This window comes from Tachypleus tridentatus, chromosome 1 (genome assembly GCF_004210375.1).
Source record: "Tachypleus tridentatus isolate NWPU-2018 chromosome 1, ASM421037v1, whole genome shotgun sequence".
Taxonomy (NCBI): Eukaryota; Metazoa; Arthropoda; class Merostomata; order Xiphosura; family Limulidae; genus Tachypleus; species Tachypleus tridentatus.
Genome location: NC_134825.1, coordinates 83,646,106 through 83,934,463, shown reverse-complemented (window position 1 = coordinate 83,934,463; position 288,358 = coordinate 83,646,106). Strand labels below are relative to the sequence as shown.

The following is a 288,358-nucleotide window of genomic DNA, read 5'->3' as shown; positions in this document are numbered from 1 at the left end:
TTGAAGAAAAAATTGTCTAATACTTTGAAATGCTGTTCCAAACTTGTGAAAAGTTTGCAAGTCATTACTAATCCATTTTGGAAGAGCTGATTTTATAGAAACACGATTGTAACGTGCATCAAGTAGGAGAATGGTAGCAAAGTCATTTTTGTGTCGAATAGCACGTCCAATAGACTGATTAACAGCTTTCATACAGATGTTCTCATAGTGAACTTCTCCTGCTGGCTTTCCATCACAGGTAGGTGCAGATTTGTTCAGATAGTTTATCTTTTCTTGCAGTTCTGGAGACTTTATGTTTGGATATGGGAGACCAATCATAACAACACATCTTCCAAGGTCATCTGAGAAATTAATTCCTTCACTCATTTTCCCTCCTACCACACTAAATAATATAGCACCACTAAGTGTGTAGAAAGATGGGTTACTTTTGGATTGGCTAATGCATTTGGTGTAGCTTTGGAGAATTTTATCAACTTGACAGGCTTGTTTTGGTTCTCGAAATACCTTCTTCTTGATGTTCAATTTTGCTATTGTTCCATTTTTTTCCCAATAGTTGTACAAGCATTGCTCATACTCATAAGAAGGGAAAAAACACACTAGCCCACCAGGAACTATGGTACAAATATTAACCAAAACTCTTCCAAGTTCTTCCATAACAAAAGGAAGCTCACGAGATTGATAAGTAAAATCAAGTTGCTTACCACTGGGTCCATGAGATAATGCAATAGACAATAAATTTTTTGGTGGAATAACATGGCCACAAGAGAAATGAGTGATTCTCTCAGGTGGTACACCAGAAGGTAAGAAAAGTTGGTTAATAACTTCAGAAACTGGTTCCATTGTTCCTCCTGCCAAAATGACTGACCTTGAGTCTTGTATGATATCTCTAAATTGAACAGCTGGATTTAACAGCAAAAATTTTAACGAGGATTTCTGAATAGTATTTTGTTTAGTGCAAATAACTCGTCCATCTCTATCTGGATTTGTAAGTGCCTGTAAAAATCCTTGAACCTGGAAAAGAGGAGAAGAAATTAAAACCTCCTGTTGATTTGAAGTTTCTTCTGAAATGTGTGACTTGCCAGAAAGTTTTGATAAAAAATCACTAAGGGAAGAAGTATTCTTTACAACTTCAGACTGTTTTTTAACCTGCACTTCGTACTTTCCAGTAAACCCATGCAATTTCTGAGCAATTTGACTTTTATCACAAAAACTAAGCATTTTGAAAAGATTTATGTTGTCAACCCCAGCATTAGATAAAAATTCATTTGTATGGTAGACTTTCACATCAGGATCTCCTTTACACTTCTTTTCTTCAGACATCTTGCCTAATGTGCCACTAATCTGCTTCATGAAAGCATTCATGACAAACAGCACTTGTTTAATATACATGAGGTTCTTTGGATTAAGGCGAGAATAATATCGCTGCAGATAATGATTTAACTGGGCATAAGCATGTGACAGATGTATGCCACTTAGAATAACACTATGTATGTTGTTGATAGTCTCCAGTAAATTGTGAGCTTCATCAATGATAACTACATTTCCTTTTAATTTAATGCCACATGCCTCTCTTGTTGATTTATGCAGAAGCACTTGATATGGCAAAACAACAACTTCTGCATCAGGAACTGCATAACGGCTGCTGTAGTATGGGCAGGATTTTAGTTTTCTTCCAAGTTCAACATATTGTTCAATATCTTTAATATTTACTAATAGATGATCTTTCATATCTTCAATTATATTGCTTCGATAATATGGGCAGCCACTTCTTTTATGTGCTTGTTTATTTTCTTTTAGTTCTTTCAAGATCTTACTTTCTCTCTTGTTTTTCTGAAGATCGAGACATTTTTCATTTATCAATGTTAAGTTATTAAGTTTTTGTACTGTCTCATTGATGCAAAGATTCTGTCGTGAGCCAAGTGACACCACACGAGCAATACTGGAATATGAACTCCTTTGAATTTCTTTAACAAACTGAGAAAGTTGGGAGTGTGTCCTGCTAGAGTAAAATATTTTTAACGTTTCAATTTGTTCACTTTCTTCTTCTTCAATATCTTCATTTTTTTCACTTTTAGAATCATCTTCATCACTAATGTATTCAGTTATTAAATCATCATCATCTGCATCTACTTCATTTATATCATAATTTTCTTTTTCTTTCAGTTCTTGCTGTACAGCTTCTTTGATATGTTTTGCATTTTTGAAAAGTTCATCAAAAACAGGATCATCTTCAGTATCATTCCTTTTCCTCTTAACTCTTCTTCTCATGTTCATAATTCTATTTTCTTGAGTCTCAAGTATGTTAAGCTCTTTTCTGACCTGTTTAATTTTTTCGTCATTGTCTTTTTTCTTTGAATGTTCCAGAAACCAATCGAGTATTTTCTCACTGTTTTGTTCATATACACCACCACTAGATTTAGAAGCTGAAGTATTTATAGATTTCTCAGCAGTGTCTAAAAGTTTCTTGAGATCACTTTTCCTTTTGTTCTCAAAATTTTTAAGCCACGTTATAGCTCCACAAATCAAACTCAAGGATTTTCCAGTTCCTGTTGGGCTTTCGAAAATGCCTATTTTAGCCTCCTCTAAAGTTTCGTAAAGCTTACTCATGAAATCTTTTTGAACAGCGTATGGTTCAAAAGGAAAGGGAAAAGTCACAGTTTTATTTATCCCTGTGTTTACTTCTTCCACTTCCGTAGGTGTGTTTTTTATTATGGACATTTTATTACTGTTTTGAGGTTACTTCCTAACTTACAATTTGAAGTTACTGTTATTGGTATTAACGATGAATTAAACTAGTTGAACTTATAAGTTAAATCGTTCAGGATTCAAGTTACTGTAGTTTAATTTTAAACGTTAATATAGCAATAATAGTAAAATCATTGTTGGAACTTAGCCTAACATTAAAATACGTCTCACCAAAACAAACTGAAATTGTAAAAGTAAATAACGCGAACTTTCTTCGAAAACTTATTACCTGAAGATAAAAGAAAAATATAATTCACAGTAACACAAAAACAAGTCTAAATCTGGCGCGAGATATTTATTTGGACCTCTGTTGGTAAAGTCTGTAAATACAAAAACAATTCCTTGAATAATTGATAACAATATAAACACATTAAATACTTGAAGTACTCTCCAAATTTACTGGTTGCGTAAACAAGTAATCTAGAAAATGAATACATGGTATTCTCAAATTTTAACAACTGGTTGTTCGTAAAGAAGATGCACCCAACATTAATTTGTTCTTATCTTATTATTGTGACAAGGCCAATACGGAGTATTTTTCAGTACTGCACAAAATTTCAGTTTGTTTTAAAGATTTGTAGCTTCCAATAACACTTATTGATAAATTAAAGCTGCGATACTAACACGTGTGCTCAGTGTTTTGTATTCCATCATACTTTATAATGCGTGGTGTAATTCATTAAAAATGAGTCAATTAAGTTCTCATAGTGAGTATGTAAGCCTTAGAAGCTTTATGAAAATATCATCTTTCTCTTAGTCCACCTGAATTTTAATTACTTTATTTTTATTAAGATAGAAGTTTTCTTCAGTCTAAAGTGCGTATTAGATCATTTAAAATTTCACACCAATGTATTATGTACAGGGTTCAATGAAATACATAAGAGACAACGTTTTGATCAAGTGGCTTCCCAGTGGCACAGCAGAATGTCTGCAGACTCACGCCGCTAGAAACCGGGTTTCAATACCCGTAATGGGTAAAGATCAAACAGCCCATTATGTAGCTTTGTGCTTAATTCCAAACAAACAAATATTTTTTTCATGGTAATTCTGCATTTAATAGTTTTTTCGTTGTCGTGGTTGTGACGTTTTGCGTTTGTGACAGCATTGAATAGTTTATGCAGAAATGGGGAGAATTGTCTATATATATGAACTTTTAATTTTTTTTTTATATCGGATTAAAAATTTTGGTTGCCTCAGCCTACGTTACAACTTACTTGGTTATCTAACATATGTTGTAGTAGAAATTTTACTGATTAACCAAGTTTCAGATGTTATCTACCGCTATCTCCAACTATGTAGTGAGGTTTCATATCTGGCATGACTTTTTCGTTCTTACGCTGTGCATTGGAGTGGATCACTTCTGATAAACTTGGGGCGCTGCTAAGACATATAGAAAGTTGTATTTGATGAGAGGTTTGACAGGTTATTAAACAGAGAGTATTTCGCCATATACTGTTATTAGGGTGTGAAAACAAAATGTAAATGCCAAATTACTAGTTTTAAGAACAGCTATCAGCGTAAGAGATAGAGTACAGAGTAACACAACTGTCAAAGGGTAATTGTTCTTGCTCTCTCCCAGAATTTCAAATTTGTAGTCAAGTTAAGAAAATCACTTAGGCTGATCCCTTTCATACTTTTCCATTACGTGGAAAGATAATTATGTAGACGTACTTGAAAACAAATATATGCTAGGTTGGATATATATAAATCTTGGGTCACGTAATTTGTTCTGTATAATGCATCTGCCACACTTAGAGCTGATAGAACTTACACCTAGAGCTCAAATAATAGAGATGTCTCGTCAACATAGATTACACCATAGAAATCCAAGTTGCGATTGGATAGTTTTCATGTAGTATTGAGTGTACTGGCTATTATAACTTAAAGATAGGACTTCAGAAGCAGATGGTATTTAACAGATTTACTGTTGTATATTTATTTTAGTGCCTACGCTTGTTTCTGTATAGTTTTCTTTTTGCATGTGACGTACGTTCTTGACTCTTTATAGCGCAAGTCCCGCCTGTTCTCGAAACTTGTAAAGAATTCTTGAAAGTGAGAATAAACAATATATGTTTACGAAAATGTGCTAGATCATTGTTGAAAATTCTAGAAACGTACATGATTAGTGTATAAAAACCGACGCGCCGAGAGACAAAAAGTATTATTAACATTGGTCACCAACAATCAGTGTGCTAAAGGCCTAGAAAGCTACAACTGTGATTAACGTCTATTAATAGGAAAACTACATAATTTGACCAGGAAGGTTTATAGATTTTGAATATTACAAACTGTTTAACTTTAATGAATTAACTTCGGACGTTAGAATTTCTTCGAGGACATTAAAATCATAGTCGGGAAAAGCCGATTTGTAAATGTGTAAGGCCAATCAAGCTAGCTAACTTCAGCGAGGTGCGACAATATCAACTTAAAATTAATTTGATTGTCATGGACTGGATCGTCGACTAAATATTCAGTTCTAGATTGGATATAAGATTCAGTACTGTCTGTAAGCTTGTAAAATTATTGTACATAAACCATCATTTGTTATAACAATTAGTAATAACCGTTATTATAAAAGTGGATTTTTTCATATATTGTGTTAAAAAGGAAAATTGTGTATATCAATATTGTCAGCAAATACCATAAATCTGATACATATTAACAGTTGTTTAGCTCCTACTTTCAAATTCTGGTTACTTGAGATAGTAATACGTAACGTGCATAATGTAACAAATCGGAGACTCGTCCGAAATAAATTACAAATCGTGACATTTGCCATTCAGTAAGTGTTGTTTATCACGTGAATGTGTGTGTGCATCACATACTTTGTCTTATACTTGCAAATACATAAGATTATGTAATATTATGTGCTTATGTGTTTGGCAGTGCACGCGTATTTGTGATGCCCATAATTTTGCCTACTTATATTATTTTAAGTAAATGATGAACAAAAAAGAAGCAAAAGTATCGGAGAGTAAACATCTATGAAAATAGTAAGATATATAAAATATTGGAAATAATTATAGATATACGAAATGATACAAAATCAAATCTCACAAACAATGAGTAATTTAATTAAAAGTTAATTTATCATTAGCACAAAACACTATTATAGGAAATACAAAATGAATGTAAATAGGTTGAAAATTGCACTAGTATTTGGTGTTCCTTCAAGCAAAGCAGTACACTTTATTTTTATATACTAAATAAAGCAAAGTGTGTGTTTGAGAAACAATACACTATCGTAAATCTATCATTTCCTATCTGTTCCTTATAAATTTCCACATTTCTCAATCAATCAGCAAGAATTTTCACAAAGTGATATATGATGACACAAGAAAAGTCACGAAGAGGAGGGGTTGAACCCCCATTTTCTGTATAAATAAACTTCAATATGTGTATGTGCATCTGTATCTTGTATGTTTAACATTTCTTGATCAATTAGCAACAAACTTGATACAGATATATCGTGTGACACGAGGAAAGTCACGAGGGAGGTTGGACCACATCTAACTTCATATTGATAGAATTCTTGAAAACAGTATGTCTTTCTTTTCAGTATTAATACTTTTATGTATTTTTGTTGCACTTTTAATGTTTATTACGTTAAGAAAAATAGAAGTATAGTTTCCTATCCTTTGTTACAAATAAGTTTTGAGTTCACTTATCCAATGAACAGGTATTACAGCAAGTGCTACCATAATCTTATCAATTTATGATTGTGAAATGTTATCACAAATGCTATATTTATTTCCGTAATTTATTCAGGTTGTCATTTAACCTTCTCAGTCTTCATATTAGTTAAGCAGCCTCATTAATATTAATATTGGGATTTTGCGCAAGTAAAGATATGGTTGCAAGGGTCCCATCAACTTATCTTTTTTACTATCCAGGTATCATTTCACCAAATTTGTTACGTACTTTGAATCACCATCTTGCTAGAAGGTGAGTCTCTGCCCAACAAGTCAGGTTCTTGAGTACTTGACACGATTGGTAAAAATATTTTTGTACTTTGGTATTTGTAGATAACAGCAGAGTTTATGAGAGTTTCATGAGAAAGATAATTTGACTGATATAACTATTTATTGTGAAAATAATCAAGCTAGCCATATTGTAAACAAATGAACAAAATCTTCATTTTCACCGTATAAAGAAAAGCAACGCACGTACTCATGTTTGATAAGTAGCGGCATTATTTCCTTTAGAGTGCTTAATATGATTGTCTTCTTTATTTCAGAATTGCTTATTGCAAAACCTAGCATGATCATCTTTAAAAACAGCAAGTCATTTTAGTATATCAACTGAAAAACTCACTTTTATTTACAGCAAATAGCATTATCTCGTAAGCTTTGTTCCCTGACAGCATTGGCTGGCTGTTACGTTCATCAACATCATTCTTGGCTAAAAAAGGATATTCCAGTTCTAGACTTGTTTGTTTGTTTAAATTTTGCGCAAAGCTACTCGAGGGCTATCTGCGCTAGCCGTTCCTAATTTTGCAGTGTAAGACCAGATGGAAGACAGCTAGTCATCACCACCCACCGCCAACTCTTGGGCTACTCTTTTATCAACGAATAGTGGGATTAACTGTTACATTATAACGCTCCCACGGCTGAAAGGGCGAGCATGTTTGGTGCGACCAGGATTCGAACCCGCGACCTTCGGATTACGAGTCGAACGCCTTAACGAGCTTGGCCATGCCGGGCCCAGTTCTAATCTACTCAACTCTCAGGTTCCCTATCTAAGGCTGGATTGCTCCCAGTTGCTATATGTCTTCAAGCTTAAAACGCTAGAAACTGGGTTTCTATACCCGTGGTTAGCAGAGTACAGATACTCTATTGTGTAGCTTTGTGCTTAAATGCAAGCAATCACAATATAATGCTGAAATTTCTTTGCAAGAAGAGGAAACATCACCAACTAAAGAGGGCAAAGAAATGAAGTAACTGGAACAAAGCAATGTCAGCAGAAAACAAATTATAAAAATAAGATTTCTATATCATAATAGAGGGTAGAAACACATAATATGCCTGCTGGTTACAGTAGCTATTAGAAATTCAATTTTGTTTAGCTCTTCAACAGCAATGGCTGAGATGCAACCCCAAACTTGTACTGGTTCCCAGTCACGCTTCACTGTTGATGTTACCATGTTACGTATTATAATTTATCCCAGACGAGTCTCCAATTTATTATGTGGCATACGCTACGCACCATTATTTCAAATAACTGTAAATTTGGATTTGAATTTAAAAGTTAATTAATGTTAATACGTATCAAATTTATAATATTTGCCAACAAGACCGATACAATAATTTTCTTTTTTAACACAAATACATTTTAATATACAAATAAGAAACATTACAGTTTATGATAACGGTTATTACTAATAGTTATTACAAATGATGATTTATATACAAGAATTTTACAAACTATACTGAGTCTTTTATCTTGTCTAGAATCGAATATTTTATCGACGTTCAAGGGGAGCAAATTAATTCTTTGTTGATATACCTATATACTTCTTTTGACGGATGGCTGAGTTTGAAGCATCCGTAAGATTTCACTGACGACAATATTCAATGTTCTCGTAGAAACCGACTTTCATTTACTGAAGTTTATGATTTGTAATGCTCGAAATGTATAAATGTCCCTGGTCCAATTCTGTAGTTTTTCCGATTAATAGGTGTTAATTACAATTATAGCTTCCGTTGCCTATAGCACACTGACTACAGTTGACCAATAATATACAGCTTCTCAGTGAGTCAGTTTTATATAATTTAACGCAAGTTTAGAACGTTCATCAAAGCTCGAACACGCTAAACTTTCCGTAAAACAAATATTGTTGATTCTCACTCTCAAGAACCTTCTACAAATTTCGAGAACAGGTGGGACTTGCGCAATATACCGTCGGGATTATATGTCACATGCAAAAAAGAAAACTGTACTGAAACAAACGTAGGTTTAAAATAAACGTATAACGGTAAATCCGTTACAACCATCACTCAAACTACCATTGGTTTTTGCAAATACTTTGAATTTGTGATCATCTATAAACGGCTAGTGGTGAATGACTAATTTTATTAACCAAAATGGTTGATTCCCTGTAAACACTGATAATAATTATTGCTGTTTCCAATTATTCCAACTATCTAGTGATCAAACTGGTTCCATTATGACTTTTAATTATTATTTTTAGTTAATTCAAATTTTAGTTTAATCGATCACTTGTAAAGAAAATAATCAACTAATCGAAATATATTTTATCATTATTATTATTTTCGATTATTAAAACTATTCCAACTAATTGAAATATTGCCATTATGCTTGTTTGTTGTTAAATACAAAAATGCACAATGAGTTACTTTTGCTCTGCCCATTAAATTATCTAAACCCTATTTTTAGCATTTTGTTTTTAAATCACGGATAATAGTGAAAGTGTTTTATTTTTTCCTAGTCATCTCATGAGAGTAATCAATTAGATGAATGTAATCAGTTATTGAACAAATTCCATTAAAAGCCCAATCCGTATTTTTTTTTTTTTGAAGTATAATGTCCACTTTATCTTTTTAGTTTGCTTATTTCTCCTTAATATTCGATTTTGAACAGTTCCCTATCTATTGAGGTCTCTTTATATTAATATGCTCTAGAGCAGGGCTCAGCAAACTACGGCCCTCGTGGTCATTTTGTCCGGCCCGCCAGCAGCTAGCCAATTTGAAATAAAATGTGACATTTCATCAAATGTCCGACTGTCATAACAAAATAAATCACACCGATGGTCGCTTTAAGCTGCATGGCCTAGCGCGTAAGGCGTGCGACTCGTAATCCGAGGGTCGCGGGTTCGCGCCCGCGTCGCGCTAAACATGCTCGCCCTCCCAGCCGTGGGGACGTATAATGTGACGGGCAATCCCACTTTTCGTTGGTAAAAGACTAGCCCAAGAGTTGGCGGTGGGTGGTGATGACTAGCTGCCTTCCCTCTAGTCTTACACTGCTAAATTAGGGACGGCTAGCACAGATAGCCCTCGAGTAGCTTTGTGCGGAATTCCAAATAAACAAACGCTTTAAGCTGGCAAACACAAGACGTTATGACAAAAAGAAACAATACTGTCACGTGCCTTTCTAACCAACAGGAAAATTCTTCTTTCGTCCTTGCTGCCCGTTTATTCATATCGAGACACGTATCTATGAAAACATTAGAATTTCGAAAACAAGTACAGACTTAACCCTCATCCTATCGACTCGTCTTGTAAATTCAGCGACCTCAGGTTACCGCTTCAGCAAGCTCATTTCTCTTCGTAGTCGGGTTATGAGCTTTTCGTAACTCGTTCTTAGGTAAGTGTCGTAGCAAACGTACGTTTCAATACATTTTGTTTGTGCGTTCTTGGACCAGTACAATACTTTTCTCACAGCGTTCTGTGTTTTTCATTTTCAGATCCTGTTTTTTTTTTTTTCACCCATCGTTATGGCTGATTTTAAAGAAGAAAAGTGGACTCTGAGTGTCGTGCTTTCAGTGAAGAATGGAGAGAAAAGTACTTCTTTGTGGAAACAAAAAACCAGAAAGCTACTTATGTGATATGCACCAAAGGTGTTGCCATTTCGGTGTCACTATGAAACAAAATATCAACATATTTGAAATTTTCAGGAAAGTTCCGTTCTTAGAAATGTGAATCCATGAAACGTGTTTTTGAATCTCAAAAGAATCTCTTCACGAGATAGTTTGCTGAAAATGAATCTGTCACTCGTACAAGTTACAAAATAGTGCATAGGATGGCAGAGCGAGGAAAACCTATTACTGACGACAACTTCATCAAAGAGTGCATGATGGAAGCAGCAAATGAGCTGTGTCCTGAAAATGCCAATTTCTTTGAAAGTATCAGCCTTTCAGCAACTTCAGTCGTACGGAGAGCAGAAGATCTCGGAGAGAACATTGCATAACAGATATGCCAAAAAGCTAGAAACTTCCTATGGTATTATCTGGCACTGGATGAGCCTACTGATCTCTCAAGTACGTCATAACTTCTCGTGTTCTTTTGTGGAGTTAATTTGGACTTTCAGATCACGGAAGAGTTGGCATCAGTTTGCAGCATGCACAGAAGAACAACTGGAGAAGACATTTTCATGGAAGTTCATAAAACTTTGCAAGACTATAACCTTCAGTGGAATCAGCTTAGAGGTGTAACAGTTGATGGAGGAAAAAACATGGCTGGAGTAAAGAAGGGTCTGGTGGGTCTGATCAGGAAACAGTTGGAAGATCTTCAACTCCCAAGCGCTTTGTTCATACACTGCATCATACATCAGCAAGCACTCTGTGGAAAAGACTTAGATATTTCTTGCGTACTGAAACCAATAATTTCTGCAGTGAACTTCATTCGGGGTCATGCACTTAATCATCGCCAGTTCAAGGCGTTTCTTGAAGAAATTGATTCTGATTTCTGTGACTTGCCTTATCACACGGAAGTTAGGTGGCTCAGCTGCGGTAAAGTCTTGTCTCGTTTTTATACACAAAGAAGAGAAATAGATATATTTCTTATCAAGAAATATAGAGCTGATCCACTTGTGTCGGATCCAACCTGGTTGTCAAAGTTGTCATTTTTGGTTGACATCACATCCACATGAATGAATTGAACTTAAAACTTCAGGGGAAGAATAACCTTGTCTGTGATCTCTATAGAATCATTAAAGGATTCGGAGAAAGCTGTCATTGTTTGAAGCACATTTGGAAGGAGGTCATAGATTTGCAAGGAAATCACTTGTTGAAAGCAAAACACAGAGAGGGGTAACTTATTGAATTTTACAGCTGCATACCTGAAGATGATTTTCCAAAGCTGAAGCAATTCACATCTGGTATGACGTCAGTGTTCAGAACAACTTATGTCTGTGAACAAGCATTTTCAAAAATGAAGTATGTGAAGTCGGTACATCGATCAAGGTTGACTGATGAGCATTTGAAAACAATTCTAATGATTGGATGCAGCAATTCAAAACCGAACATTGAAGATATTTTGAAAGCCAAATGTCAATTTCATAAATCTCACTAACTTTTTTGCAGCTTAGTGAAATTCAGATATGTACTCACTATGTGCAATGTGACAACTGTTTTTGCTAATGTCACCTTCTTGGATAACCTTTTGGTAAATAAAAATGTTGATTGGTTTATATGTGTGTATTGCATGCTACTCCCACATGACTAATGCAGCATCCTAAACTTAGTGTCAAGTCTTTAACAGAGACCTTTTGTTCTAGCTTATGAGTATTGAACATAATGATCATGCGGCCCGCGATTCTCATTCCCCAAGTAATCTGGACCCCTGTGAAAAACGTTTGGTGACCCCTGCTCTAGAGTGTATATTAGCATCTGTACTTACAAACTGTAAGTACACAATGTGTAATCGCACAAACGAGCATATCCTGAGTTACAATACATTTGAAAAATTTCGGGTATTTTAACTCAAACACTCCTGTTATAAGCCATACTAGTGGCATAGAGTAATATACTCCTGCCAAAACTTTGATTTCTGTTTGTTTGCAACATGAAACTTCTGTTCTATGAGGCACGAATGTATTCACATTTTTACTTGTTGAAATAACATAATATAACTGTCTGTACTTATACAGGCGTTATGATTGTGTGACACTATCTGCTTGGTTGTATTACAGCCAATCACAGTTCAAGTTATCAACGTGTGAATGTGTTATGGTGTATTTCATTTTGGTACAATAAATGGGAATCAATCCTGCACTTTGTGTTTCATGACCATTTTCTTCTCTGTTTTCATGATTATTTCCAATACCATTATACTAAGTAAATAGTGTAATAATTATTAAGGATCACATGAAATCAAAATAGTATTTTCTGCCATGCTTAATAGTTTACTTGTTTCAAAACTGAAGTATTAACGTATTGTTTTTCATCAAACGAAATATAAATTGTTAAAACTAAACCACATTAAAGGTTTACCAAATATTTTCATCACTTGTGATGAAGGAATGTGTTTAATAGATACCCTGAAAGGAAGAACATTGTTATCAAAGACAATTACAATTTCTTGAAAGAGGTGTTCAATGCATCTATTATCGAAAAAATTGTCTGATACCAAGAAAAACTGTGAGAACCAGTATTGAGGTAGACTGGGAAAAAAATGACAGATATTTAAAATGCAGTAGACGTCAGATCATTTCCCATTAGTTCAGTTATAGAACAGGGGTAAACATTTTACTATCTGTAAATGTACTAAAATAAGGGCTTTACAAAAACAGTCATGACAGAGCTTAGGTCATTTGATTGTTGCCTACTATTTCCTTTGCCTTAATGCTATACTTCTTCACTAATGGACAATGTTTTTTTCAAAATATTAATGAAAGTAACCACTAAGCTTGTATTGTCCAAAATAAATTTGACTGAGCTCATTCTAGATAAATTTGAACGTGACATTCACCACTTCTAACAACTGTGAACCAGTTGTACACCAAAATCAACAGACTAATAAAATAAAACAAATTTCAGTATCTTTTGGCCCTTCGTCATTCCGAAAATATGCTATTAACGTGGAAAAAGTAGCCTAATATTAGATGTTGGTGAATGGGTCCTAAAAACAAATTCGGTATATTTCCACCGTGAGAGATTAAATGATGGAGACAAGTTTTAAATTTCTCATGTGGCTTTCTATGAAATAATGTGTCTTAAATGATCCTTATATATGTATTTATGAAGTCCTTTCAACTTTTAAGAACAAGTCATCAAAATATACTTATGTACAACAGCATGCTAGCTTTATAAGCTCTTCCTTTATACTATATGAATTTATAGATTTTTTTTTAATTTTTGTGTATTTTTTATTGTCAAAGCATTTATTTGTTAAAAAAGTGTACTACAGAAGTACTGGTTTTATAGAATAATGTTTTATTCTTCGATAACACAAAATGAGTATCACAGAAGTTTTGTTGTATTTGAAGCATGAAAGAATGTTCTGCGAGCATAAATCAGGTATTGAACAGGATATGAAGTGTTTGGATTAAACCATACAAATGTTTTAGCTTATATTTTAAAATTAGAATGATACTCTCCAAGGGATGAGAGATAGACCAATCCTTCCAAACATAGGTTAAATTTGTTTGTTTGTTGTGGAATTTCGTACAAAGCTACTCGAGGGCTATCTGTGCTAGCCGTCCCTAATTTAGCAGTGTAAGACTAGAGGGAAGGCAGCTAGTCATCACCACCCACCGCCAACTCTTGGGCTACTCTTTTACCAACGAAAAGTGGGATTGACCGTCACATTATAACGCCCCCACGGCTGAGAGGGCGAGCATGTTTGGCGCGACTCGGGCGCGAACCCGCGACCCTCAGATTACGAAGGGCACGCCTTAACGCGCTAGGCCATGCCAGGCCAGATAGGTTAAAGAGAGAACTAATATAGGCAAAAACATACATTTATAATGTAAGATGCCTTTTTGAAATTATTATATTTTTAAAACTTCTTTCTTAGGAGGAAGTAAATTTCACCAAAGGTAATCCAGAAATCCATATAAGGGTGGAGGTGGGTGAGATGACTTTTGATAGACGTTGAGGATGGTTGAAAATATTAGATTTCTATTTTTTAAATGAAGCGAGGATAATTGATGATATCAGATTTTTATATCTTGAGAGTTAACTATCATGCCCATATCCACCTATAGGCAGTGAGTGGTAGTAGGATCTGGGATGTTGCAGGCTCTTGCACCCATATCCTAATCTCTTATTGAATTTGTAACTTGTTTTCTAGTTTTGCATCTGTTGTTTTTCTTGTGTCTGATAAATGAAATATCCTAATGATTTTTAGTTCTACGACTACAGAAATGTTGTATTTTTACATAATAATAAATGCGTGTAAATATATGTATGTTGCTCATATAAACTGCTACTCAAAAGTGCAATTTCACTTTGTGTACGTAATACACTATGAGATCAACCAGCAACTTCTTTACCAACTTCAACTCAAAGTTATTCCCATGTATATTTATCACTAGAAACCAACAATGCCCAGCCTGTAAAACTGATATGACCACTAAATCTTAGGGCAAAAGTTGATTACTTCCCCAACACACACACATACACCACGTCATCATTCATGTCCAGTATGAACTCCTTTAGTTTTCTATAGCCAGAATGATAGCCTACTTTGGCCCTTCTCGCATATACTAAGGAGTTAGACAGAATTTTCATGTTGTGTCTGTTTTGTTGTGAAACAGGAGATGGACAGCTTCTTTTGTAGTAGCCTACCGGTCTACAGTTAAAGCAGGTGCTTTGGTCCTTATTTCTAGATTACCATCTTGAAGGAGGGTTTGCAGCAGTTTTTGTGCAATAGCTATCATGAGTAACTCTAGGAAGCTTTGGATATCTTTTGATGTATAATGTAGTTGTGCCCAGATCTCAGGCTGTGCATATTACTCGATAGTCTATGGAGAAGAACAAACTTTTTTATGATGCATGCATCTCCACAGGGTAGTCTGGCTGAGATACAACCAGGGTAAATGCTACAAGTGCTACTACTATAGGTTTCTTCCTGTCTCACAACTTGCTCAAACTTGGTTTCCACAATTATTGTTTCCATTATGATACATATGTTTTTAACACTGAGGTAACGTCATTTTGCTTAATAGTCTTTCCATGAACTTATTGTTGAGAATATACATCCTTGTGATCTGTGACCATATGGTAAGATATGCTTTTCCATCTAGATGATGCTAAGTGTTTTATAAACAGTCTAGTCCTTAATGTATTCCCCTTTCAAGCTTTTAATTTGGCATAATGGAGAGCTTGGTTCTCCACTGGGTTGAAATGTTGACATAACACGACTACAACTGTTTCTCAGTCCTTGATCATCCAAATCTAGCTATTTGAAACAGTAACTGAAACACTCAGGACACCACGATGAAAGTGTGTTTGTGCCAAATGAATCCTACATTGGGGCAACTGCTTGGCACATATTTCTGAATAACATAAAAATTAGAAACAGTATGAAATTGTCCTATTTTCGTGCAATCCTAAAGTTCTCCATGACCAACAGTGTTGCCAGCGGGATGTTTTTCCTTACGGCTTTTCTTAATAACTTTTAAATAACTACTGTTCCTCAAGCCTATGAGACAGCTTTGCTTATTATACTTCGTCTTCTGTTAGTTCCTCCAGCCTCTTCCAACTAAGCACAAGTGATGACAACTAGGGATGGGTTATTTTGCCTGAAATGATAATAGCTTGGATGTTCCAGTCTCAGAATCACCAACCTGCAAGTCATCACATTGACCTTTAGTCCCCCGTGCTTTCTGTAGATTAAGGATGAAATTTCAGGGAAAGATCCTAGTTAAAAGCTCTGAAAGTCTCAAAATGTAGTTATACTACCTGAGTTCATGGCTAAATACAAATCATAAACATTGCTCCTTGCAACAGAGGTAAATCTTGGTATTTAGGAGAGGATTTCTTCTAGGTCTTGCTGTTCATTCAGATTATGATTTATCTCAATAATGAATTCATTCCTTTGCACAGGAAAGTTCAGCAACACCAAAGAGAAAGAATCATCCACAGAAGACAACACTGGAGAACTCTCTTAGACTTGTGTTAATGTGTTTTCCAGTAAAAAAATTGTTATTTAAATGTTTTCAAATACTTGAAGTCTTTCTCCTCTGTATTTTGGTTAATAGCATAACCAAGAATTGTGATATGAATGAAATTTGACCATTCTCAAATGAACATATAGTGGTTGATTCTAAGAAGTTATTAAGAATTAGTTAAATATGTGCTATGAACCAATTTATATATTTACATGTACAACTGAAGTAAGCTTTCCATCTCTTGTATCCCGGACTGAGCGCATCTCAGTGGATTTCGTGTTGTTACAAAATCTGCTGTCCGCACTTTGGAGCCTTTGATGCATTATGAAAACGACAGACAAATAATACTAGTCAACCTAAGAATAGTAGCCTAAGAGTTTTTGCTTTATATCTAGCCTATCATTTGAAAACTAAGGTGTGTTTTTTTTAATCATCTCAGTAATGATACTGAGAAAAGCTACAGGTACTTTTGTTGTATATACATAGACTTCAATAATAAAAAAAAAGTAAATGAAAGCAATTTGTAAATTTATTTGTTTCCTCATGGTACATTGCATCATTTAAATACCTTCCATACCTGTAAGATTTGAACATAATATGATCAGATAAAAAAAAAATTAGTACCTATAGGCACAACCAAGAAGTCAGATTTGCCTAAGAACTACATATACATACCTTAGTTTTTTTAGATTGATACAAGAAAAACCTCAAATCAAAGCTAGATAATTGATACATCAGCAAATGAAGGCTGTTAGGAAGAGTAATTTACTATTAACTGGAGTACAAAGCCAATGAAGTGTAAAATATTCTGCAATGATGACTGTTCCTCATTAGTAGTTTTTCTCAGCCCTGTCAGTTATGAGACAGCAAACATATTAACAAGTACAAAAATGTGACATTTTTTTGTGTCAGTGGTATTCAATTAAATGTCAATAAACATGAATGAAACCAAAAGTGATAATACAACATTACTTACAGGAACATGTATCACTGGAATTGTAATACGTTTTATGGTTTATCACCACAAAGTGTAAAGTGCTTATTTTTTATTATGTACAATTTAGTCACACTCTAAAGACCTAACATTTTATTACACATGATAGGGGACATATGTAATATGCTTATCTGATTTTGGATATTTTAACATAGTTACTCAAAGGCTAACCATCTGTAATTTCGTATTGATGGACAAGAAAGAAGACAGTAAGTCAACAGCACCCACTAACAATTTTTTGGACTACTCTCATCTGACTGCATTGTAGAATTCATCCATTGCTTTTATAATGCACCCACGGTCTCATCACACAAAGCATAATTTGTTTGCAGTATCAAGATGAGAACAACAGACCCACAGTATAAACCTGTGGTCAACGGTTCGGTCCATGTAACATACACGAAGTATGGATATAACATTTTCATAATAAAGGAAATGAACACACCTTTACTCAAATAATATTTGTTAAAACTCCAGTATACATATCTGTACCAAATATTATATTCAAAATGAACAGCTAATCCTAACCTTAAGTTGCATTGATCATATCACTGTACAATCAAGTTATTGAACAAGCCTTGAATAACATAGTTAAAACAACAGTCATTCGGAAAGATTAGGTTGCTAAAGAACCCTTAGTTGTTTTTTTTAATCTGAAGGATTGATTCAATAATAAATATGTGTCACTCAACACTAAGAAGTTTAAATACAAGTTCTACTTTTTTGAAGTTTTACAGAGAAGATGAACACCAGCAGAAAAAGGCATTTTTATTGTTCTTCCAGTTAATAAATTACTTTTCATTTTGTTTCTTCTGGTCAAGTTTCACATTCTGACATCAAGTCTTAGAAGCTCTGCTAATTTGGTTTTAATACCAATTTCTGTTTTTCCAAAGAAATTATAAATAAGTACTTTTTGAAACTTATAAAACTTTTAATGACAATTATAAAGTTAACTGAAACTAAACATTATTAACATTTCTTGAAACAATATGAATGTACAGCACTGAGAAAAGAATCACAATGCTAGGAAAATTACCTTTAAATGTTTTGTTAAAAATGTTTTTGCATCCTTTGCTAATTATTTCATTACAATTTAAACAAATACTGCATTTAAAACTTGTTGCTTCAAGAGCACTCACTAATGTGAACATTTATATGACATGTTGTTCTGGAAACATTTTAATTAATGTATTGAAGTATTAATGTTTTTATACTTTAGGTATTTATATATTAGGAAACCAAAACTACTGGAGATGTTAAAATGGTGCATGGAACGTAGATCCATGAACATACTGACAATATGGAAGGTAAGAAACACACAAACAAATGATAATTATTCATTTATGTATTGAAAAATATCAATTTCGGTAAATATATACATTAAAACATGATCTTCCATTAAATATCATTGCTTTGTTATTGCAAAAATCCCATATAAAACATAAAAATATTGTGTTTATTTCACGACCTATGTAAATTAATTCTGTCAGTATATAAAATTTTCCTACTACAAATTAACAATAATTTAAATTCCTGTGAATCATTCTTTGTTTTTTTCACACTGCAAAATACTGATTCCTCAATGTAATGGGGCGATTAGTGTTTTCAAAAGGGTTACATTTTCCCATCAATTTTTCGTGAAAGAAAATACTAAATGTAAGTTTTATTTTGACCTGTTAGACTGGATTAAACTAGTTTTGGGGAATATAAGCTTTCACTATTAATCCAATGACAGGCAACAGGAAAACGATACAATTTGGTCCATTTTCAAAGAATTGGTTCTGATCAATGTGACTTAAATTTATTTAGTTTTTTTTCTCACTGAGTGATACTATTAAACATTATCAATTATATAAATATGTGCAGAATGTAATGGTCATATTCTTTTCTGTTCATTTTTACAACTGAAGATGTAGTGGCAGTATTCTCACCTTTTATATTTTACAATGAATCAATCACATTTTAACGGCTCCTTTCTCAAAGACTCTTTTTACTTTAAATCTGTTTTTATCAATTATATCATAAAGCCTTAATGGCCAGTTTTGATGTAATCTCCCTCTTCACAGAATTCCCAACAACTGAAGCCTGCAGATAGATTTAGAACTTTACATCCAAGACCCCAACCCACTGATACACATCCCCAGCAACCAATGAGGAACCCTTGTAGAATTCATTATACAAGAACACCTGGTTAAAATTATGTTGCACAAGAGCACCTGCTTAAAACTATGTTATACAAGAACACCTGCTTAAAATTACAGTATGCAGTAAAAAGTATCAATCCAATAATAGAAACTGGTCAAATTAAAATGCTGGTTACATTTTATGAAATATTCTGTCTAGTTATATTGTGCGTGTTTACAATTGAAAGTGCATTACATGGTTTGAATCACTTTTACTGAAAGTGAATTTTATGGTTAAAGGGGGAAGGGAGGCTTTAGTAAGGTTTATTTTGAATTTTGCGCAAAGCCATTCAAGAGCTATCTGCACTAGCTGACCCTAATTTAGCAGTGTAAGACTAGAGGGAAGGCAGCTAATCATCACCACCTACCGTCAACTCTTGGGCTACTATTTTACCAACGAATAGGGTGATTGACCGTACTTTATAACGCCTCTACGGCTGAAAGGGCCGAGAATGTTTTGTGCGACGGGGATTCGAATCCGCGACCCTAAGATTACGAGTCGAACGCCTTAACCCACCTGGCCATGCCGTGCCTGAAAATGAAGGGCAGCTAGTGCATATGACCCTAAGTGAAGTTCAACAAACAAACTTTTGTTTGTGAGCAGCTGAATAAATCATTTTGAGACTTGAGTGAAGACTTTATTCCCAGATTATTTAGATCTAGATTCTGTTTAACTTTGTAATACATTTTCTATTGAACGTTTAATTGTAGAGCACTTTAGGTAAATAGTGTACCTTGGAAGAACACGTTGTCACACGAAACGATAGACGTCATGCTTAATTTGAATTACTTTAAGCTTTTCGTTTGCGTCACGTTGAGTCTAAAAGGTGGAAGTCCGAGCAAAATGTATTATGCTTTTATTTTGTTTTTTTCAGGGATCAAATGGTCAAAGGATGCGCATTACTAAAGAATGTTATTTATGAAAGTGCCAGTATACGAGCTATTTTGATGGACTTTTCATTCATTAGTCGGATTATATGGTGAAGGTTCTACGAATAACGTTTCTTTTTCAATGCATCCACGGAAAAAGACCGCCGATCAAGATCGTGATATTCCACTAATCCGGAGTACTTCCGTGAACTACCCACTGCCACAAACACGTGCTTTATCCACAATGTTTACTGTTTAGCGTAACTTAATACTTCTGATTTTATATTTACTATATCCTTAAAATTAAAATGTGTGAAGGGAAAGGTTTTCTGTTTATATCATCTTTTTTAGGAACCCACATAACTGCCCTGACTTTTCATGAGAATGTACTTCTAGTTGGTAAGTTTTAGAATACATGTAGTTAGTTTCTATATACTAATTATTATACACTGTATAGCACAGAAATGCAGAATTAAGTTAAGAAAATTAAAAATTCTGAAATTGGCTTCAGTTTGTCAAGTTTTATAAATTTTGTAGCTTTACAGGTAAATTATTTTAGCTAAGGAAGTGGGGTCATAATCAACGTAAATATTGCTAGGTATTTCTTTGTTTTGCTCTACTTTGTATTGATACTATGAAATCTGAAGTTGAAAACGTACAAAATTGGATCATACCATAACTTTGATAAACTTTGAAACAACATGTTATTAGGATAGGAAATCATCCTGTCACACCCATTGAGTTGGCTTGTGAAAGGAAATGTTGATGCTTGATTTGGGAAAATAGGTACATATGGTTAGGGAATTAATATTACAGAAGTAAATAAAACAAATAAAAAAGAGAGAGAATTGCTCCAAAGAGGGTAAAGTAGGAAAATTTTAGGTTTATTAAGGTATACAATGAATGAGAGAAGTTGTTGGATCAAGAATTTGAAGAAGTCAGGTCTGAGCCACACAAAAGTATCTATTATAGATTTCTTTATTTGGTTGTTGAGGATGTGGATTAAAAGACCCTAAAGTGTTTGTATTAAATGATGCCCTAAATCAGCGTACACTATAAGCTTACTAAAGTTACAGAAAGATTGTTTCTACTGGAGCACACTTGAAATCATGGAGAGGAACTTGCTTAACAAAGCATGTTTGGTGAAATGGGGAGGAACTTGCTTAACAAATAAGTTCAGGATGTTATAAAGAGAAAAGATAACTAAAAGTCAGAAATGGAAATTATGTTTGGAGTATCCATTAGAGTAATTGATGTTAGTAATGGAAGATTAAGCACAATCAACAGCCTTGAAGTTTTAAGGAAATAAATTATTAAAAAGTTTTCAATAGATGTGAGTGATAAATTTTAAGCAGTGTGCAAAGATAAACTTTATACTAGATAAAAGAAGGCCATTTGGCCCATCCAGGTTACTGGACAATGAAACAGGCTTAACTTGCATTTAATCCCTTCATATCCATTGAGTTATTGAACAAAAGCTTTAAGGAATTCAAAATACCAAACTTATCACATCATCTGTCAAATCATTCCATAAATTGATAAATTATATAGAAAAATAATTTCTGGCTAAATATTCTCCTGAACCTGTGATTCTGTAGTGAATAATTAAATTTTTTATGGCTCTGATTTTTAAGCTGTAATCTCTAACCTTATCTTTCCAATAAAATTGCTATAAACAGTTTATTCAAGTCTTCTAGCCCTTCTCTGGTTTAGGGAAGAACAATCTCAAGTCTCTTTAGAGTTTAAAATTTCAAACTAGAAATGAGTTTGGTAGTTTATCTCTTAAATTTTTCAAGAAAAAATCTTTTCTATAATAAAAAGGACCAAAAGTGAGAACACCATAGTTTCATACATTTTGATAATAACCTTCCTACTTCAGAATTAAAAATTGTTTGTAACATATCTTGTAATTCAGTTTTTTTCCTTTTAACAGTTCCAAACAATCAGCTAAAGGTTTGAGATTTGTGCCAGAATCATATCCAAAACCTTTTATACTCTTCACAACACTAATATTTCTCTCATACAAAAAAAGGTATTTTCATATCACAGATACACTGCTTTACATTTATTATTGAAACTCGTCATGTTAATTGACTCAGCAAAACTATTTAAGTCCTTGTTTATCAAGGAAATGTTGTATGTTTCTGAATAAACAGGTAAACTGAATCAAACTACTGAGCATATTAAATGAAGGGAAGAATTGATTACCCATTTTAAGTTTCATTGAAGCAACTTCTATATTAAAGCTTTTGGGAAACTCAATTATTTTATTAGGGACTGTTTCAGTTACTTTTAATGGTAAAGGAAATGTTTTGAACATAAGAAATTGTGTTGTGAGTTTGGAAAATGGGATGAATAAATTGATTAGTAGAACTGTGTATTTTCTTATAGCAAAGCCATATTGAGCTATCTGCTGGATTAGTGGTACTGTTAGAGAAAATTAAAATAAGTGTAATTCTTAATATTAGATACCATCTATTTTACTGATACTTGGTTAAATGAAGATTATAAAGATACTGTTTTAGGTTTGAAAGTCTTTTACAGAGGCTCTTTCAATTATCTCAGTGGATAGAACTGCACAGGTGTGATCTGAATTTCTAACTTGAGGGCTGATCTTTCCAAACGTCTTTATACGTTGGAAGTTAAAATTGAATGTTTAATATATAAACCTTTAACATAAAAATGATTATATGTTAAAATGCATTGTTACCAATGGCAGGAAACATTTGTATGTGTTGTGATCAGTCAGTAAGTTTAGTTACCTCATCTCTAACACTGATTTATTTGTGATAAATAAAGTTAAGTATGAATAAATATCCTTAGTATTTTTCACATACACTACTAATTACCAACATTTTTTGCAAATAATATATTTAAGTATATGAAAACTTTGGCTTTCTGAAATTGGGCCAGGTCAATAATTTCAATCTTTCATCATCTACGATATTATTGAAAAAAGGAGAGATGTAAATATGTTTGTAAAAGTGAGCTCAAACCTTCTGAATGAAATGCATTGGAAAGAGATTGGCTGATGTTTCTGAATGATAGAGGGGAAAAGATGTTTATTTGCATTTTCTGTAAGATGCCATACCAGAATTTTGATGTTTATAGGAAAATATAGACAGGCTATTTATAGTGCTAGTAAAAAAGACTTATTATTGTTGTAAATTTTCATTTGATGGAAATTCATTAGGATAGGCTATCTTCACTGGATAGGATAACGACTTTTGAAGGTTGTTGATTTTTCTCCCTCATCTAGCATGTAAAAGAACCTACTAGAGAAAATGCTGTTTTAGATATTTTTCTTTATAATAAGTAGGAAGCAGTTAGATAGTTAGTAGTGTGAGAACACTAGAGCAATAGCAGTTATAGCTATTAGGATGATTTTTGGGATGGAAAAATTACCTTAGAAGTAGGTTAAGATTTTTAAATCTTTTTTAGAAAAAAAGTAGGAGATGATTTTATTTAAGTTTTAAGTATCATCCACTTGAAAGGTGCAACAGAAACTTCCAGTTTCTTTGTTCTATATTCTGAAGATTTTGGAACAAAAGGACACAAGTTTGAGATTTGAAAAAGACAGTCTAGGCTCCAGATAAACAGTTTTTATTTTTCTAACAGAGTGACCTCGGAATGAGTTTCACCAGCAGCAACAAAGACCAAAGAAGGGAATTAATGATTTCTTGAAAAATTAAGGACTGGTTTAAAATATTTTACTTTTTTTTCTAAAGGGTATTTGTATATAGACAGCCTTGAAGGACCAAATGGTCCCTTAACGGTTATATTGTTAAGATAAAACCATGTTGTAACTTTTAAAAAATCTGGTTTCCTACAATACAGTGTATTTTGAGAAGGAAAGATCATTGTGAATATTAATTAAACTTGGGATTTTTTAAAAAAATTTATTCAGACCACATGTTTGAAGTCTCAGCATTCACTTTGTCTGTATGACTGTTAAGGATACCATTAAAGCTACCTAAGTGATTTAACTTAACATTTAATGGACAGCAAGAGGCCTGTTAGTCTATTGAAGCTGGCCCAACTGCTACAAAAAAGGAAGAAGAATTGTGAAAGTGTGAAATTTACCACAATGATTTGCTTTGAAATGCTGATATAACATATTTATTTTATGAAGATATTTGTCTTTTTACTTTCCTGCAATAGTTTTTGGATCTCATGAGATAACTTATCCACCATACTCCTACAGATAACTTTTTAACAAGCCTTCTGTGTGAGACCTTATTAAATGCTTTCTTAATATTGAAATATATCAAATCCATAATTTATCTTCAACATAATTTGTTACCTCAGTCAAAAAAAAGTAAGAAATCTGGCCCTGATCATTTAAATATTTATTGAGCTTTCACTTAAATTTACTACATCCACCACATATGAAAACAACCTATTCCAAAGGTCAACCAGCCTATTAAAAAAATAAAACTGATTTAGTTGAAGATGACTCCCACTTTTTTTACCTGTTTATATTTACACAATATATCCTGACATCCTCATCAGTTAGTATTGAAAACAATAATGCATCAGTACCATTAATTTTTACAATAATCTCAAACACCTTGGTCAGATCTCTTCTATCTCTTCTTTTATTAAAAAGAAATCATTCAGAGATTTAAACCTTTCCTTACATGGTAACCTTTTGTCATTGGTATCATCCTAGATACCATCCTTTGAATTATTTCCAACAAGTCCTGCTTAGGAGAAGGAGCTCCAGAATGAAACAACACTTTAAATGAGGCTTAAGAAATGACCTATGTACAGAAATGTTAAACTTTTTAGACATTTTAAAAATATTTATGTAAATAAAACACAAAATAATATTTATCTTACAACTAGAAATATCTTGTTTTGTGTAATTCGTTTAGCAGAAATATTAAAGCTACAATCCAACTAAATTTAACAAATGTTGTTGTATGGAAATGCAATGCAGAAAAAACCTTTAAGGTGGTTATAGGCTAATTTTGAGATCTCATTCATAATACAGTGTGGCCCAAAACTAACCTTATTTCACATTATAATAATTAAATAACTAAATCATAGTAACCATGCAGTTTTCAATTTCCTATATCCCAATGTAAATTATTTAACTGCCTTTCTTTTTCCCACTCCAGTGAATAGTGTTACCTCATAAAATGCTAACAATGCAAGAAAACATTCAGTGTGATGGGCCAATTCTGTGGCCTCTGCATTTGCCAAACATCACTCTACTAGACCTTTTGAGGGTATGTTAAGAACATCATATATCTCCTGCCTATAACAAATATCATGGACAATGGATACTATAACTACTGTAACTATGGGCATGTTGCAGCAAATGTGAACTGAAATCAGATATCAGTTAGATGTACTGAGAGACATTGATGATGCACACATTGAAATCTACTGACATGTCAATAAAAACTGTTTGAGTTGGGCTAGAAGATGTTGAAAACTGTATGATTATATTTCTTTAGGTATTAATACTTTATTTTTAAAATAAGTATAATTTTGACCACCCTGTATTGTAAGTATTTTAATCATTAATTATTTGTGTGTGTGTGTTCTGGATAACACTTAAGCTCATGAAATCAGCATAATAGTAATACACTGATTATTTTTAGGGGCTACCTTGTAAGGTCAAAGGTTTTCTGTTGCCTTTAACATACACATCTTAAATATTTTTATTCATATGGAATTTTTTCATTAAACACTGAGTGATGATGATGATACGAAAAATTTTACTTAAAGGTTGTTAATATCTAGATGCTTGAAAAGTTTATAAAATCTGTATAAGCTGTACAATAGCAAAATAAATGTGTACTTTTATTTGAAGTGACAGAAATGAAAGGCAGAATATTTTTCCAATGTAGTACATTACTTTCACTCACATGTATAGCTATTCTTTTCAGTGCTACTTCCTATATGCAACACATTTATTGCATACTGCAAGTCTTGAATTCCTGCATACCCCAGGTAACTTGGTTCAACTGTGTTTCACATCTGAATCATCATGCAATAACGCTCCACCAAAGCAATGCAACACACCTTCCTGATGTATGTGATTCCCTCTATTTGATTCTACCAAAATATCACTTCTTAGGCAGATTTGAGTACAGGCATTCTTCATTTGTGGTATTTTCATGTGTTAATTGTTTTTTGTTCAAAGTAACAATTTACTTGATTTATTCACAAGCTACAGTTAGTTTCTTCTGTCTCTTTTGTCTCAATAACTTATCTTAATTTATTGATTTTTTTCTTGTCATTTTTGACTTCACAGTTTAAGATGAATTCTGAAGTTTGTTGTTTACAATTTCTAAAATTAATACCATTACTTTGAGAGCCATTATTGGCTTCAGGTCTGGGGGTCTTGAGTGATGACTTTTCCACTATTGTTCCTCAGGAGATTGATCATTATATGAGGTATCCTTTTTCTCCCAACAGTGTTCATTTTCCTCCTTCATTGCCTGACCCTATTCATCACAAGGAGTGATTTAACAGTATTTTTCCCTCCTCCTACTTATGCTGTGGTTCTCATGCATCTCTTACGAAATCTGTTAGGTCCTCTGCCACTTTGGATATGCATTCTTAGGTGTATTGTGTTTTATAATTTTTCCAGTTTTCATATGCTACTGTTTCTTCTTTTTTGTATGTGATTGCTGTCAGAAGAGTTTCTTGTTTTTCTTCCTTTCCCTGACATCAAGGTTCACACTGAGCATTTTGTTTCTCAGTTGAGGATTAGTGTTAGCATACTTCATCCTTCATGGACTCCTGTTCATTATGTTTTGATTTATCTGCCAGCTGATTGATCATTTCTTGATTTGTAGCAGTTGGAGTCAATTTTGCTTATGTTGGAGGCTGTTATTGTTAATCCTGTACATTTCCCTGATAAAAGTGTAATAGAAACCCTGTAACCTGAGTGCTTTCAAAAGGTGGACCTTTCTTCTTCTCCCTCGGTGTGGATTCCTGTATGTGGTGAGGGGACCTCCCATGGAAGGTTCTGTTCTTTCAGGTTACCTCCTCTGGGATCTAAACATCCACTCACGTGTTTGCCGTGCGTGGCGACCCGTGAAGGGGAGGAGAGGATCTTGGTGGTTGAGAGGTCCAACCCTAACACACCACTTTAGCCTTGAATTCCTGTAAACAGGTGGCCCCTTGGGTCAATTGGCTAGTCCACTTGGGCTAGAATCAACCAAGTACCAGTATTGGAAGTTCTCAATGGGTGTTGTGGACATTGTGTCTGATGCTGGTGTTTGGGCATAGTGCTCACAAAATCCTGGCATTGCTGCATTGTCCTTGCTTGACATTGTAGTGCATCCCCTTGTAGGGCTCCATGGTGGGTGGGGTCAGTGGGCACTAAAATTTTCTTTTTTTCCTATGGATCCTCCAAATAAAAATTTAAATAAAATAGTGAAACAACAGTCAATAGGTAAACGACTACGTCTTGAAGACTCTGATTAGCAATTGTCAACATCTGTACCTCCAGTTGTACCTCATTTTCTCATCCTACATTCTCTTTCAGATAAATCTTGAGGGCAAATGTCCCCCTTTTTTATTCAGAAGGGACTGGAGAGACTTGCTGGCTCACCAAAGTCAGTAAAGAAGTTTTGATCTGGAGTCATATTGGTTGAAACATCCACATCCTAACACAGTGAACTCCTCTTGAATTCAAAGGCAATTGTGTTTTCCTACCTCAGTGGGCCAAAGTTTTTCAGAACAGATGAACTGCCATTGTTTCTTTTGGCCTTCACATCCAGGTACAATTGGACGAATTGGGCCTGTCCTTGGATAACATTGCAATATCCACTGGTCAGCCCATCCCATCTTGGCTTATTACAATCCCCAAATGTGACCTTTCTTTAAGTCATCTGAGAAAAGCAGATACTCCCGATTGGAAGTACCGTTTTTTATATACTGAACATCTTTCGAACAATCATTTCATTCCAATTTATACAGATGGTTGCAAATCAGATGACTCTGTGGGCTCTGCCATGGTTTGTTGCAGTTTGGTGGTTGCACACAGAATCCCCTCAACAGCTTCTGTGTTCACTGCTGAACTGTATGCCATTTCTCTTGTCCTGGATCATATTGAAACTAAGCAGTACTTCAACTGCACTATTTATACTAACTCGCTTATTTCTCTACTAGCTCTGGAATTGCTTCACGTTGGTTTGGCTTGGCTCGGCTCCATGCCAGCTGGCAGTCAACTTGGAGTGAGCAATGCAAAAATAAGCTTTTCCAAATAAAACCCTATCTTGGACTTTGGCCGTCTTGCTTCCATAAGGATTGGAAGAAGGAAGTTGTTCTAACTAGACTATGCATTGGTCACAGTTTTTAACTCATTGTTTTCTTTTATCTGGAACTGATGCACCAATGTGTAGTCAATGTAACACTCACATCACTATAAGCCACATTTTACTTTCTTGCCATCGTTATGACTCTCAATGAAGGCACCATTTTAACACTGTTCGGTCCCAAAGTTTGTCCGTAACATTATATAGTGTTATTGGTGATGGTGACACTGCCCACCTTGATAAAGTTTTTAGTTTTTTGAAGGCCATTAATTTTTTTAATGTCATTTAAGTGTTTTAAATTTACATTAAACCTTTTTTAATGCGGTTCCCTTTTAAGAATTGTAATCTCTCTACTTCGATTTGAAAAGCAGAAAATGGCCATAACATTAAATAACTCAACACCAGGACTGGAAAGGCCAATTTCAGGTGACTCATGCTGCTGTTTGAACTACCCATTAGTCATCCTTTTGAGTTATTATTACAGTTTTGCTTCATGTCTTTTAAAACTTTTATTACTTTATCTTTTGAAAATGGCCATAATGACACATAACCCAGAACCATGACTGGAAAGGCCAACTTCAGGTAACTGACGGTGGTTCTTGTACTTACCTGTTAGTCTTTCTGGTAGGTTATGATAATTACCATTATGCTACAGAAAGTCCTTTACAACTTCTCTTACTGTAGTTTCTTTTTTAACATTGTAGACTGGATGTCAATATTGGTTTTATGCTATTTATGTTTTTAAATGTTGTTTTGTTTCACCTTCATTTACTTTTATGAATTTTACTACATTTACTTTATTTTTACGTTTTTACTGGATGTTTGGCACAGATAGTCTAGCTGCTTTGTGCCATAAAATACTAAATCAACCAATCAACCTTTCTTCTTCAGGGGCAAACTGAGATTCTTTTGATGCCACTGCTGTCTTCAGCCCTCTACCCTCGCACATGGTTTTGTTAATGTTGGGATCTTATTAGGAAGGGTGCTCTCTTTTCACAGGTTAGTCTATCTTCCCTTATCTTCATAACTTCTGGATGGCCTCTTTTCTCCATTGGTTTGCTTTGGAGGTTTCCAAAGCTATTGTATTCATGTGTGGACTCTTTGATCTGGCACCTTCCCTTTTTTTTTTTTTAGAGTCTCTCTGTCATTATCCATTGAATGAAACATTTCAGTCAGGCATGTGGCTTCCATCTCGTACATTCATCTTCAACCATCTTCATTAGGTAGTTGCTTCTTTCTATTTGGGGTACTGTCTTCCAGCTGTTGCCATCTTTCATACTTTGGTGCAGTTGAGACTAGGTAAGTTATTTTTTCTCAATATATTTTCCACTACCAAGGGTTATACCAACTAATTTTGAACCCTGCTTGGTGGTGAGCATTGCCTGCCAGGTATGCTTCTTATATTTCACATCTGCACTGTATGGCTACAATTTATGTCCATGGCCAATAACTGACTCTGTTGAGATGGGGTGTTCTACAAGATTCATAGTAGGTTTTACTTTGTAATATATTTGCATTATTAATATGCCTGTTCCAAACCATACTAACCCAAGGACTTGCATGCATAAATCAGAAAAGGATAGCTGCTCATCTCTGCTGTTCATTTGATTGAATAAATCATGGATAATCTGCTTTTCAAAAGAGGGTGTTTGTGGTCACTCATTGCACTGTCTTCAATGTTTGCAATCCTCCAGACTTGCTATCAGATTTTCATCTCATTGTTCTTCTAGTGGAGTATAAAGGTACTTGCCACTTTCTAGTTCTGAGCCTCTGGGGATGGTGAAGGATGGAGGAGTCCTCCTGAATATGTTCACTTCCATTCAGTAGAGAGTAGGGCAGTGGTGTTCCGCTAGTGTAGGTGATGTGGGATCCTCCAATCATGCACTTCATCTCTATACTGTGGGCTTCGAAAGTTAATGATGTACTCAGCTTCTGTGCAGCTTTACCTATATGGTGAGTTTGCTTATATTTTCCAGTTGCAGTCCATGTCTGTACAGTGGAATTCAGAGGCTGGTGTTGTGCTCTGACTTCTGTGCTCATAGATGTTGCTTATGTCTACAACTAAATACACTCCACCTCTGTGCAATTCTATTTGGAGAGTGAAGTTACTTATACTTTATGGATAAATCTACATCCATGCAGTGGGACCCAGAGGTTGCTATTGCAGTAGATTTGTCACATTGTAGTTCATCCCTTCCATTGGGATTTGTCATCATACCACATTCTGGATATCAGTAGGCAGTGAGTGTTTTTGGATTAGAACTGGACAAATCAACATAAATTCTCATACATGTTGGTTGTTTTACCTCATTCAATTTGCCTCAGGATCTCCACTTATTAATGGAAGGACCCAGAGGGTGGCATTGCACTCCAACTTCTGTGTTGTCTTATCTGGAAGATAATGTTGAGTTGAGCAACATTTCTTCCTTTCATGCTTCACTGCAGGATATTTTTATTGCTTAAAGCTGATGTTGCACAGTGGGATGCCAGTTTGACTGAATTTGAGTGTGATGTTACCTGCCACATTGGCACATTTTTTCTTACCATCATTCACATGTGTTATTTGTTAGAGGTATGTGCTAGTGTTATAGACTGGGTTGCACAGTATATTCTTCCATTCTACTTAACTTGAAATGAAGATGTTGTAGACCTTCCTCCTACTGTGGACCAGAGGTTCTCTTCCATATACTGCTTGGTTTTGATTGCAGTTGATTGGCTGCATATAGTCTGTTGTGCCCTTGCCACTCTACACCTTGGAGAACATCAATTTTTGCCTTCCTCACATTTCTGCCTGTAGGTGGTCTTTAAATGGGATTGAACTTTCAGTATACTGTGGTTCACATTCCAAACCAACAGGTTTTCTATCCCTTTTTGGTTGTGCCCGTCCCATGTTTTACTCACGTATGCAACATCTACTTCCATACAGGATGTGGAGTGGACCTGGTACAGAAGTGGCAAGGTCTTCCATGTGTGTTCCTCTCCCAATGAAAATCACGCTTGATGGGTGTTCTCATTTTTCAAATGATACTCAGTTATGTGCTTTGCATTAGTCCCTCTGCCTATTCAGCGTGAGATTCTAGCTATATATGTGAGAAGAGGTAATGTTCTGCACCAAACATTATTTCTGATTGTTACTTATCTCCTGTCACACTTCTCATTTTTCCTCCCCATTGAAATCCAGTGCTTTTTATTTTGTCTAATCCCAGAGTGATAGTTTGGTTTGATAGAATTGATTAGAGGGAGTCATATGCATCAGGAAGATGTATTGCACTCCTTTGGTGGAGGATTGTTGCATGATGATTTACATGTGAGATGCAGTTACATCATGTTGATTGTAGGTTATATGGGAGTTTAAGATTTGTGGAATCTAGAAACATTTTGCATTGAAAGGGTAGCACTGAATGAAAATAACTATACATGTGAGAGAGGTAAGAACCTATTGGAAATATATTTTTAGTGTAGGAAAATAATAACTTTTGCTTTATTGGTCTTTCTGCAGGAGAGGGTCCAAACATTTTAGTCTATGAAAGTACGTCATGGAAGAGTTTTTATAAGCTTGAAGTTTTCAAAGCTGCAAATATTCATGGTATTAAAAATTGTAAGTATGTTTTCCCCAAAATAAGTTTCTAAGTGATTTGCAATATTAAAAAACATATCTTGAATTTGAAGTTTTTCTTGCTGGTTTTTGTTTGGGAGGGATGTCTTCAGTGGGATTTCTGTAATTTTGTTTTCCTATGTATTTTAATTATGTGTCTGTTTCAGGTTTTATTAAACAAACCATAGATATTATTTGTGCGTTTCAAAAATTATATTTGTTTTATACTTTTTCATTGTTAAATCTGATATTCATCTGTTTTATAGGTGCACCATCAATTATAAAGCAAGTAATTATTTACTGTATTCTTATTTTCAACAAGATCAGGCAGGTTAATTTTAAAATTTAAAAAAAGGAATAAAAATAACACAATACAATATAGGAATTATTTCCATAATATTTATAATTAATCAACATGACTAAGGGTTTATTATATAAGAAGTTCAAGAAATACGTTTCTTCATTTTGTTTTTAATTTTTTTCATTTTATAAGAATTTTCCAACCTTAGGTTCTTGTGACAATGACATTAAGCTACCTTTTGTGGCAGTATATGGATCCAAATTTCTGTCAGTTTTAAAATTTTCAGCTGAGAACAGGTTTGTACATTTACTTATTTTTCTTGTATACTTAGCTATATCATAACTTGAGAGGAACTTACACAGCATTATTTCTTCCTTCAGATGCAGGTATTTATTGGCATGTAATCATTGCATGACATATACTATCATGCTATTACATTACATTTTACTGTAATGGACATAGTGTGCATGTTAGTATCTATGTATATAACCAAAACTCTTGTGTTGTCTATTGAATGGCATCACAAACAAAAATTGATAAACATTTCAGACTCTGGGTACTCAAGGCTCAGAAAATTAGAAAAATAATTGTGGTATGTGCAACAACTATTCTTTATAGTAGAACACTATAAGAATACAGCTTTCACTGGGACTGTACATGAGAGTTTGATTACATACTTATTGATTTAATTTTTAAATGTGATACTGAGCAACTAGAGTTCTTGAAAAAAATCATTGTTTTAATAAACAGTATAACTTTTAATATATGAAACCATTGAAATTTACATCAGTGAAATTTATGAAAACTTTGAATGCTGTAAATTGAATCATTTTGATGAAATGATTTGCATATGACTAAAGAGCACAATCTGAACACTCTTCTCATGCAGTACTTTTCAGAAAAACATTCTTTTTTAGAAAACACTTTTCCTAAATTGTTTCAATGAGGTACGAATACTACGTTTAGTAGTTACTAGCACAAACAGCCATCTGTATGGTGGTGTATCTGCCAGTGCACATAACTTCTATCTATAACTGACTAGTTTCCTGGATACCTTCTATTCAATCATCTTGTATAAGCATGAACTGCAGTGTATGATATAGCTCACCAGTCTCACAGTATTGGATGAATAGGGATGTTTTGGTTTTTCCAAAGTTATGTTTTATGTGTAGGTCAAAATAATTACAGTAGGTATCTGTGACTTTTTTGTTATAAGTTTGAAAAATATACAAATAGCATACAGTCTTCTTAAAATGACTTACAATGTGTATTCAAATGTTCATTATATTGTTGATTACCACAGTTTAACCAGAGCTTTAAATAATTTTCTTTTTCATCAATGTTCACACACTCTAGTTCAGTTACTTTAGAACACAATTTGTCAAGATAAATTATTCTTCCCTACTCTGTTATTAAAATAGAACCTGTAATAGTTTCACTTTAAAATTGCCACTACACACTAGATCAATCAATCTATCTAGCTAACTTACTTGAACTTGTAAGTTGTTTATAGTCTGGCTGAGGCTTAGAATGTTCAACACACACTGCACTATATTATGATGTAGTAATACTCATTTAAAACAACTACAAAACTCTAGAGGGTTCTAGTAACATGATGCAATAATACAACAATTACCAATTCACAATAATTGAACTATACAGCTTATGACTTATAAACAGTTATGTAAATAAATCTAGTATAAACTCTCTTCTAAAGATTATTAAATTTAACACTGATGTCATATAAATATCACAAGTCATAACTCTTGTGTTAAACTTAAATGGAAATAGTCATGTACACCTATCACCACATCTTTTTTAATTTAACCATTACATCTTGAAGATTTGAGATGTGTAAAGAATGGCATTTCAGGTAAATCTTTTGTTATTGGCAGCTAGTTTGTGATGTTAATTACTGTGAATATGCGACAAGAAAAAAGGCTGAGCAGCAGAATATAAATACTTAAATGCAGAGATAAAGTTTTTCATTATATTGTTTATGCGTCTATTACCATGTAGATTTCAATCTATTGGTGTGCAAGCTTAATGTGTAAAATGAGTTATTATATGTAGGTGTCTTCAGTATAGTGATTGTCTGCTTGTCCACTCAACATGTGAATGTCACTTGTCCAGGTTTAATGCATTGTCCTTTAGAACTTATTTTTATGTGCTAGTAAACAGTTTCTGGGAGAACACAATTTATCTTTATCAAGCCAGTTGAGAATATTTTTGACAACCTTGTCTTCATACTACAGGATGAGATCATCACAAACTTTGTATGTTATCAAAATAATTTGACATTAATATTACTTTTACAAGATAATGATTTGAAAAGATAATTTTGAAGAATTTTTTTTCAGTAAAAGGTATTTTTACTCTCTTGAAAACTGAAGTTTTAGTTACAACAAAATAAAAATTATATTCTGACATAGATGTTCAGATTTTTAGACATTTAACCTAAGAGTTCATTGAGAACTTTCTTGTCCATAACTTTAATAAAACATGATTTGATCAATTTATAAAAACAAGAATAACTTGAAGGGAATAGCATTTTAAAACATAATGCTGTTTTCAAATATTTTGCAATGTAAGAGATAGTAAAATCTTTTTTTGTAGTAAGAATATTGGTATTATATTAGTTGTTTTTATGACTATTTTAAAATACTCAGCAGAATAATACATTTTTACTGCTTTTTTTAAATAGAAGTTAGTCTAGTGTTTCTCAGAAAGACATTTATTAACATATGTATAAATTATAAATAAATAGCCATGTATTTTATAAAGCTCATAAATTAGTAACTATGTGCTAGAAACTTTATTATCAGAGCAAGTGTAATTTTTTTTGTTTCTTTGCTTTCTTCAGCCTAGAAATAATACAGGGACAGCAAAAGTTTGAAGATTGGATTTTGGATGTATGTTGGTTGAGAAACAAAAATATTGATAGTCCCAATGAAGAACAAAGACTTTTAGCCATTGCATTAGCTCACAACACAGTCCTTCTGTGGAACTGGAGAGAGAGCATAATACAACATAAAATTGAATGTGAAGTCAAATGTATTTTGTATCCTTTTTTTTTTTGTAATTGTGTTTGCTATTTGACAGTAAAAAAATGGTAATATAAATTCGAAGAAATTTTGCAATTTTTCTGAAGTGATTTTCAATGCTTTTGTAAGAGCTTGAAAACTTTAATTTATTGCATAAGAATTCTACTTTTTGTTGAAATTATCAATCAGAATGTTATCCAGCATGGATTTGGTAATGTCTCTTATTAAAATAATTTGGTTAATATTTAAGAAATGATATCACATTTTGAAGGTTTGCTGAATAGTATTTGTATGTTATGTTATTGAACCATTGTAGGAGGTTATATCTTTACATGAACATTACATTTTGATTAAGATGAGTATGTATTATATTTATGGCTATCTTGTCTTTGATACACATTACTTTGTTGAGTAAGTGCACTCAATATTATATTACATGTTGTTAGATGTTTAGTTTGCCTTAATTCCTTAACTTTGTAGATATTCTGCATCATTTTTGGGAAATGTTTGGGGAAAGTTAATGTTAGCCAGTGGCACTGTGTTTAAAGAAGTGGTTCTGTGGCCTCCTAGTGGAACTTTAAATGAAAATAAAAGGATTAGTCCCTTTCATCGCCTTACTGGCCATCAGGTAACTTGCAAGTTTCAAAGACTTTTAGCAGACAAATTTTTAGTTGAAGTAAGTTAATAAACATTAATTGAGAACAATAAAAACCTGCATCCAAAATTATCGAATCCAAATAAGGGATATAAACTGAACAAGTAAAGTGAAAATAAATATTGAAAGTAAAACATAGAGAATAATGTATAAACACTCATTTGTAAAACTACACACACACACACACACACACACACACACACACACACACAAAGTCTACACTCAAATCTTTAAGTTTCAGTGATAATAAATTATTGAAAAGTTATTATGTATTATAATTCTTGCCCAAGTATAAGATATTTTGATTTATTAATCAGATTTGTTTTATAAATTTACAGGTCTTCCAAAGTCACTGATAGAAAACAAAAAAAGTCGTGATGCCATTAATGATTTTTTAAAAGTGTTAAATCAATTACACTGTTATATCAGTAAAACAGCTTTTAATCATTGATGATTTCTCTATTTTAGGGTGTGATATTCTCCATTCATTACAACCAGAAGAAACATTTGTTGTGTTCTGTATCTGATGACAGGAGCATACGACTGTGGAGTTTTATATTGTCAGGATCACCCAGTGGTAACATAGATTCAACACAGAATGAGTTCAGTCTCAGTCAGTGGAGATCAGGAAAATTTTTGCTCTTGCACACACTTTGTGCACATCAGGCACGTGTTTGGACTGCTTGTATTTTGACAAGTTACATTATCAGTGTGGGGGAGGTAAGGAAGTTAAGTTATGTTTGGTTACTTTTCTAGATTGTGAGTCAAACTTAATCATGAGTCATAATTCAGACATTTAGGAAAACAGTTTATTTCCTGACTATCAGAGAGATTTGTATTTGAGTTTAATAACTCATAATTATTTACCAGGCATATTTCTTGGGTAGCTAGAATTTTATGGTTTATGTTAGTGTTTTTCTCCATGCCAATTTTATATTCCCCAATATACATATCAAGAACAAATAAAATTATAATTTAGTCTATCAAAGTTACCGATTTGGTTTGAAAAACAATGGAGATCAGAAACAAAAGTTAAATGTAGCCTTTCATGTTTTTACATGTTCAACAAAAGTTTAAGCAATTTCACACTAGCTGCACAAAACATATGATAATACAAGCATTACTAATGCCTGTTTAAAAGAGGTTTATATCTGATTCTATTGCTGTATTTCTTACCTAATCTAAACATTATTGTTTAATAAGTATTTTTCCTTGAATCAGTGGTTTTGGTTTTGTTTTAGGACTCATCCCTTTGTATATGGGATTTGTCAGGAAATCTACTCAGAAAAGATAAGTGTCACAATGTAAGTAATTTGTTATTTTCAGGTGTGCATTTTGTATAATAATTGAACTTTTTTCGCTGTCACTTTTTTGAATATTTGTTTGCCTCATACCTAATAAATACTAATGCAAAGTAAAGATTATCCATGTTGAAACAAGGTCAAATACATTAGCCATTTAATTTTTTATTTGCTTAATTTTAAATGTTTATATTGTTTTCTGTTAATATGATATTAGTGGTTGATGGTTTTACTGTTTATAACTTACTGGTGATGTGCAAATACAATAACTTTCTTGAGAGACATGGACATCAACCTTGTGAAATATAACTTGACCATCTGATATGCCTTAATCATAGATTCCTATACATTTGTTTTTTATTTAAATTTTAATGGCATACTTCATCTCATTTAGCAAAAAGCACCTTTAATTTTTACAATCAAAGGAAAATGTGGTGTTCTGTGTAGTACTATCCCACCATATAAAGGCTACTTCTGGTTGTGTATTTTACTATTCAAGTAGGGGGACATCTTGATTATGTTTCTTTGCTTGAATATTTACCAGATTAAGACCATAAGCATGTTACATATTTTCTGTTAATTTTTTGTGTAGAATGAAGTGACTTCGTATTTTCTCTATAATTTAGGGAGGAAGTGTTTGGAGCCTTTCAGTGAATAAGGAGGAGACATTAGCTGTAAGTAACTCGGTGGTAAATACAATGCTGTACCATTATGATTGATGATAATAACAACTGAATAAGTAAATGAAATAAAAGCAGGCTGGTGTCAGTTTCTGATAGGGTACATTACTTCTGCTCATTTTGTTCTCATTCATTAATTTTTTTTCACATGTCACAAACCTTCATCTCAAACACACCTTACAAGCAAATAATTCAACCCTAACACACCACTTTGGCCTTGAATTCTTGTAGACGGGCAGCCTTGGGGTGGCCCCTCTAGGGTCAATCACCTGGTCCACAAGTGTTGTGGACATTGTATCTGATGCTGCTGTTTGGGTACTCATGAAACGTTGGCATTGCTGTAATGTCCTTGTTTGGCATTGCACTGTGTCCCCTTGTAGGGCTCCATGGTAGGTGAAGTAAGTGTGCAACGAAATATTCCTTTTTTCTTATGGATTTTCCAAATAAAAACTTAAATAAAATAGTGAAAAAACAGTCCATAGATAAATGACCACATCTTGAAAATTCTGAGCAGCAATCTTCAACATGTGTAACAGCTGTACCTCATTTTCTTACACTACATTCTCTTTCAAACAAACCTTTAAGGCAGATGTGATGTCTCCCTTTTTCATTCAGAAAGGATTAGAGGATTTTGCTGGCTCTTCAAGGTCAGTCAAAAAGTTTCACTCTGATGACATATTGTTGGAAACATCCACATCTCAACACAGTGAACTCCTCTTGCATTCAAAGACGATTGGGGATATACCTATTGAGGTTACACCTCATGCTACTTTGAATTCATCACAATGAGTTATTGTTGAGAGGGGTTTGAAGAACATCCCTGAATCAGAGATTCTTGCTGGTTTCTCCACCCAAGGAGTTTCTGCAGTGAGGTGTATCTCCACTCGCAAAACCCCTTGGTGTGGATTCCTGTATGTGGTGAGGGAACCTCCCATGGAAGGTTCTGTTCTTTCAGGTTACCTCCTCTGGGATCTAAACATCCACCCACGTGTTTGCTATGCGTAGCGACCCATGAAGGGGAGGAGAGGATCCTGGTGGTTGAGGGGTCCAACCCTTAACATACCACTTTAGTCTTGAGTTCCTATAGATGGGCAGCCTTTGGGTGGCCCCCCTTGGGTCAATTGGCTGGTCCACTTGGACTAGGGTCAACCAAGTACCAGTGTTGGAAATTCTCAACAGGTGTTGTGGACATTGTATCTGATGGTGGTGTTTGGGTATAGTGCTCACGAAACCCTGGCGCTGCTGCAGTGTCATTGCTTGACATTGTAGTGCGTCCCCTCGTAAGGCTCCATGGTGGGTGGGGTCAGTGGGCACCGAAGTTTTCTTTTTTCCTATGGATCTTCCAAATAAAAATTTAAATAAAATAGTGAAAAACAGTCAATAAGTAAATGACCACATCTTGAAGACTCTGATCAGCAATCTTCAACATCTGTACAACCAGTTGTACTTCATTTTCTCATCCTACATTCTCTTTCAGAAAAACCTTTAGGGCAAATGTCCCCCTTTTTTATTCGGAAGGGACTGAATGGACTTGCCTGCTCTCCAAAATTGGTAGAGAAGCTTCAATCTGGAGACATTGGTTGAAACATCCACATCCCAACACAGTGAACTCCTCTTGAATTCAAAGGCAATTGGGGATATACCAATTGAGGTTACACCTCATGCTACTTTGAATTCATCACGAGGAGTTATTGTTGAGAGGGATTTGAAGAACGTCCCCGAGTCAGTGATTCTCGCTGATTTCTCCACTTAAGGAATTTCTGCAGTGAGAAGCATCTCCACTTGTAAAGATGGGATTACACTGCTGACAAATATCCTTGTTTTGATATTTACATCACCACATGCACCTGCCACCATCAAGGCAGGTTATCTAAATTGCAGGTACGGCTGTATATTCCAAACCCTCTCCAATGTTTCCAGTCTCAGAGGTTTGGTTACTCAAAGACATCATGTCGTGGTTCTCTGACATGTGCTCGTTGTGGTGGCAAGGATCACGATGCCTATGAGTGTGAAATGGACCCACATAGTATCAATTGCAATGGTTCTCACCATTTCTACTTTTGTTCTTGCCCTATATAGTTGGTGGAAAACAGAGGTGCAGCATTTAAAAATGACTCTCAACATTATATATCCTGAGGCTCAGAAATTGCTGTTCACCACTTCATCTTGGACATATGCTGCTGCACTTCCTTCCACAACTACAGTGGGAGTGCAGACAGATCTTTCTGTGCCTAAAAGGGAATTGTTCTCCAAACAAATGAAAAACCCTTTGACCTCCATGGTTAAAAAAAAGTTGATGTATCAACTTCTACACCCATCCCTGTTCCTCTCATACATTTCAACAAACCCCAAGATTCACATCCTTTGGTTTCAAATACAGGCATTTCTTCGGATACATCTTTTTCTCCTACCCCAAGATGCAAAACAATCATGCATTTGCATCCTCAGTCACTGGAATCCCCTTCCAACAACAAAGATCTGCCCAACCGACCCAGGGCAGGATTCATGGAGGTGGACAGGCCTCCCCTTAATAAGGACAGTAAGGGAAAAAGACGTGGTTGTAAACAGAAGGTTTCTCCACCCAATTCGCTTACACATAAATAAAAATGGCCACCTTGATAAAATGGAACTGTCGAGGTTTACGTTCTAATCTGGATGACATCAAAGCACTGATTGCTTCCTACCATCCTGTATGTCTCTCTCTACAGGAAACATTTCTGAAACCTGCTGATACAGTTATCTTTCAGAGTTTTCTTCATACAGAAATGGCAGGCTGTGTGATTGAGTGCGAGGAGAGGTGGCACTGTTGGTTCATCAGCATGTGCCCACCCTGTCTTTGCCACTCGAAACACCCTTGGAGGCTGTAGCCATCTGTATTTCCTTGGGTTGTACCATCACTGTTTTTTCTCTCTACCTGTCACTGGGAGAGACCTATGATCAATCAGACCTTGATGCTTTCACTGAACAGTTGCCATCTCCCTTTTTAATTATTGGGGACTTTAATGGGCATCATCCACTCTGGGGAAGTGCTGATAATGATGGGAGGGGTTGCTCGATACAGCATGTGTTCTCCGATTAAAACCTTTCTCTTTCAGTAGTGGTTCTTATACTTATTTTCATGCACTTAGTCAGTCTTTTACTGCTATCAATCTCTCAACTAGCTCCTCTTCACTATTCTCCCACTTTTCATGGAGGGTTGACAATAACCTATGAGGCAGTGATCATTTTCCTGTAATTTTGAGAGAGACTGGCCGTGGTCAATCCCACCCAACCAGCATGCCCCAGTAGAAGCTGGATCAAGCAAACTGGCCCTCTTTCACTGCTTGTGTAGGACTTGATCCTGCCATCATCTGTAAGCCATCAATAGAAAATTGTGTGCCAGCAGTGACTGACTGTATTATACAGGCAGCTGCTTAAAGTATTCCTAAAACCCCAACATATTTTCTACTATATCCTCGTTTGTGGTGGAATCCTGCCTGCCGCATAGCATGGAACACTCAAAAACAGCCTTGGGAGACTTTTCGTAGGTATCCCACACTCTAGCAACTTATCGCATCTTTTTTCTGCAGGCCGTGCACATGCTCGGTGGGTAAGACATCAAAGCTAGAAGTCTCTTGGATTAAGTTCACAACCAGCGTATCTTCTACCACCAGTTCCAAAGTTATATGGGACAAGGTTTGAAAGGTCATTCTTGATCTTGCTCTCTGATGGTCAGGAAGTAGCTGATACCTGGAGCATTGCCAACACTCTAAGTGAAAGCTTTTGCCAGGTATCTAGTATTTCTGCTTCATCCTCTACCTTCTTAGCCATTAAGACTCGAGCAGAGCGATCACCTGTTTCCTTTTGAGCTGATTGTCTCTTTGACTATAATCGCCCCTTTACACTGGTGGAACTCAAACTAGCCCTTCATTGGTTTGGCAGTACATTGGTCAGACGTGGTGATGTACACTATGAAATGCTGCACCATCTGTCTCCTGCTTCTCTTGCTATTCTTCTGATTATTTTTAACTGGATCTGGCAGGAGAATGTTTTTTCTGATGCCTGGCACCAGGCTGTTGTTCTACCTTTCTCTAAGCTAAACTGCTTCTCTAATGCCATCCAGTTTCTTTGATGAGTTATCTCTGTAAGACCTTAGAGAGGACGGTTAATGCTCCTCTTGTTTGGTTTTTCGATTCAAACAACCTCATCTTGCCCACCCAGTGTGGGATTGTGATAACAGTGCTCCACCATGGACCACATGATTCGAGCTACAGACTGCCCTTAATTGTTTACTGAAATGGACAACAGCAATTGGTTTTATCTTCTCTCTCTCTAAAACCGTTTGCATGCCCTTTTGCCACCAACAGGGTATTCATCTTGATCCTGAACTCTGTATTGGTGAAGTTGTGCTGCCTGTGGTCCCTGAGACAAAGTTCTTGGGGCTTATCTTTGACCTTAAACTGACATTTATACCACACTTCAAGGAGCTACAGTTCAAATGTACAAGAACACTGAACATCCTCTGTGTCCTCTCTTCCACCACTTGTTGAGCAGATCGATATTCTGTGCTAAAGATATATGATGCTCTTATTCAATCGAAACTAGACTATGGATCACTGATTTGTGGCTCTGCCATTCTCTTTGCCTTGGAGATGCTGGACCCCATTCATCATCAGGGACTTCAGTTCTGCACTGGGGCTTTCCACACTTCCCCATCTCGGAACTTGTACAGAGAGTCTCGTGAACCTCCTTTGCATTTCTGCTGTTTGCAACTGTCTTTACTGTATGCTTTGAAATTCAGTTCCTCATGAAAGCATCCCACCTGGGGTTGTGTTTTCCTTCCTCAGTGGGCCATGGTTTTTCAGAAGAGATGATCTGCCATTGCTCCTTTTGGCCTTTGTATCCAGGTGCAGTTGGATGAATTGGGTCTGTCGTTGGATAACATTGCTGTATTCACTGGTTAGCCCATCCCACCATGGCTTATTACAGTCCCCAAATGTGACTTATCTTTAAGTCATCTTAGAAAAGTATTACATTCCTGATTGGAAATACTGTCTGTTTATTACTGAACATCTTTTGAACCATCCTTCCATTCATTCCTATTTATACAGATGGTTCAAAATCAGGTGACTCTGTGGGCTCTACCATTGTTTGTTGTGGTTTGGTGGTTGCGTGCAGAATCCTATCTTCAGGTTCTTTGTTCACTGCTGAACTGTATGCCCATTCTCATGCCCTGGATCACATAGAAGCTAAGCAGTATACAAATTGACTTGCTTAGGTCTCTACTGGCCCTGAAATCGCTTCACATTAGTTCTCACCCTGTTCTTGCCAATATTCAAAACTGAGTGGCCCATTTTCCCTTAACATCTACTTCTATCAAGTTTTTCTGGATACCAGACCATGTTGATATTTGCAGGAACGGGCTCGCCGACACTGCAGCTAAATCTGTTTGCTCTGGCACTATCACTGCTGTGCCTGTTCTATACATGGACTACGGTCCTATATTCAAGTCTTGGTTCTGTGCCAGTTGGCAGTCGACTTGGAGTGAGCAAAGTGAAAACAAGCTCTTCCAAATAACCGCTCTATTGGACTTTGGCCGTCTTGCTTCTGTAAGGATCAGAAAGAGAAAGTTGTTCTAACTGGACTACACATTAGTCACAGTTTTTTATCTCATTGTTTTCTTTTATCTGGGACTGTATTGTTTGTGTATCACTCTTGTCACAATGAGCCACGTTTTACTCTTTTTCCATTGTTATGACTGTCAACGAAGGCACCATTTTAAGTGTTTGGTCCCAAGGTTTGTCCATAACATTAGACAGTGTTATTGGTGATGGTGACACTGTCAACCTTAGAAATGTTTTTAGTTTTTTTAAAGGCTATTAATCTTTCTAATGCTATTTAAGTTTTATACATTAGACCTTTTTTAATATGATTCCCTTTTAAGAATCAAAGTACATCTAGTTCGATTTGAAATTAGAAAATGGCTGTAATATCAAATAACTTGAAACCAGTATTGAAAAGGCCAACTTCAGGTGACTGATGCTGGTGTTTGAACTAATTACCTGTTAATCATCCTGGTGAGTTATAATAGTTAAAATTTTGCTACAAGTCTTTTAAAACTTTTATTACTTTTTGAAAATGGACATAACATCAAACAATTCAAAACCAGAACCAGAAAGGCCAACTTCAGGTGACTAATGCTGATTTTTTAACTTTCCCATTTGTCATCCTAGCAAGTTATGATAATTACAGTTATGCTACAGAAAGTACTTTACAGCTTTTAATATTATAGTTTTTCTCTTACTGCTGTAGACTAGATGTAAAAATTGGATTTAATGCTATTTATGGTTTTAATTCAAAACTTAAACTTTGTTTTACCTTAATTTCCTTTTATGAATTTTAATAATTTATTTTAATTTTAACTTTTTACTGGATGTTCAGTGCAGATATCCTACTTGCTTTGAGCCGTAAAACACCAAACCAACCAACCAATCCTCTGGCTGTTGATGCACTTAGTCAGGATTTGAGGAATAAATACCTAGATATTTATCTTCCCATCCATCTTCTTCCCAGGGTAAGTTTTACAATCAGCACCCCTCTGTGTTAAGTCCTTCTGCTTGTTCCTTAGTGGCCAGCACAGCTGTGGTTTCTGTGGCTTCTTCACTTACAATCTGCCTCTCTGGCCTTTCATATCCTCTGTCTTCATGCCATTGAGAGTATTGTGGTGGTATTCTACTGGGGTAAATGATAAGATGTCCTCATGTCTGATGCTTCATCTCAGGGGATGTTTTAATATTGTATTTCACCCTTTCATTTGGTCAAATAATTTATTAGATTGTTTCCACATGTCTCATGAGATTCCCTTTGTTTTTCTGAACTTTAGGTGAAGACAGTATAATCCTCTTTTCTTACTCCTACCAGTTGGCTTGGTTTTAGGTTGTAGTTGTTTACTGCTGGGTTGATCCTTTTTTCCTACTCCCACATAGATGTTGATTCCCAGTGGTTGGGGTTTAGTTTGTAGTTGACTTACCAACAGTATGATCCTTATCCTATCCCTTCACAGATGTCGATTCCCAGCTGCTGGATTTTGGATGAAGTTGACATACTGTGTACGATATGTTGCAACCAAGCTACTTTACACCTTGAGGCAAATCCTATTACTCTTACCTGCATTCATGTATTCTATGAGCTTTAGATTCTGATATATAGTGGTTCATATCCCTGTCAAATCATTATTTTTTCCTGGTTGGATGTGCTCCTCCCATCTTCTGCTTTTGTCTGTGACAGCTCTTTCCACACTGGGTGAAGAGTATACCTGGTACATTACTGTTGTGGTCTCCTATGTATGACTTTCAAATGTGAAGAACTACTTGTTTAGAGTGTTTTTTAGGTACTTTCAAGGAATGCTTCTTTGTTTTCTCTTGCAACAGTCCTTTCACCTGTTCAATGTGGAATTCTGACTAGTTATGTGAATGGAAATAATGAACCATATCAGAAGTAATAGTTTTCTTATACTGAAAATATATTTCTGTTAATATTTCTGAGATTGCTCTGTGTGAATAGCTGAATGTGATATCAGTTTTTTTTTTTTTTTTGTCAAGGTAACAGGTGGTAATGATTCTGGGGTGACTGTGTGGTATCTCAATGAGCTTCTGTCTTCATTACAAGTAACTTCTGTAAAGTTACCTCAGGTAAGTATACAGCTTAGTTAGAAATAATTTCTAAATTGTTTTTGTAATTTACTTTAGAAAACACAGTTTACTAGTTAAATATATATGCAAAAACGGCTCGTTTGGGTTGAGAAAATATTTTACATAGAAGAGCGAACAACGTTTCGACCTTCTTCGGTCATCGTCAGGTTCTCAACCCAAATGAGCCGGTTTTGCATATATATTTCTCTACAAGTGGGTTTTCTCGACATCACTAGTTTACTAGTTACCCCAACGTGTGTTCCTGCATAATTAGTTGCTCCAGTGTATACGAGGTCTGTTCAAAAAATACGCGGACTGTTTGAATTACGCGGCTCCAGTTGGTTCCAGGGGAATCCGCTTGGTGTCGCTAGGTTTGCACAGATCAGCTGATTACGACGCCATATCCCGATTGCAGATATCTTCATTTGTGTATTAGCTACGCAGTTTTAAGTGAAGTGCGATTTTTTCGTTTGGCGGATTTCAGAATGAATGACCTGAAGGAGCAACGACTTGCTGTGAAATTTTGTGTTAAACTTGGAAAATCTGCGACTGAAACTTTTGCTATGCTTAACACGGCTTACGGTGATGTTGCTATGAAGCGTACGGCACGTTTCAAGTGGCATGAACGTTTTAAGGATGGTCGACAGTCCATTGAAGATGATGAGCATCCTGGATGTCCTTCCACGTCAACTGACGACCCACACGTCGACAAAATCAACACCCTGGTGCGAGCAAATCAACGTCTGACTGTCAAGGAGCTTGCTGAAGAGTGTGGGATATCAGTTGGATCTTGTAACGAGATTTTTGAAGATGCACTGTGTTGCTGCGAAATTCAGCCCTCAGAACTCGTGAGTTTTTGGCCAAACACTCGGTCACTGTTCTTCCCCACCCCCCCTACTCATCTGACCTTGCTCTTTGCGATATTTTCTTGTTCCCCAAACTCAAAAGACCCTTGAAAGGAAGAAGATTTGAGACGATTCCCGAGATTAAGGGAAATGCGACGAAGGAGCTGGAGGACATTAAAAAAGAAGCGTACCAGAAGCATTAAGCCGCGGTATTTGGGGGGGGGGGTCAACCTGCTTAACCGCGGCTTAAGTGGTCCGCGGCTTAAACCTTTGTGACTGAAAAGCCGAAATCGCCAAAAGCTCCTCCGAGGAGCCACATCCGGGCCATTGCATGATCATTATATCGGATTATCAAATTAAAAATAATACTTTAATTATTGATCACTTTTTTCACGGATTTACCGCGGATTAACTTTAATGTATGGAGAGGTGTGATTCGGTAACAATGGTGGCCTCCATAAAGCTGACATAGAGAGCGGATAAGGTAGATTAACGGTCGATTTCTATTGTAATATATTTTATTTATTTCCCAAATTAAAGCACATGCTTTTTAAATATCCCCTTGAAGTTATAAAGCCAGGATTAAATTTGTAAGCCGCATTTTTACACGTTCTTAAATTAGGGGTGAGCTGCGATAATCCTCGCTCACAAGACTTGCTTCAGCGGCTTAAGCGATTTCGCGGTTTACTGGTCCGCTGCTTAATGGTGCTCCACTGTATGTAATTCTGCGTAGTGTCAAAATTGCAAATTAAAATCTTACTTGTTACTTGCATATGTAAATTGGATGAGCATAAACCTTTACAATAACATACCTTCTTTAAATCATATCGTAAAAACAAACACAGTAATTACAAAATAAGTAAGCTCATTTAATTTTAGTTTAATAGTGTTCGTTTTGTTTTCAAATAGTTAGACATCCAGCATTACAATATCTTTACAATTGTGTAAACATTAATATTTAAATCAGTGTGAGAACTAACTGATTAATTTGATATAAGTCTAATAATAAGGACCTACTATATGGGGCTTGGTCGAATTGATCAATCACACAACCATTTTGCACCCCTTTAATGTCATTGTAGTTTTGTTACTACTAACTATTAATATTGTTTGTGCACCTTCATAAAATTTGGCAGACTTTCAGTACACAAGTCTTATCCATGCAACAAATAATTTTTTTTGGGTGAAGTGTTTTTAATAAATTACAAATAAATTTTTTGTGATTATATATTGAGTCTATTGTTTTAATACTCTAAGTGCAAAGTGATTTTCATGTTAAGATTAAAAACCCTTTTTTTCATCTTTAAAACCTCCTTAATACATTTCAAATCTTTGTTCTCAGTAAAACTAAATCTACCAAAATAAATCAAAATTACCCATTTTTTTTTTTCTAAAATGATTTCAGGTTGTAGCATGAAACTGTGTTTGTTTATTGTAAGTAGTTTTAAACTTTTAACAGTATACATCTATTTATATTCGAATTTTATTGTTTGTTGTCCTTTGAACCACATGTAACTACCATTTGCACCATTATAAGTTATAAATCTCTTGGGAAACCTGGGGCTCAGGTTAATGCTGCTGAATTATGTTACCCAAAACTTTTTGTACATTTCTTATGAAACATTATTATTATTTATTTTACCTGATCTCACCTTACGTAACCTAGAGTTTTCTATTTTTTTCATTTTAGCTAGTTTTATAATAATAAATGAAGAATGCACATGAAAAAATAAGAAATAAAGATACCTATCTTTTTTTTTCCATTTTAGCTGTCAACCATCAATGACATTTAATACTACTTTTTATAATAATGGTAGTTGTGCACTAAATAGATTTTATTTCATTAAATAATGCACCAAAGAACATAGAATAATAACATGTAAAAAAAAATTGACAATGCTCAACATTTCTGGTTTTATATCTATATGCCAATAGCTGTTACAAATTTTTTCAAGCTAGTTGATATGTTTCCCATGAGAACAAAGTTTGTATTGAAAGAAAAATTGAGAATTCTCTGTTCAGAAAACAATGTAATATAATATGTCATTTTATAGATGAAAACTTTGACTTTCTATTGATTACAAATGCAGTGAAGAATGCTCGTGGTAAGAGGGTTAATCTGTAGATCAGTCTTGAATATTTCTGTGCTGGTAAACTTTACATCAAGCAAAATGATGTTGATCTTCCTTGAAGTAAAAAACATTTTGGATTTCACAGCACTTACAAAGCACACATATATGAGAGTGTGCTTTACAGACATGACAGATGATACACATTCACACTGTTCTAGTATAATGTCACTGAAAATTTGTTCCAAATAAAATTTTGGCTCACACTCAAGATTTTAACAAGTGAACATTCATTATATTTTGATAGCAGTTTCTTCCCTTTGAAATGATTTTTTAGATATTGTCTAATTTTATCTTATTCTACCTCAATTTCAAGTATATTAAGTGTTTTTTTCCTAACTTGCACATAGTTCAACAATAGTATTAATCTGTTTATCTGATGTTTCTTTTTTATTGTGCTGACTAAGTTTTCTTAAGTACATGTGAACATAAACAGAAAGAAAACATATTAATAAATGAAACTTTTAACTCAGAATTTAAATTGTGATTTTATCTTTATGAACAACAAATGAGTAAAGTTATGTTTTGTAAATGACATCTCAAATTTAACAGGACATCCAATATCCTACTGTTAGAATTGAATTAAGAATTCTTCCACATGCTGTAATATTGACATTGTTGAAGGTTTTTTTAAAATACATTTTTACCTCTTTTAGTATGCTGCTTTGCATCATTTTTTATAGTAAATTTTATATCTTTGGGTCATAACACAAATTAGAAAATTCTAAACTTTTCCTCACATAAAACCCTTTTGCAGAATTGATTTTGGCACCCCAGGAGATAATGTAAGTAGTAATAATGCTATTTTTGTTATTGTTAGTTTCAGTAACTAACAATGGCTTTCCATATAGTTTATCTAAAATTAACTTTTGAATCTGGTGTCTAATCTTCTGACAATATTAGTTGGATCCTTTCTTACTGACTATGAAGATATTTTTATTATTATTTTTTGTATTTTCTCTTTTGGATTGACCAAATTGAAATTAAGTATATCTAAGCAGTGATATGTATAGTTTGCTATAGATATTCATCTGGACATTTAATCATCTCCTGCATATATGTGCCTGATTTGTTTTTTGCATCAAGAAATATGCCTCCTACTCCATAAAAGATATCTGGGGGTGCCATCTGTTAGGTTTGCTTGAGTAACATTAGTTTGTTTTGTGATATAGTTTATTTGGTCTTTATGACTTTTTTATATAACTGAGAACTTTACATTACAATGACACATTTGGACAATCTATGCTGCAGATTTTTCTACCTTTATCTTTTGTCTGCTTTTGGAGTAATTTTTTTTTAAGTGTGAAAAATGGTAAAGTCAAATTTTATTACCTGCTACATGATTTCTATACTACATACCAGCCTTAAATATATTGATGAACTAATAGTTGTTTTGAAGGAATTCTTTTGCTGTTCACTCTTAGTCTTTGACGTTTTTATATATTTTTATGGTCCTTGTGTGGGTGATGGATGATACAGATTTGTATTTTTCAATTTCTGATTTTGTATCACCTTCCACTTGTCATGATTAACATTTCAAGAAAAGCAGCTAATAACCAATATTATATGCTGTGATGGTGTACAGAACAAATGAACGTGAATTTACATGCTGTTCACCAAACATATTTTAGTTTGAGTGGGAAAATTCAGCTTTCTCATGATATATGAACTACACTAACCACAGGAATATATTAAGTAGTTAAGATCTATATACGTTTGCACAACAACAGCTAGGAAAGGCACTAGTTGTTGGAAGTGCTACAAGAAAATGGTAAAGGAAATGATTTATTAGCATGGAGATTGAGTTTGCCTATAGTATGTAACAATGACTCAAAAGGAACTCTGATCTAGCTGGACAAGTCATTACATTGTACTCTCAAAGATTGGTTTGTTGACTTGTGAATTCCAATGAATGTGAACCATGTGAAACACATTGACAATCTACATCCATATAAACATTTAGTATACTGGCTCTACTAAGAGAGAGAAGTTGAGACTGATGAGTCAGAGAAAAAAATGCTATCTTATGTCATGCTATTCACCTCATGAGGAAGAAAGAGCTAAAAGCACTTACCTAGCTATCAGCAATTAACAAGGTAAGGAAAGGGTAAAGTGAGAGGTGGAAGACATATTTGACAGGTTGCTGAGATGTCTCAGTTAGCCTTATGTGCAATATGGCTGGAATTGGTCAACTATCAGGAAATTATGATTAGTTGTTGATCACTTAGCAACTCATAGATGCAGTTTCAGCATATCATTAATTTGTGTGAATATAGTAGCTATAAGTTTAAAAACTCAGCCAAAAGAGCATTATTACCTTTATATTTTGAGTATTTAGGTGGTATTTTATGGTACAACAGAAGTACTGCATTATATGATTGCTATTTGGTTACTTCATTAGCTAGAATGACCATATGGTTGAAAAATCAATGACTGAAAGGAAATAATGTTCCCTGCTATACAGAGTGAATTTTCTGAGGTGATATAAGCTAAGTGATGAAAATTTTTCAGTACATACTGGCTGGTCCTTGCTAGATTTTTTCCATCACTTGAAAAATGGGTGATGTTTTCATATAGTGATGAAGTTGTTTAGTCTGAGTATAAAATGATAACAACATGGGTATTTATCTTGGCTGATGAGAATTTTACTGAAAAGTCTTAATTTTTCTGAATTCTATTGGTGATTATTTATTTTGTGATACATAGAAAGGAAAAGTGTATTTGATGGCTCCTAGATGCCAGCACTTTACAGAATAGCAGTTACTATCAAAGAAGACTAAGTCTTAGCTTCTGAAAGTAATAAGAGAAGGTTATCAAGGCAGTCTGTTAAAAGCTACTAGAATATGTGACAGTGTATGATGATGATACATGTATATGGTAACATACGTGTATAAATAAATATGCATGTAGTCTTACATGTGTATGAAATTTACATAGACATTTATGAGTGTTGCATAACTCATAAATTAGTTATACAAAAAAATGCAACTGATAAACAACATTTGAATGGAAATAGAGGATTAGATGTGTGATTTGTCTAGACCTTGTGATATGAAGTTCACTGTGATTGCCGACCTATACGGTATTGTTTGAAGATACAGTGAACCTCTTATATTCATTAATACTTGTGAGAGAATGTTTCTGTTTTGATGTTAAGAAGTTTGGCATATAATGAATTTTAATGGAAAGATAAGAGTAAACAAGAAATTAACATTATGTCTGAGAGAAAAACAGTTTAATGTGGTGTTAGATGGTAAGAATAAAATATTTTGATTGGATCAAATTGAAATATTCATGAGTGAGTGAACTTATCAGTAGTAAATATAATTCTCCAACAATTATTTAAGTAAGTGTTAGTTTGGTGTTCCCAGTGTTTCATTTGGTTTTGATGAGATATTTTTAGTCATTAAGCACACATTTTCTGGATATCTTTTTATAATTTGTTCATTTCAGGAAGCAGTTATAATGCATAAAAATTAAATTTGTAATAGTACTACTGGCACTAGAAAGTAACATTTTTGTGGTGATACCTGGGTAATACTAAAATTGTAATTGAGAAGTCTCTGAGGAACTTTTAAGAATTCTGATGATTAGAAGTAGAAGTTGTCATCAATTAATCTGAGTGAGATCAAGCATGTAGGAAGTGTTGTTTACCTACAGTCCTGATGCATTTTCCTGGTTTCTAGCAGTATAATTATGAAGACACACTGTTGTGCCACTTGGACGTCTCTAAAAGTTATTTTAGAGCAGGACATGGTTGTAACTGAGTAGTTACAACCATTTTACAACTTAAACATCTGGCTAATCCTTATGTTTCAATCCAGAATTTTCCTTCTTAACTTCTCTGACTATCTCTATCATCAGCTAGCAAGCACTAAATAATTTTGCTTTGTTCAGAATTACTGCAAAACATTTTGATGACAGTCAGTATACCCTAGACTTCCTTTAATTATCGAAATGGAGACATGACCATCTCCAGAACTGCTAATGCTGACTTGCCATTCACTATGGCTAAGCCTATGAATAAAGATGTATTGCCTGCTGACACATGGAATATAGGAAGGTTCATTTCATCTGTCATTGAGCTGGTTCTGCTCTCTTCTGAGATCAGAAATTCCCATTGGCCATAGTATGTCCTATGGAATTCAAACTTCTATTGTACTCTAATTCCATCAGTGCTGACTTCAAGAAAGAAGATTCAACCTTGTTGCCAAAGAAACACCAAGATGTGCTCCTGATATTCTTCATTGAAAGGTACATTGTACTCATTCATCAGTGATGCCAAATTTTATTTAACCTAAAGTGGAAATATCACTTTCCTAAATTCAACAAAACCTTTCAGAGCTTTGGTCATCTTGTGGGTCAACAAGGTTATGGGAGAGTTAGAACAGGACAGGTTCCTGACTGCTTTCTCTGTAGTTCTGACCATGCCAACAACCACATTGGTCAAAGTGGAAAAGTTTATGTTTAAGCAACTTTAAATCAGTTATATCTGTATTGAAATGGTCTGATTTTGTGGTTTCATTTAGGGTGTGAAGGGTTTAATCAATATATGTGTTTATTTAGTTAAATAATGTGCATTATGTCCTGATTATTTGAGTGATATTATTTCTCTTTTTGTTTGTTTCTCTTAACTTATACTTAAGGTGAAAAGGGATATTTTATGTAAGTGATTTTGAAATATGTTGACTATTATTTTTCAAGGATATTTTGACTTATGAAATTGTATCAGTTATAAGTGTTAAAGGTTTTCATTTATTTATTGTTTATTTTTTATTAAAATTAAAATTATTTCTATATAATTTTCCTCTAACAGATCTATATGTATATCTGTTTTGTAATAATTTGTTTTGTATGAATGATTTTTCTTGTTGGTGCACTGCTATTTTGTGTTATCAAAGTTATTGATTAAAGGGTTTTTGTGTATTAATTTTGTGTTAAAAGATAATTAACAAAGTTACTCTTACCAATATTCATTTGTTAGAGCGTTTTCTTTTCTAGTGTATATACTATACCTTTGTCAAAGGATTTTTATGAATAGTATTTCTTTTTTAAAAGGTTGTTTGTAGTTATAGGAATGATGGAAAGTTATATAGAACTTCTTTATTCCTGCATGTGTAAAATTTTTATTGAATTTAAGTTAAAATTAGTTGTCAGGTTTGAGAACAAAATTTGAACAAATGTGGGAAGATGAAGAATGTTGTATCTAAACATATTATGCTTTTTTCTGCCTTCTTATTTTAATGTAGAAATTTCAGCATTTCTCGTTTATTCTGAATATATTTGGTTTTCACAAAATTGACAGTCAAAAGAGTTGTCAAGTTGCTGTTGTTCTAGGTACTTGTATTTTTTTCTCATTCCTTGGAAGTAACACCATGTCTGTGCATGGGTGGTATAACTGTAGAGCTGCACCTTGTATGCATAGTCAAATGCAGTGTACTTCATTGGTAAAATCTTGAGGTTGTAACTTCCATCATGTTTGAATAGGATTGACGAGCAATGACACAGGTGGCACTTACTTCTTGAGATGGTCATTAGTATAGAATTTGATATATAATGCTATGGTCTCTTAGACTTTTCACTCTCTCTCAATCTCAAGACTTTAGTTTGATGAGTTTAAGTTCTTTCTCTAAATTTGAGTAGTAACATATTCTGCTTAAGTTTGACTTGTAACTAATTAATTTAATAGCTATTTTCATTCAGTGCTGTCTTTTTCTATGTCACCAGCTTTCTATCCCTCCTCCATTGGAATTGATGAATTTCAATACATTTATCATGCATCACTAAATGAGAGTGCTACATAGTCTCGTGATACATGTGTCTCATAGTCTCCTGATACATGTGTCTCATAGTCTCGTGATACATGTGTCTCATAGTCTCGTGATACATGTGTCTCATAGTCTCCTGATACATGTGTCTCATAGTCTCCTGATACATGTCTCATAGTCTCCTGATACATGTGTCTCATAGTCTCCTGATACATGTGTCTCATAGTCTCCTGATACATGTGTCTCATAGTCTCCTGATACATGTGTCTCATAGTCTCCTGATACATGTGTCTCATAGTCTCCTGATACATGTGTCTCATAGTCATGTGATACATGATACATGTCTCATAGTCTCGTGATACATGTGTCTCATAGTCTCGTGATACATGTGTCTCATAGTCTCGTGATACATGTGTCTCATAGTCTCGTGATACATGTGTCTCATAGTCTCGTGATACATGTGTCTCATAGTCTCCTGATACATGTGTCTCATAGTCTCCTGATACATGTGTCTCATAGTCTCCTGATACATGTGTCTCCCTCTATTCAATTTTACCAAACTGTCACTTTTCATTTGGCAGTACTTGTGTTGAGACATTTTTTTCTTTTGGTGTTTTTCATGTAATCACGATGTAATTGTTTAATTTCCGAAGTGGGATTTCTTCATTATTATTATTTTCTTCACATTGAAGAAATATTTTAATTTAACTTAATTTCCCAGTCTTTACTTTATTTTCTCACCCTTGAATATTTTATATTAAACACTTGTTGTTTGAATTATGTATTTCTACAATGAATTCTGAGGCTCATGTTCCCACTTTGGGTGTTATACCTCTAGCATTATTTTCACAGGCTGCAAATTGGCAGACCCATTATAGGATTTTTCTGTTATTATTTATTGTGAGATTGTTTGTTTTATGGGTCAACCTCTTTTTCATAAGCTTGCTCCACTAATCCTCCTGAACAAGCTGAAACTGTTCAGGCTGATTAAGATTTGATAGCTTTTTTAAAATGCCAGATGTAGTCATATTTTTCTCTACCCCTTCTAAATAATCCAAACTAATACAACATTTTTCAGCAAGATTTATACAATTCCCAATTTTCTGTTTTTTGGTGATGTGTTTTTGATCATGTATCTGACACTCTGGAATCTTGTATGTAATCTATGCATCAACTCTTGACCCTCTCCTCTGGTTGTATATTTCTCACAGTTGTAGTCACTAACATGCCCCTAGTCTTTTTTTTTTCTGTCCTGGTCCACATCTACCCATTCCTGTCCTTCTCCAGAGGTATCTCATCTTGTTCTTTTATTCAACATTGATGGGCATGTCATCAACAGTATTGGAGACTAACCAGAGTATTAGAGTCAAATAAGAGCTTAATTATGTTATATTGTTACCCTTTAGTGATCTTTCACTTACAGTTCCATACATACCTTGAGTTTTATCAGAGGATTTGCCTTACTATTTCTTTTATCATTTCATTTCTCTCTGTTACCTTTTCTTCTCCATGATTTCCAGCCTGTGTCTGTCCAAGGAGGTAAAATATTTTCTGTCTGTAAAGACTGTTGCACCTGTTCATCATCTTTACACAAACTATTATTCCAGGTTGTTTGTTCTCTTTGTGCCACACTGGAGATTGGCAGCTTGTACAAGGTTTGCTCCACATCATTACCATTTTCAATTTGCCCCATTTTTCTTGAAGTTGTTTCTCACCCTTAGGTGAGTTTTTTTTCCAGGTTTGTTGATGACAAAGAAGAATGGTATGAATGATTACACTATGTGATACAAATTTTGTTCCTGGATAGTATGTGTTACTTCTTAATTGCTTATGCTGTAAAAGTACAGAAAATGGCCATAATTCCCTTCAAACTTTGCTTTTGTCATCTGGATAATGAAATTTAGAAACTAACCTAATTTCTCTGTAAAAATGGGCAAATTTGCACATTTTCATTTACATAAGGTCTGAATAAAACAAAATATGAATCAAGATTTATATGTATTTATAATAAAATTGTACAAAAATGAACAAAAATGTTTAGAAGTGAGTAGTTTTTTGAGATTTGTGACTGTAACTTAAATCACTTTCGTGTATCAGCCCCCAAATATAGTCTTTCATCATGTTTTCATTATATGCTTCCAGGCCACAAAAGCAAAGTTTGATGAGAAAAATAGGTCTTTTCCATTTACTTTAGGTATAAGCAATTGGGAAATAACACTTTCTACCCAGGAACAAGAAAAAGTAAAAATTTTGTTACATAGTGTTATTTGAATGTTCTAATATTTTGTCAATTGTGCCTCTTTCTTGATCCAGTTGTTACCTTTTTCAGCTGCTTCTGTCTATAATGAGCTGTCAATGAAGTTGCAGAAGTTCTTACTGTAACCTATCCAGTATTTTATCCATTTGGGTTTTTTGTTTTATTACATAATCTCAATCGGACTTGCCTTTCTCCTCTTCAACTTTGTTAAGTGGGGTTTCAGTTCTATTACAGCTCATGACGTTCTGTTGCTACTAGGGATGTGATCTTCCATGGGAGCTTTTATCCCCTTATATCAAACTCTTTCATGGGCTCTTCATGACCAGTGGAATCTTCTAAGGGATTCTTTGTCAACTGTTATTACCTTTCCTCCTTTTCTTGTTGATGATTGGTGTTGGTGGTTAGACAGAACTTGCATATCTGTGTATGTCTTGCTTTCTCTTTCTTATCCAGATTTATACATTACATGGATACATCCCTTCAGGCACAGGAGGCATGGGTTGATCAATAGGAAGCTTCTGGGTTTTGGGCTGTGGCTGCAAGGTCTTATCAACGTACTGAAGCTTCTTGCTGTAAGTTGAGTTTTGGTTTGTTTTCTCCATCTGGCCAAAAATCATCTAGTGAAGATCTATTCTAACTTTCCTTCAGTAGTTTCTTATCTCGATCATCAGAGCAACACCTATTTTCCATCCCCTGTGTTCATACTTTTGATCTTCTATGGGTCTGAATGCTCAATATTCCTATCATTTGTATCATGTTCTGGGTGCTTTTGCTCTTACCATAAATTGGATTCCTGTCCAGACAACATTTATTCAATGATATTATTTCTTAATCCTTTTATTTTCCAGTGGGGTACTTCTCATATTGAGGCTTGTGTTACGTTTCTTAACCACTAATTGCCTTGGATTTGGTTGCTGATTCCTCATTTTCTTGCTCTCTCCATCTTTGTTTTCAACCAGGATTGGACCTATACATTTATCTGTCCTCCAGTTCCCCTCCTTCTCTGAGTAATTTTGATCATCCTTGACACACTGTGTTCAGTCCTTCCTATAGTTCTTTCCTTGCTGTCACAGCTGTGGTTTTTGCAGCCTCTCCAGCTCCAGCTTTCTTCTCTGTTATTGTTCCTTTCATTTACATCCATTCTTTTCCACCCTTCTTTGTCTTAATGCCTGGTATTCTTCTAGTCATTGATGAGGTGATCCTGTTTCTCCTGATGTTTAGCTTTTTGTCTGGCTTGTTTCATTTGAACTACCTATATCGAAGTTCCTCAATGCAACTGAAATTTTTCTGTCATTGGTGTTTTCGTCCAGGGTGTTTCTTCTGATCAACCAACTGTTTTTATTCATGCAAATTTCCTCTTTTAACTTTGTCACCTTGTTCTCAAATGTTTGGGCAGTTCTGTCCCACACCTTTAATTTTTTTTGATCCTGCAAGTATTTACCTCTCCTACACTTTGATTGTGGATGTGTTCTTTTCAAATTTCTCATCCATCATGGTAGGCTGATTTTCCTGATAGGGATGTTAATGTGGTCCTGCACTGCCTCACTTTGCATATGTTCAAACCACTTTCCCAGTGTTCCTTGATATTTTTGTTCCTTCATCTAATTGTCTGTGATGCCAGTGGTCTGTGTTATTCAACATGAATGTTTCACATATTCTTTGTCCTTCTATATATTTTTGGTTTTTTCCATATTGTTTTTCCTCCCTAACACATCAGAAGTTTGTGAAAACTTTTATGTTGAGCAACTTTTCCTTATGTTTTGCATCTTTATCCTAGTCCTGATCTGAATTTACTTCTGTGACCTGTATGTGCTCTCATCTGTTGTATTTCCCACATTGCTTCCTTCTGTGGCATCTGTTAACTCCCCTGTTGTTCCTTCACAACTGTCTTCTGTTCTTGTTCCTTCTTCTTCCTCCCTTACCAATTGGGTTTGGCTCTTCATTTCATTGGCTTCTTCCTCTTTATTATTTTCCTCCATTGTTTCAAGTGTCTTTTCACCCAGTTCAGTACCTTACTTTTTTTATTGGTGTTTCATCTTTGTCATCCATTTTCATTCCTCATGACTCTTCACTGTATTTTACTCCCCTTTTCTTCTAGAAGAGTTTGAGTGTCTTTAGCACTTTCCAATTCCAAGCCACTGGGGGTTATGGACCATGGAAGCATCTTTCTTAATGGGTTAATGAAATGGGTTTTGAATTGTTGTGACTTGCTGGTTGTGTGATCCTCTTTACTATACCCATGTGGATGTTGGTACCCAGCAACATAGGTTTTGAATGTAGTTCACTTTTAGCATATGGTTCATTGCACCCTAGCCACTCTACACATAGGCGTACTTCCATTTTATTTTCCCCACTTTTATAATTTCTGGGATTGAGTTTTATAAATATTGTATGGTTTGGACTACTTTCTGTCCATAGTTTCTTCCCAGTTGGACATGCTCCTGTGTTTCCAATCCATACATACAACAAATTTTTATACAATGGGCAAAGAATATACCTGGTTCAAAAGTGTTGCTATTCCCTACATATCAAATCTTAGAATCTTACTATCTCATCTCATTTTCTTACACTGAAAATGTATATCTGATAGGTACTTACCTCCTTTCACACTTCCCACCCTTTCTCCCAACTGAAAATTGACATTTTCATCTTCTTCCAAAACTCGAAGTGATAGTTCAGTAGAATTGAATAGAGGGAATCACATGTTTCATGAAAGTATACTGCACTCTTGTTGGTAGAGCATTGTTGCATGATGAATTGCATGAGAGACACATTGGAATTAGTCAGTTCTAATGAAGGGGGGATAGAAGGCTTTTTGCATGGATTTTTTTTTCATACAGAGGGCAGCACTGAACTAGAATAACTATTATGTGAAAGGAAGTAAGTACCTTTAGCAAATATATTTTCAGTATAGGAAAACCATAGTTTTCATCATGTTTTTTTAAGTTTATGTTCACATCTTTTTCTTTCTAAAACTTGGTCAAGTACAGAGAAATTCAAGAAATTACTTACTGAAACAACTTCATAAATCTCTCGTCATATATAGCTCACCATTAAATGTTAAAGTTGTGTTATATTAGCCAGTTGTCAATTAAAGGCTTTTACTTATACTTGTTTATAACATAAATATATACTGTGGTTGCTGTTGTATCTTGGATTCTTCTACAGTAGGTGTCTGTGACTTGTTGGCAATGAATTCAAAAATCAACAAACTTTACTTGTTTGCAAAATAACGTATATATTAAGAACTAGTTAAATGTATGTACAACGTCTTTACTATATAGAGATTCTAGGAATATGAATGCCATAGAGTTATCTTCTTGTCAAAAGTCCTCTTAGGCCTGTTCAATTGCTTTAGAATTTCAGTTGACAAGCCAAACTACCTTCCTCTATTACTATTACACTAGTATTACATATATAATTCTCTCAATTTGTGGTTTGTGTTACCACAGTTCTGCACTGCTATTTTGGTAATCATCTGTTCTTCATACTTCAGATATCATCTGTTCATTTTGTCAAGATGCACTCATGGCTGATTCAATTACTTCAGAACCATTCTTTGATGGAATAAATTATTCCTCTTTTTACTGTTTTCTACTGTTAGTCTTACTCTACTTTAACATATTAATATTAGGCTTGTGTTAATTATTATGTCTATCACTTCTACTGCAGTTAAATTCATACCAATTTTTTTTTTGGCCATGACTTTACCCTCTTCTGCTACTGTTTGTCTTTGGTGGACTCAGCAGATAGCCCAATGTTGCTTTGTTTCAAGAAAAACACACATACTAATATAAATTTTGTTTTGAATATTTTATGTTTATAATGACTGTTTTATTCATTGTTTTTCTTTTTGCATTCCATGCACTTCTCTATTTGGGAATCCTAGCTTGAGATGATTTGTAATAAATATATTATTTGAATGCTGAATGAATTTTTTAAAATAAACACTTGAATTTTTCCTTTTAATCACTGACTGTCTATCTATACCTTTTGTCCATCACTGTGCTTACAGACTCATTTGTTGTTATTGGTTGATTTTTGAAATCAAGGTAGCTTAGGATATTCTTTTAAAAATGTGCATTGTACAGACATCACTACCATTGTATTGATTATTAGTTAATATGGATCTTCCACACACCCTTACCATAATATTCTAAGCTACCTTGATTATAAACATTGGAAATATGACCTTTAATAGCATATAACACTGCATAATAAGGAAGTAAGTGCCTACTCGAAATGTGTTTTTCTTTCAAAAAACAGTCAGTGTATTTAATAAACTTTCAAATATTAAAGCTGAAAAAAATCTTCTTCTATAATAGGTAAAACAATAGATTCTGAATTTTAATAGCTAGGTTATTATAAAGATTCCCTTAAAAGCAGGTTAAAGGGTGTTTATGACTTTATAAAGGAATATTTTTGGTGAATATTATATTTTTATTTCCAGAAAGAATATGATGACTTTCCTCGAAATGTGGCATTCATTTCCAGTATGCAGAAATATTCTGTTCTTGTTAGCACAGATGCTGGGTGAGACTTCCATCTTTCTGTAATCTAGCTGTTATTTTTAACTGAAAGAAAATAATATATTTTCATAATTTTTTTTGTCACTGATTATGTTTCCTAATTTTTATATGAAATTTTTATTCAAAATATCTTATTAATGATTTTGAAATAGCTTATGTATTAAGGTAATCTGTTTCTTTTAATTTTAATAGCACTTAACCATGAGTAGTAAAACATTGTTAGGTGAAAGCCCACCTGTAACTCTTGAGCCATCTAAATTAACTTTTTGTAAATTGTTAAATATCATAAAATATTGATAACATTTTTTAAATTAAAACTTTCAGAGACCTTTGTACATATTGCCCTGACACTGACCAGTGGGATGTAATTTATCAAGATATATCCTTCAGGTCTTATAGTTCTTTAGCTGTTTCACCATGTGGTTTTTGGGTTGGCTGGGGAAATATAACTGGAAAATGTTTAGTATTTTCTTGTTCAAGTAAGTGTATATTTTTTTATTGAGAGCATTTGAAATGAGTTCCAAATAAAAATGTTTCATGGATTCATAATTTATGTATGTGTTTTCTTCATAAATTTTTTGTTCAACAATAGGAAGAAACTAAAGATGTTTAAATTATAAAAATATTCATTGTTGTTGTTTTTAAAAAAAGATGTTCAACCATTTCTTTGAATTTAATTTTTTTGTTATTGTTTTACTTGTGAAAAAGAAGTGTATCTTATAATATGATAGTCTTTTGTAGTTAATGGTTTAGAATGACCATAATCATCTACTTTTATGTTAAACACTGGTAATTGTTTGATAATCATTATGTACATACATGCTCGTATATATAAATTTAATTTATTGTTATACTTCAGTACCACTTAACCAAGCATCTTATAACTAAGAGATGATATACTGCAGTATGAACAAAGACTTCATGGTTCAGATATGTGAGAAAAACTGAAAGAGAAAACAAATAACTTCATCTTACAATAGTTAATTGTATCATGTGCACTATAAGAACTTATACTTTTATGCCCACCCAAGGCATGAATGTGAAACCACACAAATAAAATTGTCCAAAGAACCAATTCTTGCAGCTGCTATTGAACATTTATCATGTTAGGATCACTATTCTTTGTGCAAAAGTGAAAGAAACTTTAACAGTTAACTTTAACTTTTTACTTTCTAAGTAATCTTGGAATAGTGATACCAAAACAAATTTCATTTTGAATAGTTTGTGCATATAATTACTACTATTTCATGCCTTTCTCTCTCCAAGGATTCTAGCATAAGGAATTTTGAAGTAAAAGTATTTAATTACTACATGTGAACTAAATTTTTGTGCTAGATTTTCAGAGGCAGAATTATTTATGTAATATATATACACTTTTGCATTGATCTTATAATTCTGTTTTTTTAATGAGGAAGTTTGTTTGTATTGCAATCAACATAATTAATATTTGTTTATTTTCTGAAAGAGAACTGATTTTCCTCTCCTTCACTAAGTTCAAAATAATACATTTTATTTCTCTGTAGACATGCACTCTTGGGTTTATAGGAAAAGGAGTTCAGAATGTAACAAAATATTATTGTTCACTTGGTAGGGGGTGAAATGCCAATATTATACTAATAGACAATTCCTTATACCTGTTTTAATAATATTCTTTAAAAGATGAAGACAGACTATCATTAAAAAAGGAGCTTCAGCTGCATGATGGGAAGGTTCATAGTGTCTTATGGGTATCTGAAACACCAATGTTAATACTGACATGTGGCCATAGTGGACAGCTGGTGAGTTACTTTTCAGATAATAACATAATTTTCTATGGATAAAACATGTCTTTAATTTTACTAACTGATGTCAAAATATTTTCATTATAGTTCTAGTAGTAAATGTTACAGGTGTTATATGAAATTTCACTAATTATTATAGTAAATTAAAATTTGATACAAGTAGTTATCACTGTTAAAAGTAAAAGATAAAGGTACTCACTAACATTTTATATATGTATGATTTTTTTTATGTTACTTCCTATAACTCTATCTCAGTGAGAAGTTGGTAGTAGTTGTCAGTTGTTAATATTTCTCACAAACAGAAAACAATGATTTCAGTTAAATATTATTAATGTTTGTTGGAAGTAAAAGATGTTTCAGTGGAACTTTAGGCAGAGTAGACAAGGTAGGTTTGAGAATGTTAATGGACTGGAACTGTATATTGAATAAAAAAGGGTATGGCATTTCAGCTTCTATACTGGGGCCTTTCATGGGATTTTAGAAACTAGATGATAATGGTAGATAAAAACCATAAGTAATTTTGTATTAAATGGAAAATAATTTTGGTTACTTATTGTTTTCAGTATTTGTCACAAATAGAAAAGGATTTTCTTCCAATGATACTCTACAAGTTGTTTCTTCCTCAATGTAAACAACATTGGACATCAGCTGGCAAGTATGTGTCTCAGTTTAGTCTTCTTGTTGTAGGATCTAGGGATGGGAGTGTTCATGTGTACTCTGGCCTTGCATGTATTGTCGATAACCTATCAGACTCCACTGGATACTCACAGGTGTGTTTCTCTTTTCCTGAATTCATTTCGGATTGAGTTCTGTAAATTTTAATGTGTTAATTACTCAGACAATGTTTCAACTTTTATGAGATTTAATTTTAATATAAAAAAGTGTGATAAGGCTTGGCTTTTTCTACTTTTTCTGTTTGGAAGTTTCAACCTTTCAAAGTACATGTGTAATGAAATTACATGGATTTATTTCTTTAATTAAGAAATATAAATCATTTGAATTCATTGTATTAAGAATTAATTTGGATACCACATATTAGGGTGTAAAATGCCCAACACGAACTTGGAGAATGGCAAGACAAGGTCATGCCTAGTCTTACATATTGTTTTACAACATTGTGTGAGCTTAAAAGAGTTGGCTTGCTTTGTATAATGAGGCATCTTACACTGCAACACTATGTTTGTAGCTTTTCATACAAAAAAACAGCATTTCACAAAAAGATAAAGTTCTAGTATGAAATTACAAATATATTGGGCAATGACGTGTAATAAATGAAATAAAGGTAAAAATGTTTTTTCCTTACTTATTTAATATTCATAATAGTTTAACATATTAGAATTTAACTTATCATATTTATTATAGCTCTATTTTTTAAGCATTTTAACATACCAGTCATAGATGTTAAGTCATGTATTACCTTTTACTGTTACTAACCTTTTAATTGCAAGTTTGTCCATAACAGAATCCAACAAAAACCTTTCACTGTATCCATGGTAAAAATGGGGTAACTGATATTCAGGTGCAACATGACATTCTTTATACATCAGGAAGAGATGGAAGAGTGTTATTGTATAAACTGAGCAGGAATACTGTTACTATACTTCGAACACTTCAGGTACCTGTACTTTTCTAACTTCAATCTTTATATAATTATTTCTAAGCATGGAAAATAGCTATTAAATGTAACATAAAGTTACTGAAGGAAAGTGTTTATAGCATTTTGTTCAGTTTTTCTAAGACCATGTAAGTATTATTTTTACAGAAATCATTGGCTCTAGTTCTTTAATTTGTGCTTATAAATTAATTTTTTATTTTCATTAATGTTCTGTTCAAATACGTTTTGATATATCTACCATACCCAGTGTTGGACATATTACTGAATAAATTCTTTCTTTAGAAAAATATAGAAAAAGTAATGTCCATATGTATTCGTTAATAAACAAAAGTAACATTACTTTTAGTATTACTCATTACATTTGTTTCTTTACTCATGTCCTGTAAAACATTTATTATGACTGTTTCTTACTTTTTCTATCTATGTATCTAGAAATGAATATGTTAACCTCTTTATTTTTTAAAATTCTATATGCAACCAATTAATCTGATTGCACAATGTGGACATGTTCAGTAAGTGAAATTAAAACAAATTTAATACCCATGTGCTGATAATGCTTATATGAAAGCCATTTTGTGAGTTGCATTCTAAAATTTGGCTTGGCAGCTACTCAAAGCAAAGTCAAGTTCGACACATCATTCAGATATTTAATCTAACTGTAACATTATTACAGTAACAAGTGACTTAATTAATGCTTTACTCTCAATGCTGACCATACCTTTTGCTGTGGCAATAAGTGTCTGGCTATAGTAATAATTAAATTTTTTTTATTGCCTTGTGTTTTATAAAATTGTGTTTATGAGAAGTAGTTAAAGTTCATTGAAAAAATTACTAATTACAAAAAGAAGCTTCATTAAAGAGCATGGATTAGTTGCTGCTGTCGTCTGGATGCAGACAAAGGAACAATATCTATAAAAATACTTTTGTTCACTTATTTTTGCAGAAACATCATAAATAACAACTTAAAAACAGTTTTCTGTATTACAAATATGATAAATTTTTGCTCATGTTAGATAATTTTTTATTAGCTGAAGCTGATGGTTCCAGTACAGTGCATTACCTTCTCTCACATAAACAGCTATTCTCATTAAGTGCTGCCCTCTATATGCAAAAATGTTTTGTGCAGGCCACAAGTCTTTTATTTCTTTTCCATTGGAACTGACTGATTCCAGTGCATTTCTCATGCAAATCATCATGTGACAACCCTTCGCCAATGAGAGTGTAACATACTTTTGTAATGTACATGGCTTCTCTGTTCAATTCTACTAAACTGTTGCTTCTCATTTTACAGTACTCATGTTCAGAAATTTTTTATCTTGGTGCTCTTCACGTAATCATGATTATAATTGTTTTATTTTTGAAGTGGGATTTCTTCTTTATATTGGAGAAATCTGTTACTTTAACTTAATTTCCAAGCTTTTTTTTTCCTCACACTCAAATATTTTACATTAAACACTTTTCTGGTGATTTATTTATTTCTACAATGAGTTCTGAGGCTCATGTTCCCACTTCAGGCGTTATACCTCTAGCATTATTTTTGCAGGCTGCAGGTGGGGGAGACCCATCATTTGATATTTCTGCCATGAGATTGATCATTATATGGATTGACCTCCTACCCCTGAACTTTCCCCACTAATCCTTCTGAACAAGCTGAACCTGTTCAGGTTGATGAAGGTTTGATACCATTTTGACACCACTGGATTCTGTTGTGTCTTTACCAATCCCTCCTGCAAAATCAGCTAGGCCCAATATGGCAATTTTTACATGATTTCTCAGATATGTGATTTTTATCCAATTCGACATTTTTCTGTGACTCACTATTACCTCCATGTTGTGTTGTTTGCCATTTTTGGCTCTCACTTTGTGTACATGGTTCCATTGTTGTTGGGATCTTCTGAGTTGTGATGCAGCCTCATTCAGATTCATTTACTGCCTCTTTCTGTTAGGATTTACCTATGCCCCTTTTTTCTTCAGTGATATGTTTTTGATCACGTGTCTAATGAGACTTTGGAGTCATGGGTTTAAATTTTGCATCAGCACTCTACTCTTTCCTTTTTAGTTGTACATTTGTCAAAGCTGAAGCCACAATAAGCCCCGATTTCTTTCTCTTCTGGTTCTTATCTACCCTCCCTGTTCGTTCTTCAAGAGGTTTTTAATCTCATTGTTTCATTCAACATAAATGGGCATGCTAATGGTACCAGAGACTAATCAGTGGGAATCTGACTGTATGATTTTGTTACCTTTCGGAGAGCTTTCACTACATACTATTTTTTACCCACCTCCTTTGTCTCTTCAAGAGAATACATAATCTTCTGTCTCATAAACCCTTTGTACCTGTTGATCATCTTTCTCCAGGCTGGAGACTGACTGCCTAAACTAGGTTTGTACCACCTCAATCTAATTTTCAATCTGCCCTGTTTACCTTTAGTCATTTCTCACCATTAGGTGGGTTTATCTTCAGGCTTATAGATGATCAAGAGAAACATCACAAATTCTGATTTGCATATCCTTGTATCTCATCACTCATGACCCTCTCTTAAATTTATTATCCACATGGTGACTTATCTGTTTCAAGTGCTGCCCTTTGGACTACTTCAGGCCTGGTGGTCAGAACATTTGTTACTTACATGCTTTTGGGTTGCACTTTCTGTTTCTTTGGTCGACTGGCTACTGTTAGCTTGCTCTGAACAGGAGTCTGCACATTACTCTTATCAGCTTGGAGGTGGGTTTTGTGAGCTAGTTAATCAAGTTAGAGAAATTCTTGTTGCAACTTATTCATTATCTTGCCCATTTTGGTGTTTTTCTTTTTTTAACACCCATTCAATTCAGGCACATCCTTCTTATCTTTGATGGGTTTTCAGTTCTGTTAGATCTCAGAAGGTTCTATTGAACTTCTGGGGATGTGACCTTCAATGGTAGTTCTTATCTCCTTAGAACAGGTTCACAGGTGGTCTCTTTCATGGGCTCTTCATGAACAGTAGAATCTTGCAATAGATATTCTGTGGGATGTTATTATTCTTTCTCCTACTCTTGTTGATATTGGTTTTGGCGATTATAAGTGACACGCTCATTTGTAAGGTGTCCCACCTATAAATTTCATGCTCTTGAGTTGTACTTTGTTCCTTTTGTCAATTGAATACTGTTAGCTCATTCCAAATAGGAATCTGCATGTTACTCTTATCAGCTGCTTTTGGAAGTGGCTCTGGTGGGTTGGTTAATCAAATTGGAGAAATCCTTACTGTAAGTTATCCATTATCTTGCCCTTTTTGGTGTTTTTTATTTTTTAACACCTATCTCATTCAGACAAACTCTTCTCCTCTTTGACTTTGTTTGATGGGTTTTCAGTTTTCAGGCTTATTCCTCTTTATCATCTTCCTCCTGTACTTTGTTCTGGGCGTCTTAACATCCAATTCAACACCTTACTTTTCCCTAGCATTTCATGGAGGTACTTCTTCAATTTGACATGTGGACTACCCATGATACGTTTGTTTCTCACTGTTTGCATTGGATCAAAAATGTTTTTTTCATTTTTGGATTATAATTTTCTGCCTCTAACCATTCTTCAGAATTAAGTGAAATTCGACTGGGTGAGTTATATTTTCTTTCTTTTTTTTCTTTTCAGGGGCTCTTTTATTATTGCTCATTGTTTGAATCCTTCTCTGTGGTGAGCAGTGTCACACTCTAAGGCCATGTTGACATACATAAAATATTTTAATAGCCACACAGGTGGGGTGTTCCACAAGAGTAATGGCTGGTTTTGGATTGTAATTGACATAGAAATGGTATGATCCACATGCTACCATTACATGACTGTCAGTACCCAGTGGCATAAGTTTTGGATATCTATTCATGCAATAATTTCTGTATATTGAGCAAAGAGTATACCTGGTTCAGAAGTGGTGCAGTCCCAAACATTAAATATAAAAATCTCATTGTCCCCTCTTCGGGTGTGCCATTCAGGTGCTTTCAAAGGATACTTCTTTTGTTCCCTTGCACTGTTTCCTCCACCTATGTAATGTAATAAAAGAGGTAATTTACTGTATTGGAAACTATAGTTTTCCCATAATAGAAATCTATTTTCGATGGGCATTTATCTCCTCTCACACTTCCCATCCTTCCTCCTCACTGAAAACCAGTGCTTTCTTCTTCTTCCAAAATTCAAAGTAATAGTTTGGTAGAACTGAATAAAGGAAGTCGCATATGTCATGAGAGCATATTAGCACTCTCATTGGTGGAAGTTTGTCATATAATGATTTGCCTGAGAGAAGCATTGAAATCAGTCAGTTCCAATGGAAGGAAGATAAAAGGCTTGTGGTATATGTAAAAATGATTTATGCATATAGAAGGCATCACTGAATGAAAATAACTATTTATGTGAGAGGACGTAAGCATCTATCAGAAATACGTTTTTGGTAGAGGAAAATTATAACTTTAAGCTATGTCATCTCTCATTAGCTGGGCTATGCTAATGAAGAAACGTGTTATTCCAGTGAAATTTGTTTAAACATTGCATTTCTATAAAAACATTGATCTGAATTCATTCCTGATTCATCCAAACTAGAAAGAAAAACACACTAACTCAAAAGCACTATAAAATTTTACCAGAATAACATGCTTTCTATCTGATATACCTAGGTTGGTGATATGTTGCACAGTTTAAAACTGCAGCCCTCACTTGATAAAAAGTATCCAGTATAAGTAAAACATAATGTATTATGTGTTTTCATGTTGGCATCTCAAGCTGATTGCTAATTTGTTATAGACGTATGGGTTGATTTATGTATACACTACTAACATCCACATCTTTGAAGTATATTGTTATATTAAATAAGTCATTAATTTTACAGACTCCTGGAGAATTGGAATGGATTGGCATGTTCAAGTTTATTGGAGAAGATATTATCCTGTTTGGTTTTCATACTGTAAGTTTTTAAGTATTTGTTAACTATGTAAACAACCTTCCTGAAAAGTACCATGTTTTTTCTAAATCCATTATTATGTATTTGATTTATTGAGAAAAATAATTGCATAAAAATATTTTAAAATTGAAAATGGGTTGTTTGAAAGTATTTGAAATTTATAAGTTCTCTTTCAAATTAGATTAATAACTTCAACTTTGCAGGTATGTTAGAAAGTAAAAGCTTGCTGTTATTAAATTTGATATTGTGAAATAACGTAAAAGATTTAAAGCTTTATATTTCAGTCCAAAAAAAAGATTTTTTTCCCAAATATTATTTTATTACCATTTTTAAAATCTGTTTTATGAAAGTGAACTTTTTTGTCTTAAGACATAATTTATTGTGTCAGAAACTGAAAATATAATTTCATTATATTTTGACTTTTAAGCTAGAAATATCTCAAATCTGCTGTTCAATACTTTATTTTAAGTGATGTTCTAAAGATATAAATGTGATACTTAGTGTAGTCATATCCTACAATGCTTATAAATACTATTAATATACATGTGTATCTTTAATTAGGAAAGTGATTCTCAAAGGAATTATGAGTTGAGAAACATTAGACACTGAGTTGATGAAACATTTATGTTTAAATAACCCTCAGACAAATTTCATATCCTGGAGTACCTTACTTCAGCGTCCTCTTGTGGGGTTACCTTGTGGTGGAGGCCATCGTTCTTGGGATGTTAAGCTCAAGAGTGAGACAGGGGAGATGGCATTTGCCTGTATCAAGAAAACCTGTATACTATGGAATCAATCATATTTAGTGAAAACAGTACAGTCATCTTTGGTTAAGGTATAATCTTGAAAGTTGAAACCAGAATTAAATATGTTTCTATGAAAAATTTAATATTAGCTACATGCTTTTCCTGTTGAAAATTACATTAAAAAATTATTGTTTGCAAAAATGTTTATTTCAAATATCTTTGAAGATGTAAAGAAAATTCGTTGTTTTGATTAAATAATCTTCCATTTTCAAAATATTTTTTAATGAATGGTTTGTGAACATGTATGTAGATATTTATATGTAAACCTGAACTGTAGGTGAAGGAAACCTAAATACATATATGTAGCATTTTTCTGTTGAGATGAGGAATATAAACTCTTATATTTATAAAAAGAGAAAGATAAATATAATAATAAAGGAGAAGAATTTTAAACAGGCTGTTGTAACTCTTTGTTACTAACATTATATATGTATACCTTCTAATACTTGCTGTTTATAAAAGAACCTGATTTACGCTACATTTCTTGTATTAACTTAATGTTATTTAATACGAATATTTTCCCATGCAACATTCTTTGTGCCTGCTATTGTCTTTGTTTTTCAACATCAGTTATTTCTTTTTATTGGATGGGGAAATTTACAATCGTAAGTTCAACAGAAAAATTAAAATTCTTTACTGCTTGTTACATTAAACTTCAGAATTTCTCCTTCTAATAAAATGTTTGTGGGAAAAAGATTCTCATAAAATCCAGAAATGAAACTTGCATAATATCTTATATAGATTATCAGTCTTTTTCAAGACAACCTGCAGCATTTTGTCATCAAGTGACCCCCTTAGTGTAGATTCCTGTACATGGCGAGAGCACCTCCCAGGGAAGGTTCTATTCTTTTAGGTTACCACTTCTGAGATCTAAACATCTACCCACGTGTTTGCCGTGCATGGCAACCTGTGAAGGGGAGGAGAGGATTCTGGTGGTTGAGGGGTCCAACCCTAACACACCACTTTAGCCTTGAATTCCTGTAAACAGGTGGCCCCCGTTGGGTCAATTGGCTAGTCCACTTGGGCTAGAATCAACCAAGTACCAGTATTGGAAGTTCTCAATGGGTGTTGTGGACATTGTGTCTGATGCTGGTGTTTGGGCATAGTGCTCACAAAATCCTGGCATTGCTGCATTGTCCTTGCTTGACATTGTAGTGCATCCCCTTGTAGGGCTCCATTGTGGGTGGGGTCAGTGGGTACTAAAGTTTTTTTTTTCCTATGGATTCTCCTAATAAAAATTTAAATAAAATAGTGAAAGAACAGTCAATAGGTAAACGACCACGTCTTGAAGACTGAGCAGAAATCTTCAACATCTGTAACACCTGTACCCCATTTTCTTATATTACATTCTCTTTCAGAAAAACCTTTAGGGCAAATGTCCCCCTTTTTTATTCGGAAGGGACTGGACGGACTTGCCGGCTCTCCAAAATTGGTAAAGAAGCTTCAATCTGGAGACATTGGTTGAAACATCCACATCCCAACACAGCGAACTCCTCTTGAATTCAAAGGTAATTGGGGATATACCTATTGAGATTACATCTCATGGTACTTTGAATTCATCACGAGGAGTTATTGTTGAGAAGGATTTAAAGAACATTCCTGAGTCAGAGATTCTTGCTGGTTTCTCCACTCAAGGAGTTTCTGCAGTGAGGTGTATCTCCACCTCAGTTACATTGCCGACCAATATCCTCATTCTGACATTTACATCACCACTTGCACCTACCAACATCAAGGCTGGTTATCTTAATTGCAGGGTATAGCCATGCATTCCAAACCCTCTCTGATGTTTCCAGTGTCAGAGGTTCGGTCACTCAAAGACGTCATGTCGTGGTTCCCTGACATGTGCTCGTTGTGGTGGCAAGGACCACGATGCCTATGAGTGTGAAACGGACCCACATTGTGTCAATTGCAATGGTTCTCACCCTTCCTACTTTTGTTCTTGCCCTAAATGATTGGAGGAAAAACAGGTGCAGCATTTGAAAACGACTCATAACATTACTTATCCTGAGGCTTGAAAACTGCTGTCCACTACTTCATGTGGGTTTGACACTTTCCCATTCTTTTCTACAGGAATTTGGAGTCCCTCAGGGCTGTGTTTTGAGTGTCACTAAGCAGTACTCCAACTGCACTATTTATATAGACTCGCTTACTTCTCTACTGGCTCTGGAATCACTTCACATTGATTCACACCCTGTTCTCCCTGATATTCAAAATCGACTGGTCCATTTCTCATTAACATCTGCTTCTATCCGGTTTTTCTGGATACCATGCTACGTTGGTGTTCACAGGAATGAACTTACAGACACTGCAACTAAATCTGTCTGCTCTGGCACTATCACTGCAGTGCCTGTTCCATACATGTACTATGGTCCTGTATTCAATGCTCAGCTCCGGGCCAGCTGGCAGTTGACTTGGAGTGAGCAACTTGAAAACAAGCTTTTCCAAATAAAACTCTATATTGGACTTTGGCTGTCTTGTTTTCCAAAGGATCGGAAGGAGGAAGTTGTTCTAACTTGACTACGCATTGGTCACAGTTTTTTAACTCATCGTTTTCTTTTATCTGGAACTGATGCACCAGTGTGTAGTTTATGTAACACTCAAATCACTATAAGCCACATTTTACTTTCTTGCCATGGTTACGACTTTCAACGATAGCACCATTTTAAACATGTTCTGTCCCAAGGTTTGTCCATACCATTAAACAGTGTTATTGGTGACGGTGACACTGTCCACCTTGATAATGTTTTTAGTTTTTTAAAGGTCATTAATCTTTTTAATGTCATTTAAGTGTTTTATATTTATTAATTAAACCTTTTTTATTGTGGTTCCCTTTTAAGAATCACAATCTCTTTAGTTCGATTTGAAATTAGAAAATGGCCATAACATTAAATCACTCGACACCAGGACTGGAAAGGCCAACTTCAGGTGACTAATGCTGCTGTTTGAACTACCCGTTAGTCATCCTGGCAAGTTATTATTACAATTTTGCTGCATGTCTTTTAAAACTTTTATTACTTTACTTTTTGATAATGGCCATAATGACACATAACCCGGAATCAGGACTGGAAAGGCCAACTTCAGGTGATTGACAGTGGTTCTTGTACTTACCTGTTAGTCTTCCTGGTGGGTTGTGATAATTACCAATTTGCTTCAGAAAGTCCTTTACAACTTTTCTTACTGTAGTTCCTCTCTTAACATTGTAGACTGGATGTCAACATTGGTTTTATACTTTTTCTGTTTTTCAATGCTGTTTTGTTTTACCTTTATCTCCTTTTACTACATTTACTTTATTTTTACCTTTTTACCGGACGTTTGGTGTAGATAGCCTAACTGCTTTGTGCCATAAAACACTAACTCAACCAACCATTAAGTGACAAGCTTATTTTTGGCTTGAAAAAGAACATTTACTCAAAAATTCAAAATGAATAGTTTTAAGATGATTTATCTCCAAAAGTATATATATTTCTATTGCATCAGTAAACTTTTATATTTTTCTATTTTTTTATTCAGTGTAACTGTTGTATATTTATCATCGATTTAAATGTGTTAACTTAAATGTTGCTAGTGATTTGTTCTGTTTGTATAGAGATACTAGAATGATCTCTCACGTTTTTGTGGAAAAATGTAATTACAGATTCTTCATTATTTTATACTTCTGTGGTGTTCAGAGAATTGAAGTTTAGCTTTATTTCACAGTTTTGGGATATTTTTGTACTGCTTCAAATTTCATTGGGGTAATTTTGTATATTGATTGTTATCTTAACTTATTTAAAACATCATAATAATTTTGATACTTAAAAGGATCTGAAGCAAAATAATCTACTCTAAATTCACTGTTGACTAAAGATTCTTTTCATTTATGAAGACAAAAAATGTTAATTTTCAATACTTTAATTTATCTTTAATGTACTCCATACCCAAATTCTTTAAACTTTTTGTACAGTTTCTCTGTTGTAATGAACTACTGTATAAATGTAACCACTAATGCTTTTTATACTTTCTTTTACATTAAATCATGTTTGTATGGTACAATTTGATGGTTATATCATAAAGTTACATCAAGGTTACTTTCCTACAAAAATAAAATGTTATTTGTATTCATCTGTGCTTCAGAAAGTGATTATAGAAGAAAAAGAAAGATGTTTTATTTGTAACTTGAATTATAAGGTTTTTCATTTATATTATAGACAAGTATACATGGACAGCAGATTTATTGTATTTTACATCTGTGTCAAGTTTATATTAAAACAGGTGAGTAAATCAGTTATAAAACCTCATACTTAATCTTAGTTACTTCATTCTTTACTTGAGATTTTCTTTAATAGGCAAATAAAAACTATGAAACTAACAAGTAAAATCCATTTTAAGATCCATTCATTTGTAAAATTGTGAATTAAAAATGAAATTTGAGAATTGAATAGAATATATCTGTCAAGACACTTTTGAATGTGCAAATAAATAAGTCACATGACAAACACTGCCTACATAAATTCATGATGGAACAAGAGGTATCAGAACCTTTTTAAATTGTTGGGCATTTCATATGTAGTCTGGTACCAATGAAAATTGATAGCTTCGAAGAAAGGTATGTAGCAACTTTTCCTAAGCAAAATATTATTATATTCAGATCATAAAAAATGGCCATATTCTTTGTACTGAATTGCATTGGAAAATAAAGAAATATGAATTAACTTGGAGCTCCAGAACCACCAATAAAAAGACTGCCAACAAGTGATACCCTAGCCATGGTATAGTAAGTGAAAATCCACAAAGTCAAAGATGAAAAACAAAGTTTGTTCATGTGCTTTAGATAACAGTACATAATATAATCAAAAGAGGTCTTCACCTGGAAACAAGACCAGTAGGACAGGGGTAACTAAGATAAAGTTTTTAGTCATACCTTTCATTCAACTGTCAGGTACTGATGTAACTGAAGAATGAAATAGGCATTTGTGGTATTCCATACAAAGACATACTGATTAAATTATTGGACATATTGACTATGAGTGTTTATAGTGTGGTCATACTGTTGAAATGGGCACTAGGAAAATGTTGTCCTCATACACAACTATTATGGATTATGTAAACCTGCAAGGAGGATGCTTTTAACATCAATGCTTAGGACAAACCTTTTGAAATAAAAGCTATTCTTTAGGTCCTCATCACCATGGTAAGGCTCCAAAATTATGTTGATATAAAATATTCAACCTTTGTATAATCAGTTACAGAAAAGCAAAACATGTTTCATTTTTTAAAACTATAATATTGTTTTAAACATTTTCTAAGTGTGTTTCATACTGTGATGAATAATTTAACCTACTCCTGTGACTTGTTTTTATAGAAACTTTCAGTCTGATTGCTACAGGAGGTGAAGATAATACAATATTGATATCTCGCATCTCTTGTATCCTTTTAAACGTTTAATGTTTCTTGAAAAACAAGAATGTTACAATGGAGACATGAATATGTACCTCAAATAATGTAGAAGGCATTAAGAGGAAATGTTCAATTGTCAAGAATATTTCAAAAACTAGATTTTTTTGTCATGTTTATTGGCATTTATTTGTAATTATATCCAACTGTAGATTTCAGTGTATATTTTCTGACTGAAATGTGTAAAGATGTCAAATGCAATATTTTAAGCTTTGAAGTTTGAATTGATGATAAAGTAACTTAAAATAAAATATTTCTTATAACCTTTTAATTTTTATCAGATTAAAAAAATTTAAATATAGAAGGAAATTGAATTGTTAGATTTTAATTTGTTACACTTTTAAAAAAGTGTTGTAAAAAGTTTCATTAGTAGTTTTTAAATTAACTGTAATAAAAATTATTTTTCAATTAAGTTTAAAGATAAATAACTACTGATCTGTAGTAAATAACTCAATCTTTTAATTAGAACTTAATAAAACATGCAGTAGTTGAAACGTTTTAGTAGTATTTATTTACAAGGTCCAATAAATTTCAAATTAATTAGCTGTTACATTACTGTTTTAAGAACTAGTAAGTTTAGGATTAAAAACACTCATGATGTTAAATACAGTAAATGTAAAGGTGTAGGGCTGTTGGTGTTATATAATTATAATGGTTTTACCTTGTCATACCTAAATATTACAATATCCAATCATTTTTTAATTGTTTTGTGTAATATAAATAACGTTTCAGAGCTTAAATTAATCATAACTGAATTGGCGGTTGAATACTCCTGTAACTAATATTTTTAGCAACAAGCATTAGCTATCTTCCTATCCTCTGGTACTTGTCCATTATTTCCTTAGTGCAGCATTCACCTTGCATGGAGTAAGCTGAGGGTTGTGGATTCAAGCCTCAGTCAGGAAAAGTTTCTTAATGTCTTGCTATAGCACACAACTTTATCAGTTTTTTATTTTGTCTTATAAAGACTATTGACACCTTTTTTTAAGAATTTTAGTCACCATGTAGTTGTTATTTATTGAAAATTTGCCTAATTTATGTTTACATTTCAGGTGAAAACAAGAGTTAATATAAAGGTATTTCCATTTCTTAGAGCTCCCCATTGACTCAAACTGCTAAAAACCGTGTTTCGATACTTGTGATGGGCGGAGCACAAATAGCTCATTGTGTAGCTTTGTGCATAATTCTAAACAAACAAAACCATTTCTTAGAATTTTAGGATAATTTTTAAAGCACCAGAAAAATGTTTTTTAATCATTAGATAGCTTAAATTTATACAATGATTAACAGATGTTAAGTAAGTGTGTGTTTTAACCTATTTATATTTATGTCTCAACAGTTTTTCTTCATTCTGCTCGTTGTTGTACTTTTTATTTTAATACAATGGTACACTCTTAAATTTCTCACACATTATGATCAGTTATCAAAAACTGTTGTCATAGATAAAAATACATGCTAAATGTGTGAGAAATAATTTTATCAAAATTTTGAATATTTGAATAGCAGAAAATTTTCAAATGTAGTTACTTGTAATATGAATTTTGTGAAATATACAGTGAAATGAAACCTGTAGTTTATTTAAGCACAAATCTAGAAAATAAGGAAAGAAAACAATTTTATTGATTGATTTAGAAATAAACATCAGAAAATAAAGTACTGGTTATCTGTCTCTACAGAAAAGCACAGGAGTAACTTTCATTAAATTATGTTTGTTAAATTAAAATATGAACATTTTGTATATAAGGATTATAGATATTATTTGAATACTTGTCAAGTACTCAGTGCCGTACTAAATTTAAATTATATTCTAGGCCTACAAGTCTTTGTATACCCCATTTTTTTTGAATGACTCATCAGGAAATTTATGTATCAACATGAAAACACACACAAATTAAAATGCAATGAAATGAATGGATTTTTTTTATTCAATGTATTTTAAAATTGTTATCTCTGAAATGTACTCCTCAGTTATTTGAGATCATAACCCAAGCCTTGAAAGCTTGTTGGTTAATATACCCCTGCAAATACTACACGTTGGTTGTTGTGAATATGTTTTTTTTTATTACTTTAGAAGGTCTACAGACATTATTATTTACTATAGATTTACATGTCATGACAGAGTATTGAGGGTTTTTCTTTGTTTTAATGTGTGTGTGTGAAATAAAGTATTGTTATCTTAATTTGTGTTTCTTCTCAGCTCCTTACACTGATACACCTCTGTATCATTGAACATGAGGTATTGTTTCATCACACAAACTTCTTATACCAAAATGATGATTCTCTGCAAGAAGGCAGAAGTTCTGGGAAGGTATAAAAGTCTGTGGAAAAACAATTTTTCCTGGTGATTGCCTTGTCCAGTCTGGTAAAAACATTATGTTGATGAATGATGGCTTTATGTATAGCACTCATACATCAGAGAATGAGTCATCCCACAATCCAATGGGTAATTTAAGAAAATAGAAATTTTTCATGATAATAAATACAGGTAGACATCAAAATTGGTTGACAGAGATATGTAATGTGAGAAAAAGTTGTATACTAAGCATATATATTTTAGTCAAAATGAATACATTTTAATGAAGTTTAAATAAGCAAAATCACAAGGAAGAACTTGTTAAAAACAACAAATCCAGACCTCTGACTAATTATATTAGTTTGTTATAACTTCAAAAACAAGATGAAATGAAAATAAACAAAAAATGCTGCACCAATTGAAAAGATCCCAGGGTGCAATGTTTCTAAGTTATAACAAACTAATATATATATGTATGTATGTGTGTGTGGAAAGGTGACTGCTCTCCCAAGTTAAAATATGAATAAGAAAAAGATAAACATAAAAAGATGAAGAAATATACATAAAATAAGGTACTGCCATATGATTTTCTTTACTTATTTGGCTTTATTTGGATGTCATTATTTAATTTTACAAATGTTTATTCAGTGTGTGTAAATTGTCACTGACTATGTCACACTTTCCTTTGCATTGTTCAAGCTTTATGAACTTAAGTATAATAGCCTTAACTACTGACATATTAAATTGAAGCTATAATTTAGCCTAGCAAGCTTGTTATGGTAATTATATTGCTGCAAATGTTGTAAAATGTAATAGCAAAAGATATCTGGCATGTCCTGCTCTAAACAGTTTTCACCCTGTTATTTACATTAATTCATTTTGTAAAATAAGAAATATAATTTATTTATTAACATGTACTAAATGTAATAAAGAATATATATGTGGGTCAAACTTCAAACCCATTACATATATGTATAAATTTACATAAATCTCAAGTTAAAAAACAATTTAATGAACTCTGTAGAATTGAAACATTTCAGAATTCATTCTTTTACCTTGGTTAAGATAACTATATTAGAAATAGTTAATGAAGACACCAATAGACTTCAAAAAGAAAACTTTTACATTTTAAAACTAAAAACATTATTTCCTTATGGACTCAACCAAGATGTCAATTAAAAAAAAAACCAAATAGTGCCTTATTTTCTTTATTTTGTATTTTATTTTTCATATGTTTATCTTTTTTCTTATTCTTATTTTAACTTTGGAGAGCGGTCACCTTCCCACAACTGTCTGCAGGCAGTGAAGGGCGATATAGACATGGGACATTGTGGACTTTAGCACCCACATCTTGCTCTTCTTATTTCTAATTTTACGTGAGACTAGCAAATTGGAGGTTAAAACTGATGGACTGTGTATCCCCACTGCAACATGGGTCTTACTTCTTTTGTCACCTTCAAAACATAGGATACATTTTATAATCCCACATTGAAGCTTGTACCTGGGATCTTTTTTTAAAATATGCAGCATGTTTTATTTAATTTTAATGTGTTTTGTTTATGATTTAAAAATTTATGGTTATAATTAATCAGTGGTTGGGACTTGCTGTTTTTTAACACAGCTCTTCCTCATGATTTTGTTTACTTATTTGTGTGTAATTATTTAATTTTACTAATATATATATATATATATATATATTTCATATATAAGGTATTATTTCTTAATGTGATGTAATAAATAATCAGTGTTTTAGTATTATTTCTTAACATAACATGCTAGATAATGAAATTACTAATCAAGCAAATCTAGAAGTGCTCTGCAGGCTAGCGGGACATATATCAAGTGTACGAGGGCTAGCCTCATGTCCCATAACAAATTTCACTAACAGTTACCTTCTTGTATCTGTTGGAGGAAGGGCACAGCTGACTGTATGGAATCTCACGCTTAGTCATGAAGGTACATAATTTTTATAGATGATTAAGTGGTACTACATGCTTTAAGTTTAGGAAAACTAATTTCATTTTAAGTGTAATAGTTAACTTGGGAAAGATGGTGCATGGTTATGTGAGATTTAACTGTTTCATAGTTCCTTATACATACAAATACACATACCTATGATTGCTGTATGTTTTCATTAAATTCTGTCTTTTTCTATGAGGTTTACATTCAAGTGATTTTTACTTTATACCTACAGAAGACATAAAATGTAAACAACTTGATCACCATTTTTTATGGACGGTTGACAAACCTCAATGCAAACCATGGGAGAAGCGGACAGTAGAAACCATTCCTGATGCCTTGACGCGATACATGAGTGTAACCATTTTGAGCAGCCACGAGGAAGGCTGGTTTACTGAAACTATCTTGATGGCAACATCATGTTCCGATGCTTTTTTAAGGTAATAGGTTAAGCGTATTGTATAAGTATATATTTATAATGAAAAGGTTGTGTCACTTATAGTCTAAACTTGTAATACTAAAGTTGAAGGCAATTTTAATTTTCATATATATTAAGAATATGTCATTAATGTGAGATGTATATATACATGTGTGTGTGTGTGTGTGTGTGTGTGTGTCTTCAACCAAAGGTAATTTATTTTTGTAACCTGTTCCCATGTATCTCCAGAAAGTTTCTAGGCATGTAACAATGTTTTCTGTATCCAAAAAGTGCCTTTAGCATGCTATGTAATATTTTCCTACATTCAGAAGTCAACTTTAGTACTTAATATAACATTCATGTATATTAAGGAGATGACTTTAATGTGTAATGTTTATGTAAATCCAAGCAAGTGACTTCAACATTCGATTTAATATTCATACACATTCAGAAGGTGATTTCTACACTTAGCTCATTGTTTGTTGTTTCAGTATGTGATGCTCATTTACTTTCAAAGTGTGTTTTCAGTATGCATTATAATATTCATATACATCGAGGTTGTGAGTTCTACACATGCAAAGGCCAAATTGCATTTTAATATAATTTTATAGAAATGTAAAGGTTTTCAAAATCAATGTCTGTCATATAAATAAATATATTTTTCTTCTAGGTTATTTGCTTTCTGCATCAAGAAAGAGAAAATAACTCATGTGAAAACAATACCATGTGGATTCAACTGTATGCAGGGAGTTGTTTCTTTGCCAACTCCATTTAGGTGCTTTGTTACAACTGGGACTGATGGATGCCTCAAATTCTGGGACAACAACAATTTTTTGAGTAACATCAAAGATTCTCCTAGAAATCTTTTGAATGAAAACTCTGAAAGCCCTGAGATGACTAACATAAAAAGTAAAGAAGACAGAGAAAAAATCAATATAAATAGAAGGAAATTATACTCTCTGAACGAAGAAGAACATGAGCCCCTCCTCACAATGAGGCTTCATCAGTCTGGAATTAATGCTATCAGCACATATGAAATAACAGGTTAGATTTATCTTGCAAAACTTGTACAGTTGAAAAATAGTTATATTTTTGCAAATGGACAAAGAGTAAATACTATTTAAAATTTCTCATCACATATATGTGCTTGTAAAAGATTATCTGTTTTTATAGTTTGTGTGCACTTAAATATCTGTCAAAGCTTAACTTATTGATGAGTACACTATGAACAGTTAGTATCAAAGTGAAATATTATTTGTTTTTATATTTCTGTACACTTAGGTATCAGCCAAAGCTTAACTTACTAATATGTTTACTTTTGAATGACTAAAACTGAAGTGAAATATTACCAGATTTTATTGTTTATGTACAATTAGATTTTACCCAAAGCTTATTTTATTGATGTGTATACTTTAAATAATTAATATTTAAGTGAAGTGTTATATTATTTGCAAAAATAACTAATCAAACTCTAGGAATAATTATTTTATTCAAATCCAATATCTTGGCGTACTCCTTTCAGAGTATAACATACAAACTGATAACTGAATAGAATATATACAGCAATTAAAAAACTGATTTAACTATAGTATTTTCACATGTTGTCACACATGTACACATTGAAAAAAAATTGTAATAATGTTAGAAATTACTTGGCAGTAGCCTCTTAAGAACCAAGATTTACAGTGGCACAGATGTGCTCATTAAAATGTCTGGGTAAGTATTATCTCACTGGGTACATGTCATTTCATTTATTACATTTTTAACAGTACAAGAGCCATTTAGTCAAGTGTTTCTAGGACAATTTTTTGCTCTGCAAGGTTTAAAAAGCTAATATGTGAAATGTTATCTGTTTTATAGTTTGTGTACACTTAGATATCAGCTGAAGCTTATTTTATTGATACATATACTTTTATATCAAGGTAAAATTCAGTTTCAAATAACATTCACTTCTTGTTTTCCATTTTCAGAATTTCATCATCATGTATTGTAGAGAAAATAATTGTTTCCCAAAAAAAATCTGGGTGAAATGACTGCTTATCATCTAAGCCTTAACCATGTCACTTATGTCCTCACTATACAAGAACTACCATATTTAACGTCTATAATTTGATAAATAACAATAATCTTAGTATCATGAGAATGCTTATTGCCTTTGTACTATTCCTTCTTTTGCTTCTCCACTTGACCAAGAACTTTAGTACTAAAATCTTGTATTTTTGTAAATAACTATTCTTTAATGAGAGACTGATTGAGATGCAACTGAACGTTTATCACTTTTCTGTTAACTCTCCTGCTTCTTCCTCACTTGGTCATTACTTTAGTATCCAAGATATGCTTGTTTAGACTGGAGCGATAAGAAGCTGAGTGAAATATGGTTGTTTATTATGTTCTTACTTTACTCATAGCTAACTCACTTGATGAGAACTTTAATACTAAATAAAAATGGAAAATAACTATTGTCCATCGAGAAGTTACCAAAGATTCAATTATATGATGAATACTTTTTGTTTAAAAACAATTCTGATATCCTTAAACATGTCTGAATATCAAATGTTTGATCTAGAAAAAATATGACAGAACAGGCATTTAATTTAGTCTTTGTTTTGTTAATACAGAGGCACATTTTGAACTGTAATGTGAATATTCTTATTTTAAAATATTTAATTTATAAAGTGCAGAATGTTGTTATTTTAATGAATTACTGTAATATCAGTGTTATGGAAGGAGGAAAATATACTTAAGTTTATGATTTGGATTGGGTCATAACCTCTTTTTTTCCAGAAAATGTTTATTCAAAAAAGTAAATGTTAATCCATTTGACTTTTTTGTTCTTTAGAAACCTATTTGATGTTGTGCACTGGAGGTGATGATTGTAGTATTACTATCCAGGTGGTAATCAGTGATCAAGGGTTGGTTCCTAAGATAGTCAGTAGCAGTTCAGTCCCATCAGCACATGCAGCTCAAATTACAGGTTAGTACAACTATACTTTTTAAGAAATGTTTTATAGATGGAACAGTAAAATGTTTTATTTTCTTTTGATCTTTTTTACTTTTCTATTATGAGGTCTTCAGATATAAAGAAGACCTCATCATAAAGAACAGAGCATATATGTTAGGTCAATTCTTGCCCAAAGAAGATCTCTAAAATGCCCAAAACATTATATAAATATATATTAAACGATCTAATCTTTGTTGCATTTTTTTTTCTTTCAAATTTCACTGAAAGTTCTCTCATTATGAAACATTTAACTTTGTTGATAAAGGAAAATTTGTATGTGGTAATTTTTGATCAGATGAAGTAAAAGTACAAAAAATGTATCTCAGAACGGCTGTTATATGTACTAACACTGTTATTGATAAAGAGAGAACAATGTTTTGACCTTCCTAAGTCATCTTCAGGTTAAGAAAAAAGATAATTTAAATGTGATCGTTCATGGACTTATCTTAGGATCGAGGGTGTAAACGGATACGGGATTGTAGGAGGCGTTGCAGGTGGATGTTAGGTTATTAATTAATATAGGTGTAAAGGTGTTCCTTTATATTGCTTTAATTTTGGTTTTAGTAGCTGTATAAGTAGGGCTTCTTTGATTTTGCATTTGTTTATATTTGTTTCCCTACTTAAAATCTGGGTGTTTTATATGGTTATGTTGTGTTTATTTGATTTACAGTGTTCAAAAATGTGTGAAGGTGTTTTTTGTGTTCTTTTAATCTAGTTTCCATTTTTCTGCTTGTTTCTTCAATACAGAAGTCGTGGCAGTTGTTGCATTGCATTTTATAAATTATGTTGGTGTTGTGTTTGTCAGTGTAGTTTTTACATAGTATGGACTTTAGTTTTGTACCTGGTTTTTGTATACATTTGGTGTTTACTGGAATATATGTTTTGTTATAATTGTTTTCCAAATGTTGGTTATTTTTTCACTGATGTCGGGAACATATGTTATGCAGCAGTATGAGGTTTTGTAGTTTATTGTACCTTGGGATTTATTGTTGTATGTTTGTTGTTGGTCTAGATGTGTGCGTATAATTTTTTTTCATGGTTTTTTGAGGAAATTTGTTGATGTTGATGAAATGTTGTTTTATTTTGTTGATTTCATCATTAATTTTATCAGGTGAACATAGTTTTGTGGCTTTGTTTATTTTGGTTACTTAATATGTTGAGTTTTTGTTTTTTTTCATGTGCTAAGTCCCAGGGAATGTATAATCCAGCATGGGTGATTTATGTGTGGATTTCTGTTTTGAATTGTGTATCAGTTTGTTATTCTGAGGTTAAGAAGTGCTGTTTGGTTAGTTTTTTCCTGTTCACAGGTGAACTTAATGTTGGGGTGTATTGAGTTGATGTGATTGAAAAAATTAAACGTATGTTCTGTAGAGGTGAATCCAGCAATTGTATCATCAACATACCTGCACCAGTATAGTGGTGGGTGTAAGGCTAAATTGATTGCTTGTGATTCAATCTGTGTCATAAAAATGTTGGTTAGAACTGGTGACATGGGATTTCCCATGCTTAGGCCATTTATTTGTAGGTAGTTTTAGTTATAGAACATAAAGTTAGTTTTGGTGGTTGTGAATTCTATAAGGGTTGCTAATTGGTTGCTGGGGATGTGTATTACTGGGTTGAGGTCTTGGATATAAAGTTCTAATGCTATCTTGCAGGCTTCAGTTGTTGGGACTTCTGTGAAGAGGAAGATTACATCAAAACTGGTCATTAAGGCTTCATGATTTAGTTGATTAAGAATATATTTAAAGTTAAAAGAGTCTTTGAAAAAGGAGCTGGCTGATGTTACATATTTAGAAAACACCCACATTATATATTTACCGAGGTTGTAGTTAAATGATTCATAGGTCGACATTATGGGTCATAGTGGACAATCAGGTTTGTGAGGTTTGGGGGTGCCGTATAGTTGTGGTGTGTGTGAGCCGGTCTTTCATAGGTAAGAATAAATGTTTTCTGAGATTGTGTTGTTTTTTTTCATTTGTAGTAGTATTTTGTTTAAATGGTTTTCATGTATTTTTGTTGGATTTGTGTTTAGTAGTTTAAAGTTTTTGTATCTGACAAGATGTTGTTCATTTTTTGAATGAAGTACACATTTAAGTACACAAGTTAAATATCAATTTTTTTTTGTATATTTACTTTCAGGGGTATCATTTCTGAATGAAAAGTATGTGGTTTCAACAGCAGTTGATCAGCAAATAAATTTGTGGAAAATAAATTGGCTAAGAGAAGAAAAAACCATATCACTGAAATTGCTACACTCTAAACTTACTTCAATTTCAGATGCATCTCACCTCCAGGCTTGGAAGCATAGGTATTCTTAATAATGACTAAGGTCATTTTCTAAACTGCTAACTCCACTAGTATCTTGGTTAGATTTGAAAACCATTTTTAATAATAATAAGTAACTAAAAATACTAACTGATTTCTTTTTTACATATCAGTGATTGAAAGACCAAATTAAGACTAAGACTTATAGCTGCAGATATAAATCAAGTATGGTAACAGTAAGACATTATATGTATCATTGAAAGAAGGTGTAAAGCTTTTAGATTCAAATTAAAATTAATTTTTAAGTGTTTTCAGAGGTTTGAATAAAACTTTAAATTAACTTAATAACTTACACCCATTTTACATGTTATTACTTATTTTTTAAGATTAGTAAAATATTAAAACTTTCTAGAAATAATTTATAATATTTTGGTACATGTTAAGGTTTTTCTTTATTTTGCAGAGCGAGTGCTACGTGGACAATATGTGTATGTGGTGAGGGTATAGAGATTTTCACTTTTTCTTTGACCACATGACAAATGGGACACTTTCAGTGTAACTTGTATATAAAAGTGAATTTCACAGGCTTATTTTATGAATGTAATTTCTTGAAACATTACTGGAATCACAAAAACTGTAAAGAATTGTCATTCATTAAAAAAACAAACTTGCACACTGGCATAGCATAAGCATTTTTGTTTGTTATTTTCATTCCATAGTTTTTTTTCATTTTGAAGATACTGTAACGGAAAACAGGCCAAGTGGTGGGTTGGCTTAGCCATTGGGACTTTGACTAATACTGCTAGTTACACTGTTATTTACGTTAAGTGAGGATGCAGTGGGTGAATGGAGCACACAGGCACTAACTCGAGGCTTCACAGTTAGTAAAGTTTCTGTATAGAAAGTATACAGATTCTGAGACAAAGATTAAAAAATACTTCTTTCATTAAGTATTTCCTATACTCAAAATTTACATTCAACATTCATATTTACATGTATTTAATAGGTTAATTTATTTTACTTTGGTCAACACTTTTACCTAAAAAGTTACTTGCAATGTTATCTTTATAATACTTCAGTATGATAACCAGTATTCAGGAATAATGTCATTAAAATACTTGCAAAGAATTCAGGTGAGAAACAGTTAGTCAGTTCATATGGTGCAATGGTTATGTTAAAGTGGCATAACTATTGATGCAGAGTCTGAAAACAACTTTTTTTTCTGTGGGAGAAAGTTGACTTTTCTGTGGTTGCATGAGGTTTTATTCAATTTTTCTTTGGTATTCCCATGACCTGCCAAATAGTATGCACAACTACATGCAGATAATTCTGATACTTAATTGGATCAGTTGTCTTATTATAATGTGTAACAACTAACAACATACCTGATTATCCATTAGTTGCAGATAGAGACACTGAATTGTCAGCCTCTTCTCTTATATTTATACCCACATTCTTGTTATCAATACTTCATCAAAGTGCCAGCTGTCTTCTTTTTTAGGAAGTTTTAGGTATGATAATTATCAGTCATATGCAACTTTAGCCCATACTGCAGCATCTTCAAGCTGTTGGAAATTCTTCCTGGTTCTATGCTTGCATGACCCTTTTACTGACCTTGATAGTGTCAGTTTGTTATAGCATAAACATACAGTGGAAAGTTTCTCAGCATGTTTTTCTTCATTGTTGTTAGGTAATAATTTTTTATACTTCTGTGCCTGTAGTTCAGTGTATCACACTTCTTCTTATTACATGCAATTAGCTAAGGCATTTAAAATACCCAGTGATGCCTTAATACCTCACTCTCTTTGTAGAAGGCTAAAGAAAGGGCTTTGTATTATCTTTGGGGAAAATACATCTGTTTATGTTTCTTGTTATGTGTATTGTTAAATGTAATCATGGTTTCTTGTAATTTGAGCAAAATCTGTTTTATTTTGCAAATCTACACACAAAACTTTTTTTTATTAAACATGAAGAAACGTTGATTTTGCAAAATTGATAAAAACTATTTCTAATTGTATATATGCTGTTGATTTTTATTTAAACAGAACACTACATTGTCACTTATTTCATGAATTTTCGTGTTCCTCAGTATATGTACACTATAATCAGTCATAAATTGGGTTATACTGTTAGGTAATGAATTTTTATGTGACTTATTTTGAGACATGCTAATATCCAACTGACATATTGAGAAATAGAACATGCATGATGGAGCTATTAGAGAAATTAAATAACGAAACTGTAACACCTCACTCACTTGTTATCCATCAAAACAAATGGTCCTAATTTCATTTTATCCATATGTTAAAACTGGTTGTTTTTTCACAAGAAATTGTGATTCTTTCCATATCTTCATCAAATTTCACATAAGCAACATAATTCAAAATGTACACAAGGATAACAATGATTTATACTCAGTGATAAGTTTACACAGTTATGTTTACTAGGAAACTCACAAACTAATCAGTACTTTTCTTATTCAGTCACTTCTTTGAATTCTGACTATAACATTCACACACAACACATTTGACACTGACTTCAGTGTAATAAAAAATAACTAAAAGCTTTTATAAAGATCTTTGTTATCAGTGTCCATCATCAAACACTATATAAGAAAAAAATGCCTGTTAATAATACTTGTAATATGTCATTTGTTTCACTGAGTTTATAATTTAAATATAAAGATTTTATTTACTCTATTAGACCAAGTAATTCCTCAAGTGTGTAAAACAAAGCAAACTAAATATATGTACACTGCACATCTTAGAAGCTATTAATTTCGTATTTGTTTCTTTTCTTTTTACTTGTAGCATAATAATTACTGATATGATTACATTAACCTTTTTAGCTTCTTAGCACAAGGTTAAAAGTATCTAAAACGAACCTAAGTACAGTGATGTCGAGAAAACCCATTTGTAGAGAAAAATATATATATGTAAAAACGGCTCATTTGGGTTCAGAAAATATTTTTATATGATACTATTTTTTTATGTGTAATTTCTCTTTTACAAAAAAATGAAAGTATAAATCAAGAAACTCCCCAGTGGCACAGCAGTATGTCTGTGGACTCATGCCACTAGAATTTGGGTTTCAATACCCATGGTGGGCAGAGCACTTATAACCCATTGTGTAGCTTTGTCCTTAATTCCAAATAAACAATAAATCAAGAAAGATTTGATTATCACATCTTGCTAAAACACAATGTATTGGCACTTATCTATAAACCTTCCAAGAAATTCATAATGTTTTGGGTTGTAATCTCAAATTTCTTGGCATTATCTCACACCATTTTGGAGATTCACTATTTTTATTTACAGTAGGTACTTTATAAACTATCTAATAAAGTGATTTCATAGTTAACAGTTTTGTAAAAATAACAATATTCTGAATCAATTTTCACTTCCACAATTCTACAGAAAAGCTTTACAATGTTCCACCAGTAATCAACTTAGTTTCCATAGATGAGAGAATGCTGTAAATTTTAATACTTTTATTAAGAAGTTTCTTCCTAAAGATAGTAAGGATATTGATTAGTATTAATATTGTGAAATGGATATGAACATAGTCCTGATTGTAGATTTTTTGGAACCAAGTTTAGTAAAGTAATTTTATTATTGCTATTGGTCAGTAAGAAAAAGTACATGGAACTCACAAAATATTTAATAAATACAAGATTTTTCTGTTATGTCGTACTATCTCAGGGACTAACAAAGCTTTTAAATTAAACCTTACTTCATGTCTTTCAAAACATATTCTTACAGATAAAAAAAACTGTAATTTGCACTTTATTCTTCAGGCATATTTTCGTAATGTGCTTCTTTGTCAATATTGAGAATTAGTTGTACTTTATAAGAACAATATTTCGGGTTTCCTTGAAACTACTTACTGCTTTTATTTACAATAAGGTTCCACGAAAGACGGCAAAGACTATTTTAATCGATACATATTGACAAATCTAAAAGACCCTTCATTGTACATGAATGAAGCTTTTGACTTATGGGCCTGTAACGCTGTTTGTACGTGTTTTGGGAACCTACTGATGTGCAAGCTTTTTAATTTTCTTAGAAAAAAAATTGAAGGTTGGGTCGAAGTACTGTGCTCTTTGGCTTTACATTGCTTAAAAAATGACACAATATGAATATATTTCCTTGGAATTGGTTTTAACATAATCTTCTACCGATGGAGGCATCGCCTCTTTAATGTTAAAAAATTTGTCGTGAACCAAATACAACTGCTAAACATATCACCTGTATCACCATAACTCTCAACTTCACTGACATATCAATTCTATTCGCAATTAAGCTTTCGTAAGAATAAATTATTTTCTAGAGTAAGTACAAGTTAACCTGTACATTAAAATACACTAAACTGTTAATTACTTATCTTTAGAAACAAAATTCCCAGTAGTCTGAGCATACAATTTCTGAAACATTTTCAATGAAATTCTAGTAGATGAGCTTAGTAGGTATTTAAGCAAAATACTTCACATAATATTTAAGAGAGGCGATTGTATAACAAACATAAATATCTAACTTGATGCATCTTAGTAATATCTGTCTCAATACAAAAAAAAAGTTACTTTAATAGTGAAACTTTAACACTTGTCTTAACATTTGTCCAGGCATAAAAATAGTGCGACCATACGGTGTTTGTTTCTTTTATTAATAATTTGTGATCGTTACATCCATAAGTTAGAACTGAAGTCGTCTAAAGAAACGACGTTTAGTTGTGAAACATTTGCTTTTGGGTCAGATAGTGAAAACTGTACTGAAAATGAAATATTTCGAACCATTAATTAATTATGAGGAACATTCTGTTATTTTATGGAAAAAATATTATAAAAAAGATATAATTTCAGATAATAATAGAGGCCAGGTGGGTTAAGGCGTTTGACTCCTAATCTGAGGATCGCAGGTTCGAATCACAGTCACACCAAACATGCTCGCCCTTTCAGCTGTGGGGGCATTATAATGTTACGGTCAAATCCACTATTCGTTGGTAAAAGAGTAGCCCAGGAGTTGGCGGTGGGTGATGATGACAAGCTGCCTTCCCTTTAGTCTTACACTGCTAAATTAGGGACGGCTAGTGCAGATAGCCCTCGTGTAGCTTTGCGTGAAATTTTAAAAAACAAACATAATAATAGCAAGGTTCCAATCATATATATTTTTTTCAATAGAAACAAGGTAGTGATAGTTTTATTGTCTTGAAATGTTTGTACGTTCTACGCTAATGTCCGTACACTGAATTCGAAAGTGATATATTTTCCGTCATGCACACATTTTCACAAAAGGAAATAATTCATAAAATAAAGACCATAACACAGTTTTGTGACTAAAAGAAGTAGATTTCACACAAAACAATCGGGTTGAATAACGATGTGCTGATTCTCTCCCCTTTTTTCACTTTGTTTGTATTTCTGTTAACAAACATACAAATCTTAACTGTAATAAATGAAATAATAATTTGATTTAAGTAAGAGGCTTTTTTTCTTTCCCGATTGTTAAAAATCCTTACGTGACAGAAGAGAATTAATATTGTTTACGAAATCTGCGGATTTGAGTTTTGTAAAGCATTATTAAAACCAAAACAACTTTTATAAAGTTTAAATTTGCAGGTATGTGTTATCAATACCACAGGAAGATGTTCGCTCTGAGCTACTGTGGACCATTTGCGCCAGCCGTCCTAAGTTTGGAGCGACAGACTAGAGGGAAGGCATCTAGCATCACTGACCACTTACCCGTAGGATACTATTATCAAATTATGGTATTTGACTGTCACTCTTATAACGTATTCACGAGCCCAAAGTGCGGTGTGTTTTTTGTTTTTATTTATGTCGGTAAAGAACCCCAACTACGTAACTTCGAATTCATACTCCAGCAGGTTAAATTCTGCGACACACTCACCTCAACCTGGAAAGAAGTGCTTTGTATATTTCAGATAGGAAATATTAGAGGACTGTTAGTTAAACAAATGAATGGAACATTTTATAAAAGTATGTAGCTTCAATATGCAGTTTAATTGTTGTTTGCTGTTGAGCATAAAGCTACACAAAGGGCTGTCTGTATTCTGCTCACCACATGTATCGAAACCCAGTTTCTCTCAGTGTAAGTCCCCAGATATAGCGCTGTGCCACCGGAGGGGGCTGTAGTTTAATAGGCAATTATCAGTAGAAGTTTCTTTTTTTATACATAATTTATCGTAAGCTTACCGAAAAACGATGTTTAGTTGCTTCAATATTCTTGAAATAACAGTATAACTACACCATGTCATCTAGAAATCAAAATATAAGTTAAGTTTGTATGTATTTATATGTACGTGAGTGTCCGTACATATTGTTTTATTTTTGACAGCAACTGCAGTTTTATAAACTTTACCAGCACTCTTTAGAATAGTAACATGTATTTCTAAATAGATATTTGTACTCCTTGAATTATCCGGATTTTGAATTGGCGTATTTTCCGTGTTATCATTTTTACCGGCTGTAAACCAGCCGTGGGAGAGTTTTAAAAAAAGGTGTTTTAAGTTAGTGTAAAAATATTTAAATCTCATTCATTACTGGCAGAAATATATAATTACTAACATTTTGAAAAGGTAGGAAGTTACACGAAATATTGTCATTCTTGACCGCAGTGACTGTGCAAGTTCTGATGATATTTGTTGTTTATGGTGATTAATGCGGCGAAGACAGTTCAGCTTATCAACGTGGATTAAACACCTTGGAAATTATATCACTCATGATTTCTGTGCAGAGTACGATAGTAGATGCCAGAATGCATTAGTTAAGTAGTATTTATCATAGTAAACGCTAATTTAATTTCAGTTTCACATTGTATGATGATTTTGGATATTTTTATATGTTTCGATTGCTATTGTACAAGCGTGTGTGTATATATATATGTATACATGCGTATAAACTGCTCCTGAATTCAACAGGTAAACTAGATTTCTTTATCCAGTGGATAATGTCACCCCATGACCTTTATCCTCTCACACCATTGGTCATTTGATACCTTTAATTAGCGTCAATTCGATCAACAAAGTACAGTAGAACTAATCCTTTAATTCCAGATGCTATATGCAGAGCCGTATAAAGTGGTAAGGTCAGTCAGGCCGTGGCCTGATTGCTTTTTCATGGCATGCACATCTACAACTCATTTGTTGAAACTTGCTTGATTTATAAGTTCGATAAACCAAAGTCACCGGCCAGGATACGCCATTGATATTGATTCCCTTATTATAATATTTTTTATTCTAAATTGAATACTGAAAACTGTGACATCCCTCTGTAGCCCACATACATACAATTAATTCCTCGAATTCGTTCTATCGACTCACTGGGTGTTAAAGATAATCAAAAAAATAATTTTAATTTATTCTGAAGGTTCCTCGTTTAGCATAATTTTCTATTATTTTATGGATTATTGATATACTTAAATGCTTAAAAACTGTTGTGGGCTTAACAAAATGAGTTTATGTTTATTTTTCGAATACCAAAATAAATGGTCATACATACAACGCAGACCATTATCGATTTCTATTGCGAAAATTTATAATTTAATCTTTTGAATACAACTTTAAGAGTTCAAAACTAAGAGGCACATACGAATTTATACAGTGTTCGTAACTTATGAGCTAAGCTAACAGCCGGTATTTTGCGTATCTTGTTTCAACTACTTAGTCACCCACTAGTACAGCGGTAAGTCTACGGATTTACAACATTAAAATCATGGGTTCGATTCCCCTCAGTGGACTCAACAGATAATCCAATGTGGCTTTGCTATAGGAAAACACAACTGCTATTAATTCAAATATCTACTAAACGTGAACTTAGAGTCATCAATCCTAAAATTATCGATAGGGTCTGTATATCCCTTAGCCTTCTCAAGACATTTCTCAAAACTATTCATACACGAAATTGCTTGAGCGTCCATAACTTTAATAACAACATGGGCTGTTATAATGAGTCAAACAAAAAACTTAACACCATGTAACAAAATTTTTACTTTTTCTTGTTCCTGGGCAGAATATGTTATTTCCCAATTGCTTATGCCTAAAGTAAATGGAAAATACCTGTTTTTCTCTTCAAACCTGGGATCGTATAACGAAAACATAATGAGAGACTATATTTGCAGGCTGATACGTGAAAGTGATTTACATTACAGTCGCAAATCTCGAGAAACTACTCATTTTTAAACATTTTTGTATAAATTTAGTATAAATACATGTAACTCTTGATTCATATGTTTTTTTATTAAAGCCTTATGTAAATGAAAATGTGCAAATTTGCCCGTTTTTACATAGAAAATAGGTTAATTTCTAAATTTCATTATCCAGGTCACAAAAGCAAAGTTGGAAGGGAATAATGGTCATATGCAATTAAGAAATAACACATACTATACAGGAACAAAATTTGTGTAATTGACCAACACTGAGGTTAACCACACTACGATTAGGGTGATCCAGAACTTTGCCATAAGTGGTGTTGAATAGCTATCTTTCCTGTACTCTACTACTTCAAAATTAGGGACAGCTAGCACAGATAACTCTTGGGCAAAATTCAGCGAACAAGCTTCCTAAATTGCAACATAAATGGGAATATCCGTTTTTAAAGTTCAAACATTCTGTGAATGAACTACAGCAAACCAGCATAATTTTCCATTCACATATTATTAAAAATACAACGGTGATAAAAATATTTCAAAATGTGCATTATTTTAAGAAAAATAAAGGCTAAACACAATTCAAACTGGTTTGGGAATGAATTTTACGAATGTAGGTTAAAAAAAAAGAAATGCCTAAAGAAATCAAAACTTAAATGGATATAGTATTTTAAAGTTTGCCGTTTTAAAAATAAGTATCATATAGACAGATCTGCTAATAACTACAGATTCGTTGAGGAAACAAGGAGGACAATTCTAATAGTATAGTCCTTCGCTGGTACAGCGGCAGTTCTTAGGATTTACAACGCAGCGGTTCGTTTCCCATCGGTGGACTCAGGAGATAGCTCGATGTGGCCTTGCTATAAGAAAACAAACACTGATTGTATAAATTAACTGAATCTATGTAACTATCAATCCCACTATTCGTTGGTAAAAGAGAAGTCCAAGAGTTGACGATGGGTGGTGATGAGTAGTTGCCTTTCTTCTGTCTCTACACTGCTAATTTAGAAACGGCTAGTTACGAAGTTTTTATGTATATCTTCACCTGTCCATCTTCTGTTGGAAGTAAACTTAAAAACTGTTTATTAATTCAACAGGTAAACTAGGTTTCTTTGTCCAGTCGACAGTGTCATAACGTGACCTTTATTCTTTCATATCATTTATTAGCTGATACATTTAGTCAACGTCAACTCGGCCGACAAAGTACATTACAGTGCTAATCCTTTATTTTCGGATGTCATATGCAGGGTCATAGGAAATGGCCTGACGACTTTTTTTTTTATAGCATGTATAGTTACAGTTTATGTGTGAAAAACTGCTTCCTTTAATTCAGTACATTACGTTGCGTGTATGTAGTATTTGCAGTTCAAATAGCTTAAAATTCAGTCCCATAGCATTAAATTTTTGTATGGAAGCATATTAAGACTTTCTTAGAAATTACGTGTAACGGAGGCCGAAAGGTCATTTCGGCTTAGCCGTTGCAGCTTCAACTAATACCACCTGTTATTACAAGATTTATTTGTTCTTAGGTGAGGATGCAGTGGTCGAGCTTGGGCGAGAAATGGCCTGGTTCCTTTTGGTAGAGAGATATCTTAAAGCAAGAGAGCTGACTCTACGTCGTACCTACCTATTCCTGTCCTCCTACTCCCTGTTCATTTCCTCTCCTTACTTGGCGTCTGCTGCAGGTCCTTTAATATCAGTAGAGGTGGTGTATTGCCGGCCTCTTCAAAGTGCCAGCTGGTTTGCTGTTTCCGAACTCCTAAGTTCGTTAATTAATCAATCGCTTGAAACCAACAGTCCATACTGTAGCGTCGTCAAGTTATCATAGGTTCTTCCTGGTTCCACTTGCTGGTTGCAGCTTTTATAGTTTACATAACCCCTTTTAGCCTTGATAGCTTCAGCTCATTTAGGTCCAAACATACAGCGGGTTTCTTTTAGTTTACAGCTTGAATAACTCCTTTTAATTTTGATAGCGTCTATTTATTCCAATCTAAACACATAGCAGACGTTTCTCAGCGGGTTTCTCTTAATCCATAACTTGAATAGCTCTTTCATTGTCCTCGATATTGCAAGTTCTTCATAGATTAGTGTCCAGTGGTTCCCAAACTGGACGCCGCGGAATATTTCAAATTTTCGAGGAAAACACAGCGGTATCGGCATCTGTCGGATATCACTCGAACTACTAGTTCTAGATAGTTCACAGTTTTAACATTAGGTCGCGCTATGTTCCTTTCGATGACATTTTCGAATGTTTTAGACGTTTTTGTTTACTTGTACTTTCGGCTACGCTAGTAACTTCTCGAACTTTCTCGTTTCTTAGATTTTGTATATAAATACCTGTTGAATCTTCGGGTCCGTCAGTAATCAAAATAACTTAAAGGTGTTGTGATCGAGTACCTGCGAGGTCTAGCGAAGTTCAGTGAATTAGTTTGCTGATTTTTAGTTTTGTGCATACAAATTGAAAGATTTTGAACATTAATAAGAAGTGTTGGAGTGAAGAAAAGGATGGTGAACCACAGACCATTGGTAAAGTGTTGAAGAAGGGAAAATATGACGATAGTTATCTATATTTTGGTTTTACTTCAGTAGATGTCAATCACGAAGAGTGCCCACAGTGTGTATTATGTCTAAAAGTTTTGGCTTAAGAGTGCATTTCTCCAAGTAAACTAAAACGCCACTTAGAGGCCAATCATTCTAACGTGGCTACTAAATCCCGTGATTATTTTATCAGAGAGTCAAAAAATTGAAAGATCAAAAAGGTACATTTTTGAAACAAGCATCAATACCAAGCAATGCTTTGCTAGCATCCTACAAGGTGGCATATAGAGTCGGGAAATATAAAAAGATTCACACTGAATTTTACAGGCTGCAGTGGATATGGTGAACATTATGGTTGATGAATCTGCAGGAGGACTGCTGTCAAAGGTGCCTTTATACAACAATACTATCAGTTATAGAATCCAACACATGGCAGAAGACTTCAACGATCAGCTAATTGGAAAAATGAAAGGGAAGGAATTCGGGTTACAGCTAGATGAGGTGACGGATAATAACAAGGATGCTCATTTGATTTTTGATTTGACTACATACGGGTCGTGGATGGTGACAAAATTATGGAAGATCTTCTCTTTTGTAAAAGTATCACTGCAGGTACAAAGGTTCTGGACTTGTTTGAAATCATTGACACTTTTATGTGTGAAAACAGCTTAGAATGGACAAAACATGTTGGCGTCTGTAACGCTGGTGGTCACTCTATGTCCAGCTGTTATGGAGAATTGCAGGTACTCATACGAAGCAAATCTCTTTATGCACTGTGGATCCACTGCATAATCTACAGGGAAAACCTTGTATCGCAGCATCTAAGTCCTCCACTGAACCTAGTCCTGAAAAGTGTGTTAAAAGTAGTCAACTTTATAAAAATTCGGCCACAGAAGGCGAGGTTTTTAAAAACTGGTTGAGGATATGGAATCTTTGTTGTATTACTATAGCTCGCGATCGATTTCCCGTGGGAATGTACTGTCCCTTGCATTCGAATTACGACAAGAACTCTACTCTTATCTCGAAGAAGAACATGAATGTGCTAAAACGTTTTGGATACTGATTTTTTTTTTGTCAAAATTAATATACCTGTGCTAACTCTTCGAAAAACTGAATGCTTTGAATCTCTCTCATTGTAGTGAAGCAATATACACATTCTGAGACTCGCAGAGAATGTTTCAGCCTTCAGAAGAAAGTTACTATTATAAAGAAACAAAATGAATAATAATGGTGGCAAAGACTCTTTTACCCTGTTGCAGCAAGTTGTTACATCCAATGACGTTAATTTGACCCACGAACTAAAATGTGTTTCTGAGGAGCACTTAACACAGCTCAGTGACTGGTTTGAAAAATTACTTTCCAGTAGATGTGAATAAGTTTGCACGGATCAAAGACCCATTCAAGGCTAAGGTCCCATCTGAATTTACCTCTGAAGAAGAAGAAAATCTTATTGAGCTGTCTTGTGGCAAGACTTTAAAACCAGAATTTGGCAGTATGAAACTAACTGAGTTTTGAGTATCAGTAAAAGATGAATACCCGCTGCTAAGTGCTAAAGTTCAGTTAATCTTTATTCCATTTGCGACGTCATATCTCTACAAAGCTGGTTTTCGGCGGTTGCTGTGAGAAAAAGCAAGTACCGCGCGAAAATTAATGTGGAACAGGAAATGAGGGTGGCGGTGCCCAATCTGATTCCAAGGTGTGAGATGCTGTGCAGTGTCCAACAGACGCACACATCTCATTAGTAATTGTGGTTATTTAAAAATGAAATAAAAATATTGTTCTTACTTTCAATTTAAATGTATTATTCTTCCAAACGGCTACTAAGTTGTTAGGACATAAATACTAATTAAGTATTAAGTTGTTTGGACCTAACTACTTAATAATCGAAACTGTTAGGTTTTACTTTTTGCTCAGGGACGCCGTGAAAAATTGCTGAGGCACTAAGGGCGCCGTGAACCGAAAAAGTTTGGGATACGCTGAACTAGACATAAACACGTTTACTTATACTTTACTGTTTCGTGTGTGTCACTTATTATTATTACAAATAATTATACGAGACATGCAGTTAACTAGTGATACATCAGACTTCACCTCTCAAACACTGCTTCCTACGACATATGTTATTACAATATTTGTCCAGGAAGAATGAAATTGTCTACTGCAAACTTGTACGCATAATGGTCGCAAAAGGATTTTTAATTTGTGATTTCAAATGCCAACACACTGTTCGAAGCAAAAGCAGCACGCTATTGATACATAGGTTCGGGGGCATGTCCATCCCAGAAAATTGGAAAAAAAGGTGCTATGAGATTAAATCTGGAAGTAATTTTGCATGAAACATAGCTTAGACAGTTGGATGGCTTTTCACATAAAATCTACAAACATTCAATGAAAAATCAACAAATTATCATTCTGTTGTAAAACTGTATGGGAAGCTAGATAACAATAGTATGTTAGCTATTTCAATCATTAGCTGTCCTATATGTGTACGAATGCACTGCTGAATAACATTTTAGCATGCTCCATTTTTCTAGGGTGATATTTCATAAATAACGCACATATACATAGTTTCAATGTTGATTGCAGTGTCATAATAATTATGTGGCTAGAGTATTCAATTTTACTTCGATTTGTGTACACCTCAGGTAATTATTCAAACGGTTAGGAGCAGATGCCAAACAATCACATGAATATGAACGAGCTTCAGTAACAAAGATATCTGATATACTGAAGCGCGCTTTTAAGTATTCAGCCAGTATCTGAGGCTTGCCCAGGAGAGTTATAGAAAGCCATTTCGTCTTGCTTTATGAGAAGAATGTAGCCTATATACAGGGACGGATTTAAGCCTAAATGCTTTGTCAGCTATGAAAAAAAAAAAAAATAAATGAGGGCTCTATTCACAATAATATCATACATAAAACGAAATTAAATCCGTTAAATCCGCTCATGACTATATAGAAAACGCTAAACACCATAAGCAGCGCGCAAAAACAATATATGCATAAAAATAATAGGTTTATTACCTTTACTTACTTTATCACTTCATTATTTTTCCAATATATGTTTTGCTTCCAGTGGCTCAGCACTATGTATGAAGGTTCATAATATCAGATATTGTTTTTCGATACTCGTGGAGAACATAGCACTGATAGCCTGCTGTGTAGTTTTGAGCACAACATCAAACAAATAATTAGCTTTCATAATATTACGTTAAGTTATTTTGCCTTTTCGCTTCTAATGGGCCCGGCATGGCCAACCGTGTTAAGGCGTTCGACTCGTAATCTGAGGGTCGCGGGTTCGAATCTCGAACGCACCAAACATGCTCGCCCTTTCAGCCGTGGGGGTGTTATAATGTTACGGTCAATCCCACTATTTGTTGGTAAAAGAGTAGCTCAAGAGTTGGCGGTGGGTGGTGATGACTAGCTGCCTTTCCTCTAGTCTTACACTGCTAAATTAGGGACGGCTAGCGCAGATAGCTCTCGTGTAGCTTTGCGCGAAATTCAAAACAAACAAAACAAACGCTTCTAATGCTTTAAAATATATTGCTGTGGTTGGTTGGTTTGACGTTTTAAGGCGCAAAGCGACTGGGCTATCTACTCCCTATTGTTGTGTATTAAGCGTCTAATGACTATATTTGTCAACAAAAGCTAGCCGGGTTTACTCCAGAAGGAATAATTTTAGAGGGTTTATAATTTTTATCTTGTTGCTGGAAAAACATGCTCGGCTTTAAAACTTTATTTTTTCCTGCATTATGAGCAGATATTATATATAGTGCTACCCAATATTTCGCTAAAACAAAAAAATTAGACATGTGTGCAAATCAATATCTTTATCTGACATTATTAACTTTCTATATTGTATACTCGTGTGTGGAAGACATATCAATACTAAAAATAAACTAACTTATAACACCAAAATAATGTTGTTATTTAAATAATAATAAAATTATGGTGTCATAAGACCATTTATTTTTAATGTATTAATATTTACCTGACATGTTATTTCTCATGTCCCGAGAAGCCTCCCAGCGGCTCATCAGTGAGTCTCACAGTTAACAACGCTAAAATTGAGGTTGTTACTCGTAGTGAGCAAAATACAGATAGCTCATTGAGTAATCTTGCGTTTAATTACAAACAAACAGTCTTCAGGAAAAATTCTTAATAAGGAAACGATGTTCGGATAGAAAAATTTAAGAGTTGGTGGAGAGAACTGCTGTCTGAGTGTCCTTCCGCCAGGATAAAAGCAAATATTCCTTGTGAGGTTTTGCTCGAAATTATAATTCGAACAAATAAAATAAACACTATCAAGAAAATGTGTATTTGCAAGGAATAAACTACGGTTTGGTGGTTAGAGTGCTTGATTAGCAGCCTGAGGGTTGCGGGTTCAAATTCTATTCCACCAAACATGCTTTCTGCTTTCAGACGTGAGGTTGTTATTATATGTCGTTCAATCCCACTGTTCACTGGTAAAAGAGTAGCTCAGGAATTGGCGGTGGGTAATGATGATTAGCTGATTTCCATCTATCATTCATTGTTAAATAAGCGACGGTTAGCGCACAAAGCTTTCGTGTGGCTTTACGCGAAATATCATAACAACAACAAAAGAAATAAATTATGGTTTTTGGTGGAAAAGAGCAGCATAGGTAGCCCATTATGTAGCTATGTGGCCACTAATTTTCATACAAATGAAAGAAACAGCATAAATTCAAAGGTATATTTGTATATGCAACCAATATTTAACCATTTAAAATTAGTTATTTTAACAACAGAATAATAGAATAAAACATCATAATTAATCAACTCAATTTAGTCTCTATTCTATTTATTTTTTTAATTTATTAATGACCTCTTATAATTCCGTTTAACAATTCATTTTCTATTTTTTCAACCCTGGTGAAGTACGGTAAAAAAGTTGCCCTGGTTTCTGTCCATTTTTATATAAAGGGTAGGTCCATATGTACTGAAATAAAATTTTGAATTACATCTTTATCAGTTTTCGTTTACCTAACTTTTCTGATTTAATTGAAAATTAAAGATGACAACGCTGAATATAAACGAGTTGTTCGATGTAAACAGGTAAGAACAATTTACTTTTAATATTATAAGGTTTAGGCTTAAACCAATGTTATAAGTTTTTTGCTTGATAAAAAAGTTAAATTAAAAAAATTATTAGTGAGAGTGTGTTTCAGGTTAACATATTTCAACTTGTTAAACTCGATGCTTTATTTCAGCTATAAAGTTTTTATACTGCGGTACGGATAATATAGTGTTTTTTCCAATCTCTTGGATACTACGTTATCCATATGGGCCAATAAATGAATAATGATAGTCGTAGTATTACTAAGACTACCTAGTAACATATCTAAGAATAAGATTCTAGCACTAGGTGTGGGAAAGCAAAACAGTAATCTAATATTTATCTCTAATATCACGATTATTAGTAATGATAGGTTTCATCTGGTAAGTATGTAAGTTGTAAGAACTTAAGGTTTAAAATTAAATTTTAAATGTGTGAATACATTATGCTGGTCAGGTTATGTTTGATGATTTGATTCATGCTGAATTTCAGGTTTTAGATTTTAACTATTTTTGTTGATGTTTGTCTAAATAGTAAAAATAAAAACTAATTTTATTAGTAAGAAAATTAATTGTTTGAAATTTAATTTTGCTGTAGAAAAAGCTGTTGTAGGAATACACTGTAGGTAGTTAGACTAGTGCAATAAAGTTTAAGGTAAGGAAAGTTAAGAACATTAATCATTTAGGACAGCATTACTGTTTTTAATAGGGTGGATGGAGTGTAGAATAGTTTTCTTAAGGTGGTGGAAGTTGCAAAACAGAATTTAAAAGAGTAGATTGGATGAGCAATTTTACTTCTAGAGATAATGGTTTGATATAGGAAAATAGAGGAAAAGTAACCACTTTTTCTTTTTTTTTTAACTATTAATATTAGTATAATTTCTGGAGAATGAAAAAGAACCATTAGTAGATCTTTATTTTTTACAAGGAAGTATCACGGATTAAACTAGTAATCTAACATTCTATTAGTTTGATTTTTATTATTAGCAAGTTGATGATATTTGTTGTAAGGGTAATTTCAGAAAAGTATTTTGAAAGTTAACATTTGAATAATTGTTTCTCGTTATTATTTTTCAAAGTTTTTATTTTAACAAGTATGTTGGAGTTTTGATATAGTTTCATCCTCTTTGGTTGAAAAGTACCCTTGTTGATAGTGTACCTTTGCTTTTAGAAATTCTTTGAAAAGGTACACTGAAAGAGATTAATGAGTTAGATATTTATGGAATTAATGGAAAAATATATTGAAATTTAATGTTACTCAATATGTTTTTTTTTTTTTTTACAACACAATTTCTTAATGTGTTTTATCATATTAACAGAGGCACAGTGGGTTATGTGATGCATCTTTTCTTTTAACATACTACCAACAGCAACTTATTCCATAAGTCAACCACCCTGTTAGAAAAATAAAATGTTAACTGGAGAGTAACCTGTTTTTCCATGTTGTAAATTTGTGTCATCTTGTCCTGTTATCTTTTGAAAAGTATTATTTTTTTTTAGTACAAAAAAATAAGAGACCTTAAGTATGTTGATATTCCAGAATTGTATAGACACCAGTAAGATCACCTCTAATGCTTTTTTTTTGTTTCTAACAGAAAATAAGTTGAGATATCTTAACCTATTTCTATAAGATAACCATTTCATTCCTGAAATTATCTTAGTAGCACTGTCTTTTAACTTTTTCCAACAAATTTATATTCTTTTTGTTTATATAAGACCAATCCTGTACATAGTATTCAAAGTAAGTCCTAGGTAGTTATTTGAATAAATGTATAATAACCTCTTTTGACTGATAATCAGTATGGCTATAAATGCGTAACAGAGAAATGCTTTTATGACTTGAGAGATGGATTCAGTACTGTATGTACAGGGTGGCCAGTAAGTCCCTATCTATCTATATATCTTATGTATCCAGTGTATCTGTGTGCTGTTCCTCATTTACACTGCATAATATTATGCGACGCCATGTTCTGTGAGGCATTTTCAAGTGTAAATGGACTTAAATCAGCTATATTTCTCTGAAGAAAAAGGAAAAATTTATAATACATGCATAATTGATTATAACATGATAACATATGGATGGGTAGGGACTTACGGGTCACCCTGTAGATTCTTTTCGTCTATCAGAGTATTGAGTCAATTTCCATTTGTATTAAACATCTGATTCAAGTTATTGCAACCCAAGTGCATTACATTGTCTATAATTATTTTCCAAATATTCATTCAACTTACCAATTGATCAAAGTCATTCTGTATACTTTGACATCCTGAATACAGCTAGAAATATCCAAGAGTTCAATGTTCTTAGGACACCTAATTCATTAATTATGCCCCTATCAGTATTGTTAATGTAACTGAGAAAGAGCAAAGGCCAACATATTCACCCCTACAGTACTCCACAAGAAGTAATGGTACAGTATGACTGAACTCTATTAATAATCAATCTCTTGTTTTTTCCACCAAACTATGGTACAATATACTTAACTACTCTTCCACCACCTCTAACTCATTTGATTTGCTTAACTAATTTTTTGTGGATTATTTCTTGTTATATTAGCTGAGTTGAAATACTGAGAAATCCCAGCTGGATGAAATGAAAAAAACTAACTTATAATATATTTGAAAGTATTCATTTTATTAGAATATATATTTATATTAACTAGTTTAATTAAACTTTTCTCTAATGTGCAAAAAGGGCTTGGAGAAAGTTTAAAAATGGTGGTTTGTAGTGAAAGGGTTAAAATTAATTTAATTTTTTTAGTTTTTTGCAGACTGTTTTTTTTTTTTCATGGACTGGTACTGGGTCGTGGACCACACTTTGGGAAATGCTGTTATAGAACAATATCCAGTCCAGTCAGATATTATGTTTATACAGTGAAACCTTATCAGATCTGATCTTCATTTGGTAATTAATCAAATAATGAGATATCATTTTCATCCATGGGAATTGTCTTACAGTATTAAACAGACTATAGCTAATTAGTGGTTCTTTATCTTTTAAACTTGTATTTTCTACAGAAGTAAAGAATGGGAATCATGAATCCCTCTAGTGGCTTTCTCATCCATTTTGAAGTATTAGAGTGTCAGTTTCATTCTTTTGAAACAAAACTTTAAGGTAGTAGGTTCAGTCTTTGAACTGTTTGAAATTTCATGTTCTTTTAGACCAAAATACAGCTTAGTTACAAGACTTGATAAATTATAGTGGAATACTGTGGTGTTGATATGGTAATTTATGATTTTTTTGGTGATTCAATTGTGTTTATATATATATATATATATATATATAACCTAAAAAATATATTGTTTTACATCTTCCATGTGCAAAATTTTATAAGGTTTGACAACCTCTGACAGGTAGCAAATGAGTGCAATGTTCATAACTAGAAGAGATAAGTGTTTGCTTTACTTCTTTATTTACTCTTCTATGTTTTAAAAAAATAAATTTAAGAACTTGTTTCGTAAATAGTAAATGTGCATGCATACATATTGTACTGCAACTGAAATTTATCGTATTTTCCAAAATACTAGTCCACTGAAACATAACCAAGACAGGCCAGTTTTATACTTTTGGATACAGTACTGTGAGTTCACGTGCAGTATGTCATTGCAACTTCTGTAATGTTAACCAGATATGGCTGAAAAGTCAATATAATAAATATCCATGAATGTATAATGTTATAAAGTTTAAGCTATTTAGTTTAAATATTTGTGTTTTAGTGTTGTAAGTTGTAGTCATTCTAGAACAAGAAAGTCATAAATTATATTTATTTCCAAATTGTTTATGTTGTTTATGAGATTGGTTGGTTAGATCAAACCTATATTGAGATCTGTTAGTGAAAATAGTAGATAAATTATCAAAACTTTTCTTAAAAAATGTTTGATAATTATCAAAATTATAAGGATTTTGCATGTGAATTCTGAAAATTTGTGATGCATAAATTATTTTTGACCTTAAAAATTACTTTGCATGTTGGGTAAGCAAAAAGAAAAGAAAAAGACGTGAAAAACATTACTTGAGAAACCTTAAGATTTAATAAAAAAAACTAATATTTTGTGTATTAAAGCCTTATAATGTTTGTTTATAATCTATTCAATCTTGTGGACATATTTATTTAAAAGATATAGCAAGAAAACTTTAATGAGTACAAAATGGTTACAAGACTGGTCCTATGTTGAAAGAGTTAAAGGTTTTGCAATGTCTTGGCACTCATGTGGAACTATACAAATTTTTAAACATTAAGGATAAAGTAATTACTTTAATATCATACTGTGTATACTGAAGTTGTAACTCATATCTTCAGCAAATTTTTTTAATATGTATGGCTGAACATGCTGTCTGTAATCTGAATCCAGTTGAATATCAGGAGCCAGGTATCTGAAACTGGATATCTGACCAAAACTACCACACATATTTTGCCCATTCCTACCCATCTCTATATTGATTTTTCTCTAATAATACCATCATTAGTTTTGCATGCTGAGAGGTTATTTTTGTTACTTTTTCTTGACATTTTGCAAGAGAAACATGTTTGTTCTGTTTGTCCCATTCATACAGGTACTCATTAATTTCATCTTATTTGAGGCTAGAAATTGTTAGACTTTTGTTGGGCATAGATCTTTGAAGAGCATATAATATATATATATATATATATTGTCTTCAGCTACTGTAGAAGTTGAGTTTAGATCTGGGGATCCAAGGTTGATTTCACAGCTGCATTAGTTGTCTTCATTTTTTAATGTCAGTTTTACTTTTCCATAACTCTCCAAGCTCATAGTTACAGAGTAAAGGTTAATTTTTAGAGGTTTATAGAATTGTGTAATTTTAGACCCAGGAGTTTATTGATTTTAAGTGATATTTTTACCTCCTCCTTACCACATGGTAACATGTTGCAATCCTTTGAAGTTGCACATGCCTTGGATATCATACCTTTATATCCTTTTTCTTATACATTAAAAAATGTTTCTTTATTTTGTCTTCATTGACAGTATGTTTTGGCCTTAACTTTTTCATTTGTTGTATCTAGCAATCTTTGTCGCACCATGTGGTTTCTCCATCTTTATATAAATTGCCACTTTTTTTAGATGACATTAGTTGGTTCTTGCACAGTCGAAGTTACCCTACTATGGTTGAGTTGATTAACATTCATCATTGTATTACTATTTGGCTGTTTTTTTTTCTTTGCTTTTTTTTTAATATATAGGTGTTATTAATGGAAAATATGTAGATAAGACTGCAGTATGACTGAAATATGTAACAAAACTTCAAATATAAAATCAGACTTCTATATAGACAGTCACTCTCATCCTCATAAGTGTTATTTCTTTCATTGTAATAGCATTTTTGTATATATATATTATAAAATGCATGTGCCAAAAAAATGGGTTCTTGCTTTTGGGAGTTGTGTTCAAATATTTACCAATTATTTCTTGTCCAAAATGAATAAAGTTTTGCAATTTTGTCATGACAAACATTTTTCATCAGGTAAACTTGACATCTCTGTGTCCTACATGTTTGAATCTAATGACTGTTGAATTGAGGCTGCTTATATGTCAATGAGCATTTATACTTTGAAATGTGTTCTGCAACAGATTAGACCAGTAATTCAATGATTTGCAAGTTTTTATAGAATAGGAACTTGATATGTGAGATTTTTGTTATTTTTGTTACAGATGAATCCATATGGCATCAAATGTAGTTTTCTAATTTTAAGAAATGTTGAACTTATGTTTTGAATCATTTGCATGTGTGTGTGTGAATTACCTGCATGTTGATCATAAATATTCATCAGCATTGTAAATAGATATAAAACTGTACTAGACCTTGTTTAAGTTTATAATAAGTTATGTAACTTGAGAAATGGCTAATTAAAATCTAAAATTGAATTTGTATTGAGTTTAATTTGTGAATTATATAACTATTGTTTTTTTTATAAAATTATGCTGTTTTAATAAAATTGTAAATATTTTATTAACTTAAATATGAAAAAATATTGTAGTTAACTATTAAAATAAAATTCTGTGAAGTTTAATGTAAGTTTTAGAACTAGTTTTTATTAAAATATTTTTAATTTTGTAATACTTGGATATGTTAGATCTGTTTTTAATTTGAATGAGGTGTAAGTACTGAGTAACAAGCATCTATTGTATAACGTGTTTCAAGATCAATGTAAAACAAAATTCTAGGAACTACAGTAAATTACAAAATAAGTAACATTGCATCATCTCAAATTTTTACTTTGAGTTATACTTAATCAAAAATAGATTAAAACAAAAGGTAAAGTTAAAAAAAGCACAATTTAAACAGTTTAACACAAACACAATAGAAAATATTTCCAATATTATTGTACATTGCAGAGAGCATGAAGACTGTGTCCCAAATCTTAAAGTTGTTACTCATTTTTTAAATCAGAATTTGTATCTGTTTAATTGTAATATAGATTTTGGTCATATATATATATAAATTTTGGGCTTTTCTATCTAGAAAACCATCAGGTCTTCACTGAGTTCTGCAGTCAAGCAACTTTGCAGCTTAAATTGTGATTCTGGACACTGAATGTGCATTTGCACTGCACTGTGGTAATGGGTATTATAAGAGCTACATTTGAAAGCTTTGATATATCAACATAGTTTGTTTGCCAAAGCCTGATATTTGTTTGAAGGGCATTTCTTTCCCATTTTTATATATCCATAGTGCAAATATTTGTATTATGTAGTTAGGTGTTGTTATATGCAAGAATGCACATGGATGATTTAGCTGACATTCAGTCTTGCTTTAGTAGTAGATGGGGTGCTGTTACTCAAATTGTTTCTGTTCCTGTGCCTTGATGCACTCTTAATGAGGAAGTGCTTTACATTTAGTATCCATGATATGCTTTTTAATTTTTCTCTCTAGACCAACTTATATGTTCTAATATAGTAAAGATAAGGAGTTTCTTATGGGACATCATCCATAACACAATTTTACTGATTATAGTAGTTTAATAGTTGTTTTTCTAGTTAGGCATTTAATTGTATATACATTTTATGTTTTGGATGATGTACATATTCTAATGGATTCTCACTTTTCACTCCTTTTACAATCTCAGATGAAGTATAACATAGCTGCCCTTATTTTCAGTAAGTGTAGCTTCCCACTGTACATAATTGCTCAGCATTTACAAAAACAGTGTCACGTTACATGTCAGTTAATATTTGGATAGATCTTCTGACCCATTGTACATGAAAGATTTTGGTAGTAAAAGCTTTCCACTCTGTACAATGATTGTTGTTTCCTTTTTACCAGTTATTCATTGCACAGATTCTATTTTTACATTTTTAACAAGAAATACAGTAATCTTTTTAATTGAAATGAAATTCAAGTAATTACTTTATCTCTAAACACACTTATTTTCACTTTTTTTTCTCCCATCTCATTTGGACATTTGATAAGAGTGATCTCAGTATGTAGAAAACATTATAATGTTTTGCCTTTGATCTGTTCTGATGAGAAGGCTCTTTTATGTCTGAATAGTTTTATTTAGCAGCTTTGAGAAAATTATCATAATTATTCTCATTGTTACAATTGATTTGTAATTTTGTTCTTTATAATGAAAACAAATGTACTGTTTGAAGCTCCTTTGTTTTATTGAAAATATCTGTTGAAGTTGAGTGAATAATCACAATGTTTTTGTGCAGCTATGATTGTATTTCAGAGCTGTTTTAAATATTTTCTTTTAGGTGTCAACATTCAGCGGATGCATTTGCTTTGTTTTTCTACTTCCCTATTGGTTTCGTACTTGCTGTTTTAAGAATTTTCATTGGCTGCCATGCTTTTCTGATAGCATGTGTTTTATCCAAGTTGTCTTCTATAAGGTTGTAAGTATGAAAACAGTTTTAGTGTATGGGCTGTAAATGCATATCGTTAGTAAGAAATAATTGCATATTGTTTTTTGTCATTCCTTATAATAGTTCTTTCTTATGAATGTTTTTCTTTCTTTAACAAGCAAAAGAAGTGAGAGGAAGGATGTTCATTTTCAGTAGTTTTATATTATTGGTATGCTATAACCATTGAATGATTTGACTTTAAAAGCTGTAACATAGACACTTATTTAAGATTGTTATATTGAACACAGAAAATAATGCCATAAAATCACATATTTATGATATATATATATAACTAGTATATACATAATAGCAATTGTTGTGGTGAGATCTTTTATGGAGTAATAAAATTTGTTATGAATGTAAAAGTAGTAATTTTTAAAATTTATTTAGAGGATTACAGTATATGCAGAAAGCATTGTCCCATCAGTTCAGAAAAGAAAATATAAGAGGAGGACTCTCTTACCCCCAAACTTCCTATTTACTGATGTGGAACACCTGAAGAATGTTGGTGTTGTTGATAATAAGATGTTTTTTTGTACCTTTATATGATAATTTTCATACATAAAGGGTAAACCTCTGCTGTTAAGTAAGCTTTTGTTATGATTACTTTATAACAGGCATTGAAATGAGTAGAAATATGCTTGGGATATTGTCACACATTTAATTTGTATCACATATTTTTAGCTAGTATTGTTTACATAATATTACTTTTGGCAAGATGAAATAAACGTGTAGCATAGGAAGCCATGTAAGAATGTGTAGTATTCAAGGTTTTATGTGGTAAATTATTAAGACAGTCGTGATACATTAATAAAAAAATTTGTGATATGCTATACGTGATAGTATAGCACTTTTAATTTCATTTTTGTACATTTGTTGTTGAATTTAACTGTAGAGTAAATGCCAGTGCCTCCAAGAGTAATGTATCATAACAACATATATAATATTCTTAGATTTACATGTTGGTTGAGATTGAATCAGTACCTGCATCATAGTAACAGAATTTAAGTAATGTAAAACAGCATAAATTACAAAGTACAGTAATGATTAACATTTATAAAGAATGCATAAAAAAAAAAGCCAAAACGTCCTTGTCCCTAGTGTGTAATAGTAACACCTTATAGACCTTTTAATTGATTTAGAGACAACAGAATTTTTTGTTGTTTTTCTTTTTTGGCAAGCATAATAGTTTGTTGAATAAAAAGATCAGTAATACTTCTTTGCTATGAGGACTGTATCTTTGACTGTAAGCTGATCTTTATACCACACATCAAGCAGCTATGAGTCAAGTGTACAAGGGCACTGAACATTTTCCATGCCCTCTCTTGGAGAGTGAATCAGTGTTCTATGCTAAAGATAGATCATGCTGTCATTTGATTGAAATTTGTCTATGGGTCTCTGGGCTATGACTCTGCCAGGACCTCAGCCTTGAAGATGCTGGACTCTGTTCATCACTACGGGCTTGGCTCTATGTTGGGGCTTTCTGCACTTTTTCAGTTTTGAATTTGTACACAGTCTCATGAACCTCCTTTACACCTCTGCCATGTGAACTATCTTTACTGTATACTTCACAAATTCGATCCTTACTGCAGCATTTCACCTGGAGTTGTGTTTTCCTTCTCAGTGGACCATGCTTTGTCAGAACAAAGGATCTGTCATTGTTCCTTTTGGCTTTTGTATCCAGGCATAGTTGGATGAATTGGGTTTGTCCTTGGATGGCATTGCTGTATCCATGGGTCAGCCCATCTCAATATGGCTATTTATGATCCCCAAGTGTGACCTTACTTTGAGTCATCTGAGTACCGTCTTTTATTTGCTGAACATCTTTCGAACCATCCTTCCATTTCCATTTTGGCCCAGCATGGCCAGGAGGTAAAGACACTCGACTTGTAATCTGAAGATTATGGGTCTGAATCCCTATCATACCAAACATGCTCTCCCTTTTAGCTGTGGGGCCATTGTAATGTGATGGTCAATCCATCTATTTGTTTGTGAAAGAGTAGTCCAAGAGTTGGTTGCAGGTGATGATGATTACCTGCTTTCCTTCTAGTATTAAACTACTAAATGAGGGACAGCTACTGCAGATACCCCTCCTGAAGCTTTGCATGAAATTCAAAAACAGGCAAACAAATATTCTATTCTTAGTGCATTTTTTCATCATCTTAAGATAGGCCTGATCCTGACTATACCCATTAATGGACTATGATGAATAAATTGCATAGGAGATTCCTGTTCATTCTCCATGCCTAGTTTAACACCTAGTGCTTGTTTGTTTGTTTTTTTCAAATTCCAAATAGGTGTTTTGTAGTTACCCATTGAACTGCCTAATGGTGATGGTCTCTTCCAGACTCTCTAGTGTGCTTTCACTCCCTTTTTTCATCTAATGGAGGATGGAAGTAACTGCTACTTATCAGTTCTCAGTTGCTGGAGTGGTGGACTATGGAGACTGCATCCTGAATGTGATGAATTCCACTCTATAAAGAAAAATAGTGCACTTCATCTCCATGGCTGACCTTCTCCCATCCTACTACTGCCAAGATATTAGGTTCCAGGGTGGTCTAATGTTGGAATGGTACAGGACCAGCCAAAATAAGTCAATTGCAATTCAGATGTCACATTCCCTTTCTCTCTTACTGGGCATGAGATGAATATGGTAGGGACCCTTCTCTTACCATTGCTCTGAAGTGCTACCTGGTTTAGGTCAGGGAATTAACCCACAACAAACAGTCTGATGCATCCTATCCACACTAATTATATGACGCTTCTGAAAGTCAGTTGCTAGTGTTGGATTGTGCTTGTATCTTCTGTCTGTAATTACAAAACTCCTTTTATTGCCCAGGCAAATAGTGTACCCTGGTACAGATGAAGTACAATCTGATGTGTGCATGCCTCTATACTTTTTCAAGGCATAGAGTGTCACACTCAGTGGATTGCTTTTGGGTTCTTCTCAAAGGGATCTCTTCCATGTGAAATTTTGCACCAGTCTATCCACCACTTTGCAAACGCAAACTAACGTGGCAGGGGTTTAGTTTAGAGAGAGAGAAATCGTAAGAATTCTCGCTCCAACTGGGGTGTTCAGGAACGTTGTGGTTCCTCTTTGTCCCCTTTTGTGAAAGGTTATTAGGTTTAGTTTTATTTATTAAATAATTTTTGACTCTTTTTCTGGGTGAAGGAGGTCGTTCTTAATGTTATCCTAGACTGAGGCAAAGGCAGCACTGGAGAGAACGGCCAGGTCCCGTCCCGAAAGGCAGAAGTTAAAGTAAATATGAACATGAACTCAAACGACCCGAATCAGGGTCTTGCAATAAAGTTGCCTGGGCTGGGATCTAAAAATCCAATGCCTAAGTTTTTGCTGTGGGGGGGAAACGGGAGTGCCCCGAGAAAACCCACTTTCACAGGACAGATGCTGAAAGTTTTGCCTGTCCTGTGCCCGATATCTGAAAAAAGAGAATACATATTATTAACATGAGTTTAGTTCTTTAGATACTTTGTTGTGTAATTTGTGATTCTTGAAATATGTTGTAAGGTGAAATGTATTTTGTTGGTGCACTAGTTAATTTGTATAGTGATGACGTTAGTTTGTTTCTGTTTTCTGCTTTTAGATAATATTTGTGTGATATTTCCATTAGTCTATTTCTTAGTGTTGGTAAGTTGCTGATTTGATGTATATAATTTACTGGCGTGAATGACGGTAGACTGAATGCAGATCTTAGTATTCTGTTCTGTTGAACTTGGATTTTCTGGAGTGTGTTGTTTGACATATTGTATGTTACTTGACATCCATACTCTATTAGTGGACGGATGTAAGCCTTGTATATTTGGATAATGGTGTTTGGTGAACATTTCGATTGTCGACTGGTTAGAGTCATTGGGTGTGAAATCCGTTTTCTAATTGATGAGTGTATATTGTTAACATGTTTTTTCCATGTTAGTTTTATGTCGAAAGTGATGCCAATGAATGTGATGTTTTTGCTCATGTTAATGGTCGTATTTCCGAGTGATAATTTTATTTTTTCTAGATTTTTCTTTGTTTTTTAATTTCCTGTAGAAGGTGATTGCTTGTGTTTTGGTTGGAATTAACACTACTCTCCACTTGTTACTCCATGTTGAGACGTTGTTCAGTGATTCTTGTACGCGAGACATGGCCATCACTGGGTTTCTGGAGGTGCTCCAGATAGCGATGTCGTCTGCGTATTTTGAATTATGCGTGTATGTTAGATTTGGGAAAGGTATGTCACTGACGAAAATAATATATAAAAGTGGAGAGAGGACTGATCCTTGGCACTCCTGCAGTTTTATTGAATGACTTAGATATAGTTTTATTGACTTTTACTTGTGCTGTTCTATCTGTTAAGAAATTTGAAATCCATTTAATTATAGTTGGATTTATTTTCAGGTGTTTTAGTTTGTATTTGATGGCATTGTGCCATATGCTGTCGAATGCTTTTTTGACATCTAGGAATACCCCAATGGTTACTTGGTTGTTGTTGAAAGCTTTATAGATTGAATTGGTTAGTTGCGTGAGGTGATCTGTTGTTTGCCTGTTTTTCCTGGAGGCATTTTGGGATTCTGGAAGGATGTTATTTGATTCACAAAAATGGAGAAGAAGGTTGGAGATAACTCTCTCCATCAGTTTGCCAAGGCAGCTTAACAGACTGATGGGACAGAAATTATCTGGATTAGTTCTGTTGGTTTGTTTCTTTGGGATTGTGGTTATAATGGCTTTTTTCCAAGTGTCAGGGTAATATCCAGTTGCTAATGAAATGTTCATGATGTTTGTGAGGTGTTGTAATAGGAGAGTAGAGCTTTTTTTCAGAATAATGTTTGGAATTTGGTCATGTCCGGGGGAAGTATTCTTCAAGTTTTTGATATTAATTTTTAGTTCAGTCATGGTTACTTTTCTATTGATTGAATTTGAGTATGCTTCTAGTGTCTTGCCAGGGAACCGTGGTGAGAATGAAGCTTGGTTTGTATTTATGAAGTTGTTGACATGATGTTGGTGTTGTGTGTCAAATCCACCACTTCAGTACGAGGTTCTTGATATATGTGAGAAGATTACATATATTGTTTTGGAAGTTAACATTTTCCAACACTGAAAATACATTTACAATAGACATTCATCTCTCCTTACCATTCCTTTCCACTTTTAGTGAAATTTAATTTATTTTCTAAACTTGAAATGATGATTGGATAATCAGTATGGAGGGAGTCAGCTGCATTAGTAAGCTATGTTGCATTGTTGTTGGTGGAGGGTTGTTGCTTGCTCATCTGCATGCAACAACTCAGCAATATCAAATTGAAATCTATGAATTTATGTGGAAGCTCCAAGGCTAGTGGTGAAAGAAAGAAGTTTGCATGTAAGGGGTAGTACTGAATTGGAAAAGTTATATGTGAATATGTATCAGAAATACATTTTCATTGTTAGAAAATATTATCTTTGGTTGCAATCAGCATAACAAATTAGAGACAAAGCTTTGAAATTTATGCCATCAATATTATCAAAATTATGTCCAGCTACATCCAATGGGACAGTTACTTGCATGTGTTTATAATTTGTAGCAGTGTGTGGCAGTTTTTTAACATTTTAATTTTATAACAATTTATTCCTGTGTTCCCTCTCACAAAATAAATGTACAGGTAGAATACTGTGTCCACAATTTTGGCAACTTATAATTTACTAAATAATTTTTTGGTTTGAAAGGTGTGTATATTAATTACCTTTATCATATTTGTAGTAGGTAATCATTCTCCAAAATATTCTCCTTTGATGTAAATTATTTATTACTGATTTTTGAATAATGATTTGAATAAATGTAGATGTATGTTTGGCACACACACACACACACACACATCTTGCATACCTAGACTTCTTGTTTGCAGGACCACTTATATTAAACAACAATGCCAATAAATATCAATAAACATAGGAAGATGGTTGTGTTTAAGGTTAAATCTTCCATAATTGCTACTTGTTTGTCACATTGTTTAAACAAGTGTATCTTGTTTTAACTTTTATATTTTACAATAATGTGTGTAAAGAGTAAGGAAGTTTACTTAAAAGTGTGTGAATTTATTTTATATTTATTAACCTGAAGGAGAAGTACATTAAAAAACACGTATCGTGTACATCATAAGTATTTAGCATTTGTATCACAGAACCAGGAATTTAACTTTATTCATAAAATTTTTTAATTATTTGTTTTTATTTCTATATTTGCTGTGTAGCTATGTGCTAAGAGTAATGTGTATGGTGCTGGGTGTTGTTGTTAAAGAAGAAAGAGAGACAAACCATGATAGGTCTGTGAAGGTTATTGTAACCAATCATGTTTCCATGTTAGATCATTTGGCAGTTGACCTAGTACTTCCTTGTGTGTTGGTAAGTCATTAAAGTTCTTTGAGAATCAAAGATTCTGCTCTTTCTTTATTTTTATTCTTGTTCATAAAAAGAAAAAAGTACACTCTTTGGTCTATGTAATAACCATATTATGCATTTGAATTTGTTTTACAGTGTCACAGTTAGAGTTGGGTGAATTAACACTTTTGCTGTGGGTATTTTTTTTTTTCTATGCAGGACATGAAGTTTTGGTGTGTTACATTCCAAATTTAATTAAACTACTTTTTATTTTATACAAATAAATTTGGCATAGAAATGTAGCTAATAATCCAAATTTTAATAGTATAGAAGTTTTAAGTTTGAAATTTTATAAGGTGTTATTAAAAAAATATCCTTACATTGTCCTGGAGTAATAGTTGTGACTTTTCTCTTGGCAATCCCTCTTTTCTGATGTATTTGCTACCTTTCCAACAAGTGCAAAATGTAATCTAAATTTCTGAGTATAATGTTGCCATTACTTAGGTGAAGCATAATTTTTGTAGCCTTCAAGCTTATTTAGTTACAGAGCCATAAAATAAAAAATTAGATCTCTTACCTGTCACATTCTCTTTTAAAAAATTGCCAGTTGTACTCTCTGATGTTTAAATACTATGTGAATTATAGCCAATAGGAAGCCATTGCTTTCTTCTGTGAAATGATGCATTTCATAACTTTGTTTTGTATACAAAAAATTGTCTTTTTCACTTCCAATTCAAACTTTATTCCTACAGGAAACACATCAGCAAGCTTAACTGAATATTTAATGGATTTTGTTGCATAATTAGAAAGCCAGAAAAATTGGGTTAGTTATAGGACATTGTCTGCTTTTTTCATGCCATTATTCTGTCTTCTTAGATGCAGTGTTTAATTACAGAAAAAATTATTTACCATAAAAAAAAAAAAAAAAAAAAGTAGGCTCAAATTTCATTAACAGTTAGCAGCACAAAAAAAGACATTATTATTTTTTCCTATGTGTTATTTATTTATCATTATAAAATTAACTGAAATGTAAAAAAATTTAAAAACTTATAAAAGTTAACTATGGATTAGATTAGGTAAAAAAAGTAATAATAATAAAATATTTTCTACAAGGTATGGCTATGAGAAGCCATATGTAAGTTGATAGTGTGGTGTGAGCTGTATGTTTGCCAAGTGATTTACATTAGGATAATTGGTTAGACATGGTTCAAAAACCAATAAAAATTTTTTTAAGTTCAAACAGATGTGTACTGTTAGGATCAACAGTTGTAGTTTCCTGTTACAATTTGCAGTCATTCTAGAAAGGAAAAAGGTAAAGTTATTTCCTAACACTTTTATGGTGGTCATGAGGTTGGCCAGATGGACCAATCCTGTGTAGAGCTATAGTATAGAAAGCAACAGATAAAATTTAAAGTATTTACAAAGAAAACAACAAAAACTTTGATATTTATTGAGGAGGTTTTAGGGATTACATTAAAGAAAATTGTTAATTTTCAAATGAAGAAAAGTATTTTTAATATTAACATGAAAATTGCTTTGCACTATTAGCAGTCAAGACTCTGACACCATATAATCATTGAAAATATTTTTGTGTAAATAATTAATTAAGAATTCTGATTTTTTTGGCCTACAAAAGACCTGTAATATTTGATGAAAGTTTGTGAAATTTTATGAAGATAAATATTTTCAAAGAGATAGTATGTATACCACCAAGATTACATGGTAGTTATGAGGTTACATAAAGTACACAGATTTGTTGTGATAGGGTTAAGAGATTTATTTTCATCAGTTAGTGTTATTTAAGGTTCTTACAGGTTATGCCATATATGTGTTACAGGATTGATTTTTTTCTTCATTTAAGAATCCTTGTGAGAAATATCTTTTTTGTATTTTTGATGTCTAAAGTAATTGAAAGTAGGAATGGGATGACTGTGTAAGTAATGGCTTAAAATACCAAAACTGAAAACAGATAAAAGCCCAGCACATTCATGTTGTTAGGATGTTTAACTTGCAACCTAAAGTCTACAGGTTCAAATAGCCATCCCACCAAATATGCTTGCCCTTTCAGCTGTGGGGGATTATAATGTAATGGTCAATCCCACTGTTCATTGATAAAATAGAAGCCCAAGAATTGGTAGCTGGTGGTGATGACTAGCTGCATTCCATCTAGTCTTTCACAACTAAAAGGGACAGCTAGTGCAGACAGCTCTTATGTTGCTTTGCACAGCATTCAAATCAAACTAAAACAAGTATCACATCTACCAATGCTATAATTGTTTTTCTAATTATCTTTATAACTGCCTAAAAAGTTTCAAATGTTTGTTTCTGTTTTTATTTTTATATCAGTCACATTACTATAAATAAAGATATCTTTGAAATCATATGATTATAAACTTACAAAATATATTATTTTAACTTTAATAGACTTCCTAGTTTTATTTCATTCATTTTCTGGTGGTTTTCAGAGTTTGTAAAATAATGTTATAAATATCAAACAATTTTATTGGACAGAATATACTGATGTTATTCAGATTGCCATGAATAAGAAATTAAAATAAAATTTTAAAGGAAAGTAGGAATCATTGGTTTTTAATAGAATTATTATAAGAATTATCAAACAAAATAAATGCTAAAATAAAAGAGTACACAAACAAGTAATACTTGTTGGAGGGATTTTAAAATAATTTTTAATCTCCGGTTTGGTTGGCATTGCGATCCATATAGCTAAATGAAACAAATTAAATTTGCCAATCAAAGTAGAGATTCAAAATTGTCTTACAATTTATGCAACCACTATCACTTTTCTTAATTACAACAATTTGTTTTGTTTTGATTCTTATAGAAATTCTACAAATAACTAAGGATCCCTACTTTCTGTTAAAATTTAAATTTTTTTCTATGTATTTGTTCATTTTTTATATGTCCATGGAATATAGACACCTTTAAACTTTCAGTATAGTCATATTCCTGATAGTTATAAGAACTAAAACTGCAATCACAAATTTATAAAATGTAATCGTTACTCTGGTCTTATAGATGCATGTATAAAGATGCCAAAGTGGGGATAAAATTTTATAACTCAGTGATTGTTGTTTCAATTCTTGTTTCATTACTTTTAATACTCTTATTTGTTTACTTTTTTATTTTATATTTGTGTAAGGTGTATACTTGTAGAAACTGACATGTATAGCCATCTGTTGGTTTGAATTGGGTTTAAAAGATATTTAAATACGTTATATTTGCCACTTAGAAAAAAAATCTGTATATATTTATCAGAATATCAAAAATTATTCAATAAAGTGGTCTTTCAACTTGTTAATTATTTCAAAACCTTGTTGATTCCGTATGTTAAGTACCACTGTACCTAATAATATTGTTTCAATTTAAATATAGGCTGCTTGAAAAATGTCAGAAAACACTATATTATTACATTGACTAAGTACCTCTTTGCAGAATAAATTAAACCAATTGTTCACAAAGTATTTCAGTAACTGTATAGTTATAGGTAATTAAGCCTCCAACATTGTTGTAAACATGCTGATAAACATGTAAAAAAAAAAATCAAATTGTATGGATGTGTATGCGATATTATTATAACGTGTTTTATCAGTGAATGAATCTTTTATTATTTTTAAGTATTAACACTTTTTTTTTTGTGTGTGTGTATGGTACATTTTCACGTACAAACTTTAAGATTATAAAGAAACTTAATTCTAAATTATTGTGCTTTAAGTCTGAAAACATGGTTTCCTCTGGATTTTCATATTTTTCCAGAACTTGATAAAAGATTTTGAGGCACATTTTAGTAAACAATTCTATATGCTCATTGAAACCATTTTTCAGTAATTATAAATAAAAGTATTTTAGAATCAATATTTTGACATTTTTCAAAATTTACTTAGTGTAATTATTAAAGGAAGCAAAGCTTATAATTTAATTTCCAAACAACTGCAAAGAGTTTTGCATATAAACAAAACAACTTACTTATAGATTGTGTCTAGAATTTTTGTGTTCATTTTAGAAAATAAGTTTAATTATGCTAAGTTATTTGTCATTTCTTGATAATCTGTTATCTATTTGTTGATTTTCATGTTTCAATTGGCTTTTGTAAAGCAAATTATTGATGTATTTCTTAAGTACTTTTCTGCAGTTCCAAATAGTAATTTTATTTTTGCTAAGAACTTATCACCTTTGAGGAATTTGTTATACAAGTCTTGATTGAAACCTCCTTATGGTGCCATGTGAAGTGTTTTGTTTAATTAGTAATGAAACACAGCTTTGAAAACAGTTGTAAATAAACTAAATATGACTGGATAGAGCAAGAATTAGATTATCATTTAGTTGCAAATATACAGGCTTAAGAGTTTTTTTATAGTTTTTTGTAGTGAGTATTGTAGGTGATTGTAAAATATTCTGATGTCCTCTATTGTATGTTATTTTTTATGTTTATCATATTCAAACAAAGTAAATAATTAAACAAGCTAACTAGCTTCTTAACTGTGATATGTTTTAAATGCAAAATATTACTCTTATCGGTGACAGTAAATACTCGGCAAAAATGTTTTTTTGTTTTTTTACAATTTGTGCAAATGGCAACCTCTAAAATATGAAATTAAAGGTAATTTGAAAAATTACTTAAAAGATACTGAAACAGTATCAACTAAAATAGAAAGATTAATACCATTTTAGAATACTTCAGTGGTGGAAAATCTTCTGAAATTAATAAACACATTCTCTCCTTTGATATGGGAGTGTGTGTGGACATGCTGATAAATTAATCAAATGTATTTGATTAATAAATCAGTTAACTGTTATATTGCTAAGTAACACTAATCACACAGTTCTAGTTTTAGTTAACCTATGAAAATGAAGAAAATTTTTATTTGTGCTTAAATTATGACTACATTTGTTATCTTACTTAATCTTTGGATGCTATAATCAGATTTATTCATTTGACATTTATAGTCATTTGATGTGACAACCAGATATATCTCATGGTGTTACAAAAACATCCTTAAATTTTTTGCCTTAGTACTGCGTGTGAGCATATCACTGGGGAAAAGTTAACTTGTAGAATTTAATAGTGAAACAAAGTACTGAAAGAAAGGTTAAATTCTAAATTTGTTAGTAGTTATGTAGTCATAATGATTAGAGAAAAAATATCTATATATGCACATGTGTCAGCTACTTCACTTGTATCATAAATGTGGTTAGGTACTGTAGGTTGATGATACCTTCAGACAAGCTAGGATATTTATACGATGCTATTACTTAAAGCTGAATTTTAGTATGTTATTTTAGCTGTTTTTTTTTTTTTTGCATGTATGTATGTAGCAGGCTATAAATGTAGCTATTAATAATAATAACGTAGAAAAATTTTAGTTGAGTAGTCCATTTGATATTTCATGTCTACTCATTTATGGTTCTCCAGCCAGGTGTGTGGGATTTGCCAAAAAAGTTAAATTGGGCTCTTGGAATAAAAGATTTTGGTGTAAAGCAAGGACGTGATGTCTTAATACAAAATGTCAAACGCTATCTGAGAGGTAAGTTTTTATTGAGTTTTTTCTTATAAAACATTTGATTGAGCCTATAGACACTCTGAGGGTACCTTGTTGTTCTGTGAAATTTGAGTTTTTATGCAGTGAAAGTGTTTATTTTTTGATCAGGTTGTATCTAACATTTTACATATCAAAATTATGACATTACTGATGAAAGTTTCAAGCACAAAATATTTATTTTTTTGTCTTTAGAAATATGTACAAAAAAAATAACAAGGTCTGAAAGGTGTCAGAGGGTAGGAAAAACTATTAAAGTTGATGTAATCATATACTTTAAAATACAACCTGGTATTGAGAAAGAAAATGTAGAGCTCTTAAAAAAATCAGACTTTAAAAATTTGTTCATTTTTCTTAAAGACTTGAGAATTTCAAATTCAACCCAAACAACTAAAAATAAAGTGAGCTAACATTCATGAAACAAGAAAATCAGGGAATAGACAATTAATGAAGAACTTTGTTCAAGAAGTGCCATTACATCACAATAGTGGAGTTGTAGAATATGCCACAGGAATTTTTCAAAGGTGGCAAATGGAATGTGACTTAAGTAGGCAGTGATAGACAACCTTCACTAATACGTAGGGCACATGTGTAGTCCTCAAACACACTCAAAGGCCACAAAGTCTACCAGACCTAAACTAGAAATGATGTATTTAAAAAAAAAAAATCATGTAGAAGGGGTAAGTTCTCCTTCAAGGGCTATGAGTTGTCTGTTACTGATTTAAGGTAACAGATGTAATGTATGAATGCCAAGTAAATGAGATGCTACTTTGTTGAGCATTGACCCAGAGATTGTGGCAATAGAAGGCATTATAAGTGCCAAATCACATATAATTTTCAGAACTATACAGTGATGGAGAAAATTATTGCATCAATTAAGTTTTTCACATTTTTTGGTTCCTGTAATTGTTTCATAAAATGGTGCAGAGATAGTGTAAAATGGTTATGGACATTGTATGGTGTAAGTTGAGTCATATTTCAGTCATCTAAACATAGATATGCTTCTTTATTAACAAACAAACTGTGAAAAATATATTACAGCAAAGGATCATCAAATATTTAGCAAATAAGAAAATGTTCTCTGATTAAAATTAAGATGGTAAATTTAAAGTTAGTGATATTGATATAACAGACAAAAATTGGTGACAAAGTCTGCTTTTGTTTTGATATTTGGGTTTAGCCTCTCTGGCTTTGATAACTGTTTGATACACCCATAACATGGAGTTTAAATTAGGCAAGGGTTAGTTCATGATGCTACATGTAGATGAGGGTTTCCTGTACTTCCAAGGTGCTTCATGGTTTATTCTCTTATACTTGTAGCAATTTGTGATAGGTTTGATACCTGGGCTGTTGCCTGACCAGTGTAGAGTCTTGATTATCCCTTTCAAAGATAGTCCTTCATCTGAAGCAATGAGATAAAACCAAAGATATCCTTCCAATATATGAATACCAAAATTTTCTCTTTATTTGAAATGTATTGTATAGAGTTTATGAATAGTGCCAACCATTTAAGTCTTGTAGCATTAAGCTGAGTCATTCAAGGATGTTCACTGGTCAACTTCTCTGAAGGAATCCCAAATTATTTGCTTTAACCAGGACTCTAAGATCTTGATGTACTTCTTGTTGGCATTGATAATGCCTTTCAAAACATGAAGACATTCTAAATTCTAGCCAGAGATACATTACTATGTGATCTGACTCTGCAGAGGCTTCACAGTTGCATTTAAACATGCTGGATGAAACTTCTGCACATTGACGTCATTAGACCAATGCATTTTGAATTTTGATTTGCTTCTGAAGATTGCTTTGATCCACATTGTTTCAGTCCAATCAGTATCCTCTTTGGCTAAGTTTAGCCTCATTTTCTTCGTGAGGAAGGGTTTCTTTCCTGGCTGTTTTACTAGAAAAGTGGCTGAACATAGGTGAGACTGGATGGTGTGCTCAATGATAGTAACCCCTGAAGTTTTTTGCTGTAGTGTGAATGACAGGTGGTTATTTTACGGGTTTATACAGTTCAGAACATGATCGCCAGTTGCAGTGAAAACTTTCTTCTTACCCCTCCACAGCTCCACACAGCTAATTTCTTTGTCCCTGCACTCAGTAGTCCACACTAGACTGGTGAAATTGAATTTTTCTAGCAATCTGCCTTGTTGAAAGTCCTGTCACAGAAAGAATAACATTTCCTCTGTGGAATTAACTATTTTCCTACGGACTCAGTCCAATTAGCTGATTTTGTAACCCCAAATTAGTTTTTAGTTTTCATACCAAAACTTATGTTTTGTGTATCTTACTGAAATTTCTTAAGCTTTCAGTAATCATTAAATCAGTAGAAGGCAGAAAAGTAGTTTCACTAAACATATCTATGAATATATGGAGTCAAAGTTTTAACTGTTTTGAGTACAAATTGATTTTCATATTAAGATTAGAAATATTTTTCTTCATCTGAAGAATTTCAAACTTTTGCATAATATCTAAAACCTTCTAAGTAAATTTCAAAAGTTTTTTTTCAGTAAAATTTTATATTTTTTATGTTATTTTCTCTACCCCAACTCTATACAAGGTTGGTCAGTTTTACAGACTTAGTAACCACCAAAAACAATTTAAATAATTCTAAATTATTCCTTTTTTTCTCTGTAGAATGACTACAAATTGCAACATGAAATTACATTTGTTTATTCTCAATAGCATAGACTTGTAGTAGATTACACATATTTATACTTACATTTTATGATTTTTTTGCCCTATGAACTATTTCTATGAACTGCTAATTGTGCTGTGTAAGTTGTAAATCACTTGTCAAATGTGTAGGTCATATTGCCCTGCCAAGTTAAATAATGCACTGGCTACTTTCAGTGTATCTTGTGAAATTTTTTTAATGTTGTTATTATTTATGTTACCTTATCTGCCCTAAAACGTTTCTGATTTTTACACTTTAGTTACTTTTGTCATAATAAATAAAGAATATATACAAAAAATAAAGTATTTACCTGGTTCTCCATCTTTTTAGCTGTCGACTCTTGGTGACAATTAATCCTACTTATTTATGCTAATGGTACTATTCAACAAAACATTTTTTATGTAATAATAATGTACCAAAGAACACAGAATAATTGCATGCAAAAAGCAGACAACATCCTAAAACTATTCCAAATTTTGTCTTTTTAACTATGAGAAAAGAGCCATTAAAAATTAAGCTAAGACGGTCAGTATGTTTCCCACAGAAATAACGTTTGAACTGGAAGCAAAGTCAATGATTTGGTATAGATTAAACATAATATTGTGTGCTATGTAGTAAACTAAAACATTGGCTTTCTATTTTTTATAAATAATATAGTATTAGATGTCAGAGAGAATTATTGGTAATTTCTGAAAAAGATGTGACAAATGGGTGTGATAAGAGACAAGTCTGATTTCTTATATTATTGTTCTTTAATTACATATGATTAAAGACTTACTAGAATTATGCTCTGCCTGAACTAAGGCAACATTATAATTAATAATTTATATTAAATTTCATACTTCTTGAAGGGATGGCAAATAAATTAGAGAAGGGGAATGCCTAGAGAAAAAAAGGTCACAATTCTCACTCTAGGGAAAATTTAATATTTATGATACATATTGTTTTTTAAAAATAAGCTTAGAACTTGTATTTAGTTAGTTTTATTATTAACTATGTTTTGTTTTGCTGTAGTTACTTGTATGCCATGATAAGAAAGTAATTTTAATTAAATTTTGTATGTAACTCACAAAAACTTTGTGACATGCAAAAAAAGATACCTGGTGTAAAGTGTTAATTCACAGACCTTGGTTGTGAAGCATCGCATGTTCATTGTAACATATAGGTTTCTAAACTGACCCACAGCAAAAACATAGCCTAAAACAGCTGATGCAATACCCACACATTCTATAAACTGCTGATGTACTCATTACAGTATTGCATCATCCATGAAACAATAGGGCCTCAAAACAGATGATTATGTTGAAGAAAAGTGTGAAAGAAATTGGGTGATGAAATATCTTTTATTTACCACTGTACTTAGGTGATTGTAAAGCTCCAAGTGGTTGGAGGAACAGAGAGAGTTGTGAAAAGGGTCTAATTGTTTAGAAAGGGAAAGTTCCTAAATGTTATAGAAAAGATCAGTATTTATTTGGATTATATTTTTTACTTCTAAAATATAAATTTTCACTGATAAATGCTATATGTAATTGAAAAATATTTAAATTTATCCAGTATGAATTAAATTGTAATTCTCCATAAAAATGACAATAAAAAAACTACTATTTTTCTGATTAACCACAGGCTTAGTGAATTACACTGAACTTGAAACTTCACAATGTACACCAGAGTCTCCATTACTATAACTTTTAATGTTTTGTGCCTCTTTACAAAATTTGGCAAGCTTTTAGTAAATGTTACAAGTCTTCTGTACACAGAAAAATTCATATTTTTTAATTAAGTACATTTACTGAAACTTTGTCCATGAATATGTGGAATCAGTGTTGACTGTTTTGAGTGCAAAGTTGTTTTCATGTTTGGATTAAAAATGCTTTTCTGTATCAGAAAATTGTCCAATTTAATTTGTGTGACATATAAAACCTTCTAAATAAATATACAGTATTTTTCTCAGTATCTGTTATTTTTTGTTACCATATTAAAAACCCAACTAAGTTACTCTTTTCTTTTTGTACAATGAGTGCAGATTGTTAAACTGCAATTGTTTATTCTGTATAGCCTTCAAATACGTTATTCATTTATACTTACTGATATTGTATTATTGACTGTTGATCTGTGTGTAACTAATAATCCTGCTACACAAATTATAAATCATTTGGAGAACATGTACGTCATGTTACTACCTCAAATTATGTAATGCAAGAGCTACTCGTGAACATACTTCATTAAAAAATTATTGTTCTTTGTTTTTCATTATTTTGCCTTGTCTAATTTTGTAAGTTTTTTTTTTATTTTTGCCTTTTAATTAGTTGTATAATAACAAAGAAAGAAAACAGATGAAAATCGAGAAATATAGTACTTCCCTGGGTTGTTTTTGCTGTCAATTATTGCAGAAACTTAAACTTACTCTGGTGTGTTAATGGTAATTCTACTACTGTAAATGAATTTATATTTAATTAAATACTACACCTTAGAATAGAATACTAACATGCAAAAAAAAAGTAAACAATGACTTATAACTATCATAATTGTTTTGACTTTCTAAGTGGATGGTAAGAGTTTTTAAAAATTCAGCTAAGCTTATCAGTGTGAAACCCCATGACAGTAGATTTGAAACTGAAAGACAAAATAGACAAAGCCCTGTACAGAAAGCAATATAATATAATATTTTTGGATTAAAAGTTTGGCTTTCTAGTGATTATAAATGATATAGTATAAAATATCAGAGAGAAAAAGTGGTAGTTTTTGAAAGAAGGATGTGATGGGTGGGTATGGCAAATTGGTCTAATTATCTAGTATACACCTAGAAATTAAAAGCTTTTAAAATTATGCTATTTCTGAGTTGTTTTTTTTTCATTATTATAATGCATATGTTATGTTAAAGTACTCGCTTCTTGGTGGAATGGTAAATTATAGAAGAGAGAAGACTTTGGGAACGAATGTCACAATTCTTATTCTAGGGAAAATTGAGGATTTTTTAAAAGTAGTTTTCATGAAATTAATAATTTAAATATTAAAATGTTATTTATTACTTAGTTGTGATGCCAAGTTTATTCTTATACAATGATAATAAAGTAGTTTATTTACATTTTGAATGTAACTTTATAAAAAGTTGTGACCTGCTTGTAGTGGGAGAGTTAATTGCATTCATAAAGAAATCTTTCTAAAAAAATGTATTATCAAAAATATGTGTTGTTTATTTAAAGATTCTGACCTGCCTGTCATTGTTCATCCAGAAGGTGCCACAACTAATGGTAGGAAGGGGCTTCTCAAGTTCAGTACTTGGCCTTTTTCTTTAGATCACCCTGTACAGCCAGTAAGTTGTTTTATTTTGTACACTGTTTAATTTACTACTATCTGAAGCATCAGTATCAGTGTATCTTTACATTTACTTCAAGGTTTACACAGTTTATAAAAGTCATTACATTTTGTAAACAAAGTTCTGTACTAAAAATACTGGACAATCAGTGTTTTTTATTTGGATGTCCCAGAAAATTCCTTGAAAATCTAACCCCACCACTTCCACATTTTCTTTTTCTTTTATTGATAACAAGCAGTACATTTGTGTTTAGCTGAGTTTGAAAACAAAACAAAACAGTATGTAGAATGTGACAAATAAAATAAGAAATGTATTGATCTGGTGAACAGTAACAGGTTTGTACAGTCACCTGCAAGTGAACATTTTTATGTGATTTCTGTTGAAATGATATTGTTAGTGTGAAATAAGCTCATGACTTGTTTGTAGGAAACTTAAAATATTAAAATTGTTGAAAGAATAAAGAAAATGGATATTTATGAATTTTCCTTATTTTGTCTTCAGCACAAACACTTAAAAATAATAATGACTGTTTCTAGCCTAAGTTCTCCATCAATTATTACCTAGAAGTGATTAATGAAAACAGAGAGAAATGCATATCTATATGTCAGTAATATAATAGAATGAGTGTCAAGAATGTATCTGCCTTGCATGATGTAGTCAAATAATGGCCATTAATGATGATTTGACAGTTTATATTTAATTAGATCACCCATGATTGAACTAAGTTGGAATATTTAGTGCTGTTTTGGATCTTATTACTAAATATTTAGTCTTATCCTTTTAAGTGAAAATGTAGACTATTGTTACAGTATTACAATATACATTATTAATATTATTTTGTCTCTGTGTTTGTACTAGAGCTGCTGGATGATGAGTGGAGTTCACTTAATTACTTGTTTACATTTATCAAATAAGTTATTTTCACATGAATATTCATTTTTCCAACTTATTTTGGATTTTTTAAAGACATTTTTAAACTTATTTATTTAATATGATTGACATCTTTAGCTACAAGAGTTTAGTATTAAGTTACTTTTTTAATCCTGAATTTGAAAAGTATATATGTGCAACATTAGAAGAAACCTGTGATTAACTGAAAATACAATTTTTTGTAAGATTTTTCCCTATATATTTTTACAAGACTAGAATTGCAGAATTTGTATTGATGAAAATGGACTTTACTTGATGATGTGAATTGTAAATCAGAAAAATACTAAATATAACACTTGGTTTTATTGGACAGTACACTGTACATACCCTTTTAAACTTTTTTCAGTATAGTAAGGGATGATGTATGATCAACTAACCATTAAGACTGAGAAAAAAAAACAGGTTTGTTATGAAAAACTGGAAAATTAATTCATTTTTTTAAGAAAAAAAGGCTATATTACTGTAACCAATTGCTGGGATATCTGACTTCAGTAGATTTTTACCAAAGGAACTAAGTAATTGTTAAAAATAATTGTCATTAAGAGGTCTTGTGATGAAATTTATAAATATTCTTGTCACATTATGTGACAAATGAAACAAATTCACTCTAATCCCAGATTTAAAAAAAAGTACAAATTTTACTATTGGTAAAAGAAACTTATGATACCAGATGACTTTTTTTGTAGAAATTAAATTATTCATAAAATGGTAATGAAATGTTTAAAAATATTAAAAACAGCACTATGAAAAAAACAATTAAGTACTAAACTAATTGAAAAATTAATCATGATGGTAATATTTCATAAACTTAGATAGTTGGAATAATAAAAAATATTAGTAATTGAAAACTCTAATATTGGTTAGTTGATTATTTTTGTTAGCAGTGACACTGATTAATTTGACCACACTTGAATTGATCAAGTATAATAAATTCTATTCTCATTGATAATCAAAAATGGTAATAATCAGAAACAATAATTTTAACTACTTAATTATTTTCATGATAGTACTGTAATTTCAGTTAACTGATTATTTTGTGACACTAATCAGTGTAATGGATGCTCATAGATAACCAAATTAATTACCCAACTCTACTTCATATTAGGTTTTTATTTCAGATTTAAAATAATTGAAAATCTTATAAAAATGTTTCATTGTTTCACTTTTAACCATTGCCCACACAAATGAATCATAAACATTCACATACTGACAATATTATTCAGAAGAACTGTTGTTTTAAATATCATTTCAATGTGCACGTGTGTTAGTGTGAAAGGGAATATGTAACCCACATGTTATATAGTTATTTATTATGTGGACTAGCAGCAGTAAAATCAAAACAATATTTACAAATAATGGAATGCACTTGTGTGGAAAACTGCTGTTAATGTGTGCAACAATGTTAGAGTATTTCCAGTAACAGTGTGAAAGTTTGTTTGCAAAAGCAATATTCTGACATGAGCTAAAATGCTTATTGAACTTTCTGTTTGAGGCCTTATTCTGTAGTACTAATGAACAATAAAGAATATTTAGCCAGTTGCTAAAGTTATTAAAAATATAAATAGTTTTTTTTTCTTTTGTAATTGGGTTTTAAGTTATTCAGGTTTAAAACTTGTAATTCTTCACATCAGATAGTGATTCAAGTAAATAGGCCACTTGGATTCAAGATTGCTGTGGTAAGTTACTATGCAACCTACATCTCTGACATTTTATAGTATCTTAATTTTGCTAAATTGGACTGTTATTTTACCCATTTTTGTATTCAAATACATGGAATACAGCAATTTGATTTGAAGACCTATAATTATTTTTATGTTATTTAATCTTTTTTCCTTTCATTTATAAATAATTACTCTGGTGGAAACTTTTCTTTTACTGATGAGGTTTAATTTTTAGAGTTACTGTTCCATGCCAGTGATATATTTTTTTATCACCAATTTAGAGAATTGTTATAATAATTTGGTAGTTGTTTGCCACACATGGGTTGAATAATTTGTACCCTTTATTTCTTGGGTACATTTATTTAGCTGTGTTAATTTTCATGCTATAAAGAATATCGAATTGTAAATGTTTTTTTTTAATGTCATAAGTTTTAAATTTAAAAGTCAAATTTATATTCGGTTGTGTTTTCTAGCAACTTGTTAGCAGAATTTCTTCAAATGAATTAGATTGTTTTCATATTCAAATATGTATTTATTTTTTCATGGAACTCTTAAAAAAATTGCAAATTTGGTGAGAAATTACAAAAACATCTTGCATTTTCCAAACATATTCAACACAAATTCTGTTAGTGTTGGTTTTACGTAATCTTATGCAAGACTATCATAATTAGTCCCCCATTAGTTTGGTAGTTTGTCAAGTCTTGTAGCACTGAAAATTGGGTCTCCGTAATCATGGTGGGACAACAAAGATAGCTCTTGTGTAGTTTTGTGCTCAACAACAAACAAATAAAGAATGTAATAATTAAGCATATTTACAACAACCACTTTTAAACTAATTTATTAACTTACCAAGGACAATTGACAACAACAGTTATTAATGAATGCATTGTGTGAATCACAGAAAACATTGTTCTATGTAATGCTATGGAGTATGAAGTATGAAATGTTTAACAATGCAGCTGATAAAAGAAGTTGGCAGCAAGTATTGGCAATGTAATACTTAAGAGGATTGTTTAAAAATTAAAAATGAAGTATTTAATTTAATAGGGAAATATTAAAAATAACTCAGTAGTATGGAAAATGTGGCATTTGCTGTTTGAGGCTTCCTTTAATTTATTTAACAAAATTTGAGAGGTACAGAATTTAAAGCAAGTTGTTCATTATAATATAGATACTACTCAGGCAAAATATAATTTTTATAGCCTTCAATTTTATTTGTGTACAGAGCCACAAACAATAAAATAGGATTCTTCTGCCTCATCCTTTAATTCTCAAATTTCTAATAGTTCTCTCTGAAATTTTACACTATATTATTTATAACCAATAGACAACCATCTGTGAAGATTTATAATGTTATGTTGTTTTCTGTACAGATAACTTTCTATTTTACCTCATGGTAATCATATAAATAAATTAAGCTAAATTGTTAATTAGAAACTAGAAAAAATGTGGGAGTCAAACATTTTTGTATGTTATTATTCTACATTGGTGTGTTATTTATGAAAATAAAAATTTAGTGTAATAATACCATAAGTATCATTTTGTTGACATATTAACCCAGGTAAGTACTATATATCTTGTTCATGTGTATTCTTTACTTAGTATTGTAAAAGTAACTAAGATGTAAAAATTAAAAACTTGTCAGGCTAGATGAAGTTATAATAAGTAAGATAAAGAATAATAATAAAAATTTGTCATAAGATATGCACTTGAGCTGTACGTTTATTACGTAATTCAGTAAGATTAAGTGAGCTGCATGTTTGCTGAGTAATTTACCACTTGTTATGTGGAATTATTAGTTAGACATGGTTTAGGAGACAACAGAACAATAAAATTAAATATAAGTAGATACATACTGTTAAGAGTTTTAAGCTATTAAGGAGAAACAATTGTATTTTTGTATTACAATGTTTAGTCTTTCTACAAAGAAAAAAAGAGTAATTTAGATTTATAAATTTTTATGGTAGTAATAAGGTTAGTCAGATAGACCTGTTCTGTATGAAGTTAGAATAGGAAAAATAACAGATAAAATATGAAGTTTAATATTTATTTAGGATATGTTGGAGATTGTGCACATGAAATTTGAAACTTTTCATATGAAAAAAGTATTTGTAATTTTAATATGAAAATCACTCTGCAGTTGGAGCAATCGACACTGTTCTCAGTAAAAATATTTAATTTAAAATTCTGATTTTGTGTCAACAAAAGGCTTTTAGTAAATATTAAAAGCTTGAAAACTTTCATGAAGGTGCAGAAAATGTTAAAAATTATAGTATGGAATTTTGATGGTCACTTTGGGGTCACAAGGTTGGTGTAATCTATTGAGCTTGTAGTAAGAGGGGCTAAAATAATTTTATTAGGAGGAAAAATTCAAAACTGTGAAGTGATAAGTAACTTACATAATACACCATTATGAAATCAAGTTCAATGCATCAGTTGTGGGAATTAATATTTGATGAGTAAGATCCAACATCATAAATCAGGGGTCACCAAACTTTTTTCACAGGTGGTCAGATTACTTGGGGAATGAGAAGTGCGGGCCACATGATCATTATGTTCAATACTCATAAGCTAGAACAAAAGGTCTCTGTTAAAGACTTGACACTAAGTTTAGGATGCTGCATTAGTCATGTGGGAGTAGCATGCAATACACACATATAAACCAACCAACATTTTTTATTTACTAAAAGGTTATCCAAGAAGGTGACATTAGCAAAAACAATTGTCACATCGCACATAGTGAGTACGTATCTGAATTTCACTAAGCTGCAAAAAAGTTAGTGAGATTTATGAAATTGGCATTTGGCTTTCAAAATATCTTCAATGTTCGGTTTTGAATTGCTGCATCCAATCATTAGAATTGCTTTCAAATGTTCATCAGTTAAGCTTGATCAACGTACCGACTTCACACACTTCATTTTTGAAAATGCTTGTTCACAGACATAAGTTGTTCCAAACACTGATGCCATACCAGATGCAAACTGCTTCAGCTTTGGAAAACCATCTTCAGGTATGCAGCTGTAAAATTCAGTAAGTTTCCCCTCCCTGTGTTTTGCTTTCAACAAGTCATTTTCTTGCAAATTGATGACCTCCAGCTGAAGTTCCACTGGCACGTCATCGATGACACAATCGAAAGGATTCTGAAAAAAGGAGAATGTCACTTTTGATTCTGTCGAGATCTCTCTCTAAAAATGCTTATTTAAATCACCAATTCTGAAGCTCCTGGTTGACATCTTCTGTGATTTCAGCATGAAACTCATTGAAACACTGAAAATGAGAGAGGTTTCCTCCTTCCAGATGTGCTTCAAACAATGACAGCTTTCTCCGAAATCCTTTAATGATTCTATAGAGGTCACAGACAAGGTTATTCTTCCCCTGAAGTTTCAAGTTCAATTCATTCATGTGGATGTGATGTCAACCAAAAATGACAACTTTGACAACCAGGTTGGATCCGACACAAGTGGATCAGCTCTATATTTCTTGACAAGAAATATATCTATTTCTCTTCTTAGTGTATAAAAACGAGACAAGACTTTACCGCAGCTGAGCCACCTAACTTCCGTGTGATAAGGCAAGTCACAGAAATCAGAATCAATTTCTTCAAGAAACGCCTTGAACTGGCGATGATTAAGTGCATGACCCCGAATGAAGTTCACTGCAGAAATTATTGGTTTCAGTACGCAAGAAATATCTAAGTCTTTTCCACAGAGTGCTTGCTGATGTATGATGCAGTGTATGAACAGAGCGCTTGGGAGTTGAAGATCTTCCAACTGTTTCCTGATCAGACCCACCAGACCCTTCTTTACTCCAGCCATATTTTTTCCTCCATCAACTGTTACACCTCTAAGCTGATTCCACTGAAGGTTATAGTCTTGCAAAATTTTATGAACTTCCATGAAAATGTCTTCTCCAGTTGTTCTTTTGTGCATGCTGCAAACTGATGTCAACTCTTCCGTGATCTGAAAGTCCAATTTAACTCCACAAAAGAACACGAGAAGTTATGACGTACTTGAGAGATCAGTAGGCTCATCCAGTGCCAGAGAATACCATAGGAAGTTTCTAGCTTTTTGGCATATCTGTTATGCAATGTTCTCTCCGAGATCTTCTGCTCTTTGTACAACTGAAGTTGCTGAAAGGCTGATACTTTCAAAGAAATTGGCTTTTTCAGGACACAGCTCATTTGCTGCTTCCATCATGCACTCTTTGATGAAGTTGTCGTCAGTAATAGGTTTTCCTCGCTCTGCCATCCTATGCACTATTTTGTAACTTGTACGAGTGACAGATTCATTTTCAGCAAACTATCTCGTGAAGAGATCTTTTGAGATTTAAAAACACGTTTCATGGATTCAGATTTCTAAGAACGGAACTTTCCTGAAAATTTGAAATATGTTGATATTTTGTTTCATAGTGACACTGAAATGGCAACACTTTCGGTGCATATCACACAAGTAGCTTTCTGGTTTTTTGTTTCCACAAAGAAGTACTTTTCTCCCCATTCTTCATTGAAAGCAAGACACTCAGAGTCCACTTTTCTTCTTTAAAATCAGCCATAACGATGGGTGAAAAAAAACAGGATCTGAAAATGAAAAACACAGAACACTGTGAGAAAAGTATTGTACTGGTCCAAGAACGCACAAACAAAATATATTGAAATGTACGTTTGGCACGACACTTACCTAAGAATGAGTTATGAAAAGCGCATAACCCGACTACTAAGAGAAATGAGCTTGCTGAAGTGGTAACCCTATGCCGCTCAGTTTACAAGACGAGTCAATAGGATGAGGGTTAAGTCTGTACTTGTTTTCAAAATCCTAATGCTTTCATAGATACATGCCTTTATGTGAATAAACGGGCAGAAAGGACGAAAGAAGAATTTTCCAATTGGTTAGAAATGCACGTGACAGTCTTGTTTCTTTTTATCATAACGTCTTGTGTTTGCCAGCTTAAAGCAACCCATTTGTACACCAGAATAGTCTAAACAGTAACTAGTATACAACCCTGAATTTTTTATCAGGAGTAATTTAAATTTTAACAAGGAAGCAAGCCCTAAGGAGTTGTTGGGTTTTGTGATTTTGATGCATTTGATTACTTCCAGTATCTCACCACTGTATAAAGTATTTATTGGGCATAAATGGTTATTTGTGACTGTGTGTCTAACTGTAATTTTGTAAGACATTAATTATGATTGAGACTTGATATAATATTGAATTTTGTTTTCTGAGCAAAGGTGATATACTTGAGCAGATTACAAAACATATTTAGTGAATATGTGCATGTGTGTGTGTATTAAGCTTTTTTTTAACTGATAGCAGATTGTGGAAGGCAAAGTTTAAGCATTGATTTGTGTAGTTTGATGCTTAATGTCCATCAGCAATATGTATAATCATGACATATAGAAGGTAATATAGTTCTTTCAGTTTTACACTTAAAATTTTAGTTGGTATTTGGTTACTTGGATGGAAAGATAATTTGTCTTTCTTTAGTATTGATAATAGTAAAGATATTAGCTACATATCTTTTTTTTCTTCTTCAAACATGGAATTGGTACAGGTAGTTAAAGAATAGCATCATTTTTAAATTATTCTGTGAAAGTTTTGCTTCAATAGGTGAAACAGGTAAACCCATACTAGTATCAAAGGTTTATTAGTAGGATGGGTTGGTACAGACAAAATATATAGTATTTAAAAGTATAGTACTAAGTCCTGATAAATATTATTCACTACAAGCTATATTATTTGTCTTCACCTTTTAGCTACTAGGGCCTTATATTGTAGGGACCCAAAATTGCCATTGTTATATTTTGTTCCAAAAAAAAAACTACTGGATGAAATTGTTTGAATTTTGACAACATTCTTACTATTTTAATAAAAAATATTATTTAATGCAGTTATTTGCACTCACTCTGAATAGTTCACAAGCAAGATGATTTTGATATTGAGCATAAAAATACTATTTGTTGTCTAACAGTCTTGACATTTTATTTGCATAATTTATAGAACCTCCTAAATAAATATCAAAAGATTTTTTAAGGTAAATGTTTATATTTTATTTTCAATGTTTTGTACTATATAACTACCTCAAGCTATTATCATTGACATGTGGTGCAAAGAAATATTTAAAATTAACAAATAAAAAATATGTACTTACCGTCATATACTAGTCTTAAAATGTTTTCTTTGGTTTATATGCATGTTTTCATGTCTTTACCTTTTCAGTAGTAGTTTATTTTTAATATTTTATTTTCCTTTCTTGTTATTTACTGTTAATTATTTAGTCCACTTATGTTGGTGGGTACCTGCAGGGGATAGAATGGTATGAACAGCAGAGAAACTTTAGCCTTTGGACAAATTGATTTGTACATGCTTTGTGTTCTGAGACATGTTTGTGGAACAAGAGTTACATTAGAATATATTTAGAAAGCTATTAAACATTTCAAATATAAATTTTGAAATGTAAATAATGCATAATTAACTAAAGTATACTAGTAAAACTTAAATAAAATTTAACTGTCTCACTAACTGTAGTATGTTACGAAACAACCAAACAGCTGTTGTGAACAAAGCAATCAACAATAGCACAAGATTGGCATTTACCTAATTTTGGTGACTTACTTTCAATTTCAGCATTGCTGGATTATATTGTAAAATGAACTATTTCTGATGACCATAAAAGCTTTTATGCACTAAGTTTATAAAGTGGGTGTGGTATTTTATCAGGGATTGACAAACTTTTATACTTGTTTCTACTGTATTCAGCCAAACAAGTTTGAAATACATATGTCATTAGGGCAAATAAACATATATTACTATCTAGACATAAGTCTAAAGGACTAAAGTTGTGTGACTACTTATACTTTGTAAAAGTTCAAAATTATTTATAGCTCGTGCATCACATGACAGTAAAATGAAAGGTTTTCATTATTGTTTTTTATATTTTTTTTGAAATAAAGGCATTAATACTAAAATAATGTAAAACTTTGAACTATAATAATAATTTCATTAAAATAAATTGATAGTAAAATGGTTTAATTAGATTTTGAATATAACTCATTAACACTTTGTGACATGCAGAAAGGAATTTAAAGAGTGTCTCTGGATTTATTGGGTTACTGTGACATTATTCTAGAGGCATGATTTTATGATAGCTATTATGCCATCTACAGAAATAAACATAAATTATAGTTGTGTTTTCTGTTGAATTACTTAAATGAATGGCATTCATCAATTCCAACCAAAGGATGAATAAACTTTGAATGTTATATTTGGCTGAATCTATGCATCAATTAGTTTAAAAGGAGTCTGGTTTATGTAATCTAGGTAGGCCATATGAACTAGTTCATACATTAGTCTAAAGATATGTTATTTTTTTCTATACATGCTGATCTGTCTTTCCAGTACTTTTTTTAGCTGAGCTGTTACAGCAGCTTGATGTCTTCTCATTGCACTGTACTGGTTGATTCTTTTGGTTTCTACAACAGATATGTTCCTCAGAAAGTAGTTCTTCAATTGTTATGATGATAATTGTCAATCAAGAATAGCAATTATTCAATCCTCATCATCTACAGGTGCAATGGATGACAGTATTGTTATTTTTTTTTAATTATTTAACATTACTTGTTTTTTGATAGAGATATTAGGCTTTGGAGATTTGCATTTCTTCAGATTATTTGCTATTCTGCCACAAGCTCGTGGGAGTTCCCTGTCATTGTTCATGAATAAGTGAGAGATATCTCTAAAGATAATAAAAGTACCATAGTTAGTATTCTTTTTGACTTAGGTTCAAGGTTTTAAAACCTTCTCCAGAAAGAGCCTTCTCCTCCTCTTTTTTTCTATTAAAATCCAGTTTACAGATTGTTGGTTTTCATTCGGTGGATGTTAGTTCTTACAACTGGTGTATTAAGCTTAATTGCAAGATGATTTATTACCTAAAAAGTTTTACCACTGCATATGGTTTTGAACTTTGTTTTTCCAAAACGTTTTTAATACTTCTTATTTTATGATTCATTTATTGCCGTATCTGAGTTGTTGTTGTGCTTCATTAATGACAAAATTTGGTCAAAAATTAATTTTACATGGGTTTTAACTTTAAGTTCTATAACACTTGTGTATTAAATTGTCAGTCTTAACTGCCAGTTTCTTTCACCCACCAATTGCAGTGTTAAAAATTTTCATACTTCATGCCAATCCTGTCAGTGTTTATGTAGAACAATATTTTTCTTCACGATATGAACCATGCATTCAGTAATAGCTGTTGTCATGAGTTGCTCATGATGGTGATAAACTGTACAGTCATCAAAAAATTGGTAAATAATTTTAAGAAAATGTCTACAATGCTGGTGTCAGTATGAATAATTATTACAGAACTGGTAATCTTTTCCAACCAATCTTCACTGTACATATATACAAGACTAGTTTTGGAAAGGAAATTAGTTGTTAGATAGCCTTTTTGAGGGAAAATTGTATTATGGGTTATTGAATTACCTTCAACATTAGTTTGAGATTATGAAAAATGCTGGAAATATAGGCTAAAAAGTATTTTTAAAATTTGTTATATTCCAGTGTACAACCTTGAAATTATTTTTCTAATAATCTAAGTCATAAACTTCAGAAGTTCTGTTGTTTCTATATATGTAGCACATTAAAATTATAGTTATTTTTAGTTTAGAAACTAAAGGAGTTTGGTTTCTGTTTTATCTCACATTTTGGTTGTATTGTTAGATTTTAATCATATATTAAGATAAGTTTTATATGAAACTTGTGGAGATAATGTACATTTTTTTTAGTCTGTCATAGGAAGTCGCTGGTGGTCTGACTTGTTCTGTTTTCTCTTTGTTCCTTTTACACTTTTTACACTTAGGTAGGTATTTGTCAAACACATTTGTATTTAATACTTTTGAAAAGACAAATATAAATACCACTATGAAAAATATATGCATGTTTTGAATAAATGAGTAGAATTTATATATTTATTTTGAAATTAAAGTACTGATTTAACTTACACTATGAAATAGAGTTATGCTGTGTTGTACAAAATCTTTAAAAAATAGCTGTTGTTATAAAACTTTGCTCTGACCTGCTGTTCAGTGTAATCTTTTTACTTATTTTTAGAAAACAGTAGGTTTTATAACAACAGAATTTTATCATGAGTTTATTAAAATATTTTAAATATTTCTTTTTTTTTTCCAGGTATCTTCCTGTGATGACAAAGCACACTGAAGAAGATTTTGAAGAATTCACTAAACGAGTACAAGTAAGCATGGCTAAAGAACTGGGAATAGTTGCTACAAATTTTACCTGTGCTGATAAAGTAGATCATGCTAAGAGAATTCTCAATGTTTCTCCGTATATTCCACCAGCTCACCAGACTGGTAATTCTTTCTTTGTTGTAGTTCATAATCTTTCACTTCAGGTTTGGATAATGCTAGAGTTTACTTCCATCTAGTTATTTCTATACCTATGGGGTCCTAACCAAATGTGAAGGTTTATTCTTTGGTCCATTCTTTAAAATGGATGTATTTTGTTTCAATGATGCACCATGGAAGATAGCAGAATTGTTAGTTGTTTATAGTGTTAATTAGACTGAAGGTTGTCTGTTGATAAACAGTTAAATTGCAGTTGGTGCTTTAAACTGTATTGAAATGCATATATATATGTGTGTGTGTGTGTGTGTGTGTGTATTATAGCCATATATTTTTAAGCCATAAACAGAATACAATAACATGAAATAAAATATGCTGTGTATTTAAAAAAAATATCCTAGAGTACAAGCTACAATGTGGGATTATAAAATGTATCCTAGGTTTTGGAGGTGACTGAAGAAGTAGGATTCACATTGTGGTGGGGATACACCATCTATGAGTCTTAATCTCCAATTTACTAGTATCACAAAAGAAAATTAGAAATTAGAGAGCAAGATGTGGGTGCTCAAGCCCACAACATCCAACATCTATATCACCCTTCACTGTCTGCAGGCAGACAGTTGTTGGAAGGTGACTACTCTCCAAAGTTAAAGTAAGAAAAAGATAAACATAAAAAGATAAAAAAAAAAAATAATGCAAATAAGGTACTACCATTTGTGGGTAAGTAAGATGACACTTATCTCTTGAAGTTAGCATTCCTGCTCCCAATATGGTAGAGGCACTAATTAACACGGCATAAATATGTAAAAACGGCTGGTTTGGGTTGAGAAAATTTATTTTTTGTAGAGGAGCAAACAACATTTTAACCTTCTTCACTCATCATCAGATTCACAAAGAAAGAAAGAGGTAACTGACCAATAGCTGACCACATGTTTGAAGGGGGGTTGTGTATACTGGACTATACATTCCTTGGGACTTAGCACATGAAACAAAAGTAAATATATCCCATGAATTAAAAAATCATGAAACCATATACTGCTGTATACCATATATTCCCAACATCAGCAGAAAAATAACCAACATTTGGCAAAACTAATAACAAAATATGACATTCCAGTTAATATGAAATTTATTGAAAAACCAGGCACAAAACTAATGTCTATATTATGTAAAAACTACACTGACAAACACCACACCAACATTATTTATAAAATACAATGTGATAACTGCCATGACTTCTATATTGGAGAAACAAGTAGAAAAATGGAAAAAATGGAAAAAGTAGAAGTCACCTTCACACGTTTTCGAACACTGCAAGTCAAATAAACACAACATAACCATAGAAAACACTCAAATACTAAATAAAGAAACAAACGTAAACAAATGCAAAATTAAAGAAGCCTTACTTTTACAACAACTCAAGCCCAAAATAAACCAATACAAAGGAACACCTTTATACATATATTTATAAATGTAATCAAACATCTAAGCATGCACTCTACATTCCTACACTCAATTACACAACCCCCTTCAAACATGTAATCAGCTATCGGTCAGTTACCTCTTTCTTTCTACGATGACCGAAGAAGATCAAAATGTTGTTCACTCCTCTACAAAAGAAAATTTTCTCAACTCAAACCAGCTGTTTTTTACATATATATTTCTCTATATGTGGGTTTTCTCATCATCACTGCTTAATTAACACAGCATTGAACCATATCAGTAAACTAAGTTTTTTTACCATGACTTTCGTGCTTTTATGTGCAGTTCAAGGTGTATATCCATGTAAAATAGTGCCAGGTTCGTAAATGACCTTATTTTTGACTAAGAATAATTATTAGTAATTTTTTGTAATAAAAATAAGTAAATACATTTAAATGAAGTTAAATACTGGTGATACATTGTTATTACTAATTTATGCACTAGTTATATTTGGTTTAATTTTTCTTAAAGTGTTTGATATAGCCTAATACTGAGCATACCTGGATTAAGAGAGCTTATTATTTACATCTGACTACTACAGAAAACACCCTTCTCACTTTTGGGCTGTGGGTGAGATTGAAAAGTGGTGATTGAATCCCACTGTCTGGTCAGAGAAGAATATCCTAAGAATTGGTGGTGGGTTCTGTTGATTAATTGCCTTTTCTCTGATTTATTGGTTCAAAAATTAAGGTCATCTATGTGCATTTTTCCCTTTTATAACTTTTTGCAAGAATTCTAAAACTGAAAATAAAACAAATCCTTAAGAAAATCACTTAATTCCTTTTTTTGTGTGTGTATGTGTGTGTTTGCAGCACAACCAAGAATACCACCAACTTCTGCTATTCCAAATATTACAGACTTGGCCAGTCAAGTCAAAGAAGTTTTACCCCATGTACCACTTGAAGTGATTAAAAAGGATCTGGGTAAGATGTGAATACCTATAAAATGATACAAAATTATGTGTTTTTTTTTTGTTTTTTTGTGTGTGTGTGTGTGTGTGTGTGTGTGTGTGTGTGTGAATCCAAAACATGAAAGAGTTATTAAGCAGTGTAGATTATAAAGCTAACTGAACAGTTTTTTATTAAATTAGTTTTAATGGGCAACATTTTAAGAATAAAATTATTGTAATGCATTATTTTATTGAAGAGAGTAATTCTGAAGTAACGAGACTGGTCTATAAAATATAATAATTATTACACACACTCGCACATATATACAGTAAACAAATTTGAAATGAAACAGACTATTGTTTATGGTATTTTCTATTGTGTGGTATTTGTTGTTTTGTTTTGCTTTTGGACTGAAAGTTGAGAATGTTCTCTGTAGTCTGTGTCATGACAATGAAATATTAATCTGAAGAACTATTAGTGTAAATAAAAAATAGAGCTGCATTGTTCTAAACTCCTGGTTACATTTGAACCAGTAACTTACTTGATAGCTGAAAGGTCTGAGAGCAAGGTTTTAGTTTTTTCCTCCATACAAAGATATTGTGGTTCATATTGGAAGATTTACTTCTTAGTTACATGAAGAAATAGTTAGTCCTTATCCTGATCTGACATTTTGTCAGAACTTCAGGATTTATCCTACTACCATTAGGTGGAGGCATTTTCCCAACTCTCAACTTATGCATCTGCTCCTAGAATTTCATGCTTTTGAGGTGGAGGTTGTAGGACACCTATATAGGTCTTTGTCCACTGATGGGACAGAGCAAGCCTATGGACATGCAACTTAAGTTCAACGTCTCTTAGTGTGCATGTTGGTTCAGTGTTTGGCTTCCAGTTGTTGTTATTGGAGTTTTGAATTTTATCAAATCCTACAGGAGGTTATAGTTCCACCTCTAGTTGTGAGTCCTCCTCCCACAACATCAGCCCCCTCAGTTCATTGATACTCAGAATAGATTCTATCTATGTCCAAGATTTTTCCATATCTTCAGGGGCCTTTTTTTCAAGAATGTGATAACCATAACCAGGGGTCCAGGAGTTTTGCAGATACTTGTGTCACAATTTCATGTTCATTTCACATCTTCCCCTTTATTATTCATCCAACCTGTATGGTTTCCACCTCTTGCAGTTCATTGAGATTTGAACTTAGTTCTGGAGTTATCTGAGTTTGCTTGGTCAAGGGGTAATGAAAGAGTTGGCTAGATCTTCTGGGTTTTTATTCCTGTCAGTTGTTGGGCTTATGCAAAAAGAAGATTGGTGTTCAGTTATTGATCTTTTTCGTATATATGAATGCCTAGATTTCCCAAGGTTCACATGTTACTCATTTCTCAACCTGTATTGATTTTTTTTTTTTTTCACTGGGATTGTAAATGTCCATCTTGCTTGTTGTCTGCTCCTATGTGTATTTAACCTCAGTGGTGGAATTCCACCACCATTGGCATTTGCTGTGTACAAGGGTCAGTTACTGTATATGAGTTTTTTTCCTTCAGACTTGCATAGGCTGCACATGGATTCTGATATACTGAACACTTTTTTCTTGTCTCCTTCATTACATTATGCTGTACACACCATTCTGTGGATGACTGGTTACTGCTGACACCATATCATAAGTTATTAGACTATCACATCCTTGTTCAACTTTCAGATACAACCCAGGCAGTTTTCCTTCAGAAAGTGTGACATCTGTTCTTGCTCTAATTCAATGTGTGATCAGTCTGGGTATTTTTTATTTTTCATCTCATCTCTCAGTTGGGGACAGCTGTATCTCATCCTGCTCAGTGCTATAGAACAGGATGCTTTCTCCTGTTGCTTTGATGGTTCTTTCTTTTCTGGGAGTGTGGGCATCATTTGAATCATTTATGCCTTTGGGATCAAAACACAATAAAAGAATTGCTTGGTCTTTGAACAACCATTAATCTTGCACATCTATTGACAGGTTTCTTTCAGTTTTCTTAGTCAAGGTCGTTCTTTGATGTCGAGGGGTTGTTAAGTTGGGAAACTACTGCAATTTGGGTTCCTCTACTATCACCTTGTCCAGAGTTCCATTCTCTTGAAGAATGCTGCACTTCAGAGATGGGATTCGTGTATGAATAGTCAGAATTCCATAGTCCATGCACGAATGATGAGTATTCATGTACAATGTTTCATTTTTGCTCTTCAACAGGCAAGGTCTCATGGTCTGGGCTTCATAAGAGATAAATTGTCTACATTCGTTATGACTATTTTTTATGGTGCCGTCTCATGTTTCTCATCAAGGAAGCATATGGTCTCCTTATTTTCGATGTTTGGACCTCTGTGTGTGTGTAGACTAATCTTATCACCCTTCTAGTTTTCCATGTTCCATGTGTGATGCCATTGGTAGCAAATCCATTGTCTCAAATCATACAGATTCTCCCAGCAGAAAGAATAGAATAGATGTGGCATTGCAAGGTTTAGTTGGAATGGCTCTCATTTTTTCAGCTCTAATTTGTGGGTTGGCCTCTCATTGAATCACCCAACTGTTATCAGTTTGGTCTCCAGTACCTCCTTTTTAGGCTTTGGTGATAGATATTTGCTGTCTGGAGAGGATGTGATTACTGCTCTCGACCTTCTCTCCACTTCATATGTTACCCAGGATACAAAATATGATTTGTTCCAACCCATTGTCAGGCATTGTTGATAGCATCAGATTTGCTGGTACACCTGGGTTTCTGCTACTGCAGTCCTTTCTGGAGTTTCCAGCTCTTCCAATTTTTAGGCTCTTGCTGATGTGATACACGTATATATAGCCAGGTGTATCATATCATATATTATGGCTACCTCCATGTGTAGATGTATATCTAGACATGCAGAGAGAGAGAGAGAGAGAGAGAGAGATTGAGATGGAAGCACCAAGCCCCATTAATTCCAATCCCAAGTAGTGGAACCTTTGATGTCTGGTTGGGATTGAATATCTGTTCTGGATGTAGTGTATTTCCTCTACTCAGATATCAATCTTATCTTAGAACAATCGTGATCTGTGCAGATGCTTTACGTATTGATAATGCCCTTACTGGTCTCTCCACCTTCCCAGTGTGGGATACTTGTTGTAAGTGTCAGCAGATGTAAGTATGATTTAGAAGTTAACACTTTCCTAAATTTAAAATGTATTTCAAATAATACTTACCTTTGCTGACACTCTCCTGCCCTTCCTTCCCATTAAGAGTCAATGCCCTCTATCCTGGTACTGTTTATAAACACCTCATTCAGATAATTTTATCACTTTGTGTATTTACAAAACATACATTTTCAATTTAGGAAAATGTTAACTTGTATTACAAAAAATTACATAAATATTACATTTTATGAACTTTTGATACGTTATATCACAGTAATGTTATATGCCGTATGAAGTTCACTGAAAAACATAAATTTGTATTATGTATTGCTGCTAAAAGTGGCTTCTCTGATGCTCATAAACCTGGTCACACACAAGTCAAGAATTTCAGATAGTAAAGACAGAATTTATAATCTCTGTTGTTTTTTTTATACTCAAGCCTTCATGTGTACGTATTATGAAACTACATAACTCCCTTCTGATAATATGCAGCTGACCTTGAACTTGGTGATAGAAATTATAATTTTTCTCTAAGAAAATTTTTCTATATTTGTAATGCAGCAAAAAGTTCTTATTGTTTTAGGGCATCCATTAAAATTGTATATTCAGCATTTTTAGGACATTTGATTTTTAAAATTGCACTAATTTTGATGCATAAGGAGATGCACCCAAGTTACATTTTTTTTAATCTGCAAAAAAACAAAAACAAAAATCTGTATTTTCATAAATTCCCACAATCTTTTACAACATTCATTCAGTTTATCATATTCTTTTGCTTTATTTATAACGTTAGATGAATAAAATTATTTTTGCTGTCTTTATGCAAGAATTTGTTTCTATAATTGTACAAATAATTCCAGAATTAGAAGTTGTAAAGTGTTTTTTCCTGCTTTCCATCTATTTTTGATTACCAGCTTGATCTTTTGTTTGTGTACATCTTTTTGTTGTCCTTTGGTCACTTGAATATTTTATTAATACTCTGGTATAAGAGTATTCATTCATACTGACAACAGATGTTTTATAGTGTTGTTCATAATTAATGGCATTGTTATTGGTGCAAGATAGGGTTCTTTCACTTGTTTTCATCTATTCCTTATTCCTAGCATCATAAATTAGTGTACAATTTGTTCTCAGTGTTTTTCCTTTTTTGTTGCATATTGTTTTTAAAACAACACAAACTTTTGTAGAAGCTCTTTTTACTTGGTACAGTGTGGCATCAAGACTCAAGTTGGTAAGACAAACCAACTACAAAACAGTATCAACAATATGATCCTCTTTCTATCTCTCTCTCTCTCTCTCTCTCTCTCTCTTTTTTTTATCATTAGTTTATTTTCCTTCAGTGAACTTTGTGACAACATGCACATAAGTCTCATCTGCATTGTTTGTTTCATGTGTGATGAACCTTTTACATAGGACTTTCTGTGATCGGTATGATCTATGGAAGTGTTGATTGAGGAAAAGCTAGTATAAAATTTGTTGCTGACTGGGTATTTCAAAAGAGCTTACAAAAGTATAATTTACACTACTTTTGGTCTCCAAAAACATGATAGGGCCCATTTCTCAAGTTACTTTGTAGATGTGGAATGCTATTACTGTATTCAGCATTGTAGCTGATCATTATCTATCAGAATGCTTCAGCCAGAGTTTCCTATTCTTAATACAAAAATATCTGGCATACTCAGTTGATACACATATAAAAGTGAAAGTGCTTTTGTGTATAATTAAGCTGGATTATTTGCACATTTAGTGTTTTGTACACGGTGTCCATAGGTATTTGCTTTTATAATCTTGTATACTCTAAAATCTCCATTATCAATAATTTTTTTCAAACATAGACTATCCATGGCTTTGCTGTTTCTAAGCCCTTTGAATATATGTTTGGCTCCATGGTAGAAGGCATTTCATTCTGGTTTTTAAAACATCTTGTATGAGTACAAATATAACAGTAGTTATTTCTAATTAAAAAAACCCAAAAAAAAACCTTCCTTTAACTTGTGACCTATAATAGTGGCCACTCTAACCCATCACCTAAAATGACAGTTATCCAAGGTATCTTATCATGATTAATAATACCAGTTTGTAAAGCTATTCATCTCTCTTTCACACCTGTTATTCTCACATGTTCTTCCAAGAAGACTTTCTATGACTCAAAAATAAACTTACAGGTCTTTTTGCCTGTTTTCTCTTCAGTTGGAGTATTAACTACCCTTCTAAACTAGCAGCATATGCTGTACATTCAAAACTAAACATTTTATGAATCTAATTTTTTATTATAAATCAAACTTTTTCTGAATATATGGCAAGATCAGTAATTTATTTTAATATTTTACTTGTATTTTGTGTTCTCATATTTTTAATGTGGTCAAATTGTACTGATAATTCAATATCTGAACTGACAAAGTTTACTGGCAACTGCTCTGATTGTATGTTAGTGTTAAATTGGTGTGATAGTATACTATAATTTGAAGTGAATTGTTACAACTTAGGATTTTTTGTTTTTGTTTAATGCACAGTAACCTTGAGCTGGTAGTTCAGTGGTATATATATTCTCTCTTAAAAAGTGTCTTTGTGTATCTTGTACTTGTCTATTTGGTAATGTATTTATGTTTATTTTAATACCTACACTTGATTCAGTATAGTTTTGTTTTTGCATGTGACATATTGTTGGCTGTGTATTGCATAAGTTCCATCTGTTCTCTAAGTTTGTAGAAGATTCTTGAGAGTTAAAATCAACAATATTTGTTTTAAGAAAATGCTAGCTTGTTTTCATACATTGTTAAAACTTCAAGAAACTTGTAATTTGTATAAAAGCAGCCAGTTGAGGGACAGTAATAGAAGAATATTATTAGTCAGTGTGCTATAGGCTTGAGAAGCTATAATTGTGATTAATGCTTATTAATTGGAAAACTACAGTGAATTATTGCTAACATTATTTCTATTAGGATATTAAATATCTTCTTCAGTAAGAAATGATCTGATAACCAGAATGAGGCTAGCTAAGAAAAGACAGTGTTAGCTTAGGCGAGATGTAACAAAATCAACTCGGAATTAATTTGTTTATTGTGGACCTGGATCATTGATAAAATATTCAGTTCTAGACCAGATAGAAGATTCATTATAGTCTAAGTTTATAAAACTCTTGTATATAAACTATCATTTGTAGTAACTATTAGTAATAGCCATTATTATAAATTATTTTTTTTTGTATATTAAAATATATTTGTGTTAAAGAAAATTGTGCATATCAATCTTGTTGGCAAATATCATATACTTAATTTTAAAAAATCAGGTTTTTCTTTTTGTATAAAAGTCTTAATGTTTGTGAAATCTTGCCAAATTTTATGGTAATATATGCACTGTACTAAGCATTATAATATGGAAACTAATTACTTTGGAATTACTAGGTTGGTGTAATTTGCCAACCATATGTAGAGTCATGGGGTCAGTAGTCTGCTTGGGGCTCAAAGTATTTTCAAATGTAATAAATGTATAAGTATGCTGAAGAATTTGTAAATGTGTGTTTAAATTATGCATGAATTACAAGCAAAACTTGTGTATAGAGCTTCATTTGTGTGGAAAAGTTACACAGTATATTTGTGTATGATAGCAAATTATGCCAATACAGCTGTAAATTAAAAAAACAACTTATAAACATATTGAAATTTTTTTTTAGTTAGAGAATATACATGTTTTGACAGAACATTGGGCTGTCTTCTTCGTGTATAATATATAACAAAACATATACAGTGTATATACAGTGTTAGTTGTGAAATTTCTAAAAGCATCTGAAAATATAATTTTGTAGTGGCACTGGCTTTATATAATAGTATTATTTTGATATTGACTAAAATCTGATGCTTTTTTCCAGTGTATGTAATTGTAATTGTCTAGTGTTTTTGAAGAAACAGTAGAATAGACCAAACATTTAGTGGAGCTGACTGTTACATTTTTCAACAATTGGAGCATTATAAAATTAAGTATGTTTGTCAGGAACAGGTTTATTTTATCTGTAGTAAAAGGACTCCTCTAATCTAGAATTCAACTACTATCCCAAGGCATCTTTTTGATCTATTGTTCTTGCAGAAAATTACTTCCTAAAGCTGTTCAACACTGTTGTTACTTGTTCTTCACATGTTTATGTGAAGAGGGTGAAAAGGTAAATGCATGTAGTGTACATTTATGAAGTGCTAATACTGCTACAGGTATTAGATGTAACAGGTGATACTCACTCAAAATCAGAAGTGATTTAAATGTGAGCATTTCATTTAAATTTCACAAATGTTCTTAGCATTTTTCCAAATACAATTGTTTTGGTAGTTTGATTTCTTTTCAAGTTTTTATACATAAATTCTTATGTGTAGATGTAATATTTCATCTAGTCCTTTAGTTTCATTTGTATATGAAGTGACCATTTTATAAAATTAATTTGTGGTGTGGGTTGCAAGATTGTAACAATTTTTGTATTGAAAAGGATGTGTATCAGTATCACCAAAGATCACTTCTGTTTTATGTTATGATGTAAAATAGTAAAGAATGGTATTGTAAGCAACACTGAGATATCTACTTTGTAATATTTGTATGAACTTTGTTATCATAAATAATGAAAATTTGAAAGCCTTAGTTTTTACCAACAAAATGTTCAGTTTGATATACGTGGAATCGTGTGCTTTACAGAAGTTTTTTTTTCTTCTGTACTTTATACATGTATTTTAACTTAAAAACAGCAAAGTTGTGTGAAAAGATAACTTTTTGTATATCAAATAATATAAACAATGAGATGGTAAAATCTTCTCTTGGAATGGATTTAGGTCTGTTGGTCTTCTTATAACAACTACTTAGTCATGGGAGCTTTCTTTTATAATTATGTTATGATTTGTTCACACTTGGTTGTGTTTGGATTGACCAATAGCTGTAAAAAAAAGTTGGCAACCAATAATAATTATCTGTATTGATTCTTTACTACCCACTAACACTGGAAACCATTAACAAAACTGGATTTAAGAAAATCTTAACATGATAAATTTAAGTGAAAATTGTTTTAAAAGTTGAAGTACAGTAATTACAGTTACTGATGTTAAAGAATTTCTGTCAAAAAGAGTGAGAGACATCATAATACATATAACATGCACTGTAGAGCTCTTAAAACATGAGTTGTCATTGGTTCTGAATTTGTAGAAAAATTTTCATCATGATAAGTTGAATGTAAACATTTAACTGAAATTTAACTAGATTCCTAAACTACTAAGTAGCCTAAAATGTGAAGCCTTGAATCATTTAGGAACACCATATATTTGTATTTATACTTAGCTTTTCCTTGAGTATCTATGGTTACTTGGTCATAGTTTTGTTACAAAATGATCTGATGTTTTTCATATGAGCTTTTGATAGAGAAAACAACAACAGAAATTGTGGAAGATTCATGATGAAACCCAAAGATTAGGGAATCAAAGCTTTGAAAATTTAAAAGGATATGTGAGGAATCATTTGAAATAAGTTTCCATGTTAAGTTTCCTAAATTTTCATATCAGAACTCTTAATGAGAAGTTAAAGGGGCTTTAGAGACCCTTAAGATTGGCTATGCAAATTTTATTGAAAATTTACTGAAAAAATGTAAATGATCATTCAGAAGAATGTGTCCAAATTCCTTGCAGTATTTTGTCAGTATTTTTATGGGTGATTTATTAAACATTTATTACAAATACAACACAAGGAAGATGATCATTTAGTTAATTAACAAACTTCCTCTTGTATATCATTTTATAAAGTGATTAGTTCTGATTTTAATTTCAGTTACTGTTGTTTATAACATGATCATACTATTTAGAGTCAAGTGTCTTTTTGTTGGTGCAAAGGTTTGCTTCCCAATATGTTTTTCTTTTACTTAAATATAGTAATTTATTTTTTAAAAAATGTATAGATACCTCTAGATTTATGATAGTGTTCAATCATAATTGTATTGTATTCTTAGTGTTTCAGAAAGATACTTCTTGGTTTTTGATATTTCTAAAAGAATATTTACCTTTTGACTCATAACTGTTCCAATATTAAACTTGGAGGAATTGGGAACTGTTGAAAACATATCTTATTCTGAGTTTGTGATAAAGTTTCTAAACTAAGAAACCCAAATCATAATCTTGTTTATTAGCAAGGTTTTTGTGTTGAGAAAGATCTTTTGTTTGAGATATTCTCAAATTCATTTCAAGCTAACTGCTTTAATAATCATACATCATCATATGATTTAAATTCTCTAATAAAGTGACTTACTTCTAAGTTTTTGGTTGCATTATTTCTAGCCATTTCAGTTCTGAGAAGACTTATTCAAGTTAACTGTTACTTTACTTTTATTAAGTTTTTCACTACTGTGAACTGTGTGCATCAATTATATGAACTTTTGTATAATTTAGTGGGTTTTTTTTTATTGCACTTACAAATATAACTTATATGTAACTCTTATAATATTTATAGCTACCACTAGATGTATAGATACTACACTTACACGCTTATTAGAAGGAACTGTGATTTTTACTCCAGAAAGTGTAAGTTCTCAACCACCTAAAGACTCAATTTCAACTCCTTCTACGAGTGCAGTATGTCTAGAAGGCAAGTCAAGGACCTCGGACTCTTTATTTGTAAGTTACTCTTTTTGAAGTAAAAGAACAGACTAGGCCCTTGGTTTTGAAAAATTTGAAATTAATGATTCAAAATAAATTAAAGTCAAGCAGAAGAGTATTATATCTTGTTTTAAAGAAATTTGTATTAACGTTTCAATGGATTAAGCTTGTAAAATATTGTTCTTGTATTCAAACATAAAACTTCATAATGCTTCAAACCATTCATCATTATTAATAGAATTGTCTCTTTTATGCCTGAATATTATGCACATAACAAGCTGTACCATTTTCCTCATTGAATTTTGGTTGAAGTTTGGTGATTAAGAAACTTTATTTTATGTGTAAGTCTTTGTTCATATTCACTCTTATGAGAACTTTAAATTGTCCTTTTCTTACAGATTCCTTACATTCATTTAGTGTATGTTTTTGTGTCCAAGTCAGAAGTCACATAGTAGTGGATCCATTATAGCCTAGAAAGATTTAGAATATTATATGTATGGCATATTTAGTTGATTTTACTTTTGTATTCTAAGTTATTCAGTAGACAAGCTGTACGTATCTAGTGAGGATCAAAGGGCTCAAGCCATGATCATTTTAAAAAGTTACATTCAAAATCAATTAAATTAATTTTATTATGAATAAACATGGCATCAAACTTTAGTATATCACTCAAATTTTAACACTATATGCAGGATTTGTTTCTTTGGCTTCATTCCTGAGACAAAGTTCTTGGGGTTTATCTTTGACCGTAAGCTGACCTTTATACCACACATCAAGCAGCTATGAGTCAATGTACAAGAGTACTCCATGTCCTCTCTTCCACCACTTGGGGAGCAGATCGATGTTTTATGTTACAGATATGTTGTGCTCTTATTCGATCGAAACTAGACTATGGATCACTGGTCTGTGGCTTTGCTAGGATCTCAGTCTCGAAGATGCTGGACCCCCTTCATCATCAGGGGCTTTGGCTCTGCATCGGAGCTTTCCACACTTCCCCAGTTTAGAGCTTATACACAGAATCTCATGAACCTCCTTTGCACCTCTGCCATTTGCAAACTGTCTTTACTGTATGCTTTGAAACTTTGTTCCTTACCAAAGCATCCCATCTTGGGTTGTGTTTTCCTTCCTCGATGGGCCATACTTTTTCAGAATAGATGACCTGCCATTGCTACTTTTGGCCTTTGTATCTAGGCACAGTTGAATGAATTGGATAACGTCCTTGGATAACGTTGTATCCACTGGTCAGCCCATCTTACCATAGCTTATTACAGTCCCCCAAATGGGGCCTATCTTTAAGTCATCTGAGAAAAGCAGCCACTCCTGATTGGAAATACTGTATGTTATTTGCTGATCATGTTTTGAACCATCCTTCCATTTCTATTTATACAGATAGTTTAAAATCAGGTGACTCTGTAGGCTCAACCAAAGTTTTTTGTAGTTTGGTGGTTGCACACAGATTCTCCTCAGCAGCTTCTGTATTCACTGCTGAACTATATGCCATCTCTCTTGCCTTGGATCACATAGAAGCTAAACAGTATTTAAATTGTACTATTTATACTGACTCCCTTAGTTCTCTACTGGCCCTGGAATCGATTCACATTAGTTCTCACCTTGTTATCACCAATATTCAAAATCAACTGGCTCATTTCTCCTTAATATCTACTTCTATCCAGTTTTTCTGGATACCAGGCCACATTGGTATTCGCAGGAATGGGCTTGCCGACACCGCAGATAAATCTGTATGCTCTGTCACTGCTGTGCCTGTTCCATACGTGGACTATGGTCCTGTATTTAAGTATTGACTCCATGCCAGTTGGCAGTGGACTTAGAGTGAGCAATGTGAAAACAAGCTTTTCCAAATAAAACCCTCTATAAGAATCGGAAAGAGGAAGTTATTCTAACTAGACTAAGCATTGGTCACAGTTTTTTAACTCATTGTTTTCTTTTATCTGGGACTGATGCACAACGTGTTTTCTATGCAACACTCGGGTCACAACGAGCCACGTTTTACTGTCTTGCCATTATTACGACTCTCAACGACAGCCCCATTTTAAACTTGTTTTGTCCCAAGATTTATTCCTAATGTTAGACAGTGTTATTGGCAATGGTGACACTGTCCACCTTAGAAATGTTTTTAGTTTTTTAAAGGCCATTAATCTTTTTAATACTACTTAAGTTTTGTAATTTACACATCAGACCCTTTTTAATCTGATTCCCTTTTAAGAATCAAAGTACATCTAGTTCACTTTCAAATTAGAAAATGGCCGTAATGTCTAATAACTCGAAACCAGGACTGGAAAGCCCAACTTCAGGTGATTAACGGTGGTTTTTAAACTTATCTGTTAGTCTTCCTGGCAAGTTATGTCAATTACAATTATGATACGGAAAGTCCTTTTCAACGTGTATTACTGTAGTTTTTCTCTTACTGCTGTAGACTAGATGTAAACATTAGATTTAATGCTCTTTATGTTTTTAATTCAAAAATTAAACATTGTTTTATCTTAACTTCCTTTTATGTATTTTAATAATTTTTAGTTTAATTTTAACTTTTTACTGGATGTTTGGTGCAGATAGCCTAGTTGCTTTGTGCCATAAAACACCAAATCAACCAACCAACCAACCAATCTTTGGAGTATTTCTCTCACACTGCAGTTCACCTCTTTGATTGGGATCTCCCTTGTCCTACCATCATCACCATTTCCCAGTGAATGGTTTTGGATTAGAGCTAGACCAAGCAATATAAATCCTCGCACATATTGACTGTGTTTCATCTTTCTGAATTTGTTTGCCTTAGGATCTCCACCTCCATACAATGTGTCCTAGAGGTTGATGTTGTGCTCAGCTTTTGTCTGGTTCTGTCTGGAGGGTGTGGTTATTTCTAGAGGCAGTCCACTTCCATTCAGTGGGACCTGGAGAGTAGTGGTATATGTGTGGTTTTATTCAGAGGATGATCTTGATTGTGGTGACAGTTCTTTCTCTTGCATTCCACTTCACTGATGTTATGCATTGAGATGCCAGTCTGATTTGAGTCTGTGACCTGACACATTGGCACATCTCATCATAACATCATTTGGATATCACATTTCCAAATTTGTGGTTGATTGTGGATTTGTGTACGTTCTCATTTTGTAGATCAGTTTGTATAATATATGCTTTTGTTCTACTTAACTTGAGGTGAAGACAGTGTGGACCTTCCTCCTTCCATGGGTCAGTGGTTCTATTCCCAATGCTCCTTGGTTTTGGACTGGAGTTGACTAAGTTGACCAGCTATGTAAGGTTCTTTATGTTCTAGCCATCCATTTTAGCTTTCCACTTATTCCTGTCTATGGACAGTTCTCTTTGTGATTGAGATTCTGGTATACTGTGATTCAGATTCCAACCTAACTGGTTTTCTCTCCTTTTTGGTTGTTCTCCTACTTTTCTCTTGTGTATGTGAAACCTATTTCCATACTGAGTGTAGAGTATACCTGGTACAGCAGTAATGTAGCTTCTCACATACATTTCTTGCCCAACAGGAATTATGCTTCATAGGTGTTCTTTGAGCACTTTTGAAGGTTACTTATTTCTTTTCCTTACACTGTTTCTTACACGTACTTAATATGGGATATTAGCTATACAAGTGACCGGGGTTAATATGCTGTATCAAAAATTATACATTTTTTTATTATAAAAATATATTTCTGATTGATACTTACCTCCTATCACACTTTCAGCCTTTCCACCACACTGAAAACCAGTGCTTTCTTTTCTGTCTAATCTTGATGTTATAGTTTGGTAGAATCAAAGAGAGGAAGTTGCATGCATCAGAATGATGTGTTGCACTCACATGGGTGGAGGGTTGTCAAATGATGATTTATATGCAAGACACAATTGAACCACATTGTTTGTGTGGTAAGTGAGAGTTTGAGGCTGGTCACATGTAAAAAATGTAAAATATAGAGGTGTAGCATTGAACAAGAACAGCTATACATGTTACAGGAGATAAGTACCTATCAGAAGTTTATATTCGTTAGCAGAAAATAACTTTACAGTTTGGTATTTTTCAACTTTTATCTTATAATGCTGATTTTGCTACAATTAGGGTTTAAGATATACAAATTAACAAATTAAATATGTTTTATTGAAAAAAGACTTCATATTTGTTCAGGAGGTTCTTTACTTCATGCAAATAAAATATGAAACTGTTATTTCACTGCTTACTGACATATTTACAAACAATGTGAAGTTTTGGAACAGTTAATAGTAGGACACATATTTATTTTAGTACAGGTTTTCTTCTCTGCTGGTGAGACATGATCATGTGTAATGTCAGTGGTACAAGTAAATTCAAATTGCAGATACATCCAATCAAATAATTGGTTTTATGATAATAAGTCCCTCTGTTTTTAAATGTACTTAATACACGTATAATGACACTTCTGATGCTTTATAAATTAGATTATTAGTGCTTTTAGCTTTTTTCTTTTGTGATATAATGACACTTCTGATGCTTTATAAATTAGATTATTAGTGCTTCTAGCTTTTTTCTTTTGTTTTGGTTTTTCTTTATATGCAATACTTTAATATTTTTAAAGTTTATTTTATGTTTGTTAATCGCATGTTTGTTTACATTGGAATCTGTTTTTTGGTCATTATTTTCCCACTTGTTTCTTTTATATAGAAACATTTGCAGTCTAAAAATGTTGTTTTATTCACTTTACCATTGAGGTATTTTCCATTATTTTATAACTTTCATGCAAAACTTTTAGTTCTTGGCTTAGTTATGATTTTAAATTTTATGCTTGTGTTTTTTTGCTTAATTTGTACCATAATGTAATTGATGTTCAATTAATAACACCTAAAAGTGTTATTGATCTATAAATATGTTTATTTTCTTGCTCTGCTTAGATATTTTGGTCAGTTCTGTTGTTATGTTTAAGATATAGAAACTCGTTTTTTTTTTTATGTTCTTGATTTTGTCATCAATTATGCTTAGGAGTGACTCATTTTTGTTTTCAAACATTCGGTTATGTTTTGAATTTCATTTTTCACATTTTCATTAATTAATTGCCTCAGTGCTGTTATTATATATCGTTTTAATATTGTGATTTTTACCTTTTTATTGTGTGCAGAAAACTGGTTTATAGAAGTTTTGTCTTGAGTCTTCTTTCAGTGAATTTTCAGACTAAATGTGTTTTTTCTTTATTTTCACATTTAGGAAGATTATAAAGCCATTTTTCTCTTTTTATGTTGTTAAAAAAATAATCTTTTCTTCTTTTTTAGCCCTATCAACATGGGTAATGGATCAAAGACTATGTTATTGTGTTTGTTTACTTGCATTCAAACTTTTATTGAATGATTTATTTTATAAATTTGTGTGTACAAATTTGGTATAAAATTGTTAATTATAATCCATATTTTAGTATGAATCAGTGGTGTACTTCTTAATTTAAATGTAAATATAAAAAAAAACTTCTGAATATTGACTTTTTATGTGTCATGTGGTATGTTATATACAAAATTGGTTCAAATTAGGTACTTGTGATGTCTATAGTTTCATATGAATTAGGAACCCAACTTACCAATAGTGACAAGCTAGTATATAAAATAAGATCATCTTATCTTTTTTTTGTTTGCTGAGATATTGTTGTGTTCACTGAATCAGATACAGTGGCCTTGCCAGCCTCTTTCCATTTTTGGAATCACTTCCTTATGTACACTTACTTCTGTCTATGACATATTAATAACCAATCAAAAGCTCAGAATGTTTCTCTACAATTAGATTGCTCAAAAAATAATGGTTGCTATTTTTATTGAAACTTTAGTCATTTATAGGGATAAACTTTTCTCATTTTTTTAACAATTTTATATGTACTATTGAAAAACTAAATCTTTCTTCTATTCATTGGTGCTTTTATTCTTTTTTAAAACTTTATTTCCAATATTTTCGACCCTTACAATTAATGATGGGGAAAAAAAGCTGAGCATAATTTTTCTGCATGAATTCAAACTTGGTCATAATACATCACAAACAGCTCACAATATCAACCAAGTAAGGGAAGAAGGAATTACCTCTGAATGTACAGTACAGCATTGGCTCCAAATGTATCATAATGGAGATGTGATTCTTAAAAATTAGGAGGGCAGAAGATGTCCTTTTCAGATGAAAATGACCAACTTAGAGCATTAGTGGAAAGAAACCTAAGCCAAACTGTTCAAGAAATGGCACAAGGATCAGGTGTTGATAGTTACACAATTTTAGACTATCTTGAGCAAATTGGAAAAGTGAAAAAGCTTGAAAAGTTTGTTTCACATGAACTTGTTGAAAATCAGAAAAACTGCCATTTTGAACTGTGCTTTACATTGATTTTGCACAACGTAAATGACCAACTTGATCAGATTTTCACTTGGGACAAAAAGTGGATCCTTAATGACAACAGAAAGCAATCTCTAAAACACTTCTCAAAGCCAAAGTTGCACTAATAGAAGATTATGGTTATTCTTTGGTGATCTGTGGCTAGTATTATTCATTACAGCTTGCTCAACCAGGGCCAGAATATCACTGCTGAGGTTTACTGTCAAGAATTGAAAGACATTCATAGAAAGTTGCCAGCATAAGTTAATCGAAGAGGTCCAATCTTGCTTCATGATAATGCTCTGCCACATGTTGCTCAAATAATACTGCAGAAGCTCAACAAAATGGGTTAGGAAACATTGTCTCATCCTCCTTACTCCCCAGATCTGTTGCCTACTGAATACCACTTTTTCAAGTATTTGAACAACTTTTTACAGGACAAAAGCTTCAACAACAGAGCAGCAGCAGAAATTGGCTTTAAAGAAATTTTGAGTTCTAGGACTTTTATTGTCATGGCATAAATAATCTTGTTTTTCATTGGCAAAAGTGTATAGATTCACTGGGTTCTTAATTTGATTACTAAAGTTGCTTTTGAATTTTATTTCTTATTACAGTTAAAAATTTTAAACCTGCCATTAATTTTCAAACAACCTAATAGTTTTCTCAGCCATTTTTAAGTATTAAGTTGTTAATTTCATTCTTTTAATACAATATTTTAAGCTGATAAGTCTTTTAATGAGCCCAAAAAGTGTGATAAATTAATTAGTGAAATTACAGTAATTTATTGTGTTTTGGTTATTTCAAATGTATATATAAAACATAAAAGAATTGTTTTTCACATCTTCCATATAAGAAATTTGATAAGGCTTAGCAACTTCTGACAAGCAGCAAACAAGTACAGAGTTCATAACTAGAAGAGATAATTGCTTGCTTTGTTTCTTTATTTACTGTTCTATGTTTAAAAAAAGTAACTTCAGGAGCTTGTTTGCAAATAGTAATAGTGCATATGCATACATACACACATATATATAATGTATTATAACTGAAATGTGACACTAAAACACAGCCAAGGTCACTTTGTAAAGGCCAGTTTTATATTTTTGGATACAGAGACATGAATGCACGTATGCTGTGTCATTGAAACATCTGTAATGTTAGTCAGGCATGACTGTATAATAAATATGTAGGAATGTATAATGTTATGAGATTTAAATTATTTAGTCTAAATATTTGTGTTTTTATGCTACAATTTGTTGTAGTTCTAGAATGAGAAAGCCATATTTATATCCTAATTTTTATAGTGTTTACAAGATCAGTCAAATAGATGAAACTCATAGAAATTTGTTAGTGAAAATAATAGATAAATTATAAAGTTTATTCTTTAAAAATGTTTGATACTTATCTGGAGATTATAAAGATTTCTTATGTGAAATTTGAAAATATTTGATGCCTAAAGGTATTTTTAATCTTAAAATTATAATTTGTGTTGGATAATCAACATGAGAAAAGACATGTGAAAAACATTACTTTAAAAAATCTTAAAACTTAATTTAAAAAGAGAAAATTTATATTTTGAGTGTGAAAGCCCTGTAATGTTCACTTATAATCTGCAAAAGGTTGTGAAGATTTGACTACTGTATTTAAAGTTATAGTCTGAAAATTATAACAAGCAAAAAATTGTTATGAGGTCAGTCCCAGGTGTTGAGTCTGTGCTTAAAAGAAATAAAGCCACATAGAATATCATTAACATATCAACACCAGAAAAGTAGTGAAAAGCAGTGTTTATAGCTTTTGTTTCTATGCTGATGAGTAATAGTGTTAATAATACCATAGATAATGGGCTTCTCATTTTTAGACCTTCTATTTGGACACATTTTTTTTTTTTTTTTCCCACCAGTTTTTGAGTGTATATTGGCTCTATATCAAATCTACATACACTGCTATTAGGGTTTTCTTTTTCCAATTAGCTTGTTACTTCATAAGAGTTGTACATGACAGTTTTCCTCCTTTTTTGTGCATTAATTGTTTTCGGATCCAAGTTAGTCATTTATATGTTCATAATTGAAATTGTCATATTTTGATAAATTTGTCCTCATTTAGAAAGGTTCTTTATGTATCTTTGGTGCTATGTATAATTTGTCATTCTTACATCTGTGCTCCTTAAAATAGATGAAGATCACTGTTGGCCCAATTCTTTTTTAGCTGTTTCAAACATACATTTAATTTCCATTCTCATGTTTCTTCAAAGGATCTGGTTTACTTCTTCAAATTTTGTACTGATTTCAATCACTTCTTTGTATTCTGTTGTTATCGGTATCACAACAGTGTTTCTTTTATTAGCTTTTATGGTTATTACTTCTCACATTTGTTGTAAATACTGTAAAGCTTTTTACCTTTATTTATATTTTGTTTTACCTTTTTATCTGATATGATGGCAGTGGCACAATATATAATATAAAATGTTTCAACTGCAGAAATTTTTATATAGGAGAAACAGGTTAAGGAATAATGAACAAAATGCATGGAGCATGAAACTTGAAACATCTAATGTAAATAAATGTGATTTAAAAGTAATGCAAAGTAAAGTATTGAAAATAGAAAGAAAAGTAAAAGAAACTGAAAACCATAAGAATCAAAGAATTAAAATTAATGAAACATCAGGAGTGCTACTGTATTTGTATTAAATTATTATCATGAACCAATTTATTTGATTAGATGTACTTGCAATTTTAATCTATTTGTTACCTTAGATGTTGTATGCAAACATGTCTCAGTGGTAGAGATATTATACAGAAATAAATCTTTAATCTCACATATAGCTGTGATTACTCAATGTCTGAGTCAGATTGACTCAGTAAATTCACAGACAAATCTGTAGTAAAAATACCTCATCAAACTTTGTACAACAAATTTGTGATGTTTACTAAAAGCCTACCAAAGTTCTTGAAGTTACATGTATTAAATTTGAATTTATAGTAAACATTATGTATAGCTTTATAGACAGTGGTTTGGTGCCATTCATGTAGGGTGGAAATATTTCAGATAAATCTTAACTCCAACCTATTACTTAATTCTCCAAATGCCACTAAGATATACCAGTGTTGGGGAAATACAATCTTGCAGCACTCTCCACAGATGGAAACAGAGATTTGTAATTGATTCCTTTCATGTAATTTCTGCATGTATCAAAGATAAATATTTTTTCCCATAATTAACAATTAAGTCAAAGAGACATAGATCTGTAGAATTCAACGTCTTCATTAAGACAGAAGTATGTGTCATGCATCCCATAGCAACATACTGAACACACTGAAAATCATGCGCTGTATTGCTACTCCCTGTGTAATGCCATTCTATCTTGAGCTTTGACGAAGATTAGACAACCACATTGATTTCAAGTTACAACAGAACAGGTGCATTGTTTTGAAGTAATATTGACTATAAACACAACATGATGAAAGATAGTTAGCCTGATAGTGACCTTACTTTTCCTCAGAGTGTGTTAACTTCACTTGGGATAATCTGTTTCTGCTATGTAAACTATGTCTTTATGTTATATTTCTTTTGATTTGTAGCTTTACTCTTAATGGTATATTAAATGTTCAATCTAAGCTAATCTTGATTTTTTTTTTTATTTTGTATTACCTTGAGTGGAATTTAGGTGAGCTTCTTCTTTTACATATATGCATATTTTCATAAACATTTCAAAAAGCATTTCTAATTTGTAATAATGAATTATTAATCAGAGTATGAGTTTCTAATGAAAACTGCATTCAAAATGCAACTTAAAATAGCACACCTTTCTGAAAGGTACCTTGGTATTTACATTATTATAATTTACCATCTATACTTCATATTGATGGTATTTTGGGAAGCCTCTCCACAATTTACCTCAGTCCCCCCCTCAACGAAAATATCCTGGCGCCACCACTGGACCAGCTATTATTCTATTCTGATTCTGACTTACCTAAATGAAACTGTATTAATCCCTATAGACTAAATACACATGTTTAAGATTTTCTTTTTCTTTTGATTTTACATGTGAATCAAAAGTTAGAAATTTCCAGTGTATGCTATTAGTGTTTTGATTACCACAATGTATGAAGTTACATATACTGTGTTCAAAAATAAGTGTTATTAGCTTAAAAATTACCTGTAAAGTTTTGCCATTGTGAATAAATCTATGTATGTAAAAATTGACTTTTCCATATATTATTAGGTTGCAATTTAATATGCTCCTATACTTCTTCCCCACAAATAGTCTCAAGTTGTTGTTGTGATAAGTGTCCATTCCTCTGTAGTTTGAACTATATTCACATGCCTTGAATGTCATATGTTGCATTAAATTGCAAATTTTGGCCCTTAATAGTTTGTTTTTGACTTTTGAATAAAAACTGTTCACAAATTAATTGTGCTATAGAGAAACAAATAGTTACCACAGAATAGCTTATTATAAAAATTCAGATGTTTTACATTTTGAGAGAATCTATTATTAATAGCATATTTAATACTAATGAATAGTTTCAAAACTTAACAATACTATGTAACATTGGTTATAGTACAATCCTCCTTACAAGCCTTTAGAAACCCCTCTCATAATACCAGGATTAGAACTTGGTGGCTTTATTTTATATGTATTGATCTCTTATGAACAAGTTTTATTTTAAATTTTAATAGGAATTTTTTGTAGACTACATTTTTAATATCTTTCTCCAGGCCTTCAGAGTTCATTTAAACATTTTTGAGGGTCCAGTGTTTAGCATAGCTTCTTTAGACCAAGTGTAGGATCTTTTCATACTGGAATTATAAAGTATGCTTCAGTAATTTATCTTGTGTTTTGTGAAGTGATTTCAAGAGCAGACACCAGAAAAGAAGCCCACAAATAAACCTTGCCGAGTCTCACAATGACAGAAGTAGCATATTAATAAATAATAAATGTTATGGTATTTTCAGCTAAAATTGACTTCTTCCAAGAATGGCAAGATATGTCTGCAGAAAAACCAAAGATTCAATCAGGAGAGTAATGCTACAAAGTAATACTGAATTTTCTGAAGAGACTGAGTTTGTAAAAGAAAGAGACCAGATAGAAATGTGAAGTCACAATGATTTTATTTATAATGACAAACAGCAGTGCACGTGTTTATCCTACATAATGAATAGTCACCTAACTAACGAGATATCTCTCTTTAAAGTGAAATAACAATTGTTTTTCTTTTTAAGCTATTTATTCTCTTTAGGCTTGGTTCAGACTGAAGAAACATAGTATTAACTTTAAACTTTTCTTGAAGGTAATTTATGTAACCTTAGTTATTGTTGGTTATTCATTTTAATCACAAAAAGGTTTTGTTCTCAATATGTCATCTGACATATCAGGGGAAAAGATTACTGTCTAATTTCCCACCTAGAAATCTTTCCAATTGTAATTAAAAAGTATATCTTAGATGTATTACATAGAACAATAGATAGATAGAGCAAAATGAACTTACTGACTTTCTTAACAAATGTATTATGGGAAATCTGCACATACACTTGAATAAACAGTTTTTTAAAATTTCTGTTTAAATACAAGGGTGTAGCAAATACATGGTATGTTTGCATACCACAACATTGTAGTTTAATAACTACATTTTTGGTGATGTGCATATGAAAACCATTGATGTTTGAAACTATTTTGACCAAAAACTGTTAAGCCTGGTTCAATATACCGTAAAACATCACAACTAAGAAATGAAGCTGATTGTTTGCCAACCAGCACTCCGTAATGAAGTTAAATTTATATTTGTGTATTTTAGAACTTTTGTAAACATTGCTGCCAGAAGAGACCATGATTTTAATGCACATTTTTAAGATCCAGCTTGATTTAGGTTAATCAGAGTTAAAGACGTCTTCACTCTAACTATTGTGAGAGTGAGGGAATGAGCATCTAATGTACACATATGGGAAAGTTCTGGGCATCTTGGAGAAGAGTATTTTGAGAGCCATAGACACATATTTGTGCATTACAAAAAAAACTGTCTTTCTGGTTTTTGATGGAGCATTGTCCAATTTTATGAATTTAGATTATTTATGTTTCTCTCTATTTATTAGTATATTCAGTTTATTTAGAATGACTTTAATCTTGCCTTTATCTGGCTTTGTTATTGCTACATTTTCATTTCAATTTTAGTAAGGAACAGTTTAAGGTTTCTCAGAAGGGCATATAATGAACAGAAACTTCATGTAAAAATAGTAAAAGTAAGGTATTTTGTTGATCAGTGGTCTTAAACCAAAGTTAAATGAGCAAAACAGTTCAATCTGTTATTAACTTTTGATTGCACAAAGTCTTGTTGCTGTAGAATATAAACAAACTAGTGTTATTTGATAGCAAGAATATTGTTAATTGTTTAAAGAGGTTTTGCATTTCATGCTAATAACTTATGCAAGCTTACAAGTATCTCTTAAAAAGGAATAAATAACTTTTTCTTACAAAAGTGTACATGGTTGTAGAATGCTGTTTTTTTGTGTGGTTCTATGCAGCTTCTTGCTTTGTTCTGCACAAAAATTAACATTTATATAACGAGTGTTATACAAAGAAGTTTATCAGGAATGCAGAACTTCTGTATTGGCTTGTTATGTTTTCACAAAGTCCATTAGAGTACAAATATTCATTTTTCCAAGTTTTATTTTTTATGCATTGTGTTTTTAAATACAACAATCTTCCAATGGAATATTTTAAGAATTTTGTTACTGCTGATTTGTTAACTGTATGTATTCATAACCTTTTTCAAATATTATTAATAAATAAATCATTGCTCAACAGAGTACACCCTCTACTGCTGCTCAGACTTTTGGAACAACAGCTGAAGAAAGAATGCAGTCCTATCAAGATCGTAAAGCTCAACTTATTGAAACAGCTAGAAGACGTTACAAGGAAAAGCACAAAATGGTCTAAGATAAAACAGTCAGAGGGGCTTGCAAAGAATTTAACTTATGAATGTACAGTAACATTATGTAGCTGTACTGATACATAACTTGTGTAGTTGTCTTCATTAAAAAACGAAACAAAAAAGGTTTTGAATTGACTTGGTCATAATGATGAAGAAACTTCTAACCCTCCATCTAATGAAAATCACAGAAAATGAAAAAGTACTGTTACAAAAGTGAAAAATCTTAATTTATCTATCAAATACTTGTTGATAAATATATTTAAAAAATAGTTTATATCTTATCTCAACGGTTTGATTAGAATTTGTATTATATTAACAATACTTATGCTTTTTAAAAATAAATGTAGCATTTTGTGAATAACTGATCAATTTCATTTAGTTTTTTTGTTTTGTTTAGAAAGTTTTAACACATAAACATGTCTAATTCAAATTGTCCATTTCTCAAAAATAATTTCATAATGGTGATTATGGGTACACTTAGGATCTTAGCAACTTGATCTGAAAAAGGCTGGGAGGATTGAGAGAAAATATAATGATAAAGTATGTATGCAGTAAAGTCATACAATGTCTTAGGGTGAAGCAGAAGTCTGTGCTCTTACTTATAATTCTACACTGTAAATAGTCAAGTGTTTTTTGTGATCTTAAAACTTTAATGTAAGTTACCATGAAAGCTTCAACTTCATAATCATATAGAGCAGTGTTTTTCAACCTTTTCAATACCAGAAACTGGCTCACTCTTTCCTTAAATTATTGTGGTCCACTAAAATGCAAGTATAAGAAAAAACCATTACAATGTATGTGTGTGTGTATATATATACAGTTTTTTTGAAACCCCATAAACTGGTAAGGTAGTTGTAATGACTGACACATAAACCAGTTGTTAAGAAATACTGATATTCAGTGATCAAAAAAGAAGGATGAAATATTTTTTTATGAACAAGAATTAGTTGTATGTTAATATAATTTACACACACCTTCATTTTTCACAGCTCCTTTAAGCTGACATCAAAATCATACAATATTGGTTTGAGTTTTCTTCACTTTGATCTGCAAGGGTCCTATGAATAAAAATAATATTCTAGTGGTAAACTGCTCAGAAAACTTCCCTATCAATCCCCAGAAAAACTATTCAGCTTCTCTAAAGCAATTGAAAATGTGGCAGTTTGTAGTAAAAGTAGAGCCACTGTGGCTTCTGTAAACAGGATTTAGAACTAACGTTAGTGGTAAAGAAAAACATTTGATACAAACATCCTAACTTCCTGTTTATTTAAAATGTATTTTTTGTAAAGATACTCTTTTAATTTTAATTCAGAATTTTTGTTTAATTAAGGATTGTGAAAAAATCAACTATGTCATGAATAATCTGAATTAAAGGGTTTCAACTGTATGGTAATTTCAGATGAAGTTTTTTTTAGTATATTATAAAGAATGTTAAATCTTATTTACTATAATACTTTATAAAGTAATTACACCATTTTTATATAGTGAAATTTTCAATAGTTTGGTATAACAAGTCAACACTTCAAAACATTTAAAAATAATTATTCATCTGACTAGTTTGAAATCATCATTTGTACTGTTAATGTATTTTGATAAGCCTCACTGTAAATCTGTTTATAGCATCTTTTAATATTTGTGTTATGGAGCTTGTGTGTACATATTAAAGGAATGTGGTACTACATCTTTTTTTTTTCTGCAAATCTTTTTTCCTTGCTGTGTGAGCCTTTTTCACTCAGTCTATCAGTTCATTTTGATTGGCTTTGTGTATAAATTGTTTTTCAATTGGTTCTTATGAAGTTTGTTTATGAGTCTTTTTACTCTTAGTTTTATCAATATGCTAGTATTAGCTTCAATGGATCTCTTGGTATGCTTTGGTGAATATCATACATAAATCGGATCTGTCAATTTGTTTTATGGGTTTCCCAACTGGCTCTGATGTGGAAGTCTTTGGTCATTTATTTGTCAGTATTTTGTACATGAATATATTTATTATTATTTCTAATAGTTTAAGTATGTCCTTGGGCTCCAGGTGTAAAACATTTTGTAAATTTTTAATAATTGAATCTGTTATTCTCTCCAAGCCAACTTGTGTGTAAACTTTTCTTTATCAGATTCATTCGTAAAACTTTTTTCTTCTGCTGGTTCTTCCAGTATGCCCTCATGAGTTTTTAGTATATATTTTTCTCACAGACCTCAGTATATTCTGGTTATATTTAAACAATTCATAATAAAGTTCTCAGTTTATCCTGGTGAGCTTCTTGTGCAAATGTTTTTTCTTTGGGTCTATCAAAATGTTATAATGAGCTTATTTGTTAATAGTAATAACTCCTGATGATTCTTATTTGTTGTATTATCTTACCTTACCAGACATAGTACCTGTTCTGGTGTTGCACATATAAACCTTTCCTCACAGGTTTTGTCAGTATCATACAATAGGCTTCACAGTGAATGGTCATCATTGTTTCAGTTGTTATATTATGTGCAGGCTATATATTGTCAATCATTAATCACTAATTTTTAACCATTAATTACCTGACCAGTGTGGAACTAGTTTATAATTATTTTACTATTTTTCTTTTACAAATATTTTCAGAGATGTGTATCACTTTAAGGCATAGTCGTTACAGTTATGCTTGCTGAAGAAAAAGTACAAATTAATAATAATATGTGTAATATAACTTTGATTTGATCATATAACATTAAACCTTTCACAATCAAACTGGTGGGTTAGGGTGCTCAACTTGTAATGTGCAAGCTGTAATCCCATCACCAAACATGCTTGCCCTTTTAGCTATGAGGTCATTATAATGTAAAGGTGAATCCCACTATCACATTAGAGTTAGCAGTAGGGGGTGTTGTCTAGCTGACTTCCCTAAAGCTATAACTTCTTAGATAAGGCTAGCTCAGACAGCCATTAAGTAGTTTTTGCACAAAATTCAACAAACATTTTGCAATTTCAGGAACGTGAGAAAAATTAGGAAATTAACAAAATACTGTCATTTTTTATTTGATTAAGTTATTGTAATAAGAGACTACAAAACCATAACCATTGGATTCAGTGTGAAAACTAAGTGAAATATATCCATATGGTGGATGTTATACCCTTGTAGTAAGCAATGGGTTTAAAGTTGCAGTAAATGAATAAAATTCATGAAAAAGGGCAGGATTTGGTAAAGTATTCTAATTAAAAAATACAGACATGCCAACTATTACAATTTTGGTGTATACATTACTTTTATACACTCATACAGACAAATACGACTTGTTGCAACTCCCAAATTATTGTATATTATATAGGCCTATACAATAAAGTGATAAATTGTTCCCCCAGGGCTTGAAAGGGGTGAAAAGAAAATTTCTAGTGAGATACAAATAAATTTTGATAATGAATAAAAGACATAGTCCAAATGGCTACTTGCAATAATCATGTTTGTGCTTGAAATAATAAAAAATTATTTGTATCTCTGATGTCTACCAATAGTTTGAGTGCGGTGCTTCTCCATACTGGGTACGTGGGAGAATCCATAGTTATGTCATCAGTGCTTGTCAGCCAATCAGCGCTCGCGTAGATGGGTATTTCTCGTTTTCTAAGCAGCATAGAAACACCAATGCGATCGTTCACAAGATGGATAAAAAGAGGCCTTGTTCACCAGATTGTCTTGTTTCTGGCAAATCTAAAAGGACTAAAACTGTGAATCAAAAATTTAGGAACGAGTATAGTGCAAAATATCCGGTCATTGCATCAAAAGTCAGTGACAGTTATGTGTTTTGTACAGTTTGTCACATTGAATTTTCTGTGGCGCATGGCGGGATAAACTATTGTTCCAGACATACAAAATCAGCATCTCACCAACAAAAGGCTGAGGCGAAGACAAAAATGATGCAGATAACGATATTTATGAGTAAGAATTCAGAATATGAAACCATAAATGCAGAAGTGATGTTCACGCAATTCGTCATTGCTCATAATTTATCCCTAGCTGTAGCCGATCATGCAGGACACCTATTCAGAAAAATGTTCCCAGACTCTGATATAGCAAAAAAATATGAGTGTGCTAGAACCAAAACTACAGCCATTGTATAAATGTTGGGTTGTGAAGATGATACAATGATTTCAAGCATACTTACTAACAGTTTTTATAGTTTAGCCACAGATGGATCCACAGACGCAGATGACTCATAACTGTATCCAGTGGTTGTACAATATCTGTATGGGCTCTGTCTACAATCATTACGCTCAGTCATTTGGAATAGTTGGCATCTCTGAATACATTGTGTGTAAAATATCAGTAACACTGAACAATACATTTTTAAACTTATTTCTACCAAGTGAAAAGTTACCAAATCTAACGAGTGAAATATTGTTTGATCCCATAATATTGAAACTAAGCAAAATGTCTAAGTAAAAAAAATTGATATTTTAATATAGCTTTACTCCAGTGAAATTAAAACATTAAATGGTAACTAACCAAGTGAAAACATGACAAATGTAAGTGTACAATGTCATATTAATGTAATCAAATTAACTGTATGTGCATGGGTGTGGGAGTCAAAATAGACATGCCACAACCTGTTATACAATACAATGCTATTTAACATGGTATTATGTACTTGATGCCAGAGTTATCAACTATTCATTTTACATTACATTGCTGATTCAGAAAAACTATGGTAAAGGAGGGTAAATACTAGATACAATATCCAGAGATACCAAAAAAAATGAACTAGACATATTTTGGAGGTTCTAGAGGTTATGCAAATACAATGTGTAAATTGTAAGATGGTGTTTTTATTCTTCACATTAACATCATTTTGAATTCTGACTTTTTGGAGTCCAGATCCAACTGATGTCACCAGTTCACAGACATATACTGAGTACAAAAAATTTTGTGAATGTTTTTTTTTTTTGTATATATCTTATTAAAAGATTGCAATATTTTGTGTAGATATTCAGAGTTATAGTTAACATTTCTATTGTAATACTGGGTCAGTTCAGCAGACCGATTTTCAGCACATTTGATTAAAACCTTATTTAGTATGTATAACTAAATATGTGCAAGTTAAAATGGATATGATCAAATTAAAATAATGAAAAGTGCACTTTTTACTTGCATACAAATTCAATGATACTAATTAAGGAAATAATAAGTTTAAAAAGCACAGATAGGATGTGAAAAGGGTAAGGAATCTTTGAAGTTTTTTTTGTCCATTTTAGCAATCTTTATCCAACACAACAGTTTTATAAGGTCAGCAATATTATTTGTATGAGAAAAGGTTCACGTAAGCACCAGAAATAAATATAGGCCAAATATCTGAAGTATGTCCTCTCTTCTTATGCAAGTATAACTAACACAAACAGCATTCAAGTATCACTCAATGCTTAGCACATTTGCTTTTATAAAATGTTGTCTAATGGTCAAATGTGCTAATTTCATGTGTAGTTGTTTTTTATTATTGCAATTCAAACAGCTGTAAGTTTTTGTATTCATGTGAGAAGTCCAGCCCAAAGAAATTCTGGGAGAGTTTTAGCATTTGTTTTCAAATTAAGCAGTTTCTTTGTTTATGATAGATATACATTGTAAATTGCACAGTCCTTGATGAAGAAGAAATAACATTATTTTGTACAATTTATGAGTAACAATTTTAAAAAGGACTACATTTTGAGTATTTATATAAAATGTTAACTCTCTAAATGGTTTGTCATATCCTATTGGTACTGGGTCTGTCAATAAGACACGAGTCTTTTAATAGCAAGATAAACAATTATACATAAAACAACTAATCTAACTTCTTACTGTGACAGAACTGTCATGATTTGTAGAGCTTTTAATGATAAATGGTCACACTGAATGCTTCAAACATGAATATTATAACGTCAAGCTTTTATTACCAACTGAAACATTTCTGTTACAATTTTGCAAGTCATTTTTCATAAAACCATTGATACAAATTATTTTACATCATCATCAGAGAATTTGCCCTATTATTACTCTTACAACTTGTTTGCTTCTTTAACTCTTCCTAAGGTCACAGGTCTTGTTTGTTGACTTGCATTAAAAATGTTACTGAATTACTATTTTATTTGAATTTCTATCCAAGTTTGATATGAAACTGTAGATTATAAATCAGATTTTTATCATGTATTGTTTAATTTCGCAATTGGGAAGTGAATTATTTTTCTGTTTGCTGAGCTATTATCACTATATTTAATGAATCAAACACGGTGGCCACTGACTCACTTCTTTCCGTTTTTGCAAAATTATATATATATATACATACATACACACACTTCTATATATGATGTGAATAACCAGTAAGAAGCTCAGAATGTTCCGTTAGTTGTTTCTCAGCCATTTTCTAATATTATAGTGTGCTCGGTTTCTTGCAAGATCAATCTTTGTGCTGGCAAATTGAGATTGTAGCATACTTGAGATTTTATATTTTTTTAAATGAAAATACAATTTAGTTACTAAACTTGATAAATTATAAGAGAATTCTATGGTATCAATGAAGTAATTTATAATTCTTTTGGTTATTCAGATGTATATATAAGACCTAAATTATTTCATTTCACATCCTCCATGTGCAAAATGCCTTAAGACTTGGCAAATAATGACAAACAGTAATGAACACAAAGATTGTAACTGGTAGAGACAACAGTCTGCTTTGCTTCTTTATTTACTGTTCTATGCTTCAAGAAAAATGTTTAAAAACTTTTTTATAAATACTAATAATCTATATACATGTATAATAATTAAAATGTGATTGTATTTTACCAAATACTAGTCAACTAAAATAAGATATAATGTATTATAACTGAAACATTACTGTATTTTACAAAATGCCTGTCCACTAAAACACAGCCAAGACAGGTCACTTTGTAAAGGTCAGCATCATTCTAACTTTTGTATTGTTAGTGAGCCATGGTTGTAACCTCAGTATAATAACCATAATAAATCTATAATGTTGTGAGATTTAGTCTAAATAATTATGTTTCCTTTTATAATTTGTAGTCATTCTAGAACGAAAAAGGCACAATTTATATTAATTTTATAAGAGATTGATCAAATCAGTTGAACCCATACAGAGATTTGTTAGTGAAAATAAAATATAAAGTTTTTCTTAAGAAACATTTGACAAAACTTTCAGACATTATAAGGATTTTACATGTGAAATTTGAAAATTTTCTGATGCGTAAAAGTACTAATAATCTTAAAATGAAAATTACCTTGCATGGTGGATAGGAATGTAAAAAACAAACCTTAACACTTCATTTTAAAAATCTGATATTTTACGTATTAAAAAGTAAAGTTCATTGATAATCTACCACATTTCATGAGCATGTGTTTACTAATATAAAAGTAAACACATGAAATCTCCAATAAGCAGGAAATGGTTAAGTTGGTTCCATTGACTGAGTCCATGCTAAAAGAGTTAATGTAAATACAAAGGATTTCCTGCAGTTTTTAAATAAGGTTCGGTTTCCTATTAATCAACCATGTGATACAGAATATCACAGTTTTCTTTATTCTAAAAAAAATTTCAACTCCTATGGTTTGTTTAGGTGTATTATTTTCATGTGTAGTAGTTTATTATTATAATTCAAGCAGTTTTTCAGTTTTTAGTCCATATTTTGTTCCAAAAGCTCCAAAAGGATGAGTGTAATATTCTCCAGTACTTCATTTGTTTTTCCTTCTTGTACAGTTTGTATAAGTTTTTGTGGAAACTTTTCTTTGCCCTCTCTCAGTTTAGTCAAGACAGCCTGCCTTGCATTATTTACTCTTTTTGCATACTGTTGAAGTTCCTGTTTGCTGTTGGTAGTCTCTGTAAGGTAGAAGATGAAACTAATAAAACTACATTTTGATCATGATATTAAAAGCTATTATTCAACCCAACACTATTCTGTACACAGATAAAGGATACATGTAAACTTTGTAACTAGTAGATTAAGTTTTAGTGTATTGTATCAATTTGCTAAAAGAACTTGTGATTTCCTTGACAATATGACAGAACTATAATTACTCTCTTAAATTGTAGCTGGAGACTCCTGTCAGGTTAGAAGGTAGAATATTCAAGAATTGTTTAAGAGTATATTTTATCAGCTGAATAAATAGTTAATGATAAGGCAAATATTAAATTGTTAACACTAGTAATAAAAATCACTAAAATTCTGTTCCGATAGCTTCTTATAGTATAGTTCATACCAGCAAAAGTACGTGTGTAAAATCAGTAGTACCTAAGAAGAAAAATGTAAGCATTGTGAAGTAGGAATTAGTTAATGTTTAGCTCTATTCCAATTAACTTTTGTACAGTAAAATTTCAGAAAGCATAATCACACTTGTAAAAAAAAAAAAAAAAGTTACTTAAGCACCAGAAATAAGCCAAATATAGCAATCATGTGCTATCTTACATAAATATAACAAACACAAACAGCATTTAAGTGTTGCTCATAAAGCTTAGTACATTTGTTTTTATAAAATACTATCTAGTTTAAATAACATTGTCTGCTCTTATTTAATATTTTATTCATGTAAGCACATATCTAAGTATTACCTGAAAATTAGAGCATGTTCACACTACCATCACTTACTTTTCACAGCTGTAATCTTTTCACCAGTAAGTGTCCTAAGAATTTTATCTGCTTGATGTATGGTGTTACAGCAACATGTGGCTAGGGCTGCTTGCTGAAATGCAAAAAAAAAACATTCCTCATACATGCTATGATAACTGTATTTTTGGTACTCACTGGGCTTTTTACCTCTGATAATCAATTATTTGGTAAGGATAGAATGAACAATTAGTTCTATGTTCAATTATAATTTGAACAGTTGTAATTTTTTTGAAATTTGTAACATGCTAAAGAACTAGAACAGTGTCAAAGAAACACATAATGAAAATATTAATTAAAAAATAATTTCATGTACAAATATAGCTTTCAAACTTGAAAGTCAATTACATCAATTGCTAAACAAATAATACATGGTTAAGAAAGAAATGAGTTTTGTTAAGTGACAAAGGCTCTGCTTCTTTTTCTTAACTTTCGAGAATTTCTCTCCTAATTACGTGATCGAGGAAAACAAGACAGTTGTATGTTTCACAAATATTTATTTTACTACTACCATGGTTTTGACCTTAAAGGCATTGTTATGAGCCAAACAATGGTATTAATAAATGTAATATTTGTGAAACAAATAACTATTTCTGTTTTCCTCAATTCTGTTATCACGGAATCACAAAGTACAGGGCACAGTTTCAAGTATTAATCATACAATTATTATGTTTATTTATATGACAATAAGAATACACTTGCTTATATTTCAAGTTTGGGTCATTCTACAACAAATTCCCTGAAAAAAGCTGGATTTAAAATAGAACTGTTACAGTTGGAAAATGTTCTATCCAGTTTAATTACTCATCATACTTAAACCCATTAACTGGTTTGAATTAGAATCTACAATATTTAAGACCAGTTTATATCATAACATAGAGGTAACGGAACTAATTAGACCCATATTTTCATTCACCGTACAGTTTTGATTATTTACTCATACATTAATAGGAAAATAGATTATTAGTCAGTCCTCTTATGTTAGAACAAATTATTGATGTTATAAAAAAATAATACAGTGTAACTAATCCTCACCATAATCTTGATTTTTAAATGACTTAAAAATAAAGCTGATAATAATTATACTTAACTCACTTAACCTGGTTCATACCATAACAGCTTTTCTTTATGCAGTTGCTCATATTAATATTGTCTGGACCACTTTAATATTTTTTTTATATCAAAATTAGCCTTATGTGCCCTGACACCAAATGTAGCAGATCTAGTCTACTCAACATATTATTACACATTTCTGATTTCGCTCAAGCTCTTTGAAAATTCGTAAATTAATTCTGACAGGAAATAAATTTTTTGCATGCTCAGTATATGTATTTCCTTGTGTGTGTACACTGACTCTAAAACATCCAAGGTACTAAATTTTTGTATCCACTATATGCTATGTGTAGTTTACTTGAACTAGCAAACTTTGACCTGTGGTAGTATAAATAAAACGGGAAACAACATCTTCAAGTATTTAAGAAAATTTTGAATTGGTATGAGCCTTGATTCAAACTGTATTTGGTTATCTGTGTAATTCTGACATGTAATTTATAATCTTACAACCCTGAATTACACCAGACTTGGTATTATAGTGCTTGGGTCAAGAAGTCAAAAGTTGGTTGAATTCTAAAGATTTATGTTTGCAGTTACTCCATTGTAAATTATAGGAGTTAGTTTAAACTGTTATATAAAATAAATTTGAAAAAACAATTACCCACAAGCAAACCACTTTGAAGTGGACTCTCATAAATACAAATCTGGAAATATTTCCATGGAAAAGACTTATTTCTGCTTCCAATCTATAAAGTTGTTTTTCAATCAACATGTAAAAACAAAAAACAGCACATAATCTACCTCTTTCATTCCAAAAATATCTGAAAAATATTTAGATGACATGACCTGCAAATAGCTACAAAAAATGTTTTACTTTGGTAAGATGACATCACACTGCAACAGTGATGAATGGTCAATGAAGCTTCCTCTACATGAATAATTATGTGATGTGGGAAAGTAAGCCCTTGAATATGTCTAATGTTAACAGCACTATTACACCATGGAAGACATTTGTCACTGAGACCTGAGTATCACAACTATCCTTGTTTAGGAGTTTTAAAGGACAAGGTAAAGAGACTTAAAAAAAAGACTCCCTTTTAACTCTTCTCTTAAATGAACTAAACTTGCAAACTCAGATAAGACTTTCATGCAGTACAGAAGAAATTTTGAAGGCATATTACAGCTTAAATGTAATACAAAGGTTTTATTTAATTATATTTGCTGTTAACTAACCAGTATCTAAAAATTAAATATCAAGAGCTATGTAATTATAATCCAAATTCCCCCTTCATCTAAAAATAAACAGCTCAATCCAAGGAAAATTAATTACTACAGTGATTGTTTTATTGACCAATAAAAAAAACTAGTACAATTTCATCAGTCTCTAGCTCCAATTAATTTAATCGTGAATGAAACATATTTTTCAATCTCATATCACAAATGTCCTTCTGATGATGTCAGGAGGAACAATTAAAATGAAGACTGCAGAAACAAACTTGTAGCATAGTGATGGCCACATTTGAGTTCCAGAGTATATCTTTTTACTTTACAAGACTGCCATCTCCAGCATAATTTTCATCTCATAATTTTGACCTCTATTTCTACACACAGAGTCAACATAGATGATATGGAATATATAGAGCAAAAGTTCAAGGCATCATTGTTTACTATAAACAATTCTTGGAGAAATATATCTATGTTTACTAGATCAAAGCTCTCCTCCCTTCATCAGTGTCATAAGCTCCAAGATGTCCAACACAGAATTATAGGAGGGGAAGCTTTGTTCCTTACATCTCTGCAAATAAATATGGGGTCAGAATAAATTTAAATGTTGGGGACTTTTACATCAAACTGATGCATTCATGGAAAAAGCAATAACAGAACCCCAGGACAGAGAAGGATGATGAATTTTGGATACCTGTTGACAATGTGTTATGCAGAGTTAAATGTACAAGTCTTACTTTGTCTTTTACAAGAGGCTCAAAGTTCCAGGCTCCAAGATTATAAAAAAAGACTTAGAGACTGAAGAGGCAGATAAAGCAGCACTGACTGGTATAATTTTCTAAAAGTGTTTGATAATTAATGTATTTCAATGATTTGAAAACCTTTTACATAAGAGGTATTTTATACCATCCTACTACTATGACCATCACCAGGCTTACTTTTTAAAGTAGCATTAAAAAAAAAGTAAAGTTATGATTTCTACTTTGGATGTTTATAGAAGTCTTTTTGAAATATTCTTGATATGGTTGTCCAGTTTGCTTAAATAAAACATTTTCTCTTGATTGTGAAAAATAGCTACTGTTAGCAGATATCAAACATAGTAATGTTATTTGAATGAAATAAAATATTTGCCAGCTATTTTTATTTCCACAGCAAACAATGGATATTAACATTCTAGAATAAGAAGGAAAAAAATACTGACTGTATATGGAATTTTTCACCATATTATTTTATTTCCTTGGTTTCCCACCAAGGTCACAAACTTTGTTAAACTTTGCTTGTTTTCAAAATAAATCTTATATGCCATTTTTGGAGTTTCAGTATAAATTTTCAATAAAATAACACTAGGCTCTTGCACAAATAGTTTTGGAGTATGATATTAACTCGAATTTGGAGGTCACCCATCAACTACAATTTTGATCCCTCTATAACAGGTTTTAATGTCATAACTAAACTGTGCTAAATATTATTTATTCTTGTCATTTTGCAAAAGAACAACTCCATGATTAAGTTTTGTATGAATCAGAGGTGGTGGGGTGTTACTGTTGGTCAATTTGCTATGCAATAACCCCTCGATTTCTCTAAAATTCAGACAATATGATATTTTGCTGCAAGTATATGTGCATCTGTCTATTAATATATTTAAAAACAAACATTATAACGTTAGCATAAAGTAAACTAGTTTGTTGGTAAACTGTTCTGGTTAACAAGCAGGTTACTTCAAGTAAAAATAAATAATAATAAACAATTTTATGCATAAAATACACTAAGTAATATAGCATTAGTAACTACCTACCCTGATTATGATACTTAGTGACTTGTAAAACACTTGACAAAAATTACACATAATCAAGTTAATCTGGTTCATAAAGAAACAGTTGTTGTCCAAATAATATGATAATATAAAAACATCTTAACCAGTCTGAAGAGGCATGTTTTTAGGCAAAAGGCCTTGTTGGTATTCAATATAGCAGATATCATATGGTTCATACATTATTATATACTGCTTTTGCTCCAATGTTCTTATAAACACTTCTCATTATCTAATAAGTTACAACTATAAATATGTTTTCAGGTCATTACTACACATGAACTTTAACCTCAAGTTGGCTTGTAATTTTTCACTTAAGTTTATTTTTAAATATTTGTGAAAAACATCATATTTGTTTAAGCATTTTCAATATTTTTAAAAATCTGGAATCAATAAAAATGATTTAACTTTGTAATTATGATAAAAGGTTTCTCTGCAGTCAGTAAATATTAAACATTGATGGTAATTTACTCCTGAATTTATCATTTTACTATTGAAAATAAGATCCTGGTCTACCTTTTCTGATTCATCCTTTTCTATACTGTAATATGGATTGATGGCAGCATGATGTATGAGACTGATTATTTTATTCCTATAAGAGAAAAATATAATATGTTTCTACTAATAAGTATTCCCAGTGATAAGTAAAATCACTGACTGATAAAGAAGGCATAATGTTATATAAAGATTAAATATATAAAATTGCATTTTCCAAATTTTTCATACCACTACTCAAATAGTAAGATTACACAAATTTCTAAATCATTTTAACACCTGAATCAAGCACCTAATATTACTTTGCTCCAGGTAAAAAAAGATCAACATTTTAAATCTCTCTTCAAACTTTTCTAAATTAATCAAATCAGGTATTTTAACAGCCCATCTCTATACTCTTGAATCTATCAATATCCTTTTTGTATTAACAGGGACAGAAATACACATGGTACTCCAAAGGAGGCTTGACTATTCTTAACCAATATTTCAATAACCTTCTTGCTCTTAAGTTCGATAAATGTATTTGCTCTTTTCAACATAAGCACTCAAGAGCTTTTGGGATTTTTATCAACAATTACCTTAAAATCTTTTAATTTTCCAAAATATTTTCTAATGACACATTTCTACATTCTTACATCCAAACTTTGTGATTTTACATTTCTTAATGTTAAAAATAACTTTCCTAATCCTGAATAATTAATTAAGATAATAAATATTCTTTGAGTCTAAGAAATATTCCAGTTTTAATGTCATCAGTATATTTGGAAGCATTACTGTTTAAAAAACTATCCAAGTCATTGTTATAAATAATGAATATTATCATCAATCATCTGTATGTTCACTTTGAAGTTTGGTTTAAAGGAATCAAGTTTTAAAACAATTCAATAATGCTTTAGCTTACCTTAAACATAAATAGTTTATTTAATAAAGTATTCTAAGTAAATTGAAGATTTTAGAATATTTCTAGAATGAGTGAGCTATATATAAGTTACTACAGAATTCTAGAGTCTCTTTACACTTCTTTTTCTTATTCTAGTATGTCTAAAGAATTTATACAAAATATAATTTATCTTTATTAACTTTGGTATATATTTGTGAAATCTAATTATATGACCTAAGATCTTTGTTTCAGAATTACTACCAGTTCAGTTAATTAGAAATACATAAATTTATTCCTTTAATACATCTTTCAACTTTGACTGGTCCTAGATACTTATATCTAACAATACAGATTAGAAAAAATATATAATTATTATATTTCTTAATTTATTCTTTTAAACACATTTTCAAACATTACTTTATATATCTTATTATTTACCATGAACTTCCTACCTGTATTTTAAAAAATATACAAAACAAAGATCTCACATTTCTTTAACACATATTATAGCTTTACAGACTTTTTCTCAAGTCTTTACAAATATGATCAATACAGAAACCTTACTTTACTTAATTTATTTCTTTAACAAGTTCTTCAACTTTATAATTCTTAACAAAGGTTTGGGTACTTGAATATTTATCAATATAAAAAACATTCCAATAAAGAAGTTTTGGATTTTTCTAATTGATTCCTCTAATATACTGATCCACTTGTTAGATCTTATACCCTTATTGTGGAATCTCTATATTACACTTACATATGCTAGATAAATTTCATAATCTGTTCCATTTTCAACATACTTCCCATTGTAACAAATCACTAAAGCATATTTTAATACAGCACATACACATACATACATACAGATGACTATAAAACCAGTTACTGCCAGCTGATGTGTCTATAATCAAGCTATTCTTCTCCCACTTATTTTGGTCCATGTCAGGAATCTCTGATTTCTTGAACATATTTATAATAACTGATTCTGGAACTTTATTTACTCGTATCTTATTCCTTTGAATAGCTTCTTTCAAGGTGCATTGGAGAAAAAGTTGACAAAACCCTACACTGTCTTCATGTTCAAAACAAAAGAAAAGAACATCAGAGGAGTTTAACAAAACTGCACTCCTACCAATTTCATATATAAAGATGTACAAGTATTTTCTAAAGGAAATGGTAATCTACATAATTAATTATTCATTTACTTATCAGTCTGAATAAGAAATAACCAATTCTTTTTCAGTAAACATTGCACCTGCATTAAATTTCAATTAAATGTTTTATTAAAGTTTATACCATATTCAAAGTGAATCCCAAATGGCTACTGAAGGTAAAGCCTGTAAAGTAAAGCATCTGGCAAAAAAATGATTTTTTGTGATTTTGTTTATAACTTCAATTTAGATTAATATATGGAACTAGTAAGATGCCTATTGAAATTAATCAATAGTAAATTTATTTAAAAACAGTGAATAAATAAAAAATGTGTAGTCAATCCAATGCCTTCAATCATAATTTAAATGCAGTATGACTGTCTAGTGGGCTGTTTACAACTATGTTTTGTCATTCCATATATTATTTTGATGAGGAAAAGTGCAGTACTTTTGTTTTTAAACAAAGGAGACTGTGCGAAATGAGCTGTCGACAAAAATGCTTGGGTTTATCTCGCACAACAGAGTGCTCAGGTTTACTAAGTAATTACATAATTTTTTTCTGTTGAATGTCACAGTTCCTTGTCATTTTACTGAGTACAAAAACAGGCTGCTACCAAAGTGAGTGCTTTTTAACAACTGTTATTTCTATAATAAGTGTCGAGATGGAGATATTCAACTAAAGTTATTTGACAAAGTACAATAACATTTTGCATGTATATACTATGGATGTGAAAGCATTATATGTATAAGCTGAACAACAAAAGATATATTTCTTTCAATCAGTCAATAGAGGAAGTACCATTTTTTATGCATTAAATTTCCTCACAAAAAACTTTTTTAATTATCAGGTTGACTCTTCAGCACTTATGAAGACTGATAAATTAATGTTGATTATTGATATGAAATTCTGAGAATTGCAGACACGAAAAAGCATAATTTTCTTGTACTGTACTCCTGAAAAGAAGCATTTTCATATATTTCTTTTTCTGCAATTAACTATTCAGGAGATACATTGCATGATGGACAGACATTTGGCTATTATATATAGATATAGACCAAATGCATTACATATTAGTTTTAGTTATGATCTATACAGTTATCTTGCTTTTATGAAAACTTATTCAAAATTTATTCTAGAGTAGGATATATTTTTACTGCATGGTTTACACTGTTTCTATCAATTAGCTTTATTACTTGGTAAGAAAACAAATTCCTACAACAAAGGCAATACCATTGAAAGTTGATGTTGCTTTGAGAACTTGTGTTATTGATGCACCTCTTCTTGTAAAGCAAAATATTTTCATATAGATACACTAAGAAAATGTGACAAAAGTATAAAGTGGGTGTGTAAAATGTTGAGTCTAGTTTTTTCTATACTTGCCAATACAACGCAATATTCCTATAGGACAGTGATGGTGAGCATACAGCACGCATGCCCAAGGTGGCATGCAGCATGCAGTGCCACCTCTTGATTTGTGAAACCCAAATGCTAGCTCATAATAAATAAATATATATACAATGATTATCTTTACTACCAAATGCAGCAGCAGATGATATTTTCTGACCTGGAAGCAGTGAGGAATGTTCACAGGAGATGTTTCATGTCCACCTGGGGCTAGCTTTGCAGTTGCAGGAACATGTGACATCAGATGGCATGTTTTGAATTTCTAGTAGACCCAGCATACACATCAGTATTTGAGTAAAAATAGGAATAAACTAATTGTTGGTACTGGCTTTGCTCTGCTTATATTTTTCTTGTTGTTTATGAGTGAATACTAAATATATAATGATAATAGCAATAAATATGCATTTATTTTTTCACAGCAAATATATGAATTATATTCTTGACATTATGTTATTTGGCATGGCATGTGTATACTTTCAATCAGTTAGTTAATTATAGATTTATTTTTATATTAATGACATAAATTTTCACTTGCTGTTATATTATGATAAGTTAAATTATCATATTTAAGTTAATTAGTGAGATATTTTAAAATTGTATTTGCCCTTTTCAACTTGCCAGAATCTCAGCTCAACCAGCAAAGAGACAAATATTCAAATGGAAGGAGCATTAGCAGAGATTTTCAAGAATCGTGGACTGAAAGATTTGGCATGATCAAAAAGTGTGATAAAGCATTATGCATCTTTTATTCTGAAACAGTGAAGTGCAGCATTTCTTCTGTAAAGCAGCATTGTGAAACTGTTCATAAATGGCTTTGTGATTAGAGTGAGCAACAACAATATGCAGTCAAATGTTTTGATGAAATTTGTTTCAGGTACTCCAACTTAGTTGTTGCTAGTTTTGAGATTTCAAAGATTATTGCTCAACATGGAAAATAACTTAGTGATGGGGAGTATATTAAAGAATCATGGATAGAATGTGCTCCTTTCCTTTTTGACAGTTTTCCAGAAAAAGAATAAATTATTTACTGCATTAAGGAATTGCCAGTGAGTAGAAATACAGTAAAAGATGGAAATAAACATAGCAGAACAGCTGACAAAAGATATTGGTTCAAGTAAATTCCTTCCCATTTGTCTTAATGAGAGCATTGATGTTACACCATCAGTTAAACTAGCCATTTTTCTTGGTTTTGTAGAGGTGATGAAATCTGGGAATAACTGGTTAACTTGGTAACATTACCAGAACATACCACAAGGGCTGAAATATGTAAAGCAGTAGTAAACAAATTATCCAATCAACAGGTTGACCTTTCAAAAATAGTTTCTATGGCAACTGATGGTGCACCTTGCATGATTGGTAAAGAAGCAGGTTTTGTAAATCTGTTTGCAAAATATGTTGGACATCTACTGGTAAGCTTTCATTGTATTATACATGAGGAGACTTTATGTGCAAAAGCTGGCCTTAATGAGCTTGAAAAAGTGATGGAAATTGTAACCAAGGTAAATGATTTTATTTCTGCACATGCTTTAAAAAAAGACAATTTCAGAATATACTGAGAGAGGCAAATTCAGTGTACACAGAACTACTTATATACGATAATGTTCATTGGCTGAGTAGATGTTCTGTCCCTAAATGATTTATTCAGTGTTTGGATGAAATTTGTCTGTTTTTGACAAATGAAAAATTTTCTTGTCAAGAATTATCTGATGTTTTTTACAGATTTCTCCTCACATTTAAATGACTGGAACACCAAATTTGAAATTGAACTGAAATTTTTTAAATGTGATGTTTATAATGGCACTTTTAAAATATTTCCCAAATCTAAAACAACACATTATAGATCTTTATATTCATGAAAAAATATACATTTGAAGCTTAGAAATAAAATTTTCAAGCATCATTAATCTACCTTTTGAACAATTTTCTTTAATAAGATTTAATAAGTTAAGGTTATTTGAAGAAACTGAAAAATTCATAAAGTATGCAGACAGTGTAACATTAAACAAACTAAATTTGGAAATGTTGCAATGGATTGACTTAGATAATTTTGAGATTAAACTAATTGATTTACAAAGCAGCTCAATTTAGAAGCAAAAATTTGTTTAAGAGCTGAACTAGAAAATATTGAAAGTGATTGGTTAGTGACTGGAATAATGCAGAAAATGAGTTTCTCTTCCTGAAACTTTTGATTGTCTCAAAAGTCACAATGACAGCATTAACAATATTTTCAGTGATAAACTTCATGAAGTATAATTATAGGAATAGACTTGCTGATGAAACTAGTGCTGCATGCATAGCTCTCAAAACAGCCAAACAGAAGCCTGATATAAAATATATGTCATCATTGGCATAGCAACAAAAGACTCACTTCGAGTAAAATATGCTTATTTTCCTTTTCTTGTTTTTTTTGTTACATAATATGAACCACAACTTATCATTTCACAAAATGCTTTCTATTAATATTAAAACAATGAACAAATGTAAATAAGCAAGAGGACTCATTCTTTTTCCTTAAAGAAAGTCCATTGTTACTGTTACCAATTCATTAATTTTACTTCTTGTGAAATACTACAGTTAGCTGTTTCATTTAAAATAATTCAGAATAATAATACACGATAATCTGCTGCTAAATATTAACATGAGCACACAAGAATGTTTTAGAATATTATCCCCAATTTAGGTACACACTTTCTAAAAGGTTCACCATCCTTGCTATAAGATATTCAGGCAGATCATTTCCCTCCAAGTAACCATAGTATATCAACATGTATGTAAACAACATGCACATTATTCATAGATCAAAAGTGGGATGAGATGGCATGAGGAAATAAACCATAATAGCATAATTCTATGTCTTGTATTTCTAGGACAAGTAACCCTGGTGCATTGTATCTGTAACCACTTAATAATAATAATAAAAAGAAAAAGATCATAAGTGGACCTTAATCACCAATATCTGACAGTAAAAGATCAATATCGAAGATCTGATAAATTAATAAAATTAAAAGTTCAGGACTAAGCATTGGATTTAGTACATTATGCTTTTTTAAGGGCATTAATGTATTTTCCAATAATAAGCATTTGAAATATTTCATTGAAACTAACAAAAGACAGTATATCCCTATCGCACAGTATCCCTGGTAAAAAAACAAAAATTAAGTAAACACAACCATATCACTTAAACAATTAACTGATAAATCACCAACAACACATCCTGTTTATACTCACATTTCTTTGCTAGTTGAAACCACTGGTATCTCATACTTTGGTAATACATGTTATCTTCTACAAGAAATAACACACAGTGACCAGAACAGCTTGGCTCTAAATTGTATTCATTTACAATTTTTGATAATACTTTATTCTCACTTGAACAATCTCTCTTTACTGCTACATCTTCCTTTCTCTTCTCAGGCCTAAAGCCAATATCACTTAACAGTGCTTCAACATTCCTAAGTATATGTTTTCTACTCTCTCTCCAAGCTCCTGGCTCAAGAATCTATAAATATGTATTAAGTATAAATACCATGGTTTATAGTGAATTGCTCAGATTAATTTCAAATACTTTTCATGGGCTTTCAAAAATGTTTTTGGAAGCTAGAAATCTACATCAAAATCAATCACATTCCAATGAAATATTATAAAATTCCTATCTGTTTGTTCAACATATGAATGTAGACTAAAAAGGGAAAAAAAAGGTTCAACTCCACAACATACAGTAAAGTTATAATGTTATTATAATTTTTCAAGTACTTTTGTAAAAAAAGGCCCCTTTTCAAGTCTCTTGGAATTCTGTTCTCAATTTCAAGTACCTTCAAGGATCCTAAATAACACTAAAATTGAATCAAGGAAATAATTTTTAAATTTATTACATTATAAAAGTTGCTTACATGATTAATAACTGTGCAACAAATCATTAACAATAAATAATGTATATATTTCTGCACACAGAACAATATAATATACATTCAAAAAGTTTAACTGTCATATTTAATTTATTTTTTCTGGTTTACTTGTCTTCACAAAATTATTTTAAAATATTAATTTGTGTCTCTGAATCACAATATATTTATTTCTATGTAATAAGTGTTATCCTGAAATTAAATAACTAAGATTTTTAAAATAAAATGTTATGCATCATATCTTACCATTTAATTTTTTAATAAGTTTTGGTTGTTGTTCGAGTTCAATATTTTAAAGTAAATGTAGTTATGATATTTTTCAAAAATATATTGAATAAGCCACACGTACAAAGATAAGTCCTATTCATCCAATGTAAAAACCAATAAGTGTAGACTTACCAGTTGTTGTTGTGTATTTGATGAAACAAGCTGATCATAAATAATATTGTAGACATGCTTGAAAATGTTAGCCTTTTTGATAATTTTTTTTTCATTTTGTGATACTGTCTCTTGTTCTGTTTCACATTTATTGGTCATTGCACAATCTTTTTCTCTCCAGAGTTCTTGCTTATTTATTAAGCTGTTTAAAGTTTCAATAAACCAGCTTTTTCCTGCTCCAGGTATACCACAGATCAAGCATATACAACCAGTAGTATTCTCATCCATCTTGTCCAGGTAAAGTTAATTACTTTCAAAACATTTTGATCTGAACCGGGATTGAAATATAATGCTGTGCTATATTGTTATAATAAATCCATATGAATATCATTATGTTTTTCATTCCATAAAATCATAAAAATATAAGTACAAACTAAATTATGTAAAACTGTCATGGTGTATCCCCCATTAAGATTAATTACCCTAATTCCCAACTTCTTTCATCATATCATTCTAATTCATGAACTTATGATAATGTTAAAAGAAATTGTATATGATTAGGTTGAAACACATTACAATTATGAAAACCTATAACTGAAAGCAAAGGAGAATATGTTATAATATGTCAACAACACTTGGCTTTTTATCCAATACCAAGGTTTAACAGGTCAACTGGGATATAAAAGAAAAGTGGTCTAGGTCATATATATATATCATCAATTTACAATCACAAAAACTAGTAATATTTAACAAAATATTGTAAAATTCAAGTAAATAAACATTTTACCAAATTTTATTTGAAAACCGAATACATCTCATTCCAGCATGATATGTACTAGTATAATGTCTTAATTATTACTTCACATATTTTGCACTCATTGTATGTTACTGTTAATACTTTTACCATTCACTTGTTTTCATTTTCCAGCAATATAAAATTAGTTAGTGCTAATTATTTCAAGTTAATATATTTTTGCTACATTCGAATATAAGAATTATCACAACAAAGAAACAGTTCTGTTCGTTCTGTTTTTCTTCAAAATGCAGTTCAGATCAAAATAATTCACTAGTTTGATAAGTTTTTCTTTTAACAATAATTAACTACTAGTACTAGTAATACTGTTATCATTAAGTTAATGTTGTATCTTCTCAAGGTACTTAAGTTGTTAATAATAAACCCAATAAAATTACTTTAACTTAAAATTAAATTATCAATTATAGGATTTCCGAGAACTAGACTTTTCACCTTCCTTTCATTTGTTGTATTACTATTGTGAATAAATAAAGGATAACAGCGCCATCTAGAAAACAGAAGATCGCAGAATTCTTAAAGGTAAGTAAAAAATAACGTTCTACCTGTGAGTAGATATATTAATGTGTAGAAACTGCAAAGGTAATAAAAAACACAAAGATAATTCGTTGGCTGACAGAGTGAGATTACACAAGGGCTACTGTAAACTGGACCGTTGTTGACTGATTTTACGTTTTCTGGTCTTGACGTCAAATGAGATTTCACGTTACTTTCGCAACTGACGTGTGTGTGAGGCGAGCGAGCTATACAATATTTTCACATTTTCGAAAAATTGTTACATACCTTGTAAAGGAAGAAGCAAATGCGAGTTTAAATTATATGTAGTACAAGTGAAATATACACGCATATATAAAATATTTATGATATTTAATACTAATTTAACAAGTTATGAAACTAGACTTTCGCTGTTAAGTGATAGTTTATAGTAAACTCCAATACAACTTCGTTTTAATTTTTAAGGATTTCGTCAAGACGTCAACTTGCTGTTGTTAGGCTTTAAGTAATGGTTATACTAATAGTTATCAAACTTAGAACACGATATGTAAACTGTCTGCATTGCAAATAACTTAGCAATACCAGTGTTCGTTCGAGACTGGATAGCGAGGAGCAGTGGTTGGTATTAATAAACTATTATTGTCATAACATTAATAGTACTTAGAGGTTGGTATATAATATTATTATGCTGAAGAATATGGGAGTAAGTTATAATTGTAACAGAAATAAACTGAAAAGATGGATACGTTTTATGCACCAAAAAATGGAATTCATTGAATACTTAAACTATGCCTTCCTTATCTTATGCAGGCCTATAAATTGTAATTCTTATAAAACGTTGTTTCCCAAAGTAGTTAGGACAGGTCATAATATTAAAATAATTGTAATCAGTGACCAATATTTATGTAGGATTTTTTTATATTATTCTGTTTTTTTATGTTGGATAACATATTGTGGGCTTGTTATGTTTTTCATGTAACTTACAATAACAGTTTTTTTTTTTCAAAACTCAAATATATTAAAAACTAAATTCAAAATAGGTATGATAGGATGGCTGCAAGTAAAAAACAAAAAAGCAGATTGGCTCACAGAGGATATAAAGGATACAATTTGAAGAAAATCATTATAAATATAAGAAGTTTAATTTGACTGCAATTATGATAGAATTAAAGGATTATAGAAGATCAGTAGATTAGTATAGCAAAAACTTAGGAATTTAAAATTTATGAATAAGTTTGGCTGCTTTTTCTTCAATTTTTACTAATGAGAAACATATAGTGATAATTCATAAAGTCCAGAAATGTGGTGTTTATGACTATGTGTTATTAGTCCTCTGTGAGCAGCATTGTTCTTTTGAATTAATGTACATGGAAGTTCAGGTATGTTTTTGAATTCTTACAAACAGTGACCTGGATATGTGAAATTAACTGAAGACCTCAGACTCTTCCAGGCTATTTAAAAATATCAGATACTGAGGTGATAATTTTTTTTGTATGTATCAATCAATTTTCCTCTTTGGACTGCTTGATTGTATTCTTTGATAGTGACATGCATGATAACTTTGGAATGGGCTTCGAATAAGAAGAGCTTAAAGTTTGTGTATCACAGAAAGGATGTTGAGTTTTGCCAGTCTGTCACAAATTTTACAATATTTGTTGATAATATTTTTAATCTTGCTTTGGGTCAAAACTAGTAGGTTTAATAAAATTATAAAATATTTTACCCAGCATGTGTGTATATATATGTATATATATATAAATAAACATACACTTTTTGTCTTCATTTAACAGCATCTATGTTTTAAATTGTTTACATACATTTGTAGGCTTCCTGAGACTACATTAAATTATTAAGTCTGTACTTCTTCATAAGAGTATCAAATTATTTATCAATCATAAAGGAATTAAAACATAAAAAAAACCCAAAACATATCCTTCAGATTTTTTTTTCTATGGTAGTAAACATGGAAGATTCAAGTGCAGATAGAAATGTAGAAGTTTGGAAGGTAAAAAAGCTAATTAAATCTCTTGAGGCAGCCAGAGGGTAAGTTTTTAAAACAAGTTTCCCATTCAGCTAATTTGAATTTTTATAGTATTTATTTGACAGCTATATCTTCTCATGTCATATTTAATCTATGCAAGATGTTGATTTTAATGTTATGTTTGTTTTAATATGTTAAATTTCTGATCCTGGTTTTTGCAAGGTTATTAAAATGCTTCCTTTAAATAATCTGTTTTATTATATGTATATAAGCCCACTTTAATATAATAATAGGGAAGAAGGCTTAAAACATTTTAGCAATAAATGTAAAAATCCATGTTATTTAAACTTCAATTTTATTTTCTTACTTTTCAGAAATGGCACAAGCATGATTTCACTTATTATCCCACCCAAAGATCAAATATCAAGAGTTTCAAAAATGTTGGCTGATGAATTTGGAACAGCATCTAACATTAAAAGTCGAGTGAATCGGTTGTCAGTCCTAGGTGCTATCACATCAGTCCAACAGAGATTAAAGCTCTACAACAAAGGTACAAAATTCTTTGAAATGTAAATATTACTTAACGTACTTGCAAAGAACAAATTTATATCTATAATTCTAAAGAAAATTTAAAAATATAAAAAGACTAATCTAACTGTAGTAAATGACAGTTTGAGCTTTTAAGTGCAGAAAAACGTGACACACAACCCACATACTATACAGAATAGTGGAATAGAGAGGAAAATATATTTTTATAAAAAGATAAGATATGAAAAATAAAATGAAAACTGTGTGTGTATATATGTGTGTGCACACACATTCGCATATAAGTCGTAGATTATTGGAGAACTGGGCATTAGCAATTCTGTTCTAAAGTAATTTAATATTCATTACTAATATATGAATGCCATAATTTCAATAAGAGTTATTTAAATAAATTCCCAGTCTTTATTATTATGTAAAACATCTGTACTCAGAATAGCCTGTTTTAAATTATATTTTTACTATTGTATAACTTTATGGGCCTTAAACTGATCAGAATATGTAATATGCTTATATAGTGGTTACAAGATCAGTCAAAATAATTGAGCCATAGGCAGAAAGTTAATTAAATAAATTACACAAACATTCACTAGTTAAATTATTATTTCATATTGTAAATTTCTATCCTTCTTACCAGAGGCTTCACTAACCAACTGAAGAATTATTTGTTAACGTTGAAAAACAATTTTAAAATATTCATGAACTTTTACTGTATAAACTTTTTTTTTCTAAACTTTTGTATTTATTAAGAGGGCCTTTAATTGGACAAATTAACAAAGGTTTAACTTTCACATTTCATGCAAGTTAACAAAGTATTTTTCAGTTACATGATGTGGACCCAAATAAAAAGGTTTATATTCTATGAATGTTAACAAACAATTGTCTAAATGTGAATGAGATGAAGGTTTCGGTAAGAAGGCCAAAGGCTCGCAATCACAAAATAAGATAGTGAACCTCTGTGTCATTTATTAATTAAGTATAAATACCTCTACTGAAAATCCTAAATATTGTTTATATTTTTTTTTAATACCAATGTTTTTCAGGAAAGAACCTAATATGGTTCTGCCACTTTTTTTTTTTCTGTTGTTGTTGTTTATCTAGACATAACATTTAAAATAATAAACATCTTAAATGCATGCAACATTTAAAATTAACGCATAATAATTCTTAGTTTTCTATGTCAAGACAACTAGTTTTTATTGAATGAACTAATTTTGATTTGTGTTTTATTGCTTTTTAACTGTTGTTAAGAGATTTGCTTTTAACTATCACACAATGAAATTTATTTTATAATAATGCCATTTATTTGTCTGTTAGTCAAAGTAAATACATCAAAAGTAATTTTTCAGCAACTTTTATCTTTTTTGAACAGTTTTATTTACTGTGAAGATTATTTCTGTTTTATTTATTTAATTTAAAATAATTACCTTAAGATAATAATTAAGTGCTGTTAAACTGATCTGATAGACTTATTTTTAATGATTCACTTCTTTTCTCAAGCTAAATCCTCACGTAGAAAGAAATGCAATTTAAATTTCCTGAATAAAAGTTTTATTTATTTAACAGATATTGTTTTAATTTTAATCTTTTATCTTTTCTTACAGAATAGGCCTCCCAGTGGCACAGTGGTATGTCTGTGGACTCACACCTACAAAAACTGGGTTTCAGTACCCGTGGTGGGCAGAGTACAGATAGCCCATTATGTAGCTTTGTGCTTAGTTCTAACCAAACAAACCTTACAGAATAGTTGCATTCATAAGTATCGTGTATATATGGAAATTCTGTTAGAACCTTAAAATTTTTTTTCCATAAACATATGTGTCAAGCTGTGTTGAAATGTTTATAAATTGTTTTTCTATTTTAGTTCCTCCAAATGGACTTGTAATTTATTGTGGAACAATTGTAACAGAAGAAGGCAAGGAAAAAAAAGTCAACATTGACTTTGAGCCATTTAAACCTATCAACACCTCCTTGTACTTATGTGACAACAAGTTTCATACAGAGGTAAATTAGCAAGCATGCTATTTGTGTTCAGACCCTAGACAAACGTTGAAAAATATGAGCTATAAATGTAGAAAACCTGTTGAGTAATCAACAAATTTCACTTCTTGTAGCCCCCCCACTAGTACAGCGGTATGTTTCCAGATTTACAACACAAAAGTTAGGGGTTCCTCGATGGGCTCATCAGATAGACCGATGTGGCTTTGCTATAAGAAAACGTACTTCTTGTACCTTTGTACTTATAGATGAGTTAGTAGAGTGTTCATTCCATTCATATTAATATCTTGTACTTGAGTTACAATAAGTTTCATACAAAGGTGAATTTATCAGGTTAAAGTAAGTTTTGATAACTTGTTAATGTTCTCTATGTTCACTTTTTTTTTGTTTAGATTTTGACATTTCTTTTTCAGGAACATGTTATTTCTAAGGTGACTTTTCATTCTTAATACTTGTGAGAATATAGAATAGTATATAACTCAATAACCACAAGTAAAATAGATTATAATAATTGTTGGAACAAATGGAAAAAGTTGTTACTATTGAATTTTTTCTTGTATGCTGGAGTTGTGTATTACATGAAGGATAATGAACTTTTTAAGTGTAAAATGTATTATTGCTGACTATAGACATCAATATTTGTGCATGTTTTGTCACAGAAGTATTTATTCTTATGTTTTAATAGTTTTTTGGTTGCTTGAATATTAGTTTGTTTTCATTTATTTGAAAGTGCGTTAAAAGCCACACAGTTTCTGATGTTAAGATTACTTAATACTCTTAGTTATGCTCTGAGTTACTTTCCTAGATGTCCAGTTAATGAGTTCGTTTATGATAGATGTAGAACGAAAACAATTTATAACTTGTATTTATAAAAGATTTGTTTGTATTTTGGGATTTTGCATGTTTTAAACACCATCTCAAGTTCTTTGAGAGGATTTCTATCTTTATGTTTAACAAACATGATTCTAAATTGTAAATAAAACTATATACCAATGGAGTGGGTTGAGGCAAGTCCATCTGAGAGAGTAACACAGATGTTTGTGCTTATACATGCAACTTTGAAGAGTTCTTAGTGTAAATAATGTAAGGATTGTGGGATATTGGAATGTGATAGAATTCTTCTTGGTATCCTTTTCCTGGACAGATACTTTAGGAAACCCTTCTCCAGCCCAAGTAGACAACTGTAATTATTCAGCAAACACCTTTATGCTGTGGGATTGCCCTTTCATTTTTATGTGGATGACTGGCTGAATGGGAATTGACTTGTCATACTCATCAGCTCCATCTTGAAGCTGTTTGGGTGGGCTGGTTGATCAAATTGGAGAGGTTCTTCCTTCATCCTACCCAATGCATTGTTCATCTGGATGTTTTTTTGAACATGCATCTTAGTCAGACCAGATCTTCTCCTGTTCAGTTTTGTTCTGTGGAACTAGCCATTTGGAACACCCTATCTTTTCCTTCACTTCCTGCTCTCAAAGTTCTACTGCTTTTGGGGATGTGGACTTCTATGACTTCTCTCGCACTCCTCAGTCAAGCTCATGTGTGATCTCTTCAATAGGCCCTCCAGGACCAGTGGAACCTTGCTCAGCATCGTTTGGATGCTCCTATAACCTTTCCTTTCTTCACTATGGATGATTTCCAATAGTGGTTGGACAAGGCTCATTCATTGGTGGGTGTTCCACTTCATCCTCTGTGGCCAAATTTACATTCATTTACAAATGCATCCCTTTAGGGCTGGCCTGCGTGGGTCAGTCACCAGGAGGCTTTGAGTCATTGATCTGTAGGGGAATATTTTCATGATATCGATGCCCATGAACACATTGCTGTTCATTGGGCTTCAGATTATTTTCTTCACATCTCCAGAGATCATTTGGTTATATTTCATTACTGCAATTTAACAATAGTAACTCATATCAGTCACCAAGGTGGCTCCAAGTCAAGATTCCTATGTTTTCTAACATTAGATTTTTTTCTTTTGGGCTGATGCTTGTCACAGTCATTTGATGGCATGTGATGTAGTGGTCACTTTCAATCTTGTGGCAGACTATCTATCCTAACCTGAACAGGTTTACAGAATACAGTGGTTTTTTCATCCCCTTGTTTTTGGTGGCTTTGTGATCAGTGAGGTATTCCTTATGTTGGCAGATTTTTCCATCATCCTTAATCACTAGTTGCCTTTGTTTTGGTCCCAGTAAATTCTTTTAGGTTAGCCACCATTCTCATTACTTCATTGGGTGTTCTCCCTCATCCACACCATTCGATACAAAGTTCTGATTGCTTTTTACTGGCCCATTAGAGTCATGGTTTCTTCAGTTACTCTGGTTGCAGTTGTTTCTTGACCTTTTTCATAAACCTAAGTTGCCAGTTCTGTATCCTGCATTTCACAACTTCCATCTTCAAGCCTGTCTTTTGTACAGTCCCTGGTGAGGAGATCTGGTTTCTCATGTTTGGTGGAATTTTATTTACTTCATTCCATTTGTCCATGGCCGTGTATCAGTAAAAAATGGAATGTTTTTGCAATGTAGTTCTGGCTCTGGGTATCCCAGCTTTTCATTCTACAATTACTGATATCTTTTGACTTTCTTAGGTGACATTTTGAGAAGGAGTCTTTGGTTTCTTTAATATATAAGGCAGCCCTATCCTATATTTTTTTGTTTTTCTAGTTACCACAGGGTCTTTCTTTCTCTTGTCCTTGCCATTTTGATTAGTTTTTTTTTTTTTTGTTTATATATATATATGATGGCAGCCTGTGAGTCCAGTACTTCTAGATTCAGATATTAACATGATACTCCATTTCCTTACTTTTCCTCTGTTTGAGCCCAGTGCTCTGTGCTCTTTGTTTCACCTATTCCTTACGGCATATTTCCTTCTCTTCTTGGCCTATGGGTGACATTGCTCATATATGTTTGCTATCAACATTACTTGCCTCTCCTTAATCTGGGTCATTCTTTCTTTCTCAAGACTTTGGTGGCTCATGAGGATAACTATCTTCTTTTAGCCCATTTCTCTTTCCTCCATTTCTTGTCCCTGCTCCTTGTTCTGATTGAGTTAGATTTCTATGCCCAGTGCATGCTCTTCATCGTTATGTTGTCTACATGGCTTCTTTCAGGACTTCCCATTCCTGTCTCTATCCCGTGCCAACCCTCTTCCTTTCTGGATCCTTTGCCTTTTTCCTTTAACAACTGAGTTTCTCATTTAGTCCAATTAATTTATTCTTCTTTGCCCCTTTCTGAATATGCTTTGTTCCATGTTACCTCTCATCATATATGACACCTCACCTTTTCTTTTGCTTTTCATCTTTGTCATCCTTTGGAACAAATTTTGTAGTCAGGCACATGGACCACCTCTCAGATGTTCATTTCATGTAACTTACATCATGTTGCATTTTCTGTTTCCTCAAGGTATTGCCTACCACCTGTAGCTATACTTCAGACTTAAGTGTGAATGTAATAATAGTTGTTAATGCATTCTTTTCTCCCAGGAGTTCTTGCTTCAAATTTCTTCTCCTGGATTCCACTCTGTGGCAAGTGGTACCTGGCCAGGTGTTATTTATGTATATAAACAAATCCACACTGTATGCCACATTGATTTGCATGCACTTTTCATGGCTCCACACATTAATCTTCAAGATGGGGTGTTTCACAAGATTGCTAGGTGGTATATAACTTTGTGATATTTGCTTCATAAATGGGCCCTTCTTGAACTATACCATCCATGGAGGACATGGGTTAAGCCATTTCTCTGTTGAATAAATTTGTATGGTCTGCTTTTCAAAATAAGGTTTCATGATCACCCATTGCATTATCTATGTTATTTCAGTGGAGTATGAAAGTTTTTACCATTTGACAGTTCCACGCTGCTGAGATGGTTGACTGTAGAGGCATCAGCATCCTGTTTGAATTGGTATCAGATAGATGGTTGTAACCATTTTGTTTAGGGTAGGGTGATGGTGTTCTGCTGGTGCAGAAGGCATACCATCCTGCATTTTGTATAACAAATATCATGGAATGAGATGTCTCAATGCAATTCACCTTTTCGACTGGGTTTTCTTATCCTACTCTCATACAGATGTGGATATCTCTTGGGCTGGTTTTGGATATAGAGTGAACCAATCACCTTAATTTCTCACACACGTTTGGAATTGTACATCTCTTTCCATTGATTCTTTCTTTTTGTAATTGGATCATAGATAATATATGTGAGATATTTCCATTTATTTCTTAGGCACTTCCTTGTTCTCACTTGCAACAGGATGTTATTGACTTTTGGATGTTTCAGACCAATTTTGTGGTTGCTGGAATGGATTGCATATGATGAACTTCCTTCAAATACTGGATGTAACATTCTTAGATCTGGCTCAATACTAATCCTGTGTTGTTCTCTGGAGTCATTATTTTCCTCACATTCCTGATTTAGGGCTTGAAGTGAAGCCAATATGATCCTCATTCTATCCTTAAGTGGATATCAGTATCCAGTGAAGATTTTTTGGAGTTGACTTACCGAATATGGTCTGCCATGCCCTAGCCATTCTACACCATGGGACACATTTTCCATTACCCACTTTTTATCCTCACCATGACCAACTAGGAACAAACATGATGGAAAAGGAAAAGTGCACATCTGACTAGTAGAGGATAAATCAGGGAATGTGATCCCAACTGAAAACATATGGAATCACATTCCTGATTTATCCTCTACTAGTCAGATGTGCACTTTTCCTTTTCCATCATGTTTGTTCCTAGTTGGTCATGGTGAGGATATACTTGGTTCAGAAGTGGTGTGCTATCATTCATCATCCAATCATTTGATCTGTTTTTCTCATCTACAGAAGCATCCTTTGGATGTTTTGGGGAAGTATGTCTGCTCTTCCCTTACACTGGTCCCTCCTCCTTTTCAATTTGGGATTCTAGCTGGTAAGTACCTTATTGGGAGTTATAATTTTCCTATACTGAAAATTTATTTCCAGTAGGTACTACCCTCTTCTTACACTTCCCACCCTCTTCCCCACAGTCTTATGATGCTTATATCTTCTGCCAAACATCAAAGTGATGGTTTGGTAGTGACTCATAGAGGGAGTTACATGCATCACATAGTACTACAAGATGGTTTACATAAGGGACATATTAGAATACTTGATTCCAGTTGGGGGAAGGGTGCAGAAGACTCATGGCATGCATTATAAAAAGTTTTCTTGTAGAGGAAAGCACAAAAATGATTTTGCTTGTACTCTTAGAAAGCTGTATTAAATTTACTATACCAATTTAGAGTTCTGTAATAAAGAAACTGCACTTGAAAATCACACTTGAATTTTACTGGATATCTCAGATACTGAAGGATAGTTAATTTTCTTTAATTTCCTAGTTATGAACATTTGGGTTTGATTCAGTGTTAACCTTATAGAAGTTGCCAACAATAACATGTATGAGAAACCTAACTTTAATCAATTTAATGTAATATAACAGTTTTCGTCTTTTATATGCAAAAACGGCTTCACAAACCTGACGATGACCGAAGAAGGTCGAAACGTTGTTCGCTCTTCTATGTAAAGTGTTTTCTCAGCCCAAACGAGCCGTTTTTGCATATAAATTTCTCAACAAGTGGGTTTCTCGTCATCACTGATGAGTTTTCGTCTTTGTAAATGTAAAAAGTAAGGAATAACTGGACAGTGCCTGGACATTTTTGTTCAGGCTTCCACTAATTTTGAGTTCTAATAATAATACCTCTTTGTTCAACTTCTTACATCAAATAATTAATGCTACATATAGTTGTCCTGAATTTGCTGTTTTATATAGTTTAACAGGTTATGACCAGTGACCACTTCAACATATTAATTGTTTAATCATTAAAGTATTTTTTTATTTTCCACTTCTTTTATTTGTCTGCTGTATTAAACTTCACTGAATTTAAATTATACTTTGTTCAAAATGTCTGAGATAGAGCAACTTGTCCAAATTCAAAAGGCTAATGAAAAAAAAAAATCTGGTTTATTAGTTAAACAAAATTAATGTGTAAATTCTATTGTTTTAATTTTTAGGCTCTATCAGCTCTTCTAGCAGATGATAATAAATTTGGTTTTATTGTCATGGATGGTAATGGTGCTCTCTTTGGAACTCTTCAAGGAAACACACGAGATGTTCTCCATAAATTCACTGTTGACCTGCCTAAAAAGCATGGTAAGTTGTTGAGATCAAGTTTTTTTTAATTACAATTTATAAATTAGCTATAACAAGAGTGTGTGTATAAACACTTTTGTATCTTAAAACCCTTGGAGATATTTTGATGAAATTCTTATGTGCAGAAAAATATTCAACAATGAAAAGAGAAGAGAAATAAACAATGAAGCATTATTTCATCATCTAGTTGTAGAGATGAAAAAAATAAAGTTTTGGGAATTAAGATGTAAAATTATTAACCAATTCTACATTCCTTGAGGTAGATTTGAACTAATTTTCAATATGTATGTGTAGTATAATTAGTATTAACTTTCAATCAGAGCAATGTGTATATGTAAAGCAAACTTAAAAATCAACTTGACAATTTAATTAAATATACTTTTCTTACACTCCTACTTATAAATAATAGAATGCATTTTATTATCAGTGACATACACTTGCTATTAATGATAAAATATTGCGAGGTTAAGTGAGGTTAGGAGACTTAGCTTAGTCCTAAATACAATCATTAACCCATTTGCAACAAGCTCAGTATAATATACATGAGTTCATCTGCATATTTGCACATGTTAACTATTTGTAGTATAACTTTTAATACAGCATGTGTATCTTCTTAAAAAATTGATGGAAGTTTAGTAAAAATTACAGTTTTTTATACACAAAAAAATCAGATTTTTTAATGAATATTATTACTAAAGATTTATTTATAAATATATCAAGACTATTTCATTACTATTCTGAGTGTAAAGTGATTACATGTTGGGATTAAACAAAACTATTCTTCATTCCTAAAACTCAAATGTTGTTTGTGTTATCTCTAAAAACTTCCTAAATACATTTCAAACATTTGTTTTCAGTAACACTTTATATTTTATGTTATTTTCTATACCCTAACTATGTGGGGTATGTCACTTGACCAGCCTCATAACCATCATAACAAAATTAGAAAATAAATGTAAGTTATTCTATTTTGTGCAAAAATGACAACATATTACAACACAAAAATACAAATGTTTAGTCTAAATGGCTTCAGCCTCATAAAGCTATATATTCACAATTTCTTATTATATTGATTTCAAGTTATGCCTAGCTAACATTACATAGCTTGCATTAATGCATTGCATTGCACTGATGTTATGTATCCAGTAATGTAATATTGACCTTTTGTCTTCCCTGTCATGGCTGTGTTTTTGTGGACTAGTATTTTGTAATGTACAGTCACATTTCAATTATTATACATTATATATATAGCTTATTAATATTTAGAAATCAATTATTAAACTTATTTTTCTTAGAATACAGAATAATAAATGAAGTTGTAAAGCAAACAATTATCAGTTCTAGCTACAACCTTTGTGTTTGGTTGCTGCTTGACATAGGTTCATGAGCCTTTTAAAATGTCACATGTTGAAGATATCAAACAAAATTATTTTTGACATTTTATATATATACAGTTGAATAACCAATAACCAAAATATTATAAATAACTGTACTGATACCATAAAATTCCATTATTATAATTTATTAAGCTAAGTAACTGTGATGCATTTATGTTTAAAAAATATGAAACTTTGAGCAGACTAAAGACACAACCTGCCTTTTTGAAATTTTGGTTCAAAAGAACATGGTAGCCTTTTCACAGATTGAAATGACTGAGAAAACCCCTCGGGACATTTAAAGTTGTGGATTGGTTATTTATGTGTCATATATTGAGGTAAATATATACAAGGGACTGTTTATAAAAATAGAAAAGGTGTATGAGACCACTGTGTTTGATTCAGTACATAAGTCATATCTCAGCAAAATAAAAAGATACAAAGTTCTTATTTTATATTCCAGCTTGCTAATATTGCTAATTTGAGTTTATAATTTGTACAGATCTATAAATTTGGTATTTTGACATAACAAACATCTAATTTTAAATAGTACTGCATTCAACATACCATGTGACTCACTAAAATCTAAATTTAAGTGTGTTCTTGTAACAAGTACTTTTAAATTAAGAAATTAACTCATATATAATATTAAAGTTTGAATTGCAATCTACAATTTGACTCCAAACTTACTGATAAATTCATAAAATAGTAGTTCAATAAAATTTTGAATGCAGGTTAACAAATGAGGTAATATGGCTTTTGACCCCTGATCCATCAAAAAAGGGTTAATCTACCAGTGAAAACAATTTTTATAATAGAAGTATAAAAATAATAAATAAAATTAAAAGTAACAACATTTGACACATTAACCTTACTGTCAGAAGTATCCTTTACTTTGCATGGCACAAGGTTTTAGTGTCTTCATTCAAAATTTTTAAAACTACTTTTTGTTTATGTTATATCAATTAGAATAGTATAACATTTTAGCTAATAATCCATATTTTAATAGTATATAAATTTTAAGTTTTCACTTTTACAAGGCAATAGTTAAAAAAAATTTCGAACTTCCCCTAGTGTGATATGTGACACATTTTTGTTCAGCATCTCATCTTACCTCTTTTATTGATCCTCCTTAAAAAGTACAAAATTAGCTGTAAATTACTCTCTGTATAATTGTCATTGCTTAGACAAATCATATTTTTTATAGACTTCAAGTTTGTTTGGTGCAGAGCAATTGAATAGAAAATCAGACCCCTCCTGCTGCACCTCCCTCTCACATTCTGTCTTTCATAATTCTTTAATACATTTAGTTTTCTTACATTTAATTACATATTACTTATAACCAAGAGAATGTCAAGATTTCTATCTGTCAAATGATGTATCATATATCATTGTTCTAAATGGTTAAATGTCAATTTCACTTAGAGTACTGACATTATCCATGTGAGAAAGTTAATGGTTACATTATTACTCATATTCATCATAATATGAATCATACGAATTATAAAAAATTGTGTACTGAAAGTGCCAATTAACTACTGAGAGTGCATAAGATGATTCAATTTATATTGTGGCATTTTTGCAAAACAAACTTAGGTTTTGCAAGAAAAAATCTCAGGTATAACCCAAAAAGGAGTTGGGATTTGAGAGCAAAAGAAAGACTTTCTTTGAAGTAGAATATAAAGTTTGTTGTCCTTCACATCACATATATAAAAGGTGAAAAGATTAGTTTTAAGATGATACCTTACATAGAATGGCTAAATTCATTGTTTATTTCCTTGCATGCCACTTACCTTGAGTTACCTCATGATGCAGATTCCTGTATGTGGTGAGAGGACCTTCCAGAGAAGGTTCTGTACGGTACTTTCATTTTACCTCCTTTGGGATCTAAACATCCACCTGCATGTTTGCTGTGCATGGTGACCTGTGAAGGGGAGGAGAGGATCATGGTGATTGAGAGGTCTAATTCCAACACACCACTTTGGCCTTGAATTCCTGTAGATGGGTGGTCTAGGGGTGCCCCTCCCCCCAGATCAATCAGCTAGTCTATTTTGGCTATGGTCAACTGAGTGCCAGTGTAGAATGTCCTCAACAGGTGTAGTGGACATTATGTCTGATACTGGTGTTCGGGTATAGTGCTCACAAAACCCTGGCATCACTGCAGTGACCTTATATGGCACTGTAGTGCATCCATTTGTAGGGCTCCATGGTGATTGGGGTCAGTGGGTGCTGAAATATTCTTTTTTGTATTATGGATACCCTTCAAATAAAAAAAAATAAATAAGCATGACAGTATAGAGAAAAATCCGACTACTGGCAATCGACTGTACAGTGAAGACTCTGTATGGTCAAACTCACAACTTGAATCTGCCCCGTGATTTTTAATTTTACATTCTTTAACTGAAAAACCTTTAGGGCAGATGTCTCCATTTTTTATTCAGAAGTGTTTAGAAGGGCTTGCTGGCTCACCTAAATTGGTAAAAAAATTATGGTCTTGGGAATTTTAGTAGAAACAGTTTCATCACAACATTCCAAACTCCTTTTGAAGTTGAAGGCCATTGGGGATATACCCATTAAGATTACTTCTCATCTTACTTTGAATTCTTCCATAGGTGTTATAGTTGAGAGGGATTTAAAGACCATTCTAGAGTCGGAGATTCTCACAGGTTACAGCTGCACACCGAATTTTTATTCATAGAGACAGTATTATGGGGTCGACAAATGCTCTAATATTAACATTTACAACATCACGTCCTCCTACCTCAATCAAGGCAGGATATCTGAATTGTAAGGTACAGCCTTATATTTCTAACCCTGTTAGATGTTTTCATTGTCAACAGTTTGGCCACTTGAAAACATCTTGCCATGGTTCCTTAACATGTGCCTGTTGTGATGATAAAGACCATGGTGCTTTTGAATGCCAACTAGAACTACATTGTGTTAACTGTAATGGTCCACGTCCTCCCTATTTTACTTCTTGCCCTAAGTGGGTGGAAGAGAAAGAAGTACAATGTCTCAAGACAGTTCATAATATTACTTATACAGAGGCTCGGAAATTACTATTACCAATTTCATCTCGGACTTATGCTGCTGTAATCCATTCCAATACTACAGTAGGAGTCCAGACAGACCATTCCATACCTCCTACAGAATCATGAACAGCGCATCTTAATCTAGTACCCTCCAAAATCAAAGTTAACGAATCAGTATCTACTTCTGTCTCTGTCCTTACCACATCTTCCAGTCATTGCCTAACCACCTTGTCCAAGCCCAGGTGTTTCCATTAGGTCTTTCTCTCTTGACATCCCAAAAATTAAACAGCCCATTCATTCATGTCCTCAATTACTGGAACGTATGTCTACAAACTCTGACCAGCTTACTCAATCCAGAGCAGGATCATTAGAGAGTGACTGACCCACATCCAGTACAGAGAAAAGGACAGTTGCAAGCAGAAGGTCTCCATGCCATATTCTCCTCCAAAATAAAGAAAAATGGCCTTGCTAATCCTATGGAACTGTCAAGGGTTTCAATCAAATGTGAATGACATCAAGGATTTGACTCACTTTTATCACCCCAAATGTCTTTCTTTGTAGGAAACATTTTTAAAACGTACTAATACAGTCAAAATTTGACAATACTCCTTATACCGAAATGACAGACCATGTGTAGGACAAGGACATGGGGAAGTAGCATTGCTGGTTGATCAACATGTGCCTACCAGGTCCTTATCATTGAATACCCCCTTGGAGGCTGTAGCCATCCATATCTCCTTGGGTTGTACCATCACTATTTGCTCTCTGTACTTTACCCCTGGAAAAAATTATCATCCCTCAGACCTTGATGCCCTCATTGAGCAACTGCCAACCCCCATTTTAATCTGGGGGGATCTTAATGGGCATAATCCCCTTTGGGGTGGTTCTAGTATTGATGTGAGGGGTCATGCTATAGAGCATATGCTCCTAAATCACAACCTGTCTCTCTTCAATACTAGCTCTTACACTTATTTTCATGCACCCAGTCAGTCACTTACTGCTATAGATCTTTCTATCTGCTCCCCTTTGCTTTTCACTGGCTTTTCTTGGGAGGATGACATCAATCCACGGGGTAGTGATCATTTTCCTATCATATTAAGAGAGATTGGCCATGGTCAGTGCCACCTGACTCGTGTGCCTCAATGGATGTTGGACCAGGCCAACTGGCCCTCTTTCACTGCTGTCTCAGAACTTGATCCTGCCATCTCATATAAATTATCGATAAATGATTGTGTAGCAGCAGTAACTAACTGTATTGTCCAAGCAGCTGCTCAGTGCATCCCCAAAATCTCAACATCTTTCCCACAGCATCCCTACCCTTAGTGGAATTCTTCCTGTTTTATAATGTGAAAAGTTCAGAAACGTACTTGGGATAAATTTTATAGATATCCCACGCTTACAAACCGTTTTGCATTTCAGCAAGCTTGTGCACAGGCTTAGCGAGTTATACCTCCAGCATTTATTTCTTCAACTACCAGTTCAAAAGTCATGTGGGACATTATCTAGAAAGTGAGTGGACAGATTACATCTATCCCCTCTCTGTCTTAATATTCAATGGCCATGAAGTTGCTTATGCTCAGAGCATTGCCAATACTTTTGGTGAATGTTTCTTTCATGTATCTAGCTCTTTAAACTCATCCCCTTCCTTCTTAACTATTAAAACACCAGTTGAACATTTGCCTCTTTCCTTTTTGACTGATCATCCCTATGACTAGAATCGCCCACTTACTCTTGCGCTTTATTGGTCTGGCAGTACATCAGTTGGACCTGATGATATACATTATGAGATGCTACGCCACCTTTCTCCTGCTTCTCTTACTATTCTCCTGGCTGTTTTTAACTGTATATGGCAGGAGAATGTCTTTCTTGATGCTTGGCACCAAGCTATTGTACTCTCTATTCTTAAACCTGGGAAGGATCCAAAGATTCCTTTGAATTACTGTGCCATTGCTTTGACGAGTTGTCTCAGTAAGACCTTAGTGAGGATAATTAATGCTCATCTTGTTTGGTTCCTTGAATTAAACAACCTTCTCTCACCCACTCATTGTTGGTTCCAAAGACAACGCTCCATGATAGTCCACTTAATTTGCCTTGAAACATCAGTTAGAGAAGCCTTTTTGAAGCAATAACATCTTGTTTCTTTTTTTATTATTATTTAGAGAAAGCTTGTGATACAACATGGAGACATGGCATCTTGTGAGACCTTCACTCATATAGATTGCGTGGCAATTTGCCACTTTTTATTAAGCATTCTTTAATGAACTGATGATTTCAAATCCGTGTGAGCTCAACACTTTCCCGGTTTTCCCCACAAGAATTTGGAGTCCCTCAGGGTTGTATTCTGAGTGTCACACTTTTTATTATAAAGATTAATGCCATCAGTGAACAGCTACCCCCTACAGTTGCAAATGGTCTTTTTGTTGATAGCTTTCACATCTTGTGTCAATCATCAAACATGAGGTTTATTGAGCAGCAGCTACAAATTGCAATCAATCATATACTTATTGGACCACAACAAACGGTTTTCACCTTTCTCTCTCTAAAACTGTTTGTGTACATTTCTGCTGCCAACGAGGTATTCATTCAGGTCCAGAACTTCATATTGATGATGCTGTACTTCCTGTCATCCCTGAGGCAAAGTTCTTAGGTCTTATATTTGACTATAAATTAAACTTTATTTCCCGTATCAAGGAACTTTGTGTAAAATTTATAAGAACACTGAACATCTTCTGTGTCTTCTCTTCCACCTCTTTGGGAGCAGATCAATACTCCATGCTTAAAATTTATCGTGCCCTTATCCAATCCAAACTTGGCTATAGGTCTATGGTTTATGGTTCTGCCAGAACCTCAGCACTGAAAATGCTAGATCCTATCCACCATCAGGGGCTTTGTCTTTGCACTGGGGCCTTTCATACTTCTTCAGTCCAAAGTTTGTATGTGGAGTCCCATGAACCTCCTCTGTATATTTGCCTTTTGCAATTGTCTCTTATGTATGCTTCCAAACTTTGCTTATTACCACAGCATCATACTTGGGGTTGTGTTTTCCATCCTCAGTGGGCCACACTTTTCTATAATAGAAAATCTGCCATTGTTCCTTTTAGCCTTTGTATTCAGATACAATTAGAAAAATTGGACATATCTTTGAATAGCAGAGCAGTATCAACAGTTCGGCCTCTTCCACCATGGCTAATTACTATCCCCAACTGTGACCTATCTTTGAGTCATCTAAGGGAAGGCTGGTACTCCCAGTTGGAAATATCGCTATGAATATCTGCTGAACATCTTTCAAACAATCTATCCATTCCCATATATACGGATGGTTCAAAAGCAGGTGACTCTGTAACTTCTGCCATGGTATGTTACAGTTTGCTTGCAGCACACAGAATTCCCTCTACAGTTTCTGCATTCACTGCCGAATTGTATACCATTTCTCTTGTCCTAAATCATATTGAAACTATGTAATATAGGAATTGTACGATCTATACTGATTCACTCAGCTGTCTATTAGCCCTGATATCATTCCATGTTAGTTACCATCCTATTCTTATTGATATCCAAAACAAACTGGCTCATCTCTCTCCACCATCTTTCTCTGTCCAGTTTTTTGGATACCAGGTCATGTTAGTTTTCATAGGAATGAGCTAGCTGACAGAGCGGCAAAGTCCGTCTGCTCTGGCTCTATCACCATCGTACCTGTTCTATACATGGACTATGGTTTAGTTATCAAAACCTCACTGTACACCAGTTGGCAGTCGACCTGGAGTGAGCAACAAAATAATAAGCTTTTTCAAATCAAGCCTTCTTCAGCTCTTTGACCTTCTTGTTTCTGTAAGGATTGAAAGGAGGAAGTTGTTTTGGCTAGGCTATGCATTGGTCACAGTTTTTTAACTCGCCATTTCCTTTTGTCTGGTATTGATGCACCGATGTGTGGTCTGTGTGGCATTCATGTCACAATTGCATGTATTTTATTATCATGCTGTCGTTACAACCAAGAACGACGATGCCATTTTAAACATAATTTTAAGGTAGGTTTGCCCTTGACATTAGCCAATGTTATAGGTGATACTGGCCACCTCACTCATGTTTTTACATTTTTAAGAGCCATTGTTATTTTAACGTAATTTAAGTTTTTTATTGGACTATATACTGTTTTAGCATGATTTTTTTTACACATTTTAATTTTATTTGGACCTGAACCCAGGACTGGAAAGGCCAACTTCAGGTGACTGACAGCAAGTTTGAAGTGAATGCTTCAGTCTTCCTGGCAGGTCTTAATTTTACATATTTTTACATTCATTTCCATATACCATTATAGTATACTACATCTTATTTGGCATAGATAGCGTAGTAGCTTTGTGCCTATAAACATGAAATATTTATCTACCTTGAGTTAACTTGGGTTCAAAAATCATATGTTTAAAGTGAACTACGGTAGTGCATGATGACATATTCACGTGTTAAAGCTCTCCACCAGTATGATCAAAGCTGGCAGAAACTGTAGGGTTAAAGCCTTACCACATTTCAGGTTAGTGATCATGTGACTTCAAAATTTTTATTGATTAATACAGTAAAGAATCTTACTACTTTTATATGAGTTACATATATACACACACACACACACACACACACACACACACAGACTAAGAAAGTACATAACAGGTCTGCAAAACTGTGACATTGTCTATCTGTATTGTTTTCTAAGTGTGTTAAAGAGTCATTTAATTGTCTAAACATTTGTTAAGCGTAGTATCAAAATGTAGCTTCTTCTTGGGCAGAAGAGGGCACATCAACTCCCCCTAAGCATTTGCACACAAAATAATTTCATACTTTTCCTTGTTATTGTTGTGAAGATATGTTTTTTTTTATATTGTTAATGCAGTACACATTATTTATCATTATTTACAAAACTAAAATTCCATTGACGTTTAACTGGTTTATTTCACTACTAAAGCAAAAAGAGAGAAAAACTTTTTTTTTTTTTTTGCTTACCATTTATGAATTCTCAAGTGACTTTAACTTATACTTTGTTCTGTGATGGTGATGATGTCACTAACACAGGACCTACTTCCCCAAAAGCCTGAAGACTGACAGACATTTATTGACCTGTTGTCTCTCAACCAGTCATCCTACAATTTTGGACAGAAGGTTTCTTTTCTCTCCAGTACTCTTTTTCACCGTGTCTATGGATGACCAAGGTTAATGTGTCAGATGGTTTTTTGCATATTCCTGTTGTCTTGTCCTCCAGAAATTTCTCTGCTTCATCTATTAGAATCAAGTCTTCCAGTTGTCTGCTCTTTCTTTTAGCATTATGTCTATTTCTTATATACGTTATCCTTTAAGTACCAGCTACCAATCTGATTAGCTCTTCACATCACTTTCATTAGAATTTATTCCAAAAATATAACAAGTGAATGAAATTGTGTAGAATTTGATAAGAATGTTCATAAAGGTATGTAGTTTCAAAAAATAAAATATTTAATTTTGATTCTTTTGTACTGTTGCTAATGAAATTTTTTCTATTTAATGTAATTATTTGCATTCAGCCTCTCAGTAGTTCACCTGAAAAGTGATTTTCATTCTGAATAGAAAAATATACTATTTATTATCTCAATGCTTCACAGTTTATTTGTATAATTTCTAGAATTTTCTAAATTAATATCAAAAGTTTTTAAGGTAAATGCTTATATTTTATTTTACATTTTGTCTCTATCATTAACTCTAGTTATTATCCTCATTATACACTGCAATGAAATGTTTAAAATTAATAAATGAAAATATGAATGTACCTTTTAACTCTTCATAGATTTTGTGTTCAACTTGTTTTTCACATGCATAATTTTATGTCTTTATCTGTTTACTTATGATTTAGTACAAATAGCCCTTGTGTAGCTTTGCACAAAATTCAAAACAAACCAAACTTATGGTTTATTTTTAATTTTCTTTTCCAGTTCTTTGTCTTGTTTATATTTATATGTCAACTGGTGCCCACTAGCCCCAGACTTTATTATAAGGCAACTGCCATGCAGAGATTTGTTTCATTGATGTTTGTACATGTGAATGACACCATTTTGTTTGTACAACAGTGCAAGTGACAATTTTGTGCAATTTATTGGGAATGTTACTGTTTTCTCCCTCTTGTTGTTGTTTAGTTACGTGTAATCCACTCTGAAAATTCTATGGTTGTTTTTTATATCAACCATCAAGGGTTACCTATTTCAGGACTTTTTGCTTCCATGCATTGAGCCTGGTATTTTGGGCACATTTCAGTTGAATATACCTCATGAGCTAAGGTGACAGATCACCTCTCTCAGCCAGACTGATTTCTATTTACCCACTTAGTGGTTTCTTCATCCTCAGGATTTTTAGTGGGTTTGCTCTTAGTTGGGGCCACCCTTCATTGATGTATTTGCCACTCCTCTTAACACAAAACTTTCACTTTTCTGCTTCCCATTTCCTCATCCTTTGGTTCTGGAAGTTGATGCTCTTATCCAAGACTGGTCTCACCTTTGTCTGTTCTCCCACCCTCCTCTTTGTCTCCTTTCTCATGGCTTCACCTTGATTTGTAGCACTCCTTGTCAGATTGGGTTGGTGACATCTGTTTGGCTTACTTTATTCTGGTTTTCTTTGTTTTATCAGCTGACATTCACACCCCCTCTTCTTTTGCCAATTTCTCCTATTTTTTAATTCAAACTCATGTATTACTTTTTCATATGGAGATGTTGTCCCTTTGTCTTCATATGTAGTATTTTTCAGTCTGTTGCCCACAGGGCCAGACTATCTGATTGTGGAGCCTTCTTGTTATTACATTTTTGTCATTCTTCATCTTTGTTTGCCTATCAACAGAAGTGGCAAGTTCTTCAATAATGGTCTATCTGTTCCTCTCTTCCTCTGAGCCATCTTACTGTGATTCACCTTTTAGCCTTTTTTTGCATGATTGTTCAGCTATGGATTGTCAGACTTTAACATGCCTGACAGTGTATGGTTTACATGTTTGCATACTTTCATTCATGTCCTGTTTGAGCCATTGGCTTTCTGTTCTTTATACCATCTTTCTTGAAGTTATATTGGTCATCATTATTCAGATGTATATTCTATTGATGATTCCTGTACTCTCTCTCCTGTACTTATTACTCCACTCAGACTGGCTTTTTTTTCCTTGGGAAGGTTATTATTCTTTTTTTCTGTTTTATTCCCTTCTATTTCTCATCTCTGTGCTTGTTTTGGCCTGGATCATCTTCTCTATCTGGTTCAGGCTGTTTGATGTTATTTAGTATGAGTATCTCTTTTATTGGGTTCCCATCATCATTTGTTTTTTGCTTGGGACCCCTCTTTCCTTCTAACCTTACTGAATGGTTAGTTGGTGTATTCTGCCAAAATATTGATGCTAACAAGCTTTTCACATTCTGCTGCATCAGGTTCATCATCTGTCACATTCTTGTATCTCATTTTCACTGACCTTTGGATGAGACCCTTCATGCTGGTATGTGGACAACTCAACTCATTCTCCCTAGCTAGTTCTACCAGTTTGCATTGTTAAAATAGGGTGATCTACAGTACTACAAGAGATATTCTCTTAGAAATGACTGTGCAATGTTTTTGTTTTATGCTTGCTGTTTTTTTCAAAATATGGTTTTGCTGTCACCTGTTATGCTGTCTCCAGCTAAAGGCCTTTCCTGCATTAATCTGATGGAGATCTTGGCATTTACCTGGGTCTCCTCAGTATGAATTTTCCCCACCAACTTTTTCAAGTAGAGCATGGGAACCCTTGCTGTTTACCAGTACTTAGCCACTGGGATGGTGGACTTTGGAGAGTCCCTTACCGTTTGTGTACAATACAATATAATTGGAAGTATGGTTATGGTGGCACTGTGTAATGTGGATCACCACCTCAACTAGCTAGTATGCCCTTCTTCTGCAGGACAGTATTTTGACTCACATCTCTGTCTACCCTGTTGAGTCCAGGTTTAGACACACACACACATGCACACATAATGTATAGTATAATTGTACCCTAACCATACTACACATTTTGGCTTACTTCTTGTTAGGGGGTGCTCAGTTGGTTATAGTAAAATTTCAACCAACCCTGTGACACTGGGAGCTCTTTTGCCTTTCATTCAGCTTCCCCTCTTGGTGTGGATTCCTGTACTTGGTGAGGTGAGGGGACCTCCCAGGGAAGGTTCTGTTCTTTCAGTTTACCTCCTTTGAGATCTGAGCATCCACCCATGTGTTTGTTGTGTGTGGCAACCCAGTGAAAGGGAGGAGAGGATACTGGTGGTTGAGAGGTCCAGCCCTAACACACCACTTTGAACTTCAGTTCCTTCATACGGGTGGCCTTGGGGTGGCCCCCCTTGGGTTAATCGGCTGGCCCACTTGGGCTAGGGTCAACGAAGTACCAGTGTTGGATGTTCTCAACAGGTGTTGTGGACATTATATCTGATGCTTGTGTTTAGGTATAGTGCTCACAAAGCCCTGACATTGCTGCAGTGTCCTTGTTTGGCATTGTAGTGCATTCTGTCATAGGGCTCCATGGTGGATCGGGTAAGTGGGCACTGAAAAATTATTTTTTTATTATGGATCCACTAAATAAAAACTTTAAAATAGTGAAAAACAGTCCATATATGTAAATGACCACATCTTGAAGATTCTGAGCAGTAGTCTTTAACATCTGTATCACCTGTACTTCATTTTCTTATATCACATTCTCTTTCAGACAAACCTTTAAGGCAAATGCCTCCCTTTTTTATTTAGAAGGGACTAGAGGGACTTGCTGGCTCTCCAAAGTCAGTAAAGAAGCTTTGCTCTGGTGACATATTGCTGGAAACATCTACATCTAAACTCCTGTTAAATTCAAAGGCAATTGGGGATATACCTATTGAGGTTACACCCCATTATATTTTGAATTTGTCACAAGGAGTTGATGTTGAGAGGGATTTGAAGAACTTCCCTGAGTTGGAGATTCACCCTGGTTTTCCACGCAAGGAGTTTCTGCAGTGAGGTGTATCTCCACTCACAAAGATGGAAATGTGATGCAGACCACATTTACAACACCACATCCACCTGCCACCATCAAGGCAGGTTATTTTAGTTGCAAGGTATGGCCATACATTCCAAACCCTCTCAGATGTTTCCAGTGTCAGCAGTTTGGTCACTCAAAGACATTATGTCATGGTTCCTTGACATGTGCTTTTTGTGGTGACAAGGACCACGATGCCTATGAGTGTGAAACAAGCCCTCATAATATCAATTGCAATGACTCTCACCCATCCTACTTTTGTTCTTGCCCTAAATGGTTTGAAGAAAAAGAGGTGCAGCATTTCAAAACATTGCTTACCCTGAGGCTCGAAAGATACTGTCCACCATTTCATCTCCGACATATGCTACTGCACCTCATTCCATTACTACAGTGGGAGTGCAGAATCTTCTCTCAGTGTCTCCAAAAGAATCATTCTTAAACTATATGAAAAGTCTTTTGACCACCACGGTTCAATAAGTTGATGAATCAACATCAACACCCATCTCCGTCCCTAACGTTCATTCCTGCAAACCACAAGATCCACTTCCTTTGGTTCTGTGTACAAGCATTTCTTCAGGTACATCTTCTTCTCCCACCTCAATGTGCAAAACGATTATCCGTTCATGTCCTCAGTTGCTGTAATCCTCTTACGACAGAGACCTGCCCAGTTGACCTGGGGCAGGATCCATGAAGGTCAACAGACTTCCATCGAATAAAGAAAAATGACATGGTCAAAAACAGAAAGGCTCTCCACCCAATTTGCCTACAAATAAATAAAAATAGCCACCTTGATACAATGGAACTGTTGAGGTTCACATTCTGACCTGGATGACATCAAAGCACTGATTGCTTCCTACTCTCCTGTATGTATTTTCTTACAGGAGACATTTCTGAAACGTTCTGATACACTCACCTCTCGGCAATTTTCTTTGTAGAGAAATGACAGGCTGCATGATAGATGAGTGCATGGAGGGGTGGCACTCTTGGTTGATCAGCATGTGCTCACCCTGTATTTACCACTTGACACACCCTTGGAGGCCATAGCCATCTGTGTTTTCTTGGGTCATACCATCACTGTTTGTTCTCTCTACCTGTTTCCTCAAGATACCTATGATCAATCAGACCTTGATGCTCTTGTTGAACAGTTCTCATTTCCATTTTTAATCATGGGGGACTTCAATGGACATAATCTCCTCTGGGGAGGTACTGACATTGATGGGAGAGGTTGCTCCATATAGGGTGTACTCTCAGATCACAACCTTTCTCTTTTCAATACTAGTTCTTACACTTACTTTCATGCACCTAGTCAGTCCTTTACTGATATTGATATCTCAGTTTGCTTCCCCTTAACTATTCTCCCACTTTTCATGGAGGGTTGACAATACCCCATGAGGCAGTGATCATTTTCATATAATTTTCAGATAGATTGGCTGTGGTCAATGCCACCCGACCTGTGTGCTCCTAGGGAAAGTTGGTTGAGCCAATTGACCCTCATTCAGTGCTCTTTCAGAAATTGATCTTGCCATTTCCTGTAAGTCATCAATAGACAACTGCATGGCAGCAGTAAGTGACTGCATTATACAGGCAGCTGCTCAATGTATTAGTAAAACCTCGACATGTTTTTCATGATATCCTTGTCCATGTTGGAATTCTGCCTGCCACATGGCATGTAAGGCTCAAAAACAGGCTTGAGATAATTTTTGTGGGTGTCCCACACTCTCAAACTGCATCACTTTCCAGCAGGCTCGTGGATATTCTTGGTGGGTAAGAAGTCAAAACCAGACAGATTCTTGGACTAAGTTCACAACCAGCATTTCTTCTACCACCAGTTCCAAAGTCATATGAGACAAGATATGAAAGGTTAGTGAGCAGTATAATTTTCTTCCCCTCTCGATCTTGTTCTCTGATGATCAGGAAGTAGCTGACACCCAGAGAATCACCGATACTTTAGGTGAAAGCTTTTGCCAGGCATCTAGCACTTCTGATTCATTCTCCACTTTCTTAGCCATCAAGACTAGGGCAGAGCAGTCACTTCTTTTCTTTCAAGCTGATTGTCTCTATGACTATAATTGCCTCTTTACCCTGGTGGACCTCAAACTGGCCCTTCATTGGTCTGGCAATACCTCAGTTGGACCTGATGATGAACACTACGAGATGCTGCTTCATCTATCTCCTGCTTCTCTTGCTATTCTTCTGATTGTTTTTAACTGGATTTGGCAGAAGAATTTTTCTCCTGATGCCTGGCACCAGGTTATTGTCCTACTTTTCTCTAAGTCTGGGAAGGATCCAAAGATTCCTTCAAACTATCATCCACTTTGATGAGCTGTTTCTGTAAGACCTTAGAGAGGATGGTTAGTGCTCGTCTTTTTTGGTTCCTTGAATCAAATAACCTCCTCTTGTTCACCCAGCGTGGGTTATGACAACAGCACTCCACCATGCACCACTTGATTCGACTTAAAATGTCAATTAGAGAAGCCTTTCTCAAATGACAACATCTTGTATCAATATTCTTTGACATTGAGAAGGCTTATGATACAACATGGAGGTATGGCATTTTGTGAGACCTTCTTATATATGGGTTACGTGGCCATTTTCCCATTTTTAATAAAATTGTTTTAATGGATAGGAGATTCTAAGTTCGTGTGGGTTCGACACTTTTCCGTTCTTTTCTACAGGAACTTGGAGTCCCTTAGGGCTGTATTTTGAGTGTCAGACTTTTCAGTATAAAAATTAATGCCATCCCTGAAGAACTCCCTCTTACTGTTGAAAACAGGCTCTGTGTCAATGACTCTTACATCTGGTGTTAGTCGTTGAACATATTGAGTCAGTTGTCAAGTATATTGAGCGGCTGCTACAGACTGTCCTCAGTCGTTTAGTGAAGTGGACCACAGCAAATAGTTTTAACTTTGTCTCTAAAACCATTTGCATGTACTTTTGTCACTAACGGAGTATTAACCCTGATCCTGAACTCCTTATCAGTGAAGTTGTGGTACCTGTGGTCCCTGAGACAAAGTTCTTGGGGCTTATCTTTGACTAATAAGCTGACTTTTTTACCACACATTAAGCAGCTATGAGATAAATGTACATGAGCACTGAACATTCTCCATGTCTTCTCTTCCACCACTTGGGGAGCAGATAGATGTTTTATGCTAAAGATATATCGTGCTCTTACTTAATCAAAACTAGATTATGGGTCACTGGTCTATGGCCTTGCTTGGACTTCAGCCCAGAAGATGCTGGATCCCATTCATCATCAGGAACTTTGGCTCTGCACCAGAGCTTTCTGCACTTCCCCAGTCCAGAGCTTATACACAGAGTGTCATGAACCTCCTCTACACTTCTGCCATTTGCAACTGTCTCTACTTTATGCTTCAAAACTTTGTTCCTTACCAAAGTATCCCACCTTGGGTTGTGTTTTTCTTTCTCAGTGGGCCTTTTTCATAACAGACAATCTGCTATTGTTCCTTTTGGCATTTCTATCCAGGCACATTTGGATGAATTGGGTCTGTCTTTGGATGACATTGCTGTATCCACTGGTCAGCTCATCCCACCGTTGCTTATTACAATCCCCAAATGTATCCTTAAGTCATCTGAGAAAAGCATATACTCCCGATTGGAAGTACTGTTTGTTATTTGCTCAACATCTTTCGAACCATCCTTTCACTTTTATTTATACAGATGGTTTGAAATCAGGTGACTCTGTGGGCTCTACCATTGTTTGTTGTGGTTTGGTAGTTGTGCAGAGAATCTACTCAACAGTTTTTCTGTTCACTGCTGAACTGTATGCCATTTCTCTTGCCCTGGATCACATAGAAGCTGAGCAATACTCAAATTTCCCTATTTATACTGACTCACTTAGTTTTCTACTGGTCCTGGAATTGCTTTACATCAGTTCTTACCCTGTTCTTGCCAATATTCAAAATTCACTGGCCCATTTCTCTCTAACATCTACTTCTGTGCAGTTTTTCTGGATGCCAGGCCATATTGAGGTTTGCAGGAATGGACTTGCTGGCACTGCAGCTAAATTTCTGCTCTGGAACTATCACTACTGTGCCTGTTCCATACGTGGACTATGGTCTTGTAGTCAAGGCTTGGCTCTATGCCAGTTGGCAGTCGACTTGGAGTGAGTAACATGAAAACAAGCTTTTCCAAATAAAACCCTCTATTGGACTTTGGCTATCTTGCTTCTGTAAGGATCGGAAAGAGGATGTTGTTCTAACTAGACTCCACATTTGTCACAGTTGTTTAACTCATTATTTTCTTTTATCTGGGACTGATGCACCAATGTATTGTCTGTGTAACACTCAGGCCACAATAAACCACATTTTACTGTCTTGCCTTCATTATGACTCTCAGTGACGGCACCATTTTAAACATGTTTTGTCCCAAAGTTTATGCATCATAATAGACAGTGTCATTTGTAATGGTGATACTGTTTTTAGTTTTTTAGAGGTAATTAATCTTTTTAATGCTATTTAAGTTTATTTAATTTATAAATTACACCCTTTTTTTTTAACATGATTCTCTTTTAAGAATTAAAGTACATTTAGTTTGATTTGAAATTATAAAATGGCTATAACATCAAATAATTTGAAACCAGGAGGGGAAGGGCCAAATTTCAGGAGACTTATGCTGATTTTTGAACTTACCCGTTAGTCATCCTGGCAAGTTATGATAATTAAAATTATGCTACAGAAAGTCCTTTACAATTTCTGTTACTAGAGTTTTTCTCTTACTGCTGTAAACTAGATGTAAAAATTGGATTTAATGCTATTTATGTTTTTAATTCAAAAATTAAACTTTGTTTTGTTTTACCTTGGTTTCTTTTTAATAATTTTACTTTAACTTTTTACTGGATGTTTGGCACAGATAGCCTAGTTGCTTTGCACCATAAAACACCAAACCAACCAATCAACCACTCAGCTTCCTTCTGAGCAGAAAGTATACCATAGTTGAAACTAGATGCAGTCTCTCCCATATCTACTTTAGTTGATCCTTTGCCATCAAGTGTCACACTCCATGGGCTTTACCTGTGGGTGTTTTACAAAGGAAGTTTATCTAGGTTTAATTGGCTCCTCCATCATTCCACTGTAAGATTCTCGTTATTCTGTGTATAAAGGTGAAGTATTACCTTGGAAATTAACATTTTCTTATATTTTTGATAAATAATCCCCCTTTTTCCTCACTTCCAGGGTACTTTTTTGTCTTGTCTGACAAGAAAGTTAATGTGAGTGAATGTGCTTAGGGAGGGTTGTTGAGTATGAAGATTTTTGCTTTCCTATTAGTGGATGGCTATTGTCACATTATGATGAGATCATGCACTTGCACAGTTCATGTTAAATGTAATTTTTAGGTGGTAGTTAGCTCAAGGTTATTTGGTATGAAAATGTATAGACAGATGTACAGGGGATCAAGTTATTATTTGTATAGAGGTGAGTATGTATCAGAAATACGTTTTCAAGTAAGAAAACTTGTAACATTAGCATATCAATTCAACTTCTTTGAGTATTGTTTTAAGATACCTTAATCTAGTTATTATATATTGTAATTACATGAAAATATTTGTAGTATGGAACATTTTGTAATATGCTGGAAATGTTTACAAAAATATGTATGTGCAAGCAGTGTTGACCATATTATCTTTATGAACCACATACAGTAATATTTCACTGAACTGTATTATGTAATTATAAAGTAAATGAAGAATCATTGCTTTAGTATAATATCTTTAATAAAAATAGAAGCTGAAAGTTATATTCAGTTATGTTGATAAGCAAGTATAGCTGAATTGTAACTAATTTATTGTAAGTTTTGAGCTAAAAATGTTAGCCAATTCACTTTTTTATTTTATTGTTTCTTTACTTTAGGCCGTGGTGGACAGTCAGCACTTCGATTTGCTAGATTAAGAATGGAAAAAAGACACAACTATGTACGAAAAGTAGCAGAAGTAGCAACACAGTTGTTCATCACAAATGATAAGCCTAATATTGCAGGCCTAATTCTAGCAGGATCAGCTGACTTTAAAACAGAACTCAGTCAATCTGACATGTTTGATCCTGTAAGTTATTTATTACTAGATATATTTCGTTGAAAGTTTTATTTCATCCTTCTCTTGTAACTTATGCAAGAGGTAGATGCTGTTTTTTATACTTGCAGTATTTTTCCATCAGTAACCAAGAGGTGTAATCTTGTAATTATTTTGTTGTTAGTGAAAAGTGTCTTAACCCAGTCACAAGTGGTCAAGGGTTAAAGGCCATGTCATTGCATTTGTTGACTTGGATTCAAAATTTTATTGAACTACTATTTTGTGAACTTATGTCAATAAGTTTGATATCAAATTCATGTTTTATATTATATATGAGTTAATTTCTTAATTGAGGAGTAAATATTAAAAGAACATATCTACATAAAAAAATTTTCTCAACCCAAACAAGCCATTTTTATATATATATATATATATATAATTTTTGTGTGTGTTGTATGTTGAATACAGCATTTGTTCAAATTGTGTTTGTGATGTTCAAATATGAGGTCTATAGTTTCATTGGAATTAGGAATTCAAATTGCCACTATTTATAAGGTAAGAACATCCTGTATTTTCTATTTGTTGAGATATTGTTTGTTTACTGAATCAAACACAAAGGTCTCACTCACCTTTTTACACCTGTATACATAATGTGAATAATCAGTTGAAGGCTAAGAATGAACCCTTAGTGGCTAGAAAGCCACCACATTCATTTGAACCAAGATTTCATATAGGTAGGTTGTGTCTTTATTCTGCTAGAAATTAGATATTTTTTAAGATAAAATACAAATTAGTTGTTAAGCTTGATAAATTGTAGTAGCATTTTATGGTATTTATATAGTTATTTATGATTTTTTGTTTATTTCAATTGTAAATATAAAACATTAAAAACAATTATGTTGTTTCATATCCTCCACATTCAATATTTGAAAAAACTTGGCAACCCACAGTAAACAGCAAATGAGTACAAAAGTTATAACTAGAAGGTATAACTGTTTGCTATATTATTTATTTACTGTTCTATGTTTTATGATAAATAAGTTTAAAAACTTGCATATAAATAGTAATAATTTATATACATATATAATGTAACTGAAATGTGACTGTATTTTACCAAGTACTAGTCTACTGGAGCACAGCCAAGACAGATCACATTGTAAAGATTAAGGGTCAATTTTATATTACTGAATATGGTAACACAAGTGCACATATGCCATGTCAGTGCATCTTTTGTAACATTAGCCAGGCTCAGCTGAAACCTCAGTATATACATATATAAAAATTATGTTTTCATGTTATAGTTTCTATTCATTCTTGAATATAAGTATAAAATATAAAGTTTTACTAAAAACAAATATTTGAAATGCCTTTAGGAGGTTTATAAAATACATAAATAATATTTGAGATTTTTTGAGATAAAGAATAGTATTTAATCGTAAAATGAAAATCATTTCATAGTCAGACTAGTAATGAAACAGGCTCGGTAGTTTCACAAAAAATCTGTAGTTAAAATTCTTTATTATATAATCTGATTTTCTTGTGTACAAAATACTTGCAATCATTACTAAAAGTCTACCAAAATTTGTGAAAGTATACATACTGCATCAAAAATCAACGTATAAATATTTAACTTGTATATATTGTACCCTGCCCATCATGAAAGGGTTAATCACTCATAAGTAATGTGTATATGAAGTTAAGATAATCTGGTAAATTGTTATAGTTGGTGTCCGAAAATAGATACGTGTTTAGGGATTTGATTCACGTTCACCATAGTCACTTGAAAAGAGTGAGGGTTAATCTGGATTATATTAATTTTCTTTTAAAATAATATATATTATTGAATTAACATTGTTTAATGACATTTTTGCATTTTGAAAGGTGACATAGGTTTATGTTTTAAGTTATGGTTATCAATAGTGTTAGGAAGTTCACAAATTTGGTGAAACATTTTATAATTACCTAATTATCAGTAAAAGTGTTTTGTTATAAAATGCATAGTGAGCCTTGAAACTTAACCGTACTATTTATTCTTCAGTGTAAATTGCTATGTTAAATATTCTGTGCCACAAGTAAAAAATAAAATAAAAAATGAAATATTTTTGTTTGATTTAATGTTGAAAAACATTAATATTTCTTTGCACAGAGACTTCAAGCGAAGGTTTTAAAGCTTGTGGATGTATCCTATGGAGGAGAAAATGGATTTAACCAGGCTATTGAACTTTCTGCAGAAGTACTTGCTAATGTAAAATTTATTCAGGAGAAAAAACTAATTGGTAAACCTTACTAATCTTGTTATCATAATATTTAGATGTAAAATTCTTTAAATAGACCAGTTTACTTTTCCTTTTCACTCGGAGATTTATGGAACTATGTTTTTACAAAGTCACTCCATTAAACTAAACATTTTGTTATGAACATTACTACCAGTCATTCGGTTAATACGTTTAAACCAATACAATATCAGAAAGTAATGTAGATTGGTTTTTGTGGTCTGTTTATCATCCCTCATTTCCATTGTATGTGTGTGTATAATAATAATAACAATAAAAAATTGATATAATTTATAGATTTTATCAAATTACTTCTCAATCTGAATACACCTTTATGATTTGAGTACATGAAAATTTTTTGTCAAAAAGTTGTTGTATATCCTTCCCAAAAAGAGTCAACTTTTAATGATATCACACAGTCTTTAAAATACTAAACAACATTAGAATACAGTTCTGATATACCATCCAATTTCATCTTTATATCGGCATTGGTTGTCACGTGACTTGATAATTTGCATATTAAAAATCATTTTAATACAATTTAGTCACCTTACTGTACAATATTAAATCAAAAATATATATTCTTATGTAAATCCATGTTTCACATCTCTTTTCTTAGTCATTCATTATGTCACCATGGACCACTTACTAAAAATTACTGGCGTTTTATTGAAATTGCAAAATGTATTTTTACTTGTCTTTATACTGCTTATTAATTTTTAACTTCATTTGATATTAAACCCAATGCTAGTTGTACAAAGGCTGCAATTTCTTAAAATATAATAATTTGAACCAAGTTGTAATTGTTTTTCAACAAAAAGTCAGTTTTGTACTTTATGTGTTAAACTTAGTTACATTACATTTTATAGATAGTTTTGAATGTTAATTTGAAAGCATCAACATTGATCTTGTTTATTGTGTGTTTATATTTGAAATAAAATTATGAATTTGGAATTTTGAAAATTGAAGTAATTTGTTCCAGTATGGAAGTACAGATATCTTTATATGCAAGCAACACATACTGTGTAACAACCATCTTATAGAAATGTAATAGTGTACATTTAGCCTAAAAATTAGTTAAAATGGTATAAAGATATTCAGAATGGATAACCTGATATTCCATAGGACTTTGTTTTTCAGTTTGATATTTTATTCAATGCAGTTAAACTATTCTGCATTCATTAAGTACATTACTAATTCAGTACTTTATGCTGTAAATTTTCCAATAATGAAATTAAACTTTTCATATTTGACTATAATAACAAGCAATAGCAGCTGATCTAATTCTTTATGAGTTTTAAATGAGATTAAGACAATACATATACTTATCTAGGTTTACTTTAATTACTCCTTAAAAAAAAAAAAGCCACACACCAACATCAAATATTTATTCACTATCACAAAAAAACAAAACAGCTTTTAGCATGCAAGACTATTGTAGTATGTTAATTTATTTTAATACTGTGTAAACTTTCAAGGTTTTCCTTGTAACTTGATTATAATATGTCTAATAATAAATATAAATGTTTGGTTCTATGCCATTAACACTAAGAATGTAATTTAGTGTTTGTTTGGTATCAGTGTAAAATCATTTACTCTTAGTTGTGTTTCATTCAGACAGGGTACAAGTAATCTTGCCATGTTCACTATTTGTCAAGTTATACTTTTTTGATATAACATAAAATAATACTAATATTAAAGCACATGGTTGGAAGACTAAGATACATAAAGCATGTGTTTAATCCAAACCATAGGCTAAACACTAGAATAAATATTTTTATCAGTAAAATTCCAAGATCATTAAGTCATTTTTGTTCTTTAAGAAAATGAATAATTTTCATAAAAGAGATGTTATAGATCCAATTCTTTTGAGTGGAAAAAGTGACTTATAAAGTATGCCTTTTGTTTGTGTGCATAAGTGATATCTTTTGAGACTTATATTTTTAGCTTTCATTTTGGATTTTTTTTTCATTGCTGGCTGTTAAAGTTTGAAATACATTAACTTCATGATCAAAATTTTTGTTTCATCAGTTGTGTGATGTTTCAACTTTTGTCATAAATTCATACTTTTGTAGATTACCTTGAAATACTGCTGTTTTTGCTTCATACATATGGTTTTCTGTTCACTTGTTTTGTTTTTAGGGCGATATTTTGATGAAATATCTCAAGACACGGGAAAGTACTGCTTTGGTGTTGAAGATACACTTAAAGCCCTTGAAATGGGATCTGTTGAAATATTGATATGTTGGGAAAACTTAGAAATTAATCGATTTGTTCTGAAAAATCATGCATCTGAGGGTAAGTCATAAGATACCTTGTGTTTGTTATTGTTTAGGTTAACAATTGTCAAAAGTTTAGTCATTATAAATATCAGAGTTTTTTATCTTCTTTTGTTAACAAAATTATTTTGAAGCTTGAAGCTTTAAATCAAATTTAAGTATTTTCTTTATATTATACACTGTGATATATTTCCATCTTTTTAAAATAATTGTATTGTTGATCAGAGAGAAGTTGTATATAATTTTTATATTCTCTTTCTTTTTCAGAGGAGAAGATACTTCATTTGACACCAGAACAGGAGAAAGATAAAACACATTTTGTTGATAAAGAAGTAAGATTTTTGCTTTTGGTCACAGAAATTTCAGATCTCTGCAACTTGATACTGGAATTTGTTTAAACTTGTTTTGTAAGGTGAATTTCATTACCTTGTTTGAAATGTATAGTGTGGGATTCCAAGATGGATGCATTTTTATAAAAAAAAAAAAAAAAAAAGTATATTTTGTTACCTAACTCATAAACATTTTCATTTGTATTGTAGGTTTAGGCTGTTATTTGTCAGTTATTCTTTCAAATTATATTTTTATCTTATGGTATACAGTGACTTGAAAATGCAACCTACCAGATTTGCCCCTTCATGATTCCCACATGAGCAGTGACTTATTCCATAAATAAAAGTTAAAGTAACTATAGAAGTTTCAGTCTATGATAATGTTAGACACTTTTTCCTTATTGATGTGGAATGGGATTTTAAATAAAACTGATGTAATAAGTTGTTTTTATTTACTTTTACAGACTGGTGTTGAATTAGAGTTGGTTGATTCCATACCCTTGCTTGAATGGCTAGCCAACAATTACAAATCTTTTGGTAATATTTATAAATAATAATAAGTTAGAAATCTTAGTAGTTTATAATGTACTAATCAAATTATGCTAGAAAAATATAATTTTTCTAATTTTTTTTCATTAATGGAAAGAGGAAATTTTAAAAATTGCTTTGAACTGTTACTAAGATGGATAAAGCTTTGTATTATTGTGAAGTTAATGTATATTATATTTTTCATTGAGCTTTTTTTTGTTTTTGTGTCTGATCACAATTGATAAAGAAGTTGTAAATTGCAAATTATTTATATGATTATTTTGTTTATTGTGGTGTATACCTTATATTTGAAGACCCTAAAATTTAAGAATAAATTCAATGTATTATTGTCATAAAGCATACAATTATAAGTACATTATCATTCTAAAAGCTGGTAATAATTACAACAGTGACAAATTAAGTGTAGTATGACTGTGATAAGAATGTTATATAGGATTTGGTTTCATTATTGTTCTGTACAAAAAAGATTTTTCTTTCACACCTGTACAGGAAATTCTTTAGATATGATTTATTATTTTATTTTTCTTAATGATTTAGGTACCACTTTGGAAATCATCACAGACAGATCTCAGGAAGGATCACAATTTGTCAAAGGATTTGGTGGCATTGGAGGTTAGATTTTTTTTTTTGTTTTTAGTAATTAAAATGGTAATGTAGATTGTAATGGATTTCTCATTAACATGAAGCAATTTTTAGAGCACTGTTCTGAGGAATTCTCTTTCCAGGATGTCAATTAATATTTTAAATACTTTATTGCATGTTGCAAAGTATTAGTTCAATTGAACTTGCACAAATTAAGTGTATAGAACAAATTTGCTGTTCCCTCTACTTGAAAAAGTAACTGAGACTTACAGTGAGGCTTATCGATAGGATGTGTGAGTAAAAACCTGTTTGGTATTATTATAATTGCTAGAAATCATTTTTGTACATTTTTTTCTTCATTGTTTTTATGGTCTAACAATAAAATTACTAACAGTTAATCATTTATGAGTAAAAAGTAAGGATATATGTATGTATTTATAAGTGCTTACATACTTGGTATATCTCTACTCTTAAATTGCAATCACTCAAGAAGAATGACACCAAATGCCTACTAGATTTATTGGGTTAGCACAGACTTTGAACAGAATGATATCATAATTATTTTCTCTCACTTTTATTACTTTAGACAATTTTTGTTTCAACTACTGTGCAATAAACAAGCTAATAAATTTTCTTCTACTGTATTCTCTGAGTCAGATTTACAGTCAGTGCTGCAAGAAGTGTTTGGTAATTGCATAGTATATAGTATGTTGTATTATGGTGTCATGTAAACAGTCTAATGGCGGGAGGGATGATTCATTGTTTTATGATTGACAGATTTTTTTCTTCAGCTACTAACAGTAAAGTAAACTTATGAACTAGATGTGAATAGGTTAGATGCAGAAACTCTCAGGGGAAATACTTTGAAAAGTTGCTGTGAATATAAAACAGAATAGAAAAGTACTACTCATTTTATATTGCACTTTTTAATTTTTTAATTTTTATGGTGGTTAAAAAGGTTAGTCAAACTAACTGACCATATAGAGTTCGAGTTAATAAAATAACAGATAAAATTTGAAGTTTTTCTGCAAAAGTTTTATATTTATTTAGGAGTTTTTAGAGATTATGCATATGAAATTTGAAAATTTTCAGATAAAACTATTTTTAATCTAAACAAGAAAATACAGTCAGAGCAGTCAACACAGTAACTTCAACATTCACAGACAAATTTTTACTAAAATTACTTAATTAAAGGTTCTGCTTTTTGTCTACTCAAAACTTGAAAATTTTATTGAAGATACATGAAACATGAGAAGTTAAAGTATGGAAACTCTGATAGTCATGTGGTCAACGTAATCTACTGAGGTGATAACAAAAATGTTAATGATAATGAACAAGGACTGGTAATGGACAATGTTTTTTAAGTTTAATTAGGAATATTTAAGCTTTGATATGTATCAATTTTCTATAGTGCTGATTTGATTGCCTGTTGACAATCATTGTACTTTATAGTACTAGAACAAATGACAAACTTTTAGTGATCATTTGATGTCTATTTAAGTTATGTTCAGTTAAGTTTAGTACAACTTGGATAGGCATCAGATGGTTACTAAAAGTGCTTATCCTTTACCATTTTGTAAGTTTTTAGAGATAACTTAATTATTTATTGTTTTAAAAATAGTTTTCACCACTAAAGTGAAAATCCAGTCAGCATAATTAATTGTCGATGGGTGTATTGACCAGTGCATATGACCATAATTATGAAATAGTTGAATATTTTTATAAATTTGTTTTGGTTAGGCATTTTTAGAAGTAGCAAATGACTGTTATTGTTCTACATTAGGTAAATTGCTAATCAGTTTTTTTTTTTTTTAATTATAAATTGAAACATTTTGACGACAATTGAATAACCCTTCTATTATGGTCAGTATTTACAGTTGAGATGGTTACATTTGCACTAAAAAGATGTGTGTATATGTATATATACACTTGTATTCTTGGCTTGTTCTATGTTTGTTGGAAGAGTTCTTGTACTCTATACACATACACACATGAGGTAACAGAATCTATCCTATATTCTTGGTTATTATCCTTTTATGCAGAGTTAACTCTCACTATGGGTAGATTAAAGTACATGTTGAGAACTTTTAGAGAGTTGCTTTCAGAATTTAAGTAAACTATGTATTTGTCATTGTATATGAATAAACAAAATATAGTTAGTTAATGAAATCATAATAACATAAGTTTAAATTTCTTAATTTTGTGAGGAAATATTTGTAAAGTTTTTCAGTCATCTCAAAATTCTTCTCTCTTTAATTTATATATCATCCCTTTGAGAAGTACAGAATTTGATGTAAATAACTCATTATAATATAGGAATTAGTGAGGAAGATTATAATTTTTATAACCTTCAATCTTATTTGTTTATTAAGTCATAAACTAGGAAATCAGATCCACTTTCCACACTCACCTGTCACATCATATCTTTCAAAAGCTGGCAATAGTTCTCTCTGACATTTTATACTGTATTAGTTATAACTTATAGAGAGCCAACATTCTAACCTGTTAAATGGTGTATTATATTATTTTGTTTTTAGTACAAAATGTTGTTTATTTTGCCTTCAGTTTGAAAGTTTCTTTCTTGGTTGTCACACCAATAAAGTTTAAGGAAATATTTAAATGCTGTTATCTCATAGTTATAAAGCTGGATAAATTCTGATAGTTATAGAACATTGTTTGCAATGTACATGTTATTATTCTGTGTTATTAGCTGCTTTATGCAAGTAAATAATATAGTTTACCAGTGCTGTTAATACAACAAAGTTGGCTTCAATTCTATTGGCAATAGATAGCCAAAAGACAAGAGGTGATAGATGAGTGATATTTTTCTTGTTTTTCAGGTATATTCTTTACTTATTATTATAAGAGTAACTGAAATGTAAGAATTAAAACTTTTTTATGGTAGCTTAGATGAGATAGTGAAAAAATGATTCTTCACTGGGTATGTTTGTGATCATGTTGCATGTAATATGATTTTATATAGTAACATAAGTTTAAAATTTTCCTGAGTAACTTACAACTTGTGTGGTGAGATTCTTAGTCAAAGGGTTAAAACAATAAATTTAAGTATAAACAGATTTATGCTTTTATGAGTTTAAACTATTTAGGAGAAACAGTTGTAGTCTGGTGTTGCAATTGCAGTCATTTTATAGAGAGTAAAAGGTAATTTAGATTTATTACCTCAACCACCAAAGTTAATGGAGATTGTTTTTATGCAAATGTGTGTGTGTGTGGTTTCAGCAAGAATTCCTAAAATGGCTGTGTGACTTTGGTGTATATATATATATTTAGGTTATGACCCAACTTAGAAGTGATTAGTTTTTGGTCACAACAAGGGAACTTAAATTTTAAAATTCCCATCCAAAAAACATATCTTAGAGAAACTTGTTACTTCACTGTACCTTTTCTTTCATGAAAATGATTTTCTGGAACGATGTGGTGGGCTTCACAGTGTGTTTCTAAATAAAAGTTACTTCAATAATTTATTAAATAACATTAAAAGATGTATTTCAGGATGTGTATTACTCTGTTTATGAGAAAGTCGGTGAAAGAGCAGTTTTATTCATGATGTATTTTCCTATTGTCAAACCAATCGATATTGTTAAAAACCAGTATTTCTGTTTTATTAAATTTTCTTTACAACCTCTATTTTTATATTTTCTTTCATTAGTTTTAAAAGATTTAAAAATCTAGAAAATCATATATTTTCTTCTTAGTACTTTACATTTCCAGTTTTGAAAATATGCATGACCAAGTGTGTTTAAAATATCACTATGTTTATTTTTCTATTCATTAATGTAATATTCTTCTATGTCCAGAAAGAAATATGGTATTTTCTTGTAGTGCAGTCTATTACTTTTTAGTTTTTTAATTCTATTTCTTCATTTTACTTGTTCTCTGTTATAGAACTTTTTATATCAATACAACTTCCCAAAAATTTTGAAGTGCTCATTAAAGAATATTTAGCAGGCATTCTTCAAAAATTTGTTATAACTGAAAAGTGAACATTTTATATTTTATTGTAATAATCTATTGTAGAATTTTAGTTGCATTAAAAAGATTTAGGATTATGTCACAAAAGTGTTCAAAAATATTTTATTTTTTAAAGCTTACAGGCAATATAGACTTAAAGTTTAATTATCTTCCCACTCTACAGTTCCTACAATTTTTAATATTGGTTCCCATAGTCTCTAGCAAAAGAAAAAGTCATTCTGATTACTTTTTTGTTTTCATTTATGTTTTATTCTTTCTTTTATTTTAATATTTATATGTATTGTTTTTAACACAGACACCATTAATTTGCATATTTGTCATAGTGTTTAAACATGACCTTTCTCCATTTATCAGTTGCATTTTTTGGATCTCTTGTAATAAAAGTTAATTAAAATGGCTTTTGATAACTTTTGAGATATTTTCTCTTAATGTGATTATGATGACTAAAGCAACATACAGTGGTTGTTAATGGCTAAAATAGGTGAAACTCTTCATGTTATAATAAAGAAAAGTACCAATAACATATCACACAGTATGTTTAATTGTTAAATGGTTCATCACATTTTATACAATTTGACATTTTGAGGTAACATTTCCATATAAACTTTAACCTGAAATAAAAGTAAGAACAAAAATGTAAATGTAGTTGAAAAATAAAAAAGGATTAAATGTAAAAAAAAAAAAAAAATGTCAAGTGTTGAATATAGAAAAAATAAAATATTCACATACAGAAACCTTTTGATACAGTCAATTATATACATATGTAGAAGATTTGTTTGTTTGTTTTTTGAATTTCTCACAAAACTACTCGAGGGATATCTGAGCTAGCCGTCCCTAATTTTAGCAGTATAAGACTAGAGGGAGGGCAGCTAGTCATCACCACCCACCACTAACTCTTGGGCTACTCTTTTACCAACGAACAGTGGGATTGACCGTAACATTATAATGCTAATGGTTTTCTTCTTTATCCTCTCCTTTCTTTGGTAGGTTCATATTCCTATAAATTAGTAGAATTTATTGTTATATTTTATAGCCAGTTTTGATGTGTCTTTTTATTTACAACATTAGCATTTTTAATTTTTTGTTATTTCCCATTCCATCTTTTATAATAACAAATTAAGTGTTATTGAAATAAACTGTCAAAAGTTAAACATTTTACTTGATTCTGAACTTGCATTACACAAATACCCCTGCATATGGGGGTTACCATTTGGTGTGACCTCAGCTAACTATTTGTTTTTATTTCAACACACTTGGCTGTAGAGCTGTTGAAATTTGTTTCCCATAAATGATATTTTATCCTGCTCTGAAGACCACATATCTCATTTTCTTTATTACTTGAGCTCCTGCCCCCTGCTAGTACAGTGGTGAGTCTGCAGATTTACAATGCTAATATCAAGGCTTTGATTCCTCTCAGTGAGCTCAGCAGATAGCCTGATGTAGCTTTGCTATAAAAAAACAAACTTAAGCTCCTATAATGTTTGCATGAAATTTACAGGAAATGTGAATCAGATCATAGTTTGTTGTTATTTTCAGAGATTTTTGTAACATGTGACCTTAACTACTGCCACTTTACTATTGTTTTCTGCAAGATAATTTCCTGGTTTATTTATAAGGTTTGTCATTAACTTCTGATCAAAGTAAGTTATCTGACAGAGAATCAGAAATTACGAAATTAACTCTGATTGATGTACGAAATGAAATATACTATTCTCACTGAAAATGATTTAGAATACACTGAATCATCAGGTAACCATTAGCAATTTTTTTTTATTGTGAAAAAGAGGCCTTGTTCACCAGATTGTATCGTTTCTGGCAAATCTAAAAGGACTAAAACTGTGAATCAAAAATTTAGGAAAGAGTATAGTGCAAAATATCTGGTCATTGCATCAAAAGTCAGTGACAATCATGTGTTTTGTGCAGTTTGTCACATCGATTTTTCTGTGGCGAATGGTGGGATAAACAATTGTTCCAGACATACAAAATCGGCATCTCACCAACAAAAGGCTGAGGCGGAGACAAAAATGATGCAGTAACGATATTTATGAGTAAGAATTCAGAATATGAAACCATAAATGCAGAAGTGATGTTCACGTAATTCGTCATTGCTCATAATTTATCCCTAGCTGTAGCCGATCATGCAGGACACCTATTCAGAAAAATGTTCCCAGACTCTGATATAGCAAAAAAATATGAGTGTGCTAGAACCAAAACTACAGCCATTGTATAAATGTTGGGTTGTGAAGATGATACAATGATTTCAAGCATACTTACTAACAGTTTTTATAGTTTAGCCACAGATGGATCCACAGACATGGATGACTCAAAACTGTATCCAGTGGTTGTAAGATATCTTGACCTTTTGCTTGGAAAAATTGTTTGTTCTCTTTTGACAATGGTGGAATGGAAAGAAGCTTCAACAGGAGAGAATATTTTCAAGCTTTTGGACCACAAACTGACAAAGAGGAAAATTCCATGGGAAAACTGTCTTAGTTTTTCTTCAGACATTGCCTCAGTTATGTCTGGTATAGATAAAGGTGTGATAGGACACATCTCAAGACGACAGCCTAGCATTTACTTCATGGGCTGTGCCTGTCACCTTATGAATATTGTTGCCCAGAAAGCTTCCAGAGAACTGCCCTGCCCAGTTTCTGATATATTGATAGATATCTACTATTTTCTGGACAAAAGTGTTAGCAGAAAACAACATTTCAAAGAGTTGCAAGTATTGTATGACAAAGAAACAAGAAAAATTCTACAACCTGTTAACACAAGATGGCTATCACTTGTGGTAGCCTCAACAGAATATTGGACATGTGTAAGCCATTGAAGAAGTATTTTCACTGTGAAAAGGAAAAACTAGATTCAAAAGGATCTAAATGTGCAACTCAGTCAGGCAGCAAGACTTTAACAGTCAGGATATCCTCTCAGCCACACAGGAACACAGTCAAGACATCCTATCAGCCACACAGGGATGCAAGACAACAGTCTCCCAAAAGCAGACAAAGAAACATTTGATATAACTCAATATATGTTTAGGCAGTCTGACCATGAACTAAAGAAGAGACAATCAATGAAAAAAGAGAAGAAAACAAAAGCTAGCAAGGAAGTAACCAAGAAAGGTTATGCACAGAGCAAGTTAGATAAGTTAACAGTTTTCTTGGACAACAAAATGAACTTGTTATTTTGTCTTTTTCTTCAGTCTGCTATTCCTCTATTTGAGCAAGCCAATTTGATATTGCAAAGAGAAGAACCTTACATACACATTATACATAGTACTCTGATTACACAAGTTAAAAATATACTTGTCAGATACATCAAGCCAGAATATCTTGAAGGCAACATCACTGAACTTCACTACAACAATGAATCCTTACACAAATCTGATGAGGCAGTTTCTAGTGGAAATGCTGCCAAGGAATACATTGTTAAATATGAAAAGGACCTGGACCTGATCAGCTTCTACACCAGTGTCAAGAAATACTATATTGCAGCTACAAATTACATGATGAAACATTTCCCCTCTAAATGATGAACTTTTGATTCATGCAGAGGTTGCTGATCCAAAACTGAAAGTCAGCAAAGATTTCTCTTCTCTACACTTCTTCACAGACAGGTATCCTGTCCTTGTCAGTACACATGAGCACGACATTACTGACAAGTTGGAAGGGCAATATTTGAACATTCAAATTGATACTTTCTCAGAAACTGTCCTTCAGTTGAATGTTGACAAGTTTTGGGTTCAGCTGTCTACAGTTAAGGATGGAAATGGCAACCAGAAGTATGACATTCTGTGTACGGTTATGCTTGGAATTCTTACAATCTTCCATTCTAATGCTGACAGTGAAAGGATATTTAGTTTAGTGACTAAAAACAAAAGCAAGTACAGACCAAACTTGAGCACCTCAGTTTTGAGCAATATTGTAACACACAAAATGTGTATGCAGTCAAATGGATAATGTTATAATTCCCAACCATCCAGAGACATTCTCTTGAAAGCAAATGCTGCAATAGCTGCAAAACTATTACAGTAAGTGTCATAAACATGATATCAAGTAGTCCTTACACAAAGGCTTTTTCTGCTTATTGTTTGTGCATATTCAATATTGTTTTACCTGTATGTTTGTTACTCTGAACTAAATAAGACATAATTTTGAAAGAATTTTTTAAAATTTATTTATTAAATACACAAAACACAGTCATAAATGAGCAATCTATAGCAGTAATAAATAATAATAGTTATAATAATAATATAATAATAAACAGCTTAGGGACATTGGTCAGGCCTAGTAGCCGCAAATGATAAAGGGCTCTGTCTACAATCATTGCTCTCAGTCATTTGAAATAGTTGGCATCTCTGCTGTTGTTAGCTAAACAACACAATAAGCACTTTGTTTAGCTAAATATCCTTCAATACTCATTTATTATCTTGTATGTGTACACAGGTTTCCATAAATTGCCATTTTATGTGTGTGTGTGTGTGTGTGTGTGTATGGACACACACACACAAATACATACATATGCACTTTTTAGTTATTAATAATAAAATGTCTCGTATATGAAACAGAAAAATAAAATGCATAACCTTTACCTTTCTAATATTAAGGTTTATACTTTTATTTGTCAGACCTATATATAGGTGATACTGGTTTTGCCTCTTGTAAAAAAAATGTTTTTGCATTTTATTCTTATAATTTGTATCATTGATTTATGCATCTGTTTATGTACAATGTTTTTTTTTCAGCTTTGATGGCTGAAAATCCATTTAAGTTATCATTCAGGTTTAGGAGATGCTGGTTTTATTATCTCTTTTCTGCAGATGTAATTATTAACATAAACTTCTGTAATGTTTTTATATGTGTATATATATGTGTTTTTTTTTTAATCTATTCCCAATACTTTATATTTAATAACTGAAGGACAAAACTAAACTTAAAATATGAACCTAAGATTTCTTTCTTATTGATATTCCAAAAACTATTGTTTTGAGGGATAGGTTTGATCCATAAGAAATAATGCTAGATTTTTAATTCACTATGAGTAATGCATGTTTCATAAATAGAAATCTTAGTAGCTTACTTTTAAATGAAGTACACTGTTATAGCTTTTCAGTTACAGCTGACACAAGGGGGCTTTAATTGTTATCGGTATTTTATGTTGTTTTTTTAAAATATGAGTAACAGCATATGTGTTCAAAATCTGCACATAATAAAGAATGTATAATATAGCCTATGTGAAGTTAAATCTATGGGATATAAACTTTTTAGTAAAAAGTTATTGTTTTTTCTTTCACAGGATTACTTCGATACAGAGTAGATTTTCAAGTTTTAGATCTTACTGATGGTTTTGATGACTTTGATCTTGATGACCTGTAAGAAGATTATGGTCATGATATTGTGAGCCAACCTGCTTTAGGATTCTAAAAACTACTCACAGTACCCCTACAGAATGAACTCTGACCCCTGTTTAATTAATGTATGCAACAGGTGGCGCCTTATTTTAACAGAAGAATGAGATGTATTCTCATGAGAAGTTTATTGCCTAGTTTCTGCAGTGATTATGGATTTGTGATGTGTAGGACAAAAAACTTAAAATACTTCCATTTTTGACCAGAACTGAACACTGAAGTGTTTTGCTGATTTTAGTTCAATAAACTGTTTAGTTTTAGTTATAAAGCCATGGAAACTTCTCTCCTATATCTTCAGAGATAAGTAAGTATTACTTTTAAGCTATTATTTTTGGTATGGGCCTTTGACATTTGTTGGTCATATTTACTGTTGACATGTTCCTGTAAAACCCTCCTGATTTTTAAAAGTTTTATCTTTTTAAACTTTATCCATATCAGGTATTTATGAATTTTGAGTTCTGAATTTGTTTTCACTAAAGTCTTGCATCAATATCAGATGCTTCCATGAGCATTTTGTCAATGAGTTAAACTGTGTACTGTAATGGACTATAGAAGTTTTGATCAAAAGATATCTTGCAAAAACCTCTGTGGGATTACAAGTGAAAATGCTGTAGAACTGAAAGTCCTTTGACCTGTTGTGAGTGATGTACTTTTTAAACTAGGATGTGTACTTTAGCACTACCTTTTTATCTTTTGAGTAATCTTATGGACAAAGGTGAAACATTTTAACCTTTATCTTACTAAGTTAAATGTGATCTTCCTTTTATAGTGCTACCTTAGATATTACAGCTGCAGAACTGTTCATGTTGCAAATCATCTTGTAGCTATAAAATCTATAGAAAAATATTTAAAATAACTGAAAACTTCTTGTATGTTGTTTTTATGATAATTTCAGTTTTGTTTTTTTTCATTATTTATGTATATCCAAGTTTTTAAAATTTTCTGACACATTCCTTCTTGAACTTTCTAAAAAAGTTGTTTTTTAAGCAACTGAAAGAGATGCCACAGGTGGGTAGATTCATGGGCAAATTCAGAGGGACTTATTTTTATGAATCATTATGAAATTGTGGTTTTATTTTATTCTGAAGATATATTTACAGTTGTATGAACACAAAATCCTAAATACGGAAACATATCTGATAAACCACAATAATAGTATAAATAAAAATATTCCATTATCAAAATACTGAAACGATTAATCACAAATTAAAATACATGCATGTCCATTACATACACATATACCATCACATGTGATATTATTGAGTACAGTGCATTTAAATTGTCATTAATCTAAATTGTTATTAAGCTGTTTATGATTGTAAGTTCATAGTTCAAGACAAGTACTTGCTGTTAGAAAATTGTTTTCAAGATCAAGCATATGTGAATACAATGTAACAAATGTATTACTATTTTATCCATATGTAAATTGTTTATTATAACAAGTTCATAGTTCAAGACAAGTACTTGCTGTTAGAAAATTGTTTTCAAGATCAAACATATGTGAATATAGTGTAACAAATTTATTACTACTTTATTCGTAAGTAAATTGTTTATTATAACAAGTTTATAGTTCAAGACAAGTACTTGCTGCTAGAAAATTGTTTTCAAGATCAAGCACATGTGATTACAGTGTAACAAATATATTACTGCTTTATCCATATTTGCTGCTTTGTAATAATGGGTTTGCATCAGAGCTAATCTTATTTAGATGCTCTTGGATATGGAAGCTCCCCTTAGGACACTAATGCTATTCTTATTTTCAAATATTACAGATGTAGAGCAGACTATTGACAAAAGCATGAATATTTTATAATTCAAAACTGGGTAACATTGCTTGATTTCTGTTGCAGTGCTTTCAAGTTTATTTTTCATGGACTAAAATTGAAGTTTCAATCTCATGGACTCTTCTTTTATAAATTTTGTAGATGGTATTTTACCTCTTTATTGCTTAGTGATATCCACTTCTCTGCTACAGTGCTAGTAATTTTATACATTTTGAAGAAAGTGTAGAAAACTGGTCAGCTAAATTATAATATGGTCTGTAAATGATATGTTTTGTAAACAGTAGTCTAGTATTCAGTAGGAGAGAAAGCTGTAGAATTACCTCTTAAACGTTTGCCTGCCACCTAGCTGTGACATAATATAAGCTGGTTCATAACAGTGCATATGTACTATAAAAAACACATAACATGTATCAAGAAAATGTGTAAGTACTAATATAAAAGGGAAAAAACCAACAAACATAGTAGTAATTATATGAGTAATCTGAGAAATTGGGATTGATTTGCCAAGTGATGAGCAGAGACTAAATGTTCATTAAAATCATTTATATACATTTTATTGTCAATGTAGTGTTATTTACACTCTTATCAAAGATTGGTTATTTTAGATTTATGCTATAAATATTTTCCTTTAGCTTATTGCTCATCTTTTCAAGTTTTGTTTTAGTTTCTTCAACAACTTGTTTTGTACTGTGACATTTTAAAAATTCCATAATTTTTAGTTTTATCCACTTTCTCATCATGATCATCTACAGCTGTATTGCCTTTTTTTTCTAAGCTTGAAGATTGTTTATATCAAGGTTGATGCTCTTCCTCTTAAAATCAACTTTTCTTCCCATATGATGTCTTTTATTGTTACTCCAGATATACCTTGTATGTTGTTGAGTGTGGGGTGGTGTGGATTTTACCTATGGCTTTGATGTAGTCATTGTGCTGTCTCTTATATTTTTAACTACCACTTTTATACAAGGAGAAGCCTCATTTAATGTTTGCAATGACCATATGTTAAAATTTATAAAAAAACTCACTGTATTTTGTAAGTTGTGCAAAATTATTCTTATTTTCCTAAATTTTTATATTGTCCTGTATCTTCTTCACACTGAAACCTGTATTTATTCGCTTTCAATAGGACACAGAAGAATTGTTTTTGAGCTGTTCTGTAGCATTTTCCTGCTCCAGGTTTGATGGATCAAAACAGCCTGATCTCAAAGATGTCTTTTCAATAAAGTTATCTACCATTTTTGGAAAAATTATTTGGCTACAAAGCCTACATCATTGCCAGTGTAGGTTTTGTAGTTTCATTTCTTGGTGATATTTATTTGAATAAGTTTTACTTGTTTTGCAGCTGTCTTCAGAATATCACCTTTGATAAAGTTGCCCTGAACTTTATGGATAAATTAAGTCTTGTGATATGAAAGATACAATGGATTTATCTGCCTGATATGCTGTTAGGATTGGCTTCAGCTTCATTGCAGCTAAACACAGTTGTGGTTCTGGACAGTTAGCAACATTAGATTACTTTGTCTCTGAGTCTGCCTTATTTTTACATTAGAAATGTACAATTTCACAGTGTTCAATATATAAAGACTTTAAGAAAGAATAATGTTCTCCAGCCATCTTTGTTTAACAAACTTAGGTATATGTTTGTGTCTTTTACCCTATTTTCAGAGTCATTCCTGTGGGAAGAGTGTTCTTAACTAGGTGAAATAAGGATGTGAGAGGGCCATTTGCAGCCCATCCACATAGAAACTGTTATGTGAAATGCACTGTGTACTTTTTATAGTGTACATAACTATTGTTTAAAAAGATGGTGCCATAATGTACTTCTAAATCTTTGCAAAGTGTCAAAAAGCATTAAGCTGACATTTGGATTATCCAACAGTGGCAAACTCTGAAATCCATTATGTCCCATATGATAAACTAAACTTTCAGGTAAGTTAGAGAATGACATGGCCCATAAACTCTTGATACTATAATAATGATCAAAGTATTATTTTCCCAATGTTTTAAATAATGATCTGTTTTGCATGCAACCTTGTGTTGTTCTTTAATCACAAAGGATTTCTGTACCCTTCTGTTTCATGAACATTTGTTTATTTCTACATAGTGTCCTTGGCTAAATGGTATTAAGTGTGCACACATTCTCTTTTAAATGTGAGGCTCACTGCAATCTTGCTAATAGGAAAATTCTTTAGAACAATTTTTCATGTCTTTCAGTTGACCTAAATAAAAAGTTACAGCTGGTAGCAGTAAAAATATACATTATTTTAGTCTTAGATTCTTATGTTTTTAAATTCATCAAATTTCATAAGATTAATATGTGATTTTTTCTCAGCATGCTATGTGCCTGAATGGTTGTCAGTAATAAATGGACAACTGGTGATTGTTAAATTCAGAGAGGGCTTTTCCCTCCTTTTTTTTAAATGTACTTTATTCCAGCTGCATGTGATAAAAAAGCATCCCTTCTTCCATATTACCCTCATAGCTTGGAGCCAAGAGCATCAACCTGACATGGGCTGACCAAATTATAATACTTTCTATGTGCACAACCAAACAGATCAGCTCCTGGAAGGTTTTTATATCTGTGAAATATTGATGGGGTATCTTTTTCCAAAATGTAGGAACATGCATATCATATGTTACTGTAATATTCACCTGAAGCCTTCAGAGAATCAAGGTGTGTTTGTAGCCACAATAACATCTTTGAATACAAATAACGAGTTTAATATAAAAAATACTGAAACAAGATCAAGCAACAATTGCAAACCCCCATCCCATTCATAAATGATTCAAAGTATTATTAGTTAAGTTAGCAGAATGAACTGAAATTTGTGTACAACCTCACATAACCAATATCTGTTTTAAATACATTTCATTTGACATGCAAAACAGTTTTAATACAACAAAAATGAACAGCAAATGCAAATCCTCACCTTTTTGAAAATACTTCAGACTGAAGTTAAGTGTGGAGATACATGAACTGAGTTATACACATTAGCTTCAATAAGGAACATTTCCAAAAGTACAATGAGACATACATAATACTATATATCAAGATGAATAGTCATTGCAGTTTTTATCCATTTGTAGATAATTAATAGGCTTCAAAAATCATATGAGTATCACAAATTCTGGTTCCATATATAACGATGTGATGATAAGTTGTACAGTAAACTCTCGTTGTAACAAAGTCGTAGGGACCAAAGAGAATTGTTTGTTACAAAAGAAGTTTGTTAAAAAGGATTTTTTTTTCATTCACTAGCCAAGTCTGGTAATGGTAGGCCCTATAACTGACGGCTGTCGCAGTACTGGTAATTGGATTAAAGACTCAGAAGTCACACGTGTGTAAACACTTAAAACACATTTAATGAAATTCAAAAGGACAATTAACAGCACTTGTAAAAAAAAAACATGTCAAAAAAAAAAAACATTCACAATATAGACATATGCAATTATAATGTACAGGATACAAACACCAGCAAGAACGTCTAACTGGAGTCACTTGAAATATTGCACAATGCTTTTTTGCGAACTGCTGTCCCTCTGGCACTTGGTCACAAAACGCTCCATCATGTTTAATTGAGAGATAAACTGTCCTGCGTTAGCCTGGTGTTCAAGATATCTCTGAAGTTGCAGGCACATCTCACGAGCTGCAGAATGTGTTGGGATGGGGGGTTCCTCATTGTCGTCATCTTCACTTTCACTGTCATTTTCTGGTGTCTGTTTATTTTGCACCATGGCCACAATATCACTGTCTGTCAGGGGCGTGCTAGTGATCAGATCATTATCAGCAGTCTCATAGTCCTCTGCTGTGCCATCCACTGTAAACCCAGTGTCATTCAGCCGTGTCAAGAGCTGGGCCAATGGTATGTCATCCTCGGGGTCCTCACTGTTTTCTGCTGGCTCTGGAGAGGAGAAGCCATAAGTTCTGAAGCAATAGGCTATGGTTGATTGCTTTACCAATGACCAGGCAGAGCGTAGCAGTCGCATGGCTTCAAGCACAGTCACAGTGAAAACACTTTTATTGTCTATTGAATCAATAAGACGCTGTAGCAGTAGAGTGCAGTAATGATGTTTTAGATTGGCGATCATGCCTTGGTCCATGGGCTGTGTCTTGCTTGTGGTATTGGGAGGCAGGAACACGAGCTTGATGGCCTTAAGTTCAATGGGGTTGGAGTGGGCAGGGCAGTTGTCAATTATCATAAGGACCTTTCTTTTCTGCAGCACAAACTTTCGGTCAAGTTCTCTCAGCCACTTGGTGAATAGATCTGATGTTATCCAAGCTCGCTTGTTGGCTTTGTATGGCGTTGGCAGGGTTTTGACATCTTTGAAGCAACGCGGTTTTGCTGCCTTTCCTAAAATAAAAAGAAAGAAAATGTACATGGTTAATGTCTTGAAATTAAAAATGAAACATTTACATGTCAATAATCTGAAGAAAATCATAAAATAACAACTTCTATAGAAAACACAGGAAAATATTTTTACCTGCTTTTGACACTCACCTATGACAAGTAAAGGAAGCTTCTCGGTGCCGTCCATATTGACGCATACCAAAACAGACAGCTGCTCCTTCGCTCGCTTCCTGCCATGACAGGAGTCTCCCTTGATAACAAGAGACTTGTCTGGCAGAAGTTTAAAGAATAAGCCAGACTCATCTGCGTTGAAGACATCCTGTGGGCTGTAGTTTTCTAGCAGGCGTGGCAGTGTTGTTGATGTCCACTGGTTTGTTTGCTCTGGTTCTACACTACCAGACTCACCACAGATCGTATGAAATTGAATGCCGTGTCTTTTTTTGAATCGGGTTAACCACCCATCACTCATGCAAAAGTCAGTGATTCCCATTTGATCAGCAAGTTTTTTTTGCCTTTGCTTACATAACAGGCCCAGAGATAGGAACATTCTCTGATCTAGCATTTTTGAACCACAGAAGCAATGTCGCTTCTAGGTCAGAATGTTTTGCAGTTCGCATGCATTTTCTATTGGGACAAAAGTTGTCTCGAGAAGACAATATGGCCTCTTTATTTTTCAACTATGTTGACAAAGTCAGTGATGTCGAGAAACCCACTTGTTGAGAAATTTATATGCAAAAACGGCTCGTTTGGGTTGAGAAAAGCATATAAAAATGCTTTTGCTATTTCTGTTTTTGTTTTAACTTTTTTTTCAACTTCTTCTATTGCTGCAATTTTAGTTTCTATTGATACAAGCTTGCGCTTCACCATGATCAATGATTAATGATCTGTTTAATTTGATTGTGATTAGCCTTTTATAGGCCACAGCATGTAGGCTGCCCAGGCATAATCTACTCAAGCCATAATCTGAAAATTTTATATCTAAGCTAATTTTTGCTGGGAGGGCGGGTGAGTTGGGGCGGGCAGGGGTTTAAAGTGTTATTGACCATAATTGTTGTAAAAACATTGCTAGGCTAATCTACTACCCCATCTGCAGTCTGCTATTTCTCAAGTGTAAGATTTTGATGGTGGCACCACACGTTGTTGCGCGGAGACTGACTAATTGCACTTGCTAGCGGTGTAGCGGGTGGTCGGCAGCGGTGACAATTTAGGGAAGAAGAGAAAAATAAATATCTTCGTACCTGGTTCGATACAAAGGATGTAATATTGATGCTTTTCACACCCTAGGGACTGTAATTATACATCGTTACAAGCCGACACTTCGATACATGCAGTTCGGTTCAAGTGGCTTTTGTTACTATGTATTTATATGGACAGTTGGCCGGACCAGTCAACAACTTCGATACAAGTGATATATTCGGTTCTAGCGACTTCGAAACAATGAGAGTTTACTGTTTTTTAGAACAAACTGTTGAATATATGATTTAAGCAGACAGGAAAAATATGAACTCAGTTTAGGTACAGAAAATATATAAGGAACTGTGTCACTTGAAATGTTTGTGCAAATAAGATATAGTTCAGTTTTATAATTTATTCATCATCTGATTCAGTGCTGTAAGTTGCTTTAAACTGAGCAACATACTTTGCTCTAGAATATTTCTCCATGTGCACTTGCATCTAATATAGCAAAGTAATTACTTCTTGGCACATGAACAGTGACACTGATTATTCATCTCCTGTGGCCAGACAGGTAGGAAAGCTAGAATGGGAGTTAACTGGTCACCCTTCCTTGTCTATCCATGGTCATTGAGAAGAGTGATTGTATGAGTTGGCAAAATGTGAATTCTTGTAATTTAGTGTAACAGGAGCAGCTCTTTTGAGGTATTGAATAAAGACATCTTTTGTTAAGCAGAGAAACTTTACAAGTGTTGTCTTGTTCGTGAGGAACTAACTACTGACAGTTCAGATGCAGACATTTCTTCACTGTTATTGTAGATAGTGATGAGCAAGGATTTTGCTTGAGGTAATAACTTGTCAGTAATGGAAGATGAACCCCCTTCCTCTGCAGAGGTTTCAAGTGCATCAATCTTGAATTTTTTTACTTGCTGTCAGCTACCTTTTCTTACAGGTGAAATGTGGAAAAAGCTTCTGACTTTGACTGTGGATGAATGGGAGTGACTAATATCTTGGTGGTCAAAAAGAATTGGCAATTTCATTGATAGGAAAATAACTGTCATGCCCAGTCTGGATTTGCAATTCATCAAGATCCTGTAAGAGTGTTGATTCAGAATAAATGCAAAGTACACTGACATCAGTGACATTGCATGTCAGACAGACAACCCCATGTCATTATAAACCATATATTATGTGAATAATAATTCTGATGTCTTCTTCCTTTTGTGTTGATTCTATGTCTGGGTTGGAAATGGCAAATCGTTTGGTCAGTAGTAGAGATTATGTTTCAACTGAAAAACCTCCACCCAAATAGAGATGCCTTGATCCCATGAATTGTTGTTCTCTTTCATCTGAGGTCCATCTTTTATACAAGATCTGAGCCACCTTGTTTTGTTATCTATAGATGTTCCTATGTTTGTCATACCATTTTGTTCACTTTGTATCCAGCCAATCAGTACTCACAACATCTGGTTGCAGCAACAGTGTACTTAGGTTGTGTCTTGCATGAATTGCCAGTTTCAGTTTATTTCATGTGGGTGGTTAAACATTGTACTTTCCTGTAATTTATTCTGCTTTGCATATAATACATTTTGTGCAGTTGATACTTATGGTACTTGGCTGCCTTCTGTTTTCCATTTGGAATGAAATGCCTCCATCCAATTTACACTTGTCATTTCTCTTCATTATCTGAAAATATATGCAAACAAATATATTTTATATGTGTTTACACATGTGCAATGTTTCAGTAGTGTCATTATGATGTAGATAATTAAAATTTTCAATTTTTTAAAATATTTTTCAGTCAATGCATTTAAAACTTAACAAATGAAAAAATTGACTTAACTAATCTATTGCTGTCACATTTGGTGCATATATGATAGATCTCTTGTCTCCTTGAGTTTTTGTTGTTTTTTTTTCAGAAGAGAGAGAGAAATTAAATTCATAACTCTTTCAACATTGTTGTTTTTCATATTAATGGTAGAAATGCACTAAATAATTTTTATTTAATAAAATAATGCGAACAAAGAACATAGAATAATAACATGCCAAAAAAAAACAGACAATATCCCATAACTATCACAATTTTTCTTATGTCTTTAGTGATGCAATGAGAATCGTTAAATGTTATCCATCTACACAATATCATTCCCATGGAAAAAAACATTTTTTTAGGAAACAACCCACAAATGTCTCTACAGAAAACAATTTCAAATAAGCATAATTTTACATATGAAAACCTTGCCTGTCTGTTGGTTTTAACTAAAATAGTCATAAATCTAAGAGAGGAGTATGTGTTTAGACAAATCCTGAGAAAGAGGATATGGTAGGTGGGGATGGCAAGAGGGATGTTCTATTTAATGGCTTTTTAACCAAACAAGATTGAAGGTGAATAAAAATTTGCTTTTTCCCCAGCAGATGATATCATGGTGAGTAATTCATGTTAAACTACCAGTACCTAAATAAAGTACTTGTACATTTTTGGCCAGTAAGAAACAATGTCTTGAATAACATATCCACATATGTATAAGATGTTAAAATGACAATGTTTAGAGCTGATTTATGTAGACATATTTTCTCAGGAACCCTTCCTAAGCACTAAATGTGGTGTTACTGTAATATCACTGGCTTTACTGAAAATAAATTTACATTAAGGACTGAAAAAAACAATGTATTTTGAATCATTATTCCATCTCAAACATTTAAACAGTTGCTTTATTTTCACCTCTAAACACTAAAATAAAACCACCAAGAATATAGCATGTAATGATATTTTGGTCTTTTTCTCTTTTACTTTTTGTTGCTGTTGAGCCTTTATTCCATACTTAATTCTAGAATTTCAGTAGCTTGGTGACAAGGTTGTGCATATCAAAAGTGTTCCTGGATGAATAAAGAATGAAATTATACATTTCAACCTTTCAAAGCAGCCCATGTAGTAATAAATCTACAAATTGCCTTGATAAAATATTGTGCTATGGTGAAAAACATATATACAAAAGGCTATACCATATTTGGTTGATACTGTTTCTCTAAGTACACAGGTGGGAGGCAAAGTGCATGAGCTAAGACCTTTATGGAGTACCAATCAACATGGTTTCATGTATTTTATGTAAGAGTTGTAAACTAATCATTTTACCCTACATTGATGATTTAGTGATAGTCCATGGTAAAGGACAGTACATGCCTGATAAATTATATACAGATGGTGAAAAGAACAGTAGATATGCATTTTAGAGGTTCAAGAGGTTTTTCATATGCAACGTGCAAACTTGTACGATAAATAGCATTTTTATTCCTAACATGAACAACATTTTACACTACAACTGGTCAGAGTCAGAATGATGTCATTAATTCACAGACATAACTTGAATATAAGTGCTTTTGTAACTTATCTGTTTTTAGAGTATAACAGTTTCATACATTCTTAAAGTTTGCCAAGATACATGAAGTCAATTTGGAATTACAGTCAGTATTCCAACATGTGGTTGGTTTGATATACTGAACCCACATATATTTGGTTAATAGTGGCATAACATTAAGCCTCTGTATGTGTACTAACTGTCATGCTATTTTATATGGTATTTCCTAACAAAGTGTGTTGCCTGGAGAAAACCACTTTCACTGGACAGGCACCAAATATTCTACCTGTCCAGTGCTCATCCCTGAAAATTAAAACTTAAGAGTGAGTGCATACAATTAAGAGTATTATTCTATGTTACTCTTAATCCAGTTGGGTGGGGAGGCATATTTAGCCCAGGACGACAGGTATCTGCTATGTACGAAACCTGTTGGATTTGTGTGTTTCTGTTCCAGTTGGGTGGGGAGGCATATTTAGCCCAGGACGACAGGTATCTGCTATGTACGAAACCTGTTGGATTTGTGTGTTTCTGTTCTTGGCTCATTTATAATATCAGGAAGTGAGTTTGATGAAGTGGTCATGTACTGGAAGTAGTTAAATTAGCATTTCAAGATATGTGGGTTGGGTGTAATTAGGCAATCTAAATGTGATTTTTATGGCTTTGTTCTGAAGGTTCTGTAATTGTGAGTATTGGTATTTAGACTTGTTACACATGGCTGTGTTGCCACACTTGAAGAGGGGTCTGATGTAGGCTTTGTAAATAGTAAAATAATAATGCTAACATTAATAATAATAAATTTAAAAGACATATTCATTGTATAATGTTTTTACCACATCTTTAGTTTTCTGATTAGTCATGTAGTGTGCAACTTGCATGCCCTGACTGCACAAGACTGGTGTGAACAATTATTTCTTAATGCAGTTATAAAGAATTTGATATATGTGTTACTTTTTCTTAGGTGGAAAAATATCTTTTGTGATAAGTTTTTTAACCCTGACTATTTATATTGTATCTATGTATCTATAGCTACCACTAATCCTAATCTGCTTAGCAGTAATTGGGTCCGCTAATGTGTTTTGGGAAGTAGATCCTGCTGCTGGCTTGCCAATAATATTCTTGAGGTGTCTTATCCAAAATAGGTTTTGTGAGAAGGCTAGTCTTAGAAATTTGACAGCATTGGTGAAGTGAATGTCGGTATTATTGAGGTTTAGTGTGATATTTTTTTAATTTTTCCAGTATTTGTTAACTTTCTGGTGGAAAGCAATAGCTTGGGTTTTAGTGGAGTTCAGGCCAACATACCATCTGTTGCACCATTGTGCAACAGTATTGAGTGTTTCTTGAACCCTGTGAAGGTTGCTGGAGGTGGCCCATATAGCTGTGTCATCAGTATTTTGGGAAATAAGGATATAGTTGATAGTGGAAAAGGGTATATCATTAATATAGATATTGTAGAATATGGGGCTGAGTACCGAACCTTGAGAAACCCCGGCAATTAGGTTGAAAGGATTGGAGCATGCCATGTATATCTTAACCTTAGCTGTGTGGTTGGAGAGGAAACTCAATATCTGTTGAACTAAACCAGATGGTTGGCCAAGTGTCTGGGTTTTATATCTAAGGCTGTTGTGCCATACAGAGTCAAAGGTTTTTTGGATATTGAGAAAGGTAGCTACAGTGGTTTGTTTGTAGTTAAAGCTGCAAAAAACGGATTCAGTAAGTCTAACCAGATGGCTGATAGTTTGTCTTTTACTTATACCGGCATTTTGATTATCACTTATTAGTTTCTAAATAACAGTTAATTTGGTTGGTTATAGCTTTTTCCATAAATTTGCCAAGTGTGTTCAGTGGGCTTATCAGTCTGTAATTACTGGGATTACTGAGGTTGTTGTCTTTTTTTGGTATTATTTTAATCACTGCTGTTTTCCGTATTCTAGGGTAACATCTCAAGAGTAGGGAGAGGTTAAAAATTGAGACTAAGTGATTAAGGTCTCGTTGAAGAGATTTTTCAGTATGGTGTTACTTATGCCATCTTCACCTGGGGACTTAAGTTTGATTTTCTTTAACAGGAGTTTCATTTCTGTTCTGGAAAAAGGTTGGGTGTAAAATGAAGGGAGTTAGTTAGGTTGATTTGAGTTGGCAGAGAATCAAGTTGTGAAGAGATGAGAATTCTGGCTAATAAATTGGTTTATGTGACTGTGGTGAGTTGCATCAAAGGATGGAATGTTTGTGGTAACAAAGGTGTTTTTGAAGTGTTCAGTTAATATATGAGTTTTATCACTATTAGTAGCTGCCATGGTGTTGTTGTATTTGATATCAGGTATGTTGTTGTTGGACTGGGTGTTCGTTATAGCTTTAACCTTGTGCCGTAAAAGCAATGGATCTGGGTAAGAACTGTCTGTTGATTCATAGTAATCATTCCAGTTGTTTGCTTGTTGTGTTTTAATAAGCGTTTTAATCTGGTTGTTGGTGTTATTAATCACGGTGTCGGTCTGGGGATCACTGTTTTCATGTGAGGCCTGGATCTTTAAGGGAGGTAAGTGTTTTGCAATGTGCTTGCTTAAGAGAGTTCAGTCTGTGTGAATAGTCATATAATAGTGGGTGAACTGTAGTGATGGTTCTGATATTGGGGACAGTTTCAACTGATGTAGGGTAATGATCACTATCAATATTGTCGTATAATTCAAAGTTGTGTCTTTGCCAGGCGAGGTTTGTGACGGCTATGGTGAGATCAAGGATGTCGTCATTGCCATTATGGTGTGTGTGTGTGCATGTAGTTTGATTGTTGTTTAGCATGACCAGGCTGTTGTCTTGTAAGAACTTGCAGAGTTTAGTTCCATTACTATTGGGGGTGTAACAGTTAGTCATTGTGTTTATTTTTGAGGTTACCTGTAACAGTGGTGTTGGGGAATGTATTGTAAATGTATTGGACTAGGTTAGCACCTGATGTGTTTATTGGGAATACATACATGCTATAGTTAAGGGAAACAAACACTGTGTAATTGACATAAGATGATCTCATTGTCCAAGGGGAATGGGAGTTGGGGGAAAGGGATTTTGAGGTCCTTGCAGTTTATGGATAGTGTTATATCCAGGGATGTTGAAATTAGATCTTTCACTGAGCAGTGTTTTGTTTATACTAATGATATTGGCATTTACTGATTGAATAAGTCTGAATAATTCATATTTTTTGTAACTTAATCTATCGTAAATGTTAATTTGTGTTAGTACTACCATCTATTGAACATTAAAGGAGCGCTTACCTGGTGGTTGAACTCTGGCCATGGTTCCGGCTTGCAAAAACTGCATATCGCTTTTCTGAAATTCTCCCGAGTGTCACTGGATTAGCACCAGTGGTGGACACTAGGTAGAATTTGGCTACCCTGCAGATCCTGAGAGCTATCCGATTGTGGTTAAATGAATTGTTGCAGTATTCCGAGATGACATCTGTGACTATGGCTAGCATCATGGTTAAGAGCTCATTGTAGTCTTCCAGAAGTGAAGCTTGATTCTGTTGAGGTTCTTGGACAGCAACTGCATAAGTTTCCTGACTCGGAGGTTGGGCTAGGCGTTCAGTGTGGATGCTGGTTTGTGTCTGTGGAAGTACGGTGACAACAGGCTTACTGAAATGAAGTGACTTCTTGGCTGGGTTGGTTGTTGGGTCATTGGTCATTGGGACACGGTGGGCCGAGGTGATGGCTTTAAACTTGGGGCATCCTAGGTAGGATGCTGCATGCAGCCCATTGCAGTTAGCACATTGGGTCTCCCTCTCATGGATTGGCACAAGTAGAAACAGGGTGTGGTCCTCCACATCTGACACAGTGCACGGTAACCTTGCATGAAGCAGTGGTGTGTCTGAAGCATTGACATCTGTAACACTCGATAATTCTGGATCTGTGGTTTTTAGCTTCTTCTACTTGATTGTGTGAGAAAAATAGGGTGACTCCAGATGACATGATTTTTTTCCAAGTTCTTGATGTTGGAGACATTACTCTTTACCAGGGTAAAGTTGGTAGTCCAGTGCATGAAGACTTGATTCTCTTTATCTTGGCAACTGAGATACCTTGGGTTTCAAGTTCTTCCTTGACATCGTATAGGGTAATGTCAAAAGACACACTCCATATCACAAGGTCTTTACCCGAGAGCTGGGGTTCCTGGCTTCTCAGACGACAAGGTCAGCACTGTTGAATGTTGTCCTAGGCTAAGGGTTGAGTAGAGTTGCACAGCCTTAGGGATTGGTAAACTTGACTATCACTCCTCCTCTTGGTAGGTGATGGAGGTGGTTGAAAGAAATCTTGGGGAAAATTTGCAGAGTTCTGGTGTTCTGATGATGATGGGTATTCCCTTGATGGCAATGGCAGGTAGCATCTTGGAGGTATTAATGGTGCTTGAAGTCTTGGCTGGGTCAGTTGTAGGGTTACTTGATATTGTGATGATAGGTTTGTCTTTGGTGGGTTTGTCGGTTGGAGGTTTGAGTTTGATTGTTTATGAGTTGTAGACTTGGTTGGAGAGTTGTTAAGAGTTCCATCCTTGTCTTCAGTTGTAGTGTATGAATCAGATGATTCTGCAGCAGTCTTCAGATGTTTGGAGGAGCTGGTATTGGTTGGCAGTGGATAGTGGGGTACCTGAGGATCTGGTGGTCATTGTCTGGGTCTTCATTTCTGGTGTAATACTGATTGGAAATTGACTTCAAACTGCTATTAAGCAGATCTGGTCAACTAACAGTCATTGGTATCCTTATTAGTGGTTACAAATAAATCATTGAAAGTAAGGTTCACTGACAAAATTAGTCCTGAAAAGGACAATAAATACTGTTGATGGAATATCTGGCAGCTACCACTGCTCATATTATTCTTTTAAATAAGTTGCATGTATACATGTTGTGTTTATCACAGAAATGTATAATTACAGAAAAGAAGCAGTATCAGTGTGTAGATACCACTGTAATTTGTAAAGTAAAAACATACAGGCACATATAATATGGTTTACAGTTTGTGTAATATTTTCATATTTCTTATGTTATATACCTTGAAACACAAATATCAACTCATAATAGACCTTTGTCATTATAATTACATAACATTTAATTTCACATATAAAATTTGTACTTTTATAATATGTACACATTTGTCACAAGTAAAAAACAAGTTTTACAAAATAAAATATGATTATGATTTAAGTATACCATCTGAGTATTTAATAATACAAGTGCAAATGAGGACCATCACAATAATCTGAAAATGTACAACACTGACTTTCTGTCTGAATATTATTCTACATGGATTTTTTTCCATAGATTTAATATTTACTAATTCAATATAAAGTTAAATGAAATATTTGTAGAGAGGAGTACATAATATTAAAATCATTCTGAAACCTTACCACATGGTTTTGGTCCTTGTTCCAGTATCTTTTCATGCTCCTTTCTAATGATTGTGCATTTTGACAATGGCCACATAGTGTTGTTCCATTATTAAATGCTTCATTTTAGGGGTGTCATGTCCAAAGCAGACCACTTCTTCCTGCATGTTTTCCATAATAAATTTAGTGTGTTTCCAAATCTTTCCAGAGTTTGGTTCAACAGTCAAATCACACAAAAATCTACAGGTTCTGCATCTTCTTACTTGATTGGTATGTTTTTGTATGGAATAGTGTGAATACCCACATCACTTTCCATCTGCTTGAGGAATACAGCAGTTAAATAGGAGGTATGATTGAGTCTTATGTTTGTGAACCCAAACCCTGTTAGCGTTTTTACAGACAAGAGGCACATAGATGGTGTTTGCTCGTTATGTTTGCATTTGTGGATTCTTACCTGTCTAATTTTGCTATTCATATTTGGGATAAAACTTGTTGCATGTTTTTCTTAATGGTTCTGTGGATCCATGTCTTGGAAATTCTATGTCTCTGATCTGAACACATCTTAACGATCTGAGTGTATAAATGTTTTTTTGTCAGAAAGGGTTGTTACATACTTTTCCTATGAAGTGCTAAAATATAGTTTTAATACATTTGTTGTACCTGAACTTTATATTGGCTATGGTTGTCACATAACTTGCCAATCTGCATATTCAACCCTTGGTAACGTTTATATCCAATAACTAATTAACAAGCTCTGTGCACCTTGATACAATCATATGCAAGTCTTCAGATGTGTAAAAATCTTAAAAGTTGTGTATTACTGATAAAATGGTAACAGCTACTACCCTGAAAAAATATGAAAAATAGATACATGTTATGACACATTAGTGACATACCTCTTGTAATAAATTCACAGCTTTAAAATATGCAAGATGTTTCATCAACTCCCCATAGCAACAGTTCTTTCATTCTTTTGAGCCTCTCTTTCACAGATACACATTAAAGTAGGCTAATTACAAAGGTACATCTGCCTAGCTCCAAGTGATTCTGTTATTCTATTAAACAAGTTACATATATCCTTATAGTATACAAATGCTTTGTATACTGTCGTGACAATAGGCCTTAGCCTAACTTTCAACATGTTATGCTGCTATCTGTATCATAGCACTATACTGTGGTATTATTGACCTTATATCTAAATACTTTGATCCATTATTTCATTATAATGCATGCAGTACTAAGACGTAGCATTGTCTAAAATATACTTACCATAGTAAACATTAAATGCAATTGTATAAGTCAGTCTATGATCTGTATAGTTGGTCAGTTTTTGAATTTATCTTCTACAACTCATTTAATGTCTACTGACTGTTTGTTAAGTGGGTCTTGTACTCTAGCCATTTTATTGACTATGTATTATTTAATGTACTTTTAAAATTATTTGCCCATGATGAACAGTATATTAACCTGAAGATAACCTAGGAAGGTCGAAATGTTGTTCTCTGCTTTATTAGTAAAAATGTTAATACCCATAACAGCCATTCTGAGATACATTTTTACTTCAAGTGAGTTTCTCATTATCAAGAACAGTATGAACAGCCAAACTTGTAGTTACTGTACATGGCTTAGTTCTATTAGCTTTTGGGACAAATACCATTTCAGTACTTATACAACACTAACTTCTCACTAGATCATGGAAGTTCTAATCAAGAAAAAAGTTAATGTAATTAGAAAATACTAAAAATATTGATTATATAGCTAATGATTTGAGATCAGTCATGGTCATATGCCTCTTGAGATTGTCATAGTCAGATTATCCATTGTGTCCATGTCTTAATGATGCCCAGAAAGAAACATTGTTCTCCATTTATATTTTTTCATGTGTCTTTATGTCTTCACCAGAATTTTTTTTTTTTTTATATTATAGTTTATTGGTTTCATATGATTTCCACACAAGTGAATTTTGTTTTATTGATAATTTAAAAACTATATGGTGAGGTTGGGGCCAATGCTTGGCTAATCTGAATTGGACATAAGTGAGATTCTTCAGTGGCTAATAGGTTATAAATACTTAAAGTTTCACACACTTTATAAACCTAAGTTTAAATTTGTTTATATAGCTATGTTGAAAAACAAATAACTGAGATATATTTTTTTGGTTTTACAAGGTAAGTTACAGAGTACAGTGTTTACTTTTCTATATAGCAAGTAGAAGTTAGTGATATCCTAGTTTGGAACTAAAATTGCAAAACTTAGAAAACATTTAATAGACAGATTAATTATTTATTCAAGTAAAGACAAAAATTCCATGTACATTCTTCATTCAGCACCATTTTCAATCATGAGCACGTAAAAACATGGTGGTCAATCTCACTATTCCTTTAAAATGCTAGCCAAAAAAAATTAGTAGTGGATGATGACAACTAGCTGTCTTCTCTCTAGTTTATCTCCTCAAAATTAGGGCCACTAACACGGATAGCTTGAGTAGTGTTTTCCAGAATTAAAGTCAAACCATTAATTTTAGTTTTAGCAGCTGTAGATAGTTTGAAGTTCAAAGTAAAGCACACTGTTCTTAGTGTGATTTCTGACAAAACTGATATAAATGCTAAATTAAGCTTAATTTTTTGAACTAAAAATAATTTCTGTGACAACTAAACTAAAATACTGAATATCAAAGTTGAGTGCTTAAAGTCCAAACTTTGACATTTTTTATTTTCAGTAAAAGCATTTTTGCTGTCAGTTATTTTAATGAGAATCGTTGTAGTGTTCCAGGTAAAATCTGTCGACCAACTGCAAGTTAATATATCAACCTAATGTGCATAGGACTATGCTTAGTGGGAAAAGAATGATAAAAATAACTAAATCAACTCATCTACCTACATATTTGGTAGAAGTGATTCCATAATTCTTAATAGTTGAAACATTTACAGGATTTTCCAATGCTTAACTCATAAGTCATTCCATCAATTTGTAGTCATTTTTATGAAAATACTTAATTTTCTTAAATTACTCATAGGACTGTATGTCTTTAACCTTCTTGCCAGAGCTACCATAAATGGAAAGAAGTCAGGTGTTGTTACACTTTCTTATATATGGATATGGTTATGTATCATTGGAGGAAACTGAAAAGGACTGCAAGTTACAACAATCATATTTTATTTCACCAAAAAAAAAGCATGGCATTGATTCTTTATTAAACAGAAATGCAAATATAAGTGTTCTAAACTATACAGTCGCTATGTCCAAACTATAGTACTGAACAGATATAACTAAAAAATTCTGATAATTTTGTGCTAGTACTAGGCAGGTTACACCGTTTTTTTCTTGGGAGGGGTCACAATTAATTTATTTTCATATGATAACAGGCTTAGGGATATTGGTACTATATATTTTTCTGCTCACTAATACTCGGTGAATATTGTCTGTATAATAATTCTTAGTTTTACTTATTTTTCTTTTGTTTTTGAACTTTTCTTACATTCTTTGTTGTAATTAGATGGAGAAACAAACCTTTAAAAAGGTTTTATGAGAATTGACATAAACATAAAAGTGTTCATTGCAGTTAAGTATGTGTGTTTGAAATTTGCATACTGAAGCTTCCAAATGGGATATCAAGAGCATGTTGAGACCTCAAGATTGGACAGGGACGTATGTAGTCAGCTCTACGAAGTAGGGTGTATTTCTTCCTAAAAAATGAGGACATTTTTCTTCTACACAGTACTTAACTGATTTATATGAAATTGAAGTGTTATTGTAAAAGATACAAAAAACAAACAAACAGAAAATGGTGAACTATTAGATATGTACCTTGATAGCTGTATAAATATTTTATTTCTGAACTGTAATTTGTTGGTTATATTGCCATTTCATTTATAAAAACAAATGTAAGAAATAGCTGTATTCTTTGCCTTTAGTATTTAATACATTTGATAATTATAAGCATGGGGAAGCTGAATTTTATAAATTATCATTCTTTGTTTCTATTTGGTTTCTTCTCAGTATTTCGTTTATTGCTTACTTGTTATCCATCATTTCCTTTTTTTTGAACATTCCCAAAGTGCTTTTGAAATAAAGATAGTCAGATTAAAAGTGCATTTATTCGTGTAATTTCCAGTATTTGAATATCTATACTATATGTTACCTATATAATTTCAGGTTTTAGATTCTTTTTAATTTACATTGGTAACTCTGAATTGGACCAGTTTTGTTGTATGGGTGGTTTTTGAAAATATTTTGTACGATTTCTAGTTACTTTAAAAATGATTGCTCTTTTCAGTTTAGAAAAGAATGCTTTCTTATTAGGATTTCATAGGAAACTGTTATACAGTTTCAAAGAAATAAATTCAGAAATCTTTATCTTAGTACAATGGTAACAAAATGTATTGGTAGATATTTCTATGTGAAATAATCATATAACAGAAGTAAAGTTTTACACACAATTCAAATTTAGGGATCTTTAATCCTTCAATGGCAGCTATCAGCAACTGGTACTGCTACCTATGACATTCCCACTGTTTAAGGGTTAATCAAACATTTTGTAAAATTCTGATTGTACTGTCTCTCCCTTTCAGTTATAATGATTGAAATGCATTATTTGTGTATTTTGTTGACCACTTAAACCCTTGTTTTGACCTTGTATATTTAAGTCTAGATCTGATTCTAGACATTTATTTGATGACTGATTTTCCAGTAGATCAGCTCTGTCAGAAAAATATGTTACCAGACTGATGAATTTCTAAGTTCTTTTATAAATCCAGCAAGAGCATATTTTCTTTATTTTCCATGAATTTTTTTGGATAATATGAAATTTAATGTTTTGTTATTGCATAATAATGAGGCTTAGCTAGTGTTTCTGAAAATGAAATAACTATTGTTAACAAATTATCTTTTCTGTCTTGCAACTTTATATGTTTTGGTTTTTACACATGTATGGAATTTAGTGTGATATAACATTATATGTTGGATAGCATTGCAATAAAATCAAGGTGTCATAAGGTTCTTATTACTTCCACCAAAGTTCAATCACAGTAACCATAAAATAAATACATTAAAAGCAAAGATGGATTTCCCTATTTCACAAGTCACAATATTTTTGTAAAATGTGTCATTTGAGATAGGAGAAATAATATTCTAATTAAAACTTATGGTTTTTCTAGAGTTTAGGAATCTCATTTGTATTTCTTCAAGACACTGCTGAACATTTTGTAATTACGTTTTGTCTGTGTTGCTCTCGCATTCTCCTCAGAAAAATTGTTTCAGCTATTTTTAAGGGTTGTTGAAATGCTTTTTGTACAGTGAAATCTTAATTGGAATTCATCTACAATGAACTAATTTTTCCTGATTATCAAGACATTCAGATGGTTAGTTAAGTTATTCTGAATACAGTGAAAATCATTAATGGAAAAAGTTATTGATTAGTAAATGCATGGGTTGAGAGCAGTTGATAAACAGAAAGCAACTACATTTACAATAAACTTAGTAGCTTATTATGCTGTTTGTCATTTTTTGGGTGTTTTATCTTTTTCTCAAACCAAGACTTAATTATGGAATACCAACTACAGAGTACTGGTGAAAGAGACAACAAATCACTTTCTAAAGAAGGATGTCATCACAGAGGTCAGAGCAAATTGTACTTTATTCACTGTCTAGCTCAATTGGAAGATGACTTCATTGTCTGTTTCACCACATTTTTGAAGAAGTACAAAGGAAATTATAATTTCATCCATGAACTCTTGAACAGACAATGAGCCATCAGATGATTTAGCATCATGACTGCCTGCAGAGGTTGTGGTGATCACCTCTTGCTGCTTCAGCTTCTAGCTTTTTTATTATTATTCTAAAGCATCATTTGAAAGATTGCAGCTATATTCTGGAGTATCCAAGCTCTGTTGTATCAATCTGTTGTTTAAACTGATTGCTTTATGTTTGCATGCACCAAATAATGGAATATTTACCCACTTTTCTTTGCTGCAAAGAATGTCAGTTATAATTGACTTACCTAGGAGAACCTTTTTTTTTTTTTAACAATGGTGGTAGTATCACTCTTACACCTGTAATTTTTTTATATAAATAAATATATTTTAATGATGCTGTTATTTCTACTCATCTTTGCTTTGGAGCACTTTAACTTGACATGACTGTATCATAAATCATTTTAAAGGCCTGTGAATATTTGTTATAATTTATATGTACATTTATACTTTGAAGGTCATTCTTAGAAAACTGTCAAACACATGCCCACTGGTTGGTGCAAGTTTCTATACTAGTGATTATTACTTCATCTCCTGTTTTGATTGACTATGAGAGTTGTGCATGAATTACTGTATCATGTATCCACAGGAACTGCATATTTGTTATAAAAAATAGTTGTTTGGATTTTAAAAAAATTTCTGTATGAAAACTTATCAGGATTGTAAATAATCCAGATTATCAAAGTCTAAACTAATGAGGGTTCACTGTATGCAAATAATTCCTGTAAGCTTTTCAACTCTAAGCTGATAAATAACAGTGATCTTCCTTGAATAGAGAAGTTACATAGATTTCTTGTTACAGTTGCTAAATGTAACACACACACAAAAATACCTTTCTCTTTAGCTTACAATTGAATGATGGAGTATGCAAACCATAAAAGTCTTGCTAATATGGTCACTCCTAATATGTCCCCATTTTACATAATGTTGAATTTTATGTAGAAAAAGATTATTTTAGATGTAAACAGCAAAAGTTAACTGATTTATAACATGATGAGACACACAAAACCCAAAGTCATATGTTACTACTGTATATAAGTAATACATTTATGACGTTTTAAATTATGCCAATATATGCAGGTTTATACACCTCAGTTTGAAAATGTTAAGAGTTTTGTTTAGGATTTTGCTCTATTTTAATTTCTAGAACTCATTGGATTATTTTTAATAAATGAAAACTAGAAGAAAAAAATGGAAAATAATTTACTAGTGTTGCATGGAAAGAAAAATCTGTTAATATTTGTTACATTACCCATTACAGTAATGTTTACCTGCAATGGCATTTTAGTAAATATACAAAAAAAAGCTCTTGCTCAATCAAAATGTACTTAATTTTCTATGTTTAATTATATTAATCAGTTAGTTATTTTTATAAGTCTAATTTGCCTCTAATGAGCAAAAAAGTGTTTGCTGCTTTTACAGTACAAACAACAAACCCCATTAGTGCTGCTAGTAGTTTTACAGAATACTTTACCATGATAGCTTAAACTTAGTGAAAGCTAAACTAACTTCAAATTATTTTCAAAGTGGATAATAACTGACAGATATTTAAAATTGAAGAAAGAGAACTCATAGTTTTATCATTAACTTAAACATTCAGAATTTACATATCTTAAAACAGATGATATGCAAAGAAAAGTAATATGATTGGTAAAGAAACAATATTAAACATTCCTGAAGGAATACATTTCATAAACTTGACAAGTTTCTAACCATAACTGTGAACATCACAAAGCTGAATGCAGTTACTTTATTTAAAAAAAAAAAAAAACGTTTTAAGCAAAGCAGCTTTTATCCTTACAAAATTATAATAGTTTAGTATACTTTCTAGCAAAATACTCAAGTGAATAAACAATGAATTTCTTTGTAAATATTCAATCTGTTATTTTCTAAAAAATCTTAAATTTAATTTTTCATTGCATACTTTGTAAATATTCTTTTTAATTTTTAAAACTAAAACTCCTACTAAAGCTGTTATAGAATTACATGTAAATTAAAATAATGAGAAAAAGGAAAAACAGTATTTGTACATTTTGTCAGTTGTAATCAATCAACTAACTCTATTATTATTATTATTATTGTTAATAATAAAGTATTTATTATAGTAAAAATACTGTTTATATTATATTATATAAATAGTACTATGTTGGAATCAACATTCCAGGTAGATTCAGTGCTGAGCAGCTGATAAAGAATTTATGAGAATTTTGAAGAACCTTTTAGAATTTTCTAGATCTTTCCATAGTGATGTATATATACAGGGGCTCACCAGTCACCACTTCACGTGGTAGCTGTCTATCGGGGATGTCAACATGGTGGCATTCCTGATGGGTCTTCAAGGAGGCTTTACCAAGTTTCCCCATTATCTTTCCCTTTGGGACAGAATGGACACACAGCACATTACAACAGGAAGCACTGGCCACAACAGCCCGATTTCCCTGTGGGGAGGCACAATGTCAAGTGTGAGCCACTAGTGGACCTGCAGAAGGTGTTGTTCCCACCATTGCACATAAAATTGGGTTTTATGAAACAGTTTGTCACAGCTCTTGATAAGCAGCCTTCAAGTAACTTTGGGACTTCTTCCCTAAGCTGTCTGAGGCAAAGGTCAAAGCTGGTGTCTTTGTTAGACCACAAATAAAGGAGATCTTGAAGTGCACAGAATTCCCAAGGAAGCTCAGAACGAAGGGAAAAAAAAAAGCTTGTGGCAGTTTTGTTGCAGTAGTTCGTGGCTTCTTAGGTAATCATAAGGCCAAACATTATGTGGAACTAGTTGAGACTCTGGTGAAGAACTATGGCAAAATGGGCTGCAGGATGTTCCTGAAAGTTCATATCCTTGACACTCATCTTGATAAATTCATGGAGGCATAGTCAGAGGAGCAAGGTGAACATTTTTACCAAGATATACTGGACTTTAAACGCTACTACCAAGAAGCGTATAATGAAAACATATTGGGAGACTATATTTGGGGAATGATACACGAAAGTGATTTACATTACAGTCGCAGATCTCGAAAAACTACGCACATCTAAACATTTTTGTATAACTTTAGTATAAATATATGCAAATCTTGATTCATATGTTGTTTTATTCAGACCTTACATAAATGAAAATGTGCAAATTTGCCCATTTTTACATAAAAAATAATTTCTAAATTTCATTTTCCAGGTCACAAAAGCAAAGTTTGAAGGGAATAATGGTCATTTTCTGTACTTTTATAACATAAGCAATTAAGAAATAACACATACTATCTAGGAACAAAATGTGTGTTACATAGTGTAGTCAATACAAGCAATGGAATCATCTGAAATACAAATATGTGAAACTAAGTCCATTACTGGCAAGTAATTCAGAAATGGGGAGGTTTAATAAAGTAATTGTTAGTGGCATGGAATGAGATACCATTGGTGATGTCTTTCAAATTTTATTAATAAAAATTTGAATTGAAGAGCTATAGCAAACAATAAATGAAATATTTAAACTAAAATTACCAAAATCACTTCAAAACAACATTTATAAAAATAAATGCTGATGAAATAATATCCTAACAATGAAAAGTTGACAAAAATAATAGCTGTGTTTAAAGTGCTGCTCTAACATGACAAGTGACAGTAAGGCTGTTTCTTTGTAAATATTAGTTGCTATCCTTGTCTGCCTGCAAGACATTTATGCACAACTGAGCCTGCAGAATACAGCTATTGATAAATATTTCCTCTATTATCTGATATGAAGGATGACATTCATATGGAGTTGTTTGGCATACAAGTCTGACAGTGTCTCAAATTCTGGTGACATTTTCCATACAACCATGTTAAACCATTCAAATTTCAAATCAAACTTTAATGGCAGGTATTTGTGTTTAAATACCAGAGATGTTTGAAAATCAGTCAATTCTCTTTCATCCTTGCTCACTGTGTTAATTTGATTTAATGAAAATAAAATCATTATAAATGGATAATGTATTATTTAAACAGTCTGGGAGCAGAACAATATCTCTGTGGTACTTTTATTTTATTGCCTTTAGACCCTTGAAAGATGCAGTAATTTTCTTGTGTAAAATTATAGAGAACATAATCATGAAGCTGAACTAATGTTATCTCAGTGGTATAGACACAGGGTAGGCTCATTTTCTACCACTGACATTTATTTTTCTACATTTCTGAATTAGTTGCCTGTCAATGGACCTGAACTTTTTTTTTTTTTTTATTTACTGCTAAAATTATGTATTTATCATTGTGACATACATACATGTGATTAAGACATATACAAGTCAAAACTGTGAAACAATATATTGTTAATTAAATCAATTCCATAAAACATTGGTTGAGCGATATTACATAACATCAAACTACCTTTTTAGGTAATATTTTACTTATTATGTAATCCAATCATTTATGCAAATGACGTAATTTCACTTTACTTGGTTTGCATTTTTCAAATAAATTGTAATTTTTAAGATCTTGAGGGAAGCAGAATGAATGTTTTTATATGGTAACATGGAATGGATTTTATATAATGTTAATAAGATTTATCTGTACTTGTTATCAAAATTTACTGTCACACACCCACAACTGCTAGTGGACAGAAAATAATAAAAATGACACAAGATGTTGTAGGTCCCACATCTCCTTGCTATTTCCAGGGTTATACATATTGCAGCTTTCTGCAAGTCTTGCAATTCTCATCATTTTGTATTCCTAGATAGACGGATAGAGACAAGGGAAAACAAATATGTAAATCATACGAATGAACTTTTACCTTAAAACATGAAAAAAGTACATGTATTTAATATACATGTTATGATTATGTAAAAAGTACACTATAGTGATAAAAATTAAAGTAACATTAGATGGTTGTTTCATTTAATTTACTGTTGTGTTATCTTAATGTTATAACATTTAATTCCAATTCTTACAAGTTAAAAATCTGATAATTTTTTTTCAGACAAAGTAAATGAATGTTAATGATACATTTTAATTATGTGATTTTTAAGATGAGTTGTGTTTATAAATGAATATTGGATAGTTTAAATTATTTTAGCAAAAAATGCCCAAGTAATTAAGTAATATAATATGCCACCACTCATATATCAAATGTTTATGCTTTGCAGAGATCTTAAATAGTTATTCCAGTAATTTATTGTGTTGTAACTCTGATATTAGATGTTTTCTTTTTGTAGTGAAAAGTGTAATTTAAAATGTTGCTGTTTTAATTATCATAAATATAGTTTTTGATTTAGAACGTTAGCTTCATTTGGGTGAGAACAAAAATGTCACCTACTACATATTTTGACACAATAAAACATTAGTGTCAGGTTTCTACTTTTAGAACAACACAACCAACTGCACCAAAGTAGCCCTGAAAATAAAGAAAAGAAAAAGTTAAATATATCAAGACTTAATTTTTCAATGTGTTGATAACTAACCATGAAGTTAATACATCACTTCTCATAAACTGTGTTTTGCAAAAGTGTACAATTTTTAGACTAAACTTAAAATTATTTAGTTTCCTATGCTTATCATGGAAAAATCAGATCTTAAAAAATGTGGCATAAGAAAATTGTACCCATCATGCAGACAGAATCATCTTGTCTTGTAACTGGTTTGAAACTGATGCTGCACTTGAAGCAGACAAAATTTTTGAAATTATCTTTTAATAACACATGGAAATTGATATCTATACAGTGTCTTAGCTATTGTACTTTGTGTTGCATAAGATGCTCTGGTTTATTGAACCTTCATATTATATGAACAAAGTTATTCTGACAGATTGTGCTGTTGTTTTGTTGGTTGTTTTTTTGTTTTTTTTTTCATTAGGTCTTTATTTCTCTTGTCATAGTAACAGCACATTTTCCTTAGAAAATGATTACTTTAAAACATGGAAACAAAAAATAAGTCATATATATCATACATATAATCTCTTACTACTAGTATTACACTATTGTTGAACTTTCTCAAAAACAGTTCTCATAATAAAGTTTACCTGCCTTTCTCTAAACTCCAGCCCTCTGTTAAATTTAAGTGATATTTCATTCTCAAACTGATACAGAATTTCAAGTTAAACAAGTCTGGTCATAATTGTTAAAGATGCCACATACATTTCTTTCAAAACTCTATCATATGTATATAGGGATAAAATATTTAAACCTGAAAAATATATCTATTTTCTTTGTTCTCATATTTCAGTTATTTAACATTAATTTTCTAGAATGAGTTCTCTTTGCTTATGTTGTAACTAATAAGCTAAGGTTAATGGGGCAGTTTGTCATATATAAAATATAAAATAATAACATGACCATTGTGCTATAACATTTAATATAGTACTAAACTATTAATTAGTTTTCAATAAATTTTGACATTAACATAAGTGATAAATCATGTTTGAAGGTAGATGTTTCTTTCTTCAGATTTCTAGTCAGAGGCTTGTACACACAAGATAACATTTCAAAAATATATTAGCTGCTATCAGTTTAGTTCAGTTGAGTTTCAGTGCTGAAAGAAAGGCCTCTTAGATTGCAATTTGTAGGAGACTAGGGAGTGCTATTTCTACAGACATCTCTGTTCAGAATTCTTTATATTCTATGGAATGTGTCAAAACATTCTACAGTTGCTTAAGTCTGCCTTTGAAGTAATGAATACAGTAACTAGAGTGTGTTCGTTTATTGCTTCTAACATCCACACAGTCCACGCTTCACAAGTGATGTGTGTGCTTGTTGTGAGGCAGATACGGAAAGAGATGTGAGGAGAATAGCATACACTAACTACAGGTTTGTACTTGTACAATGTAAGAAAGACAAATGCAAATAGTACGTAGTCGTTCTGTGTAATATTACCTCAACATTTGCAGCACTTTTATCTGCTGTAGGTAAACAAAAATCAAATGAACTCATAAAAACTAAGTGATTAGAAGCTTTTTTAATGACTAAAAAAGCATCAATGGATCAGGCATAGTTTTGCTTTATTATTACTCTAAAATGCATAAATACTATTATAACAGTATATACTTCCATTTTTAATAATTCTGAATATTACTATTATAGTGTGGGTTTATATGTCTTCAGCTATATAGAGTTAGAGTGCATTCAGTTACCATAATTAAACACAAAGACTTTCCTTAGCCAGTGATACAACGGCATGTACGCAGACTAACAGCGCTAGAATTCGGGTTTCGATACCGTGGTGGGCAGAGCACAGATAGCTCATTGTGTAGCTGTGTGCTTAGTTACAAAGAACAACCATTTCATTAGTCTACAATGACACATACCTCATGCTCCAAAAATAAAGCTTTGAGAGTTCCATTTGACCAAAAATCCATTGCATAAGCCAGTAATTTCATGGAAATTGGATTTACTCTAAGAAAATTACCAACAAACACTACGCGTTCCATTCCCTGGAAAATAACACAAAAAACAAACACAGAATTTAATCAAAACGCAAAATACCATACAGTGATCGTCCAATAAAACCGATAATAATAAAGTCAAATTTACTTTATTTAGAACAACGGCTTTCTACCATTTATAATTTAAACGAAAAAAAATTAAACTGTACATGGATCAGCACCAGCAAAACATTACGTAACATCATGGTGAGCTACAGAAACATGTTTAATATTCATGTTACCTACCTCATTGACCGCACACATTCGCGCTATCGATCCAATATTGTTGGTAATCGTAACTAAAGTAGCCCTTGCTAGATCTTCTCTGCTAACTAATGAACGGCGTTCTTGGCAAGTCATATTTCCAAAACTAGGCAAATGGAAATTAATTACTTCAATCTACTCTGTGCGTGTGTGAAATACAAGTTCTTAAAATACCATTTTGCGAGAGTGCAAATAGATCTTGGTACTGATGCGTAATTATATATTCTAACTGTATGGAATTCAGAAAATACTTTCTTTGAGCCACACTAAAATATTAAATCAATTGATTCGGCTTATTTTAAAATATGTACATATTTTAGAGTTATTAATGCAACAGATAAGAGATTTATTTATATGCAAAAAACGGCTCGTTTGGGTTGAGAAAATATTTTACATAGAAGAGCGAACAACGTTTCGACCTTCTTCGGTCATCGTCAGGTTCACAAAGAAAGAGGTAACTGATCGGAAGCTGACCACATGTTTGAAAGTGGTTGTGTAACTGAGTGTCGGAATGTGTGAAGGTGACGTTTTCGAACACTGCAAGTCAAATAAACACAACATAACCATAGAAAACACTCAAATACTAAATAAAGAAACAAACATAAACAAACGCAAAATTAAAGAAGCCTTACTTATACAACAACTTAAACCCAAAATAAACCAATATAAAGGAACGCCTTTATACCTATATTAATATAATAAAATAAATAAAATTATATATTCAAACATCTAACACCGCCCTCTACATTCCGACACTCAGTTACACAACCACTTTCAAACACGTGGTCAGCTTCCGATCAGTTACCTCTTTCTTTGTGAACCTGACGATGACCGAAGAAGGTCGAAACGTTGTTCGCTCTTCTATGTAAAATATTTTCTCAACCCAAACGAGCCGTTTTTGCATATAAATTTCTCAACAAGTGGGTTTCTTGACATCACTGATTATAGATAAGAGATTCTTACTTGTACATATTTTCTGATAAGACTTATGTATAAGGCGACGAATTACGACTATTAAATACGATTTTGTTCTTATTCTAATTTTTCAACTGGATTTCTTTAAAATAAAAAATAGTGCCATTTACCGCAATATTTAAGAATTTAAAATCTTTATTTACTCCATCATAAAGCAGTAATGGGAAACTAAAATATCACTTTAACATTGTCGTAATTATTTATACAATAATATATAAGCAAAATAATTTCCATTAATTTAAAAAAATTATTGATTACAATTTATATAATACATATATAGTTATCACCTTTGAAAAAAAAAATTGTTTTTACTTGAAGCATGAACTAAAAAATTCGTACCTACTAGCGACAGTGTCCCCTTGGAGGTTGAATCTCGGATAATCCCCACCATAGATATCTTTTACAAGTTTGTCCACTTTAGTACTTTCACCTTTTTCAGCTAAAGCAATAGCTTGTTCAAATGTTTCACAACCAGTTAAAAGAGAACAGAGTCCAAGAAATGTACCCCCACCTAGACTATAGAATAATATCGAAGGTAAAGCTTTTAAACTACTTTGTGGTCGAAGCTTTGTTGAATGGACGGCAACTGTCTGTTGTGGAGACATAAGTGTGGGGGAAAACGTTTCGAAAATCTTCTACCTTTCGTCTTCTACACTTGTGTTTCCACAACAGACAGTTTCTGCCCATTTTACAAATTTTCATCACGAATACTCTGCCTAAACAATCTATCAGAAATTACAAGCCCAAAACATCTTTTAATCATCGAAGCAGTACTTCAATATCTAAAACTTTTTTTTTTACAATGTTAATTTTAGTTTTCGAACAATATGACAATAAAACAAAGTTGACAATTATAAAATAAAGGAAAAATATGTTACGTTTCCAAATTTACATATGCAATGGTAGTTGTTATGAAAAGATTACTAAATCAGAAATCAGTTAAGAAAATTTGTTGTCACACAATCAGTACTGGAAATAAAAACAGTTACATGAAATAACTAAAAACTTATTTGAAATTCTATCAAAATATCATCTGTAAGCATTTTTTTCTTCTGGTTTTACTTAGTATACAGGAACGGAGATGTGATACAATATATGATATATATTTAAATAGTAAATTAACTATGAAAGACATCACTATACCAAGTACCAAAAAACCAAATTGTATACGTTTAAAGAACCAAGTTTCTTCCAAACACCTTACAGTAATGTAATTTGTTATAACGTATTATCATAATATCAGTTATATGTTTGTTTGGTACATTATTTCACGTAAAATAATCTGAAATGATAAATATTTAAATGACATTGTCCAAAACTCAATAATCGCCGAAATTCTGAACAGAAACTTTAACTCTGACATTTATGACATGTGACTGTTTCAGTTTATTTAAATTTTCTTATTTGGAAAAAACCCGTGTTATTAAGTTACTATGTGTATGGTTCTAGAACGTGCTCTACTATAACACGATAATTATAGGCATTACACTGCTTGCCTGTTGTGTAACGACTGGGATTTATAAGTTTGAATACGTAACTCATCCTTACTTCGCACACATCCTACAACTCGTTTTTTTTGGTTCTCAAAAGAACAGACTGCATGTAGAATACCTTCAGACGAATGACGACCTTACTTCACCATAAAGTTGTAATGGGAAAAGTAAAATATCAATGTATCTCAAAACGACTGGTATGGGTATTAACACTTTTATTGATAATGAGAGAAATTAAAATATGACTAACATTGTCGAAATTATTTACACAATAATATATGAGCAAAATAACTTATATTAATTTAGAATTACAATTTACAAAATACATACGAAGTTAATATTTTGAAAAATATGTAGTTTTTACTTGAAGCATAAGAGAAAAAATCATACATACTTGCAACAGAAATAAGAGAAATATTAAACTTTTTTTTTTTATCAGAAACATGCTACATATTGCTTTTTGAATCCATTACATACAACTGAGCAAACATGCTACACATTAGTACCTTTGCATAAAAGGATTAAAACATATGACCATGTTTCATTTTTAACGTCAAATACATTTTATCGAACCTAACGTACATAATTGTTGACAAGTGATGTCTAATTGCCCATATTCTCAACACCAATGGTATACATTTGTTAGCAGTAAAATGTTTGTTTGTTTGTGTGTGCGCGTTTTCTTATAACAAAGCCACATCGGGCTATCTGCCGAGTCCACCGAGGAGAATCGAACCACTGGTTTTAGCGTTGAATCAGTAGGGGGCAGTAAAATGTTATTTCTATAAACACTTTTACTTACTTTGCAATGAACCTACGTATGTTTTAATGTTCCTACACACAATGTAGTAGCGACTTATTTCCCGATATTTAATTTCTGTACGTGATACTTACACGGTAAACTTCTGTATAACCATTATTTATCGTTTACGTAACAAATTACAGAACACGATATATTAAACATCCAATTGATTTTATAAACTTTATATACTTGACAGATCTAAGAATAAATATTCATATACACAAATTAACTTAGACGAGCTTTACCTTGAGCCAGTTACACGTTTGTAACAATCCGGAGCATATACCGCTAAGATGCTGACCCCAGACCCTATGTTTACAACAAGGTAAGGATAAGGAGACGAGAAGTCGAACACCTTTTTTTCACAGAATTTATCGTCGACTGGATTTTCGAAGTAATAACATTCTTGTTGATAATTAGCGTCAATATAATGAATACCACGAAGAAGAGAATCCATTTCGTCGAACTTATGGATGTCCATATTTACTTCCTTTGGAAAAAAAATATACTTATATTAATAACCACTTACAGAATTTATTCTTAAAATAGCGTACAAGCCTGTCAAAAATGACGGAAAATCTCTGGAAACAAAACGATTCCATATAAAACTGGCAATACACAATTATGAAATAAAAGAAATAAAGTTTTCTTTCCCAGAAACTGCTACATATTACTTTTGAATCCACTATATATAATTGAGCAAACATATAACATATTGGTACCTGAGAATAAAAAATTATACGATGACCAAGTAATTAAATATACACCTATTCTTCTTCTGAGGAAACGTCATCCTCTTTCCTATAGATAGTTGGTATTTCAATCTGTTTTTGTTGTACTTCCCAAGCATACACTTGCGCTAATTTTTTGGCTTATTCTTCAGAGGAGTCTTCCCTGGTTTCCTATTCCGATCTTAGCTAGCTTTACGAATGATACACATAACGCCATGCCTGATCCAGTCCCGGAAATTCCCTCCATGATAGGCTTTTATGTAGCAGAAAAAGTGCCAAAATTTAGGAGGCTTGTGTTGAAGATTAAACCCCATTACAATGGGAAAGGGGAATCAACAGAAGAAGCATTATACAGGGTGTTCGGAAAGTCACTGTACAGTTTTGTCTGTTAATAAATATATAAGTGCACAGTGACTTTTCGAACACCTTGTAGAAAAAAAAGTGGAATTGGACCGTGTAACTTATGAAATTCAAAGAAATAAAGCGTGAGCAATCAAAACTTGGCTTGTATATATATATAAATGAAGTTAAACAAGTAAACAAAATCATGAGAAAAAGCTATGCCTCTACCATATTGGGGCAGAAATTCTAATTTCATAAAGTAAGTTTTATCTTACTTACCTCCAAATTGTAGTACCTTATATTTGATTTTTATTTCATCTATTTATTTATTTTTCATATTTTTATGTTTATCTTTTTCTTATTTTAACTTGGGAGAGCAGTCACCTTCCTACAACAGTCTGCAGGCAGTGAAGGGCGATATAGATGTGAGACATTGGGGGCTTGAGCACCAACATCTCGCTCTCATAATTTCTAATTTTCTTATGTGAGACTAGCGAATTGAAAGTTAAGAGTGATAGACAGTGTATCCCCCCCCCCCACAATGTGGGTCCTACTTCTTCAGTCACCACTTAAACCTGAGATATATTTTATAATTCCACGTTGTGTCTTGTACCCTTGGTCTTTTACAAAAATATACAGCGTATTTTGTTTAATTTTAATGAGTTTTGTTTATGGCATAAACATGTATGGTTATATTAATGGAACTCTTGCTTATATGATACTGGAAAAACTTTATTACGCGATGTGCATCTTCTAAGTTCTCAAAATGTTTGTCTTGTATACATGTAGATTTGCAATAGGGTCACGATTTGTCCGTTTCGCCTCCATTTCCCGTCATGAAGAACTTTATTTTTCTCCATTTTAACGGTGTAGATATGATGTCATGAATACGTCACACGCAGATCTGATGTACTGACTCTACGGGGTATTTAAAAATCATCTTTCTACTTACGAAATATCACAACTAATCTTCCCAAAAATAACTTAGACTAAATAGGTAAATCTATATCATTACGGTTACTTGAAACTAGCCGTGACAAAGAATGTGAAGATTTTGAACCCAAAGCAAACGTTATTTACTTTTATTACCTAAGTGGAAACAAGTGGACCAATTATAATAATTATAATAATATACTGATATATCGTAAACCCCATCTGTGCCAGGTGTCCGTAATTTTGAAGTCAAATACTAGCGTTTTGGCTACTCTAATCTGAGAGTAAGATTTGACCGTTACTCTTATCACATCTGCGACTCCAGAATGCGGAGCGCGATCGCGATTTTTTAGCAACAGGATTCGAATAGTATGCCTTCGAATTCTCAGTCCAACACGCTGACCACCGAATAAAACAAATCTTATAATATTATTATTTACATGCTAGCTTTTCCATTACTTACCGAAATCAAGACACATGGTGGTGTGGTGTGCGGCCAAAACAGCATGCAGCACAGACTGTGTGTTACTAACAGGCGTGATAGTTTAGTGATTTTCCACTTTCTGTAGCTCTAACTGTTGTTATTCAAACTAACATATATTTTCAGCGGATGTTCTCTAGATTTCACGTACTAAATTTCAGGGCAATCCATTAACAAATACATGATATATAACATGTCCAACTTGATTGATGACCTTTTTTTTTCGCACCGAAAGTACGGAAACTTTATTTAATAGAAAAAAACATACTTAACTTGTATGGAATTTTCTTTTCAAATTTGGTAAACTTATAGATCTTCATAATCTACAATGAAGTGTCAAATCTGGTCTAAATACAACCACGTGAGCAAAGTTATCCAACCAAAACCCTTCAAATTTGATCAAAATTTTGCGCACGCTTACACAAAAAGTCAGGAGAGTCACCTTTCAGTTGTCATTCGGATTAAAGACAACTGGTTTAGATCAGCAGAATTATAGCATGAAAGGACGTACAGATATAAAGTATTAGTAAGGCCAAGCAAATTAGATTAGAAATTTCTAGCTCAAATTTCCAAAAGAATCATATAGGTAGACGGTTATTATCCATTGTCAACGTTAAAGTCAAATGTGTTAAATTTTATGAAATTATCCCAATCAAAGAGCTTTTAGCATCATGTTAAATTAAGCAATTAGCGTAAATAATGGTGATTGATATGGTTGTACAGAGTGCATTCGAATAATGACAAGAAACTGTTAATCTAGATTCAATGGTGTTACTATAAAGGAAGTTATTAACACTGCTTTAGAGAGGAACAAAAGGAAATTCTCAATAGTCGCAGCATTTGGAATTCTTATAAGCAGGATTATTGTAAATTAATCAATGAGGCCCTTTTCTCCCCTTTTAATAAGTTATATTTTTTGCATCACTGGATTCTACCCACCATCATGCTCCAAGTTAAACAAAAACGCGACCTAGCTAACTGACGAATGAATATCTGCTGTTTATTCATGAAGTGCTAAAAATGCGTAGGTCCAAAAAATCTTGATAAAACTGAAATAGAAATCCTTATAACTCGAGTGCTTTCGAATGGTGGACCTTTCTTCTTCAGGGGCAATCTGCTGTAAAATCCTTATCAATGCTATAAAGTATTTTTTATTAAATCATTTCTACAAAAGTATGATACTTACCTAATGAACTTTCAACAAATTTAGTTTCTTTTTAGTTGCTGAAACGTCTACAAACGTTCTTTATATAACTTTGAATTAAAACAAAATCGAATCATAAGTTTATTTTACGCATATTTATATACGGAATTCGTTTATATGTTTTACATCCAAACTTCTACCAACAAATTTATGTATAAAACTGTGGAATAAACACACATCATTAGCATATGTGCGACACGATATCAAATTATTCAATTTTCATCATAAAATAAGCTAGTCAGTGTATCCAATTTGAGAAGCTAATCTGATAATTGTATGTTTCACCTCAGGCGTGTCTATATACATAAAGAGACGCTACCTTTTTGAACGCACTCTCAAACTTATAGGCTCCTCCTCCTGTTGCACAAGCAGTACAAGACAACAGTGACATTCCTATAGACTTAGCAGATTGTAGAAACATGTTCATTTCACTGGTTGGGAAATGGAAAAAGTGTAAGGTACCTAAATGTCCATGAATATATATATTCTTAATCTGCAAAAACAAAGAAAAATAGAGTGAATGAAGCGAGGTTTATATATTTGTCAATAAGTATTTTTGCTTAAGGATATATGGTTAATTAAGATAAAAATTACTACGACACTTCTGAAATGTTACTAGCTGTCAACAAATAGTTCTACTCGATTTTTGATAAAGCAAAGGCAGAATAAACACAAAAAAAGGGTGGTCTTAATCAAAATCCTGGATTTAATTACAGTCGTTTTTCCTTCTTCTTTTAACTGGGTCAAAGTTAAATAATTAATTCCTTTTATTTAAATATTCTAGAAATTTGATACTAGAATGAGCAATTAATATTTTGGTGTGGTATTCAGGTTCCATATATTTCTCCTTTATTAAATACTTTTTTTTTTTTTATAATGTTTATATTTCCTATCGTCGTAATTGAAAATATGGTAAGCAGTTGAGGATGTTATTGACGGTTAAGTGATATTTAAATGGTATCACACATGTGCACAAACTTTTGGCAGTCATGCGAAGTACAGGTAACTTCGAATACTAATGTTCTAGTTCTGAGAATGGTCAGCGGCAAAGAATGTGGATCATGAATACAGTTTTGACATTGTGCAAGCGGATTTGTTTCTGTCCTGAAAGAGACAGAACTTGTTCTCGTTTTGCCTGTTATTTCCCGAAGCTTGAGCTCTTCCCTTAGCCATAAACGTTTAAAAGTTAGACAAAAATGTGTACTAAGAAAAGTAATATTGAGATAACCGAATACTTACTTATCTCTAATCTGAACTACTCTGAAACAGAAATGTACTTAAGTGTTTCGTTCAGTAACCATTATAATATACAGAAAGATATTTCTTAACTGTAATAAATATATAATTTAGAAACTGGTGGTTTGAAAGTAAGCATCTTCCTTAAAATAACCCTGAGACATTCTCTGACATCCTTCTGCTTGTTAATTAAAAAGTTTTGTTTCATTTTCATCTTCAATCTGTGTTTTGTCTCTTTCATTTTATCTCAATCCTTATGTCCGTCTTCCAACATACTGGCTCAGCAAACCGCTTGTTATTGTTGTAACCAAGCGATCCTTCCGAATCTCGGAATACAATTTTAACAGGGTTATCAAAGTTGAACATACTGTCATTAGTGAAATACGTGATTTCGTCGACCATAATTTTTCTTCTTTTACTGTGTTGACAAATATGGTGTTCGTGCATGCGTGTATGTTTTGTGGTTATGTTTTCTTTTTCGTAGAAACCAAATTTCTAATTGTAGCTTTCGATCTTTTAACCCCAAAGCCACAGAAATGCTTTTCAAAGGAAAGTAACCTGATAAACGTTAAATAAAATCTGCTGTTTAGATCTCCATTAGCGTGTGGAAAGCATATGTCTACAGGCAACATCATCATCATGCACCCCGAATCTCTTTGGTAGACGGAATAAAGATATTTTTATTGGAATAATTGTTTGTTGAAGATAAAGAATTATACTGCAAAGTCCCACATAACAAGCGAAAGCGCGTCCTTTTCATCTACATTCATATTTAGTTTTCATGGTGTATAACCCATACTTGACTGAGAAATGTTGAAATGTTTGATAAAAATGTAAAGAAAGTTATCTTCAATTTCAGAAAGCGGTTCCTGAATTAAACTGTCATCTTCTAACAACTTTGCAGACCTGTAATTTAAACTTACCTTTAGATGTGTGTCTTTTCCTCCCCCTCCTTTCTTACACGATTCATTGTTCTTTAAAAAAAATTCAATTTCTTCCAAAGTCTGTACTTGAGAAAAGTTATTTGATGGAGAAGGACTGTGTGACTCGAAATAAACCAACTTCACCAAAGTTCCTCCGATGTCCATCCCAAACCACGGCATAGCTGTGGAAAGGATCTTGTTAATCCTATTTAAGAGTTGCAAAAACGTATCGAAGTACAAATTCTCTTATAAACAATCTGTCAAGAGTTTTAAGAAGTTAGTACTTGGATTTGGCTTTACAATACAAGATGACCGTTTATTCTGCCATTATAAAGTAATTATGGATTATTCCTATTCAAGTAACGGTTTTCAACGAAAGTTGTAAAAAGAAGTATAGAAATGGCAAATTGCACTCTTCCAGTTTTTTTGAAATATCTCATTTTCGTGCTTAAAAGCTGAAGAAAGTGAATGAAGGAAAAATACTCAGGTAAGTTCTGATTAAAGAACTAATGCTAAAGATTTATGAAATAGACGATAGCAAGGCTATATTTATATATACAAAAAATGTTATACATCCATCAGGTACATTAAAGCAAAGAAAACAAACACTCCAACGAGAATTTATTAAAGACAAACATATGTATGTTTACTGGCTACAGTAATATTAACTGCTAAACAAAATGAATAAGATGTCGAGATTTTATAACTAAATTGTTTCGAATCACATGAACACAGTTTATGACCGCCATAGTTTCTCGTTCAGGGAAACCAAGCAGAATTTCAACAGTATGGCATCGTTGATTATCCTGTATCAGGTCAAATCTGGTCCGATTGCTCTTGCACAAGGTCTTAGGTGGATTCAGTATCATAACAATATATCGCAATAACTTAGTTCATTTTATTTCTATGGAAGCCTCTCCCACACCATGGTTGAATCGCCGCAAAGCATATTATTCATTCCTCAAACTTCCACTACAGACTCACAGGATATTGAAAGAGAATAGAACTTTGGTTCGTGTAAGAAGAGTGCAGTAACCTACTTGTATTGCAGGCAGTTCCGAGGATCTTGAAAGTCCAATACGGTAGAAAAGACCTTCTTGACAGAATAAACAAATTTTATCCTTCGTTTTTGATCACCGATAATAAATCACTCCAATTTCCGTTCTGAACTCCACACTAATATTTACATAGAACACACAGCAATCATTACTTATTGTGAATTGTTTTCTACGACCTTAACCAGGCTATCTAGTGTACAGATAGTTGTTCGATACAGCTTACAGAATTTATCTAGCGTGGAACTGAATACAAAGTGAGTTAGTTACCTGTATACGTGTTTGCTGATTTTCCAAAAACCGAACAGCTTAAATTCTGCGCGACTATCAGAAACCACATGTCCACCGCAAACAAAAAATACCATCACTCAATTATGCGAAAATTTCAATAAAATTAAAACATTTAATAAAACTCTTCACGATCTAATCCGATTACCATAAAATGTATCTGTTAAATTTTGCGTTAGTTGTCCCTAATTTTGAAGTGACAGACTACGGTGAGGGCAGCTAGTCAACAGCACCCACTACCTATTTTCGGGCTGCTCTCTACCAACGAATAGTGAAATTGACAGGATCATTATGACATCTCCACGGCTGACCGAACATGTTCAGTGAAAGAATTCGAGCTATACCAGGACCGGTGACCAACTAAAAATGCTAGCTTTTCAGATTAGGGAGCATGTTGAAACAGTTGCTTCTTTTTTTTTCTTCAAAAGGGCGCGTGAAATGTGCGAAAAATAATGACATACAAACTTCAGGAATTTAGTAGTTCTTATTAAAACACATACACTAAAATACATGGAAGTTGAAAATGAATATGACGTCTCTTAATTAACCATATTTATAGAAAGCAGCCGAAAGGAATTGAGTTTTTTTTAAAGGACAGTGGCAACAGGTTCAAAATAAACTATAAAATTTCAATTAAGTATATTCTAAATTGATTGCTTGTGTGGAATTAAGCACAAAGCTACACAATGGGCTATCTGCCCACCACCGGTATCGAAACCCGGTTTTAAGCGGTGCGAGTCCGCAGCCATACCGATCTGCCACAGGAACGTAAAATCGGTAATGGCATATTCCGGTAATTAGAACGTTTAACTCGCAATCTGCAAGTCGTAGTTTCAAATCCTGACACAGAATATGCTCGATCTTTCATCCATGGGATCTTTATAACGTGATCTTTCATCCATGGGATCTTTATAACGTGATGATCAATCCATATTTTTGTTGATAAACTACCCCAAGAAGAAAGGGTGATAGGCGGTGTTAGCTAATTGCTTTCCCTCTAGTCTGTTGGTGTTAAATAAGGTACGGTGAAGATAGTAAAACTTGAAGACTCGTTGATCGAAATCCAACAAAAGAAAACCCTACGAGTTGAAAGTTATTTCACTTACTTGATTATGTTAGTTAATTACAACTTTTATTTTCTAAACAAAAATATCATAATCTTAAGGAGAAAATAAAGCACTAAACTGACTGTTAGTTTGTTTTATAATATACTCACGACAAAAATTATGCACACTCCTTCGATTCATTGTAACAGAATTCGTTCTGTCTGTCTTGGGGACCTTTAGTTGTTTTTTTGGAAATGCATAATCTACTATATCATCGGGAGGATTTCCTCTGCAAATCATAAAATAGACAGTATTAAAATAGCACCTGTGCAACAAATAAATTAGCAAATCTTCATCTTACGTAGCACCTGTGCAACAAATAAATTAGCAAATCTTCATCTTACGTAGATATTCTCTGATTGGTTGGTTTGGCGTTTTATGACGCAAAGCAACTAGGCTATCTGCGTCAATCAGCCGGTAAAAAATTAAAAGTAAAGCAAAATTATTAAAATTTGTAAAAGGGAATCAAAGTAAAACAAAACAAAGTTTAATTTTTAAATTAAAAACATAAATAATGTTAAATCCATTTTTTACCTAGTTTACAGCAGCAAGAGAAAAACTACAAATACAAAAAGAATTTTTGTAGGATAATTTTAATTATCACAACTCGCCAGGATGACTAATGGGTTAGTTCAAACATCGGCATTAGTCACCTGAAGTTTGGCCTTTCCAGTCCTGGTTTCGAGTCATTGACGTTATAGCCGTTTTATAATTTCAAATCGAACTAGTTGCACTTTAACTACGGAAAAGGAATCATATTTTTTAAAAAAAAGGTCTAATTTATAAATTAAAAACTTAAATAGCATTGACAAGAGTAATGGCATCTTGAAAACTAAAACCACTTGTTAGGTGGACAGTGTCACCATTGCCCTAACACTGTCCAACGTTATAGATAAACCTTAGGACAAAACACGTTTAAAATGATGCCACCGTTAAGAATCGTAACGACGGCAAGACAGTAAAATGTGGCTTATTGTGACCTGAGTGTCCCACAGACAACACACTGGTGCATCAGTTCCTGATAAAAGAAAAAGATGAGTTGAAAAACTGAGACCAATGCGTGGTCAAGTTAGGACAACTTCCTCTTTCTGATCCTTACGCGGAAGTAAAACAGCCAAAGTCCAATAGAGGGTTTTATTTGGAAAAGCTTGTTTTCACGTTGCTCATTCTAAGTCGAATGCCAACTGGCACGGTGTCGAGCCTTGAATACAGGACCATAGTCCATATATAGAATAGGCAAAGCAGTTATAGTGCCAGAGCAGATAGATATAGCTGCAATGTCGGCGAGCCCATTCCAGCAAATACCAACGTGACCTGGTATCCAGAAAAACTAGATAAAAGTAGATGTAAAAGAAAAATGTCAGTCGGTTTTCAATACCTGCAAGGACAGGGTGAAAACAAACATGAAGGGCAAGTAGAGAACTAAACAAGTCAGTACAAATAGTGCAGTTTGAATACTGTTTAGCTTCTATGTGATACATGGCAAGAGAAATGGCATATAGTTCAGCAGTGAGCACAGAAACTGTACAGGGGATTCTGCATGCAACTACTGAACCACAACAAATCATGGCAGAATCCACAGAGTTACCTGATTTCGAACCATCCATATAAATAGGAATAAAATGATGGTTCGAAAGATGTTCAGCAAATAAAAGACAGTATTTCCAATTGGAAGTATATGTATCTGTTTTTCTCAGATGACTTAAAGAAAGGTCACATTTTGGGATTGTAATAAGCCATGGTGGGATGGGGTGACCAGTGGATACATTAATGTTATCCAAGGACAGACTCAATTTATCTAACTGTGCCTGGATACGAAGGCCAAAAGGAATAATAAAGGGTCGTCTCTTCTGAAAAAGCATGACCCACTAAGGAAGGAAAACACAACCCCAGATGGGATGCTGTAGTAAGTATCGAAGTTTTGAAGCATACAGTAAAGACAGCTGAAAATGGCAAAGGTGTAGAGGAGGTTCATGAAACTCTGTGTACAAGCTCGGGGCTGTGGAAGTGCAGAAAGCCCCAGTGCAGTGTCGAAGTCCCTGATGACAAATAGGGTCCAGCATCTTAAAGGCTGTGGTCCTGGAAGAGCCATAGACCAGTGAACCACAGTCTAGTTTTGATCGATTACGAGCACGATACCATTTTAGTAAAGAACATCGACCCACTACTTGGGGAGCAGATGTTCAATGTTCTTGTATCAATACATTTGATTCGTAGCTGCTTATGGTTAAACATAAGCCCCAAGAATTGTCTCAGGGACCACAGGTAACACAACTTCACCAATACGGAATTCAAAATCATGGTGAATACCCCGTTGGGGCAAAGGTACATAGAAACGGTTTTATAGAGAGAAAAGTTAAAACTGTTTGCTGTGGTTCACTACAGTAAACAATTAAGGGCAGCCTGTAGCTGCTGCTCAATATACCTCATGTTTGGCAACTGACATGAGATGTGAAAGTTGCCGACAAAGAGTCTGTTTGCAACAGAGAGAGGGAGTTGTTCAGTGATGGCATTAATCTTTATACTGAAAAATATAACACTAAAAACACAACCCTGAGGGGCTCTAAGTTCCTGTTGAAAAGAACAGGAAAGTGTCGAACCTATATGACTTGGAATCGCCTATCCATTAATTTTTTAATACAAATGGGCAAATGACCACATAACACAAGTTGAGATCTCGAGAAATGTCATACCTACATTAATGTCATAAACCTTCTCAAGATCAAAGACTACTGACACAATATATTGTCGTTTGAAAAAGGCTTCTCTGACATTTCAATTCGAATCAGGTGGTCCATGGTGGAGTGCTGTCGTCGAAAGGAGGTTGTCTGATTCAAGGAACCAAACAATATGAGCATTAACCTTCATCTCCAAAGTCTTATAGAGAGAGCTCGTCAAAACAATTGGATGGCAGTTATAAGGAAACTTGCAATCCTTCCCAGGCTCAGCAAAAAGTAGGACAATAGCCTGGTGCGAGACATCAGGAAGAACATTCTCCTGCAAGACCCAGTTAAAAACAATCATAAAAATAGCAAGAGAAGCAGGAGATAGATGGCACAGCATCTTGTACTGTATATCATCAGGTCCGACTAATGTACTGCCAGATTGATGAAGGGCCAGATTGAATTCCACCAGTGGAAAGGAGCAATTATATGCATAGAGACAATCAGCTCGAAAGGAAAGAGGTGATCATTCTGCCCAAGTCTTAATGGCTAAGAAGGTGAGGATGAGGCAGAAGTGCGAGATACCCAGCAAACAAAATCTTTCACATTGAGTATTATTGATACTCCAGGTATCAGCTACTTCCTGAAAAGTGTGACACTCAAAACACAGCCCTGAGTGACTCCAAGTTCCTGTAGAAAAGAACGGGAAAGTGTCAAACTCACAAAAACTTGGAATTTCCTATTCATTAAAAAATTTTAATGAAAATGGGCAATTGCCGCGTAACCCAGACAAAGCAACTGGATGGTAGTTTGAAGGAATCTTGGGACCCTTCCACGACTTAGAGAAAGGTAGGGCAATAGTCCAGCACCAGCCATCAGGAAAACATTCTCCTGCCAGATCCAGTTAAAAACAATCAGAAGTTGGTTGGTTGATTTAGTGTTTTATGGCAGAAAGCAGCTAGGCTATCTGCGCCAAACGACCGGTAAAAAGGTAAAAGTAAAGTAAATGTAGTAAAATTCATAAGAGGAAATGAAGTTAAAACAAAACAGCAATTAAAAACATAAATGGCATAAAACCAATGCTGACATCCAATCTACAATGTTAAGAGAGAAACTACAGTAATAGAACTTATAAAGGGCTTTCTGCAGCATAATGGTAATTATCAGAACCCGCCAGGAAGACTAACAGGTAAGTACAAGAACCACTGTCAGTCACCTGATGTTGGCCTTTCGAGTCCTGGTTCGGGTTATGTGTCATTATGGCCAGTACCAAAAAGTAAAGTAATAAAAGTGTTAAAAGACATGCAGCAAAATTGTAATAATAACTCGCCAGGACGACTAACAGGTAGTTCAAACAGCAGCGTTAGTCACCTGAAGTTGGCCTTTCCAATCCTGGTGTCGAGTTATTTAATGTTACGGCCACTTTTTAATTTCAAATCGAACTAGAAAGATTGTCACTCTTAAAAGGGAACCACAGTAAAAAAAGTTTAATGAATAAATATAAAACTTAAATGACATTAAAAAGATTAATGGCCTTTAAAAAACTAAAAACATTATCAAGGTAGACAGTGTCACCGTCACCAATAAAACTGTCTAATGTTATGGACAAACCTTGGGACAGAGCATGTTTAAAACAGTTCAGTCATTGAGAGTTGTAACGATGGCAAAAAAAGTAAAATGTAGTTTGTAGTGACCTGAGTGTTACAAAAACCACACATTGTTGCATCAGTTCCAGATAAAAGAAAACGATGAGTTAAAAAAACTGTGACCAATGCGTAGTCTAGTTAGAACAACTACCTCCTTCCAATCCTTACGGAAGCTAGATAGCCAAAGTCCAATATAGGGTTTTATTTAGAAAAGCTTGTTTTCGCGTTGCTCACTCCAAGTCGACTGCAAACTGGCACGAAGCCGAGCCTTGAATAAAGGACCATAGTCCATGTATGGAATAGGCACAGCAGTGATAGTGCCAAAGAAGATAGATTTAGCTGCCGTGTCTGCAAGCTCGTTCCCTCGAATACCAACGTGGCCTGATATCCAGAAAAACTGGATAGAAGTAGATGTTAATGAGAAATGGACCAGTCGATTTTGAATATCAGCGAGAACAGGGTGTGAACAAAGGTGAAGCAATTCCAGAGCCAGTAGAGAACTAGGTGAGTCAGTATAAATAGTGCAGTTGGAGTACTGCTTAGCTTCAATATATAATCCAGGGCAAGAGAAATGGAGTACAGTTCAGCAGTGAACACAGAAGCTGTAGAGGGTATTCTGCATGCAACCACCGAAATGCAACAAACCATGGCAGAGCCCACAGAGTCACCTGATTTGGAAGCATTTGTATAAAGTGAAATGGAAAGATTGTTCAAAAGACTCTAGCCCAAGTGGACCAGCCGATTAACCCAGTGGAACCACCCAAATGCCGCCCGTCTACAGGAATTCAAGGCCAAAGTGGTGTGTTAGGGTTGAACCCCTCAACCACCAGGATCCTCTCCTCCCCTTCACGAGTCGCCACGCACGGCAAACACGTGGGTGGATGTTTAGATCCCAGAGAAGGTAAATTAAAAGAACAGAACCTTCCCTGGGAGATCCCCTCACCACGTACAGGAATCCACACCAAGAAGAATAGCAAGAGAAGCAGGAGATAGATGGAACAGCATCTCGTAGTGCACATCATCGGGTCCAACTGATGTACTGCCAGTTTGAGTTCCACCAGAGTAAAGAAGCGATTATGGTCATAGAGACAATCAGCTCGAAAGAAAAGATGTGATTGCTCTACCCGAGTCTTGATGGCGAAGAAATGGAGGATGTAGCAAAAGTGCAAAATACCCGGCAAAAGCTTGCACCTAAAGTATCGGCGATGCTGTGGGTATCAGCTACCTCCTGGTCATCAGAAAACAAGATCGAGAGAGGAACAGAATTATATTGCCCACTAACCTTTCGAATCTTGTTTCATATGACTTTGGAACTGGTGGTAGAAGAGGTGCTGGTTGTGAACTTAACCCAAGATTCCTTTCGGCTTTGAAGTCTGACCTACCGAGCATGTGCACGGGCCTGCTGGAAAGTGATGCAGTTTGAGAGTGTGAGATACCTATGAAAAGTATCCCAGGCCCGTTTTTGAGCATTCCATGCCATGTAGCTGGCAGGATTCCACCACGAATGAGGATATCGTGAGAAACGTGTCGAGGTTTTAGTGATACATTGAGCTGTATAATGCAGTCAGTTACTGTTGCCATGCAGTTGTCTATTGACGGTTTACAGATGATGGCAGGATCAAGTTCTGCAAGAGCACTGAAAGAGGGCCAGTTTGCTTAATCCACTTTCTCCCGGGGCACACAGGTCGGGTGGCGTTGACCACAGCCAATCTATCTGAAAATTATATGAAAATGATCACTGCCTCGTGGGTTATTGTCAACCCTCCATGAAAAGTGGGAGAATAGTGAAGGAGAGCAAACTGAGATATCAATAGCAGTAAAGGACTGACTAGGTGCATGAAAATAAGTGTTATAACCAGAATTGAAAAGAAAAAGTTTGTGATCTGAGAGCATACCGTATATGAAACGACCACTCCCATCAATATCAGTACCTCCCCAGAAGGAATTATGTCCATTAAAGTCCCCCACGATAAAAATGGAGATGGCTACTGTTCAACAAGAGCATCAAGGTCTGATTTATCATAGGTCTCAACCAACAGTGCCACCCCTCCATGCACTCGTCCATCACGCAGCCTGTCATTTCTGTACAAAGAAAACTATCAAGAGGTGAGTGTATCAGAAGGTTTAAGAAATGTTTACTGTAAGGAAATACATACAGGAGGGTAGGAAGCAATCAGTGCTTTGATGTCATCCAGATCAGAATGTAAACCTCAACAGTTCCATTGTATCAAAGTGGCCATTTTTATTTATGTGTAAGCAAATTGGGTGGAAAGCCTTTCTGTTTTCAACCATGTCTTTTTATTTATTCGAGGGAGGTCTATTGACTTTCATGGAGTTTGCCCTGGGTCGACTGGGCAGGTCTCTGTCGTAAGAGGACTACAGCAACTGAGAACGTAAACGAATAATCATTTTGCATCTTGGGGTGGGAGAAGAAGATGTACCTGAAGAAATGCTTGTACACAGAACCAAAGAAAGTGGATCTTAGGGTTTGCAGGAATGAACGTTAGGGACGGAGATGGGTGTTGATGTTGATTCATCAACTTATTAAACCGTGGAGGTCAAAAGACTTTTCATATAGTTTGAGAATGATTCTTTTGGAGAGACAGAGAGAACTGTCTGCACTCCCACTGTAGTAGTGGAAAGAAGTGCAGTAGCATACATCGGACATGAAGTGGTGGACAGTATCTTTCAAGCCTCAGGGAAAGTAATGTTTTGAATCGCCTTCAAACGCTGCACCTCTTTTTCTTCCAACCATTTAGAGCAATAATGAAATTAGGAAGGATGAGAGCCATTGCAATTAACACAATGAGGGTCTGTCACACACTCATAGGCATCACGATCCTTGCCACTGTAACGAGCACACGTTATGAACCATGACATGATATCTTTGAGTGACCAAACTGCTGACACTGGAAACATCTGGGAGGGTTTGAAATGTATAGCCATACCTTGCAATTAAGATAACCTGCCTTGATGGTGGCAGGTGGATGCAGTGATGTAAATGTGGTCGGCATCATAATTGCATCTTTGCGAGTGGAGATATGTCTCACTGCAGAAACTACTTGGGTGGAGAAACTAGTGAGAACCTCTGACTCGGGGATGTTCTTCAAATCCCTCTTAACAGTAACTCCTCGTGACGAATTGAAAGTAGCATGGGGCGTAAATGCAATAGGTATATCCCCAATTGTCTTTGAATTTAAGAGGAGTTAACTGTATTTAGATGTGGATGTTTCCACCAATATGTTACTAGAGTGAAGCTTTTTAACTGACTCTGGAGAGCCAACAAGTCCCTCTAGTCCCTTCTGAGTAAAAACGGGAGACAATTGCCATAAAAGTTTGTCTGAAAGAAAATGTAATATTAGAAAATGAGGTACTAGTGTTACAGAAGTTGAAGGTTGCTACTCAGAATCTTCAAGATGTGGTCATTTACCTATGGGCTGTTTATTCCGCTATTAAATTTTTATTTGGAAGATCCATAATAAAAAAAGAATGTTTCGGCGCCCACTGACTCCATCACCATGGAGCCCACAGGGTAACGCACTACAATGTCAAACAAGGATACTGCTGCAACGCCAGGGTTTCGTAAGCACTATACCCAAACCCAAGAATCTGATACGATGTCCACAACATCTGTTGAGAACATCCAATACTGGTATTTGGTTGACTCTAGCTCAAGTGGACTATCCGATTGACCCTACGGGGGCCCACTCCAAGGCCGCCCGTATATAGGAATTGAAGGCCAAAGTGATGTGTTAGGGTAGGAGCCCTCAACCACCAGAATCCTCTCCTCCCCTTCACGGGTCACCATGCACGGCAAACAAGTGGGTGGATGTTTAGATCTCAGATGAGGTAAACTGAAAAACATTCTCTGGGAGGTCCCCTCACCATGTACAGGAATCCACACCGAGGAGCGTAAAGATTGGAAAAGTTCGACGAAAACAATATTTTACCTGTGACGAGGCTTTCTTATCCTCATCACTTTTAATTTTAATAGACAAATTTCGCGAACAGCGTGAACTTCTGGTTAAATTACTTCTGCTACATTCTAAAACCTTTATATTCGAAATTTTCTTCTTATCTTCATTTCAACATTTTGTACAATCACTGAATTTATTTTACATATTATTTGTATATATTTCAGTAGCTTACGTGATTGAAAAGAACTTACGAAATACAGGGCTTTCGCCACACATGCTTTAACAGAATAAATACTGCTCTAACAATTATGTTATTAATTTTGTTAAAATTAAAAGTTTCAAAGATATTCATATCCACAAGTACAAAAAAGAACAATAACCTTGACTGGCTTGACATATTACAACTTACTTGTGAATAAATATATTTTCTTTTTTTTTATTTTGCACACACAACTTCAAGTTTGTTTTGCTTATTTATTTTGAATTTCACGTAAAGTTATACGAGGGCTATCTGCACTAGCCGTCCCTAAATTAGCCACTGTAAGACTTGAGGGAAGACAGCTACTCATCACAACTCATCGCCAACAGTTGGGCTGCTTTTTTACCACCGAGTAATGGGATTAACCGAACTTATAATGCCCCCACGGCTGAAAGTGCGAGTATGTTTAGTGTGACGGGGATTCGAATCCGTGTCCCTAAGATTACAAGCATAGCGCCTTAACCTACCTGACGTGCCAAGTTTGTTTTTCCAACTGCAAACGTTAGCTCATAGATCCATCTCTTGACCGATTTGACTACAGGTGTGGGCTCAGAAAGTCAAACCCTTAAGACCAGTGGTTCTTAACCTGGGGGTCGTGAACCCTGGGATCGTTTGAAGTTTCTCGGGGGAGGTCACGGAAGGTTTGGGAATTATTGGGGAAATCACGGAGCAGTTTGTAGTTTTTGTGGCAAGTGCCTGTAACTGCCTACCAACGAAAAACACGCTGAAGAGCGGCAGTTGAACCGCGTCGAGATGCTTGTTGCGCAACCACCTGTCTAATTTTGAGTAAAAATTTTCATATATTACAACGTTTTGAATTGCCTAAATTTTTTAACTACATAATATTAATACATTGAACTTAAAATTTAAATATGAAAGTTTCCATCGTATTTAGTATATTTTCTCTTTATATATATAATATATCGACCCTCACACTGAGCGAATAAGTAGGTTTTGTATGATGTTCAGTAATTCCATGGATTTTACATTTGTTTAGCATATGCAGCATTTCTCAAGGTCATTTATAACATTTTCAATAAATTGGGATATTTATATAGTTTTGTTTTATTCTACCTTTACGCAAAGTTCACCATTACAAAAATTATTATAGAGGGTCACGGTAATACCCTGGAGAGTCTCAGGGGGTAAGACGATGAAAAAGGTTAAGAAACACTGCTTTAGACTGATGTATCTGACGAGGTCTATTGAGATTAATTTACTGTAATTCTGCTTAAATGAATTTCATGTTGAGGGAAGGCTGATGAATATCCTGAAGAGTAATAATAGTGGTCCTGGTACACGCGCGCCCCATGCTCGGTACTGCTGGCGCAGATTAATTTACTTTAATCCTACCTAAAATAATTTCAAGTGCCGTGGCAACAGAGGATTCCCTCTTGTTTTCCGTATGCTTAACATTGTGTTAATTTAAGAACGCCATTAATGAAACACGTATTAATCGTTATAAGTAAATATAAAGCGCAGCAATTTTCCTTGCATCTGTAATTGTTTCTCTTCACTTCAAATTTCATTATAAAAAATATAATATTGACATCTTATCTGTTCTAAAGAACATAATGTGAATCAATATAAAAAAAATCTTAACACGTGAAGATTTAATACGTTGTTTGCGCAACCAAATTATGTCTGAGGAAGTTTAACAGTCAAGTTACAACTACGTAGACACCTAATTTGAGTTAACACTGAAGAACCTCTTAAGAACATGATTCGTTGTTTGTATGTCAAAAGGTCTGCTATAAAAATTAAACCTATATCCTGAAGTCTAATCTATAAAATGTGGCATTTTTTTTCTTTTCTTCTTCTTGCTGCTAATTTCCCGGAGCGTATTTTTTCCCTACAGAATCAGTGAAGTAGGATTTTTTAAAAGTTACTATTTCTCTAGCCTGAGATCTATTTGTGCAACCATAGATTTGCGAGTGCCACAATTACGATGCAAATGTGCACCACGACAATTTAGCACTTCTCCGACAGCAATCTATTCCGTTGATTCATGTGTATTGATAAATTTATTATTACTAAACCATTACATACAAGAACTACGTATTTACTGAAAACAGAGTTTCAATATTAATTGGAATGAAATGAAGCTTGACCGAAAATACCGCCTATATCAGCGTAGGCCTACGATACGAGTACAAGTTGTATTTCTACCAGCCAACGCTTTTACAGTTCATGGGTATTTTATGCTATTTTCTTAGCTACCTACTTACTTCAAAGTCCAAAAAAGTAAAGATATATAACAAATACCAATCATCGATGAAAATGAAACAAGTTATATAAAATTAGATATTTGAGAATAGAATTTTCTAATCAATAACTGAAAAATATAGTAGTTATTATTCATATGAAATAAAAAATAAAAGTGGATGTACTTTAAACAATATGCAAACGTTGATTGAAAGTAACGTGTCGTACCTTCCACTAAGGTACTTTCATGTGATTAATTTGTAATACTTATAGTTGCTACAACACTACCTGCTAATCGCGGTCAGTTGATGCCTGAATATCTGTTCAAAGTTTTAATTTTATATGGTGAAAACGTGAATCCTTGTTTTCATTTCAGTTCTGGTATTTCCGTATGCAGCTCTAGTCTTGTCTCATACACGCTGCGACTACATTATTTCACAAGGTACAGCAAGTTAGTAAACACGTAGACCTACATCACGCAGTGGTCAACAAGTATCGTTTTGCACACGAGTACAACCTGTTTTGGAAATAAACTATTTTAAAAACTCGTTTAAATTTCATATTTATATTTCCACATTACTATTGATTGTTCAGTTATACCCACTTTAGTATTTATCTATGTATATATGGAAATGTATTTAATGTATGCTATATATATCTAAACAAATTTATAAGTTCTTATATAAATATTAAAATAATACTTTTAAATAAAATCTATCTCTATTTACTAATATAAAATGTTTTCCTCTTACCGTTTAGGAGAGCTATTGGTATTAGAAGACGTAGTAGAACAGGTAGGAACGTCAATGCTTCTCCATTCCCCACAAGAGCATTGCAACACTCTAGCAGTGTTTTTACCTGTTGAAGGTTGAGACATGGTAGGAACTGTGATTAGTTTCGTACTTTTTCCTTCTATTTTAACTATGATATTTCTCAACTAAGCACAACCGTTTACAGATTGGCCTTGAGTTAGCTCACGCTCTTCTTTGCACGCGCGAGCGAACAGCGTATTCATGAATATGGTGCGATATCACGTGACGGGTCCTTCGTTGACCTGCAATATGACCCACTAAGTTTATTATTATTTATTTGCTTTTGTATTTAGTGAATTTGAAAATTTCGTCATTTTGTTAGGAAAGCGTAAATTGCACGTTCTCGGTGATTGCTAGAGGAACAAATGTAGCTGTGTGCTTTAATTTTTTAATTCACCTGATTTCAATATAATGTGCTTCCATAAACAATCCTATAGTAATAAAATTATATGAGGCGAAAATAAAACGATAATTTATTTTCAAAATTATAAAAAAACAGCCAATAAGTAAAACACATCGAAATTAAAATTTGGTCTTAAATTATCATTCGAAGCATGATACTTTTGAAACGAACAGACATAATGTTTGGCGTATGAAATATTATTTATGTACATGTAAGAACGTTGTTAAAGTGAGATAAGATGTAACAAAAATGACGTGTGTTGAAACACGTATTTTCCTTTCTCTGATAACAAGTACAACACTCTACGTATTCCAGTTGGTGACAACAATAACAAGTGTCAAACAGGCGCCCCTCGCTAGTACAGAGGTATGTCTCCGGACTTACAATGCTAAACTCAGGGGTTCGATTCCCCTCGGTGGGCTGAGCAGATAGCCCGATGTGGCTTTGCTATAAGAAAAAACACGTTTAAAAAAAAAAAACGTCAAACAGGTTTTTCTTCGTATTTGAATATACGTTCAAGAAGTATATGGACTGGTCGTATTTGAACTACATGAAAAATCGTCTTTAATTACACCTGACACTCACGACTATCTCAAAAACGAATCCATGCAGAATCCTTATTTCTATATATTTTAATAGAACTTTCTGAAATTATTAACTTGACTACTAGTTTCGTATTGTACTCGTTTTCCACTAGGTGGACTTTAATACTGAAGTTCATACGTGATTTTACGCAATCTTTTTTCGACCAGACTCGTATTCTATTATATAATAATATTGGTAATTGTAATCTTGTTATTCTCAATTTATATTATACACTACTTTACTTTAAAAAAGGGAATATCTACCAACATTTATTTAACTTCTAAATCTAAATTATCATTTAACTCAGTTTCAGACTTCTAAATGGCTCTTTTCATTCTAAATGCTTTATTTAGTTTTAATCTAACTACTTTCAGACAAAGTAAATGAAAATATTTTTGGAACAAAATATTTGTACAAAAACTAAAAATCTTGTTTCGTCACTCTCACGTGTTTTCTTCATAACTAAAGAAATCACGTGAAAGTGACGAGGCTAAGTTCTTAATCATGTTTCTGTGGGGAGATAGTTTTTCTGTTGTTTCTTATTTCTTATTTTCTTCTTTGAAACACTTTTCAATCGACCGTCATTTTTGTCATTTTTCGGCAGATTGACTTGAAACTTGATAGGAACATACCTTTGTCCAATATTCCATAAACGTTTTTTTCATTTACGACTTTTATGAATTTTATGTATATTTTGGGTTCCTGTGCGATCATATGTACAGAAATATAAAATGCTTTGCGCTCAACACACTGGTTTAAGAAGGGCTGAATTTTCCCAATTTAAGTCTTTTTCGGAGAGTCACACATCACAAAAATAAACAATAATCTTGGAGTTTTTGGTCAATTACGTAGCCATATCTTGACCAATGGTACATGGGATTTGGTAAAAAGGTAATTTTCTAAAGATCTCATACGTGTACATAAAAAAATGTCCATTATACCCGTTTTTGGACATTTTAGAGGGGTCAAAACTTCTTTTTAGTGGTTTTGGACCATTTCTTGTTAATATTTTAACCAATTTACGTGAAATTTAGTACAAAAATACCTTTTGCAAATCCCAAACAGATATATAGAAAATTTTGGAATATTTACCTTTTTTCTCAATTTTTCAGCAAGACAAGCACAATTTGTGGTCTTAAACTCTTCATGCGTATATTAACCAACTTACATGAGATTTGGTACAAAGAATACTTTCTTACAGGTCCAAGTTGTAATACACACAAGTTCGATTTTGACGTGTTTCTCACGATTTCTGTGATGTCAAAGTTGGCCATGTTAGGATTATGTAACAGAGAGTGTTGCATTCGCCCGTGATTGTTGGCATCTTTACATTTTGTACTAATATTTTGTTCCAAATGTGTGATTTGTTTTGTTAATTCAACTAACATAGATGTGTGTTTTATAGTATTATTTTCTGATGCATTTGCCTCAAAATTAATCTAACATTTCCTAAACGACTTATTCAGTCTTAGGAAACTCACCTGGACCTTATCAGCTCTTTTTTCTCAATTTTGAAAGAGAAATCTACTAATTTAAAGACGATGTATTTTAATTCAAAACCAACTTAGTTATGCATTGCCAAATGAATTTTCTTAACTAACAAACGCAGCCAAGCCATCACCACCCACCGCCAACTCTTGGGCTACTCTTTTATCAACGAATAGTGGGATTGACCGTCACATTATAACGTCCCAACGACTGAAAGGGCGAGCATGTTTGGTGCGACCGGGATTCGAACCCGCCACCCTCGGATTACGAGTCGAACACCTTAACCCACCTGGCCATGCCGGGCCAATTACAAAGAACGTTCAGTATTAGATCATGTTTTACTCCCTTTTTTGTTTATTAATAAGTCCCTAATAACCTTATCAGATTCCAATTGCATACGCTGCTTTGTAGAAGGCAATAATTGACTGATTTAACTGATTATGTACTTATGTCATTAAATTTAAAGTCAAAAGTCTGTAAAAAATTGAAATGTACCCTATTTTAGGGTATTTTCTTCTTTTCAACCTTCTTGACCAAAAATCATAAAACAAGTTACCATACAAAAAATTGCATTAATCGAGCCAACCAACTGTGGGTAATGCAAGCCACAAATATTTTAAGAAAACTATAAAGATGCTATATTTCAGGGACTTTTTTATTCCCATGTTTAGGTAAAAATTCTGGAAAATATCCACTATACACAGTCTAAAGAATTTCAGTAATAATACAAAATATTGTCATGATTGAACAAGCCAATTCTGTGTAATGGATGCTGACATATATATTCATAACTGATCATTTCTATGGCAGAACTGTTCGCTAGTAAGTTTGTATACATTAAAAACAGCATGTTACATATTAATGAATCGCATA

At 32.8% G+C, this 288,358-nt stretch overlaps 7 protein-coding genes across 30 annotated transcripts in view; 3 read left to right on the top strand and 4 right to left on the bottom strand.

Annotated features, from left to right (window-relative positions):
• The window catches only part of LOC143254053 (ATP-dependent DNA helicase DDX11), a 6,058-nt gene extending 3,019 nt beyond the window's left edge, over positions 1-3,039 (bottom strand). The window contains exon 1 of the mRNA XM_076508800.1: positions 1-3,039. This exon is cut by the window's left edge and continues 3,019 nt beyond it. Coding sequence (XP_076364915.1) covers positions 1-2,718 — 2,718 coding nt within the window. The 5' untranslated portion in view covers positions 2,719-3,039.
• A 17,235-nt stretch (positions 3,040-20,274) lies between these two features.
• On the top strand, positions 20,275-86,589 carry LOC143254038 (tRNA (34-2'-O)-methyltransferase regulator WDR6). 3 transcript variants are annotated; one of them, XM_076508774.1, is made up of 24 exons: positions 20,275-20,763; positions 32,146-32,244; positions 32,751-32,838; positions 35,406-35,603; positions 36,067-36,214; positions 36,710-36,961; positions 37,483-37,545; positions 38,169-38,216; positions 45,803-45,892; positions 61,342-61,424; positions 61,745-61,899; positions 63,080-63,198; positions 63,765-63,971; positions 64,664-64,816; positions 69,664-69,738; positions 70,379-70,570; positions 74,729-74,792; positions 75,883-75,945; positions 80,047-80,223; positions 80,462-80,666; positions 81,315-81,688; positions 83,484-83,618; positions 85,785-85,953; positions 86,374-86,589. In XM_076508774.1, exons 1-24 carry the CDS (start codon positions 20,673-20,675, stop codon positions 86,444-86,446), a joined length of 3,321 nt encoding a protein of 1,106 aa, XP_076364889.1. In that variant the 5' UTR covers positions 20,275-20,672; the 3' UTR covers positions 86,447-86,589. The 3 variants fall into 3 exon arrangements, with proteins under 3 accessions (XP_076364889.1, XP_076364902.1, XP_076364898.1); XM_076508783.1 differs by lacking the exon at positions 20,275-20,763 and having other exon boundaries at positions 32,148-32,244; positions 32,735-32,838; XM_076508787.1 differs by lacking the exons at positions 75,883-75,945; positions 80,047-80,223 and having other exon boundaries at positions 20,283-20,763.
• A 14,894-nt stretch (positions 86,590-101,483) lies between these two features.
• LOC143253975 (lipid droplet-regulating VLDL assembly factor AUP1-like) lies at positions 101,484-165,129 on the top strand. Of its 8 annotated transcripts, none has more exons than XM_076508653.1 (11): positions 101,484-101,682; positions 109,399-109,536; positions 115,771-115,921; positions 121,329-121,440; positions 127,333-127,442; positions 130,007-130,051; positions 138,819-138,892; positions 139,222-139,403; positions 141,689-141,799; positions 151,359-151,522; positions 164,638-165,129. In XM_076508653.1, exons 1-11 carry the CDS (start codon positions 101,642-101,644, stop codon positions 164,767-164,769), a joined length of 1,260 nt encoding a protein of 419 aa, XP_076364768.1. In that variant the 5' UTR covers positions 101,484-101,641; the 3' UTR covers positions 164,770-165,129. The 8 variants fall into 8 exon arrangements, with proteins under 8 accessions (XP_076364768.1, XP_076364809.1, XP_076364818.1 ...); XM_076508660.1 differs by lacking the exon at positions 101,484-101,682 and adding an exon at positions 101,809-101,858; XM_076508678.1 differs by lacking the exon at positions 101,484-101,682 and adding an exon at positions 102,035-102,066.
• A 5,496-nt stretch (positions 165,130-170,625) lies between these two features.
• Positions 170,626-187,158, bottom strand: Pstk (Phosphoseryl tRNA kinase). 4 transcript variants are annotated; one of them, XM_076508732.1, is made up of 7 exons: positions 187,024-187,158; positions 185,689-186,024; positions 184,616-184,886; positions 179,696-179,903; positions 177,976-178,051; positions 173,355-173,448; positions 170,626-172,588 (listed from the first exon to the last, which is right to left on the bottom strand). In XM_076508732.1, exons 2-7 carry the CDS (start codon positions 185,953-185,955, stop codon positions 172,386-172,388), a joined length of 1,119 nt encoding a protein of 372 aa, XP_076364847.1. In that variant the 5' UTR covers positions 185,956-186,024; positions 187,024-187,158; the 3' UTR covers positions 170,626-172,385. The 4 variants fall into 4 exon arrangements, with proteins under 4 accessions (XP_076364847.1, XP_076364862.1, XP_076364855.1 ...); XM_076508747.1 differs by lacking the exon at positions 187,024-187,158 and adding an exon at positions 186,914-186,984; XM_076508740.1 differs by lacking the exon at positions 187,024-187,158 and adding an exon at positions 186,455-186,948.
• Positions 186,980-254,035, top strand: LOC143253946 (eukaryotic peptide chain release factor subunit 1). 8 transcript variants are annotated; one of them, XR_013029907.1, is made up of 13 exons: positions 187,196-187,591; positions 188,932-189,016; positions 189,329-189,504; positions 191,362-191,501; positions 197,530-197,668; positions 216,960-217,150; positions 219,264-219,393; positions 221,533-221,688; positions 221,937-222,001; positions 222,463-222,535; positions 223,085-223,159; positions 232,418-232,833; positions 252,109-254,035. XR_013029907.1 is itself a non-coding variant. In XM_076508618.1 (12 exons), the coding sequence occupies exons 2-12, from the start codon at positions 188,937-188,939 to the stop codon at positions 232,495-232,497; spliced, it is 1,305 nt and encodes a 434-aa protein (XP_076364733.1). In that variant the 5' UTR covers positions 186,980-187,000; positions 188,932-188,936; the 3' UTR covers positions 232,498-254,035. The 8 variants fall into 8 exon arrangements, 5 of the variants coding, with proteins under 5 accessions (XP_076364733.1, XP_076364700.1, XP_076364724.1 ...); XR_013029906.1 differs by having other exon boundaries at positions 251,563-254,035; XR_013029905.1 differs by having other exon boundaries at positions 235,440-254,035.
• On the bottom strand, positions 241,389-246,858 carry LOC143254031 (uncharacterized). Its single transcript, XM_076508763.1, has 2 exons — positions 246,449-246,858; positions 241,389-241,521 (listed from the first exon to the last, which is right to left on the bottom strand). The coding sequence occupies exons 1-2, from the start codon at positions 246,856-246,858 to the stop codon at positions 241,518-241,520; spliced, it is 414 nt and encodes a 137-aa protein (XP_076364878.1). The 3' UTR covers positions 241,389-241,517.
• A 3,329-nt stretch (positions 254,036-257,364) lies between the features above and the next one.
• LOC143253928 (pantothenate kinase 3-like) lies at positions 257,365-285,244 on the bottom strand. Of its 5 annotated transcripts, none has more exons than XM_076508548.1 (10): positions 284,950-285,244; positions 273,618-273,736; positions 271,059-271,240; positions 269,219-269,392; positions 265,454-265,698; positions 263,253-263,429; positions 261,921-262,044; positions 261,558-261,683; positions 259,575-259,652; positions 257,365-258,991 (listed from the first exon to the last, which is right to left on the bottom strand). In XM_076508548.1, exons 1-9 carry the CDS (start codon positions 285,072-285,074, stop codon positions 259,605-259,607), a joined length of 1,320 nt encoding a protein of 439 aa, XP_076364663.1. In that variant the 5' UTR covers positions 285,075-285,244; the 3' UTR covers positions 257,365-258,991; positions 259,575-259,604. The 5 variants fall into 5 exon arrangements, with proteins under 5 accessions (XP_076364663.1, XP_076364683.1, XP_076364655.1 ...); XM_076508568.1 differs by lacking the exon at positions 259,575-259,652 and adding an exon at positions 284,486-284,714 and having other exon boundaries at positions 284,950-285,103; XM_076508540.1 differs by lacking the exon at positions 259,575-259,652 and having other exon boundaries at positions 284,950-285,228.
• Between the last annotated feature and the right edge of the window lie 3,114 nt (positions 285,245-288,358).

Bases quoted from the DNA above. Each gene is read 5' to 3' on its own strand.
- LOC143254038 (XM_076508774.1), top strand. From the start codon at position 20,673: ATGTGTGAAGGGAAAGGTTTTCTGTTTATATCATCTTTTTTAGGAACC. The intron at 38,217-45,802 runs GTAAGTAACTCG...TTTTTTGTCAAG, and splicing joins ATAAGGAGGAGACATTAGCT to GTAACAGGTGGTAATGATTC. The intron at 85,954-86,373 runs GTATTCTTAATA...TTTATTTTGCAG, and splicing joins CTCCAGGCTTGGAAGCATAG to AGCGAGTGCTACGTGGACAA.
- LOC143253975 (XM_076508653.1), top strand. From the start codon at position 101,642: ATGACAACGCTGAATATAAACGAGTTGTTCGATGTAAACAG. The intron at 121,441-127,332 runs GTAAGTTTTTAT...GTTTATTTAAAG, and splicing joins TGTCAAACGCTATCTGAGAG to ATTCTGACCTGCCTGTCATT. The intron at 151,523-164,637 runs GTAAGTTACTCT...ATTGCTCAACAG, and splicing joins GGACCTCGGACTCTTTATTT to AGTACACCCTCTACTGCTGC.
- Pstk (XM_076508732.1), bottom strand. From the start codon at position 185,955: ATGGATGAGAATACTACTGGTTGTATATGCTTGATCTGTGGTATACCT. The intron at 184,887-185,688 runs GTAAGTCTACAC...ACATATTTATAG, and splicing joins CAAATACACAACAACAACTG to ATTCTTGAGCCAGGAGCTTG. The intron at 173,449-177,975 runs GTAGACCAGGAT...TTTGCATTTCAG, and splicing joins AAAAGGATGAATCAGAAAAG to CAAGCAGCCCTAGCCACATG.
- LOC143253946 (XM_076508618.1), top strand. From the start codon at position 188,937: ATGGAAGATTCAAGTGCAGATAGAAATGTAGAAGTTTGGAAGGTAAAA. The intron at 189,017-189,328 runs GTAAGTTTTTAA...CTTACTTTTCAG, and splicing joins TCTCTTGAGGCAGCCAGAGG to AAATGGCACAAGCATGATTT. The intron at 221,689-221,936 runs GTAAGTCATAAG...TTTCTTTTTCAG, and splicing joins GAAAAATCATGCATCTGAGG to AGGAGAAGATACTTCATTTG.
- LOC143254031 (XM_076508763.1), bottom strand. From the start codon at position 246,858: ATGACCAATGACCCAACAACCAACCCAGCCAAGAAGTCACTTCATTTC.
- LOC143253928 (XM_076508540.1), bottom strand. From the start codon at position 285,074: ATGTCTCAACCTTCAACAGGTAAAAACACTGCTAGAGTGTTGCAATGC. The intron at 263,430-265,453 runs GTAAAGCTCGTC...ATTATTCTATAG, and splicing joins AAACGTGTAACTGGCTCAAG to TCTAGGTGGGGGTACATTTC. The intron at 258,992-261,557 runs GTATGTGTCATT...CCGTCTATCTAG, and splicing joins CTTTATTTTTGGAGCATGAG to GAATACAAAATGATGAGAAT.